This window comes from Hemitrygon akajei, chromosome 3 (assembly GCF_048418815.1).
Source record: "Hemitrygon akajei chromosome 3, sHemAka1.3, whole genome shotgun sequence".
Taxonomy (NCBI): domain Eukaryota; kingdom Metazoa; phylum Chordata; class Chondrichthyes; order Myliobatiformes; family Dasyatidae; genus Hemitrygon; species Hemitrygon akajei.
Window position 1 is genome coordinate 206,526,342 of NC_133126.1, and position 253,172 is coordinate 206,779,513.

General features: G+C 44.5%; 2 protein-coding genes across 10 annotated transcripts; both read left to right on the top strand.

Annotated features, from left to right (window-relative positions):
- The first annotated feature begins 8,258 nt into the window (after positions 1–8,258).
- lrrc34 (leucine rich repeat containing 34) lies at positions 8,259–90,523 on the top strand. Of its 8 annotated transcripts, none has more exons than XM_073041750.1 (11): positions 8,259–8,531; positions 9,093–9,211; positions 13,891–14,015; positions 18,319–18,383; positions 33,401–33,484; positions 38,704–38,832; positions 42,665–42,760; positions 56,880–57,034; positions 65,597–65,752; positions 72,671–72,797; positions 89,777–90,523. In XM_073041750.1, the coding sequence occupies exons 1-11, from the start codon at positions 8,505–8,507 to the stop codon at positions 90,068–90,070; spliced, it is 1,377 nt and encodes a 458-aa protein (XP_072897851.1). In that variant the 5' UTR covers positions 8,259–8,504; the 3' UTR covers positions 90,071–90,523. The 8 variants fall into 8 exon arrangements, with proteins under 8 accessions (XP_072897851.1, XP_072897854.1, XP_072897856.1 ...); XM_073041751.1 differs by having other exon boundaries at positions 8,525–8,572; XM_073041753.1 differs by lacking the exon at positions 9,093–9,211 and having other exon boundaries at positions 8,259–8,572.
- A 10,433-nt stretch (positions 90,524–100,956) lies between these two features.
- LOC140725806 (uncharacterized) lies at positions 100,957–221,591 on the top strand. 2 transcript variants are annotated; one of them, XM_073041767.1, is made up of 6 exons: positions 100,957–101,007; positions 106,935–107,990; positions 113,940–114,113; positions 145,221–145,359; positions 187,872–188,068; positions 220,815–221,591. In XM_073041767.1, exons 2-6 carry the CDS (start codon positions 106,935–106,937, stop codon positions 220,941–220,943), a joined length of 1,695 nt encoding a protein of 564 aa, XP_072897868.1. In that variant the 5' UTR covers positions 100,957–101,007; the 3' UTR covers positions 220,944–221,591. The 2 variants fall into 2 exon arrangements, with proteins under 2 accessions (XP_072897868.1, XP_072897869.1); XM_073041768.1 differs by lacking the exon at positions 187,872–188,068.
- The last annotated feature ends 31,581 nt before the right edge of the window (positions 221,592–253,172 follow it).

A 253,172-nucleotide genomic window follows, 5' to 3' on the forward strand; every position in this document is an offset into this window, starting at 1 on the left:
CTCAGGAGCTGAGGCAGCATCCATGGAAGTGAATTGATAGTCGACATTTTAGACTGAGACTCTTCATCAGAACTGGAAAGGAAGGAGGCTGGAGTTAGTGCAGAGAGAGTGGAGGGCATTGCGTGATGGTGAGGTTAGGATTAGTAGGCGTTCAGCAGGCTGAAGACCCATCCGCCTCTGACTCTAACCCTGACTGGAACCACGACCTCCCGGACATGGGCATCAGCTCCCGGGGGGCCATGGACTCACTCGCTTCTGACTCGGACCTCAGTTCTGGCGCCCTGCAGACCACAGGCTCTGACAGCCCCAGCTCTAGATCCAGCTTGGACTGAGATCCTGACCGTCTCCAGACCAGGAACATTATTACTGCCGCCGGGTCCTACTGCTCGTCTTATTCTGCTACTACCCCCTATCCTCCCCGCGACTCCCAACTTTCCCTCCACCCCTCATCTCCCCTCCATTCCTCTGATCCCTCATTCTCCCCTCAGCCCGCTCACCCTGAACATCCCAACCCCCCTCTCCCTCCTGAGACCTCCCACTCTTTACCCTCCTCTGACCCCAGCCCCAACCCTTACCACATCTTCCTCATCCCTTCTGACCTTCCCCTCTCTGAGGCAGAATGTTCTGTGCTCAGCAAGGGCCTCACTTTTGTCCCCCTCCGTTCACACCTCAGTGAGTTCCGTGCCCAGCATGACGCTGAACTCTTCTTCTGTCGCCTATGTCTCCGAGCCTACTACTTTAGCAAGGATTCTCCTCCCCCTGTGATGACCCCTTCTCCTGTCTTCAACTCTCCTCCTCCTCCTGGACACCCCCACAGGCCTTCTACCTGCACTCGATCTTTTCATCTCCAACTGTCACTGAGTCATCAACCGTCTCAACTTCACCACTCCTCTCTCCTGTTCCAACCTCACTCACTCTGAATGCACTGTTCTCCACTCTCTCCGCACTAATCCTAACCTCACCATCAAACCCGCAGACAAAGGTGGTGCCGTAGTAGTCTGGCAGACAGACCACTACCTCACTGAGGGCAAACGGCAGCTCTCTGACACCTCCTTTTACTTACCCCTGCAACAGGACCGCACCAAAAAACATCAAATCATTGTCTCCCATACCATCACTGTCCTTACCAGCTCTGGAGACCTTCCATTCTCAGCCAAAATACTCATAATTCCCACATCCCTCACTGCTCGGTTTTACCTCCTCCCCAAGATCCACAAGCCTGACTGTCCTGGTAGACACATTTGTCCTTCCTTAACCCTGGAGACCAAAACTGTACACAATACTCCAGGTGTGGTCTCACCAGGGCCCTGTACAAATGCAAAAGGATTTCCTTGCTCTTGTACTCAGTTCCCTTTGTAATAAAGGCCAACATTCCATTAGCCTTCTTCACTGCCTGCTGCACTTGCTCATTCACCTTTAGTGACTGATGAACAAGTACTCCTAGATCTCTTTGTATTTCTCCCTTACCTAACTCTACACCATTCAGATAATAATCTGCCTTCCTGTTCTTACTCCCAAAGTGGATAACCTCACACTTATTCACATTAAACGTCATCTGCCAAGTATCTGCCCACTCACCCAGCCTATCCAAGTCACCCTGAATTCTCCTAACATCCTCATCACATGTCACACTGCCACCCAGCCTAGTATCATCAGCAAACTTGCTGATGTTATTCTCAATGCCTTCATCAAAATCGTTTATGTAAATCGTAAACAGCTGTGGTCCCAATACCGAGCCCTGTGGCACCCCACTAGTCACCACCTGCCATTCTGAGAAACACCCATTCACTGTTACCCTTTGCTTTCTATCTGCCAACCAGTTTTCTATCCATGTCAATATCTTCCCCCCAATGCCATGAGCTCTGATTTTACCCACCAATCTCTTATGTGGGACCTTATCAAATGCCTTCTGAAAGTCGAGGTACACTACATCCACTGGATCTCCCTTGTCTAACTTCCTGGTTACATCCTCGAAAAACTCCAATAGATTAGTCAAGCATGATTTGCCCTTGGTAAATCCATGCTGGCTCGGCCCAATTCTATCACTGCTATCTAGATATGCCACTATTTCGTCTTTAATAATGGACTCTAGCATCTTCCCCACTACTGATGTTAGGCTGACAGGACGATAGTTCTCTGTTTTCTCCCTCCCTCCTTTCTTAAAAAGTGGGATAAAATTAGCCATTCTCCAATCCTCAGGAACTGATCCTGAATCTAAGGAACATTGGAAAATGATTACCAATGCATCCGCAATTTCCAGGGCCACCTCCTTTAGTACCCTAGGATGCAGACCATCTGGACCTGGGGATTTGTCAGCCTTCAGTCCCATCAGTCTACTCATCACCATTTCCTTCCTAATGTCAATCTGTTTCATTTCCTCTGTTACCCTATGTCCTTGGCCCATCCATACATCTGGGAGATTGCTTGTGTCTTCCCTAGTGAAGACAGATCTAAAGTACTTATTAAACTCTTCTGCCATTTCTCTGTTTCCCATAACAATTTCACCCAATTCATTATTCAAGGGCCCAACATTGTTCTTAACTATCTTCTTTCTCTTCACATACCTAAAAAAGCTTTTGCTATCCTCCTTTATATTCCTGGCTAGCTTGCGTTCGTACCTCATTTTTTCTCCCCATATTCCCTTTTTAGTTAAGTTCTGTTGTTCCTTAAAAATTTCCCAATCATCTGTCCTCCCACTCACCTTAGCTCTGTCATATTTCCTTTTTTTTTAATGCTATGCAATCTCTGACTTCCTTTGTCAACCACTGTGGCCCCTTTCCCCCCTTTGAATCCTTCCTTCTCCGGGGGATGAACTGATTTTGTACCTTGTGCATTATTCCCAAGAATGCCTGCCATTGCTGTTCCACTGTCTTTTCTGCTAGGATATCCATCCATTTAACTTTGGCCAGCTCCTCCCTCATGGCTCCATAGTTTTCTCTGTTCAACTGCAACACTGACACCTCTGATCTGCCATTATCCTTCTCAAATTGCAGATAAAAACTTATCATATTATGGTCACTACCTCCTAATGGCTCCTTTACTTCAAGATTGCTTATAAATCCTATTCATTACAAAAGGCTAAATCCAAAATAGCCTTGTCCCTGGTCTGCTCTCGTACAAGCTGTTCCAAGAATGCATCCCGTAGGCACTCTACAAACTCCCTATCCTGGGGTCCAGCACCAACCTGATTCTCCCAGTTCACCTGCATGTTGAAATCCCCCATAACTACTGCGACATTACCTTTGCCACATGCCAATGTTAACTCCCTATTCAACTTGCACGCAATATCCATGCTACTGTTTGGTGGCCTGTAGACAACACCCATTAGGGTCTTTTTGCCCTTACTGTTCCTCAGTTCTATCCACACAGACTCTACTTCTCCTGATCCTATGTCCCCCCTTGCAAAGGACTGAATCTCATTCCTCACCAACAGGGCCACCCCACCCCCTCTGCCCACATTTCTGTCCCTACGATAGCACGTATACCCTTGTACATTCATTTCCCAGGTCTGATCTCCCTGCAGCCATGTCTCCGTTATCCCAACAACATCATAGTTACCCATTCGCACCTGAGCATCAAGCTCATCCGCCTTATTTCTGACACTTCGTGCATTCAGATATAGAATTTTTAGCCCATTTCTCCTCTCTCTGTTTAAATCACTGCCTATTGTGCTTAACCCAGCTCCCCAAACTCCCATCGGGCTATACGTCCCTTGAATTTTGTTGTCCTTCCTAAATTTACTTATTCTTTCTGCACATTTAACTCCATGTTCCGTCAGACCATCCCTCTGTACATGTGTCCTCCTTATCACTTGTTCCGCCTCACCTTTCTCTACTACACACTTAATATTCCAGAACCGTGTAGTCCCCACCTGTCCTTTATTCTTCATCTCGCTATCCTCTCTCGCATTCTGGATCCCTGCCCCGTGTAAATTTAGTTTAAACCCCCCCGAGAAGCACTAGCAAACTTCCCTGCAAGAATGTTAGTACCGCTCCAGTTCAGGTGTAAACCGTCCCTTCGGAACAGATCCCACCTTCCCTGGAACAAAGCCCAATTATCTACAAACCTGAAGCCCTCCCTCCTGCACCATCCTCTCAGCCACGTATTAATCTTTATAATCTTTCTGTTCCTTGTCTCACTCGCACGTGGCACAGGTAGCAATCCTGAGATTGTTACCCTGGAGGTCCTGCTCTTCAGCTTCTCACCTAACTCCCTGAACTCCCTACGCAGGACCCCCTCACTCATCCTACCCACGTCATTGGTCCCTACATGGACCACAACATCTGGATTCTTGCCCTCCCTCTCGAGAATAACCTGCACCCGATCTGAGATGTCCCGGACCCCGGCACCAGGGAGGCAACATACCATCTGAGACTCCCGATCTTCCCCACAAAATCTCCTATCCGCCCCCCCCGACTATAGAATCCCTTATCACTACCGCTCTCTTCTCTTCCCTCCTCCCCTTCCTAGTCGAGGGTCCAACCTCAGTGCCAGAGACAGGACCACTGCAACTTGTTCTTGGTAGGTCATCCACACCAACAGTATCCAAAACTGTATACTTATTGTTGATGGGAACAGCCACAGGGGTGCTCTGCTCTCTCTGTCTGCTCCCCCTGCCTCTCTTGACTGTCACCCATTTGTCTACCTCCTGTCTTTTCGGTGTGACTACCTCCCGATAACTTATCTATCTCTGTCTCTGCCTCCTGACACCTCCTGGCAGCTCTCTGACACCTCCTCTTACTTACCCCTGGAACAGGACCCCACCAAAAAACATCAAACCATTGTCTCCCGTACCATCACTGCCCTTAGCAACTCCGGAGACCTTCCATCCTCAGCCAAAAAACTCATAATTCCCACACCCCGCACTGCTCGGTTTTACCTCCTCCACAAGCCTGACTGTCCTGGTAGGCCTATAGTTTCGGCCTGCTCCTGCCCCACCGAACTTGTATCTGCCTACCTGGACTCCATTTTGTCACCCGTAGTTCAGTCCCTCCCCACCTGCATCCGGGATACATTCCATGCCCTCCACCTCTTCAATACCTTCCAGTTCCCCAGTCCTGACCGCTTTATTTTCACCATGGATGTCCAATCCTTATACACTTCAATTCCCCATCAAGAAGGCCTCAAAGCCCTCCGCGACTTTCTTGACAATAGACCTCACCAGTTCCCCAACACCACCACACTCCTCTGGTTGGCCGAACTGGTACTCACACTTAATAACTTCTCTTTCAGCTCTTCCCACTTTCTTCAGACCAAGGGTGTAGCTATGGGCACTTGCATGGGCCCCAGCATTGCCTGCCTCTTCGTGGGTCTCTTGGTCTCCATCTCTGGAGACAGACTGTCCACTGACATCTTCTATAAACCCACTGACTCCCATAACTACTTTGATTATACCTCTTTCCACCCTGCCAAATGTAAAAATGATATTTCCTATTCCCAGTTCCTCCATCTCCGCCGCATCTGCTCCCAGGATGAGGCTTTCCATTCCAGGACATCTCAAATGTCCTCTTTCTTTAAGAATCGTGGTTTCCCTTCTGCCGTCATCAATGATGCCTTCACTCACATCTCCTCCATTTCCCGCACTTTGGCCCTTACCCCATCCTCCCGTCACCACAACAGGGACCGTGTTCCCCTTGTCCTCACCTATCACCCCACCAGCCTCCAGATCAAGCATATTATCCTCCGCAACTCCTGCCACCTTCAACAGGACCCCACCACTAAGCACATCTTTCCCTCTCTACCCATCTCCCTATCTCTGCTTTTCGCAGGGATCGTTCCCTCCGCAACTGCCTGGTCCACACGTCCCTCCCCACAGACCTCCCACCTGGTACTTATCCCTGCAAGCGTAAGTGCTACACCTGTCCCTACACATCCTCTCTTACCACCATTCAGGGCCCCAAACAGTCCTTCCAGGTGAGGCAACACTTCACTTGTGAGTCTGTTGGGGTAATCTTTTGCATCCGGTGCTCCTGTGTGACCTCCTCTACATCGGCGAGACATGACGCAGATTGGGGGACTGCTTCGTCAAGCACCTCCGCTCCGTCCGCCATAACAGACAGGATCTCCCAGTTGCCACCCACTTCAACTCTCCTTCACATTCCCATTCGGATATGTCCATACATGGCCTCTTCTAATGCCATGATGCGGCAAAACTCAGGTTGGAGGAGCAACATCTCATATACCGTTTGGGTAGTCTCCAGCCCCTTGGTATGAACATTGAATTCTCCAACTTCTGGTAATTCCCTCCCTCTCCCTATCACACTTTCACTCTGCCTCCTCTTCTAGCTGCCTATCACCTCTCTCAAGATTCTGCCTTCTTCTACTACCCATCGTGCTTTCCCCTTACATTCCTTCTTCACCTCTCCTGCCTATCCCCTCCCTGCTTCTCCTCCCCCACCCCTTGATCTTTCCTCTGATTGGTTTTTCACCCCACCTTCTTTATAGGGCCCCTGCCCCCTCCTTCTTCAGTCCTGATGAAGGGTCTCAGCCCGAAACGTTGACTGCTCCTTTCAACGGATGCTGCCCAACCTGCTGAGTTCATCCAGCTTGTTTGTACGTGTTGATCTGACCACAGCATCTGCAGTGTACTTTGTGTTTACTATAGACCTGTTAGCCTGACATCAGTGGTTGGGAAGTTGTTGGAATCAATTGTTCAAGATGAAATTACAGTGTAGCTGGAGGCACATGACAAGATAGGCCAAAGCCAGCATGGTTTCCTGAAAGGAAAATCCTACCTGACTAACCTACTGCAATTCTTTGAGGCAATTACAAGCAGGGAAGAACAGAGATGCGGAGAAATTACTTCAGTCAGAGGGTGGTAAATCTATGGAAATTGTTTCCACGAGGAGCTGTGGAGGCCAAGTCACTGGGTGTACTTAAGGCAGTGATAGATAGGTTCTGATTCGCCAGGGTATCAAAGGGTTTGGGCAGAAGGCAGGGGAATGGGAATCACTGGAAGAATTGGATCACCCACGATTTAATATCGGTGCAGACTTGTTAAGCCAAATGGCCTACTTCTGCTCCTATATCTTATGGTCTTACTCGTGAACTGTTTGTCCCATTCCCATCAGGGAGGAGGCTATGTAGCATCTACATCAGGGCCACCAGACTCAAAAACAGATACTTTCCACAAGCAGTATGGCTGATCAACTCCTCCACCCACAAGTCCACCCTTCCACACCTCCAAATACCATCAATTTATCATTTCCTGGCAGTCACCTTATGTACAGACATTCCTGTGCCTAGCATCACTTTATGGACATACAATCAATATGTATATATAAGCTATCTCATGTATTTGTATTTATTGCATCAGAATCAGGTTTATTATCACCAGCATTCTGACCTGAAATTTGTTAACTTAGCAGCAGCTAATTCAATGCAATACATAATATAGAAAAAATAATGAAAATAAATAAGTAAATCTATTACAGTGTATGTACCTTGAATAGATTTAAAACGTGCAAAAAACAAATACTGTGTATTTTTTTTAAAAAGTGAGGTAGTGTCCAAGGGTTCAATGTCCATTTAGGAATCACAGAGGGGAAGAAGCTGTTCCCGAATTGCTGACGGTGTGCCTTCAGGCTTCTGTACCTCTTACCTGATGAAAACAATGAGAAAAGGGAATGCCCTGGGTGCTGGAGGTCCTTAATAATGGACACTGCCTTTCTGAGACTCCGCTCCCTGAAGTTGTCCTGGGTACTTCGTAGGCTAGTACCCAAGATGGAGATGACCATATTCACAACCCTCTGCAGCTTCTTTTAGACCTGTGCAGTACACCCCACCCCCATACCAGACAGTGACGCAGCCTGTCAGAATACTCTCCACGGTACATCTATAGAAGTTTGTGAGTGTATTTGTTGGCATGCCAAATCTCTTCAAACTCTTCACTCCACAAGCGGAATCTCCCAGTTCATTCCGATATGACAATCCATGATGGCCTCCTCCACTGTCGTGATAAGGCCACACTTACATTGGAGGAACAACCCCTTATACAGTATTCCGTTTGGGTAGCCTCCAACCTGATGGCATGAACATCGATTTCTCAAACTTCCAGTAACGCCCCCACCCCTTCTCCATTTCCCAGCCACTTTTCCTTCTCTCAGTTTATTTTCTTGTCTGCCCATCGCCTCTCTCTTGTGCTCCCCCGTCCCCTTTACCTTTCTTCCACGGTCTTCTGACTCTTTCACCAACCAACCCTCCCCCTCCAGGTTTCACCTATCACCTGGTGGTTCTTTCTCTCCTCCCCCTACCTTTTCAATCTACTCCTCAGCCTTTTTTTCTCCAGACCTGCCGAAGAGTCTCGGCCCGAAACGTCGACTGGCGTACTGAGTTCGTCCAGCATCTTGCGTGAGTTGCTCGGATTTCGAGAATCTGCAAACTTTCTCTTGTCAACTTTCTCAGTTGTCAGTGACCCACATCCGGAACCTGTTATCCGTACTATCACCCACACGGGGGCGCGCTGCCCCGCTCCGCGCTCTGGTCGACATGGAAACGGATTAAACATGGAGCGGGACTCGGGTCTAAAGGAGGTGCGCAGAGGGAAGGAGAGAGTGTGTAAAGCGGGGAGAAGGTGACGGAGGGAAGGTGTGGGGAGGGAGAGGGGAAGGGTGGAGAGGGAAGGGAAAAAGGGAGGGGAAGGAGGAGGGGAGGGGCGAAGAGGGGAGGGACAGGGGAAGGGAAGAGAAGGGAAGGGAAGGGGGGGAGGGACCGGGGAAGGGGAAGGTGAGGGAGGGAAGGGGGAGGGGGAAGGTGAGGGAGGGAAGGGGCGAAGAGGGGAGGGACAGGGGAAGGGGAAGGTGAGGGAGGGAAGGGGGAGGGGGAAGGTGAGGGAGGGAAGGGGGAAGGAGGGGGGAGGGGGAAGGCTGGGGAGGGAGGAAGAGGGGAGGGGAGGGGGAGGGAGGGAGGAAGAGGGGAGAGGGAGGGAGAGGGAAGCAGGTGTGGGAAGAAGGGAGGGGAGGAGAGAGAGAGTGATGTGAGATAGAAGTGGGGGTTAGGTGAATGGTGGGCTTACTTTGGAGCTAAAGGTATTAGAGGAAATTATTTGGGTCCTTGGCCACTCAGGCAGGTGACTGTCCTTTACGGTGTTTCAGTCGAGGATGAATAGTTCTGGTGAACTAAAAGCTTGTTACCTGGATATCTGTGCAGAGATGAAACAGGATGTCAACCCATACATCTTGAATGTGTTACAGCATGTAGACCACTCTGAAGTGTAAGTATGCCCAATAGTTGGGCTTGTAAAGCAAGGTCCCTCTATACTCAACTCACCCTAGGGCTGTCCCATTCTTTGTATAAACTACTCTTCATTGGCTTCATAGTACTTGACAGGATTAAATTCCATCTGCCTTTGTTCTGCACAAACTAACATCTCATCAATGTTGTCCTGCAGTTTGAGCATCCTCCTCTCTAGCAACAACACCACTTTTCATGCAAGTTTGACACTTACAGCTCATCCCTCTTATAGTCATATCCGTCAATAACAACAGTAATGGTCCATCAATGAGCATGGGCTTCCAATTACAAAACATCCTTCATTACCAAGCCTATTTTGGATCTCATGTGGGGGCTGGTGACCAATACTGCAGGAAGTGTTACTCACTCAATGATCTGCGATATGAGGTTCAAAAACTGCAAAGTTTCAGGGAGGGGCATATTTGAGTCAGAGTTTTATCATCTACCAAGACACTGTTTCAGGAGGCAGTCACATCCATTCGATAAAATAATTCAAATTAGGTCTGTGGGACAGGACGGTGTGACTGCGAGTGAGGCAAGTGGGGGGCATCCAAGTGATAGTGCTGAAGGGGTCTCAGTCCTAATGTTGCCTGACTGGTCTAAGGTTCTTGCTCCCTGTGTGTATGACAGTAATGGCTGTAAGAAGGTGAGCAACTAAGCTGTGGCCCCGTGGTTCAGGGAAGGGAAATGAAGAGAAATGTAGGTGGAATTGGGGATAGTATTACAGCAAATGACATTTAAGGAGGCTATCACATGTTTCTTCAGATACAAAAAGTGTAAAAGAAAGGCAAGATTAGATATTGGACTGCTGGAAAATGAAGCTGGAGAGCTAGTAAACTGGGACAAGGAAATATTCCAAATTAGGCCTCACCAATGTCTCATACAACTTCAATGTAACAACCCATCGCTTATACCCAATACTGTTATTTGTGAGGCCAATGTGCCAAATTCTTTATGATCCTACCTAACTGTGCCACCACTTTCAATGAATTATCAATCTCTATTCCCAGATGCCTTTGTTATACCACACTCCTCAGTGCCCTAACATTCACTGTGTAAGACTTACTCTGGTTGGTCCTATAGAAGTACAACACCTTGCACTCGTCTGCTTTAAATTCCAGCTGCCATTTCTCAGCTCATTTTTCTAGCTGGTCCAGATCCTGCTGCACTACAGGATCCTTCCTCGCTGTCACTACACACCCAATCTTGAAGTCATCTGCAGATTTGCTGATCCAGTTAGCCACATCATCATCCAGATCTTTGATATAGATGACAAACTACAACCGACACACCACTGATCCCTGTGATACCCCACTAGTCACAAATCCCAGTTGGGAAGGGAAACATTTACTACTACACACTCGCTTCTCCCACAAATCCAATCTCTCATCCAATTTATGACCTCAACTTGATGTTGAATGACCAATCTCCCATGCAGGATCATGTCAAATGCTTTGCTAAAGTCCATATAGACAACATCGACTACTTTGCCTCAATAAACTTTCCTGATAACATCCTCTAAAGAATCTATAAGATTGGTTAGACAACTCTGGCAATGGTAATTTTTCTTTAAGACCATAAGACATAGGAGCAGAATTAGGCCATTTAGCCCATCGAGTCTGCTTCGCAATTCAATCATGGCTGATCTTTTATTTTTCTCTCCTCAGCCCCATTCCCCGGCCTTCTCCCCATAACCTTTGATGCTGTGTCCAATCAAGAATCTATCAAGCTTTGCCTTAAATACACCCAACGCCTTGGCCTCCAAAGCTGCTTGTTTTAAATGGATGTTCCTCTATCCTGAGGCTGTGCCCTCATATCCTAGACTCCTCCACCATGGGAAACATCCTTTTCACATCTACTCTTTCTAGGCCTTTCAATATTTGATAGGTTTCAATGAGATCCCCATTCTTCCTTCTAAATTCCAATGAATACAGACCCAGAGCTATCAAACGTTCCTCATATGATAAACTGTTCATTCCAGGAATCCTCCTTGTGAACCTTCTTTGAACTCTCTCCAATCCCAGCACATCTTTTCTTAAATGAGGAGCCCAAAACTGTTCACAATACTCAAGGTGAGTCTTCACCAGTGCCTTATAAAGTCTCAGCATCACATCCCTGCTCTTGTATTCTAGACCTCTGGAAATGTATGCTAACACTGCATTTGCCTTCCTCATCACTGACTCCACCAACAAGTTAACCTTTAGATTATTCTGCACAAGGACTCCCAAGTGCCTTTGCAGCTCAGATTTTCAGATTTTCTCCCCATTTAGAAAATAGCTTACACATTTCTTCTTCCAAAGTTCATGACCTGCATTTTCCAACAATGTATTTCATTTGCCACTTTCTTGCCCTTCTTTTAACCTGTCAAAGTCCTTCTGCAGCCTACCTGTTTCCTCAACACTACCTGCCCCTCCACCAATCTTCTTATCATCTGTGAATTTGGCAACAAATCCATTTATTCCATCATCTAAATCATTGACATACAGCATAAAAAGAAGCTGTCCCAACACAGACCCCTATGGAACACCACTAGTCGTTGGCTGCCAACCAGCATAAGATCCTTTTATTCCCACTCGCTGTCTCCAGCCAATCAGCCAATGCTCTAATCGTGTCACTAATTTTCCTGTAATACCACAGGCTCTTAACTTGGTAAGCAGCACGAGGCTGCTTGTGGCAAGCACGTGGCACCTTGTCAAAAAACTTATGAAAGTCCAAATGTACAATATCCAATGCATCCCTTTTATCTATCCTATGTGTAATCTTCTCAAAGAATTCCAACAGGTTCATCAGGCAAGATTTTCTCTTAAAGAAACCATGCTGACTTTGTCCTATCTCGTCCTGTGTCACCAAGTACTCGTTATCTTGTTAAGCAGCCTCAGGTGTGGCACCTTATCAAATGCCTTCTGAAAATCCAAGTAAATGACATCAACTGCCTATTCATTGTACACCCTGCTTGTTACTTCCTCAAGGAACAGATTTGTCAGGCAAGATTTCCCTTCACAGAAGCTATGCTGACATTGATTTATTTTATCATTAGTCTCCAAGTGCCCCGAAACCTCATCCTTAATAATAGACTCCAACACTTTCCCAACCACTGAGGTTAGGCTAACTAGCCGATAATTTCCTCCCTTCTTAAGGAGTGGAGTGACATTTGCAATTTTCCAGTCCATCAGAACCATGCCAGAATCAAGTTATTCTTGAAAGTTCATGACCAATGCATTCGTTATCTCTTCAGCAACCTCTCTCAGGACTCTAGGATGTAGTCCATCTGGTCTAGGTGACTTATCCACCTTAAGACCTTTGAGATTACCTAGCACTTTTTCCTTTGTAATTGCAATGGCACTCACTCTGCTCCCTGACACTCACAGACCTCTGGCAGACACCTTGTGTCTTCCACATTGAAGACTGAGGCAAAGTATTTATTAAGTTCATCTGCCATTTCTTTGTCCCTCATTTCTACCTCACCAGCATCATTTTCTAGTGGTCCAATATCAACTCTCACCTCCCTTTTACTCTTTATATAAGAGCCATGAGGTAATGTTAAAGCTATATAATACCTTAGTTAGACCACACTTGGAGTACTGTGTTCATTCTGGTCACCTCACTACAGGAAGAATGTGGATACCGTAGAGAGAATGCAGAGGAGATTTACAATGCTGTTGCTTGAATTGAACAGCATACCTTATGAGATTAGGTTGATTGAACTTGGCCTTTTCTTCTTGTAGTGACAAAGGATGAGAGGTGACCTGATAGAGGTGTATAAGATGATGAGAGTCATTGAATGTGTGGATAGCCTCTGGCTTCCCAGGACTGAAATGGCTAACACGAGGGGGCATAGTTTTAAGGTGCTTGAAGTTGGTACCAGAGGTCAGAGATAAGTGTTTTTTACATAGAGAGTGGTGGGTGTGTGGAATGCATTGCTAGCAATGTGGTAGAGATGGATACAATAGGATCTTTTAAGAGACTCTCAGATTGGTACATGGAGCATAGAAAAATAGAGGACTATGTGGTAGGGAAATTCTAGGCATTTCCAGAGTAAGGTTACATGGGTGGCACAACATTATGGGCTGAAGGGCCTGTAATGTGCTGTAGACTTCTAAGTTTCTATGTTATTGTGCTGTAGATTTCTATGATTCTATGAATAAAACTTCCAGTATCCTGCTTTATATTATCAGCTAGTTTGCCCTTATATTTCATATTTTCCCTTATAGCTTTTTTAGTTGCCTTTTGTTGGATTTTAAAAGCTTCCCAAACATCCAACTTCCCATTCACTTTGCTACATTACATGATTGGGCCAGTGAATGAGTGGAGCTTTGAGGCTTTGAGTCGAGAGATTCTGGCACTTTTGGCAGTTGGACTGTGCAATCAAGTCAATCAAGATTTGAATAGCTCAGCAGAAAGCAGCTGATTGGGCAATTGAGGTCAAGTGACCAAGCAGTTTGAAAAGCTCAAACAAATACATAGAGAGGTAGCTCAAGCAGAGCGGCCAGTGAGTGGGCCAGTGAAGGAGCAGAGCTTTGAGGCTTTGATTTCCCTTGGGATCAATAAAGTATGTCTGTCTGTCAGTACAAAGAATCAATCCAACCAAGCATACTTCTTATAACCACAAGCTAATCATTGGTTGAGATAGCTCAATTATTTATCCACCTCTCTCTGTAGGGTCCTTTATGATGGATTCACATTGATGCTCAGTGGAAATTCACTGCGGTTCCCAGTACAGAGACTGACAGACAGTGATGCTGCAGTTCTGGTTTGTCTCCTTCATCGAAACTCCTTTATCACAGGTATTAAACACTGATGCAGAACATTGAACAGTACAAGAACAGGCCCTTTGGCCTAGCATAAAAACACAAAATGCTGGCAGAACTCAGCAGGCCAGACAGCATCTATGGGAGGAGGTAGTGACGACGTTTCAGGCCGAAATGTCGTCACTACCTTGTCCCATAGATGCTGTCTGGCCTGCTGAGTTCTGCCAGCATTTTGTGTTTTTATTTATTTCCAGCATTTGCAGATTCACTTGTGTTGCTTTTGTCAGGAACGGGGGCAGGATTGGACCCAAAGGCAGGATGCAGACACTGAAATACTAGGGGTAGGACAGGATGGGGATGCCATGGCATGTAAGGGATAAGGCAGGTGGGGCTGGATCCCGGAGCTCAGGCGAGGCAGGAGGATCCCAGAGCTCAGGCGAGGCAGGAGGATCCCAGAGCTCAGGCGAGGCAGGAGGATCCCAGAGCTCAGGCGAGGCAGGAGGATCCCAGAGCTCAGGCGAGGCAGGAGGATCCCAGAGCTCAGGCGAGGCAGGAGGATCCCAGAGCTCAGGCGAGGCAGGAGGATCCCAGAGCTCAGGCGAGGCAGGAGGATCCCAGAGCTCAGGCGAGGCAGGAGGATCCCAGAGCTCAGGCGAGGCAGGAGGATCCCAGAGCTCAGGCGAGGCAGGAGGATCCCAGAGCTCAGGCGAGGCAGGAGGATCCCAGAGCTCAGGCGAGGCAGGAGGATCCCAGAGCTCAGGCGAGGCAGGAGGATCCCAGAGCTCAGGCGAGGCAGGAGGATCCCAGAGCTCAGGCGAGGCAGGAGGATCCCAGAGCTCAGGCGAGGCAGGAGGATCCCAGAGCTCAGGCGAGGCAGGAGGATCCCAGAGCTCAGGCGAGGCAGGAGGATCCCAGAGCTCAGGCGAGGCAGGAGGATCCCAGAGCTCAGGCGAGGCAGGAGGATCCCAGAGCTCAGGCGAGGCAGGAGGATCCCAGAGCTCAGGCGAGGCAGGAGGATCCCAGAGCTCAGGCGAGGCAGGAGGATCCCAGAGCTCAGGCGAGGCAGGAGGATCCCAGAGCTCAGGCGAGGCAGGAGGATCCCAGAGCTCAGGCGAGGCAGGAGGATCCCAGAGCTCAGGCGAGGCAGGAGGATCCCAGAGCTCAGGCGAGGCAGGAGGATCCCAGAGCTCAGGCGAGGCAGGAGGATCCCAGAGCTCAGGCGAGGCAGGAGGATCCCAGAGCTCAGGCGAGGCAGGAGGATCCCAGAGCTCAGGCGAGGCAGGAGGATCCCAGAGCTCAGGCGAGGCAGGAGGATCCCAGAGCTCAGGCGAGGCAGGAGGATCCCAGAGCTCAGGCGAGGCAGGAGGATCCCAGAGCTCAGGCGAGGCAGGAGGATCCCAGAGCTCAGGCGAGGCAGGAGGATCCCAGAGCTCAGGCGAGGCAGGAGGATCCCAGAGCTCAGGCGAGGCAGGAGGATCCCAGAGCTCAGGCGAGGCAGGAGGATCCCAGAGCTCAGGCGAGGCAGGAGGATCCCAGAGCTCAGGCGAGGCAGGAGGATCCCAGAGCTCAGGCGAGGCAGGAGGATCCCAGAGCTCAGGCGAGGCAGGAGGATCCCAGAGCTCAGGCGAGGCAGGAGGATCCCAGAGCTCAGGCGAGGCAGGAGGATCCCAGAGCTCAGGCGAGGCAGGAGGATCCCAGAGCTCAGGCGAGGCAGGAGGATCCCAGAGCTCAGGCGAGGCAGGAGGATCCCAGAGCTCAGGCGAGGCAGGAGGATCCCAGAGCTCAGGCGAGGCAGGAGGATCCCAGAGCTCAGGCGAGGCAGGAGGATCCCAGAGCTCAGGCGAGGCAGGAGGATCCCAGAGCTCAGGCGAGGCAGGAGGATCCCAGAGCTCAGGCGAGGCAGGAGGATCCCAGAGCTCAGGCGAGGCAGGAGGATCCCAGAGCTCAGGCGAGGCAGGAGGATCCCAGAGCTCAGGCGAGGCAGGAGGATCCCAGAGCTCAGGCGAGGCAGGAGGATCCCAGAGCTCAGGCGAGGCAGGAGGATCCCAGAGCTCAGGCGAGGCAGGAGGATCCCAGAGCTCAGGCGAGGCAGGAGGATCCCAGAGCTCAGGCGAGGCAGGAGGATCCCAGAGCTCAGGCGAGGCAGGAGGATCCCAGAGCTCAGGCGAGGCAGGAGGATTCCTCATGGCGGGCCACATGGATCCCGGGCAGGGCAGCCTCCCAGGCGGAAACACAGAGGCCTGGGCCAGTCGCGGACACCTGGGCAGGTGCGGGGCACAATCCATGGGAAATGAGGGGAGGAAAGGGTAGGAGTCCTTAGGGCGGGCCACATGGATCCCAGGCAGGGCTGCCTCCCAGGCGGAAAACACGGAGGCCTGGGCCAGTCGCAGACACCTGGGCAGGTGCAGGGCACAACCCTTAGGGAGCAATAGGTGGAAAAGGCAGAAACCCCCGCCGGGCAGCGGCAGTCCGGCCGGACCTGCCCGACGGAGGCAACGGGTAGGAAGGGGTAGAATCCCCATCAGGCAGCGGCAGTCCAGCCGGACCTGCCCGACGGAGGCAAGGGATCAGAAGGAAACTGGGTCCAGGGTGAGCAGCAGGACTACCGTGATACACCGGTAAATTGGGAAAGGTAACCGACAGCATGGCAGCACGAGCAAGGACAATAAGGCAAAACAGCAGGACCAGCGCACAGGAGAGAAGCAGGGGAACAAGACCAACCGGATAGAGCATATACAGAACAGGCCAGCGAGCAGGGCGGCAACCAGGGCAGAACAGGATACAGACAGGATTCAGAGCCGGTGGTCCAGGTACAGAGCAGGTTAAACCAGCTTCAGAGCAAGACAACCCCACAACTAGGCTCACTCCCCGAGCCCCTTATAAACACCTGCCCCCTAATAGGCAACAGGTGTACCTCATAAAGCCAAGATGATCCAATGGCTCCGTGTGACAGGAGGGCTGGCTGCAAGGCCCAGAGTCTGGAGTCCGTGGACCGGAGCAAGACTCGGACGGCGGGCTCCGGACCAGACCCCAACAGCCTTTGGTCTAGCATGTCTGTTCCTAACTAATTCAATTGGTAATTAATTGTGTTTGACTGCACACTGCTGCAACATTCATGGATTCAGGGCATTGGACTATATATTTTGCGTGTGACTATTTTACTGATATCTTACATGTGCTTTATGTGTTTTGTGCTGTGCATGACTGTGTTTTGAACCCTGGCTATGGAGTAATGTTAGTTTGTTTGGCTGTATTCATGGGTATTCGTGTATGGTTGAATGACAATTCAACTTGAAATTCAAATGCATAACTGAGTATTTGCCTACACAATATATTCCTACATTTCCCTTCTGCCTACACAATATTGATATTCCTCCATTCTCAGCACATTTGCGTGCCTATCAAGAGCTTCTTAAACACCTCTATTGTATCTGCCTCTACCACCTCCCATGGCAGCGCATTCCAGGCACCCATCAATCTGTATAAAAAGAACTTGCCCTGCATAAACCCTTTGAGCTTACTCCCTGTCATCTCAAATGCATGACTTCTCATTTTAAATATTTTCACTGAGGAGAAATGACATATGCTGTCTACCCATGCCTCTCAAAATCTTATAAACCTCTATTGGGTCTCCCTTCAGCGTCTGCCACTCCAAAGAAAACAACCTAAATTTATACAGCCTCTCCATATACCACATGCCCTTTAATTCAGGCAGCATCCTCTCCAAACCCCCACATACTTCCTATAAAGATCAGAAGCTACTGCAAATCTGAAATAAAAACAGAAAAAAATGAGCTGAATCATTCAGCAATGTAGCATCTATGGAAGGAGAAGCTGAATGAATGTTTCAGGGCAGAACTGGAAATGTTAAAATGGTTGAATTTGATGTTGAGCCAAAGATTTGCCACCCTCTGGATATAACATTTTCCTTGTTTCAGCCCTGAATGGTCAGTCCCTTATTTTGAGTTTGTGTCCAGAGGTCAGTCCAGCATCCCCACATCTCTTCCCTCAATCCCTGTGAGGATTATCTAACCTTTCATTCCTCAAAACCCAAGGTTGTAGAGGTTTAATCTGCTTAACTTCTCCTCTTACAATATAGTATCTCCTGCAAGGTTCATACTTATCCTTAACCTGAAGTCCAATTTGTTTCTGCATTCTGACATTGAATAAAATGCTTTTCAGCTAAAAAGTACTTTCAGTCAATGATTGGAAATGGGCAGAGGGATTGGACTGGAATTAATTTATTTGCATTATTTACTATGTTCATGGGTGAGGTATGGGATTCTGATTTTGCAAGAATAAGAGGAAGGTTTTACAATATTGACTTTGGATTCTTCAGGTCTTGATTTAAGATTCAACCATTTATCGAACTGTGGAGCGGAATCAATTGCAAAATTGCTTCTGGTAAGCAAATAAAAACATAGAATCATAGAGATGTAGAAAATCCACAGCACAATACGGACCCTTCGGCTCACAATGCTGTGCCAAACATGTATGTACTTTAGAAATTACCTCAGGTTACCCATAGCCCTCTATTTTTCTAAGCTCCATGTACCTTTCCAGGAGTTTCTTAAAAGACCCTATTGTATCTGCCTCCACCACTGTCACTGGCAGCCCATTCCATACACTCACCACTCTCTGTGTTTTTTTAAAAAAAACAACTTACCCCTTCTCTAACTTCCGTTAATGCCCCTCCTCCCCTTCTTAACCCATCCCCGATATATTTAGCTTTTATCCCCCCCTCCTTTTTTCCCTCTCTTTCTGCCCATCACTCTGCCTGTTCTCCATCCCCCTCTGGTGCTCCCCTCCCCCTTTCTTTCTCCCTAGGCCTCCCGTCGCATGATCCTTTCCCTTCTCTAGCTCTGTATCCCTTTTGCCAATCGCCTTTCCGGCTCTCAGTTCCACCCCACCCCCTCCGGTCTTCTCCTATCATTTCCCATTTTCCCCTTCCCCTCCTACTTTCAAATCTCTTACTACCTTTCCTTTCAGTTAGTCCTGACGAAGGGTCTCGGCCCGAAATGTCGACAGTGCTTCTCCCTATAGATGCTGCCTGACCTGCTGCGTTCCACCAGTATTTTGTGTGTGTTGCAACAACTTACCCCTGACATCTCCTCTGAACCTACTTCGAAGCACCTTAAAACTGTGCCCTCTTGTGTTAGCCATTTCAACCCTGGGAAAAAGCCTCTGACTATCCATACGATCAATGCCTCTCATCATCTTATACACCTCTATAAGGTCACCTCTCATCCTCTGTCGCTTCAAGGAGAAAAGGCCAAGTTCACTCAACCTATTCTCATTAGGCATGTTCCCCAATCCAGGCAACAACCTTGTAGATCTCCTCTGCATTTTTTCTATAGTTTCCACATTCTTCCTGTATTATGGAATGTTAGCTAAGGAATTAGTTGTGTTTTGATGCAGAGTTTAGGGAACTTGTGAAACTGTCCGGTTAGATTTTATTACTGTGGTAACAACTCAGCATCAAGACAGTTGAATAGCTGTGAAAGAAAAGCAAAGGTGTACTAATGCAAGAAGTCTGAAGTAAAATTAGTAACACTCAGAAGATCAGGAAGCAACTATAGAAAGAGAAACAGTTAATGTTTGAGTTCTGAGTACTGAGCAAGAGAGAACAAGTTAGTTTCAGAAGGTGGAGGAGCCTCCCTTTGAACGTACTGCATATGTGAAGATGTCTGTAAGGAGATAACTCTCCCCTGGATTCAAGAATCAAGATTACTTAAAGTCATTTCCAGTGCACACTCCTGCCAAAGGCTATTGGCGTGAAACGTTGACATTACTTTTTTCTATAGATGCTGCCTGGCCCGCTGAGTTCCTCCAGCATTTGTGTGTGTTGTCCAGTACACAAGTGCAAGAGAGAACAAAATAATTACACAATAAGATTATTAATTATAATAATAATTACAATTATTATAAAAACACAATGACTATAAATGCATGAAGTACCTTATATACATAGATTAATTATATGTCTATAGAGCGATGCCAGGCATGGGAGTTTCTGTACAGAAGATGACTTTGACAGGAAATAATAAAGTAGTTGTGGTGAGAGGTGTTGATCAGCTTTACTGCTAGGTAAAAGTAACTGTTTTTGATTGGGATGGTCCTGAGCAAGATGGCAATAGTGAACAACGGCGACATTTTGCGAGCTACATACAATAATCTTTTGCACTAATATACCTCTTTTGAATTACTTTCACTGTAACGTGCAATATGTAATTTCCCCTTAAGCAATACACTTTTAAGTTGACTTAATGTACTACAGATTTTTGTATGATCTTCAGAAGTACTCAGCAGACTTAATTCTCAAGCAAGCAGGTATAGCACCTTTAAAGGGATGAAGGTTCATTGCCATGGCCAGAAGCGAGGCTGGAGGGTCGGACTCAAGGCAGGCTGAAGTGCAGGGGGATGAGACCACCTCAGCCAAAATCTTGTTTGCAAATGAGCAGCCACTGGAGAACAAAGGGCAAGAGGGCAAGATTACTGTATCAGATGGAAATGAGAGATTGTTATGTTCCATATGTAATTGAGACATGACTTGCTCAAAGAACCCTAACCCTAAACCTAATTGTCAACTATTTTGGGCCCCATATCTCAGGAAGGATGTGTTGTCATTGGAGAGAATCCAGAAGAGGTTCACTAGAATGATTCTGGGAGTGAAGGAGTTAACATATGAGGAGTGTTTGGCATTTTTGGGCCTGTACTCACTGGAATTTAGAAGAATGCGGGGGATCTCATTGAAATCTACCAAATGTCGAAAGGACTAGATAGTGTGGATGTGGAGAGGATGTGTTGTAAAAAAAATACTGTATTTACTGTATCTAACAAGTATATGAATTCATACACTAAATACCTTGTGTGCACACAGCTAAATATACCTGACTTTCCTGAATAGTCAAAGAATAGCAAAGGTATTACCTGGACAAAGGAGTTTACGCTGGCCAGACGTTCCTAATTGTCCTGATTCACTCGCCACGTGTTTCACACAGGGTTTCTCACGCTTGTATCTACAATGGTTATTCTTTGAAGTTACTACTGCCAGCACACAAAGCATCCACTTTTATATCCATTCCTTATCAATTCAAATATTGCATTCCAGTGTCATTAGCCACAGGTCATGTGTCTGTCCTTTAGCACCTTGTTATTGGCTCTTCTCCAAGCTAGCATCAATTTATTGCCATCTTCCCATCAATGACAGTTGATAATTTATGGCTGTTTGTTTTCAATCAGCAATGAGCTAGAATCTCTTCAGGCAGGCATCAACCCCACATTCACAAACCTGCATGTTATAGCCCGCCCAGTGACTTATCCAACTTTATGCTTTCCAAAAGCTCCAGCACATTCTCTTTCTTCATATCTACATGCTTAAGCTTTTCAGTCCACTGCAAGTCATCCCTACAATCGCCAAGTTCCTTTTCCGTTGTGAATACTGAAGCAAAGTATTCATTAAGTACCTCCGGTTCCATACACGCTTTTCCACTGTCACACTTGATTGGTCCTGTTCTCTCACGTCTCATCCTCTTGCTCTTCACGTACTTGTAGAATGCCTTGGGGTTTTCTTTAATCCTGTCCGCCAAGGCCTTCTTATGGCCCCTTCTGGCTCTCCTAATTTCATTCTCAAGCTCCTTCCTGCTAGCCTTATAATCTTCTAGATTCATATCATTACCTAGTTTTTTGAACCTTTCGTAAGCTTTTCTTTCCTCCTTGACTAGATTTATACCAGCCTCTGTGCACCACGGATCTTGTACCCTACCACCCTTTCCATGTCTCATTGGAACATACCTACTCAGAACCCCACACAAATATCCCTTGAACATTTGCCACATTTCTTACGTATGTTTCCCTGAGAACATCTGTTCCCAATTTATGCTTCCAAGTTCCTGCCTAATAGCCTCATAGTTCCCCTTACTCCCATTAAACACTTCTCTATCTTGTCTGTTCCTATCCCTTTCCAATGCTATGGTAAAGGAGATAGAATTGTGATCACTATCTCCAAAATGCTCTGCCACTGAGAGACCTGACACCTGACCAGGTTCATTTCCCAATACCAGGGGTTAACATATGAGAAGCATTTGGCAGCTTTGGACCTGTACTCACTGGAATTTAGAAGAATGTGGGGGGATCTCATTGAAACTTGCCAAGTGCATAGCTAGGGTGGATGTGCAGAGGATGTTGCCTCTAGTGGGAGTTTCCAGAACAAGAGGGCACAGTCTCAAAATTGAGGAGCAACCTTTTAGCAGCAGACCAATTGACTTGCAGAGAGAGAGCTTTGCACAGGTCAGGGAGAAGTGTTTTTTTTTTTAAAAAAAGGAGTGTTTTGCGGGGCTCAGCGTATTAGTGGCAGACCAATCGATTCGCAGTTCATAAACAGGAGCAACTAAAAGTAAAGCAGAGTGGCCATTGTGTGAGTGGACCAGTATAGGAGTGGGAACTTGAGGCTTTGGTGAGGAGGCACAGGTAAGTAGCAGGATAAGCATTTTGTAGTGGTTGAATAAAAAGTCACAAAATTATAGCTAATTAAATAAAGTAGGGATGATGCAGGATCAGGTGATGTGCTGTAGCTGCATGATGTGGGAGCTGGTGGACCCCATTGTGGTTCCTGGTGACCACATCTGCAGCAAGTGTTGGGTGCTTGAGGAACTCAAGCTCAAAGTTGATGATCTGAAATCTGAGCTTCAAACACTGCGGCACATCAGGGAGTTACCTGGATTCTCTGGAGTTACCGGGAGGTAGTCACACCCATTAGATTAGCTGCCTCAAATTCGGTCTCTGGTCAGGGACAAGAGGGTGTAACTGTGAGTGAGGCAGGTAGTGGGACCCAAGGGACAATGCTGGAGGAGCCTCAGCCCTTGAGCTTGTCCAACAGGACTGAGATTCTTGCTCCCTGTGTGGATGAGAGTGGGGGCTGTAGGAAGGATAAGCAACCTAACTGTGGCTCTATAGTTCAGAGAGCCATTCGGCAGGGGAGGGGGGAGAGAAAGAAGAGAAATGTAGTGGTAATTGGGGATAGTACAGACAGAATTCTCTGTCGCAAGGACAGAGCGTCCCAAAGGTTGTGTGCCTCCCTGGTGCCCAGGTTCAGGACATCTTGTCTGACCTGCAGACTAATTTGCAGTGGGAGGGGAAAGATCCAGTTGTCGTGGTCCATGTGGGTACCAACAACATAGGTAGAATGAGTAAAGAGGTTCTGCTGAGGGTATTTGAACGGCTAAGGACTAAGTTAAAAAGCAGAACCAAAAAGGTGGTAATGTCTGGATTACTACCTGAGCCACATGCAAATCAGTATAGGGTGAAGAAGATTAGAGAATTAGATGCATGGCTCAAAGAGTGGTGTGGGAGAAGTGGGTTTGAACTCAAGGGAAAATGACACCAGTATTGGGGAAGCAGACAGCTGTACTAATGATATGGGCTCCACCTGAATCATGATGGGACCTGGAGCCTAGTGAATTGCATAACTAGGGCTTTAAGCTAAATAGTGGGGGGGGGGGTGATGGGTCAACAAATTAGACAAGTATGGATAAAATAAAAAAGAAAAATGTGGATAAAGATAAAGAAAAAGCAAAAGATAAAAAAGATAAAAGTAAGAGTGGAGTGAAGAAACGTCAAGTGCAAAAGAGTAAAAGATTACAAGATTTTAAAAGCACAATGAGTGTAAGGGCACTTTATTTGAACGCCCATAGTATTTGAAAAAAGGTCAGTGAATTTGTGGCTCAAACCAGCACAAAAGGGTATGATTTAGTGCCATTACAGAGTTGTGGTTGCAGGGTGGAGAAGATTGGGAATTAAATATCCAAGGAAGATAAGGTTGGTGGGGTAGTGCTGTTAATTAAAGATGAGATCAGGGCGATAGTGAGAGATGATATCAGATCTAAAGAGCAGAATGTTGAATTCATTTGTATAGAGATTAGTAATAGTAAAGGGAAAAAAATCACAGGTGGGAATTGTCTATCAGGCATCGAATAATAACATTACAGTGGCACGGGCAATTAACTGTGGTTAAGAAGATGTATGGTGTATTGGCCTTCATCAATCATGGAACTGAGTTTAAGAGCCGAGAGGTAATGTTGCAGTTATATAGGATCCTGGTCGGAATCCACTTGGAGTACTGTGCTCAGTTCTGGTTACCTCACTACAGGAAGGATGTGGAAATCATAGAAAGGGTGCAGAAGAGATTTACAAGGATGTTGCCTGGATTGGGGAGCATGCCTTATGAAGACAGGTTGAGTGAACTTGGCCTTTTCTCCTTGGAGCAACAGAGGATGAGAGGTGATCTGATAGAGGTGTATAAGATGATGAGAGGTATTGATCGTGTGGATAGTCAGAGGCTTTTTCCCAGTGCTGAAATGGTTACCACAGGAGGACACAGGTTTAAGGTGCTGGGGAGTAGGTACAGAGGAATTTAATTGAATTGAATTTCAGTTTATTGTCATTTAGAAACCACACATGCAATGCAGTTAAAAAATGAGACAATGTTCCTCCAGAGTGATATCACAAAAGCACATGACAAAACAGACTACATCAGAAAATCCACATAACATTTGGCAATCCCCAATCCAGAGTCTGGAGAGGCTGCTGCGTATTAATATCGCACTACCATCTTATCACGTTCTCCGGAAAGGAACTCCAAACCCACCAGACAGAACAAGATTACCCAGACACACCAAGTCAAGAGACCACCTCTACCACCCAACAAACCAAAAACTAAAGCTACAAGACCTACACAAAACCATATAGTTATAGTTAACATATAGTTACAACAGTGCAGACAATACCATAATTGATTAAAAAAAACAGACCATAGGCACAGTAAAAAATAGTCCAAAGATGTTAAAAGACTAAGTTCAAAAGAAATCACCACACAGTTTCCACAAGTTCTCAGGGTCCCGATAGACTCATCATCCCACGCCGGCGGCAGAAGGGAATACCCCCGCTATGGACTTCCAAGACACCGCCGGACTCAGCGTCGCAGACACAGCACACAGTGAAAGCACCCCGACCGCAGCGGACTCCCGAGTCCGTCGAACCTCCGAGCCTCCGACCATTCCCTCCGGCACAGCCTCTCTGAGCACCGTCCTCTGCCGAGCGTATTAAGACTCCCCCACCAACGGCCACCAGTAATGCAACCCCAAGGACTGGGGGCCTGTTTCATCTCAGCAGAGACCCAGACCTCACAGCAGCAGCAACAATGGAGAAGGCCTTCCTGGAGATTTCCAGATGTTCCTCCGTGCTCCCACGTCCGTTTTTCATCAGATTAGGATTGTGCACAGCACCCTGCTTAACAAGTAATAGACATCAGCTCCAGAGTGGCCGCTGCAAGCTGCGTCGCACCGCCATCTTGGATTCAACAAGGACATCAAGGAGATGGCAGGGGTAAATTTTTTCACTCAGAGAATGGTGAGTGCATGGAATGGGCTGCCGGCAACGGTGGTGGAGGCAGATACAATAGGGTCTTTTAAGAGACTTTTGGATAGGTACATGGAGTTTAGTAAAATAGAGGGCTATAGGTAAGCCTAGTAATTTCTAAGGTAGGGACATGTTCGGCACAACTTTGTGGGCCGAAGGGCCTGTATTGCGCTGTAGGTTTTCTATGTTTCTAAATAGAAAACTATCCGAGGCATGTAAGAATGGAACAGCAGTTATCATAGGGGACTTTAACTTACATATAGATTGGGTGAATCATGTTGGTCGAGGCAGTCTTGAGGAGGACTTCATGGAATGTGTCCGTGATGGTTTTCTTGAACAGCATGTTACTGAACCTACAAGGGAACATGCTGTCTTAGATCTGGTCCTGTGCAATAGGACACCAGGATTAATGATCTTGTAGCTAGTGATGCTCTTGGAAACAGTGATCACAGTATGACTGAATTTCTGATACAATGGAGGGTGTAATAGTTCGATCTAAAACCAGTGTATTATGCCTAAACAATGGCGACTACAATGAGATGAGGGAGAATTTGGCTAGTATAGACTGGGAACACAGGCTGTATTGTGGGACAGTTGAGGAACAGTGGAAGGCTTTCAATGAGATTTTTCACGATGCTCAACAAAAGTATATTCCAGTTAAAAGCAAGGACAGTAGGGGGGGGGGGGAGATCCAGCCTCGGATAACTAAGGAAATAAAAGAAGGCATCAAACTTACAGCTCATGTGTACAAAGTCGCCAAGAGTAGTGGGAAACTGGATGATTGGGAAAACTTTAAAAAGCAGCAAAGTACCACTAAGCTAGCAATGAAGAATGGGAAGCTAGATTATGAAAATAAACTAGCGCAATATATAAAAATAGATAGTAACAGCTTTTATAATTACATAAAGCAGAAAAGGGTGGCTAAAGTGAACGTGGGTCCCTTGGTGGACAAGAAGGGGAAATTGATATTGGGTAATTAGGAAATGGCCGAGGCTTTGAATGACTATTTTGTGTCAGTCTTCACATTGGAGGAAACATCTAACATGTTAAGGAAGATGTTATGGATGTGATGGGAGGTGAGGAATTCGATACAATAGCTATCACTAAAGAGGTAGTGCTGAGCAAGCTTGTGGGCCTGAAGATAGACAAGTCCGCTGGTCCTGGTGAATCCCAGTGTACTGAAAGAAATGGCAGAAGTAATTAGTAGAGGCTTTGGTGATAATCTTCTAAAGACTCTGCACTCTGGGCAGGTCCCAGTGGATTAGAAGAGGGTGAATGTCACTCCACTGTTCAAATAAAGATGTAGGCAAAAGGCAGGCAACTATAGGCCAGTAGTTGGGAAAATGCTTGAAGCTATCATCAGAAAGAAATAGACCCATCAGGTAGACACAGCATGGATTCCGCAAAGGCAGGTCTTGTTTGATAAACTTAATGTAGTTTTTTGAGGATATAACGAGTGCAGTGGATAGAGGGTGGCATCCATTTTGGAAAAATGAAAGAGCAGATTATTATTTAAATGGTAAAAAACTACAGCATGTTCATGTGCAGAGGGACTTGGGAGTGCTTGTGCATGGCAGTTTGTACCTGCAGTAGGCTGTCAAGAGGGCAAATGGGATGTTGGTCTTCATTGCTAGAGGGATTGAATTTAAGAGCAGGGTGGTTATGCTGCTACTGTACAGTGTACTGGTGGGGCCGCGCCTGGAATACCACGTGCATTTCTGGTCTCCTTACTTGAGGAAGGATATACTGGCTTCAGCTGCAGCGCAGAGGAGGTTCACCAGGTTGATTCCAAAAATGAGGGGGTTAGACTACGAGGAGAGATTGAGTCACCTGTGACTGTATTTGCTGGAATTCAGGAGAATGAGAAGAGATCTTATAGAAGCATATAAAATTATGAAAGGAATAGATAAGATAGAGGCAGGAAAGTTGTTTCCGCTGGTAGGTGAGACTAGAACTAGGTGACACTGCCTCAAGATTCGGGGAAGTAGATTTTGGACGGAGATGAGGAGGAACTGCTTTTCCTAGGGAGTTGTGAATCTGTGGAATTCTCTCTTCATTGTTCATTTCACGTACTCACCACACTCTGTGTGAAAAATTTGCCCTTGACATCCACTCTGTACCTACTTCTAAGCACCTTAAAACTATGCCCTCTTGTGTTGGCCATTCCATCCCTGGGAAAAAGCTTCAGGCTATCCGCATGATCAAAGCCTCTCATCATCTTATAAACCTCTATCATATCATCTCTCCTCCTTTATCGCTGCAAGGAGAAAAAGCCAAGTACGTTCAACCTATTCTCATAAGGCACGCACTCCATTCCAGGCAACACCTTGTACTGGAGAAGCAAACTCGATGGGCCAAGTGGCCTTGTTCTGCTCCTATATCTTGTAGTCTAAAATACAGCCCAATAACTATCAGTATTTAACCTGTAGTTCTAGAAATTCCAGACCATTGTTGTAGTAAGTTGAGGAATGCCTACCATTCCATGCCCAGACTGCATTTCAGTAAATCTAATCACTTAGCTGTCTTTCTACTGCATACAGACAGAGGCTAAAGAACAAACCTCCTGATATTAGGACAACAAAGAGGTGGTTATGGGATTCATTGAGTTGGTGGTCTGGGTCATGTTCAAAGACTCATGTATGGATCTGAATGAATACACCGCGGTTGTCTGAGACTTTATGAAGCAGTTATAGAAGACACTGTCTCCACAAATTCATTCAGTGTCTTCCCCAACCAGAAACCCTGGATGAAACACAAGATCCGCAATCTGCTGAGGGCCAGATCAGAGGCACTCAAGTTCAGTGACCGGGATTGTCACAAGAGGTCCATATACAATCTCTGGAGAACCATCTCACCCGCAAATTCTGGACTAAACATGAATCGACGAAGGATGGTCGATAGTTGCGGCAGGGCTTGAATGGTATCACCTCTTATAAATGTAAATCAAGTGACCTTGCACCTGATGACCCTGTGATCTCCGTCTCAGAGGCTGATGTTAGACTGTCTTTAAAGAGAGTGAACCCTCGCAAGGCAGAAGGTCCCGATGGAGTACCTGGTATGGCTCTGAAAACCTGTGCCAACCAACTAGCAGGAGTATTCAAGGACATTTTCAACCTCTCACTGCTATGGGCAGAAGTTCCCACTTGTTTCAAAAAGGCAACAGTTATACCAGTGCCAAAGAAGAATAATGTGGGCTGCCCTAACAACTATCGCCTGGTAGCACTCACATCGACAGTGATGAAATGCTTTGAGAGGTTGGTTATGACTAGACTGAACTCCTGCCTCAGCAAGGACCTGGACCCATTGCAATTTGCCTATTGTCACAATAGGTCAACGGCAGACGCAATCTCCATGGCTCTTCACATGGCTTTAGACCACTTAGACAATACAAACACCTAAGCCAGGATGCTGTTTACCGACTATAGCTCAACATTTAATACCATCATTCCCACAATCCTGATTGAGAAGTTGCAGAACCTGGGCCTCTGTACCTCCCTCTGTAATTGGATCCTTGATTTCCCAACCGGAAGACCACAGTCTGTGCAGATTGGTGATAACATACCCTCTTCGCTGACAATCAACACTAGCGCACCTCAGGGGTGTGTGCTTAGCCCACTGCTCTACTGTCTGTATACATATGACTGTGTGGCTAGGCATAGCTCTAACAGCATCTATAAATTTGCTGATGATACAACCATTGTCAATAGAATCTCAGGTGGTGACGAGAGGACGTACAGGAGTGAGATATGCCAACTAGTGGAAAGGTGCCGCAGCAACAACCTGCACTCAACGTCAGTAAGATGAAAAACCAGATTGTGGACTTCAGGAAGGGTAAGATGAAGGAATACATACCAATCCTCATAGAGGGATCAGAAGTGGAGAGAGTGAGCGGTTTCAAGTTCCTGGGTGTCAAGATGTGAGGATCTAACCTGGTCCCAACACATTGATGTAGTCATAAAGAAAGCAAGACAGCGGCTATACTTTATTAGGAGTTTGAAGCGATTTGGCATATCAAGAAATACACTCAAAAACTTCCATAGTTGTACCATGGAGAGCATTCTGACAGGCTGCATCACTGTCTGGTATGGAGGGGCTACTGTACAGAACCGAAAGAAGCTGCAGAAGGTTGTAAATCTAGTCAGCTCCATTTTGGGCACTAGCCTACAAAGTACCCAGGACATCTTCAGGGAGCGGTGTCTCAGAAAGGCAGTGTCCATTATTAAGGACCTCCAGCACCCAGGGCATTCCCTTTTCTCATTGTTACCATCAAGAAGGAGGTACAGAAGCCTGAACGCACACACTCAGCGATTCTTCCCCTCTGCCATCCAATTCCTGAATGGACTTTGAAGCTTTGGACACTACCTCACTTTTTCAATATACAGTATTTCTGTCTTTGCACATTTTTTAATCATCTATTCAATGTATGTAATTGATTTACTTGTTTATTATTAGGTTTCATTTTATTCATTATTTTTTTCTCTCTCCCCCTGCTGGATTATGTATTGCATTGAACTGCTGCTGCTAAGTTAACAAATTTCACGTCAGCACACACAAAATGCTGGTGGAACACAGCAGGCCAGGCAGCATCTATAGGGAGAAGCGCTGTCGACATTTCGGGCTGAGACACTTCGTCAGGACTAACTGAAAGGAAAGGTAGTAAGAGATTTGAAATTAGGAGGGGGAGGGGAAAATGTGAAATGATAGGAGAAGACCGGAGGGGGTGGGGTGAAGCTGAGAGCCAGAAAGGTGATTGGCAAAAGGGATACAGAGCTAGAGAAGGGAAAGGATCATGGGACAGGAGGCCGAGGGAGAAAGAAAGGGGGGAGCACCAGAGGGAGATGGAGAACAGGCAGAGTGATGGGCAGAGAGAAAAAGAAAAAAAAAGGGAGGGAAAAAAAACTAAATATATCAGGGATGGGGTAAGAAAGGGAGGAGGGGCATTAACGGAAGTTAGAGAAGTTGACTTCTCTAAAAGCATCCAGCCCAGCTGGGTTACCTGGCCAAGTACTGAAGACCTCTTTTGATCAACTAACTGGAGTGTTCACTGAGATCTTTATCCTCTCGCTTTGGCAGTCTGAAGTACCCACCTGCTTCAAGCAGACTTCAGTTATACTTGTGCCTAAGAAGAAAGTGATAATCTGCCTCAATGACTATTGTAGAGTAGCATTTATATTCACTGTGATGAAATGTTTTGAGATGTTGGTGATTTAAAAAAAAATCAACTCCTGCCTAAGAAGCTGCTTGGATGCTCTCCAATTTGCCTACTGGTACAACAGTAAATCCCATTTCATTGGTTCTTCCCTCAACTCTAGAACATCAGAAGGCAAAGAGTGGTTGTAGACGGGTCATATTCTGCATGGAGGTTGGTCATCAGTGGTATGCCTCAGGGATCTGTTCTGGGACCCCCTAGTCTTTGTCATTTTTATAAATGACCTGGATGAAGAAGTGGAGGGATGGGTTAGTAAATTTGCTGATGACACAAAGGTTGGAGATGTGGATAGTGTGGAGGGCTGTCAGAGGTTACAGCGGGACATTGATAGGATGCAAAACTGGGCTGAGAAGTGGCAGATAGAGTTCAACCCAGATAAGTGTGAGGTGGTTCATTTTGGTAGGTAAAATATGATGGCAGAATATAGTATTAATGGTAAGACTCTTGGCAGTGTGGAGGATCAGAGGGATTTTGGGGTCCGAGTCCATAGGATACTCAAAGCTGCTGCACAGGTTGACTCTGTGGTTAAGAAAGCAAACGGTGCATTGGCCTTCATCAATCATGGGATTGAGTTTAGGAGCCGAGAGGTAATGTTACAGCTATATAGGACCCTGGTCAGACCCCACTTGGAGTACTGTGCTCAGTTCTGGTTGCCTCACTACAGGAAGGATGTAGAAACCATAGAAAGGGTGCAGAGGAGATTTACAAGGTTGTTGCCTGGATTAGGAAGCATGCTCAATGAGAATAGGTTGAGTGAACTCAGCCTTTCTTCCTTGGAGCGACGGAGGATGAGAGGTAACCTGATAGAGGTGTATTAGATGATGATGTATCAATCGTGTGGATAATCAGAGGCTTTTTCCCAGGGCTGAAATGGCTAGCACGAGAGAGCACAGTTTTAAGGTGCTTGGAAGAAGGTACACAGGAGATGTCAGGGGTAAGTTTTTTATGCAGAGAGTGGTGAGTGCGTGGAATGGGCTGCCGGCAACAGTGGTGGAGACAGATACAACAGGGTCTTTTAAGAGACTCCTGGAGAGGTACATGGAGCTCAGAAAATTAGAGGGCTGTGTGTAACCATAGGTAATTTCTAAGGTAAGGACATTTTCGGCACAGCTTTATGGGCTGGAGGGCCTATATTGTACTGTAGGTTTTCTACGTTTCTTTCTGGGCAGCAAAGGTGCATTAATCAGGAAGCTCTTTATTGACTACCGCGTGGCATTCATCCCTCAAAATTAATCAATAAGCTTCAAGATCTTGGCCATAATACCTCCTTGAGCAATTGGATCCTCGATTTCCTCACTTGCAGACCCCAGCCATTTCGGATTGGCATTGTCTCCTGCACAATCACCATCAGCACAGGTGCACCACAGGGATGTGTGCTTAGCCCCCTACTGTACTCACTTTTCACTTACGACTGCGTAGCTAACCACAGCTCCAATGTCATATTCAAGTTTGCTGATGACAGCGCTTTCTTAGGCCGAATCAAATATGGTGACAAATCAGCATATAGGTAGGAGATTAAACATCTGGCTGAGTGGTGAGAACAATCTTTTATTCAATGTCGGCAAGACCAAGAAGCTAATTATTTATTTCAGGAGAAGGAAACCAGAGGTCTTTGAGCCTGTCCTCATCAGAGGATCAGAGGTAGAGAGGGTTAGCAACTTTAAATTCCAAGGTATTATCATTTTGGTGGACTTTTCCTGGGCCCAGCACATAAGTGCAATTACGAAGAAAGCACAGCAGTGCCTCTACTTCCTTAGGTGTTTGCAAAGATTTGGCATGAAATCTAAAACTTTAACAAACTTCTATAGATGTGTAGTGGAGAGTATATAGATTGGCTGCATCACAGCCTGGTATGGAAACAACAATGCCCTTGAACAGAAAATCCTACAAAATTATTCCAATCCATCATGGGTAAAGCTCTCCCCACCATTGAGCACATTTACATGGAATGTTGCCACAGAAAGCAGTATCCAGTATCAGAGGCACCCACTACCCAGGTGATGCTTTCTTCTCACTACTGCCATCACAAAGAATATACAGGGTCCACACCTCAGGTTCAGGAACAGTTATTAGCCCTCAATCATCAGGCTCTTGAACCAAAGGGGATAAGTTCACTCAACTTCACTAGTCCTATGACTGAAAAGTCCCCACAACCTATAGATTTACTTTCAAGGTCTCTGCATCTCATATTCTCAATATTTATTGCTGATTTATTATTATTATTTCTTCTTTGCACAATTTGTTGCCTTTTGCATACGGGCTAAATACCCAGGTTGGTGCAGTCGTGCGTTGACTCTATTATGGTTATTATTTAATTGTGGATTTATTGAATATGCCCACAAGAAAATGAGTTGGGTGACATATATGTACTTTGATAATAATTTTAGTTTGTGCTTTGAACTTCCACGCTTTGGCATGGATGCTATGTAGCCTCCTCCCTGATGGGAGTGACACAAAAAGTTTATGAACAGGGTGAGTGGGAACCTTCATGATGTTACTGGCCCCGTTCCACACCTTTCTGAACTTATATAGTTGATGGCGGGTAGGCTCTTGCTGGTGATGTCCAGTGAATGCAGCTTCTTAGGATACTCTCTACTGCGCATTTGTGCAAGGACGTGAGTATGGATATGGTAGCTACTATGGAGAACAAAACAGTTAATGTTTCAAGTCTGAGAACTGAGAAAGAGAGAAAACAAGTTAGTTTTCGGAAGGTGGAGGAGTCTTCCTTTGAATATACTGTATATGTGGAGATGGCTCTGTCCTGAATATTGGTAACACTCAGATCTTCACCCATCAGAAAACCAACATGCTCAGTGACCTCAACCTAATGTGCAACGACATTGGCAGCAATGGAGCAGAATGGATTGCTAAAGCCTTGCAGGTAAATTGCCAAATCTCTCTCTTGGTGATGCAGAACGGATTGCTAAAGCCTTGCAGATAAATTGCCAAATCTCTTTCTTTCAATTTGGAAACACTCCCATCTAGGCATATGGTTAAATTTGAATAAAGGTACTATGTAACCCCCTGGCTAGCCTCAGGCTCGCTCAGCTCGCTTCCGTCTAGGGGGAGCAGCCTTCGGCCCCGCCAAACTGGATCATCAGCTTGTGTGGATGCTGTGTGATGTCCCCAACCCTGCCAATTAACAGTCAGTACACCATATGCGATTAAATGATTACACTTTATAGAGATTACTAAAACTAAGTGATTAATACCGATACAGTATATATGAAGGTAAAGAAAAGGCGCCAAACTTATCAAAGTCCAAACCACTTCGTGCACAACCATTGGAGCTCAATTAACGAAGCCTTCTGGCCACCATTCGATCCCCTCAGACCTCCTCGACTTATAGCTCAGGACCACCCGCAGTGATCAACCAAGCATCCCCAGTTCGTCTGTCTTCGTCTTCTCTCCTCATCGAATCTCCTGGCCTAGGACTCCCGCTCGGGTCGCCCAGCTTACAGCATCACATCCTCTCTCTCTCAACCCCTCGAGCCGACTGCCCAAAAGCCCACCAACACTAGTTTACAGACCCAGAAGAGAGAATAACATTAATCCCAATTGTTTAACAAATGAATACAATCCCGTTATCAGTAAATTTTAACCCAAACAAGCTTCCAGCACTCTCTCATAACAAAGAAGCATTCCTACTTTTAACAAAACAAAGAAGCCATTTTGATTAACAAACGCAGTAACAAAAAAAACCCTTACAACTACAAAACCAGAAGGAGTGTGTAGCCTATTATAGGTTAGGAAACTATATTAACAAATATGGCATTAAAATAGTTACTGTTAAAGAATTGATCATAAGGATGTGATTTCTCCGGGAAGGTAACAGAGGAATGGCATGAAATCCCTGGACCTGTTCACCTGCATCCTAAGGTTTAGAAGGAAGTGGCTATGGATATCGAGCAACACACAAAACACTGGAGGAATTCAGCAGGTAAGGTAGTATCTATGGAAGGGAATAAACAGTTGATGTTTTGGGCCATCACCCTTCATTGGGAGTCTCAACCCAAAACGTTGACTGTTTACTCATTTGCATAGATGCTGCTTGTCCTGCTGAGTTCCTTAATAACACTCTATTCCTGTCCTGATGAAGGGTCTTGATCACCAGATCTGAAATATCTGGCAGTTATGTGCCATCCTTTTACCCACAGAGCCACACCACCACATGCCTTCCTGCCTGTCTTTTTGATACAAGTTATATCCTTTGGTGTTCAGCTCCCACTATGACCTTCTTTCAGCCACGACTCAGTGATCCTACAATATCATCCAGACCAATCTAATTGTGCCACAAATTTATCCACCTTATTCTGTATGCTACGCGCAATAAACAAAAGCCCCTGCAGTCCTGCATTCTTCACCCTTTTGAATTTTGTCTCTGTGGTACAATTTAACTCTTTGCTCTGCCTGCATTTGTACCCAATCATTGGCTTGTCCTTCCTTACATTCATTTTACATCCATTATCTACTTGTAAACCTGGTGGCCCATCCTCATACTGATTTCCATCCCCCTGCCATATTAGCTTAAACCACTCTCAGCAGCTCTAATAAATCTGCCTGCAAGAGTATTAGTCTTCCTTGGATTCAAGTGCAACCCATCCCTTTTGTTTAGGTCCCACATGCCCCAGAAGACATCCCAATTATCCAGAAATCTGAATCCCTGCCCCTTGCTCCAATTCTTAAGCCACATATTTATCTTCCACCTCACTCTATTTCTATCTTCACTGTCACATGGCACAGGCAGCAATCCTGTGACTGCTGCCCTTGAGGTCCTGCTCCTCAGCTTCCATCCTAACTACCTGTATTATTTTTTCAGGACCTCCTTCCTTTATCTACCTTTGTTGTTGGTATCAATATGTACCACAACTTCTAGCTGCTCACCCTTCCTTTTCAGGATATTGTGGACATTCAGAAACATCACGGACCCTGGCACCTGGGAGGATACTACTACCTGTGTTTCCTTTTCGCAACTATAGAATTGCCTGTCTATTACTGTCCCCTATTACTGCTGCCATTTTCTTCAGTTTCCTGCCCTTCTGAGCCACAGGGCCAGGTCGGTACCAGGGGTACAGCTGCTGTTGCTTCCCCTAGGTAGGACCCCCTCCCCAACAGTACTCAAAATGGAGTACTTGTTGTTGATGGCCACACAGGTGCTCTCCAATATCTGATGCTCTCACTTAACTTTCCTGACAGTCTCCCATTTATCTTTCTTCTGTCCTTTGTGGTGAGTACCTATCACCATTTCACTTCCCCTAACAAGTCCAAGGTCATTGAGCTGCAGCTTCAGTTCCCTAACAATGTCTCTAGGGAGCTACATCTCAGAATCAGAATCAGGTTTATTATCACCAGCATGTGTCATGAAATTTGTTAAGAGCAGCAGAAGTTCAATGCAATACATAATATAGAAGTAATAATAAAAATAACTAAGTAAATTAATTACATATATTGAATAGATTTTAAATCATGCAAATAACATAAATAATATATATTTAAAAAGTGAGGTAGTGTCCAAGGGTTCAATGTCCATTTAGGAATCAGACGGCAGAGGGGAAGAAGCTGTTCATGAATCGCTGAATGTGTACCTCCTACCACCTGATGGTAACAGAGAGAAAAGGGCATGCTCTGGGTGTTGGGGCTCCTTACTAATGGACGCTGCCTTTCTGAGACACTGCTCCTTGAAGACGTCTTGGGTACTTTGCAGGCTAGAACCCAAGATGGGGCTGACTAAATTTACAGCCCTCTGCAGTTTCTTTCAGTCCTGTGCTGTAGACCCACCCCCCCCCCCAACATCCCAGGCAGTGATGCAGCCTGTCAGAATGCTTTCCATGGTACATCTATAGAAGTTTTTGAGTGTATTTGTTGACATACCAAATCACTTCAAACTCCTAATGAAGTATAGTCGCTGTCTTGCCTTCTTCATAACTGCATCAATATGGTGGGACCAGGTTAGGTCCTCAGAGACCTTGACACCCAGGAACATGAAACTGTTCACTCTCTCTCCACTTCTGATCCCTCTACGAGGATTGCTACGTGTTCCTTCATCTTACCCTTCCTGAAGTCCACAATATTGATGCAGCTGGTGCAGATGTGGCCATCAGGGAGACTGGTTGTCTCCCAGAAATCCCATATCTGAGACCCAGAAAAGAACACTGGTTCTGCAGACATACCTCCTATACTCTCAAGAGTTAAGTAAGAAAAAAAGATAGATAGATAGATAGATAGATAGATAGATACTTTATTCATCCCCATGGGGAAATTCAACTTTTTTCCAATGTCCCATACACTTGTTGTAGCAAAACTAATTACATACAATACTTAACTCAGTAAAAAATATGATATGCATCTAAATCACTATCTCAAAAAGCATTAATAATAGCTTTTAAAAAGTTCTTAAGTCCTGGCAGTAGAATTGTAAAGCCTAATGGCATTGGGGAGTATTGACCTCTTCATCCTGTCTGAGGAGCATTATAAGGAATGAAGTTACCTATTTACCTGTTCTCACCAAAGTCTTGTTGAACCAAAGTCTTCCAACTCCGACCGCTCCCCTGATATCTGCTTCACTAGGTGGTACCTTTCCTTTATGGAAACTGGGTTTTTTAAAACTCTTCACTGTACCTGCACATGAACACTTCCGTTGCATCTGTGCAGTACTCCAATGAACCTCAATTGACCTCAGTGCTACTTTCCACAATTCTAAATTCCATGATATTGCAAAAATCTATCAATCTTTGTCACAAGTCTATTCAGTGACTGAGCCTTATGAGTAGAAAATTCCATAACCGCATTACCCTTAGAAATTGTGACTCCTGGTTCTGTATAGTCAGAACAGGAAAAACATCATTCTATCTGTTTTGTCAAGCACAGAATGATTCAGTGACACAGGATTCTGCAGATGCTGGAAATCCAGAGTAAAGGAACTCAGCAGATCAGGCAGCATCTATGGAAATTGATGGAGTGAATGCAGATGTCCAGAAAATGGAGGAGATGCAGGTGACTGCAAGGAAACCCCGTCCTTTGAAGAAGGAGGACATCTCTAATGTTCTGGAAAGGAAAGGCTCATTCTGGGAACAGATGCAGTGGAGATGAAGGAACTGAGAAAAGGGAATAGCATTTTTACTGGAGGGGATGGGAAGTAATCAAGATAGCCGTGGGAATTGGTAGGTTTATAAAAAGAGTTCAGTAGACAGTTTGTCCCCAGAAATGGAGGCAGAGACATCGAGAAAGGGGAGAGAGGTGTCAGAAATGGACCAAGTGCATATAAGGGCAGGGTGGAAGTTGGAGGGAAAGTTGATGAAATTAACGAGCTCGGCGTAGGTGCATGAAGTGGCCATTTCACTTTTTATCAAGGAAGTATAGACGCAGTCTGTTTAATCTCGCTTCATACAATCAACTCAAAGTCCCAGAAATCAATCTGATAAATCTGTTTATGTTCCCTTAATAACAAAATCATCCTTCTTCAGGTAGAGACATCTGTTTGGTCTTAACCAGGGTTTTATATGCCTAGGGAAAATCCTCTTGATATAAATGTGATATAATATATGTACAATATATAGACCATGAAGATAGGATTAGTTTCTTTTGGGATCATGTTCAGCACAGCAGGGCTTGTTCCAAATTCTAAAGTTTTACCTTTCTAATTGCATGCTCTGCCTGCGTGTTACCTTTTGTGCTTTGCATACAAAGACACTCAGGTACATGAATGTAGACCAAACTCTCTCAACCTGTCTATACCTATTAATCCTTTAATTCCCTTAACCTACATTGTGAAAGTTCCCTGTACTATCTGCAAAGCAATGATATACAGGCAGGTGTGATTCTCACTTGCTTGCCTTTATGCCTTGATTGTTATCTGTAGGGGTTTGGGGGTACATTCTGACTAAAGCAGAAAGTGCAATACATGAATCATGGTTAAATGTACAGTGAAAGGAGGCTTTTTTGTAAGAGGAAAGTTGTTGGTAGAGACATGTATTGTCTGCCTGTGCGATGCTGTAGGTACAAAGGCTGCAGGGTAAATCAAAGATTAAATGCTAATCTGCCACATGTCTGTAAAAGAGTGAACGGACCATGAACTCATTGTGAGAACATATGTTTACACAGGTGAACCAGTCACTGAAGCATCTAAGGATTAATGGGAATAAACTTGGCAATAAGGGTGGAATGCACTTTGCCACAATGCTGCAGCTCAACAAAACACTGGAGTCTGTGGACCTCGGCGACTGTGATTTGGTGAGTGGACCAGGAAAATTCAGCACATTCCCTTATGAAGCAGGAGGAGACTATCTGGGTCCATCAAGGTTTTCAGCTCACAGTCCCCAGAAATTCTATGTCTACCTGGTCCACATAATTCTAGATCTCATCACGTTCAACATGGAACATAGAACATAAAACAGGAACACACCCTATAGCCCATTAAGAGGGTACTGACATAATGCCACTCTAAATTAAATACACACAAAATGATGGCAGGGAACAGCCAGACTATATCTATCTCTATAATTACTATTGGCAAGGAATGAACATTCGCTATTTATATAATTTCTATGGGTGGGGATTAAACAGTATCTCTATGACTTCTATGGGCAGGCAAACAGGCAGGGAACAGACAGACTCTATCTCTATGATTTCCATGGGCAGGGAACAGACGCTGTCTATCTCTGATTTCTGTGGGCAGGGAACAGACAGACTCTATCTGTCTCTGATCTTTTAGGCCCCTTAGAAAGGATGTGCTGTAACTGGAGAGGGTTCAGAGTAGGCTTAAAAAAATTAATTCAGTATTGAATGGCTTGACATATGAAGAGCATTTAATGGCTCTGGGCCTGTATTCACTAGAATTCAGAAGAATGAGGGGTGACCTCACTGAAACCTTTTAAATGGTGAAAGGCCTTGATAGAGTGCATGTGGAGAAGATTATTCCTGTGATGAAACAGTCTAAGACCAGAATACTCAGCCTTAGAAGAGAGGGGCATTCTTTTAGAATGGAGATGAGGAGGAATTTCTTTAGCCACCAGAGTGGTGAATTTGTGGAATTCTTTGCCACAAACAGCTGTAGAGGCCAAGTCTTTATGTATATTTTTAAGGCAGAGGTTGATAAATTCTTGATTGACAAGGGCATGAAGGGAAACGGAGAAGAAGGTAGGAGATTGGGGCTAAGACAAAGAATGGATCAACTATAATGGAATGACGGAGCAGACTCAATGGGCCAAATGGTCTAATTCTGCTCCCATATCTTATGGTTGATGATTTCTATGGGAAGGAAATAGACAGACAGGGAACAGACATGCTCTTTCTCTCTATATATAATTTCTATGGGCAGGGAATAGACAGTATCTATATGCATTCTTTAACTCTAATAATTGCATATTTTTCTATTTGGCCTCACGTCAGCATTCTTCAATCGAAGCAATATCCCAATGATTCTCTTCTGTACTCTCACCATTACCTCCACATCCTGATAGTGTATCATCAAAATACACCATCTTAAATTTGTCTGTATTAAGCTAGATTTGCCATTCTCTGCCCTCATTTCCAACTCATCTATATCTGACTGTGTCTTTTGACAGTCTTCTTCACAATCCATAACTCTACCAGTTTTTGTGGCATTTGCAAACATATTAATCATCCCACCAGATTTTTGTATAAATTATTAATATAGAAACATAGAAAACTACAGCACAATACAGGCCCTTCAGCCCACAAAGTTGTGCTGAATATGTCCCTACCTGAAATCCATATACAGGTAGTCCCCGAGTTATGAACGTCCGACTTACGGACAACTCGTACTTACGAACCGAGGAAGGAGAAGGCTGTCCACCATTTTAAGTCAGAACGCGATGCCGTCCGCCATTTTAAGTTGTTGGCGTTGACACTGTGTTGAGTGTTTAACTTTGTATTTGGCTTAAATTTTCTTAGTAAGATTCACCCTGACCTCACCCCCCCCCCCCCCCCCCCGCCGTTCTGGTCAGCTGGTGGTGCAGTGAGATCAGCGCCGGGCTCGAGTTCGATCCAGTGATGGATCGCTCCCGTGCCAGGTTGATGTCGATCCAGTGACTCCTGTACCATCCGTGCCAGGTTGATATCGAGCTCGAAACTCGACCTCGTAAGAAAAAAAACACTGCCACCTCCAGTTTAAATTCCCACGCGGAATATTGTGGAGGATCAAATACCCAAACCCAGCACAGCCCCCACTTGTCCCATTTAGCCTGTCTCAGTCCAGTGGTCCTTAGGACCCAGCAGACCTCGGGAGCCGGCACAGCTCAGGACCCACTGCCCATAGTGTTTCTGTTCCATTGATGGGAAGCGGTCGCGATTGAAAATAAAGTGGAAGTAAAGCATTTGGAAAGAGGTGAAATGCCATCAGCCATTGGAAAATTCTTAGGCTACAGTCGGTCAACAATCGGAACAATTTTAAAGGATAAAGAATAAAGTGAGAATAAGGGAGCATGTGAAAGGCCTGCCCCGATGAAAGCTACAATTATTACTAAGCAACACAGTGGTTTAATTATTGGAATACATATGCTTCTTAAGTGTTTTATATGCATAGAAAGGTAAAATATATACTATACACTAAGACAAACGTTTGACTAACTGATGCTAAATAATACCGGATGTACTTGTTCCGACATGCGTACAAATCCGACTTAAAGATGGACTCAGGAACGGAACTTGTACGTAACCTGGGGACTGCCTGTACACTACATCTACTGCTCTTCCTTCATCAATGTGTTTAGTCACATCCTCAAAAAATTCAGTCAGGCTCGTGAGGCATGACCTGCCCTTGACAAAGCCATGCTGATTATTCCTAATCATATTATACCTCTCCAAATGTTCATAAATCCTGCCTCTCAGGATCTTCTCCATCAACTTACCAACCACTGAAGTAAGACTCACTGGTCTATAATTTCCTGGGCTATCTCTACTCCCTTTCTTGAATAAATGAACAACATCCGCAACCCTCCAATCCTCCGGAACCTCTCCCATCACCATTGATGATGCAAAGGTCATCGCCAGAGGCTCAGCAATCTCCTCCCTTGCCTCCCACAGTAGCCAGTGACTTATCCAACTTGATGCTTTCCAAAAGCTCCAGCTCATCCTCTTTCTTAATATCTACATTCTCAAGCTTTTCAGTCTGCTGCAAGTCTGCACTACAATCACCAAAATCCTTTTCCATAGTGAATACTGAAGTAAAGTATTCATTAAGTACCCCTGCTATTTCCTCCGGTTCCATACACACTGTCCCCACTGTGTCACACTTGATAGGTCCTATTCTTTCACGTCTTATCCTCCTGCTCTTCACATACTTGTAGAATGCCTTGGGGTTTTCCTTAATCCTGCCCGCCAAGGCCTTTTCATGGCCCCTTCTAGCTGTCCTAATTTCCTTTTTAAGCTCCTTCCAGTTAGCCTTATAATCTTCTAAATCTCTAACATTACCTAACTCTCTGAACCTATTGTAAGCTTTTCTTCGTGACCAGATTTATTACAGCCTTTGTACACCATGGTTCCTGTACCCTATCATAACTTCCCTATCTCATTGGAACGTACCTGTGCAGAACTCCACATAAATATCCCCTGAATATTTGCCACATTTCTTTCGTACCTTTCCCTGAGAACATCTGTTTCCAAATTAAGCTTCCAATTTCCTGCCTGATAGCCTCATAATTCCCCTTACTCCAACTAAATGCTTTTCTAACTTGTTTGTTCCTATCTCTCTCCAATGCTATTCTAAAGGAGATAGAATTATGATCACTACATCCAAAATGCTCTCCCACTGTGAGATCTGACACCTGACCAGGTTCATTTCCCAATACCAAATCAAGTACAGCCTCTCCTCTTGTAGGCTTATCTACATATTGCGTCAAGAAACCTTATTGTTCAAAATTGTCATGTATCACAAACATTGATCCCTGTGGGTGAACACCACTAGTCCCAGACCTCCAAAGAAACACTCCTCCACCAACAAGCCCTCAACCTGGTGTATGGCCTTTGTATTGATTTACATTTATCAAGAATAATGTCCTTTTAGTGCTGAAAAACTGAAAATCTCTGCTTTCTGACTTTTCAGGGAATTCAAAGTCTGATTGGATTAGCAACTGTACTAAACCATAATAAATCTCTCAAAGCCATCAATGTTGGACGACCTTTGGTTTACACCCTACAGGTATGATGTAGGATCATTCAGTGGAGCTGTAAATTAAAACTTAACTATCCTGCCAAAGGGTTTGGGCCCAAAATATCTACTGGCCTTTTTTCCATAGATGCTGCCTGGCCTGCTGAGTTCCTCCAGCATTTTGTGTGTGTTGCTCGGATTTCCAGAATCTGCAGATGTTCTCGTTTGTGACTTGAATATCTGAACTTCCTTTCTGAAAGTAATGAAATGAAACCAGGAATGAAAGGGTTATCATACAAGTAAATTTTGATGGCTCTGGGTCTGTACTCACTGGAATTTAGAAAGATAAGAGGGGATCATATTGAAACCTTTCGAATGTTGAAAGGCCTTGATGTGGAAAGGTTGTTTCCCATGGTGGGGAAGTCTAGGACAAGAGAGCACAGCCTCAGGATAGAGGGACGTCCATTTAAAACAGAGATGCAGAGAAATTTCTTTAGTCAGGGGTGGTGAGATTACCACAGGCAGCTGTGGAGGCCAGAGCATTGGGTGTATTTAAGGCAGAGCTTGATAGGTTCTTGATTGTACATGGCATCAAAGGTTATGGGGAGAAGGAGGAGGAATGGAGTTGAGGAGGAGGAAAGAAAAGGATCAGCCAGGATCGAATGGGAAGCAGAATGGTTAAAGAGAGATATCTGGCCTATTTGTTCTACCATTATCACATTGTTTATTCACTAGTGGTGGTGTTCTCACCCCAGCAGGAGATTCTGTGGGTAAGAACTAGATTTCCAGATGGTATTTGCCTTTCAGGAGCCAGGGTCCGGGACATCTCTGAGCGAGCCCTCAGTATTCTTAAGTGGGAGTGTGAACTGCCAGAAGTTGTAGCTCATGTAGGTACCAATGACATGGGAAGGACAAATAATGAGCTTAAAAGGTAGGACTTCCAGGGGTGTGATTTCACGAGTGCTACCCTTGCCACATATGAATGAGGCCAGAAATAAGAAGATTATACAGCTTAATACATGGCTCAGGAGATGGTGTAGGAGGGAGGGCATAAGATTATTGGATCACTGGGCACCCTTCCTGTGAAGAAGGGACCTGTACAAAAAGGACAGTTTGCATCTGAATTGGAGGGTAACTAGTATCATAGCCGGAAGGTTTGTTAATGCTGCATGGTGGTGTTTAAGCTAGAGTTGCAGGGGGATGGGACCCAGTGTGCCAGAACAGTTAATGGAGAAGTTGTAGAGGCAAATGTTGGTAAGACCTCAGACAATGTTAAGAATCAAAAAATTTGAGCATGGTGCGACTAATGTCCTGAGCTGTATATATTTCAATGTAAAAAGTATTACAGGAAGGACAGATGATGGTGCTAAAGATGAGGTAGTTGGTTTACAAACAGAGGCAATGTGTAGTGAGGAGAGACTGTTGATAGGGTAATATTGCAGTCAACAGGATGAGTTACAACATAAAAGGTGGACAAAATCGAAAAGGGTGAATACAGAACTGAAGGTGTAATATTTAAATGTACGCTGTATACAAAAAAAGGTAGATGAACGTGTAGTACAGTGCAGATTAGCATGTATGATGTTGTAGGCATCACAGAATCATGGCTGAAAGAAGATTAGAGCTGGAAGCTTAATGTCCAGGGATATACATTGTATCAAAAGGACAGGCAGGAAGGCAGAAGGGGCAGCATTACTCTGTTGGTAAAAAAAAAAATGAAATCAAATTATTAGAAAGAGGTGACATAGGGTTGGAAGGCATTGCACTATTGTGTTTCAAGCTAAAGAACTGCAAAGGTAAAAAGACCCTGATAGGAGTTGTATGCAGACCCCCAAGCAGTAGTAAGGATGTGGTCTATAAATTATAACAGGAGATAGAAAATGCATATCAAAAGGGCAATTTTACAATAGTCATGGGGGATTTCAAGATGCAGAGAAAATCAAGTTGGTGCTAGATTCCTGGAGAGGGAAATTTCCAGAGTACCTATGAGATGGCTTTTCTGAGCAGCTCATAGTTGAGCTGACCAAGGGATCAGCCATTCTGGATTGGGTGATGATGGATCTGGATGATGGGGTGGTAAATTGGATTAGTAAGTATGCAGATGATACTAAGGTAGGTGGCGTTGTGGATAATGAAGTAGGTTTTCAAAGCTTGCAGAGAGATTTAGGCCAGTTAGAAGAGTGGGCTGAAAGATGGCAGATGGAGTTTAATGCTGATAAGTGTGAGGTGCTACATTTTGGTAAGAATAATCCAAATAGGACTTACATGGTAAATGGTAGGGCATTGAAGAATGCAATAGAACAGAGTGATCTAGGAATAATGGTGCATAGTTCCCTGAAGGTGGAATCTCATGTGGATAGGGTGGTGAAGAAAGCTTTTGGTATGCTGGCCTTTATAAATCAGAGCATTGAGTATAGGAGTTGGGATGCAATGTTAACATTGTACAAGGCATTGGTAAGGCCAAATTTGGAGTATTGTGTACAGTTCTGGTCACCGAATTATGGGAAAGATATCAACAAAATAGAGAGAGTACAGAGAAGATTTACTAGAATGTTACCTGGGTTTCAGCACCTAAGTTACAGAGAAAGGTTGAACAAGTTAGGTCTTTATTCTTTGGAGCGTAGAAGGTTGAGGGGGGACTTAATAGAGGTATTTAAAATAATGAGGGGGATAGATCGAGTTGACGTGGATAGGCTTTTTCCATTGAGTGTAAGGGGAGATTCAAACAAGAGGACATGATTTGAGAGTTAGGGGGCAAAAGTTTAAGGGTAACACGAGGGGGAATTTCTTTACTCAGAGAGTGGTAGCTGTGTGGAATGAGCTTCCAGTAGAAGTGGTAGAGGCAGGTTCGGTATTGTCATTTAAAGTAAAATTGGATAGGTATATGGACAGGAAAGGAATGGAGGGTTATGGGCTGAGTGCGGGGGTCAGTGGGACTAGGTGAGTGTAAGCGTCGGCACGGACTAGAAGGGCCGAGATGGCCTGTTTCCGTGCTGTAATTTGTGTGTGTGTGTGTGTGTGTGTGTGTGTGTGTGTGTGTGTGTGTGTGTGTGTGTGTGTGTGTGTGTGTGTGTGTGTGTGTGTGTGTGTGTGTGTGTGTGTGTGTGTGTGTGTTGTGCAATGATCTGGAATTGATTAGAGAGCTTAAGGTAAAAGTACCCACAGGGGAAGTGATCCTAGTATGATCAAATTCACCCTGAAATTTAAGAAGGAGATGTGGTGGCATAATGGAAGTTACAGAGGCACGAGAGGGAGTTGGGCAGAACTGATTGAAAAAGAATACTGGCAGGGATGACAGCAGAGCAGCAATGGCTAGAATTTCTGGAAACAATTCAAAGCAACAGGATATATACATCCCAAAGAGGAAGAAGTATTCTAAAGACTAGATGACACAACTGTGGCTAAAAAGAGAAGTCAAAACCACATTAAAACCAGAGAAGGCATGTAATAGAGGAAAAAGTAGTGGAAAGTTTGAGGATTGGGAAGCTTTCAAAAACCAAGAGAATGCAATTCAAAAAGTCATTAAGAAGGTAAAGATGAATACAAAAGTAAGCTTGCCTGCAATATTAAAGAGAATACCGAAAGTTTCTCAGATACATTAAGTATAAAAGAGAGGTGAGAAAGGATATCAGAGTACAAGAAAACAATACTGTAGAGGTAGTAGTGGGGACAAGGAAATGGTGGATGAACTAAACAAGTGTTTTGTATTAGACTACACTGTGGAAGACATTGGTAGTATGGTGGAAGTTCCAAGTGACATGAAGTGTGTGAAGTTACATTACTAGAGAGAAAGTTCTTGGGCAACTGAAAGGTCTGTAGGTCGATAAGTCACCTACCAGATGGTATATACCCCAGGGTGGCAGAAGAGATTGTGAAGGCATGAGTAATGATCTTTCAAGAATCACTAGATCCTGAAATGGTTCTGAAAGACTATAAAATTGCAAATGTCCACTCTTCAAGAAAGGAGAGAGGCAGAAGAAAGGAGAGGCAGAAGAAAGGGAGAAGTTAAAACTAATATGGCAAGGGGATGGGAACTGGTATGATTGAGCTGAGGATGAGCCAGGAAGTTTACAAGTCGATGATCACTCTGGATCATTCAGGAGAATGAGAAGTTTATAGATAGTAGCTACAGGGAGGCAGTTATGCCAAAGGACCAGCACACAGGTAATTGGGTTACCATCAGGCGAGGGAAGGAAAAAGGGCAGGCAGAGCAGGGCTCCCCTGTGGCCATACCCCTCAACAACAAGTATACCGATTTGGATACTGTTGTGGGGGTTGACTTACCTGGGATAAGTTGTGGAAGCTGGATCTCTGGAACTGAGTCTGGTTCTGCAGTGCAGAAGGGAGGAGAGAAGAGGAGAGCTGTAGTGATAAGAAACTTGATAGAGGTACAGACAGGAGGTTCTGTGGTCGTGACAGACTCCCAGATGGTTTGTTGCCTCCCAGGTGCCAGGGTCAGGGATGTCTCTGATCGCGTGCACAGCATTCTGAAATGGTGGGGGGGTGGTGAGCAGCCAGATGTCATGGTACACATCAGTACCAATGACGTAGGAAGAAAGAGTGAGAAGGTCCTGAAGAGTAAGTATAGAGAGCTTGGTAAGGAAGTCAAAAAGCAGGACCTCGAGGGTGGTAATCTCAGGATTGCTACCTGTGCCATGTACCAGTGAGGGTAAGAATAGGATGCTCTGGAGGATGAACATGTGGCTGAGGAACTGGTGTACGGGGCAGGGTTTTAGATTTCAGGATCATTGGGTCCTCTTCTGGCACAGGTGGGACCTGTACAAGAGAGACAGGTTACAACTGAACTACAGGGGGACCAATATCCTTGCAGGGAGGTTTTTTAGTGCTATTGGGGGGGGGGGGGTGTTTAAACTAGATTTGCAGGGGGATGGGAACCACAGTGACAGAGTAGATAGTGGAGTGGGGGTGAAAATAAATGATGTTAAAGTTTCATGCAAAGTCACAAATAGAAGGGTTGTGTGTGGTGGTAATAATCTTCTGAGGTGTGTCTATTTCAATGCAAGGAGTATTGTGGGGATGGCTAATGATCTGAGGGCATGGATTGACACATGGAATTATGACATTAGAGCCATTAGTGAAACTTGGCTATGGGAGGGGCAGGACTGGCAGCTTAATGTTCCAGGGTTCCGATGTTTCAGACGTGATAGAGGCAGAGGAATGAAGGGTGGGGGGGGGGGGGCGGAGGCATTGCTAGTCAGGGAAAATGTTACAGCACTGCTTAGGCAAGACAGATTAGAGGGCTTGTCTACTGAGGCCATATGGATGGAGCTGAGAAGCAGGAAAGGTATGACCACATTAATGAGGTTGTATTATAGACCACCCAATAGTCAGCGAGAACTGGAGGAGCAAATCTGCAGAGAGATAGCAGACAACTGCAGGAAACATAAAGTTGTGATAGTAGGGGATTTTAATTTTCCACATATTGATTGGAACTCCCATACTGTTAAAGGTCTAGACGGGTTACAGTTTGTAAAATATGTTCGGGAAAGTTTTCTAAATCAATATATAGAGGTACCGACTAGAGAGGATGCAATATTAGATCTTCTATTAGGAAACGAGTTAGGACAGGTGACGGAAGTGTGTGTAGGGGAACACTTTGGTTCCAGTGATCATAACACCATTAGTTTCAAATAGATCATGGATAAAGGTAGATCTGGTCCTTGGGTTGAGGTACTAAACTGGAGAAAGGCCAAATTTGAAGAAATGAGAAAGGAACTAAAAAGCGTGGATTAGGACAGGTTGTTCTCTGGCAAGGATGTCATTGGTAAGTGGGAGGCCTTCAAAGGAGAAATTTTGAGAGTACAGAGTAGTATGTTCCTGTCATGATTATAGGCAAAGTGAATAAGAATAAGGAACCTTGGTTCTTTAGGGATATTGAAAATCTGATAAAGAAGAAGAGAGAAATGTATGACATGTATAGGAAACAGGGAGAAAATAAGTCAATTGAGGAGTATCAAAAGTGCAAAAAAAATTAAGAAAGAAATAAGGAGGGCTAAAAGAAGACATGAGGTAGCTTTGGCAGTCAAAATGAAGGATAATCCAAAGAGCTACAGGTATATTAAGAGCAAAAGGATAGTAAGAGATAAAATTGGTCCTCTTGAAGATCAGAGTGGTCGGCTATGTATGGAACCAAAAGAAATGGGGGAGATCTTAAAATGGTTTTTTGCATCTGTATTTACTAAGGAAACTGGCATGGAGTCAATAGAAATAAGGCAAACAAGTAGTGAGGTCATGGAACCTATACAGATTGAAGAGGAGGAGGTGCTTGAAACCTTGAGGCAAATCAGAGTAGATAAATCCCCAGGGCTTGACAGGGTATTCCCTCGGACCTTGAAGGAGACTAGTCTTGAAATTGCAGGGGCCCTGGCAAATATATTTAAAATGTCAGTATCTACGGGTGAGCTGCCGGATTGGAGGATAGCTCATGTTGTTCCATTGTTTAAAAAAGGCTCAAAAAGTAATCTGGGAAATTATAGGCCAGTACATTTGACATCAGTAGTAGGTAAATTATTGGAAGGAGTACTAAGAGATAGGATCTCCAAGTATTTGGATGGATAGGGACTTGTTAAGGAGAGTCAACACAGCTTTGTGTGTGGTAGGTCATGTTTAACAAATCTATTAGAGTTTTTCAAGGAGGTTACCAGGAAAGTGGATAAAGGGAAGGCAGTAGATGTTGTCTACATGGACTTCAGTAAGGCCTTTGACAAGGTCCTGCATGGGAGGTTAGTTTGGAAGATTCAGTCGCTAGGTATACATGGTGAGGTAGTAAATTGGATTAGACATTGGCTCAATGAGAGAAGTCAGAGAGTGGTAGTGGAGGATTGCTTCTCTGAGTGGAGGCCTGTGACTAGTGGTGTGCCACAGGGATCAGTGCTGGGTCCATTGTTATTTGTCATCTATATCAATGATCTGGATGATAATGTGGTAAATTGGATCAACAAATTTGCTGATGATACAAAGATTGGAGGTGTAGTGGACAGTGAGGAAGGTTTTCAAAGCTTGTAGAGGGATCTGGACCAGCTGGAAAAATGGGCTGAAAAATGGCAGATGGAGTTTAATACAAACAAGTGTGAGGTATTGCACTTTGGAAGGACAAACCCAGGTAGAACATACAAGGTAAATGGTAGGACACTGAGGAGTGCAGTAGAACAGAGGGATCTAGGAATACAGATACAAAATTCCCTAAAAGTGGTGTCATAGGTAGATAGGGTAGTAAAGAGAGCTTTTAGTACATTGGCCTTTATAAATCAAAGTATTGAGTATAAGAGTTGGAATGTTATGATGAGGTTGTATAAGATATCGGTGAGGCCAAATTTGGAATATTGTGTACAGTTTTGGGCACCAAATTACAGGAAGGATATTAATAAGGTTGAGAGAGTTCAGAGAAGGTTTACAAGGATGTTGCCGGGATTTAAGAAACTGAGTTACAGAGAAAGGTTGAATAGGTTAGGACTTTATTCCCTGGAATGTAGAAGAATGAGGGGAGACTTGATAGAGGTATATAAAATTGTGATGGGTATAGATAGAGTGAATGCAAGCGGGCTTTTTCCATTGAGGCTAGGGGAAAAAAAACCCCAGAGGACATGGTTTAAGGGTGAAGGGGGAAAAGTTTAAAGGGAACATTGGAGGGAGGCTTCTTCACAGTTCAGAGTGGTGGGAGTGTGGAATGAGCTGCCAGATGAAGTTGTAAATGCAGGCTCACTTTAACATTTAAGAAAAACTTGGACAGGTACATGGATGGAGGGATATGGGCCAGTTGCAGGTCAGTGGGACTAGGCAGAAAAATGGTTCAGCACAGCCAAGAAGGGCCAAAAGGCCTGTTTCTGTGCTGTAATGTTCTATGGTTCTATGATGGATGGAAGGAAGGACAAGCCAATGATTGTGTACAAATTATTATTTAAATGGTAAAACTTGCAGCATGCTGCTGTGCAGAGGAACTTGCCGAGTGCTTATGCATGAATCACAAAAGGTTGGTTTGCAGGTGCAGCAGGCTACCAAGAAAGCAAATGGGATGTTGGCCTTCATTGCTAGAGGGATGGAATTTAAGAGCAGGGAGGTTATGCTGCAAATGTACAGGGTACTGGTGAGGCCACACTTGGAGTACAGCGTGCAGTTCTGCTCTCCTTACTTGAAGAAGGATATACTGGTTTTAGAGGTGGTGCAGAGGAGGTTCACCAGATTGATTCCAGAGATGAGGGGGTTAGACTACGAGGCGAGATTGAATCGGCTGGGACTGTACCTGCTGGAATTCAGAAGAATGAAAGGAGATCTTATAGAAACATATAAAATTATGAAAGGGATAGATAAGATAGAAACATAGAAAAACTACAGCACAGTACAGGCCCTTCAGCCCACAATGCTGTGCCGAACATGCCAAACAAGATAGAGGCAGGAAAGTTGTTTCCATTGGTAGGCGAGACTAGAACTAGGGGACACACCCTCAAGATTTGGAGGAGTAGATTTAGGATGGAAATGAGGAGGAACTGCTTTTCCCAGAGGGTGATGAATCTGTGGAATTCTCTGTCCAATGAAGCAGTGCAGGCTACCACAGTAGATATATTTAAAACAAGTTTGAATATACTTTTGCATTGTAGGGGAGTTGAAGGTTATGGGGAACAGGCAGGTAGGTGGAGATGAGTACATGGCCAGATCAGTCATGATCTTATTGAATGGCAGAGCAGGCTCAACGGGCCAGATGGCCTCCTCCTGCTCCTGTTTCTAAGTTCTTAAAGAAAGAGCAAACAGTTAAATTGTACCACAGAGGCAAAATTCAAAAGGATAAATAATGCAGGACTGAAGGTGCACTTGAAATAAGGTGGACAAACTCATGGTGCAGTTAGAGATTGATCAGTGTAGCATTGTGGGCATCACTGAGTAGTGGCTGAAAGAAGGCCATGGTTAGGAGCTTAACATCGAAGGATATACTTTTTATCAAAAGGACAGGTGGAAAGGCATAGACATTGGTGTGGTTCTGTTGGTCAGAGATGGAATTACATCTCTAGACAGAACGATATTGGCATGGATGGAGAATGGCTGACAAGAGGCAGAAAGTGGGAATAAAGGGAGCCTTTTCTGGTTGGCTATATAGGACCCTGGTCAGACCCCACTTGGTGTACTGTGCTCAGTTCTGGTCGCCTCACTACATGAAGGATGTGGAAGCCATAGAAAGGGTGCAGAGGAGATTTACAAGGATGGTGCCTGGATTGGGGAGCATACCTTATGGAAACAGGTTGTGTGAACTCGGCCTTTTCTCCTTGGAGCGACAGATAGGTGGTGACCTGATAGAGGTGTATAAGATGATGAGAGGTATTGATTGTGTAGATAGTCAGAGGCTTTTTCCCAGGGCTGAAATGGTTGCGACAAGAGGACACAGGTGCTGGTCAGGTACAGAGGAGACGTCAGGGGTAAGTTTTTTTTAACTCAGAGTGGTGAGTGTGTGGAATGGGCTGCTGGCAATGGTGGTGGAGGCGGATACAATAGGGTCTTTTAAGAGACTTTTGGATAGGTATATGGAACTTAGAAAAATAGTGGGCTATGGGGAAGTCTAGTAATTCCATGATTAATGAAGGCCAATATGCCGTATGCCTTCTTAACCACAGTGTCAACCTGCACAGCAGCTTTGAGTGTCCTGTGGACACGGACCCCTAGATCCCTCTGATCCTCCACACTGCCAAGAGTCTTACCATTAATATTATATTCTGCCATCATATTTGACCTACCAAAATGAACCACCTCACACTTATCTGGGATGAACTCCAACTGCCACTTCTGAGCCCAATTTAACCTGACATCCATCCACACTTTCCACAACACCTCCAATCTTTGTGTCATCAGCAAATTTAGTATCCCATCCCTCCACTTCCTCACCCAGGTCATTCATAAAAATAACAAAGAGAAGGGCTCTCAGAACAGATCCTTGAGGCACACCACTGGTCATCGACCTCCATGCAGAATATAACTGTCTACAACCACTTTTTGCCTTCTGTGGGCATGCCAATTCTGGATCCACAAAGCAAGGCCCTCTTGCATCCCATGTCTCCTTACTTTCTCAATAAGCCTTGCATCGGGTTCCCTATCAAATACATTGCTGAAATCCATATACTCTACATCTACTGCTCTACCTTCACCAACATGTTTAGTCATATGATCAAAAAATGCAATCAGGCTGGTAAGGCACGACCTGCCTTTGACAAAGCCATGCTGACTAAACCTAATCAAAGGAATAGGTTTTGGTCACCTATCTGCAGGAAAGGTCTAAGCAAGGTTGAAGGAGTGCAGAGAAGGATGTTGGTGGGTCTGGAGGATCTGAGTTGTAAGGAAAGATTGAATAGGTTGGACTGTATTCTTTGGAATGTCAAAAGATTGAGAGGAGATTTGATGGAGGTATACACAATTATGAGAGGTATAGATAGGGTAAATGGAAGCGGGCTTTTTACACTGAGGTTGTGTGGGACTACAACCAGAGGTCATAGCTTAAGGGTGAAAGGTGAAAAGTTTAAGAGGAACATGAGGGGAAATGTCTTCACTCAGAGGGTTGTGAGAGAGTGGCAACACAAGTGGTGCATGTGAGTTCAATTTCAATTTTTAAGAGAAGTTTGGATAGTACATGAATAGCAGGGATATGGAGGGCTATGGTCCTGGTGTAGGTAGATGGGAGTAGGCAGTTTAAATGGTTTGGGCATGGACTATAAGGCTGAAAGGACCTGTTTTTGTACTACTCTATGACTCTATCAGAATCCAACAGGCCAAACCTATCCATGCTGACCAAGACGTTTACATGATCTGCTCCCATTTGCCAGTATTTGGCTTATACTCCTATCCATGCTACCAATCCAAATGCCTTTTAAACACTTTAATTGTAAGTTGTGGTACTCAAAATTCCTCACAGTGCTTCAGGTGTAGTTCTAGAAAGCAAGCAAGAGTAATCTGGTTCCATTAGCAGGTGCAGGAATATGTGTCAAGAAGTGTAAAGGAAGCTTGACCCAAAAACAGAGCAGCAGAGACAATTCAATGGTGAACGATAACTTTAAAAATGCACTGCAAAATAACAAGCCATAAGAGGCCACAAAACCAGAGATAATAGATACTAAATACAGCAGGTAACAAACTTACTTAAGGCTAGGAGCAATTGGTTGAGACTGGCTGGTTTGACGAGTGAACAAGGACTGTGAATAAGAACTGGGGTTAAACAGGCTGCAGGTGATGTCTGGAATGAGTGGCAGTGAATCCTGTTAGCTGGGTGGAGACTGGGAGGTGCTTGCCGGTGCAGGCTTGACATGAGAGGGTAATAACTTTTCTCTATAGTGTATTACAGATTTCTTAACAATCAGTGAGGCAGGTACATATGTAGACACCTAGAAGTAAAGTTAAATAGGAATAGGAGCAGACATTTCAATTCTTCAAGCCTGCTGTTATGCAAAATAATGATGAGTGATCATTCAAGTTCAGAACCCAGTTCCATATCCCTTGATCTGATTTTTAAAAATATTTGACTCCTTGAACTTACTTAATAACTTGGCTTCAAATACGTTGGGTGGTAGAGCACTCCACAAGTTCAACATTCTCTGTGACCCCTGATCCTGGCCATTCTTTCTTCACCTAATCTGTCCAGTCATTTCAGAGGTTTAGAGTTTTCTGAGATCTCCTCTCATGTTTTTAAACTGTCATGAATACTGTATGTCTAATTCACCCAGTTGCCATGCTTGATGTCCAACACCACAAGGTTCAAGAACAGTTAATAAGAACTCAGCAGGTCGGGCAGCATCCGTGGAAACGAGCAGTCAACATTTTGGGCTGAGACCCTTCATCAGGACTGAAGAAGGAGGGGGCAGGGGCCCTATAAAGAAGGTGGGGGGAGGGTGGGAAGGAGAAGGCTGGTGGGTGCCAGGTGAAAAACCTATCAGAGGAAAGATCAAGGGGTGGGGGAGGGTAATAGGCGGGAAAGGTGAAGAAGGAATGTAAGGGGAAAGCACTATGGGTAGTAGAAGAAGGCAGAATCATGAGAAAGGTGATAGGCAGCTGGAAGAGGAGGCAGAGTGAAAGTGGGATGGGGGAAGGGAGACGGAGGGAATTACCGGAAGTTGAAGAATTCAATGTTCATACCAAGGGGCTGGAGACTACCCAGATGGTATATGAGGTTTTGCTCCTCCAACCTGAGTTTGGCCTCATCATGGCAGTAGAGGAGGCCATGTATGGACATATCCGAATGGGAATGTGAAGCAGAGTTGAAGTGGGTGGCAACCGGGAGATCCTGTCTGTTATGGCGAACAGAGCGGAGGGGCTCGACGAATCAGTCCTCCAATCTGCGTCGGGTCTCGCCAATGTAGAGGAGGCCGCACCGGGAGCACCGGAAAGGGGTCATTCACCATTTAGGGCCCCAAACAGTCATTCCAGATGAAGCAACACTTCACTTGTGAGTCTGTTGGGGTCATCTATTCCATCCGGTGCTCCCGGTGTGGCCTCCTCTACATCGGCGAGACCCGACGCAGATTGGGGGACCGCTTCGTCAAGCCCCTCCGCTCTGTCTGCCATAACAGACAGGATCTCCCGGTTGCCACTCACTTCAATTCTGCTTCACATTCCCATTTGGATGTGTCCATACATGGCCTCTTCTACTGCCATGATGAGGCCAAACTCAGGTTGGAGGAGCAACACCTCATATACCGTCTGGGTAGTCTCTGTCTGGGTTGGTATGAACATCAAATTCTCCAACTTCCGGTAATTCCCTCCCTCTCCCTACCCCCATCCCACTTTCACTCTGCCTCCACTTCCTGCTGCCTATCACCTCTCTCATGATTCTGCCTTCTTCTACTACCCATAGTGCTTTCCCCTTACATTCCCTCTTCACCTTTCCTGCCTATCCCCTCCCTGCTTCCCCTTGATCTTTCCTCTGATTGGTTTTTCCCCTGGCACCCACCAGCCTTCTCTTTTGCACCCTCCCTCCCTACCTTTTTTATAGGGCCCCTTCCCCCTCCTTCAGTCCTGACGAAGGGTCTCAGTCCGAAACGTTGACTGCTCGTTTCCACGGATGCTGCCCTACCTGCTGAGTTCCTCCAGCATGTTGTACGTGTTGATTTGGCCACAGCATCTGCAGTGTACTTTGTGTTTTCAAGAACGGTTACTTCTCTTCAACCATTCAGTTCTTGAAAAACCAAGCACAACAATCCTAATCACACCTCAGTATAGCAATGCTAGGACCACTTTGCACTACAATGGACGTGTATTTTATACTAATTGTGTTCTTTATTCTGGAATTTTGAATAATTTAGCTTTAATTTATGCTTATCTTGTGATTGTTATGTATCTGATATGTCCCTGTGATGCTGCTGCAACTAAGTTTTTCATTGTACCTGTGCATACATGTACTTGTGCAATGAAAAAAATGATTTTGACCATTAATGTTTGTGAATCTTTGCTCAAATATATTAATGAACAGAAGAAATTGTAGCCCAAACTGATCATCTGGTGGAGAGGGTCCAGAGGAGGTTCATGAGAATGATTCCAGCAAGGAATGGGTTGATGTATAAGGAGCTTTTTGATATCTCTGAGCCTGTACTCACTGTAGTTTAGAAGAAAGGGGGTGCGGGAATCTCTCTGGAATATTGAAAGGCCCAAAGGGAGTGGATTTTGAGAGGACGCCTCCTATCGTGGAAGAGTCTAGGATCAAATAGCATTGCCTCTGAATAGAGGGATATCCACTTAGAACAGAGATGAGTAGGAATTTCTTTAGCCAGAAGGTAGTGAATCTGTGGAATTCATTGCCACAAACCGTGTATTGGAGGCCAAGTCATTAGGTGTATTTACACCTTGGGTTGTTAGGTTCTTGATTAGTCAGGGTGTCAAAGGTAATGCAGAGAAGGCAGGAGAATGTGGTTGAAAGGAATAATAAATCAGCCATGATGGAATGGTGAAGCAGACTCACTGGGTGTAATGACCTAATTCTGCTCTTATGTCATATGGTCTTATTTATGCAATGAAAATTTTGATTCTGCTGATTAATGTTAGTGAATTTTTGACCAGATATATTAATGTACAGAAGAATTCTTTGTTAAAGTTGTACTGTATTTTCTGCTTTTCACTTTATCAGCTTCATTCACTGGTCCAGAGTATCATTATTGTAAGTTTACACTGTCATATTGCTTGCCTTTAGGAAGAAATGACTGTGCATATGGCTAACATGCTTCAAGTTAACCAATCGCTACAGGAGCTGCACTTAGCAAAAATGGGAATAAAAGACTTTGGTGTTCAGCAACTTTGTGAACAACTAGTTAAAAACAAGACTCTCCGCTTTCTCGATCTCCGCTGGTAACATACTGTTACATTTTCTGTCCAGAATAGGCATGATGGGCCAAATGGTTGTTTCTTTTCCCATGTGCATCTGTAATTCTGTATTGTGTGATGGTGACAGAGAAATGAAGAACTGCTCCTCCATTTAATAGCTATAAAAATCTCAGTCTATGTATTAGAGAAAAGATTAACATCAGTGATGGCTTCACCAACAAGAATTAAAAGAACAATAAATGCTGCATACACTTTACCTCTTCCCACATACATTGTCTAATCTGCTGAATATTTCCTGATTATTTTAGATAGAATCATAGAACACTTCACAGAAACAGGCCTTTCAGCCCATTTGGTCCATGCCAAACTGTTATTCAGCATTTGTATTTTTTGAGTTTTTCTGCTCACTTCCTTTTAACTTGTTGCCTGATATATTATCAGAAGCTTTAAATTTCAAACAGAGTTGCAGATCAAACATCTATGCAACACAATGAACATCGCCCAGGTAACCACCTACCTACAATACTGATAGAACATAGAATAGTACAGCACAGTACAGGCCCTTCGGCTCACAATGTTGTGCCGACCCTTAAACACTGCCTCCCATATATCCCCCCACCTTAAATTCCTCCATATACCTGTCTAGTAGTCTCTTAAATTTCACTAGTGTATCTGCCTCCACCACTAACTCAGGCAGTGCATTCCACGCACCAACCACTCTCTGAGTAAAAAACCTTCCTCTAATATCCCCCTTGAACTTTCCTCCCCTTATCTTAAAGCCATGTCCTCTTGTATTGAACAGTGGTGCCCTGGGGAAGTGGCGCTGGCTGTCCACTCTGTCTATTCCTCTTAATATCTTGTATACCTCAATTATGTCTCCTCTCATCCTCCTCCTCTCCAAAGAGTAAAGCCCTAGCTCCCTTAATCTTTGATCATAATGCATACTCTCACAGTATAGAGTCACACAGTATTGAAACATCACCCACCACATGGACACAGACTAGTGGGCATCCGTCTTTATTAATTTTGTCTTCCAAAACTTGACCCATGAACTTCAATGTTTCCGGTGCTCTCTGGACACTTCTTAAATGGGCATCAGAAAAAACAGAACGCTGGGCAAACTCAGAGGGTCGATCGGCATCTGTAGAGGCCAAAGGCACAAGTCAATGTTTTGGATCAGGACCCTGCATCATGTGTCTTGATGCAGGGTCTCAAGTGGAACAAGTGATTTATGCCAGTTTCCCTCTTCTTTGCAGATTGACCCACTGAGTTCTTCCAGCATCCTGTTTTTTTTGTTTTGGATTCCAGCATTTGCAGTCTCTCTCTTCATACTTAAACTCTGTCAGCGAATCCCTCAGGCAGTGCTTGGAGGACCTGATGGAAACCCATGTGTTAATGGTGTATGCCCTAGTCTCATTAAAAGATATGCAAAACAGTACATCACAGGAACTGGCCCTGCCAACAATGTTGTGCAGAACTAATTAAAGTCATAATTGAAGGCGTAATTAACCTATCCCTTTTGCCTACGTGTTCATAACCTTCCATTCTCTACATATTCATCTGCCAATCAAGACCCTCTTAAATGCATCTAGCATACTTGTTTCCACTGCCTCCTAGCAGTGTAGTTCAGGTACCCACCACTCTGTGTTAAAAGCAGTCTTGCTGCAAACATCATATAGAGTCGTAGACCTCTCAGGGCTCTTTGAAATCTCTCTTCTCTTACCTTGTATCTGTGCCTTTGAGTTTTGGATTTCCTAGCCCTGGGGAAGTAACTATAACTGTCTAATTATAAACTTCTATGAGATGAACTCTCATTCTCTTACACTCCAAGGAATAAAGATCCAGCATGGCCAATTACTCCCTATAATTCAGACCCTCTAGACCAGGCAACATCCTTATAGATCTCTTCTGCCCCCTTTCCAGTTTGACAATGTCTTTTCTATAACAGGGCAACCAAAACTGTACACAGTGTTGTCTCATTAACAATTTGTATAAGTGCAGCATAATGCCCCTACTTCTAATTTCAGTGCCCTGATAGATGAAGGCTAGCATGCTAAACACTTCCTTCACTAGCCTATTCACAAAAGCAGCCACTTTTAATGAACTCTTCACTTTCACTCTCGGCTCCATATGTTCCACATATCCTATCCTCGTTTGAATGTCCAAAAAGCATGACCTCATACTGATCAAAGTTGAAATCCATTTGCCATTCCTCAGCCCATGTCCCTCACTAATCAAGATTACTTGGTAATTCATTGGTCCCGGAGGACAGGTAGATTGCAAATGTCACACCACTCTTTAAAAAGGGAGGAAGACAAAAGAAAGGACATTATGGGTCAGTTAGACTAACAATACTTAGGAAAATGTTGGAGTCTATTGTTAAGGATGAGGTTTCAAGGTACTTGGAGATTAATGATAAAATAAGTCAAAGTCAGCATTGTTTCTGTGAAGGGAAATCTTGCCTAATAAATCTGTTAGAGTTCTTCAAGGAAGTAAGAAGGATGGTGGGAAAAGGAGAGGCAGTGGTTGTCATTTACTTGGATTTTCAGAAGGCATTTGATAAGGTACCACACATGAGGCTGCTTAACAGGATAAATTCCTGTGGTGTTACAGAAAAGATACTGACATGGTTAGTGGAATGGCTGACAGACAGCAGGCAGTGACTGGGAATTAAAGGGGCTTTTTCTGGTTGACTGTGGTGATTAGGGATGTTCCTCAGGGATCAGAATTTGTCAATGATTTAGATAATGTAATTGAGAGCTTTGTGGCAAAGTTTGCGGATGTTAACAAGATAGGTGGAGGGGTCGGTAGTGCTGAGGAAGCAACGTGATTGCAGCAGGACGTAGGCATATTGGAAGAATGGGCAAAAAAAGTGGCAAGTGGAATACAGTGTCAGGAAATGTATGATAATGCATTTTGATAAAAGGAACAATAGTGCAATCTTATTTAAATGGGGAGAAGGTTCCAACATCAGAGGTGCAGTGGGACTTAGGAGTCCTCGTGTAAGACTCCCAGAAGGTTAATTTATAAGTTGAGTCTGCGGTAAAGAAGGCAAATGTAATGTTGGCATTTATTTCAAGGGAGATAGAATAAAAAGCAAGGAGATAATGCTGAACCTGTATAAGGCACTAGTCTGGCCACATTTAGAGGATTGTCAACACTTTTGGACCCCATATTTCAGAAAGGAGGTGTTGTCATTGGAGAGAGTCCACGGGAGGTTCACAAGGATTATTCTGGGAATGAAGGGATTAACATATGAGGAGCATTTGGCAGCTTTGGGCCTGTACTCACTGGAATTTAGAAGAATGCATGGGGATCTCCTTGAAACCTACCGAATGCTGAAAGAACTAGATAAGGCGGATGTGAAGAGGATGTTTCCTATGGTGGGGGTATCCAGAACTAGAGGGTATAATCTCAAAGTTGAGGGGAGATCTTAAGAACAGTGGTAAGGAGGAATTTTTTTAGCTAGAGAAGAGTAAATATGTGGAATTTTCTGGCACAGACTGCAGTGGAGGCCAAGCCCGTGCATATATATAAGGCAGAAGTTAATCGGTTCCTGATTGGGCAGGACATCAAAGGATATGGTGAGAAGGCAGGTGCATGGGGTCGAGTGGGATCCAGGATCAGCCATGATGGAATGGCGGAGTAGACTCGATGGGCTGAATGGCCTATTATGCTCCTATGTCTTCTGGACTTATGGTCTTATAGTCTTTAATGGATAAGTCTCTATTAGTTTTGCAAAATGTGATGTTGCAAGATTATGTTATTCCTACTTGCAAAATTGCTGAACGTCTGCTAGGTTAGTTGGGGATCAACAGTGGACAGGAATCTTGAGCTCTTGCCAGAGATGTTTGATTGGGTCAGGACTTGGACTGGGTCACTCAAGGCCATCAGTTTTCTTCATTTGAAGCCATTCCATAGTTGCTCTGGCAGTTTGCTTTGGGTCATTGTCCTGTTGAAAGACAACGTTCCTTACCAGTTTAAGATTTCTGGCAGAGGCTAGCAGGTTTTATCCAGGATCTCTCTGCATTTAGTAGTATTCATCTTCCCATCAACCCTGACCAGATTTCCAGTACCTGCTGCTGAAAAGCATCCTCAGAGCATAACGTTACCTCCATCATTCTTTACATTAGGAATGGTGTTACCTGTCTGATGCCCAGTATTAGATTAGCATCAAATGTACTGTTTAGGTTTGAGGACAAGAAGTTCCATTTTAGTCTCATCTGATCACAAGACCTTCTTCTACATCTTTTTAATATCTTTTAAGTGGCACTTTGCAAAGTCTTTACGGGCAAGGATATGCTTCTTTTTTTTTTGCCAGGGCTTCTTTCATAAGACCATAAGACGTAGGAGCAGAATTAGGCCATCTGGCCCATCGAGTCTGCTCCGCCATTCAATCGTGGCTGATCCTTTTTTTTTCTCTTCCCCAGTCCCAGTTCCCGGCCTTTGATGCCATGTCCAATCAAGAACCTATCAATCTCTGCCTTAAATACACCCAACGACCTGGCTTCCACAGCTGCATTTGGCCACAAATTACACAAATTCACCATCCTTTGACTAAAGAAATTTCTCCACATCTGTGCTTTGAAGGTATGCTCCTCTATCCTGACACTGTGGCCTCTTGTCCTAGACTTTCTCACCATAGGAAACATCCTTTCCACATCTACTCTGTTTAGGCAAAAGGTTTCAATGAGATCCCCCCCCCCTCCCCAACCATCCTTCTGAATTCCAGTGAGTACAGATCCAGAGCCATCAAATGTTCCTCTTATCTTAACTGTTTCATTCTTGGAATCATCCTTGTGAACCTCCTCTGAACCCTCTCCAATGCCAGCACATCTTTTCATAGATGAGGAGCCCAAAACTGTTCACAGTACTCAAGGTGAGGCCTCCCCAGTGCCATATAAAACCTCAGCATCACATCCTTGCTCTTGTGTCCTAGACCTCTTGAAATGAATGCTAACATAGCATTTGCCTTCCTCACCTCTGACTCCACCTGCAAGTTAACCTTCTGGATGTTCTGCATAAGGACTCCCAAGTGCCTCTGCATCTCAGATTCCTGGATTTTCTCCCCGTTTCAAAAACAGTCTGCACATTTATTTCAACTACCAAAGTGCATGACCGTGCATTTTTCAACATTGTATTTCATTTGCCACTTTCTTGCCCGTTCTTCTAATCTGTCTAAGTCCCTCTGCATCCAACCTGTTTCCTCAACACTATTTGCCCCTCCACCAATTTTCGTATCATCTGCAAACTTGGCAACAAAGCCATCTATTCCATCATCTAAATCATTCGTATACAGCATAAAAAGAAGTCCCAACACTGACCCCTGCGGAACACCGCTAGTCACTGGCAGCCAATTAGAAAAGGATCCTTTTATCCCCACTCGCAGTCTCCTACCAATCAGCTAACTTTCCCGTAATACCATGAGCTCTTAACTTGGAAGCAATTTCATGTGTGGCACCTTGTCAAAGGCCTTTTTAAAAGTCCAAATATACAACATCCACTGCATCCCCATTATCTATCCTACTTGTAATCTCCTCAAAGAATTCCAACAGGTTCAATAGGCAGGATTTTCCCTGAAGAAAACCATGCTAACTTTGTACTATCTTGTCCTGTGTCACCAAGTAGTCCGTCACCTCATCCTTAACATCTTCCCAACCACTGAGGTCAGGCTAACTGGTTTATAATTTCCTGTCTGCTGCTTTCCTCCTTTCTTAAAGAGTGGAGTAACATTTTCAATCTTCCAGTTCTCTGGCACCATGCCAGACTCCAATGATTTTTGAAAGATCTTTTCTAATGCCACCACAATCTCTAACGCTACTGTTTCAGAACCCTAGGGTGCAGTTCATCTGGTAACAGATGAACTTCTCTCTTGTAACAGTAACTGCACCCACTTCTCTTCTTTCATACACTACAACATAAGGCATACTCCTTGTGTCTTCCACAGTGAAGACTAATGCAAAATACTCATTTAGTTCATCAGCCGTCTCCTTGTTCCATGTTTTTATTTCTCCTGCCTCATTTTCTAGCAGTCCTATATCCACTCTCATTTCTCTTTTATTTTTAACATACTTGAAAAAACCTTTACTATCCACTTTGATATTATTTGCTAGCTTGCATTCATATTTCATCTTTTCCCTTCTAATGATTTTTTTAGTTGATCTCTAGGTTTTAAAAAACTTACCAATCTTTTATCTTCCTACTAGTTTTTGCTTTGTTATTAACCCTTTCTTTTTCTTTTACGATAGCTTTGACTTCCCTTGTCAGCCACGGTTGTACTATTTTACCATTTGAGTATTTCTTCATTTTGGAATACACATGTCCTGCACCTTCCTCATTTTTCCCAGAAACGCATGCCATTGCTGCTCTGCTGACATCCCTGGCAGCAGCTCTTTCCAATTTACTTTGGCCAACTCCTCTCTCATACATCTGTAATTTCCCTTACTCCACTGAAATACTGCTACATCAGACTGTACTCTCTCCCTGTCAAATTTCAAGTTGAACGCAATCATATTGTAAACACTGTTTCCTAAGGGTTGTTTTACCTTAAGCACCCTAATCGTCTGGTTCATGACGTAACACCCAGTCAGTATAGCTGATCCCCTAGTAGGCTCAATGACAAACTGCTCTAAAAAGCTATCTGTTGGGCATTCAACAAACTCACTCTCCCATTCAGCTTCCAACTACAACCATCCTTCAGCCACGATACAGTGATGGCCACAACATCATACCTGGCAATCTAATTTTGCAATAAGAAATTCCCGACAATCTTCCTTGCTACTCTTCTATAAATAACCCAAGACCTTAGAGACAATGGAGCCATGAACTTCATCTCCAGTTGCAGCCACTGAGTTCTTCCGCTCATCAGAGTGTCTTCTGCTGTCACAGTTCCATTCTTCTTCAGTAACTAGGTTTAGAGGGGCAACCTGACTGAGGCAGTGTGGCTGTAATTTCATATTTCCAGTTTTTCACGATAGACTGCTCTGTGCTCCAAGATACATTCAGTGCCTTTGAGATGGTCTTCTACCTTCCCCAGATTTGTGTTTTTCCATTATCATTTCCCTGTCTTGCCTTGAATGATTTTTTTGTCTTCATTTTGGTTTGGTCTGTTGAAAATCTACTATATTGTTGAACCTTACAGAGAGAGGGGTATTTATTCTTATGAATTCATTGATCCTCCAATTTTCTACATCAACAAATTTGGTGGATTGGTAAGCTGATACGTATATTGCACCTAAGGAAAGTTAGCATAGTACCGTAGATTCCGGACTACAGAGCGCACCTGATTAAAGGCCGCTGGCTCTAATTTTAGAAATAAAATCAATTTTTTACTTGTACAGGCCGCACCGGATTTTAGGCCGCACCGGATTTTCGGCCGCACCGGATTTTCGGCCGCAGGTGTCCCACGTTGTAATATGAGATATTTACACAGAAAGATATTACACGTGAGGATTTTTTAACTTTTAATTAAATCCATATGGTAACATAAACAAACACATATTGCAAATGCTTTTTTTCGAACCGTGCCTGTAACGCGGCTACTTTTAAATATACGTTGCGTATACTTCTTTACTGAACAACATTCCAATATCTCCTAACGACTGGTAAAAAATATATATACTGCAGCCTACCAGGAAAAGTTATTGATCGCCTTTAACTTAAAAGCAGCGTTTTCGCTCCGCCGCTCCCCCCCGCCGTCCCGTTTATCGCAAACCGGTATCCCACAAGACGCGGCGAAACCGGGTGTGACGTCATAGCATCCCGCGATGTAGTACAGAAAACAAATATAGTTAAAACAGTTCTAACTTTAACTAACAAATGAATTACTAAGCGAAAATATTATAAACTAAATAACTGCCATAAAGGCAGCACAATGCTTTTCTTCGAGTGTTTTCCATGTTGATGAGGATGAGTACAAATGACTGATTTACAATAATTTAATTGTGAAAGTGCGCTTGATTTATCGTACAATTTCATTGGACCTCTGTGAACTACTCATCAATTTTATTGGTCTACTGTTACGAGGCAAAATGTTTTTGGCGGCATGAAAAAAAATAATGCATTAGCCGCTCCGTATTAAAGGCCGCAGAGTTCAAAGCTGTTCAAAATGTGGGAAAAAAGTAGCGGCTTAAAATCCGGAATCTACGGTAATTACAAAGGGATGAATACTTTTGCAGCCTCACAATATAGGTTTTTAATTTTAAGTAAATTGTTGACTTTGTTTTGGAATTTTTCTTTTGGTTTGACATACTGCACAAAGTATTGTAGGTTGACTCAAAACAATCCCATTTCAGTATATTTTAAATTTAGAAACAGTAAAGACAGTAAAAATGTAAAATTAATTGTGGGGGCTGAATACTTTTTCAAGGCACTGTTATTGACACCTATACCTGGCTGGAAGCCCAAGATCATTGTAACCTGTTTCACTGTCATCAAGACCCCTAGTTTAGTATCATCAGCAGACTTGCTAATTGTGCCATATACATTCGTTATCAGAAAATACAGAATTGTATCATTCTCATTACTTAGAATATTTAAAACACTCACTGCTATTTTTGATGTACATAATCATTTAATTTGTTGCAGTAATCAGATCTCCTGTGATGGAGCCAGGTTTTTGGCTGAGCTACTGAGACAGAACACTCCGCTAAAGATCCTGGATTTGGCAGCGAATCGAATTGGTGATGATGGACTGGTTTACATTAGTGAGGCCCTTCGTTACCTGAATGACCAACTCATAGCGTGAGTTTGTCAGCCCTTTGTATGATATAGCAAAAATCCAACACCATTAATGAGTAAATCCAAGAACATTCTATCCAGCTTTATTTTCCAGTGGTCCAATATCAACTCTCATGTCCCTTTTATTCTTTACATAACTGAAAAAAAAATTGGTATCCTGCATTATATTATTGTCTAGTTTACCCTCATATTTCACCTTTTCCCTTATAGCTTTTTAGTTGTCTTTTGCAAAGAAAGATGCAAAGAACAATACAGCACAATACAGGCCATTTGGCCCACAATGTTGTGCCGACCCTTAAACCCTGCCCCCCATTCCACGCACCAACCACTCTCTGAGTAAAAAACCTTCCTCTAATATCCCCCTTGAACTTCCCTCCCCTTACCTTAAAGCCATGTCCTCTTGTACTGAGCAGTGGTGCCCTGGGGAAGAGGTGCTGGCTGTCCACTCTATTTATTCCTCTTAATATCTTGTATACCTCTATCATGTCTCCTCTCATCCTCCTTCTCTCCAGAAAGTAAAACCCTAGCTCCCTTAATCTCTGATCATAATGCATACTCTCAAAACCAGGCAGCATCCTGGTAAATCTCCTTTGTACCCTTTCCAATGCTTCCACATCCTTCCTATAGTGAGGCGACCAGAACTGGACACAGTACTCCAAGTGTGGCCTAACCAGAGTTTTATAGAGCTGCATCATTACCCCGCGACTCTAAAACTCTATCCCTCGACTTATGAAAGTTAACACCCCATAAGCTTTCATAACTACCCTATCTACCTGTGAGGCAACTTTCAGGGATCTGTGGACATGTACCCCCAGATCCCTCTGCTCCTCCACTCTCCCAAGTATCCTGCCATTTACTTTGTATTCTGCCTTGGAGTTTGTCCTTCCAAAGTGTACCACCTCACACTTCTCTGGGTTGAACTCCATCTGCCACTTCTCAGCCCACTTCTACATCCTGTCAATGTCTCTCTGCAATCTTCAACAATCCTCTACACTATCCACAACACCACCAACCTTTGTGTTGTCTGCAAACTTGCCAACCCACCTTTCTATCCCCACATCCAGGTCGTTAATAAAAATCACAAAAAGTAGAGGTCCCAGAACCGATCCTTGTGGGAGACCACTAGTCACAACCCTCCAATCCGAATGTACTCCCTCCACCACAACCCTCTGCTTTCTGCAGGCAAGCCAATTCTGAATCCACATGGCCAAACCTCCCTGGATCCCATGCCTTCTGACTTTCTGAATAAGCCTACCGTGTGGTACCTTGTCAAATACCTTACGAAAATCCATGTAGATAACATCCACTGCACTACCCTCATCTATATGCCTGGTCAACTCCTCAAAGAACTCTATCAGGCTTCTTAGACACGCTCTGCCCTTCACAAAGCTATACTGACTGTCCCTGATTAGACCATGCTTCTCTAGCTTCTCCACCTCACTTGTCACCCATGGTTCCTTCACCCTACCATTCTTTATCTTCCATATCAGGACAAATTTATTCCTAACGTCCTGCAAGAGATCCCTAAATATTGACCACATGGCCATAGTACATTTCCCTGCAAAAACATCATCCCAATTCACACCAGCAAGTTCTAGCCTTTTAGCCTCATAATTTGCCCTTCCTCAATTAAAAATTTTCCTGTCCTCTCTGATTCTATCCTTTTCCACGATAATGTTAAAGGCCAAGGAGCGGTAATCACTGTCCCCGAGATGCTCACCCACTGAGAGATCTGTGACCTGACCCAGTTCGTTACCTAATACTAGATCCAGTATGGCATTCCCCCTGGTCGGCCTGGACGCAGTTGACAAACTCTGCCCCATCTAAATAATTGGAACTAATCAGGTGCCAATCAATATTAGGGTAGTTTAAGTCACCCATGATAACAATACTGTTATTTTTACACATTTTCCAAAATCTGCCTCCCAATCTGCTCCTCGGTATCTCTGCTGCTACCAGGGGGCCTTTAGAATACTCCCAATAGAGTAACTGCTCCCTTCCTGTTCCTGACTTCTACCCATACTGATTCAAAAGAGGGTCCTGCTACATTACCCACCCTGTCTGCAGCTGTAATAGTATCTCTGACCAGTAATGCCACCCCTCCTCCCCTTTTCCCCCCTCTCTATCCCATTTAAAGCACTGAAATCCAGGAATATTGAGAATTAATTCCTGCCCTGGTGCCAGCCAAGTCTCTGTAATGGCCAATACATCATAATTCCATGTATGTATCCAAGTTCTTAGTTCATCACCTTTGTTCCTGATGCTTCTTGCATTGAAGTACACGCACTTTAGCCCCTCTACCATACTACCTTTACACCCTTTATTCTGTTTCTCTTTCCTGAAAGCCTCTTTATATGCTAGATCTGGCTTTACTCCATGCACTATACTTGCAGTTCTTGCATGACCTTTATCCTCCTCCACCTCACTATCTGCAAATCTAGTTTAAACCCTCCGGAGCAGCACTAGCGAACCTTCCCGCAAGGATGTTAGTTCCCCTCCAGTTCGGGTGCAACCCGTCCCATTGGAACAGGTCCCACCTTCCCTGGAACAAGGCCCAATTGTCCAGAAACATGAACCCTCCTTCCTGCACCAACTCCTTAGCCACGTACTTAGCTGCATTATCTTCCTTCTTCTAGCCTCACTACCACGTGGCACGGGTAGCAATCCTGAGATTGCAACCCTGAAGGTCTTGTCCTTCAACTTTGCACCTAGCTCCCTAAATTCTCTTTGCAGTATTTCCTCCTATATGTCCACGTCATTGGTCCCTACATGGACCACGACATCCAGCCGTTCACCCTCCCTCTTGAGAATACTGAGAACTCGATCCAAGATATCATGGACCCTGGCACCAGGGAGGCAACAGACCATCCAGGATTCTTGATCTCTTCCACAGAACCTCCAATCTATCCCCCTAACTATCGAATCCCCTATCACTACTGCTCTCCTCTTTTCCCTCCTTCCCTTCTGAGCTGAGGGTCCAGTCTCAGTGCCAGAGACGCAACCACTGCAATTTGTCCCTGGTAGGTCATCCCCACCAACAGTATCCAAAACAGTATACTTATTATTGATGGGAACGGCCACGGGTGCTCTGCTCAGTCTGTCTATTACCCTTCCCTCTCCTGACAGTCACCCAGCTACCTGTCTCATTACTTTTAGGGGTGACTATCTCCCTGTAACTCCTGTTTATTCCTGCCTCTGCCTCCCGAATGATCCGATGCTCCTCCAGCTGCAACTGGATGCACCTTTTGCATGTGTAGTCATCAAGGACAATTGTGCTCACCCTAACTTCCCACATACTGCAAACGGAGCACTCGACTGCCCTAACTGCTGCCTCCATTACCTACTCCTAAGCTAATTAGATTAATTAAAGGAGCTTACCCAGCCTTACCTGACTGGGAGCAAGCTCGTCCTCAGCCTCTGCTCACCGAAGCCTCTCGAGCCAAAGCCTTCCTACTCTGTCTCCCTCTACTCCATCGCCCACTCCGTTAATCTGTTCACTTTTTAAACTCTCCCGCTGATCTCAGAGGCCGACCTTCATGCGCCTGTGCAGTCGTACACCGTTCAAACTGCCGAAGAAAATAATGGAATTTTTGTTGGATTTTAAAAGCTTCCCAATCATCCAACTTCCCACTCACTTTTGCTACCCAATTGGCCCTTTCCTTGGCTTTTATGCAGTCCTTAATTTCCCTTGTCAACCACAGTTGCCTAGCCCTGCCATTTGAGAACAACTTCTTCTGTGGGACATATCTATCCTGTGTCTTGTGAACTATCCCAGAAACTTCAGCCATCTCTGTTCTGCCGTCATCCTCCTCCAATCCACCTGGGCAAACTCTTCTCTTGTGCCTCTGTAATTCCCTTTATTCCATTACGATACTGATGCATGTGCCTTATGCTTCTCCCCCTCAAATTCCAGTATGAATTCATTCATATGAGCACTGCCTCCTTAAGGTTTCCTTTACGTTAAGCTCATAATAAGATCTGGGTTATTACATAACACCCAGTCTAAGATAGCCTTTGTCCGAGTAGGCTGAGAGACAAGCTGCTCTAAAAAGCTATCTTGTAGGCATTCAACTTATTCCCTCTCTTGCAATTCAACGCCAACCTGATTTTCCCTATCCCCTTGCATATTGAAGACCCCATTACAATTGTGACATTACCCTAATTACATGCCTTTTCTAGCTCCCTTTGCAATCTCAAGTCCACATCTTGGCTACCATTTGGAGGCCTATATCTGATTCCCATAAAGGTTTTTTCATCTCTGCAGTTACTTAACTCCACCCACAAAGTTTCAATATTTTCTGTGTCACCTCTTTCTAACGGTGTAATTCCATCTCTTACCAACAGAGCCACACCTCTGCCTATGCCTTCCTGCCTGTCCTTTTGATACAAATGAAATTCTTTGATATTAAGCTCCCAACTATAATCTTCTTTCAGCCACGACTCAGTGCTGCCCACAACATCATACCGATCAATCTCTAATGCTGCCACAAGATCGTCCACCTTATTCCAAATGCTATGCACATTTAAATACAGCACCTTCCATCCTGCATACTTCACCCTTTTGAATTTTGCCTCTTTTGAATTGTGGTACAATTTAATTCTTTGCTCTGTCTGCATTTATACCCAACCTTTGCCTTATCCTTCCTTACATTCATGTTACATCCTTCATCTAATTGGAAACCTGCTGGCTCATCCTCAGTTTTATCCTCCTGGTTCCCAGCCCCCTGCCATATTAGTTTAAACCACTCCTAACAGCTCTAATAAACCTACCCACAAGAATTTTGATCCCTCTCGGATTCAAGTGCAACCCATCCTTTTTGTACAGGTCCCACCTGCCCCAGAACAAGTGCCAATTATCTAGAAATTTTAAACCCTGCCCCCTGCTCCTATTCTTCAGCCACATATTCATCTGTCACCTCATTCTATTACTATCTTCACTGTCACCTGTACAGGCAGCAATCCTGAGATTACAACTGTTAAGGTCCTGCTTCTCAGTTTCGTTCCTAACCCCCTGTATTCTTTTTTCAGAACCTCCTCCCTTTTGTACCTATGTGGTACCAATATGTACCACAACTTCTATCTGCTCAAACTCCCTTTTCAGGATATTATGGATGCATTCAGAAACATTGTGGATCCTGGAACCCGGGAGGCAAGCTACCATCTGTGTTTCCTTTTCGCGTCCACAGGATTGCCTATCTGTCCCCCTGACTCTAGAGTCTCCTATTACTGCTGCCATTCTCTTCAGTTCCCTACCCTTCTGAGCTTCAGGGCTAGACTCAGTACGAGAGGTATGATCGCTGTTGCTTGCGCCATACAGGCCTTCCCCCGCAACAGTACTCAAAATTGATACTTCTTGTTGAGAGAGATGGGTGCTCTCCATTATCTGACATTCTCCATTCCCTCTCATGACAGTCACCCATTTATCTGTCTCCTGTAACCTTGGGTGACTACCTCCCTGTAGCTTCTGACTATCACTGCTTCATTTTCCCTAACAAGCTAAACATTTCCTATCACTAACATACTGAGTCTCCTATCACTATTGCTCTGCCTGACTTTACTCTTACCTGCTGAGTCTCAGAGGTGTCTACTGTGCTACTAGCTTGGCTGTTGCTTCTGTACCCTAATAAGTTACACAAAGTACTCTGCAGATGCTGTGGTCAAATCAACACGTACAAACAAGCTGGAGGAACTCAGCAGGTCAGGCAGCATCCATGGAAATGAACAGTCAGTGTTTCAGGCCGAGGCCCTTCATCAGGACTGAAGACGGAGGGGGCAGGGGCCCTATAAAGAAGGTGGGGGGAGGGTGGGAAGGAGAAGGCCGGTAGGTGCCAGGTGAAAAACCTGTAAGGGGAAAGATCAAGGGGTGGGGGAGGGGATAAGCAGGAAAGGTGAAGAAGGAATGTAAGGGGAAAGCACTATGGGTAGTAGAAGAAGGCAGAATCATGAGAGAGGTGATAGGCAGCTGGAAGAGGAGGCAGAGTGAAAGTGGGATGGGGGAAGGGAGACAGAGGGAATTACCGGAAGTTGGAGAATTTGATGTTCATACCAAGGGGCTGGAGACTACTCAGACGGTATATGAGGTGTTGCTCCTCCAACCTGAGTTTGGCCTCATCATGGCAGTAGAGGAAGCCATGTATGGACATATCCGAATGGGAATGTGAAGCAGAGTTGAAGTGGGTGGCAATCGGGAGATCCTGTCTGTTATGGCAGACAGAGTGGAGGTGCTCAATGAAGCAGTCCCCCAATCTGCATCGGGTCTCGCCGATGTAGAGGAGGCCACACCGGATGCAATAGATTACCCCAACAGACTCACAAGTGAAGTGTTGCCTCACCTGGAAGGACTGTTTGGGGCCCTGAATGGTGGTAAGAGAGGAGGTGTAGGGACAGGTGTAGCACTTAATAATAATAGCACCTAAGAAGTTACCTGCTTACAGGAAAGATATCAATAAGCTTGAAAAGCTGCAGAGAAAATTTACAAGGATTTTGCTAGGACTTGAGGACCTGAGTTATAAGAAAATGTTAAATTGAATTTTATTCACTGGAGCAGAGGAGAATGAGAGGAAATCTTGTGGAGGTATGTAAAATTGAGGGGTATAAATAGGGTAAATACATGTAGGCTTTTTATAATCACGTTGGATGAGACCAGATGAAAGGTCATAGGTTCACACTCTGAGGTGAAGTATTTAAAGAGAACTCAGAGGATGGTGAGACTGTGGAATGAGCTGCAAATGGAAATGGTGGATATGGGTTCATTGTAACTTTTAAGAGAAGCTTGGATTGGTGCGTGAGTGAGAGAGGTATGGAGAGCTGCAGTATAGTCTGTGTTAGGCAGAAGATCAGATTGGATGGACTACATAGGCTGAATGGCTTATTTCTTTGCTATAGTGCTTTATAATCAAGGTAATTTTGTTTTCATTCCAGATTGTCTGTGACCAGTAATAGTATCACTGGAATTGGTTTGGTGACTTTCGCAAATGTCTTGAAGTCCAACACTACTCTGAAGAATATCTACATCTGGGGCAATGACTTGGATGAATCAGCCTGCTCTGTAAGACAAATATATCATCTCCTCCTTGAGCAAGTTCAAGTAAAAGTTTATTGTCATACAAACATAGAGAACCTACAACACAATACAGGCCCTTCTGCCCACAATACTGTGCCGAACATGTACTTACTTTAGAAATTACCTAGGGTTACCCACAGCCCTCTATTTTTCTGAGCTCCATGTACCTATCCAGGAGTCTCTTAAAAGACCCTATCGTATCTGCCTCCACCACCGTTGCCGGCAGCCCGTTCCACACACTCACCACTCTCTGCATAAAAAAACTTACCCCTGACATCTCCTCTGTACCTACTTCCAAGCACCTTAAACCATGCCCTCTCATGTTAGCCATTTCAGCCCTGGGAAAAAGTCTGTGACTATCCACACAATCAATGCCTCTCATCATCTTATACAACTGTATCAGGTCACCTCTCATCCTCTGTCGCTCCAAAGAGAAAAGGCCAAGTTCACTCAAACTATTCTCATAAGGCATATTCTTCAATCCAGGTAAAATCCTTGTAAATCTCCTCTGCACCCTTTCTATAGTTTCCACATCCTTCCTGTAGTGAGGTGACCAGAAATGAGCACAGTACTCCAAGTGAGGTCTGACCAGGGTCCTATATAAGCTGTAACATTACCTCCTGGCTCTTAAATTCAATCCCATGGTTGATGAAGGCCAATGCACCGTATGCCTTCTTAACCACAGAGTCAACCTGCACAGCAGTTTTGAGTGTCCTATGGACTTGAACCCCAAGATAACCACATAACCCTAATTACAGCACGGAAACAGGCCATTTCAACCCTTCTAGTCCGTGCCAAACGCTTGCTCTCACTGAGGCTACATCCACACTACGCCAGATAAATCCGTAACCGAAGCTTATTCTCTTCATTTTTACCCTCCATCCACACTAAAACAGTGTTTGCGTCCCCCGAAACCAGAGCTTTTCAGAAACGCTTTCCAGGGTGGGTATTTTTGAAAACGCTGCTCGGGCAGATCAGTGTGGACGGAGTAACCGGAGACTTTTGACAACGCTGTCAGATGGCAGCGCACTATTTCATTGTTTTCTTGAATGCAACTTAACAATTTCAGAACAGATAGCAACGAGACTGAATCCAGAAGAGTTAGAAATGTACTCACCAAATACTTTGACCTATCTCACTGAATAAATAAGTATACTGTACTCACTTTGCCATTTTCTGTCCTTGCTCATATGAAGGTGGTTTACCTATTTATGCAAGTACTTCTCTGACAATAGATGTGTAACAGCCTAATGTAACATTGTATGGAAATACAAGATAACACTGATGCAGACATGTTTTATACATTTAACAAGGTGCTTTATTAATGCAACGGAGTTAGTCAGTTTTTCAATGTTCATCGTCAGCTGGGTCATACAGTCCGTGAATTCCCTGTCGGTTACCTCTGTACGCTCCAGTATTTGTTTTTTTTTTACTTTTAAGTTTTCCTGCACGAGAGCGAACAGCTGTCCATCACTTTAAGTTTTTCTAGTTTGTAACTATACAAGCGTGCACTTTTATGGCGAGATTCGACACCAAACATGTCACTTGTTTTCGGTAGATGTGTCCTGCACATGCGCAACAGGAGGAGATTCGCTGAAATCTCTATTTCAATGTGGATAGAGATATTTTCAAAAACGCATAGTGTAGACGCCTATTGTTTTTACGCAAAACCGGCGTTTTCAAAATTATCCGGTCCAGTTTGGATGTAGCCTTAGTCCCATCGACCTGCACTCAGCCCATAACCCTCCATTCCTTTCCTGTCCATATACCTATCCAATTTTTTTTTTTAATGACAAAATCAAACCTGCCTCTACCACTTCTACTGGAAGCTCGTTCCACACAGCTACTGCTCTCTGAGTAAAGAAATTCCCCTCATGTTACCCTTAAACTTTTGCCCCCTAACTCTCAACTCATGTCCTCTTGTTTGAATCTCCCCTACTCTCAATGGAAAAAGCCTAATCACGTCAACTCTATCTATTCCCCCTCATAATTTTAAATACCTCTATCAAGTCCCCCCTCAACCTTCTACACTCCAAAGAATAAAGATCTAACTTGTTCAACCTTCCTCTGTAACTTAGGTGCTGAAACCCAAGTAACATTCTGGTAAATCTCCTCTGTACTCTCTCTATTTTGTTGACATCTTTCCTATGATTCGGTGACCAGAACTGTACACCATAACTGTGGAAGGTCCCTCTGATCCTCCACACTGCCAAGAATCTTACCATTAATACGGTATTCTGCCATTATATTTGACCTACCAAAATGAACCACCTTACACTTATCTGGGTTGAACTCAATCTGCCACTTCTCAGCCCAGTTTTGCATCCTATCGATGTCCCACTATAACCTCTGACAGCCCTCCACACTATCCACACTAACCTTTGTGTAATCGCAAATTTACTAACCCATCTCTCCACTTCCTCATCCACGTCATTTATAAAAATCAAGAGAAGAGGTCCCAGAACAGATCCCTGAGAAACACCACTTGTCACTAACCTCCATACAGAATATGACCCATCTACAACAACTCTTTACCTTCTGTGGACAAATCAATTCTGGTTCCTCAAAGCAGTGTCCTGTTGGATCCCATGCCTGCTTACTTTCTCAATAAGCCTTGCTGAAATCCATATACACTGCTCTTCCTTCATCAATGTGTTTCGTCACATCCTCAAAAAATTCACTCGGGCTCGTAAGGCACGACCTGCCTTTGACAAAGCCATGCTGACAATCCCTAATCAGAATTGTGCCTCTCCAAATGTTCATAATTCCTGCCGCTCAGGATCTTCTCCATTAATTTACCAACTACTGAAGTAAGACACTGGTCTATGGTTTCAGGGATGTAGATGCTAAGGAACTTAAAATTGTTTTCCCTCTCAACCCCAGATCCATTGATCTGGATGATAATGTTGTTAACTGGTCAGGGAAAGTGAGGAGGTGATGGAGAGGAGCTAAGGGTAAGTAGGCACACTGAGGCCTCGGGAGACAGATAAGTGGGAGTCAGATACTAAAGAATACCCCTATGGCTGTCCCCCTTAACAATAAGTACTCCTGACTGAGTACTGGTGGGGGGACGGCGCAACTGGGGGAAGCAACAGTGACTGTGCCTCTGGCACAAAGTCTGGCCCCGTGGCTCAGAAGGGTAGGGAAAGGAAGAAGGCAGCACTAATAAGGGACTCAATAGTTGGGGGTCAGACAAGTGATTTTGTGGACGCAGGAAAGAAAGGCACATGGTAGTTTGCCTCCCAGGTGCCAGGGTCCAGGAAGTTTCTGGTCACGTCCATGATATCCTGAAGTGGGAAGGTAAACAGCCAGAGGTCGTGGTACATATTGGTACTAACGACATAGGTAGGAAAAGGAGGAGGTCCTGAAAACAGACTACAAGGAGTTAGAAAGGAAGTTGAGAAGCAGGACCTCAGAGGTAGTAATCTTGGGATTACTGCCTGTGCAACGCGACAGTGAGTATAGGAATAGAGTGAGGTGGAGGATAATTGTGTGGCTGAGGGATTGGAGCAGGGGGTAAGGATTCAGATTTCTGGATCATTGGGACCTCTTTTGGGGCAGGCGTGACCTGTATAAAAAGGATGGGTTGCACATGAATCCAAGGGCGACTAATATCCTGGCAGGGAGGTTTGCTAAGGCTATTAGGGATGGTTTAAACTAGAAGTACTGGGGGGTGGGAACCAAACTGAGGCAGGGGTGGTTGGCTCACATATAGTGAAAGCTTGGAGACAGTGTGAGAGGGAGTATAGGCAGGTGATAGAGAAGGGACGCACTCAGACTGATGGTTTGAGATGTGTCTATTTTAATTCAAGGAGTATTATTAACAAAGCGGATGAGCTTAGAGCGTGGAACAGGACTTGGAGCTATGATGTTGTGGCCATTACAGAGACTTGGATGGCTCAGGGGCAGGAATGGCTACTTTGAGTGCCAAGCTATAGATGTTTCAGAAAGGACAGGGAGGGAGGCAAATGAGATGGGTACGTGGCACTGCTGATCAGAGATAGTGTCATGGCTGCAGGAAAAGAGGAAATCATGGAGGGATTGTTTACTGAGTCTCTGGGTGGAAGTTAGAAACAGGAAGGGGTCAATAACTCTACTGGGTGTTTTTTATAGACCACCCAATAGTAACAGGGACATCGAGGAGCAGATAGGGAGACAGATTCTAGAAAGGTGTAATAATAAGACCATAAGATATAGGTGCAGAAGTAGGCCATTCAGCCCATCGAGTCTGCTCCGCCATTCAATCATGGGCTGATCTGATTCTTTCAGTCATCCCCACTTCCCTGCCTTCACTCCATACCCTTTGATGCCATGGCTAATCAAGAACCTATTCATTCTGCATTAAATACACCCAATGACTTGACCTCCATAGCTGCTCATGGCAACAAATTCCACAGATTTACCACCCTTTGACTAAAGTAATTTCTCCGCATCTCTGTTCTAGATGGACGTCCTTCGATCCTAAAGTCATGCCCTCTTGTCCTAGAATCCCCTGCCATGGGAAATAACTTTGCCATATCTAATCTGTTGAGGCCTCTTAACATTTGGAATGTTTCTATGAGATCCCCCCTCATTCTCCTGAACTCAAGGGAATACAACCCAAGAGCTGCCAGACGTTCCTCATACAATAACCCTTTCATTCCTGGAAACATTCTCTGAACTCTCTCCAATGTCAGTGCTGTATACCCTTTTTAAAATAAGGAGCCCAAAACTCACACAATACTCCAAATGTGGTCTCATGAGTCCCTTATAGAGCATCAACATCAAATCCCTGCTCTTATATTCTATACCTCTAAAAATGAATGCCAATGTTGCATTCGCCTTCTTCACCACCGACTCAACCTGAAGGTTAATTTTTAGGGTATCCTGCACAAGGACTCCCAAGTCCCTTTGCATCTCTGTGTTTTGAATTCTCTCCCCATCTAAATAATAGTCTGCCCATTTATTTCTTCTACCAAAATGCATGACCATACACTTTTCAACATTGTATTTTATTTGCCACTTGTTTGCCCATTCCCCTAAACTATCTAAGTCTCTCTGCAGGCTCTCTGTTTCCTGAACATTACCCGCTCCTCCACCTATCTTTGTATCATCGGCAAATTTAGCCACAAATTCATCAGTAACATAGCCCAAATCATTGACATACATTGTAAAAAGCTGTGGTCCCAACACCGAACCCTGTGTAACTACACTGGTAACCGGCAGCCAGCCAGAATAGGATCGCTTTATTCCCACTCTGTTTTCTGCCTATCAGCCAATGCCCCACCCATGCTAGTAACTTCCCTGTATTTCCATGGGCTCTTATCTTGCTAAGCAGCCTAATGTGCGGCACCTTGTCAAAGGCCTTCTGAATTTGTGAAAAATGGCAGTGTGCATGGACGCAGCAGCCCCTCGGGGAGCGATAAGTGTATCTAGTGTTTGTTCTGTTTGTCCTAGACGCATAACATACAGTCGGAATATGCTCGTTAACATCAGGGCATACTGTGTAGGAAAAACTGACGAGTTCTGGTGTGATATGGACAGTTTACGCCGCTACGGACTACTATCCGCTACCAAGCCGGCTGCTTCCCGAGGGAGGAGGAAGTGAAAGCGCTGTGAGAGAAGGCAGAGGAAGGGTAAGAGGGCCGGCATCCCTGGTAGGCTAAAAGCTAACCCCACCAGGCCAGCGGTACTGTCCCTCCTGCTCTCAAATGTCCACTCCATTGACAACAAGCTGGATGAGTTGCGTCTGCTGAGAGAAACATGCAAGGAGTTTAAAGACTGCTGTGTGTATGTTTTCACGGAATCCTGGCTCCATGACAACATGCCGGACGTGGCGATACAGCTAGAGGGAATGACATCGTTTCGTGCGGACAGAGAGTCAGCTAGCTCCGGTAAGAGCTGAGGAGAAGGTCTGTGTATTTACATCAACAAAGACTGGTGTGCGAACGCTACAGTAGCTGCTAAACACTGCTCACCGCTGGCTGAATTTCTCATTGTGAAGTGCCGGCCGTTCTATCTGCCGAGGGAATTCACCATCATGCTTGTACCAGCTGTTTACGTAGCTCCCAGTGCTAATGCTAAGTAAGGCTAATGTTAACGAAGCACTGGGAGGCCTACATGAAGCCATCAGTGAGCTACTGACTACACATCCTGACAGCTTTGTGGTGATTGCTGGGGACTTTAACCACACCATCTTAAAGACTGTGTTCCCCAAATTCCTGCAATATGTGGATTTCAAAACCAGGGGAGACAACACATTGGACTTGGTTTATACCAACACCCCACAGGCATACAAAGCGCCCCCATCTTGGCCACTCTGACCACATATCTGTCATGTTAACACCAGCATATAAACCACTGCTTAAACGTGTGAGAGCAGAGAAAAGACAGATAAGGGTCTGGCCAAAAGGAGCAGCCTCAGCACTACAAGACTGTTTTTTTGCACACAGACTGGGTGGGACATATTCAAGACAGCAGCCTCCTATGATGACCATACAGGCATTGAGGAGTATGCGGAGGCAGTAATCAGCTACATAGCCAAATGCACAGAGGATGTCACTGTGATGAAAACCTTTACCGCACGTGGTTATCAAAAGCCATGGATGACAACAGAGGTGCGTTCGCTACTGAAGGCCCGTGACACAGCCTACAGATCGAGGGTCAGGAGTGCACTTCGCTCAGCCAGGACTGCGCTTTCACTAGGGATCAGGAGAGTGAAAAGGGCCTACGCAGGCAAAATACATGGACACTTCTGTGACACAGGTGACACCAGACGGATGTGGCAGGGAACTCAAGCTCTGACAGACTACAAGATCAGGCAAAAAACTGATGACAGCAACGCCTCTCTTCCAGACAGGCTCAGCAATCTCTTTGCATGCTTTGAAGCATCAAACACTACAGCAAGGGGGAGAGCCAGTCCCTTCTTACCATCTAACCAGCCGGCTCCAATCATTGATTCAGAGCACACACAGAGGACCCTTGCCAGGGTCAACCCACGAAAAGCAGGAGGTCCCGACAACATCCCTAGACATCCAACATCCCAGCTCAAGGAATGTGCTGATGTATTAGCAGATGTCCTGACAGACATTTTCAACATCTCCCTTAGTCAAGCCATTGTCCCCAGATGCTTCAAAATGTCCACAATCATCACTGTAGCAAAGAAATCAGTTGTAGCCTGTCTGAATGATTACTGTCCCCTTGCCCTGACCCCCATAGTGATGAAATGTTTTGAACGGCTTATCAAGCCTCATATCACAGCCAGCCTCCCCTCATCGCTGGATCCTCTACAGTTTGCTTATCGTCCCAACTGCTCTACAGAGGACGCAATATCCACCACACTGCACACAGTTCTCTCTCACTTGGACAATAAAGACACTTATGCCAGACTCCTGTACATTGATTTCAGTTCAGCGTTCAATACCATCATCCCACAGAGACTAGTGGAGAAACTGTCGCTGCTTGGCCTTAACTCTGCCATGTGTCGCTGGATTCTGGATTTCTTGACAGAGAGACCACAGTCAGTCCATGTTGGCAGGAACATCTCTGACTCCATCACACTGAGCACTGGATCCCCACAAGGCTGTGTGCTCAGCCCACTGTTGTTTACACTGCTAACACATGACTGTGCAGCCAGATTCAAGGGGAACCTGATCATTAAATTTGCTGATGATACCACAGTGGTGGGGCTCATCAGCAAAAAATGATGAAACAATGTACAGGGAGGAGGTCAAACACCTAGAGAGCTGGTGCAGTGACAACAACTTGATGTTTAATGTCACCAAAACCAAGGAGATGATCGTCGATTTCAGATGGTCTCAACCTAAGCACACACCCCTCAGCATCAGCGGCTCCACAGTGGAGAGAGTAGAAAACATCAAGTTTATTGGGGTGCAGATCTCGGACAATCTCACCTAACCCAGGGTTGATGAAGGGTTTCGGCCCAAAACATCGTCACTACCTCCTCCCATAGATGCTGTCTGGCCTGCTGAATTCTGCCAGCATTATGTGTTTTTATTTATTTCCAGCATCTGCAGATTCACTCGTGTTGCCTCTCCATAAATTGTTTGTTCTTCTGCCATCAGGCAAACGTTACAGGAGCATCAAAACAAAAACCACAAGGTTACTAAACAGCTTCCTCCCACAGACAGTCAGACTACTAAATAGCTGCTCTACATGACTCTGCTTTGGACACTTTTAACTTGCACTGGACACTTATAACTTGATTTTAACTAATGTTGCTGTTGTGTTTTACTATTTATTGTTGTGTTTATTATTTAGTGTTGTGTTTGTTATGTTATGATTGCACTTGCCCCTGGGAAACGCTGTCTCATTCTGCCCTGCAGAGCTGATGTATGGTTGGAATGACAATAAAGTTTTTGAATCTTAAAAAAAAAATCCAAGTACACCACGTCGACTGCATCTCCTTTGTCCGCCCTGCTTGTATTTTCCTCAAAGAATTGCAACAGGTTTGTCAGGCAGAATTTTTCTTTCAGGAAACCGTGATGGGTTTGGCCTGTCTTGTCATGTGCCTCCAGGTATCTGTAATCTCATTCCTAACAATCGGTTCCAACAACTTCCCAACCACTGATGTCAGGCAAACAGGTCTATAGTTTCTTTTCTAAGCTTTGTACTCTCAAAATTCAGTTTTTTGAAGGCCTCACACTGGTCAGAAAACAGTCTGTCCCAGTCCACACTTGCCAGATCACTTCTAATGAACCTGATTGAATTCTTTGAGGATGTTACAAAACACGTTGATGAAGATAGAGCAGTGGATGTAGTGTATATGGATTTCAGTAAGGCATTTGATAAGGTTCCCCATACAAGGCTCATTCAGAAAGTAAAGAGGCATTGGATCCAAGGAGACCTTGCTTTGTGGATCCAGAATTGGCTTGACCACAGAAAGCAAATGATGATTGTGGATGGCTCATATTCTGCAGGGAGGACAGTGACTAGTGGTGTTCTGGAGTTTAGTTTCAATATAATTATGGAGAAGGATAGGACTGGACCCAGGGTTGAGATTTTTGATTGGAGAAAGGCTAACTTTGAGGAGATGCGAAAGGATTTAGAAGGAGTGGATTGGGACAATTTGTTATATGGGAAGGATGTAATAGAGAAATGGCGGTCATTTAAAGGTGAAATTTTGAGGGTACAGAATCTTTATGCTCCTGTTAGGTTGAAAGGAAAGGTTAAAAGTTTGAGAAAGCTATGTTTTTCAAAGGATATTAGAAACTTGGTTAGGAAAAAGAGAGATATCTACAATACATATAGGCAGCATGGAGTAAATGAGGTGCTCAAGGAATATAAAGTATGTAAGAAGAATCTTAAGAAAGAAATTAGAAAAGCTAAAAGAAGATACAAGGTTGCTTTGGCAAGTAAGGTGAAAATAAATCCAAAGGGTTTCTACAGTTATATTAATAGCAAAAGGATAGTGAGGGATAAAATTGGTCCCTTAGAGAATCAGAGTGGACAGCTATGTGTGGAGCCGAAAGAGATGGGTGAGATTTTGAACAATTTCTTTTCTTTGGTATTCACTAAGGAGAAGGATATTGAATTGTGTAAGGTAAGGGAAACAAGTAGGAAAGTTATGGAAACTATGATGATTAAAGAGGAGGAAGTACTGGAGCTTTTAAGGAATATAAAAGTGGATAAATCTCCGGATCCTGACAGGATATTCCCTAGGACCTTGAGGGAAGTTAATGTAGAAATAGCAAGGGCTCTGACAGAAATATTTCAAATGTCATTAGAAACGGGGATGGTGCCGGAGGATTGGTGTATTGCTCATATGGTTCCATTGTTTAGAAAGGGTTCTAAGAGTAAACCTAGCAATTATAGGCCTGTCAGTTTGACGTCAGAGGTGGGTAAATTAATGGAAAGTATTCTTAGAGATGGTATATATAATTACCTGGATAGACGGGTCTGATTAGGAACAGTCAACATAAATTTGTGTGTGGAAGGTCATGTTTGACAAATCTTATTGAATTTTTTGAAGAGGTTACAAGGAAAGTTGACGAGGGTAAAGCAGTGGATGTTGTCTATATGGACTTCAGTAAGGCCTTTGACAAGGTTCCTCACGGAAGGTTAGTTAGGAAGGTTCAATTGTTAGGTATTAATATTGAAGTAATAAAATGGATTCAACAGTGGCTGGATGGGAGATGCCAGAGAGTAGTGGTGGATAACTGTTTGTCAGGTTGGAGGCTGGTGACTAGTGGTGTGCCTCAGGGATCTGTACTGGGTTCAATGTTGTTTGTCATATACGTTAATGATCTGGATGATGGGGTGGTAAATTGGATTACTAAGTATGCAGATAATACTAAGATAGGTGGTGTTGTGGATAATGAAGTAGGTTTTCAAAGCTTGCAGAGAGATTTAGACAAGGTAGAAGAGTGGGCTGAACGATGGCAGATGAAGTTTAATGCTGATAAGTGTGAGGTGCTACATTTTGGTAGGAATAATCCAAATAGGACATACATGGTAAATGGTAGGGCATTGAAGAATGCAGTAGAACAGAGTGATCTAGAAATAATGGTGCATAGTTCCCTGAAGGTGGAATCTCATGTGGATAGGGTGGTGAAGAAAGCTTTTGGTATGTTGGCCTTTATAAATCAGAGCATTGAGTATAAGAGTTGGGATGTAATGTTAAAATTGTAGAAAGCTTTGGTAAGGCCGAATTTGGAGTATTGTGTACAGTTCTGGTCACCAAATTATAAGAAAGATGTCAACAAAATAGAGTACAGAGAAGATGTACCAGAATGTTACCTGGGTTTCAGCACCTAAGTTACAGGGAAAGGTTGAACAAGTTAGGTCTTTAGTCTTTGGAGCATAGAAGGTTGAGGGGGGACTTGATAGAGGTATTTAAAATTATGAGGGGGATAGATAGAGTTGACGTGGATAGGCTTTTTCCATTGAGAGTAGGGGAGATTCAAACAAGAGGACATGAATTGAGAATTAGGGGGCAAAAGTTTAAGGGTAACACGAGGGGGAATTTCTTTACTCAGAGAGTGGTAGCTGTGTGGAAGGAGCTTCCAGTAGAAGTGGTAGAGGCAGGTTCGGTATTGTCATTTAAAGTAAAATTGGATAGGTATATGGACAGGAAAGGAATGGAGGGTTATGGGCTGAGTGCAGGTTGGTGGGACTAGGTGAGAGTAAGCGTTCAGCACGGACTAGAAGGGCCGAGATGGCCTGTTTCTGTGCTGTAATTGTTATATGGTTATATGTTCTGTTCTGGGACCCCCTCCTCTTTGTGATTGTTATAAGTGACCTGGATGAGGAAGTAGAGTGATGGTTAGTAAATTTGCTGATATTGGAGGTGCTGTGGATAGTTGGAGGTGCTGTGGATAGCGTGCAGGCTTGTCAGAAGTTACAGCAGGACATCGATAGGATGCAGATTTTGGCGAGCAGGATTAAGGAAAACTCCAAGGCATTTTACAAGTATGTGAAGATCAAGAGGATAAGGTCTGAGAGAATATGGCCAATCAAATGCGACAATGGAAAAGTATATACGGAATCGGAGGAGGTAGCGGAGGTACTTAATTAATACTTTGCTTCAGTATTCACTACGGAAAAGGATCTTGCCAATTGTAGGGATGACTTGCAGCAGACGGTAAAGCTTGAGCATATAGACATTACGAAAGATGATGCACTGGAGCTTTTGGAAAGCGTCAAGTTGGATTGGTCACCCGGACCAAATGAGTTATACGCCAGTCTTCTGTGAGAAGCAAGGGAGGAGATTGCTGAGCCTCTAGCAATGATCAGTGGGGATGGGAGAGGTTCTGGAGATTGGAGGGGTGCAGATGTTGATCCCTTTTTCAAGTAAGGGAGTAGAGATAGCCCAGGTGACGACCTACCAGGGACAAGTTTTGTGGTCACGTCTCTGGCACTGAGACTGGACCCTCAGCTCAGAAGGGAAGGAGGGAAAAGAGGAGAGTAATAGTGATAGGGGATTCGATAGTTAGAGAGACAGATAAGAGGTTCTGTGGGAGAGATCGAGAATCCCAGATTGTCTGTTGCTTCCCTGGTGCCAGGGTCCGCAATATCTCGGATCGAGTTCTCGGTATTCTCAGGAGGGAGGGTGAGCAGCAAGATGTCATGGTCCATGTAGGTACCAATGACATTGATGCGAAGAAGGAGGAGGTCCTGCGAAGAGAGTTTAGGGAGTTTGGTACAAAGTTGAAGGACGGGACCTCCAGGGTTGCAATCTCAGGATTACTACCTGTGCCAGGTGCTAGTGAGGCTAGAAGAAGGAAGATAATGCAGCTAAGTACGTGGCTAAGGAGTTGGTGCAGGAAGGAGGGTTCATGTTTCTGGACAATTGGGCCTTGTTCAGGGAAGGTAGGACCTGTTCCGACGGGTCGGGTTGCACCTGAACTGGAGGGGGGCTAACATCCTTAAGGGAAGGTTTGCTAGTGTGGGTCCGAGGGTTTAAACTAGATTTGCAGGGGGAAGGGAACCAGAGTGTTACAGCAGATAGTGAGGTGGAGGAGGATAAAGGTCATGCGAGAACTGCAAGTACAGTGCATGAAGTAAAGCCAGATCTAACATATAGAGAGGCTTTGAGGAAAGAGAAGCAGAATAAAGGGTGTAAAGGTAGTAAGGTAGAAGGGCTAAAGTGTGTGTACTTCAATGCAAGAAGCATCAGGAACAAAGGTGATGATCTGAGAGCTTGGATACATATATGGAATGATGATGTTGTGGCCATTACAGAGACTTGGCTGGCACCAGGGCAGGAATGAATTCTCAATATTCCTGGATTTCAGTGCTTTAAAAGGGATAGAGAGGGGGAAAAGGGGGAGGAGGGGTGGCATTACTGGTCAGGGATACTATTACAGCTACAGAAAGGGTGGGTAATGTAACAAGATCCTCTTTTGAGTCAGTATGGGTGGAAGTCAGGAACAGGAAGGAAGCAGTTAACTCTATTGGGAGTATTTTATAGGCCCCCTGGTAGCAGCAGAGATACCGAGGAGCAGATTGGGAATCAGATTATGGAAAATGTGCAAAAATAACAGTGTTATTACCATGGGTGACTTTAACTTCCCTAATATTGATTGGCACCTGATTAGTTCCAATGGTTTAGATGGGGCAGAGTTTGTTAAGTGTGTTCAGGATGGATCCCTGTCACAGTATGTTGACAGGCTGATGAGGAGGAATGCAATACTAGATCTAGTATTAGGTAACGAACTGGTTCAGGTCACAGATCTCTCAGTGGGTGAGCATCTGGGGGACAGTGACCACCGCTCCCTGGCCTTTAACATTATCATGGAAAAGGATAAAGTCAGAGAGGACAGGATAGTTTTTAATTGGGGAAGGGCAAATTATGAGGCTATAAGGCTAGAACTTGTGGGTGTGAATTGGGATGATGTTTTTCAAGGAAATGTACGATGGACAGGTCATCGATGTTTAGGGATCTCTTGCAGGATGTTAGGGATAAATTTGTCCCGGTGAGGAAGATAAAGAATGGTAGGATGAAGGAACCATGGGTGACAAGTGAAGTGGAAAATCTAGTCAGGTGGAAGAAGGCAGCGTTCTTGAGGTTTAGGAAGCAAGGATCAGATGGGTCTATTAAGGAATATAAGGTAGCAAGAAAGGAGCTTAAGAAGGGGCTGAGGAGAGCAAGAAGGGAACATGAGAAGGCCTTGGCGCGTAGGGTAAAGAAAACCCCAAGGTATCCTTCAATTATTTGAAGAACAAAAAGATGACAGAAGTGAAGTTAGGCTCGATTAGAGATAAAAGGTGGGAAGATGTGCCTGGAAGCTGTGGAAGTGAGCAAGGTCCTCAATGAATACTTCTCATCAGTACACACCAATGAGAGGGAACTTGATGACGATGAGGACAATATGAGTGAGGTTGATGTTCTGGAGCATGTTGATATTAAGGGAGAGGAGATGTTGGAGTTGTTAAAATACATTACGACGGATAAGTCCCCTGGGGCCTGATGGAACATTCCTCAGGCTGCTCCACAAAGATGTTGTCCCCTTGTTCAAAAAAGGTAGTAGGGATAGTCCGGGTAATTATAGACAGTGAGCCTTACATCTGTGGTGGGAAAGCTGTTGGAAAAGATTCTTAGAGATAGGATCTATGGGCATTTAGAGAATCATGGTCTGATCAGGGACAGTCAGCATGGCTTTGTGAAGGGAAGATCATGCCTAACAAGCCTGATAGAGTTCTTTGAGGAGGTGACCAGACATATAGATGAGGGTAGTGCAGTGGATGTGATCTACATGGATTTTAGTAAGGCATTTGACAAGGTTCCACACGGTAGGCTTATTCAGAAAGTCAGAAGGCATGGGATCCAGGGAAGTTTGGCCAGGTGGATTCAGAATTGGCTTGCCTGCAGAAGGCAGAGTGTTGTGGTGGAGGGAGTACATTTAGATTGGAGGGTTGTGACTAGTGGTGTCCCACAAGGATCAGTTCTGGGACCTCTACTTTTTGTGATTTTTATTAACGACTTGGATGTGGGGGTAGATGGGTGGGTTGGCAAATTTGCAGACGACACAAAGGTTGGTGGTGTTATAGATAGTGTAGAGGATTGTCGAAGATTGCAGAGAGACATTGATAGGATGCAGAAGTGGGCTGAGAAGTGGCAGATGGAGTTCAACCCAGAGAAGTGTGAGGTGGTACACTTTGGAAGGACAAACTCCAAGGCAGAATACAAAGTAAATGGCAGGATACTTGGTAGTGTGGAGGAGCAGAGGGATCTGGGGGTACATGTCCACAGTTCCCTGAAAGTTGCCTCACAGGTAGATAGGGTAGTTAAGAAAGCTTATGGGGTGTAGCTTTCATAAGTCGAGGGATAGAGTTTAAGAGTCGCGATGTAATGATGCAGCTGTATAAAACTCTAGTTAGGCCACACTTGGAGTACTGTGTCCAGTTCTGGTCACCTCACTGGTGGAAGCATTGGAAAGGGTGCAGAGGAGATTTACCAGGATGCTGCCTGGTTTAGAGAGTATGGATTATGATCAGAGATTAAGGGAGCTAGGGCTTTACTCTTTGGAGAGAAGAAGGATGAGAGGAGATATGATAGGGGTATACAAGATATTAAGAGGAATAGACAGAGTGGACAGCCAGCGCCTCTTTCCCAGGGCACCACTGTTCAGTACAAGAGGACATGGCTTTAAGGTAAGGGGAGTGAAGTTCAAGGGGGATATTAGAGGAAGGTTTTTCACTCAGAGAGTGGTTGGTGTGTGGAATGCACTGCCTGAGTCAGTGGTGGAGGCAGATACACTAGTGAAGTTTAAGAGACTACTAGACAGGTACATGGAGGAATTTAAGGTGGGGTGTTATATGGGAGGCAGGGTTTGAGGTCAGTACAACATTGTGGGCCGAAGGGCCTGTAATGTGCTGTACTATTCTATGTTCTTAAGACTGGGGTTGTCGTAAACAGCAAGGAAAACTATCATGGTTTGCAGAGGGATCTGTATTAGCTGGAAAAATGGGCTGAAAAATAGCAAATGGATTTTAATGCAGCCAATGCATTAGTCCGTCTGCTCCAGGTGACTTATCCACCTCACGACCTTTGCGTTTGCTTAGCACTTTTTCCCTTTGTAATAACTCCTGCTATCTGACTCTCATGGACTTCTGGCACAGTGCTAGTGTCTTCCACAGTGAAGACAGGTGCAAAGTACCCAATATGTTCATCTGCCATTTCTTTGTCCTCCATTACTACCTCACCAGCGTATTTTCCAGTCATCCAGTATCAACCCTCACCTCCTCTTTACTCTTTAAATAACTGAAAAACTTTTGGTATCCTGCTTTATATTATTTGGCTAGTTTGCCCTCATATATCATCTTTTCAATTCTTAAAGCTTTTTTAGTTGCCTTTTGTAGGATTTTAAAAGCTTCCCAATCATCCAACTTCCCACAAAATTTTTCTACCCAATATGTCCTTTCCTTGGCTTCTAGGCAGTCCTTCATTTCCCTTGTCAACCACAGTTGCTTAGCCATGCCATTTGAGAACAACTACTTCTGTGAGACATACCTATCCCACATCTTGTGAACTATTCCCAGAAACCTCAGTATCTCTGTTCTGCCGTCATCCTCACCGATATCCTCCTTCAATCTACCTGGGCAAACTTTTCTCTCATGCCTCTGTAATTCCCTTTATTCCATTGCAATACTGATGCATGTGACTTGTACTTCTCCCTCTCAAATTGCAGAATGAATTCAATCATATTATGGTCACTGCCTCCTAAGGATCCCTTTACGATAAGCTTCCTAAAACCCAACACCCAATCTAAGATGGCCTTTCCCCGAGTAGGCTCAAGCACAAGCAGCTCTAAAAATCCGTCTTGTGAGCATTCAACAAATCTCCTCTCTTGCGATTCGACACTAACCTGATTTTTCCAGTCCCCTTGTCTCATGAAATTCCCCATTACAATTGAGATATTACCCTTTTTCCAGCTCTCTTTGCAATCTCAACCCCACATCTTGGCTACTCTTTGGAGGCTTTATATATGATTCCCATAATGTTTTTTTCACCCTTGCAGTTTACTTAACTCCACCCACAAAAATACAACATTCTCTGACCCTATGTCACTTCTTTTTAAAGATATAATTCCACTTTTTACCAACAGAGGCACCCCACCACCTATACCTTCCTGCCTGTCCTTTCGATACAAAATATATTCTTTGATATTAAGCTCTGAAATATGGCCTTCTTTCAGCCACAACTCAGTGATGCCCACAATATCTAATTGCACCACGAGTTTGTCCACCTTATTCCAAATGTTACACACATTTAAATACAGCACCTTCGGATCTGCATTCTTCACCCCTTTGAATTTTGCCTCTGTAGTACAATTTAACTCTTTGCTCTGTCTGCATTTGTACTCAATCATTGGCTTGTCAGGTGAGCAGGGAGCAGATTTCATAAATAATGAATTTTCACAAGTCGAGAGGAAATGGGCAAGAAATTCTGAGAAAAAAATACTTCAGAAGCTAAATGGATTTCACAGCCTCTATTCTTTAACACTTCTCATTTATTATTTCAGGAGTTTGCAAATCTTTTAAAAGTTGGACGTCTGAAGCCAAGGCAGACAGATGTTAGTCCATATTGGATTGATGGGCAGGTCTACCTCGCAGAAGTGTCTCATGGACTCCAGATGTTCTATTACTGGGTACCTCAGTATGGGGAACGGGATGAAGCAGCCTGTCATGCCTGTAAAGTTCTCCTGATGGAGCCAGAATCTTCCATAAGCCAGATCGACATTGAAACTTCCAGTACAGAAAGGGGCCAATCATCTGTTAGTGTCTCAGCTGGTTCATTGCATCTGCTGACAAATTGAGCTCTCTACTTTTTTGCCCCCATTATATTGCAAATACTTGTATTTCAAATATTTATCCAGTGCCCTGTTGGTTCCTATTGAATTGTCTTCCACTAATCTTTCTGCACTCCCAGATACCCACACTGTCAGAATTCCATTTTTAATGATTATCCTAAATCAGGACCTCTGCCAATGAAAACTGTTTTGCACCATTTATCCCTATTTGGACACTGGTGATCATGAACACCTCTGAAAACAACCCCAGCCTTTTCACTTTCTTCGTAAAGCTGGTTTCACATCTGTGTCTTTATTTACAAAGGATGCCTGTTTAAACTTGTCTCCATACCTTCAATGATTTGTGCACAATCACCATGAGATTTTTAATCTCCATCCCACAATTTTTTAACAGTTTACTTTTTAAAGATATGGAATTGCTGGTTGCTTGAAGGAATAAACTGGAGTGGAACAGATTAATACTGCATAAATATCCTGTTTCTGTTAATTATATAAATTAATAGTTCGATTAATTCACACACATTATACAGTGGTGCTTGTACAGTACTCTTATTTGTTAACATGGAGTGGAGAACAAGTTTGTAAGTCTGGCAGGAGCAAAGGATGATGGGAATGGCAAGGATGGAGTGCCATGGGAAGGGTGTGGGACAGCAGGCACAGATGGAGTGCTGGGATGGGGGGGATAGGGTCATGTATGCAGATACACCCAGCCCTAAGACACTAGGCAAGGACATTTGATTCCAAACAATTGGTTTATTGATCATTACAGAATGTCTCTTTGGTGCTTCTCACTCCTTCCCTGCTCCTGTTTCCTTTTGCCAACCAAGGTTCCCCTTTCCACTCTCAGTTCACAATTGAGACTCATATCAGAATCAGGTTTTTTATGACTCGCATACGTCACGATATTTGTTTTTTTTGCAGCAGCAGGACAGGGCAATACATAAAATTACCACAGTACTGTGCAAAAGTCTTAGGCACCTTAGCTATATATACACCTAAGTCTTTTGCACAGTACTTCATTAGCACAGATGGTTTAGCTTTTGAATTACAAAATACTGAATAAATAGGAAATGACCCTCTCTAATATCACTGTGCACTGTGCTGCATAGAATTTTGTGGCGCTCCATCAGAGATACTGGCTTTATCAAATGAAACTGGCCCCATTTCTCTGCAGCTCAGAAAGTGAAATTTCTAATGCTGGAATCACCTCAAAATCTTTACCATCCTCACTCCTCTGCCTCTGTAAATTTCCACCCAAAACAGAGCTCAGTCATATCAATAGTCCTGATAAAGGGTCTTGCCCTGAAACATCAACTGTTTATTCACTTCTATAGATGCTGCCTGATCTGCTGAGTTCCTCCAGCATTTTGTGTGCGTGTTGCTCTAGATTTCCAGCATCTGCAGAATCTCTTGTGTTTATTTCAGCAAGCCAAGATTTTGTTCAGGTTTTATTTAACTTCTTTAGATTTCAGTACATTATATAAATTGCTAAGGATAAGAGGATGGAACCAGAGACTCAGCCCATCTTGTCCAAGTTCGCTAAACAATACGACCAAACAAATCTATTCAGCTCTCACTCCTTAACCCTGCAGATAGTGACACATCAAGGACTTCTCCAGGTATTTTTTTTCCAATATAGTGACTGTTTCTGCCTCCCACCCCTTCAGGTGAGGAGGTCCCAATCTCCATGATTCTTTGAGAGAAAAAAAATCTCCCTGCATCATCTTTCTAATCCTTCAGCCAAACACATTCAATCCACGCTCCACAGTGCACACAAAATGCTGGAGGAACTCAGCAGGCCAGGCAGCATCTATGGAACAGAGTAAACAGTCGACGATTCAGGATGAGACTCTTCATCAGGACCCACTCTATAGCTATTGAGCTCTCTACTAAATATTCTGGTCAAGATGGTGCCTGCATGCAATGCTCCCTTGGGCAACGTCTTCCAGATAGTTCACAGAAAAGTCTTTTTCACCATATATGTGTTTCTGGGACTGTTCGAGCCTGTGATTTACAATTTGGAGATTGATTGAGTGATCCAGCGCTTTGCTGACTCTGAGAAGATTCCGGGAAGTGAGTACATACTCAGACAACCGCAATGCAAAGTAACTTCGAGACTAGACGCAAGCAGGTATTTGATTCCATTTCACTGGTTAAAGCATACATTAATCACAAGCATCAAGGAAGATTGAGATATTGAAGCTAATGCATATAACCATATAACAATTACAGCACGGAAACAGGCCATCTCAGCCCTTCTAGTCCATGCTGAACGCTTACTGTCACCTAGTCCCACCGACCTGCACTCAGCCCATAACCCTCCATTCCTTTCCTGTCCATATACCTATCCAATTTTACTTTAAATGACAGACAGACAGACATACTTTATTGTGTTACATACCCCGTAACTGGGTTAACAGTCCAGCAGAAATGGAATGATATGTTGGAGTCTGGTGGTACTGTAACTAAAGGTGTTTATTAGTAAACTAAGCAATACAGTATCAAAAATGCAAATATACATATAAAACAGGTTAGCAATAATAAAAACAGAAGTGTAGGAATAAGAATCAACAGTAAAAAAAAAAGCTCTATCAAAGTCTAGGGGTAAATGTATTGTCATAGAAGAATATAAAGTTCAGTTCAGTTCGTGTTGAGGTAGTTGTTGTGTTGCAATGTTGGAGAGAGAGAGAGAGCGAGCAAGAGATGAACAGCTACAGCGGGCAAACCTTCCATCATCTTCTTGTTCTGTTGTACCATTGGGATCACCGGTTATGACCCTTCCGTTCCAGGCTAGACCGTTCTTCAGTGATGGACTCGTCACCCAGGCAAGGGCGGACACACACACAAGTCCCCACCGGTCTGCCTTCATCCGCTGTGCTCCGGACCGATCCTCCAGGCCCCCACCTTCCTGTGGGTGCACAACACTCTTTCAGTGTCCACTGGTGTGTCTGAGGGTGTCTCCCCAGACCCGTCTTTAATCCCCACTGACGGGGTATCAGCTATCCATCAACTCTATGTCCATCAATCTGGCCACTCCCTGCTGTCTCCTCAGGAATGTTAACAAGCAAAGAAGAGTCCTTGTAGCAAAAGGTAAATTATCAGTGAAGAAGCCATAATACATAAATCATCCGTCTCCCTCTCTCTTATCTGTAGCAGATGTCTCTACCTCTGTTCTTCATCTCTCTCTCATTAGCAGCACAAACAGTGTCCAAAAGTCAGACTCATTCTCCCGACATTTTAAAATGGTTGTTCACAGAAAATATGAACCCTAGGGGTACATAACAATCGATCCCCAGCAAAATTGGGTTTCGTTACAGCCGTGCCAACCAAGAATAGTGTAGAAATATAGCAATATAAAACCATAAAACACTCCGAGGGAGGAGTTGTAAAGTTTGTTGGCCACAGGCAGGAATGACTTCCTATGACGCTCAGTGTTACATCTCGGTGGAATGAGTCTCTGGCTGAATGTACTCCTGTGCCTAACCAGTACATTATGGAGTGGATGGAAGTCATTGTCCAAGATGGCATGCAACTTGGACAGCATCCTCTTTTCAGACACCACCGTCAGAGAGTCCAGTTCCACACCCACAACTTCACTGGCCTTACAAATGAGTTTGTTGATTCTGTTGGTGTCTGCTACCCTCAGCCTGCTGCCCCAGCACACAACAGCAAACATGATAGTACTGGCCACCACAGCCTTGTAGAACATCCTCAGCATCGTCCGGCAGATGTTAAAGGACCTCAGTCTCCTCAGGAAATAGAGACGGCACTGACCCTTCTTGTAGACAGCCTCAGTGTTCTTTGACCAGTCCAGTTTATTGTCAATTCACATCCCCAGGTATTTGTAATCCTTCACCATGTCCACACTGACCCCTTGGATGGAAACAGGGGTCACCAGTGCCTTAGCCCTCCTCAGGTCCACCACCAGCTCCTTAATCTTTTTCACATTAAGCAGCAGATAATTCTGCTCGCACCATGTGACAAAGTTTCCCACTATAGCCCTGTACTCAGCCTCATCTCCCTTGCTGATGCATCCAACTATGGCAGAGTCATCAGAAAACTTCTGAAGATGGCAAGACTCTGTGCAGTAGTTGACATCCGAGGTGTAGATGGTGAAGAGAAAGGGAAACAGGACAATCCCTGTGGAGCCCCATTGCTGCTGACCACTCTGTCTAACACACAGTGTTGCAAGCCCACGTACTGTGGTCTGCCAGTCAGGTAATCAATAATCCATGACACCAGGGAAGCATCCACCTGCATCACTGTCAGCTTCTCACCCAGTAGAGCAGAGCGGATGGTGTTGAACGCACTGGAAAAATCAAAAAATATTACCCTCACAGTGCTCGCCAGCTTATCCAGGTGGGCGTAGACACGGTTCAGCAGGTAGACGATGGCATTCTCAACTCCTAGTCAGGGCTGATAGGCGAACTGGAGGGGGTCTAAGTGTGGCCTAACCATAGGCCGGAGCTGCTCTAGAACAAGTCTCTCCAGGGTCTTCATGATGTGGGACAATAGCGAACCTGCCTCTACCACTTCTACTGGAAGCTCATTCCACACAGCTACCACTCTCTGAGTAAAGAAATTCCCCCTCGTGTTACCCTTAAACTTTTGTCCCCTAACTCTCAACTCATGTCCTCTTGTTTGAATCTCCCCTACTCTCAATGGAAAAAGCCTATCAATGTCAACTCTATCTATCCCCCTCATAATTTTAAATACCTCTATCAAGTCCCCCCTCAACCTTCTACGCTCCAAAGAATAAAGACCTAACTTGTTCAACCTTTCTCTGTAACTTATGTGCTGAAACCCAGGTAACATTCTAGTAAATCTTCTCTGTACTCTCTCTATTTTGTTGACATCTTTCCTCTTATTCGGTGACCAGAACTGTACACAATACTCCAAATTTGGCCTTACCAATGCCTTGTGCAATTTTAACATTACATCCCAACTCCTAAACTCAATGCTCTAATTTATAAAGGCCAGCATACCAAAAGCTTTCTTCACCACCCCATCCACATGAGATTCCACCTTCAGAGAACTATGCACCATTATTCCTAGATCACTCTGTTCTACTGCATTCTTCAATGCTCTATCATTTACCATGTATGTCCTATTTTGATTATTCCTCCCAAAATGTAGCACCTCACACATCAGCATTAAACTCCATCTGCCATCTTTCAGCCCACTCTTCCAACTGGCCTAAATCTCTCTGCAAGCTTTGAAAATCTACTTCATTATCCACAACGCCACCTATCTTAGTATCATCTGCATACTTACTAATCCAATTTAACACCCCATCATCCAGATCATTAATGTATATGACAAACAACATTGGACCCAGTACAGATCCCTGAGGCACAGCACTAGTCACTGGCCTCTAACCTGACAAACAGTTATCCACCACTACTCTCTGGCATCTCCCATCCAGCCACTGTTGAATCCATTTTATTACTTCAATATTAACACCTAAAGATTGAACCTTCCTAACTAACCTTCCGTGAGGAACTTTGTCAAAGGTGAAGGTGAATGAAAGTTCAGCACCATCTGCCTTCCTTTTGATTGCTGCTGGAAATGAATCTGTGAGCAGCTTATCACTGTGTGGCTTGCTGTGAAGGCAGGTAGGCCTCTCTGCCTCGTGTGGTGTCTCTCACTTTTGTGAATGTCAGTGATATCGGAGGATGGCATCGTGGTTCTGCATAAAATTGGATAGTTATATGGACAGGAAAGGAATAGAATGGAAGCTGAGTGCAGGTCGGTGGGACTAGGTGAGTGTAAGTGTTTGACACAAACTAGAACGGCTGAGATGGCCTGTTTCCACGCTGTAATTGTTATATGGTTAATGGATTGGACTGTGGAATTTTTCAGACTTATGGTTTTCATATATTTTTTAAAAATCACATGTTGCTTTTCCATTTTGTTGTAGGAGGGGAGGTTGTTCAGGGGTTGATGTTCTTGAGTGTTAGGTTTTTTGTGTGGGGAGGGAGTTTTGGGGTTGGTGATCGGTATGCCATTCTTTCTTGTGTGGGTTTGATGTTTCTCTCTGAACAACTCTCGTGTTCTTTCTTTGATTAGTGGCTATCTGGAGAAGATGTATTTCAGAGCTGTATATGGATACATTACTTGATAATAAATAAAGCTTTGAAATTAATTCCTTCTTGTTCATGCTATGTAGTCCTTTCATAGGTTCTGATGCGGGGGGGTACTTGATAGAGGTATTTAAAATTATGAGGGGGTTAGATAGAGTTGACGTGGATAAGCTTTTTCCATTGAGAGTAGGGGAGATTTAAACAAGAGGACACGAGTTGAGAGTTACGAGGCAAAAGTTTAAGGGTAATACGAGAAGGAACTTCTTTACTCAGAGAGTGGTAGCTGTGTGGAACGAGCTTCCAGTAGAAGTGGTAGAGGCAGGTTCGGTATTGTCATTTAAAGTAAAATTGGATAGGTATATGGACAGGAAAGGAATGGAGGGTTATGGGCTGATTGCGGGCCAGTGGGACTAGGTGAGAGTAAGCATTTGGCATGGACTAGAAAGGCCGAGATGGCCTGTTTCTGTGCTGTAATTGTTATATGGTTATATGTTCCCCAATCCAGGCAACATCCTTGTAAATCTCCTCTGCACCCTTTCTATGGTTTCCACATCCTTCCTGTAGTGAGGCAACCAAAACTGAGCACAGTACTCCAAGTGGGATCTGACCAGGGTCCTATATAGCTGCAACATTACCTCTCAGCTCCTAAATTGAATTCAATGATTGATGAAGGCCAATACAGCGTATTCCTTCTTAACCAGAGTCAATCTGTGCAGCTGCTTTGAGCGTCCTATGGACTCGGACCCCAAGACCCCTCTGATCCTCCACACTGCCAAGAGTCTTACCATTAATACTATATTCTGCCATTATATTTCACCTACCAAAATGAACCACTTCACACTTATCTGGGTTGAACTCCATCTGCCACTTCTCAGCCCAGTTTTGCATCCTATCAATGTCCCACTGTAACCTCTGACAGTCCTTCACACTATCCACAACACCTCCAACCTTTATGTCATCAGCAAACTTACTAACCCATCCCTCCATTTCCTCATCCAGGTCATTTATAAAAATCATGAAGAGTCCCAGAATAGATCCTGAGGCACACCAACTGGTCATCTACTACCTGTAAACCTGCTGGCTCAACCTCAGCTTTAACATACTGGTTCCAACCCCCCAGCCACATTAGCTTAAACCATTCCTGACAGCTCTAGTAGATTTGCCCGCAAGAATATTTGTCCTCAGATTCAGAGCTGCTCATCCCTCTTGTACAGGTCCCACCTGCCCCAGAAGACATCCCAATTATCCAGAAATCTGAATCCCTGCACCCCCCTCCGATTCTTCAGCCACACGTTTATCTGCTACCTCATTCTACTTCTATCCTCATGGTCGCATGGCACAGGCAGCAATCCCGAGATTACATTCTGTTTCTCAGCTTCCTTCCTAACTCCCTGTATTCTTTTTCAGGACCTCCTTTTTTCTTCCTATGCCATTGGTATTGATCTGTACTATGACTTCTGGCTACTCCACCCCAACCCTCTTCAGAATATTATGGACACGTCCAGAAACATCTCAGACCTTGGCACTGGGAGGCAAGCTACCAGTTGTGTTTCCTTTTCACATCCATGGAATCGCTTATCTATCCCGACTATAGATATCACAACTACAGATTCGGCAGCACAGCAAATATGGCAACTGCGCTCATAATTATTATTTCATTGTGATAGTATTTTACTCTATTCTTTCCATCATAGTGCTTGTCGAGACTTGAACCTAGCGCAGCAATGTTTTACTGCCTGCTTGTATTTGGTCTTGCCTGAGAAATTGGACTGTCGAGTCAACTGGCGTTATTTGTTTTATATTTAGTTATTCCTTTCAGCTGCAGTGTAGGCTTCGTTTTTCCAATTTGAGAGATTTAATTAATGGCTCTGTTTGGCCTTGTGTTTGTTATGTTCTTTTCCCTCTAACCCTGTTTGCATTAAAGTCTGTGAAATATCCATCTGCTTCAGTGTCTCTCACTCTGCACTTGGGCCATATCCAAACCTGATGACAATAGAGTACCCTGTCATTGCTACTGTCTTCAGTTCCTTACCCTTCTGAGCCACAGGACCAGACTCAAGTGCCAGTGGCATGGCTGCTGTTGCTTCCCCCAGATAGGTCCCTTCCGGTAGGTCTCCCCCTCCTAAACAATACTCAAAATGGAGTATTTATTGTTGGGGGGCGCGGCCACAGAGGTGCTCTCCACTATCTGACGTCGCCTGACAGTCACCCATATATCTGTCTCCTGTAGCCTTGGAGTGACTACCTCCCTGTAACTACTGTCTATCACCTCCTCACTTTCCCTAACAAGCCAAAGGTCATCAGGCTGCAGCTCCAGTTCCCAAACACTGTCCCAAAGGAGCTGCAGCTCCAGTTCCCAAACACTGTCCCAAAGAAGCTGCATCCTGATGCACCTGGAGGAGGTGTGGCCATCGAGAAGGCTAGGAGTCTCTAGGAAATTCCGCATCTGACACCCAGAGCAGAACATTGGTTCTGTAGACATGCCCCTTATTCTCTCTGGAGTTAAATAAGGAATGAACTTATCTAGCCTTGTTGGGCCAAAACCTTACTACTCTGACTCAAGGCAACTCTGCTCCCATGATTACCACTCCACTGGGTGATACCTCTTTTTTATAGAGACTAGGTTTTTTAAAGCTTTGTTGGAGCTGTGTGGGAAGCCTCCTGTTGTCTCTGTGCAGTGCTCCAATCTGAGTTTTTCAAGGAGGTGACAACTTTTATTTATTTATTGAGATATAGTGTGGAATAGGCCCTTTCAACCCTTTGAGCTACGCCACCCAGCAAACCCCCAATTTAATCTTAGTCTAATCATGGGGCAATTTAGAATGACCAATTAACCTACCAGTGGGTCCATCTTTGGACCTTGGGAGGAAACTGAAGCAACAGGAGGAAACACACGGTTACGGGGAGAAAATACAAACTCTTTACAGGCAGCACAGGAATTGAACCCGGATTACATGTTCTGTAAAGTATATTACTGTGCTGCCCCTGTTTATGGTCTTAAACAGCAGAACAATACTGGCTCTCCTCCAGTCTTCTGGTACTTTTCCTGTCACTAACGATAATTTAAATTGCTAAGACACCGGCAATTTCTGAACGTCTCCAATAGCGTCCAAGGGAACACCTTGTCGAGCTCTGGGATTTGTGCACCCTGATTTGCCTCAGAACAGCGAACGCCTCCTCCTCGGTAACCTGTACAGGGTCCATGAAGTTGATTCCGCTTTGCCTCACTTCTATAGACGCTGCGTCCATCTCCTGAGTAAATACAGATGCAAAAAAATAATTTCAGATCTCCCTCATCTTTTTTGACTCCACACATGGATTACCATTCTGATCTTCCAGAAGACCAATTTTGTTCCTTACAATCTTTTTGCTCTTAACTTATCTGTAGAATCGTTTGGGATTATCCTTCACCTTGTCTGCTAAGGCCTCCTGAATTCTTTAAGTGTTCTCTTGCATTTCTTATTCTCCAGAAGCATCTAATTTGTATCCACCTCCCTATACCAGCTATGCATCTTTTTTTTCTCTTAACCAGGGCCTCAATATCTTTGAGACCCAATGTTCCCTACATTTATTATCTTTACCTTTTATTCTGACAGGCATATACAGGCTTTGTACTCTAAAAAATTCACTTTTGAAGGCCTCCCAAACACGAAGTACACCTTTTCCAGAAGACAGCCTATCCCAATCCGTACTTGCCAGATCATTTCTGATACCATCAAAATTGGCCTTTCTCCAATTTGGAATCTCAACCTATGGGACCAGATCTATCTTTATACATATTTACTTTGAAACTAATGGCATTGTGATCACTACAAAAGCATAATTATAAAGGTAGAGCAGATGATGTAGTGTTTTTTTTTTGGACTTTGACGAGGTTCCTCACATGGTAGGCTCATTCAGAATGTTAGGAGTCATGGGATCCAGGGAAACATGGCAGTGTATGTGGATTCATAGAAACACTGAAAACCTACAACACAATATGGGCCCATCGGTCCACAAAGCCATGCTGAACATGTCCTTACCTGAGAAATTACCTAGGGTTACCCATAGCCCTCTATTTTTCTAAGCTCCATGTACCTATCCAAAAGTCTCTTAAAAGACCCTATTGTATCCGCCTCCACCACCGTTGCTGGCAGCCCATTCTACGCACTCACCACTCTCTGCGTTAAAAACTTACCCCTGACATCTCTGCACTTACTCCCCAGCAGCTTAAACCTGTGTCCTCTTGTGGGAACCATTTCAGCCCTGGGAAAAAGCCTCTGACTATCCACATGATTGATCCCTCTCAACATCTCATACACTTCTATCAGGTCACCTCTCATCCATCGTCGCTCCAAGAAAGCAAGATTCGGAGTAACACACACAAATTGAAAGAAGAACTCAGCAGGCCAGGCAGCATCTATGGAAAAGACTTTTCCGGCCGAAACCCTTCATCGAGGCATGGCCTGCGGAGTTCCTCCAGCATTTCGTGTAGCTTGGATTTCCAGCACATTCAGATTTTCTCTTGTTTGTAGGAATTCGGAATTGGCTTGCCTGCAACGGTAGAGGGTGGTTGTAGATAGAGCGTATTCTGCCTGGAAGTAGGTGTTCCACAACGACCCATGAGTTTTATAAATGAATTAAATGAGGAAATAAAAAGGTATATTGGTTAGTTTGCCCAGACACCAAGGTAGGAGTTGTGGATAGTGTGGCAAGTCGCACCTGCATGGTTAGCCGCGCGCCGGCCCCGCCCTCTGTGACGTCAGCGGGTAGTCTCTGGACGGAAGCGGTGGTTCCGTCCGGTTCCATGGAAACCGCTGTCGGCGTCTCACCGGAAGTAACCTCCTGCGAAGGGGCGAGTGAGGAGGAGGAGAAACAGGAGTACGAGGAGGGTAGGGGGAGAGGGAGGGGGAAGGATGGTGGAGGGAGGGGCTGGGGGACGGGTTGCACTTGAACCGCAAGGGGGCCAATATCCTGGCGGGGAGGTTTGCTAAGGAGAGTTTAAACTAGAATTGTTGGGGGGTGGGAACCGAACTGAATAGACTGGGAAGAAGAGGTTGGCTCACAAATAGAGAAAGCTTGTAGACAGTGCGAGAGGGAGGATAGGCAGGTGATAGAGAAGGGACGCGATAACGCAAGGCAATACGGGGAGAAAAGATGAGGTACGAAGGTAAGCTAGTCAAGAATATAAAGGAGGATAGTAAAAGCTTCTTTAGATATGTGAAGAGGAAAAAAAATAGTTAAGACCAAAGTTGGGCCCTTGAAGGCAGAAACGGGCAAATTTATTATGGGGAACAAGGAAATGGCAGACGAGTTGAACAGGTACCTTGGATCTGTCTTCCCTAGGGAAGACACAGACAATCTCCCAAAGTAAGTGGCTAGAGGACCTAGGGTAACAGAGGAACTGAAGGAAATTCATATTAGGCAGAAAATGGTGTTGGGTAGACTGATGGAACTGAAGGCTGATAAATCCCCAGGGCCTGATGGTCTGCATTCCAGGGTACTTGAGGAAATGGCTCTAGAAATCGTACATGCATCGGTAATCATTTTCCAATGTTCTATAGATTCAGGGTAAGTTCCTGAGAATTGGAGGATAGCTAATGTTATCCCACTTTTTAAGAAAAGAGGGAGAGAGAAAACAGGGAATTATAGACCAGTTAGCCTGACATCAGTGGTGGGGAAGATGCTGGAGTCAATTATAAAAGATGAAATAGTGGCACTTTTGGATAGCCGTAACAGCATCAGTCTGAGTCAGCATGGATTTACGAAAGGGAAATCATGCTTGACTAATCTTCTGGAATTTTTTGAGGATATAACTATGAAAATGGACAAGGGAGAGCCAGTGGATGTAGTGTACCTGGACTTGCAGAAAGCCTTTTATAAGGTCCCACATAGGAGATTAGTGGGCAAAATTAGAGCACATGGTATTGGGGGTAGGGTACTAACATGGATAGAAAATTGGTTGGCAGACAGGAAACAAAGAGTAGGGATTAATGGGTCCTTTTCAGAATGGCAGGCAGTGACTAGTGGGGTACTGCAAGGCTCAGTGCTGGGACCGTAGCTATTTACAATATACATTAATGATTTGGATGAAGGGATTAAAAGTAACATTAGCAAATTTGCAGATGACACAAAGCTGGGTGCCATCAGCAAATTTACCAACCCATCCCTCCACTTCTTCATCCAGGTCATTTATAAAAATCATGAAGAGTAGGGGTAGTAGTGTGAAATATGAGGAGGATGTTAGGAGAATGCAGGGTGACTTGGACAAGGTTGGGTGAGTGGGCAGATACATAGCAGATGCAGTTTAATGTGGATAAATGTGAGGTTATCCACTTTGGTGGCAAGAACTGGAAGGCAGATTACTATCTGAATGGTGTCAAGTTTGGAAAAGGGGAAGTACAACTAGGTGTCCTTGTTCAAAGGTCACTGAAAGTAAGCATGCAGGTACAGCAGGCAGTGAAGAAAGCTAATGGCATGTTGGCCTTCATAACAAGGAGAGTTGAGTATAGGAGCAAAGAGGTCCTTCTGCAGTTGTACAGGGCCCTGGTGAGACCACACCTGGAGTATTGTGTTCAGTTTTGGTCTCCAAATTTGAGGAAGGACATTCTTGCTATTGAGTGAGTGCAGCATAGGTTCACGAGGTTGATTCCCGGGATGGCGGGACTGTCATATGTTGAAAGATTGGAGCGACTGGGCTTGTATACACTGGAATTTAGAAGAATGAGAGGGGATCTGATTGAAACATATAAGATTATTAAGGGATTGGGCATGCTAGAGGCAGGAAACATGTTCCCGATGGTGGGGGAGTCCAGAACCAGAGGCCACAGTTTAAGAATAAGGGGTAGATCATTTAGAACGGAGTTGAGTAAAAACTTTTTCACCCAGAGAGTTGTGGATCTATGGAATGCTCTGCCTCAGAAGGCAGTGGAGGCCAATTCTCTGGATGCTTTCAAGAAAAAGTTAGATAGAGCTCTTAAAGATAGCGGATAGGGATTTGGGGAGAAGGCAGGAACGGGGTACTGATTGTGGATGATCAGCCATGATCACATAGAATGGCGGTGCTGGCTCAAAGGGCTGAATGGCCTACTCCTGCACCTATTGTCTATTGTCAAGGAGTGTTGTGAACAAAGCGGATGAGCTTAGAGCGTGGATCAGTACTTGGAGATATAATGTGGTGGCCAGTACAGAGACTTGGATGGCTCAGGGACAGGAATGGTTACTTCAAGTCCCAGGTTTTAGATGTTTCAGAAAGGACAGGGAGGGAGGCTAAAGAGGCAGGGGCGTGGCACTGTTGATCAGAGATAGTATCACGGCTGCGAAAATGGTAGACACCATGGAGGGATGGTCTATGGAGTCTCTGTGGTTGAGGTTAGGAACAGGAAGGAGTCAATAACTTTACTGAGTGTTTTTTATAGGCCGCCCAGTAGTAACTGGGATATCGAGGAGCAGATAGGGAAACAGATCCTGAAAAGGTGTAATGATAACAGAGTTGTTGTGATGGGAGATTTTAATTTCCTAAATATCGATTGGCATCTCCCTAGAGCAAGGAGTTTAGATGGGGTGGAGTTTGTTAGGTGTGTTCAGGACAGTTTCTTGACACAATATGTAGATAAGCCTACAAGAGGAGAGGCTGTACTTGATTTGGTATTGGGAAATGAACCTGGTCAGGTGTCAGATCTCTCAGTGGGAGAGCATTTTGGAGATAGTATTGGAGAGAGATAGGAACAGACAAGTTAGAAAAGCATTTAATTGGAGTAAGGGGATTTATGAGGCTATCAGGCAGGAAATTGGAAGCTTAAATTGGGAACAGATGTTCTCAGGGAAAAGTATGGAAGAAATGTGGCAAATGTTCGGGGATATTTGTGTGGAGTTCTGCATAGGTACATTCCAATGAGACAGGGAAGTTATGGTAGGGTACCGGAACCGTGATGTACAAAGGCTATAATAAATCTAGTCAAGCAGAAAAGAAAAGATTACAAAAGGTTCAGTGAGCTAGGTAATGTTAGAGATCTAGAAGATTATAATATTAATAGGAAGGAGCTTAAGAAGGAAATTAGGAGAGCCAGAAGGGGCCATGAGAAGGCCTTGGTGGGCAGAATTAAGGAAAACCCCAAGGTATTCTACATGTATGTGAAGAGTAAGAGGATAAGACGTGAAAGAATAGGACCTATCAAGTGTGACAGTGGGAAAGTGTGTATTGAACCGGAGTAAATAGCAGAGGTATTTAATGAATACTTTATTTTAGTATTCACTATGGAAAAGGATCTTGGTGATTGTAGTTATGTCTTGCAGCAGACTGAAAATCTTGAGCATGTAGATATTAGGAAAGAGGATGTGCTGGAGCTTTTGGAAAGCATCAGGTTGGATAAGTCACTGGGACCGGATAGATGTACCCCAGGCTACTGTGGGAGGCGAGGGAGGAGATTGCTGAGCCTCTGGCAATGATCTTTGAATCATCAGTGGTGACAGGAGAGGTTCCAGAGGATTGGAGGGTTGCGGATGTTGTTCCTTTATTCAAGAAAGGGAGTAGAGATAGCCCAGGAAATTGTAGACCAGTGAGTCCTACCTCAGTAGTTGGTAAGTTGATGGAGAAGATCCTGAGAGGCAGGATTTATGAACATTTGCAGAGGTATAATATGATTAGGAATAATCAGCATGGCTTTGTCAAGGGCAAGTCATGCCTTACGAGCCTGACTGAATTTTTTGAGGATGTGACTAAACACATTAATGAAGGAAGAGCAGTAGATGTAGTGTATATGGATTTCGGCAAGGCATTTGATAAGGTACCCCATGCAAGGCTTATTGAGAAAGTAAGGAAGCATGGGATCCAAGGGGACATTGCTTTGTGGATCCAGAACTGGCTTGCCCACAGAAGGCAAAGAGTGTTTGTAGACGGGTCATATTCTGCATGGAGGTTGGTCACCAGTGTAGTGTACCTCGGGTCTGTTCTGGGACCCTTACTCTTCATGATTTTTATAAATGGCCTGGATGATGAAGTGGAGGGATGGGTTAGTAAGTTTGCTGATGACACAAAGTTTGGAGGTGTTGTGGATGGTGTGGAGGGCTGTCAGAGTTTACAGAGGGACATTGATAGGATGCAAAACTGGGCTGAGAAGTGGCAGATAGTGCTCAACTCAGATAAGTGTGAAGTGTTTCATTTTGGTAGGTCAACTATGATGGCAGAATATAGTATTAATGGTAAGACTCTTGGCAGTGTGGAGGATCAGAGGGATCTTGGGGTCCGAGCCCATAAGATGCTCCAAGCAGCTGCACAGGATGACTGTGTGGTTAAGCAGGTGTACGGTGTATTGGCCTTCATCAATCGTGGAATTGAATTTAGGAGCTGAGAGGTAATGTTGCAGCTATATAGGACCCTGGTCAGACTCCACTTGGAGTACTGTGCTCAGTTCTGGTCGCCTCACTGCAGGATGGATGTGGAAGCCATAGAAAGGGTGTAGAGGAGATTGTTTAACAAAGATGTTGCCGGGATTGGGGAGCATGTCTTATGAGAATAGGTTGAGTGAACTCAGCCTTTTCTCCTTGGAGCGCGAAGCGCAGAATCAAATATCGCTGTGATGATTGTACGCTCTAGTATTAATTGTTTGGTGACAATAAAAGTAAAGGATGAGAGGTACTGGAAATCCAAGCAACACAAAATGCTGGAGGAACTCAGCAGGCTACGCCCCGATGAAGGATTTCGGCTTCATCTTTTCCATAGATGTTGCCTGGCCTGCTGAGTTCCTCCTTCAATTTGTGTCTGTAGCTCCGAATCTTGCTTCCTTGGAGCGACGGTGGATGAGAGGTGACCTGATAGAGGTGTATGAAATGTTGAGAGGGATCAATCATGTGCATAGTCAGAGGCTTTTTTTCCCAGGGCTGAAATGGTTCCCACAAGAGGACACAGGTTTAAGCTGCTGGGTAGTAGGTACAGAGGAGATGTCAGGGGTAAGTTTTTTACTCAGAGAGTGGTGAGTGCGTGGAATTGGCTGCCGGCAATGGTGGTGGTGACGGATAAAATAGGGTCTTTTCAGAGACTTTTGGATAGGTACATGGAGCTTACTATAGGTAAGCCTAGTAATTTCTAAAGTAGGGACATGTTTGGCACAACTTTGTGGGCCGAAGAGCCTGTATTGCGCTGTAAGTTTTCTATGTTTCTAAATAGTGGGTGGGGGTTGACAGGTAGGGGGTGTGACTGGGTGAGGGGGTGGGCAGTAGTGAGGGCTAGTTGTGGTATGGACAGAGGCAGAATAGGGCAAATACAGTCCCACATGGGAGGTTGTTTGAGAAGGTTCAGTTGCTCTGCATTCAGAATGAGGTGGTAAATTGGAATAAACATTGAATTTGTAGGAGAAGCCAGAAAGTTGGTGTAGATCTTTGCCTCTCTCACTGGAGGTCTGTGACTAGTGGTTTGCTGCAGGGATCAGTGCTGGTTCTGTTGTTGCTTGTCATCTGTATCAATGATGTCGATGATGATCTGGTTAACTGGATCAGCTTATTTGCGGATGTCACCAAGACTGGGGGAGTAGTTGCCAGTGAGGAAGATAATGGCTTGCAGCAAGGTCTGGGTCAGCTGGAAAAATGGGAGTAGGCAGTTTAAATGGCTTGGCACGGACTTGATGAACGAAAGTGCCTATTTCTGTGCTGTACTTTTCTATAACCCTATGAATCTATGATGATGAACGTGGAATGGTGAAGGATGAGGTGGTCTAGGGTGGGGAGGGAATTTGGAAGTGCAATGATGGAAGTGTGGAATGGCGGGCTAGTATTCCTGTTCCTGGCTAGACTCATATGACTTCTGTTTCCAGATGTTGACTGTTGGACGGTGCAGAAGGCAGGCAGATATCAATTCTCAGGCAGTTGCATGTCTGTTGGGTACAGCCGAAACCAGCCCAGATGTTGTGCAGCTGCTGAGGGGCCACATATTGTTTCAGGACCTGGGAAACACAGGGCTACATTTTATTCCACCTGCGGTCCTGCGTCTCCAGTACTTGGAGGAGCTACACCTGGAGGGGAATCAGATTGAGGAGATCCCAGCAGAGATTGGTTCACTACGAAGACTCAGGGTTTTGTACCTGAACAACAACAGCTTGAGCAGGATCTGTGATCAGCTTGTGGAGTGCCAGAACCTCCAGAGTTTGGATCTGAGTAACAATCCACTGGATTGTGGTATTCCCACACAGATACTATGCCATCTCCAGGCATTGCAGGAACTACGCTTGTCCAATCTGAATCTAGTGCAGCTTCCAGTCCAGATCTGTAAGAAACTGCATCACCTCCAGTTGCTGGGATTATCAGGGAACAGTCTGACAACCTTACCCTGGGAGATCAGGAACCTGACCCAACTGCAACAACTTCACTTGAAGAGCAACAAGTTGCATGGTTTGCCGCCAGGATTTTGCCAACTGCTAAAGCTGGAAGTTTTGAATTTGAGACAGAATTTATTGAATTGTCTTCCTGATGATATTGGTTCTCTGAAAAACTTAAAGCATTTATACTTGAGCCACAACAAGCTCACAACCATGCCGGAATCCCTTGTCAAATGTCTGAGTATGTGTGTATTAGATATTAGTGGAAATAGACTACATGCCAACGTCAAAGCATTGCCAGCCAGTCTGACTGAATTAGCTGTCTCTGATAATCAGCTCCACATATTTCCAACAGCTATCTGCAATTTGGCTGACTCCTTACAGCTCCTCTATTTGAAAAACATACAGTTAAAGAAATTAAGCTATTGTTTCTCCAATTTGACAGAAATTCGCTTCTTGGATCTCAGTCAAAATCTGCTTAGGTACTTCCCAAAGCAAATATGTGACCTGTCTCATTTGGAAATGCTCTCGCTGGATGACAATAAATTAAAAGAGGTACCAATCTTTATATCTGAGTATTCAAAACAGAGAAAGGTGAAATCAGGGAGGGGAATTGGCACCTTAGATATGAAACACAGGATGATTGAAATAGAGCACCAGGAAGAATGGAGGAACATGATGCCAAAGTCAATGTAAGAGTTCAAAAGAATTGAAGAAATAGAAGCAGTTGTCAGTATTTGGCTCCTTGTGCCTGGCCTGTTATTCAATAAAACATGGCTGATCTTTTAACCTTTCCTGATTGAACACATATCCCTTGACTATAATCAGTAACTGAGCCTCCATAACCTCTTCAGTAGACAATTCCCAATATTTTCTCCCTTCTGAAATTGGGAAATTTCTCCTCATTTCTACACCTGAATGACCAATTCATAACTTTGAAACTGGGACTCCTGGTTCTAGATACCCTGTTCACAAGAAGTGCCAGCACTTCATTCTGTCCTGTTTTGATCAGTAAGAATTTTATACATTTTAATTAGATCACCTCTGACTGTGAGGGGATAGAGTAGATTTTCCCTTTGTGGGTAACTAAAACAAGAGGCTATATGTGCAAGTAGAACGTACGTTGTACAGTGTAGATCATATTGTGCCAAACTAATTAAATGATTGCCACATCATTGTTACTGTACTTTCTGCTCTCACTTCTAAAGGACCTGACATTACTGTATACTTCTCCACTTACACTCGGCCTTCCAAAGTGCAACCGCTCACACAAACGCAGATTAAACTCTACTTGCTATTTGTCTGACTGTATCTGTAACTGATCCATATCCCATGCATCTTAAGTTAATAAGACATGGCCTGCCCCACAAAAAATCTATGTTGACTATCCCTAATAAACCCATGCTTTTCCAATGAGAATAGATACTATTGCAAAAAATCCTGTCCAATAGTTCTCCTACCCCTGCCTTATAGTTTCCTGGATTAACCCTATTGGCACCTTAAACAAAAGAATAACACTGGCCACTCTCCATTCCTCTGGAATCTCACCTGTGGGTAGAAAGGATGCAAATATCTTTGTCAAGGTCTCTTACCTCTCTCAATAACCTAGGATAGGTTTGCATTAGACCATGGGAAGTTACAGTATCCACCTTACTGTCTCTCAATAGATCCAATACCACCAGCTATTTAATTCCAATGTGCCCTAAATTATTTGCAAACCCTCACACTGATTTCACTGTCCTCTGTGCCATTCTTGGTGAATGCTAATGAAAATTCCAGTGCCATTCTGTAAGGAGTCTGTACATCCTTCCCATAGAATGTGTGAGTGCTTTGGTTTCATCTTGTAGGCCAAAGATGTACTGGGTAGTTTAACTGGTTGTTATAAATTGTCCCATAATTAAGTTAGAGTTAAATCCACGTAGTGGTGTAGCTGGGGCACAATGGCTTGAAGGGCCCACTTCGCACTTTATCACTAAACAAACAAATAAATACAATATTAATTTAGTTCCTTGCCCACATCCTCTTGCTCCAAATATAAATTTTCTCCATTATCTTGGTAGTACTATGTTCTCCCTATTTACAGTGCCTATAAAAATTATTTATCCCTCTTGAAAATTTTCATGTTTTGTTGTTTTACAACATTGAATCACAGTGGATTTAACTTGGCTTGTTTTTTGACACTGGTCAGCATAAAAAGAATTTTTCGTGCCAAAGTGAAAACAGATCTCTACAAGATTATCTAAATTCATTACAAATGTAAAACAGAAAATAATTGATTGCATAAGTATTCACTCCCTTCAAGTCAGTATTTAGTAGATGCACCTTTGGCAGCAATTACAGCCTTGACTCTGTGTAGATAGAGCTCTATCAGCTTTGCACATCTGGACACTGCAATTTTCCCCATTCTTTTTTACAAAACTGCTCAAGCTCTGAAAGATTGTATGGGGATTGTGAGTGAACAGCTGTTTTCAAGTCCAGCCACAAATTTTCAATTGCATTGAGGTCTGAGCTCTGTCTGAGTAGCTTTGGCTTTATGCTTGGGGTTATTGTGTTGTTGGAAAACAAATCTTCTCCCAAGTCACAGTTCTCTTGTAGACTGCATCAGGTTTTCCTCCAGGATTTCCCTGTATTTTGCAGCATTCATTTTGCCCTCTGTATTCACAAGCCTTCCAGGGCTTGCAGCCACAGCTATGCTTCACAGTAGGGATGATGTGCGGTATTTGGCTTACAACAAACATTGTGTTTAGTCTAATGGTCAAAAAGCTCAATTTTGGTTTCATCAGACCATAGAACATTCTTCCAGCGGACTTCAGAGACTCCCACATGTCTTCTGGCAAACTCTAGCCAAGATTTAATGTGAGTCTTTTTCAACAGTGGCTTTCTCTTTACTACTCTCTCATAAAGCTGTGACTGGTGAAGCACCCGGACAACAGTTGTATACGCAGTCGCTCCCATCTCAATCACTGAAGCTTGTTACTCCTTCAGAGTTGTCATAGGTGCCTTGATGGGCTCCCTCACTAGTCCCCTTAGTCCATAAGACATAGGAGCAGAATTAGACCATTCAGCCCATCAAGTCTGCTCCGCCATTCCATCATGGCTGATCCCAAATCCCACTCAACCCCATAGAAACATAGAAAATAGGTGCAGGAGTAGGCCATTCAGCCCTTCGAGCCTGCACTGCCATTCAGTATGATCATGGCTGATCATCCAACTCAAAACCCTGTACCTGCTTTCTCTCCATACCCCCTGATCCCTTTAGCCACAAGGGCCATATCTAACTTCCTCTTAAATATAGCCAATGAACCAGCCTCAACTGTTTCCTGTGGCAGAGAATTCCACAGATTCACCAATCTCTGTGTGAAGAAGTTTTTCCTCATCTCGGTCCGTAAACCTGCCTTCTTACAATATCCTTTTATGCCTGGCCAATCAGGAAACTATCAATTTCCACTTTAAATATACTCATAGACTTGACCTCCACTGCAGTCTGTAGCAGAGCATTCCACAGATTCGCTACTTTCCAGCTAAAATAATTCCTCCTTACCTCTGTTCTAAGCAGTCGCCCCTCAATTTTGAGGTTGTGCCTTCTAGTTCAGGATATCCCCACCATAGGAAACATCCTCTCCACATACACCTGATCCAGTCCTTTCAACATTCGGTGGGTTTCAATAAGATCCCCCCCCCCCCACATTCTTTTAAATTCAGTGAATACAGGTTCAAAGCGGCCAAACGCTCCTTATACGTTAACCCGTTCTTTCCCAGAATCATCCTTGTGAACCTCCTCTGGATTCTCTCCAATGACAACACATTCTCTCTGCGAGAAATATGAGGCCCTAAACTGTTGACAATACTCCCAAGTACAGCCTGACTAGTGTCTTTTATATATATACATATACATATTCAGGATTATCTCCTTGCTTTTATATTCTATTCCCCTTGAAATAAATGTCAACATTGCATCTGCCGCCTTTACCCACAGATTCAACCTTCTTGGAGTCTCACACGATGGCTCACAAGTCGCTCGCCACTTCTGATGTTTGAACCTTCTCCCCATTTAGATAACAGTCTGCACTATTGTTCCTTTTACCAAAATGTATTATCATACATTTCCAACACTGTATTTCATCTGCCAATTTTTTGCCCATTCTTCCAATTTGTCTCAGTCTTGATGCAATCACCTTGCTTCCTCAGCACTACCTACCCCTCCACCTATCTTCATATCATCCTCAAACTTTGCCACAAAGCCACAATTGATATTGCATTATCTAAATCACTGACAATGTGAAAAGCAGCAGTCCCAATATTGACCCCTGAGGAACATCATTAGTCACCAGCAGCCAACCAGAAAAGTCCCCCTTTATTCCCACTCACTGCCTCCTGCCTGTCAGTCATTTCATCCATGCCAGTATCTTTCCTAATGCTGTAGGATTTTATAGACAATAGGTGCAGGAGTAGGCCATTCGGCCCTTCAAGCCAGCACCACTATTCAATGTGATCATGGCTGATCATCCACAATCAGTACCCCATTCCTGCCTTCTCCCCATATCCCTTGACTCCACTATCTTTAAGAGCTCTATCTAACTCTTTCTTGAAAGCATCTAGAGAATTTACCTCCACTGCCTTCGGAGGCAGAGCATTCCATAGATTTTATCTTAGTAAGCAGTATCAAATATCTTCTGCAAATCCAGGTAAATGACATCCTCAGCCTCTCTTTTGTCCAACCTACTTGTTAAGTCCTTGAAAACTCTTAACAGATTTGTCTGGCAAGATTTCCCTTTACAGAAACCATGCTGACTTGACTCATTTTATCATTAGTCTCCAAGTATCCTCAAACCTCATCCCTCATGCCTCAAGTGCAGCACCTATCACCCTTCTTCCATGGTCACTCAGTTTTTGACAATGGCCTGCTTTTGTCAGATTTACAGTTGTACTTAACTATACTCTGAGGGATATTCAGTGACTTTGAAATCTTCTTGTATCCATCTCCTGACTTGTGCTTTTCAATAAACTTTTCATGGAGTTGCTTGAAGTGTTCTTTTGTCTTTGCAGTGTATTTTTTTGCCAGTAAGCTGACTCACCAGCAGTTGGACCTCCAGATACAGTTGTATTTTTACTACAATCATTTGAAACACCTGGACTACACACAGTGATCTTCATTTTACTAATTATATGACTTCTAAATCCAATTATCTGCACCAGTGATGATTTGATGTGTCATATTAATGGGGGCAAATACATTATGCAATCAATTATTTTGTGTATTATATTTGTAATTAGATCACCTTGTAGACAGAAAACAATCTTTTTCTGTTGATCAGTGTCAAAAATGCCAAATTAAATCCATTTATTCATTGTTGTAAAACAATAAAACATGATTTTTTTGATTTTTAATATATGTATGGATAAATGCCTCGAGATTTTCCTTAATCCTCCTCACCAAGGAATTTAAATACCCCTTATGTGCCTTCTGATTCTCTGTTTTGGTTTTTTCTTGCTTTGTTTATATTCCTTAAGGATCCTGTCTAATTTAAGTGTTGCAGTAATACTGCACGAACAGGACCTTTGGCCAACAACATCAATTTAAACTAGTCCTATTTGTGTTTGGTCCATATTTCCTCTAAATCTTTTCTATCCATGTACTGTCCAGGTGTCTTTTAAATGTTGCTATTGTACCTGCCTCAGTGAGGTACAACAGGGCAATTCACTCCACATATGTATCACCCTTTTAAATTTTTTTTTCCTTTCACCCTAAACCTATACCCTCTAGTTTTCAATTCCCTATCTATGATTTTGTACACCTCTGTAAGATCACCCTTCAGTCTCTAGTGCTCCAACGAGTAAAAAGCCTGAAGACACACACTGATTGGTTAGGAACAGCTTCTTCCAGTCTGCCATTAGATTTCAGAATGGTCCATGAATGCTATCTTTTCCACTATTTAGTTACTTTGGTAATTTATACATTTTCTGTCTTTGCACTGTCCTCTTGCCATAAACAATAAATTTCATGTCTGCATCAGTGATGATCATTTTGATTCTGAAGCCCCAGCCTGTCCATTCTCTCCCTGGCTTATCAAATGTTGAAAGGCCTAGATAGAGTGAATGTGGAGTGTATGTTTCCTTTCATGGGTGAGTTGAAGTCCAGAGGGCACAGCCTCAGAATAAAGGAAGATCCCTTTAGAACAGAGATGAGGAGGAATTTCTTTAGCCAGAGAATAGTGAGTCTGTGGAGGCTAAGACACTGGGTATATTTAAAGCGGATTTTGATTAGTCAGAGCATCAAATATCATGGGGCAAAGATAGGAAGATGGAGCTGAGAGGGATAATAAATCAGCCATGATGGAATGACAGAGCAGGTTTGATGGGCCGAATAGCCTAATTCTGTTCCTATATCTTACAGTTATGGTAAGTCTTTTCGTTGAATCTAGGCACATTCTCATTGTGATACAAGCAATCTTTTTACTCCTCAATGTTCTCAAGAAGGCAAATAAAACCTTATGTCATTTGTAGGTGGCTGCCGAAATAAAGAACTTAACTAAGCTGAAGATTCTTGGTCTGACTGGAAACAGGTTCCGGACTTTTCCACAGGAGATCTGCTTCATTGATTCTCTGGAGAAATTGTACTTGGGACAAGATCATGGGATGAAATTAATCCATGTACCTGAGGAGATCACCCACCTTGTGGTAAGAAGCTAAAGACTGTTGAGGTGTCTTCTCACTAAGGTCTAGCTGGATCTGTAATGGGTAGATGGCTTTGCAGAACCATTCTCAGAAATGGTTGTAAATCACTCAGTTACTATCTGAGGCCCAAGGTTCCTCTAGGAAATGCTGGAACTTTAGAAAACTTATCAAACATAAAGTTTAGGGTGGAGCCCAATATTTTGTTATTTGATGGGAAAGAGCTTGTTGGTCAGTAAAAAAAATGTGACAAATTAAAATTATTATGAACTTCCAAGCTGAACACTGATCAGTGTATTGGGCCACTGTAACACACTTACTCACTTAAGCACATGACCCCTACTAGGGCATAGGCTGCTGACAGCTGATCACTGGAGTCCTCTATCCTGGGCCACCTTTCAGGATGTTCCCATGTGTATCCCATCTTCAAAGGTCTTTCCTTTCTCAGAAATAAGGTCTTCGAAGCTTCTGTTGGTGCTTCTGTAGCTCTGGGCTTTTACAGGATGGGATTGCTAGTTCCAGGCCCAAACTACCTCCTTTCACATACGTTCTTGGGACTGTCCATAATAAGTAGTGGGTTACAAATGTTTGAGATAATTCTATGCCCAGTTATTCAGTGTATCCACAGGTAAAATTGATGGACTGTTGGGCAATAATAGAATCTGACAGAATGTAGATCAGGCTCTAATGTGAATGAAGCACAGGATGAGTAGTATTCTTCACAACTAAGAATAGACATAGTCCATTTTGGTATCTATTATATCTAATTATTATGATATATATCATCGTTAATGTAATAGACAGAAATCTACTGCCGGCCATTATATTTGGAGATATTGAAGTCCATAATTTTGATCAACAGCCAAATATAAAAGAAAAAATAATTGATTGCATAAGTAGTCACCCCTCTTTAATGACACATCAAATCATCACTGGTGCAGCCAATTAGTTTTAGTAGTAACATAAGGGTTAGGGTTAGTAAAATGGAGATCTGTTTGTCGAGACCTGTATGCAGTCAAGGTGTTTCAACTGATTGTAGTAAAAATACTGATTGTAGTCAAAAACTGAGTGACCGTTCAAGAAGGGGACCGGGGGGAGGGGGGCAGAGGGCTACCGACAGACCTATGACAACTCTAGAGGAGTTACAAGCTTCAGTAACTGAGATGAGAGAGACTGAGCATACAGCAACTGTTGTCCCTGTGCTTTAACAGTCACAGCATTATGGGAGAGTGACAAAGAGAAAGCCACTGAAGAAAAAAAACACACACACATGAAACCTCAGTTAGAGATTGCTAGAAGGTATGTGGAAGACTCTGAAGTCAGCTGGAAGAAGGTTCTATGGTCTGATGAAACCAAAATTGGCCATCAGACTAAATGCTATATTTTGCATAAGCCAAACACCTCACATCATCAAAAACACACCATCTCTATTAGACATAAGACATAGGCCATTAAGCCTATTGAGTCTGCTCTGCCATTCCTACATGGCTGCTCCTGGATTCGACTCTACCCCATACACCTGCCTTCTCTCTGTATCTTTTGATGCCTTGACTGATCGGGAAATGATCAACTTCTGCTTTAGGTATACCCACGGTCTTGACCTCCACTGCAGTCTGTGGCAGAGCCTTCCTCAGATTCACCACGCTTTGGCTAAAAAAGTTCCTCCTTACTTCTGTTCTAAAAGGTGGCCCCTCAATTTTGAGGCTTGTCCCTTGAGTTCTGGATACTTCCACCATAGGAAACATCCTCTCCATATCCTCCTTATATAGTCCTTTCAACATTCAGTAGGTTTCAATGAGATCCCCACACATTCTTCTAAACTCTGGCGAGTACAGGCACAAGGCTGCCAAACTCTCCTCATACCTTAACACCTTCATTCCCAGAATAATCCTCGTGAACCTCCTCTGGACTCTTTCCAATGACAACACATCCTTTCTGAGATATGTGGCCCTAAACTGTTGACAGTACTCAAAGTATAGCCTGACGAGTGCCTTATAAAGGCTTAGCAGTGTCTCCTTGCTTTTATATTCTATTCCCCTTGAAATAAATGCCAACATGGCTTCGGCCCTCTCTTCCCCCCCATTCCTGATGAAGGGTCTCGGCCCGAAACATTGGCTACTCTTTTCTCACGGATGCTGCCTGACCTGCTGAGTTCTTCCAGCGTCATGTACGTATTCTAACATTGCATTTGCCTTCTTTACCACAGACTCAACCTGTGAATTAACCTTCTGGGAGTCTTACAGAATCAGGTTTATTATCACCAGCATTTGACGTGAAATTTGTTAACTTAGCAGCAGCAGTTCAATACAATACATTATACAGAGGATAAAAAACATAAAAATAACAATAAATACACAAGTAAATCAATTACAGTATATGTATATTGAATAGATTAAAAAAACATGCAAAGAATAGAAATACTCTACATTTAAAAAAAAGTGAGATGGTGTCCAAGGATTCAATGTCTGTTTTGGAATTGGATGGCAGAGGGAAGAAGCTGTTCCTGAATCTCTGAGTGTGTTCCTTCAAGCTTCTGTACCTCCTACCTGATGGTAACAGTGAGAAAAGGGCATGCCTTGGTTGTAGGATGACCTTAATAATGGATGCTGCCTTTCTGAGACACTGCTTCCTGAAGATGTCCTGGGTATTTTGTAGGCTAGAGCCCAAGATGGTGCTGACTAGATTTACAACCCACTGCAGCTTCTTTCAGTCCTGTGCAGTAGCCCTCCCCCCCCCCCCCCATACCAGACAGTGATACAGCCTGTCAGAATGCTGTCGATGGTACAACTATATAAGTTTTTGAGTGTATTTGTTGACATGCCAAATCTCTTCAAACTCCAAATGACATATAGCCACTGTCTTGCCTTCTTTGTAACTACATCGATATGTTGGAACTGGGGTTAGATGCTCAGAGCTCTTGACACCCAGGAACTTGAATTTGCTAACTCTCTCCAATTTTGATCTATCTCTGGGGATTGCTATGTGTTCCTTTGTCTTACCCTTCTTGGACTCCTCAATCCGCTCTTTCGTCCTACTGATGTTGAGTGCCAGGTTGTTGCTGCGGCACCACTCACTAGTTGGCATATCTCACTCCTGTATGCCCTCTTGTCACCACCTGAGATTCTACCAACAGTGGTTGTTTGTCAGCAAATATATAGATGGTATTTGACTATGCCTAGCCACACAATCATGTGTATGTAGAGAGTAGAGCTGTGGGCTAAGCACACACCTCTGAGGAGCGCCAGTGTTGATTGTCAGCGAGGAGGAGATGTTATCACCAATCCACATAGATTGTGGTCTTCTGGTTACAAAATCGAGGATCCAATTGCAAAGCGAGGTACAGAGGCCCAGATTCTGTAAATTCTCAATCAGGATTGTGGGAACGATAGTATTAAATGCTGAGCTATAGTCGATGAACGGCATCCTGACATAGGTGTTTGCATTGCGCCGGAGAGCCACTGAGATTGCATCTACTGTTGACCTATTATGGCGATAGAGAAACTTTAATGGGTTCAGGTCCTTGCTGAGGCAAGAGTTCAATCTAGTCATGACCAACCTCTCAAAGCGTTTCATCACTGTCAATGGGAATGCTACCAGGCAATTGTCATTAAGGCAGCCCATGTTATTCTTCACAAGGTCTCCAAAGACACTCTGCAGCTCTGATGTTTGAATTTCCCCACCATTTAGATAGTAGTCTGCACTATTGCTCCTTTTACAAAACTGCATTATCATATATTTCTCACTGTATTCCATTTACAAGACCATAAGATATAGGAGCAGAAGTAGGCCATTTGGCCCATCAAGTCTGCTCCACCATTCAATCGTGGGCTGATCCAATTCTTCCAGTCATCCCCATTCCCCTGCTATCTCCCCATACCCTTTGACGCCCTGGTTAATCAAGAGCCTATCCCTCTCTGCCTTAAATACACCCAATGATTTCGCCTCCATAGCCTCTCATAGCAACAGATTCCATAGATTTATACCCTCTGTTTATAGTAATTTCTCCACATCTGTTCTAAATGGATGTCCTTCAATCCTGAAGTCGTGCCCTCTTTCTGAATCCACCTGGCCAAACTTCCCCAGATCCCATGCCTTTTGACTTTCTGAATAAGCCTAACATGTGGAACCTTGTCAAATGCCTTACTAAAATCCATGTAGACCACATCCACTGCACTACCCTCATCGATATGCCTGCTCACCTCCTCAAAGAACTCCATCAGGCTTGTTATACACAATCTGCTCTTCACAAAGCCATGCTGACTGTCCCTGATCAGACCATGATTCTCTAAATGCCCATAATTCCTATCTCTAAGAATTTTTTCCAACAGCTTTCCCACCACTGACACAAGGCTACTGGTCTATAATTACCTGGACTATCCCTATTACCCTTATTGAACAAGGGTCAACATTTACCTCCCTCCAATCTTCCAGTACCATTCCTGTGGACGAGGATATAAAGATCCTAGCCAGAGGCTCAGCAATCTCTTCCCTTGCCTTGTGGAGCAGCCTGGGGAATATTCCATCAGGCCCCGGGGACTTATCCATCCTAATGTATTTTAACAACTCCAACACCTCCTCTCCCTTAATATCAACATGCTCCAGAACATCAACCTCACTCATATTGCCCTCACTGTCATCAAGTGCCCTCTCATTGGTGAATACCGAAGAGAAGTATTCATTGAGGACCTCGCTCACTTCCACAGCCTCTAGGCACATCTACCCACCTTTATCTCTAAGCAGTCCTACCTTCACTCCTGTCATCCTTTTGTTCTTCACATATTTGAAGAATGCCTTGGCGTTTTCCTTTACCCTACTCGCCAAGGCCTTCTCATGCCCCCTTCTTGCTCTTCTCAGCCCCTTCTTAAGCTCCTTTCTTGCTACCCTATATTCCTCAATAGACCCATCTGATCCTTGCTTCCTAAACCTCATGTATGCTGCCTTTTTCCACCTGACTAGCTTCTCCACCTCACTTGTCACCCATGGTTCCTTCACCCTACCATTCTTTATCTTTCTCACCAGGACAAATTTATCCCTAACATCCTGCAAGAGATCCCTAAACATTGACCACATGTCCATAGTACATTTCCCTGCAAAAATACCATCCCAATTCACACCTGCAAGTTCTAGCCTTATAGCCTCATAATTTGCCCTTCCCCAATTAAAAATTTTCCTGTCCTCTGATTCTATCCTTTTCCATGATAATGCTAAAGGCCAGAGAGCAGTGGTCACTGTCCCCCAGATGCTCACCCACTGAGAGATCTGTGACCTGACCCGGTTCGTTACCTAATACTAGATCTAGTATGGCATGCGAACCCCCAGTATGTCTACATGGTCTTACCTGATGGGCGGGAGGACACGGTCTCCGTCCGCAACCTGGCACCCGCAGGAGCAGCAGACCACTACCCCGAACATTCCACGGTAACTATGAACCCTGTACCCGAGGTGACACCGCGCACACCAAGCCCTACACAGACTCCTCACGACACTCCTATACCGGGCGCCTCGCACACGCATGAGGGATCACTGACGCCTAGTGGGCTGACACCTCCAGTCAGGCCGGAACCAGCACAACCACCGTCTCCGGTGCAGTCACCACCGGCACCTGTGCAATCACAGCCAGTGCTACGTAGATCGCAGCGACAGATTCGACCACCTGATAGACTTAACCGGTAAATATACTTGTAAGAATCTTCGCCCCATGGGGACTCTCTTTTAAAACAAAGGGGGGGTGAATGTGGTGAACTACATATACCTGTCTGGACATGCCCCCCCGTTAACTGCTCCTGTGGCTCCTCCCACGGACCCCGGTATAAAGGCGATTGGAGACTGAGCCCCAGCCTCAGTCTCCAGGATGTAGTGTGGTGGTCGATTGCTGCTTGTTCTTTCTTCCAGCCAATAAAAGCCTATATCTCGTCTCACATCTCCGAGAGTTATTGATGGTGCATCACTGGACTGGGGAGCATGCTTTATGAAAACAGTTTGAGTGAACTCAGCCTTTTCTCCTTGGAGTGGTGGAGGATGAGAGGTGACCTGATCGAGTTGTACAAGATGATGAGAGGTATTGATCGTGTGGATAGTCAGAGGCTTTTTCCCGGAGTTGAAATCGTTGTCACAAGAGGACACAGGTTTAAGGTGCTGGGGAGTAGGTACAGAGGAGATGTTCTTTACACAGAGAGTGGTGAGTGCATGGAATGGGCGTGGAATGCCGGCAACTGTGGTGGAGGCGGATACGATAGGGTCTTTTAAGAGACTTTTGGATAGGTATAAGGAGCTTAGAAAAATAGAGGGCTATTGGTAAGGCTAGTAATTTCTAGGGTAGGGACACATTCAGCACAACTTTGTGGGCGGAAGGGCATGTACTGTGCTGTAGGTTTTTTTTTCTATGTTTTCTAAAATAAGGAGCACAACACTGCTCACAATATTCCCAAGTGTGGTCTCACAAGTGCCTTATAGAGCTTCGACATCATATCCCTGCTCTTATATTCTATACCTCTAGAAATGAATGCCAACATTTCATTCTCTTTCTTCACCACGGACTCAGTCTGGAGGTTAACCTTTAGGGTATCCTGCACAAGGACTCCCAAGTCCCTTTGCATCTCTGCATTTTGAATTCTCTCCCCATATAAATAGTTTTCCGATTTATTTCTTTCACCAAAGTGCATGACCATACACTTTCCAACATTGTATTTCATTTGCCACTTATTTATCCATTCCCCTAAACTATCTAAGTCTCTCTGCAGGCTCTCTGTTTCCTCAACACTACCCACTCCTCCACCTAACTTTGTATCATCGGCAAATTAAGCCAGATATCCATTAAACCCATAGTCCACATCATACATCGTAAAAAGCAGTGGTCCCAGCACCAACCCCTGTGGAACTCCACTGGTACCCAGCAAGCAGCCAGAATAGAATCCCTTTATTCCCACTCTCTGTTTTCTGCCGATCAGCCAATGCTCCACCCATGCTAGTAACTTTCCTGTAATTCCATGGGCTCCAAGTGCACCAAATCCACTGCATCTCCTTTGTTTGCCCTACTGTAATTTCCTCAAAAAGTTGCAGTAGGTTAGTCAGGCAGGATTTTCCTTGCAGGAAACAATGCTGGCTTTGGACTATATTGTTATGCGCCTCCAGGTACTCCATAATCTCATCCCTAACAATCGATTCCAACAACTTCCCAACTACTGATGTCAGGCTAACAGCTCTATAGTTTCCTTTCTGCTGCCTCCCACCCTTCTTAAATAGTGAAGTAACATTTGCAATTTTCCAGAAATCTAATACAATGCCAGAATCTATCGATTCTTGAAAGATCATTGTTAATGCCTCCACAATCTCTCCAGATGCATCCTTTAGAACCTGAGGGTGCATTCCATCAGGTCCAGGAGATTTACTCATCCTCAGACCATTAAGTTTCCTGAGCACCTTCTCAGTCATAATTTTCACTGCATGTATTTCACTTCCTTGACACTCTTGAATGACTAGTATATTGCAGATGGTTTTCACTGTGAAGACTGATGCAAAATACGCATTCAGTTCCTCTGCCATCTCTGCGACTCTCATTACAATATCTACAGTGTCATTTTCTATTTGTCTTATATCTACCCTCATCTCTCTTTTACCCTTTTTATACTTAAAAAAGATTTTAGTATCTTTTTTGATATTAGTTGCCAGCTTCCTTTTAGAATTCATCTTTTCCTTCCTAATGACCTTCTTACTTCCCTTTTTGCAAGTTTTTAAAAGCTTCCCAATCTTCTACCTTCACACCAGCTTTGGCTTCAGCTTCCTTGTGTGCCCTCTCTTTTACCAGCTCTGACTTCACTTGTCAGCCACGGTAATGTCCTTCTTCCATTTGAAAATTTCTTCTTATTTGGAATATATCTGTCTTGCATTTCCCTCATTTCTCACAGGAACTCCAGCCATTGATGGTCTGCTGTTCTTCCTGCTAGTGTCCCTTTCCAGTCAACTTTAGCCAGTTCCCCTCTTATGCCATTGTAATTTCCTTTACTGTGGCCTACTTCGGTTGAGGTCGACCATGGGTACTGCGCCTCTGGTAGTCACTGGGAGTGGCTTCTCCAGGGCACAAGCCAAGGCAGGGTTGATATGGAGATCCATCTGTTGCCCATGCAGTGGGACCCCCCCTCTCCATGCTGATGATAGGTCCAAAGGAACAACGAAAGTCGATACAGTTTGGTGCCAGCAGCATCGCAGGAGTTGCCGTGCCAGTGCTGGGTACAGCAGTCAGCCACCTTCAGGACTCCGACTCCGGATTTTTCCTTGGGATTTACTCCCAAAGCCTTTCCCGTGAGCGGGTATAGCCATAAGGCAACGGAGGTTTAAAATTGGAGTTTTCCCTCTCCTAGATGAGCTACCATCCATGGTTAACGAGCCCCATCTGCCCGGAGCAACTGGTTTTAAGGCGCCATTGGCCCACCTTTGCCCCTTCTCCTGTCAGTGAGAACATCTCCACTGGGCATAAGAATTATGCCACACGTGAAGGCCAGGAGTTGGACTTGGTTATCTGAGGCTGTTTGAGACGCACGCTATGAAGAGCATTTGTTTTGTAGTGGGAGCTCATCCCCACTACCACCCTCGGCTATGACTATCCTTTCCTTTATTCCAGTGAAATACCGACACATTGGAATTTAGTTTCTCCTTCTCAAATTTCAAAGTGAACTCAATCACATTGTGATCATTGTACCTAAGTGTTCCTTAACTTTATGCCCTCTTATCACCTCCGGATCATTGCCCAACCCCCAGTCCAGCACAGCCAATCCCCTACTGGGCTCAGCAACAAGCTATTCTAAAAAGCCATTCCTTAGACATTCTACAAATTCTCTCTCTTGAGGTCCAGTACTGGCCTGCTTTTCCCAATTCACTTTTATGTTAAAATCCTCAATGATGATCATAACATTGCCCTTAATATCTCCTGCTGTAATTAGTAATCCACATCCCGACTGCTATTTGGAGGCCGGTATACAATTGCCAATAGGGTCCTTTTACCTTTGCCATTTCTTAACTCAACCCATAGAGTCTCTACACCTTCCTATCATATGTCATCCCTTTCTAGTGATTTCATATTATTTCTTATACACAGGGCACACTACCCCCTCTCCCTTATAACCTTTCTGATACACCATATATCCTTGGATGTTCGGCTCCCAGTGGCAGCCATCCTTTAGCCAAGTTTCAGAGATGGCTACAACGTCATACTTGCCAATTTGTAGTTGAATTTCAAGATGGTCCATTTTATTTCTTATGCTGTGTGCATTCAAATACAACACTTTCAGTCCAGTTTTTATTGCTTTCTGTTTTAACTGCACCACGCCTCTATTGCCCTGTAAAACATCCCACCAGCTGTGATTATGCCTCATCTCCTGCCTGTCCTTTCTATCATCTCTGTTGCACACTATCTTAGATTTATTTCTGTTTTCTCCTTTCTCAGCCCTATCTGTTTCCCATCCCCCTACCAAATTAGTTTAAACCCTCCCTAACAGTTCTATTAAACCTGCCTGCAAGGATATTGGACCACTTTGGGTTCAGGTGTAAACTGTCCTTTTTGTACAGGTCATATCTCCCCCAGAAGAGGCCCCAATGATCCAGGAATCTGAAGCCCTGCCCCTTACGCCAGTCTCTTAGCCGTGCATTAATATGCCTGATCATGCTATTCTTGCACTCGTTAGCACATGACACAGGCAGCAATCCTGAGATTACTACCCTGGAGGTCCTGCCACTCTTTTGCCCATTCTTCCAATTTGTCTGTCCTGCTGCAATCACATTGCTCCCTCATCACTACCTAACCCTCCATGTATCTTTGTATCATCACCAAACTTGGCCACAAAGCCATCAATTTCTTTAGGCTTTTGAGAAGGTCCCACACAAGAGATTAGTGTGCAAACTTAAAGCACACGGTATTGGGGGTATGGTATTGATGTGGATAGAGAATTGGTTGGCAGACAGGAAGCAAAGAGTGGGAGTAAATGGGACCTTTTCAGAATGGCAGGCAGTGACTAGTGGGGTACCGCAAGGCTCAGTGCTGGGACCCCAGTTGTTTACAATATATATTAATGATTTAGACGAGGGAATTAAATGCAGCATCTCCAAGTTTGCGGATGACACGAAGCTGAGTGGCTGTGTTAGCTGTGAAGAGGATGCTAAGAGGATGCAGGGTGACTTGGATAGGTTAGGTGAGTGGGCAAATTCATGGCAGATGCAATTTAATGTGGATAAATGTGAGGTTATCCACTTTGGTTGCAAGAACAGGAAAACAGATTATTATCTGAACAGTGGCCGATTAGGAAAAGGGGAGGTGCAACGAGACCTGGGTGTCATTGTACACCAGTCATTGAAGGTGGGCATGCAGGTACAGCAGGCAGTGAAAAAGGCAAATGGTATGTTGGCATTCATAGCAAAAGGATTTGAGTACAGGAGCAGGGAGGTTCTACTGCAGTTGTACAAGGCCTTGGTGAGACCGCACCTAGAGTATTGTGTGCAGTTTTGGTCCCTTAATCTGAGGAAAGACATTCTTGCCATAGAGGGAGTACAAAGAAGGTTCACCAGATTGATTCCTGGGATGGCAGGGCTTTCATATGAAGAAAGACTGGATCGACTAGGCTTATACTCACTGGAATTTAGAAGATTGAGGGGGGATCTTATTGAAACGTATAAAATTCTAAAGGGATTGGACAGGCTAGATGCAGGAAGATTGTTTCCAATGTTGGGGAAGTCCAGAACGAGGGGTCACAGTTTAAGGATAAAGGGGAAGCCTTTTAGGACCGAGATGAGGAAAAACTTCTTCACCCAGAGAGTGGTGAATCTGTGGAATTCTCTGCCACAGGAAACAGTTGAAGCCGGTTCATTGGCTATATTTAAGAGGAAGTTAGATATGGCCTTTGTGGCTAAAGGGATCAGGGGGTATGGAGAGAAAGCAGGTACAGGGTTCTGAGTTGGATGATCAGCCATGATCATACTGAATGGCAGTGCAGGCTTGAAGGGCCAAATGGCCTACTCCTGCACCTATTTTCTATGGTTCTATGTTTATCTAAATCATTGACAAACAATGTGAAAAGTAGCAGTCCCAATACTGACCCCTAAGGTGCACCTCTTGTCACTGGCAGCCACCAGAATAGCCCCTTTTATTCCCACATGGTGCTTCCTACCTGTCAGCTATTGCTCTATCAATACTAGTATCTTTCCCAATGCCATGGGATTTTATCTTGTTAAGCAGCCTCATGTGTTATCAAATGCACCTTATCAAAAGCCTTCTGAAAATCCAAGTGAATGAAATCCACTGCCTCTCCTTTGTCCACCCTGCTTGTTACTTGTCTGAAGAACTCTAACAGATTTGTCAGGCAAGATTTCCCTTTACAGAAACTGTTTTATCATTAGTCTCTAAGTACCCCAAAACATCGTACTTAATAATAGACTTCCAATGTTTCCCAGTCACTGAGGTTAGGCTAACTGGTCTGTAATTTCCTTTATTTTGCCTTTCTCCCTTCTTAAAGAATGGAGTGACACTTGCAATTTTCCAGTCCTGTGGAACCATGCCAACATCAAGTGATTCTTGAAAGGTCATGCCAATACATCTACTATCTCTTCAGCAACCTCTCTCAGGACTCTGGGATGTAGTCTATCTGGTCCAGGTGACTTATCCACCTTAAGACCTTTGAGTTTGCCCAGCATTTTTTCCTTTGTAATAGCAATGGCGCTCACTCCTACTGCTGACACACAAGAACTTCTGGCACATTGCTCATGTCTCCCACCATGAAAGCAGATGCAAAGTACGCATTAAATTCATCTGCTATTTCATTTTCCAGTGGTCCAATATCAACTTTCACCTCCATTTTACTCGTTATATAACTGAAAAAACCTTTGGTATTTTGCTTTATGTTATTGGCTAGCTTGCCCTCATATTTCATCTTTTCCCTAATTTTTCATAATTTTTCTTTTCCCTACCATGAAGCATGGTGATGGCTGCATTATGCTGTGGGGATGCTTCACTGCAGCGGGCCCTGGAAAGCTTGTCAAGGTAGAGGGTAAAATGAATGCAACAAAATATAGAGAAAACCTGATGCAGTCTGCAAGAGAACTATGACTTGGGAGACGATTTGTTTTCTAGCAAGACAATGACCCAAAGCATGAAGCCGAAGCTGCACAGGATTGGCTTGGAAACAACAAAGTTAATGTCCTGGAGTGGCCAAGTCAGAGTATAGACCTCAATCCAATTGAGAGTTTGTGAATGGATTTGAAAAGGTCTGTTCATTCACTAGCCCCATGCAATCTGACAGAGCTTCAGCAATTTTGTAAAGAAGAATCGGGAAAAATTGTAGTGTCCAGATGTACAAAGCCAATAGAGACCTATACACACAGTCTTAAGGCTGTAATTGAAGCCGAAGGTGCATCTACTAAATTCTCACTTAGAAACATAGAAAACCTACAGTGCAATACAATCCCTTCGGCCCACAAAGTTATGCCAAACATGTTCCTACCTTAGAAATCACTAGGCTTAACTATAACCATATAACAATTACAGCACGGAAACAGGCCATCTCGACCCTTCTAGTCCATGCCGAACGCTTACTCTCACCTAGTCCCACCGACCTGCACTCAGCCCATAACCCTCCATTCCTTTCCTGTCCATATACCTATCCAATTTTACTTTGTGACAATATCGACCCTGCCTCTACCACATCTACTGGAAGCTCATTCCATACAGCTACCACTCTCTGAGTAAAGAAATTCCCCCTTCGTGTTACCCCTAAACTTTTGCCCCCAACTCTCAACTCATGTCCTCTTGTTTGAATCTCCCTTACTCTCAATGGAAAAAGCCTATCCATGTCAATTCTATCTATCCCCCTCATAATTTTAAATACCTCTATCAAGTCCCCCCTCAACCTTCTACGCTCCAAAGAATAAAGACCTAACTTGCTCAACCTTTCTCTGTAACTTACGTGCTGAAACCCAGGTAGCATTCTAGTAAATCTTCTCTGTACTCTTTCTAATTTGTTGACATCTTTCCTATAATTCGGTGACCAGAATTGTACACAATACTCCAAATTTGGCCTTACCAATGCCTTGTACAATTTTAACATTATATCCCAGCTCCTATACTCAATGCTCTGATTTATAAAGGCCAGCATGCCAAAAGCTTGCTTCACCACCCTATCCACATGAGATTCCACCTTCAGGGAATTATGCACCATTATTCCTAGACCCTCTGTTCTACTGCATTCCTCAATGCATAAAGGCACGGACTAGAAGGGTCGAGATGGCCTGTTTCTGTGCTGTAATTGTTATATGGTTATAGTTAAGCCTCGTGATTTCTAAGGTAGGAACATGTTTGGCATAACTTTGTGGGCCGAAGGGCCTGTATTGCACTGTAGGTTTTCTATGTTTCTAAGTGAGTATTTAGTAGATGCACCTTCGGCTTCAATTACATCCTTAAGACTGTGTGTATAGGTCTCTATTGGCTTTGTACATCTGGACACTACAATTTTTCCACTTCCATTTACCATGTATGTCCTGTTTGGATTATTCCTACCAAAATGTAGCACCTCACACTTATCAGCATTAAACTCCATCTGCCATCTTTCAGCCCACTCTTCTAATTGGCCTAAATCTCTCTGCAAGCTTTGAAAACCTACTTCATTATCCATAACGCCACCTACCTTAGTATCATTTGCATACTTACTAATCCAATTTACCACCCCATCATCCAGATCATTAATGTATATGACAAACAACATTGGACCCAGTACAGATCCCTGAGGCACACCACTAGTCACTGGCCTCCAACCTGACAAACAGTTATCAACCACTACTCTCTGGCATCTTCCATCCAGCCACTGTTGAATCCATTTTATTACTTCAATATTAATACCTAAAGATTGAACCTTCCTAACTAACCTTCCATGCGGAACCTTGTCAAAGGCCTTACTGAAGTCCATGTAGACAACATCCACTGCTTTACCCTCGTCAACTTCCCTAGTAACCTCTTCAAAAAATTCAATAAGATTTGTCAAACATGATCTTCCTCGCACAAATCCAAGTTAACTGTTCCTAATCAGACCCTGTCTATCCAGATAATTATATATACCATCTCTAAGAATACTTTCCATTAATTTACCCACCACTGATGTCAAACTTACAAGCCTAGGTTTACTCCTAGAACCCTTTTTAAACAATGGAACAACATGAGCAATACATCAATCCTCCGGCACCATCGATGTCCTGCTGTAACCTCTGACAGCCCTCCACACTATCCACAAAATCCAAAATATTTGTGTCATCAGCAAATTTACTAACCCATCCCTCCACTTCTTCATCCAGGTCATTTATAAAATTCACAAAGAGAAGGGGTCCCAGAACAGATAGATCCCTGAGATACACCACTGGTCACTGACCTCCATGCAGAATATGACCTGTCTACAACCATTCTTTGCCTTCTGTGGGCAATCCAATTCTGGATCCACAAAGCACGGTCCCTTTGGATCCCATGCCTCCTTGCTTTCTCAAAAGCCTTGTATGGGGTACCTTATCAAATACCTTGCTAAATCCATATACACTCCACCTAGAGCTCTACCTTCATCAATGTGTTTAGTCACATCCTCAAAAATTTCAATCATGCTCTTAAAGCACGACCTGCCTTTGACAAAACCATACTGACTATTCGTAATCATATTATACCTCTCCAAATGTTCATGAAAAGGTGCTTAATAAGCTGAAAGACCTAAAATTACATAAGTCACCCAGACCAGATGAACTGCACCCTAGGGTTCTAAAAGAGGTAGTGGTAGAGATTGTGCGGGGTTAAGTAATGATCTTTCAAAAATCATTGGACTCAATGCAGCTGCGCAGGTTGACTCTGTGGTTAAGAAGGCATATGGTGTATTGGCCTTCATCAATTGTGGAATTGAATTTAGGAGCCAAGAGGTAAAGTTGCAGCTATATAGGACCATGGTCAAACCTCATTTGGAGTACTGTGCTCAGTTCTGGTCGCCTCACTACAGGAAGGATGTGGAAGCCACAGAAAGGGTGCAGAGGAGATTTACAAGGATCTTGCCTGGATTGGAGAGCATGCCTTATGAGAATAGGTTGAGTGAACTCGGCCTTTTCTCTTTGGAGCGACGGAGGATGTGAGGTGACCTGATAGAGGTGTACAAGATGATGAGAGGCATTGATCTTGTGGATAGTCAGAGGCTTTTTCCCAGGGCTGAAATGGTTGCCACAAGCCGACACAGGTTTAAGGTGCTGGGGAGCACGTACAGAGGAGATGTCAGGAGTATTCAGAGAGTAAACACGAGGAAATCTGCAGATACTGGAAATTCAAACAACACACACAAAATGCTGGTGGAACACAGCAGACCAGGCAGCATCTATAAGGAGAAGCACTGTTGACATTTCGGGCCTAGACCCTTCGTCAGGACTAACTGAAAGGAAAGATACTAAGAGATTTGAAAGTAGTGGGGGGAGGGGGAAATGCGAAATGATAGGAGAAGACCGGAGGGGGTGGGATGAAGCTAAGAGCTGGAAAGGTGATAGGCGAAAGTGATACAGAACTGGAGAAGGGAAAGGATCATGGGACAGGAAGCCTCGGGAGAAAGAAAGGGGGAGGGTGGTGAGTGCGTGCAATGGGCTGCCGGGAATGTTGGTGGAGGCGGATACAATTGGGTCTTTTAAGAGGCTTTTGGATAGGTACATGGAGCTTAGTAAAATTGAGGGCTATAGGTAAGCCTAGTAATTTCTGAGGTGGGGACATGTTCAGCACAACTTTGTGGGCTGAAAGGCCTGTATTATGCTGTAGGGTTTCTAGGTTTCTACTGGCATGGTGCCAGAGGACTGGAAAATTGCAAATGTCACTCCACTCTTTAAGTAAGGAGGGAGGTAGCAGAAAGGAGATTATAGACAAGTCTGCCTGACCTCCGTGGTTGGGAAGATGTTGGAGTCAACTGTTAAGGATGATGTTATGGAGTACTTGGGCAAGAAAGGACAAAGTCAGCATGGTTTCCTTAAGGGAAAATCTTGCCTGATGAACTTGTTGGAATTCTTTGAGGAGATTACATGTTGGATGGATAAAGGGGATGTAGTGGATGTTCAAACATGAGGAAATCTGCAGATGCTGGAAATTCAAACAACACACACAAAATGCTGGTGGGAACACAGCAGGCCAGGCAGCATCTATAGGAAGAAGAACTGTCAACGTTTCGGGCCGAGACCCTTCGTCAGGACTAACTGAAAGGAGAGATACTAAGAGATTTGAAAGTAGTGGGGGGAAGGGGAAATGCGAAATGATAGGAGAAGACCGGAGGGGGTGGGATGAAGCTAAGAGCTGGAAAGGTGATAGGCGAAAGTGATACAGAGCTGGAGAAGGGAAAGGATCATGGGACGGGAGGCCTCGTGAGAAAGAAAGGGGGAAGGGGGAGCACCAGAGGGAGATGGAGAACAAGCAGGGTGATGGGCAGAGAGAGAGAAAAAAAACCAAACAACTAAATATGTCAGGGATGGGGTAAGAACAGGATGAGGGGCATTAACGGAAGTTAGAGAAGTCAATGTGCATGCCATCAAGTTGGAGGCTACCCAGCCGGTATATAAGGTGTTGTTCCTCCAACCTGAGTGTGGATTCATCTTGACAGTAGAGGAGGCCATGGATAGACATATCAGAATGGGAATAGGACGTGGAATTAAAATGTGTGACCACTGGGAGATCCTGCTTTCTCTGGCGGACCGAGCGTAGGTGTTCAGCGAAACGGTCTCCCAGTCTGCGTCGGGTCTCATCAATATATAAAAGGCCACACCAGGAGCACCGGACACAGTATACCACACCAGCCGACTCACAGGTGAAGTGTCGCCTCACCTGGAAGTTCTGTCTGGGGCCCTGAATGGTGGTGAGGGAGGAAGTGTAAGGGCAGGTGTAGCACTTGTTCTGCTTACAAGGATAAGTGCCAGGAGGGAGATCGGTGGAAAGGGATGGGGGGGACGAGTGGACAAGGGAGTGGTGTAGGGAGCGATTCCTGTGGAAAGCAGAAGGGGGGGGGAGGGAAAGATGTGCTTGGTAGTGGGATCCATTTGGAGGTGGCAGAAGTTATGGAGAATTATATGTTGGACCTGGAGGCTGGTGGGGTGGTAAGTGAGGACAAGGGGAACCCTATCCCGAGTTGGGTGGCGGGCGGATGGGGTGAGGGCAGATGTGTGGGAAATGGGAGAGATGCGTTTGAGAGCAGAGTTGATGGTGGAAGAAGGGAAGCCCCTTTGTTTAAAAAAGGAAGACATCTCCTTCATCCTGTAATGAAAAACCTCACCCTGAGAGCAGATGCGGCGGAGATGGAGGAATTGTGAGAAGGGGATAGCATTTTTGCAAGAGACAGGGTGGGAAGAGGAATAGTCCTGGTACCTGTGAGAGTCTGTAGGCTTATAGTAGATATCAGTAGATAAGCCGACTCCAGAGATTGAGACAGAAAGATCAAGAAAGGGGAGGGAGGTGTCAGAAATGGACCAGGTAAAATTTGAGGGCAGGGTGAAAGTTGAGGCAAAGTTAATGAAGTCAACGAGCTCAGCACGCATACAGGAGGCAGCGCCAATGCAGTCGTCAATGTAGCGAAGGAAAAGAGGGGGACGGATACCCGTATAGACTTGGAACATGGACTGTTCCACAAAGCCAACAAAAAGGCAGGCATAACTGGGACCCATGCGGGTGCCCACGGCTACACCCTTGGTTTGGAAGAAGTGGGAGGAGCCAAAGGAGAAATTATTGAGAGTAAGAACTAATTCCACTAGACGGAGGAGAGTGGTGGTAGAGGGGAATTGGTTAGGTCTGGAATCCAAAAAGAAGCGAAGAGCTTCGAGACCGTCCGGGTGGGGGATGGAGGTATATAGGGACCGGACGTCCATGGTGAAAATAAGGCGGTGGGGGCCAGGGAACTTAAAATCATTGAAAAAATTCAAAGCGTGAGAAGTGTCACGAACATAGGTGGGAAGAGATTGAACAAGGGGGAATAAGACAGTGTCAAGATATGCAGAAATGAGTTCAGTGGGGCAGGAGCAAGCTGAGACAATAGGTCTACCTGGACAGGCAGGTTTGTGGATCTTGGGTAGGAGGTAGAAACGGCAAGTGTGGGGTGTGGGAACTGAGGTTGGTGGCAGTAGATGGGAGATGTAGTGGATGTTGTATATTTGGATTTTGGAAAGGCCTTTGACAGGGTGTAACACATGAGGCTGCTTACCAAGTTAAGAGTCCATGGTAGTACAGTAAAGTTACTGGTATGGTTAGAGCATTAGCTGATTGGTAGGAGACAATGAGTGGGAATAAAAGGATCCTTGTCTGGTTGGCTGGCTGTGACTAGTGGTGTTGTGCAAGGGTCGGTGTTCGGACCGCTTCTTCTTATGATGCATATCAATGATTCAGATGATGGAATAGTTGGCTTTGTTGTCAATTTGCAGATGATATGAAGATTGGTGGAGAGGTAGGTAGTGTTGAGAAAACATGTAGGCTGCAGAAGGACTAAGACAGATTAGGCAAGAAAGTGGCAAATGAAATACAGTGTTGGAAAATGCATGGCTCTCCACTTTGGTGGCAGAAATAGATGTGCAGACTATTTTCTAATTTGGGAGAAAATCAAAAAATCTGAGATCAAATGGACTTGGGAGACCTTGTGCAGAACAACCTAAATGTTAACTTGCAGGTTGAGTCAGTGGTGAGGAAAGCAAATGTAATGTTAGCATTCATTTAAAGAGGTCTAGAATACAAGAGTAAGGATGTGATGTTGAGCCTTTAAAAGACACTGATGAGGCCTCATCTTGAGTAGTGTGAGCAGTTTTGGGCTCCGCATCTCAAAAAAGGTGTGCTGGCATTGGAGAGAGTTCAGAGGAGATTCATAAGGATGATTCTGGGAAAGAAAGGTTATCATGCGAGGAACATTTGATGGCTCTGTGTATGTACTCACTGGAATTTAAAAGGATGAGGAGGGAACCTCATTAAAACCTTTCTAATGTTAAAAGCCCAAGACAGAGTAGATGTAGAAAAGATGTTTCCCATGGTGGGATAGTCTAGGACAAGAAGCCACAGCCTCAGGATAGAAGGCATCCATTTAAAACAGAGTTGCAGAGAAATTTCTTTATCCAGGGGGTAATGAATTTTGTGGAATTTGTTACCACAGGCAGTTATGAAGGCCAGGTCATTGGATATATTTAAGGCACAGCTTGATAGGTTCTTGATTGGACATGGCATCAAAGGTTATGGGGAGAAGGCTGGAGAGTGGGGCTGAGGAGTGTAAAAAAGGATCAGCCATGATTGAATGGCAGAATAGATTCGATGGGCCAAATAACCTAATTCTGCTCCTCTTATCTTATGGTCTTATATTTAAAGCAAAAATTGATACTGTAGTTTCCTAATTGGTCAGGGCATCAAAAGATATGGCGAGAAGGCAGTTTTATGGAGTTGAGTGAGATCTGGGAACAGCTATGATGAATGGCTGAATGGCCTAATTTTGCAAGGATGAGAACATTGGCTGGAATTTCTGGGTGGACATTTGAAAAGCACTGGATAGATAAATCCCAGAGATGAAATAGTATTCTAAAGGGAAGGTGAGGCAACCGTGGCTTTCAAGGAAAGCCAAAGACAGCATAAAAGGAGTCATAAAAAAGTGCAAAGTTCAGTGGGAAGTTAGAGGATAGGGAAGCTTTTAAAAATCACCAGAGGGCATCTAGAAAAACTATAAGGAGAGAAAAGATGAAATATGAAGGGAAGCTAGCCAAAAATATCAGAAGATACCAGAACGTTTTTTCAGATATATAAACTGAAAAAGAGAGAAGAGAATGGATATCAGACTGCTGGAAAATGATGCTGGAGAGGTAGTAATGGGGGGGGGGGGGGGACAAAGAAATAGAGGATGAACTTAAGTATTTTACATCATCTTTACTATGGAAGACATTAGCAGTATGTCAGAACTAGTAATACTCAGAATGTTATGGTCTGGTCCGGAGCCCGCATTCCGGGTCTCAATCCGATCCATGTACTCCAGACTCCGGGTCTTATAGCTGTCCCTCCTTTTGCCCTTGAGCCCAATTAGTCACATCTGTGGATCATCGTGGCTTGTTGGGGCTCAAGGAGGCGCACCTGATACCCATCAGCTGGTGGCGTATATAGGGGGCTCTGGGACTGAGTTGGAGGGTTGTCCTGTTTTTGCCCTGTATGTGCTGATCCTGTCTGGTTCGCCTTGTTTGTGCTGTTCGCCTTCCTATCCTGGTTGTCCTGCTTATCCTGTTCCTCTGGTTGCCCTGGCTTGGAGTTCCCCTCGTTAAAGATGAGTTCTTTGAGTAAGTCTGGTAGTTGCCCTGGACCAAGTTCCCTTCTTATCCCTGCCTCCATCGGGCAAGCCTGGCTGGACTGCTGTTGCCCGGTGGGGGACTCTGCCCCTTTCCATCCCTTGCTGCTGACAGGTTCTACCCTGCAACCTACCCAGGTGCCCTGTGACCTGCTCAGGCCCCTGTGTTCCTGCCTGGGAGGTCTGGGCCCTGCCTAGGAGTTATGTGGCTGCCCAGAGGTCTCTGCCCTTACCTATCTCTCATTGTTGACAGGTTGCGCCCTGCTACCTACCCAGGTGTCCTGAGACCTGTCCAGGCCCCCGTGTTCCTGCCTGGGAGGTTCAGGCCCTGCCCAGGAGTTATGAGGCCCGCCCAGTGAACTCCAAGATCCTGCCTTGCCGGAACTCCAAGATCCTGCCTTGCCCGAACTCCGGGATCTTCCTTGCCTGCCTGAACTCTAAGACTCTCTCAGAACCCCAGCATCACCTTGAATGTCATGTCCCTCACGCACACCACAGTCTCCATGTTTTGTCTCTCATTTAGTTGTTCCCGTTCTGCCCCTAGTACTTCAGTGCCTGCGTCCTATGCTTGGGTCCAGCCTCCTGTCCCCTTATGACACACAAGTGATTGTAGTTGCTATGGCTTGGGAAGTGCGAAGGAGAAAGTGCTTGGAAAACTAATATCTGAGGGTAGATGAATCACCTGGTCCAGATGGACCATACCCCAGGATTCTGAAAGAGGTAGCTGAAGAGATTGTGATGGCATTTGTAATGATCTTTCAAGAATCACTAGGTTCTGGAATGGTTCCAGGGAAATGAAAAATTGCAAATGCTACTCCACTTTTGAAGAAGAAAGGGACGAGGAAGAAAGGAAATTATACACCAATTAATGTGACTTAAGTGGTTGGGAAGATGTTGGAGTTCATTATTAAGGATTAGGTTTTGGAGTACTCAGATGCACATGAAGAAATAGGCCAAAGTCAGTATGGTTTCCTTAAGAGGAAATCTTGCTTGACAAATCTGTTGGAATTCTTTGAGGAAATAACAAGCAGGGTAAATAAAGGAGACTCAATGGATGTTGGTTACTTGGATTTGACAAGGTGCCACACGTGAGTCTGCTTAACAAGACAGGAGCCCTTGGTATTACAGAAAATATATTGGCATGTATAGAACATTGCAGAGGGATTTGGACCAGCTGAAAAAATGGCTGAAAAATGGCAGATGGAGTTTAATGCAGACAAGTAGGACTAATCAAAATAGGACATACATGGTAAATGATAGGGCATTGAGGAATGCAGTAGAACAGAGTAATCTAGGAATAATGGTGCATAATTCCCTGAAGGTGGAATCTCATGTGGATAGGGTGGTGAAGAAAGCTTTTGGCATGCTGGCCTTTATAAATCAGAGCATTGAGTATAGGAGCTGGGATATATTGTTAAAATTGTATGGCATTGGTGAGGCCAGATTTGGAGTATTGTGTACAGTTCTGGTCACCGAATTATAGGAAAGATGTCAACAAAATAGAGAGAGTACAGAGGAGATTTACTAGAATGTTACCTGGGTTTCAGCACCTAAGTTACAGAGAAAGGTTGAACAAGTTAGGTCTTCATTCTTTGGAGCGTAGGAGGCTGAGGGGGGGGGGGGGACTTGATAGAGGTATTTAAAAATTATGAGGGGGATAGATAGAGTTGACGTGGATAGGCTTTTTCCATTGAGAGTAGGAGAGATTCAAACAAGAGGGCATGAGTTAAGAGTTAGGGGGCAAAAGTTTAGGGGTAACACAAGGGGGAACTTCCTTACTCAGAGAGTGGTAGCTGTGTGGAACGAACTTCCAGTAGAAGTGGTAGAGGCAGGTTTGATTTTGTCATTTAAAAAAAAATTGGATAGATATATGGACAGGAAAGGAATGGAGGGCTATGAGCTGAGTGCAGGTCGATGGGACTAGGTGAGAGTAAACATTCGGCACGGACTAGAAGGACCGAGATGGCCGGTTTCCGTGCTGTAATTGTTATATGATTATATAAGTGTAAGGTATTGCACTTTGGAAGGACAAGCCAAGGTAGAACACATAAGGTAAATGGTAGGACCCTGAGGAGTGCAGTAGAACAGAGGGATCGGGGAATAATTCCCTAAAAGTAGCGTCACAGGTAGATAGGGTCATAAAGAGAACTTTTGGCACATTGACCTTTATAAATCAAAGTACTGAGTACAAGAGTTGGAATGTTATGGTGAGGTTGCAGCGATGTGCTACACACAGCGCTGAAATAACGACACGCAGTCGGTAAGTCGTTTCGAGACTAGTTTATTCAAACTTCACAGCGCTGGCATTTAAATCCCTAGCACCTGCCCTCTCCGGGCAGAAATGACGTCAGAGGTGCATTACCAAAGTCTCCCCCCGCGCGCTGGCTATTTGTGAGCCGGTTCGCCTGAGCAGAAAGTGGGTCGCCACATAACCCCCCCCCCCCAGAACCGGCGATACACCCCCCAATGTCGACAGTCTGGATCAGCCTCTGTTTGGGAGGTCTGCCTCTGCGCCGCGGTGCCTGAACCTCGACTGGCTGCGCCAAGTCCACATGGGCTGGTTTGAGTCGGTCCACCATGAAAACCTCCTCTCTCCCCCCCAACGTCCAGAACGTACGTGGACCTGTTGTTGTTGATCACCTTGAATGGCCCCTCGTACGGCCGCTGTAGCGGTGCCCGATGTCCGTCCCTTCATACAAACACAAAGTTACAGTTCTGCAGGTCTTTGGGTACATGGGTCGGGGTCCGTCCGTGCTGTGAAGTTGGTACGGGGGCCAGGTTGCCGAGCCTTTCGTGTAGCCTGTCCAGGACTGCTGCGGGTTCTTCCTCTTGCCCCCTTGGGGCTGGTATGAACTCTCCCGGGACGGCCAGGGGCGCGCCATACACCAACTCAGCTGACAAGGCGTGCAGATCCTCTTTGGGAGCTGTACGAATTCCAAGCAGGACCCAGGGAAGCTCGTCCACCCAGTTAGGTCCTCTCAGGCGGGCCATGAGAGCCGACTTCAAGTGACGGTGGAAGCGTTCCACCAGTCCGTTCGACTGTGGGTGGTAGGCAGTTGTGTGGTGCAGCTGCGTTCCCAACAGGCTGGAGGTGAACTGGGCGCCTCTGTCGGAGGTAATGTGGGCCGGTACCCCGAAGCGTGCTACCCAGGTTGCAATCAGTGCTCGGGTGCAGGAATCGGCAGATGTGTCGGTGAGCGGGACCGCCTCTGGCCACCTCGTGAACCGGTCTACCATCGTTAGGAGGTACTGCACTCCTCGGGACACTGGTAGGGGGCCCACAATATCCACATGAATGTGGTCGAACCTCCGCTGGGTGGGTTCGAACTGCTGCGGCGGGGCTTTAGTGTGCCGCTGCACCTTGGCTGTTTGGCACTGTGCGCACGTTCTGGCCCATTAACTGACCTGCTTGCGAAGTCCGTGCCACGCGAACTTGCTGGAGACCAGCCGGACAGTTGTCCTGATAGATGGGTGTGCCAAACCGTGTATGGAGTCGAAAACTCGCCGCCTCCAGGCTGCCGGGACGATGGGGTGAGGTTGGCCAGTAGCCACGTCGCACAGGAGGGTCCTATCACCTGGGCCTACGAGAAAGTCCTGCAGCTGCAAACCCGAGACTGCGGTCCTGTAGCTGGGCATCTCATCGTCTGCCTGCTGCGCCTCCGCCAGTGCTGCATAGTCCACCCCCAGGGACAGGGCCTGGACAGCTGGTCTGGAGAGTGCGTCCGCCACGACGTTGTCCTTTCCTGAGACATGCTGGATGTCCGTCGTGTACTCGGAGATGTAGGACAGATGTCGCTGCTGGCGAGCCGACCAGGGATCGGACACCTTCGTGAATGTGAAGATCAACGGTTTGTGGTCTGTGAACGCGGTGAACGGCCTGCCTTCTAAGAAGCACCTGAAATGTCAGATGGCCAGATACAGTGCCAACAGCTCCCGGTCGAAAGCACTGTACTTGAGTTCGGGTGGTTGTAGGTGCTTGCTGAAGAACGCCGGGGTTGCCAGCGCCCCTCGATGAGCTGCTCCTGCACCCCACCGACTGCTGTGTCAGATGCGTCCACCATGAAGGCGGTCAGAACGTCCGTTCTGGGGTGCACCAGCATCGCAGCATCTGCCAAGGCTTCCTTGGCTTTAATGAAAGCGGCTGCGGCTTCCTCGACCCAAGTAATGTCCTTGCCTTTACCCGACATCAGGGTGTACTGTTATGCCGTTGGCCCCCTCCATTGTGAAAATCGCAAGAACTCTAGTTAAGGGGGGTCAACTGACCCAAGAGAGAGAGACGTGCGGAAGACCACGTTCTCCCAAGAAGCAGAATAAAAGTGACTTTGACTATTGTCTCATGGAGACCACGTGAAAGGCCCTCGGGCAGGGTGGGCTGGTTGAGAGAGAGATCGCAATACCTGCAACTTGATTGACACCTGCGATCCCGTGAAGAAGTATAAAGGAGTGTCTGAGGGGAGGACCCTCAGACGCACCCAGATGCACCAAGGAAACACACGAAGGAGAAACGCTAGAAATCCTGCGACAGCGTTTTAATAGCTACAGCCGGTGGTGGGGTTCGTGTGCGTCCTTCCCTTGCCTGGGATTGGCGACTTCACCACAGAAGACGGCCTAGCTACAGGGGAAGCCACAGATGAGAGTCCATTCCCCCAACGAGACTTCCGACTACCTCCTACAGGTTGGAAAACCTGTCGGGTAAATGCTTCATGTTCTCTGTCTTTCTAACAAAAGTGCACCAACGCGACACTTCCGCCGGCAACTAAGTGAAACTGCCGTGATCTAAAAGACTTTTAGATATCCAGCGAACGATATAAAATCTACATTACCCCTAGACGACGATCGAGCTTGTGTTTTGAATGATTATTATTACACCGGTGTTTTAGATTGAGTTTTGACGATCTGAATGTTTTGTATTAACCATACGTTTGTGCCCTTGTTGAATAAAACGTTTGAAAATAGTAGCATCCGACTCAGCTGATCCATCTATCTTTGCTGGTAAGTTACCTGGTTACGGGGTTTTCGTAACAGTACAAAGGGCGCATGATACGGGCTGCTGAGGGGAGGAAATGGTGGTAGAAGTTCACCATACCAACAAACTCCTGCAGGCCTTTGACCGTGTTGGGCCAGGCAAAGTGGCGGATCGCGTCTACCTTGGCGGGCAGAGGTGTTGCCCCATCTTTGGTAATCCTGTGGCCCAGGAAGTCGATGGTATCAAGACCGAACTGGCATTTGGTCGGGTTGATCGTGAGGCCGAAATCACTCAGGCGGGATTAGAGCTGGCGGAGGTGGGACAGATGCTCCTGATGACAACTGCTGGCGATAAGGATGTCGTCCAAATAGATGAACGCAAAGTCCAGGTCACGTCCCACTGAGTCCATTAGCCGCTGGAACGTCTGTGCAGCATTCGGAGGAACTCGAACAGGCCGAACGGGGTGATGAGTGCTGTTTTGGGGATTGTCTTCAGGGTGCACCGGGATTTGATGATATCCCCGGACGAGGTCTACTTTGGAAAAGATTCTTGCCCCGTGCAGGTTTGCTACAAAGTCCTGTATGTGCGGCACGGAGTAGCAGTCTGGAGTGGTAGCCTCGTTCAGTCTGCAGTAGTCACCGCATGGTCTCCAACCCCCAGCTGCTTTGGGCACCAAGTGCAGGAGGGAGGCCCATGGGCTGTCGGACCTCCGTACGATCCCCAATTCCTCCATCCTCTTGAACTCCTCTTTCACCAGGTGGAGCTTTTCCGGGGGGAGCCTTCGTGCGCGGGCATGGAAGGGTGGTTCCTGGGTCGGAATGTGGTGCTGTACCCCGTGTCTGGGCATGGCTGCCGTGAACTACGGTGCCAGAATCGATGGAAAGTCTGCCAGGATTCTGGTGAATTTGTTCTCCGACGGCGTGATGGAGTCCAGGTGTGGGGCCGGCAACTTGGCTTCACCCAGGGAGAACGTCTGGAAAATCTCGGCATGTACCAGTCTTTTCCCTTGCAAGTCGACCAGCAGGCTGTGAGCTCGTAAGAAGTCCGCCCCCAGGAGTGGTTGGGTCACAGCGGCCAGTGTGAAGTCCCACGTGAACCGGCTGGCGCCGAACTGCAGCTGCACTGTGAGGGTGCCGTAGGTCCGTATCGTGCTGCCGTTTGCGGCCCTCAGGGTGGATCCTGGTTTCCTGTTGTGGGTGTCGTACCCCGTCGGGGGCAAGACGCTGATCTCCGCTCTGGTGTCGACCAAGAAGCGGCATCCCGACTGTTTGTCCCAGACGTACAAGAGGCTGTCCTGGTGGCCAGCCACCATAGTCATTAGCGGCAGCTGGCTCTGGCCCTGGCCCTTGCAGGGTGGACGACAACGGCGGGCTTTTTGCCCCACCGCTGGTAGTAGAAACACCACTGTTCACTGGCCTCCTCACTCCTGCCTCTGTGTTGTGTGCGCCCCCCTGCCGGGCCTGGTCTGGTCTGCTGTTGGGCGTGTGGCCTGGTAATCTGACCGACAGACGCCACGCTCTCCCTCTTGGCTTTCCACAACACGTCTGCCCGGGCCGCCACCTTCCGGGGGTCGCTGAAATCTGCGTCGGCCAGCAGCAGATGTATGTCCTGGGGCAGTCGCTCTGGGAACGCTTGCTCAAACATGAGGCAGGGCTTGTGTCCGTCAGCCAGGGACAGCATCTCGTTCATCAATGCTGACGGCAGTCTGTCTCCCAAACCGTCCAGGTGAAGCAGGCGGGCACCTCGCTCACGCCGTGAGAGGCCGAAGGTCCCAATGAGCAGCGCTTTGAATGCTTCATATTTGCCTTCTTCCGGGGGCGACTGTATGAAATCCGCAACCTGGGCAGCCATCTCCTGGTCAAGGGCGCTCACCACGTGGTAGTAACGCGTGGAATCAGAGGATATCTGCCGAATCTGGAACTGGGCTTCTGCTTGACTAAACCACACACGTGGTCGCAGCATCCAGAAAGTCGGCAGTTTTAGTGAAACTGCGTGAACAGGTGAAGAGTCGGTCATCTTTGGTCCAAATCCCGTTTGGACCGTTGGGGTCACCAATGTAGCGATGTGCTACACACACCGCTGAAATAACAACACGTAGTTGCTAAGTCATTTCGAGACTAGTTTATTCAAACCGCAGCGCTGGCATTTAAATCCCTAGCACCCGCCCTCTCCGGGCAGAAATGACGTCAGAGGTGCATTACCAAAGTCTCCACCCGCGCACTGGCTATTTGTGAGCCGGTTCGCCTGTGCAGAAAGTGGGTCGCCACAAGGTTGTATAAGACATTGGTAAGGCCAAATTTGGAGTATTGTGAACAGTTTTGGTCACCTAATTACAGGAAGGATATTAATAATGTTGAAAGAATGCAGAGAAGGTTTACAAGGATGTTGCCAGGACTTGAGAAACTGAGTTACAGAGAAAGGTTGAATAGGTTAGGACTTTATTCCCTGTAACGTAGAAGAATGAGGGGAGATTTGATAGAGGTATATAACATTATGATGGGTATAGATAGAGTGAATGCAAGCAGGCTTTTTCCACTGAGGCTAGGGGAGAAAAAAACCAGAGTACATGGGTTAAGAGTGCAGGGGGAAATGTTTAAAGGGAACATTGGGGGGGGGGGGCTTCTTCACACAGAGTGGTGGGAGTGTGGAATGAGCTGCCAGATGAAATGGTGAATGCGGGCTCACTTTTGACATTTAAGAAAAACTTGGACAGGTATATGGATGAGAGGGGTTTGGAGGATATGGACCAGGTGCAGGTCAGTGGGACTAGGCAGAAAAATAGTTCAGCGCAGCCAAGAAGGGCCAAAGGGCCTGTTTCTGTGCTGTAATGTTCTATGGTTCTATTGGCTGGTTAGAAGGAGGCAAATCAGCCATTTCTCTGTCCATACTAATAAAGGAATTAAGGGAGACTTTTCAGGTTGGTTGCTGGTGTCTAGTGGTGTTCCACAAAGGTTATTGTTGCTACCAATTCTTTTTAGATATATGTCCGTGATTTGGATGAAGGAATTGATGGTTTTGCGGCCAAGTTGTAGACGATACGTAGATAGTTGGAGGGGCAAGTAATGTTGAGAAAGCAGGGAGTCTGCAGAATGAGGTAGACAGATCAGGAGAATGGTCAAGGAAGTGGCAGATGAAATATGGTCAGCACTTTGGTAGAAGGAATAAAGACAAACTATTTTCTAAATGTGAAGAAAATTCAAAGATCAGAAGTGTGAAGGGACGAGATTCCTTGTGCAGAATTCTCTAAACGTTAACTTACAGGTTGAAACAGTGCTAAGGAAGTTATGATATTAGCATTCATTTTGAGAGGACTGGAATATAACAGCAAGGATATAATTCTGGGGCTGTATAAGGGCATTGGTCAGATTGCTCCTGGAGTATTGTGAGCAGTTTTGGGTTCCTTAGCTAAGAAAAGATGTGCTGGCATTGGAGCAGGTCCAGACAATATTCATGAGAATTCCTAGAATGATTGGATTAACCACTGTACCATTGAGAGCATACTCACCAACTGCATCTCAGTGTGGTATGGCAATTGTCCCGTATCGGACAGCAAAGCACTCCAGCGTGTGGTGAAAACTGAACAGCGGATTATCGGCACCCAATTGCCCACCATTGAGAACATCTATCATAAACGCTGCCTGGGCAGGGCGAAAAGCATTATCAAGGATGCATCTCACCCTAACCATGGACTTTTTACTCTCCTCCCATCCGGTAGGCGGTACAGGAACCTCCGCTCCCACACCAGCAGGCACAGGAAGAGCTTCTTCCCTGAGGCTGTGACCCTGCTGAACCTCACATCACAGCGCTAAGCAGTATTGTACTCATATTGTACTGTCTCAGTACTTTTATATTTGTGTGCTGTAGCACTTACTTTTTATTCGCAGTTATTTTGTAAATAACACTATTCTTTGCATTTCTGGTTAGATGCTAACTGCATTTTATTTGGCTTTGTATCTGTGCTCAGCACAATGACAATAAAGTTGAATCAAATCTAATCTAATTTTAATGTATTAGGAGCGTTTGATAGCTTTGGGTCTGTACTTGCTGAAGTTTAGAAGAATGAGGAGGGACCTCATTGAAACCTATCGAATATTGAAAGGCCTAGATAGAGTGGATGTGGGGAGGATGTTTCCTATAGTGGGGGCGTTATGACTAGAGAGCACAGCCATAGATTATAAGGACATCCCTTTAGAACAGAGGATGAAAAGGAATTTCTTTAGCCTGACGGTAATGAATCTGTGGAATTCATGGCCACAAACTGTGGCTTGGAGGCCAAGTAATTGAGTATATTTAAAAGGGAGGCGGATAGGTTCTTCATTACTCAGGGTGTCAAAGTTTACGAGGGGGAAGGCAGGAGAATGGGTTTGAGAGGGGTAATACATCAGCCATGATTGAATGGCGGAGCAAACCTGATGGGTTGAATAGCCTAATTCTTCTCCTATGGAAGGACTATTTGAGGTCCTGAATGGAATGAGGGAAGAGGTGCAGTGGCAGGTACAGCATGTGTCCTGTTTACTGATAGGATTCCCTTGGAAATGGCAAAAGTTATGAAGAATGATATAATTAATACGGAGGCTTGTGGATTGGTAGGTAAGGATAAGGGCAATCCTATTCCTGTAAAGAGAGTAGGAGGGTAAGGGTAGCTGTGTGGGAAATGGAGGAAATGTGGGTGAAGGCAGTATCAATGGTGGTGGAAGGGAAACCCTCAATGTTGAAAAAAGAGAATGTTCTTGAATGGAAAGCCTCATCCTGAGAACAAGTGTGGCAGAGATGGAGGAACTAAGAGAAGAGATAGCACTTTTACATGTGACAGGGTGGGAAGAAGTATAAAACATAGAACATAGAAATATACAGCACATTACAGGCCCTTCAGCCCAAAATGTTGTGCCAACCATGTAATCTACTCTAAAGCCTAGAACTAGTATAGTCAAGATAACTGTGAGAGTCAGTAGATTTGTAAATGACATCAATGGATAGCTGTTTCCAGAGATCGAGAAAGTGGTAAGAAGTAGAAGAGAAGCCTACAAACATGCCCACAACTACCATTGGTTGAGGGAGGACTCAAATGGGCTTCAGTGCATTTTGTAGCACATGTTTAGCACAGCATAGGGAGGCGAAGGACAAAAATGAAACAGAAAGCATGTACACCAGGCTCAAGGACAGCTTCTACCGCACTGATGAAAGACTATTGAATGCTTCCCTGGTAGAATAAGATGGACAATCTCATGATCTACCTCATTGTGACTTTTCTCCTTCTGTTTATCTGCAAGGCACTTCATCTGTTACTAGCTCCTTGATTGTGGCCTGCAACCATCAGGTTCCTGGACTGGCTGCAATGTTGAACTAATTCTATGGCTATGGAATCATGTTTGAGGACTCCTAAGTTCATGTTCTCTGTGTTATTTGTTAACTTTTATTTATTCTTTGCATGATTTGTTTTTTATAATCTTGTTGGGTGTTTGACAGTCTTTGTTGTATGGGTTTTTTAATGGGCTCTGTTGTATTTCTTTGCTTTGTGTCTACTTGCAAGAAGATAAATTCCAAGGTAGTATATGATATATACACTTTGATAATAAATGTTCTTTGAACAACTTTGTAACACTTTATTCTGTATTCTGTTCTTGTCTTACCTTGTATTGCCACAATGTAATATAGTAATGAATTAATCTGTATGGATAATATGCAAGTCGTTTTTAGCTGTACCTCAGTGGATATCACAATAAAGCTTCCCTAAGTTTTCCATGTTAGAAAAGAGAAGAAAGCATAGCAATGCTTCTTATTGCAGAAGCCACAGTCAATCAAACTACATCCTAAACTCATTCTTTCTGTTTGCAGAAACTGAAGGAATTGTATCTTGAGAACAATGAAATTGAGTTTTTGCCATCAACGATTGGGCTACTCCAGAACCTGACTGTACTTGACTGTCATGAAAACCGTCTGTTGGAGATTCCTGACTCAATATCAGATATTCAAGGTACACAGCTCTATCTGCCTCTCAGCTCGGTGTCCGATTCCAGCCCTGGCTGAGGATACCTCAGGAAGTGGAATAATTTACTCAAGGATAAAGAGGGGAACATTTGTTTGGATGCAAAGGATGTGGGTGAGGTCCATAGTGAGTACTTTAAATCAGTGTTTGCCAAGAAGAAGAATGTGGAGGATAGCGAGATCAGTCCCAAGAGTATTAATATGTTAGGACATTTTGAGGTAAGGGAGGAGGATTGGGCCTCTTGAAGAATGTTAAGGTGTATAAGCCCCCAGACCTGATGGGATATAACCCAGATTATTGAGAGAGGCAAGAAAAAAGATTTGTGGGGTATTTTCCAATAACTTTGTGTTCTGTAGCCAGAGGTGAGGTCTCGGAGGACTGATTGGTGAGTAATTAATATTGTTCCATTATTCAAGAAGAGAATAAGGGATAATCCTGGAAACTATAGACCAGTGAGTTTCATGTCAGTAGTAGAGATGTTACTGCAGAGAATTCTTAGAGATAGGATTTATGAGCAAGACCTAATTAGGGAGAGCCAGCATAACTTTGTACAGGGCAAGTCATGTCTTTCTAACTGGATCAAGATTTTTGACTAGGTGATGAGGGTGACTGAAGGAAATAGAGTGGTGGATGTTGTCTACATGGAGTTTAGTAGGGCATTTGACAAGGTCCCTGATGGGAGACTCAACCAGAAGATTAATTACTGTCTTGTTTTTATCTACCGCTTTACTTAATTGCCTGAGAGGAAGCTAAACAGAGTGTCATTTTACCTATGTATTGTTACGTTCCCAGTAACCGGGTGACTTACCAGCAAAGATAGAGAGGTCCGCTGAAGTCTGATGGTACTATTTTCAAACGTTTTTATTTATAAAGGGGCACAAACGTATGGTTAATACAAAACATTCAGATCATATACATCGTCAAAACTCAATCTAAAGCACAGGTATAGTAATAATCAATCAGAAATAAGCTCTATCGTTGTCTAGGGGAATACTGAGTCCAATGGAATATAAAAGTCACTCATAAATCTGCAGGCTTTTCCGTTTTGGAAACCGCTGGCATTTCACGTGTTGGAGAGAGAGAGTGGTGAGAAAGAAGGAACACTTGCCCGTCGCCTTTACGAAGAAAATCCCGGTTGTTAGTTAAAACGGTTTTCCTTTGGTTTCAGACCAAAGACTCCCGATCCGGAATCTAACGCACGTGGCTTCCTTCAAAATGGCTTCCCGCTCCGACGGGAAGCGCTATCGTGTCTTCTTCGTGTGTCTCCTTGGTGCGTCTGAGGCCCCGCCTCGGCAGCCCACCTTTTATCTGGACTGGCAGGGTTGTAGATGTCAATCAGGGTGGGGGTGAGGCAATCTTTCCCCCATCACCCAGTCCACGTTGCCCTGAGGGTTTGCACGTAGTCCAGTCCCTTATTCCACAAAGGTGTCTCCCAAGACAATGGCCATGTCCTTGGCTTTTGTCTGGCTGAGAGGCCAGACCACATTCCAAACCGTAAGGCTGCTCTCTCTCTCTTGCGATTCTCACAAAGGAGGGGGCTGGGGTCATAACACCTCCCCTCTTAAAAGTTTTTTACCAGCGGTTAAAAACAAGTTGGTACAGAGTCTTATAGGATTTTTGAATCTAACACAATACACAAGCTTTTCGTTTTAACTACAGAGCCATACATTTTACATTTAATTCAGCACCTAGATAAACAATCCGCTAGCACATTATCACTCCCCTTAATGTGCTGTATCTTAATATCGAATTCCTGCAGCATCAGACTCCAGCTTAATAACCTCCTGTTTTTATTTTTCATATTGTCCAAGAATACCAGCGGGTTGTGATTGGTATAGACCACTAGGGGTCTTTGCGCCGGACAAATGTACACTTCGAAATGTTGTATCGCCAAAACAAGCGCTAACAATTCCTTTTCCACGGTAGAGTAATTCCTCTGGTGTCTATTGAACTTCCGAGAGAAATATGCTACCGTGTGCTCCACTCCATCCCCTGCTTGCTGCAAAAGGACTGCTCCTGCAGCCTCATCGCTGGCGTCCGTGGCCAAGGAGAAGGGGGTTAACAGATCGGGCGCTTTTAACACAGGGTCATGGCACAATATGGCTTTTAACTTTTCAAAGGCATTCTGACAAGAATGACCCCACTCAAATTTTTCCTCCTTCCGCAGTAGTTTTGTAAGGGGGAGCGCAATGTCCGCGAAATTTTTACAGAATTTCCGATAGTATCCCACCATGCCCAGAAACCTCCTCAGGGCCCTTTTATTGTAGGGTACAGGGACCTCGGAAATAGCCCGGACCTTCGCCTGTACAGGTGCCAACTGCCCGTCTCCCACCACATACCCCAGATAGGTGATTGTGGCATGACCAAACTCACTCTTGGCGAGGTTTACTGTAAGGTGGGCTGCCGACATTCGGGTAAACAAGCTTTCTACAGCCTCCAGGTGCTCCTCCCAGGTGTCATTCCAAACTACCACATCATCAAGATAAGCCTTGGTGTGGGTTAACCCCTTTATCACAGCGTCTATCATCCGCTGAAATGTCCCTGGGGCATTTTTCATCCCAAACGGCATAACGTTGTACTCGTACAACCCGGATGGGGTGACAAAGGCTGAAATCTCTCGAGCCCTGTCCGTTAAAGGAACGCACCAGTACCCCTTTAACAAATCAATTTTTGTGATGTACCTTGCCTTCCCCTTCCGGGGGCAACGCTGCATATGCCCGCTGTGCTTTCCCTCGTAACACACTTTGTAACAACGCCACCCACTGCTCTCTGGGCCACTTCTGATTCACTGCCACCTTTTCAAAAAGCAAGAAATAACTATCGACATCCGTCTCCTCGAACGGGGGGACCAACCTCAACGCCCGACTAACATCAAACCCCTCCTCTCTCTCTACCCCTTGAGCTCTTCGCTCTTGCCTTCGCCTGTCCAGCTCCAATTCATGGCTCCTTTGTTTCTCTTTCTCTTCTGCTTTCAGCTGCTTTAGCTGGAGCTCATGACCCCGTTTCACCTCTAATTCCTTTAGTTTGAATGCCTGCTCCCTTTCCTTTTCCTTTTCTTTCTCAGCCCGTTCCTTTTCCTTCTCGGCTGCTTCTAGCTGCTTTACTTTAAATTCATGTTCCAACCTTACTTTCTCCAACTCTAACTGATTTGTCCCACTCGCTAATCTCTTTTTGGGGATATTTTCCAAATCCTCAGCTGCAAACACCTTCTTCCCAATGTAATACTGATTTATGACCCTTCGCACCTCCTGCTTTTTCATTGATGACCTCACCTCTGTGAGGTCTAACTCCTTTGCCAGATTTACCAAGTCTAATTTGGTAGCCGCCCCTAGCGCCTCTACAGTCGGGTTTCTCATAAATTCATCCACATCCATCTTTGCTGGTTTCCTGTCTGGCTACCTGCGTAACCAGATTTAAGTTTGGACTTACAGCCCGATTCACTGACCCTCCCCTTTGGTTTCAAATCCCGGGACGAGGCCCCACTTGTTACGTTCCCAGTAACCGGGTGACTTACCAGCAAAGATAGAGAGGTCCGCTGAAGTCTGATGGTACTATTTTCAAACGTTTTTATTTATAAAGGGGCACAAACGTATGGTTAATACAAAACATTCAGATCATATACATCATCAAAACTCAATCTAAAGCACAGGTATAGTAATAATCAATCAGAAATAAGCTCTATCGTTGTCTAGGGGAATACTGAGTCCAATGGAATATAAAAGTCACTCATAAATCTGCAGGCTTTTCCGTTTTGGAAACCGCTGGCATTTCACGTGTTGGAGAGAGAGAGTGGTGAGAAAGAAGGAACACTTGCCCGTCGCCTTTACGAAGAAAATCCCGGTTGTTAGTTAAAACGGTTTTCCTTTGGTTTCAGCCACAGACTCCCGATCCGGAATCTAACGCACGTGACTTCCTTCAAAATGGCTTCCCGCTCCGACGGGAAGCGCTATCGTGTCTTCTTCGTGTGTCTCCTTGGTGCGTCTGAGGCCCCGCCTCGGCAGCCCACCTTTTATCTGGACTGGCAGGGTTGTAGATGTCAATCAGGGTGGGGGTGAGGCAATCTTTCCCCCATCACCCAGCCCACGTTGCCCTGAGGGTTTGCATGTAGTCCAGTCCCTTATTCCACAAAGGTGTCTCCCAAGACAATGGCCATGTCCTTGGCTTTTGTCTGGCTGAGAGGCCAGACCCCATTCCAAACCGTAAGGCTGCTCTCTCTCTCTTGCGATTCACACAAAGGAGGGGGCTGGGGTCATAACAGTATAATGACAATAAAGATCATTCAATTCAATTCATTCAATTCTATTCAATTAAGATGCATGAGATCAATGAAGAATTGGATTCAGAACTAGCTTGCCCATCGAGAGTGGTGGTCAAAGGGAAAATCTTTGACCAGATCTAGTGAAGAGCTGTCATTAGTGGTGTTCTGCAGAGATCTGTACTGGGACCTCTGTATACACATGACCTGAATGAAATTGTAGAATGGTGGGTGAGTAAATTTGCAGATGATCCGAAGATTGGTGGTGTTGTGGATAGTGTATAAGACTGGCAAAGAATATGATGGGATACAGATCAGTTGCAGATATTCCCAGTTTCCCATGCTAAGTCATAGTTTCAAGCTCTCACCTAAATACTCAAAAGTATTGTGAGCACCTCTACGTCCACTGTCTGCCCGATCCCTGCCTGTCAAAATTAGATACAGTATATCAGGCTCTCCACTCAGCCTTGTTTGATCCAAGAAAAAATATCAAATACAACCTTCAATTGGCTTGCCAGAAGACTGAGGGGAATGGTTATTGGGGCTTATAGACCTAGCTGAAAATATGGGTTGTTGAGTTAGTAAGTACATATAAAGATTGGTGGCATTGTTGTTAATGTAGTATAAATGTTATTACTGTCAGTGTAACAACTGGAAGCTAAGTGTAACTGTAACTCAGAGTCAAAGCACAGAAACTGGTCATTTGGCCCATCTATTCCATGCAGAACCAGTTAAACTGCCTATTCCCATCAACCTGCACCCAGACCATAGCCCTCCATGCCTCCCGCCATCCATGTACCTATCTAAACTTCTCACAAACATTGAAATTGAGCTTGCATGCACTACTTGTGGTGGCAGCTCATTCCACACTCTCACAACCATCTGAGTGAGGAAGTTTTCCCTCATGTTCCCCTTCAACTTTTCACCTTTCACCCTTAACCCAAGACTTCTAGTTGTAGTCTCAACTTCAGTGGAAAAGGCCTGCTTGCATTTACCCTCTCTATTCCCCTCATAATTTTGCATAATTTCTATCAGATGTCTCCTCATTCATCTTAAGTTCCAAGGAAAAAGTAGTAACTTATACAATTTTTCCTTATAACTCAGGTCCTCCAGCCCTGACAACATCCTTGTAAATTCTCTCTGTATTCTTTCAAACTTCTTTACATTTTTACTGTGGGTAGATGACCAAAGCTGCACACAATCCAACTTAGGCCTCTTATACAACTTCAACAAAACATCCTATCTCCTGTACTCAATACTTTGATTTAAGAAGGCCAATATGCCAAAAGTTTTCTTTACAATCCCACCTACTTTTGTTGCCATGTCAGATGAGTCATGGACCTGTATTCCTAGATCCCTTTGTTCTACTGCAGTCCTCAGTGCCTTACCATTCACAGTATAAAATCTACCCTGGTTGATTCTACTGAAGTGCAGCACTTCGCATTAAATTCCATCTGTCATTTTTCAGCCCATTTTTCCAGCTGGTCAAGATTCCGCTCCAAGCTCTGATAGTCTTCCCTGATGTCCATTATACACCCAAAATTGGTGTAATCTGCAAATTAATCACATTATTATCCAGATCATTGATAGAGATGACAGACAGCAATGGACCCAACACTGATCCTTGCAGCACATCTCTAGTTGCAGGCCTCCACTCGGAGAAGCAACCATCTACTTCCAATCACTGGTTTCTCCCACAAAGCTAATGCCTAATCCAATTTAAAAACTCATTTTGAATGCCAAGCGATTGAACCTTCTTGACCAACCTCCCATACAGGACCTTGTGAAATGCCTTGTTAACGTCCATGTAGGTAACATCCACTGCCTTACCTTCATCAACTTTCCTAGTAACTTCCTTGACATACTCTATGAGATTGCTTAGATACAACCTACCATGCACAAAGCCATGCTAACAATGCCTGAGCGGTCCCTGTCTATCCAAATACTCATATATCTGGTCCCTTAGAATACTTTCCAATAACCTTCCCACTACTGGTGTTAGGCTCCTGATTTATTTTTAGAGAATTTCTAAAACAGTGAAACAACATTAGCTATCCTCCAATCCTCTAGTACCTTCCCTGTCGCAAAGGATGAGTTAAACATCTCTGCTAGGGCTCCTGCAATTTCTGTACTTGCTTCCCACAGGGTCCGAGGGACGACCTTTTCAGAGCCTGGGGAAATTATCGACCCTAATTGGCCTCGAGATTCCAAAATCTCCTGTTCTATAATATGTATAGGGTAATGAATTCACTGCTGCTTTGTCTCACTTCTATAGACTCTATGTCCGTCTCCTGAGTAATTACAGATGCAAAAAATCTATTTAAGATTTCCCCATCTCTTTTGGCTCCATGTATAGATTACCATTCATATCTTCAAGAGGACCAATTTTGTCCTTTGCAATCCTTTTGCTCTTAACAAATCTGTAGAGTCCCTTAAGACTGTCCTTCATCTGTTATACTTTATTCTGCATTTCTATTGTTTTATCTTGTTCTGCCTCACTACTATGTAAAAGATCTGATCTGTATGAACAAAATACAAGACAAGCTTTTCACTGCATCTCAGTACATGTGACAATGATAAACTAGCTAATACCAGAGGAATGCCAAGGATATAATGGCATATAGATCATTTGCAGATATGGGCAGAGAAATGGCAAATGGAGTATATGATGGAGTTCTATGTTTTCTAAAATGGAGGGTTATGGGCTGTATAGGAGATTGATCACAGAATAGGTTTAGAAAGGTGAGCAGAACACCTGGATTGAAGAACCAGCATCATGCTGAACTGTTCTGTGTTATAATCTGGCCAAATGTGAGGTATTGCACTTTGGAAGATCACACATAAAGTACAGCACACTATTAGTAGCTGGATCGCTAACAGTGCTGATGCAGAATGGGATATTGGGTTATTGGAGTCCAAGCTCTCTGGAAAAATTGTCTAGTGAGGCATCGTAGGTGAAACTGAGTTATACGAAAGGTATGACCATGTTAATGGTGCTAAATTATAGACCACCTAACAGTCCATAAGATTTACAGTAACAGGGATGACAGCAGAGCAGCAATGGCTTAAGTTTCTGGGAAAAGTGAGGAAGAAGTAGGATATATTCCAAAAATGAAGAAGCGCTCAAATGGTAATTGTGGCTGACGAGGGACGTCAATGCTAATATAAAAAGAGAGAGCAGAATCAGAATCAGGTTTATTATCACCAACAAGTTTTGTGAAATTTTGTGAACTTAGCAGCAACAGTTCAATTCAATACATAATAATGTTAGAATACATAATAATAAATAATCAAATTAATTAATTTCAGTATACATATATTGAATAGATTAAAAATTGTTCAAAAACAGAAATAATATATATTTAAAAAGTGAAGTAGTGTTCACGGGTTCAATGTCCATTTAGAAATCGGATGGCAGAGGGTAAGAAGCTGTTCCTGAATTGCTGAGTGTGTGCCTTCAGGCTTCTGTACCTCCTGCCTGTTGGTAACAATGATCAAAGGGCATGCCCTGGATGCTGGTGGTCCTTAATAATAGACGCTGCCTTTCATTCCACCCCTAGCAGTGAGAGGTTGAAAATGTTCTTGAAGATGTCCTAGGTACTTTATAGCCTAGTACCTAAAATGGAGCTGACTAAAGATGGTGCTGTACTTTGCGTGATCTTCCAAAGTGCAATACCTCACATTTGGCCAGATTATAACATAGAACAGTTCAGCACAATGCTGCTCCTTCAACCCAGGTGTTCTGCTCACCTTTCTAAACCTATTCTGTGATCAATCTCCCCTGCAGCTTCTTTCAAACCTGTGCAGTAGCCCCCTCCCTCTCTCCATACCAGACAGTGATGCAGCCTGCCAGAATGCTCGCCATGGTACATCTATATAAGTTTTTGAGTGTTTTTGTTGACATACCAAATCTCTTCAAACTCCAAATGAATATAGTTGCTGTCTTGCCTTCTTTATAGCTGCATCGATATGTTGGGACCAGGTTAGGTCCTCAGAGATCTTGAGACTCAGGAATTTGAAGCTGCTCACTCTCTCCACTTCTGACCCCTCTATGAGGATTGATATGTATTCCTTTGTCTTACCCTTCCTGAAGTCCACAATCAGCTCTTTTGTCTTACCGACATTGATTGCCAGGTTGTTGCTGTGGCATCACTCCGCTAGTTGGTATATCTCGCTCCTGTACGCCCTCTCGTCTCCATCTGAGATTCTACCAAGAATGGTTGTATCATCAGCAAATTTATAGTTGGTATTTGAGCTATTCCTAGCCACAGAGTCATGGGTATAGAGAGAGTAGAGCAGTGGGCTAAACACACACCCCTGAGGTGCACCAGTGTTGATCATCAGCGAGGAGGATATGTTAGGAAGTTGAGGATCCAATTGCAAGGGAAGTAGAGAGGCCCAAGTTCTGTAACTTATCAATCAAGATTGTGGGTATGATGGTGTTAAATGCTGAACTATAGTAAATGAGCAACATCCTGACATAGGTGTTTGTGTTGTCCAGGTGATCTAAGCCCGTGTGAAGAGCCGTTGAGATTACATCTGTCATTGACATATTGTGGTGATAGGCAAATAGCAATTGGTTCAGGTCCTTGTTGAGGCAGGAGTTCAGTCTAGTCATGACCAACCTCTCAAAGCATTTCATCACTGTTGATGTGAGTGCTACCGGGCGATCGTCATTAAGGCAGCTCACATTATTCTTCTTAGGCACTGGTATAATTGTTGCCTTTATGAAACAAGTGGAAACTTACACCCATAGCAGTGAGAAGTTGAAAATGTCCTTGAATACTCCCGCCAGTTGGTTAGCACAAGTTTTCAGAACCTTACCAGGTACTCTGTCGGGACCTTCTGCCTTGTGAGGGTTCACCCTCTTTAAAGACAGCCTAACATCGGCTTCTGAGACAGAGATCATAGGGTGCAGCAGGGATCTTCACAGCTGTAGTTATATTCTCTCTTTCAAAATGGGCATAGAAGGCACTGAGTTCATCTGGTAGTGAAACATTACCGCCATTCATACTAATGGGTTTCGCTTCATAGGAAGTAATGTCTTGCAAACCCTGCCAGAGTTGTCATACATCCAATGTTGACTCCAACCTCATTCAAAATAATCTCTTTACCCTAGAAATAGCCCTACGCAAGTCAAACCTGGTTTTCTGGTACAGACCTGTGTCGCCAGCCTTGAATGCCACAGATCTAGTCTTCAGCAGACGACGTACCTCCTTGCTCATCCACAGCATACACCAAAGCAAAAATTAGTGGGAAAATAGAGGATTGGGAAGCTTTTAAAACCTACAGAGCAACTAAAATAATCATTAAAAGGGAAAAGATTAAATATGAAAGCAAGCTAGCAAACAATATCAAAGTTGATAGTAAAAGTTTTTTCAAGTATATATAAAATAAGAAAGAGATAAGAGTGGATATAGGCCTGCTAAAAAATGAGGCCAGAGAAATATTAATGGAGAACAAGGATATGAAAGATAAACTAAATGAGTATTTTGCATCAGTCTTCACTGTGGAAGACACTAGCAGTATGCCAGATAGAAACATAGAAAATCTACAGCACAATACAGGCCCTTCCAAGTATAGACTTGGAACATGGACTGTTCCACAAAGCCAACAAAAAGGCAGGCATAACTGGGGCCCATACAGGTGCCCATGGCTACACCCTTGGTTTGGAAGAAGTGGGAGGAGCCAAAGGAGAAATTATTGAGAGTAAGAACTAATTCCGCTAGATGGAGGAGAGTGGTGGTAGAGGGGAATTGGTTAGGTCTGGAATCCAAAAAGAAGCGAAGAGCTTCGAGACCACCCGTACGGGTCCCAGTTATGCCTGCCTTTTTGTTGGCTTTGTGGAACAGTCCATGTTCCAAGTCTATACGGGTATTCATCCCCCTCTTTTCCTTCACTACATCGACGACTGCATTGGCGCTGCCTCCTGTATGCGTGCTGAGCTCGTTGACTTCATTAACTTTGCCTCAACTTTCACCCTGCCCTCAAATTTACTTGGTCCATTTCCAACACCTCCCTCCCCTTTCTTGATCTTTCTGTCTCCATCTCTGGAGACGGCTTATCTACTGATATCTACTATAAGCCTACAGACTCTCACAGCTACCTGGACTATTCCTCTTCCCACCCTGTCTTTTGCAAAAATGCTATCCCCTTCTCACAATTCCTCCATCTCCGCAGCATCTGCTGTCAGGATGAGGCTTTTCATTCCAGGATGAAGGAGATGTCTTCCTTTTTTAAACAAAGGGGCTTTCCTTCTTCCACCATCAACTCTGCTCTCAAACGCATCTCTCCCATTTTCCGCACATCTGCCCTCACCCCATCCGCCCGCCACCCCACTTGGGATAGGGTTCCCCTTGTCCTCACTTACCACCCCACCAGCCTCCAGGTCCAACGTATAATTCTCCATAACTTCTGCCACCTCCAACGGGATCCCACTACCAAGCACATCTTTCCCTCCCCCCCCTTTCTGCTTTCCGCAGGGATCGCTCCCTACGCGACTTCCTTGTCCACTCGTCCCCCCCATCCCTTCCCACCGATCTCCCTCCTGGCACATATCCTTGTAAGTGGAACAAGTGCTACACCTGCCCTTACACTTCCTCCCTCACCACCATTCAGGGCCCCAGATAGTCCTTCCAGGTGAGGCGACACTTCACCTGTGAGTCGGCTGGTGTGGTATACTGCGTCCGGTGCTCCTGGTGTGGCCTTTTATATATTGGTGAGACCCGACGCAGACTGGGAGACCATTTTGCTGAACACCTACACTCAGTTCGCCAGAGAAAGCAGGATCTCCCAGTGGCCACACATTTTAATTCCACGTCCCATTCCCATTCTGATATGTCTATCCATGGCCTCCTCTACTGTCAAAATGAATCCTAACTCAGGTTGGAGGAACAACACCTTATATACCGGCTGGGTAGCCTCCAACCTGATGGCATGAACATTGACTTCTCTAACTTCTGTTAATGCCCCTCCTCCCCTTCTTACCCCATCCCTGACATATTTAGTTGTTTGCCTGTTCTCCATCTCCCTCTGGTGCTCCCCCCCCCCCTCCTTTCTTTCTCCTGAGGCCTCCCGTCCCATGATCCTTTCCCTTCTCCAGCTCTGTATCACTTTCACCAATCGCCTTTCCAGCTCTTAGCTTCATCCCACCCCCTCCGGTCTTCTTCTATCATTTTGCATTTCCCCCTCCCCCCACTACTTTCAAATCTCTTACTATCTTTCCTTTCAGTTAGTCCTGACGAAGGGTCTCGACCCGAAACGTCGACAGTGCTTCTCCTTATAGATGCTGCCTGGCCTGCTGTGTTCCACCAGCATTTTGTATGTGTTTGTAAGAAAAGATGTGCTGGATTTGGAAAGGAGCTTCACAAGGATGATTCCAGGATAACACTTTCATACGAAAGGGTTATCATACGAGGAACACTTGATAGCTCTGGGTCTGTATTTGCTGAAATTTAGAAGGATGAGGGGAATGTCATTGAAACCTTCTGAACGTTGAAAGGCCTAGACAGAGTAGATGTGGAAAGGATGTTTCCCATGATGGGGGAGTCTAGGACAAGAGGACGCAGACTCAGGATACAGGGGTGACCATTTAAAAGAGATGTGGAGAAACTTCTTTAGCCAGAGGATGGTGAATTTTTGGAATTTGTTGCCATGGGCAGTTGTGGAGGCCAGGTTGTTAGGTGTATTTAAGGCAGAAATTCTTCATTGGATATGGCATCAAATGTTATGGGGAGAAGGCTGGGGAGTGGGGCTGAGGAGGAGAAAAAAGAATCAGTCATGATTGAATGGTGGAGCAGACTTGATGGATCAATTCTGCTCCTTTGCCTTATGGTCTTATGATACTTGATCTATTATTAGGGAATAAGACAGGGCAGGTGGTAGAAGTTTACTTTGCATCTAGTGATCGTAATGCCATTGCTTTCAAATAAGAATGGGAAAAGATTGGTCTGGTCCACAGGTTGAGATACTAAATTGGAGAAAGACCAGTTTTGATGATAACAGAAAGGATCTGGCAAGTGTGGATTGGGACAGGTTCTTTACTGGCAAAGCTGTACTTGATAAGTGGGAGGCCTTCAAAAGTAAGATTTTGAGAGTGCAAATTTTCTGTGCCTGTCAGAATAAAGGTAAGAATAACAGTTTTTGGGAACCTTAGTTTTCAAGAGATATTGAAGCTTTGGTTATGAAAAAAGGAGGTGCATAGTAGGTATAGGCACGTAGGAACAAATGAGGTACTTATGGAATATAAGAGATGCAAGAGAACACTTAAGAAAGAAATCAGAAGGGCTAAAAGAAGGCTTGAGGTTGCCCTAGCAGACAAATGATGGAGAATTCTCAGCGATACTACAGATGTGAGAACATCAAAAGGATTGCAAGGGACAAAACTGGACCTCTGGGAGATCAGAATGGTAATCTATGCGTAGAGCCGAAAGAGGTGGCAGAGATCTTAAAGGGATTTTTTGCCTCTGTATTTGCCCAGGAGAGGGACACAGTGTGCATTGAAGTGAAGCAAAGCAGCAAGAAGGTCATGGAACCTGTACAGCTTAGAGGAGGAGGTAGTGTGGAAAATTAGAGTGGATAAAACCAATAGGGGCTGACAAGGTGCTTCCTCAGACCCTGAGAGAGGCAATGCAGAAATTGCAGGAGCACTAGCAGAGATATATAAATCATCCTGAGCAATTGGAGGTTAGCCAATGTTGTTCTGCTGTTTAAGAAAGGTTCTAAATATAAACCAGGAAACTCTAAGCTGGTGAGCCTGACGCCACTAGTGGGAAAATTATTGGAATGTACTCTAAGGAACTGGATATGAGTATTTGGATAGATTAGGGATAGTTTGCATGGCTTTGTATGTTTTAGGTCATGTCTAACCAATCTTATAGAATTTTTTGAGGAAGTTACCAGGACAGTTGATGAAGGCAAGGTGGTGGATGTTGTCTACATGGACTTAGCAAGGCGTTTGCCGAAGTCCTCCATGGAAGGTTGGTCAAGAGGGGTCATTCACTCAGAATTCAAGATGACGTAGTAATTTGGATTAGACATTCGCTTTATGAGAGAAGCCAGAGTGGTGGAAGATGGTTGACTCTCTGACTGGAGGATGTGACTAGAGTTGTGCAGCAGGAACTGGTGCTGGGTCCTTCGTCATCTATATCAATTAACTCGATGATAATGTGTTTAAGTGGATCAGCAAATTTATGGATGACACCAATATTGGGGGGTGTAGTGGACAGCAAGGAGGACTATCAGAACTTGCAGCTGGATCTGGACCAGCTGGAAAAGTGGTCTGAAAAATGGCAGATGGAATTTAATGCAGAGAAGTGTGAGGTGTTGCACTTCGGCAGGACCAACCAGGGTAGGTCTTACGCAGTGAATAGTAGGGCACTGAGGAGTGCGGTAGAACAAAGGCACCTGGTAATACAGATCCATAATTCATTGAAAGTGGTGGCACTGAAAGTCGTAAAGAAAGGTTAAGGCACATTGGCTTTCATAAACCAATGTATTGAGTACAAGAGATAGGATGTTATGTTGACGTTGTATAAGCTGTTGGTGAGGTCTAATGTTGCTGGGTCAGGAGGGCCTGAGTTTTATTGAAAGATTGAGTACATTAGGACTTTATATTCCCTGGAGCACAGAAGATTGAGAGGAGATTTGATAGTGGCATACAAAATAATGTGGGGTATAGATAGGGTAAATGCAAACAGGCTTTTTCCACTGAGGTTAGTGGGACTACCACTAGAGGTCATGGGTTAAAGGTAAAAGGCGAAAAGTTGAAGGGGAACATGAGGGGATACTTCTTCACTCAGAGCATTGTTAGAGTGTGGAATGCATTGCCATTGCAAGTGGTGCATGTGAGCTCAGTTTTGGCGTTTGAAATGATAGGCTGTGGTCCATGTACAGGTCAATAGCAGTAGGCAGTTCAAATGGTTCAGCATAGACTACAAACGTAGATGGGCCAAAGCTCCTGTTTCTGTGCTGTATTTTTCTATGATTCTATGTAGATGCATAGTTTGTTAGGATGGCATGCTTGCCTTTATTAGTTGAGGCATTGAGTTCAAGAGTTGGGAAAGAACAGTATGTGGCAACTTTGTAAACCTCTTGCATTCAATTCTGGTTGCCTCATTTTAAAAAAACATAGAGAAGTTTTGGAAATATGTAGAGGTTCAGAAGAGGTTTATCAGGATGCTATCTGGGTTAGATGCCTATAAAGAGATTTTGTTGCCCATTAACTGGATTTTGTCAACTTGTGCTCCTTCCTCTATCACACTTTATTTACGTCAAGTCAAGTCAAGTCACTTTTTATTGTCATTTCGACCATAACTGTTGGTACAGTACACAGTAAAAATGAGACAACGTTTTTCAGGACCATGGTGTTACATGAAACAGAACAAAAACTACACTGAACTACGTAAAAAAACAACACAGAAAAAAACTACACTAGACTATAGACCTACCCAGGACTGCATAAAGTGCACAAAACAGTGCAGGTATTACAATAAATAATAAACAAGACAATAGGGCAGTAAGTTGGTGTTAGTCCAGGCTCTGGGTATTGAGGAGTCTGATAGCTTGGGGGAAGAAACTGTTACATAGTCTGGTTGTAAGAGCCCATATGCTACGGTGCCTTTTCCCATACGGCAGGAGGGAGAAGAGTTTGTATGAGGGGTGCGTGGTGTCCCTCATAATGCTGTTTGCGGATGCAGCGTGTAGTGTAAATGTCCGTAATGGCAGGAAGAGAGACCCTGATGATCTTCTCAGCTGACCTCACTATCCGCAGCAGGGTCTTGCGATCCGAGATGGTGCAATTTCCGAACCAGGCAGTGATGCAGCTGCTCAGGATGCTCTCAATACAACCCCTGTAGAATGTGATGAGGATGGGGGGTGGGACTTATCTCAGACTTCACAGAAAGTAGAGACGCTGCTGGGCTTTCTTTGCTATGGAGCTGGTGTTGAGGGACCAGGTGAGATTCTCTGCCAGATGAGCACCAAGAAATTTGGTGCTCTTAACGATCTCTGCCAAGGAGCCGTCGATGTTCAGCGGGGAGTGGTCGCTCCGTGCCCTCCTGAAGTCAACAACCATCTCTTTTGTTCACATTCAGAGACATGTTGTTGGCTCTGCACCAGTCCGTTAGTCACTGCACCCCCTCTCTGTAAGCTGACTCGCTGTTCTTGCTGATGAGACCCACCACGGTCATTGTCATCGGCGAACTTGATGATGTGGTTCGAGCTGTGTGTTGCAGCTCAGTCATGGGTCAGCAGAGTCAACAACAGTGGACTGAGCACACAGCCCTGAGGGGCCCCTGTGCTTAATGTGATGATGTTGGAGATGCTGCCTCCAATCCGGACTGACTGAGGTCTCCCAGTCAGGAAGTCTAGGATCCAGTTGCAGAGGGAGATGTTCAGGCCAATAGGATCAGCTTTCCAATTGGTTTCTGAGGGATGATTGTGTTGAATGCTGAACTGAAGTCTATGAACAGCATTCGAATGTACGTGTCTTTTTTGTCCAGGTGGGTTAGGGCCAGGTGGAGGGTGATGGCAGTGGCGTCATCTGTTGAGTGGTTGGAACGATACACAAACTGCACGGGGTCCAGTGAGGGGGGTAGCAGGGCCTTGATGTGCCTCACGATGAGCCTCGCGAAAGACTTCATGATGATGGATGTGAGTGCAACGGGACGGTAGTCATTTAGGCAGGACACTGAAGACTTCTTCGGCACGGGGATGATGGTGGCGGCCTTGAAGCATGTTGGAACGGTGGCACAGCTCAGGGAGATGTTGAAGATGTCAATGAGAACATCTGCTAGCTGGTCTGCACATCCTCTGAGCACTCTACCAGAAATGTTGTCTGGTCCAGCAGCCTTCCGTGGGTTGACCCTGCACAGGTTTCTTCTCACATCGGCCACGGTGAGACTCAGCACCAGGTCATTTGTAGGAGGGGTGGATTTCCTTGCCGCCACGTCATTTTCTGCCTTAAAATGAGCACAGAAGTTATTCAGCGCATCTGGGAGGGAGGCATCACCCACACAGTCAGGTGATGTTGTCCTTTAATTGGTGATGTCCTGAATGCCCTTCCACATGCGCCGCGCGTCACCGCTGTCCTGGAACCAATAAAAGAAAATGGCGGCGCGATGGCAGCGCATGCGGCCACTCCAGGAATGAATATCTGTTATCTGTAAGTAGGGGCCGTGTACAATCCTGATTTGATGGGGACGAACGTGAGAAGCACAGAGGAACATCTGGTGAAACTTCTGACATGCCTGTTTCACTGCCGCTGCTACTGTGCGATCGAGAAATCTCCGGAGAGGAAGGCCCCAAATCCTTGGCTTTGCCTGTTGCTTGCTGGCCGGGGCCGAGGTCAAAGCGCTCGGCAGAGATGGTGCTCGGTGTCGGAGGGCTGGTCAGAGGCTCGAAGTTTTTCAGACGGACCCAGAGTTGGCTGTGGTCGGATGCTTCCAGAGGCTGCATCAGGAAGCTTTGCGGCGCTGGAGGTTCATGGTAGGAAGAGTTTTTCTTCCTTCTACCATCTAAGTGAGATGATGGGTACTTTGAGACTTTCTTTTACCATGTCCATGGTCTGCCCTTATCAAATTACGGCATTGCTTTGCACTGTTGTAACTATATAATTATGTGGTTTTTGTAAGTTAGTCTTGGTCTGTCTTATGTTTTTGTGATACCATATTGGAGGAACATTGTATCATTTCTTAATATATGCATTACTAAATGACAATAAACGAGGACTGAGTGTCCTCACAATCTAAATCTAAAGTGGCTGTGGATTCGCTGGGCGTGTGCACGCTTTGCCTCTCTGATGACCCGGGACAGTTTGGACCTTGCTTTTGTTAGGGCTGCCTTGTCGCCTGCTCTGAAGGTGGAGTCACGAGTTCACAAGGAGAACAGTCTGGCTTCTGTCTCCATACTTACCTGATGTTTGATCAGAGAAATGCCATTTTGATATGGAAATTGACTAGTTGGATACAAATATTGATCCAGAAACTGAATTAGATTTATTATCACCAGCACATGACGTGAAATTTGTTAACTTAGCAGCAGCAGTTCAATGCAATACATAATCTAGCAGAGAGAAAAAAATAAACAAGTAAATCAATTACATATACTGTATTGAATAGATTTAAAAACACATGCAAAAACAGAAATACTATATATTAAAAAAAAGTGAGGTAGTGACCAAAGACTCAAAGTCCATTTAGGAATCGGATGGCAGAGGAAAAGAAGCTATTCCTGAATCGCTGAGTGTGTGCCTTCAGGCTTCTGTACCGCCTACCTGATGGTAACAGTGAGAAAAGGGCATGCCCTGGGTGCTGGAGGTCCTTAATAATGGACGCTACCTTTCTGAGACACTGCTCCCTAAAGGTGTCCTAGGTACCTTGTACGCTAGTACCCAAGATGGAGCTGACTAGATTTACAACCTTCTGTAGCTTCTTTTGGTCCTGTGCAGTGGCCCCTCCATACCAGACAGTGATGCAGCCTGTCAGAATGCTCTCCATGGTACAATAGAGCATAGAACATAGGACAGTACAGCACATTACAGGCCCTTAGGCCCACAATGTTGTGCCAACCCTCAAACCCTGCTTCCCATATAACCCCCCACCTTAAATTCCTCCATATACCTGTCTAGTAGTCTCTTAAACTTCACTAGTGTATCTGCCTCCATCACTGACTCAGGCAGTGCATTTCACGCACCAATCACTCTCTGAGTAAAAAACCTTCCTCTAATATCCCCCTTGAACTTCCCTCCCCTTACCTTAGAGCCATGTCCTCTTGTACTGAGCAGTGGTGCCCTGGGGAAGAGGCGCTGGCTATCCACTCTATCTATTCCTCTTAATATCCTGTACTCCTCTATCATGTCTTCACTCACCCTCCTTCTCTCCAAAGAGTAAAGCCCTAGCTCCCTTACTCTCTGATTATAATCCATACTCTAAACCAGGCAGCATCCTGGTAAATCTCCTCTGTACCCTTTCCAATGCTTCCACATCCATCCTATACTGAGGCGACCAGAACTGGACACAGTACTCCAAGTGTGGCCTAACCAGAGTTTACAGAGCTGCATTATTACATCGCAACTCTTAAACTCTATCCCTCGACTTATGAAAGCTAACACCCCATAAGCTTTCTTAACTACCCTATCTACCTGTGAGGCAACTTTCAGGGATCTGTGGACATGCACCCCCAGATCCCTCTGCTCCTCCACACTACCAAGTATCCTGCCATTTACTTTGTACTCTGCCTTGGAGTTTGTCCTTCCAAAGTGTACCACCTCACACTTCGCCAGGTTGAACTCCATCTGCCACTTCTCAGCCCACTTCTGCATCCTATCAATGTCTCTCTGCAATCTTCAACAATCCTCTACACTATCTACAACACCACCAACCTTTGTGTCATCTGCAAACTTGCCAACCCACCCTTCTACCCCCATATCTAGGTCATTAATAAAAATCACAAAAAGTAGAGGTCCCAGAACAGATCCTTGTGGTACACCACTAGTCACAACCCTCCAATATGAATGTACTCCATCCACCATGACCCTCTGCCTTCTGCAGGCAAGCCAATTCTGAATCCACCTGGCCAAACTTCCCTGGATCACATGCCTTCTGACTTTCTGAATAAGCCTACCGCGTGGAAACTTGTCAAATGCCTTACTAAAATCCATGTAGATCACATCCTCTGCACTACCCTCATCTATATGCCTGGTCGCCTCCTCAAAGAACTCTATCAGGCTTGTTAGACACGATCTGCCCTTCACAAAGCCATGCTGACTGTCCCTGATTAGACCATGATTCTCTAAATGCCCATAGATCCTGTCTCTAAGAATCTTTTCCAACAGCTTTCCCACCACAGACGTAAGGCTCACTGGTGTATAATTACCCGGACTATCCCTACTACCTTTTTTGAACAAGGGGACAATATTCGCCTCCCTCCAGTCCTCCAGTACCATTCCTGTGGACAACAAGGACACAAAGATCCTAGCCAGAGGCTCAGCAACCTCTTCCCTTGCCTCGTGGAGCAGCCTGGGGAATATTCCATCAGGTCCTGGGGACTTATCCATCCTAATGTATTTTAACAATTCCAACACCTCCTCTCCCTTAATATCAACATGCTCCAGAACATCAACCTCACTCATATTGTCCTCACTGTCATCAAGTTCCCTCTCATTGGTGAATACTGAAGAGAAGTATTCATTGAGGACTTCGCTCACTTCCACAGCCTCCAGGCACATCTTCCCACTTTTATCTCTAATCGGTCCTACCTTCACTCCTGTCATCCTTTTGTTCTTCACATAATTGAAGAATGCCTTGGGGTTTTCCCTTACCCTACTTGCCAAGGCCATCTCATGCCCCCTTCTTGCTCTTCTCAGCCCCTTCTTAAGCTCCTTTCTTGCTACCCTATATTCCTCAATAGACCCATCTGATCCTTGCTTCCTAAACCTCATGTATGCTGCCTTCTTCCACCTGACAAGATTTTCCACTTCACTTGTCACCCATGGTTCCTTCACCCAACCATTCTTTATCTTCTCCACCGGGACAAATTTATCCCTAACATCCTGCAAGAGACTCTTAAACATTGACCACATGTTCATAGTACATTTCCCTGCAAAAACATCATCTCAATTCACACCCACAGGTTCTAGCCTTATAGCCCCATAATTTGCCCTTCCCAATTAAAATTTTTCCTGTCCTCTCTGATTCTATCCTTGTCCATGATAATGCTAAAGGCCAGGGAGTGGTGATCACTGTCCCCCAGATGCTCACCCACTGAGAGATCTGTGACCTGACCCGGTTTGTTACCTAATACTATAGAAGTTTTTGAGTGTATTTTTTGACATGGCAAATCTCCTCAAACTCCTAATGAAGTATAGTCATTGTCTTGCCTTTTTTTATAACTGCGTGGATATGTTGGGATCAGGTTAGATCCTCAGAGATCTTGAAACCCAGGAACTTGAAGCTGCTCACTCTCTCCACTTCTGATCCCTCTATGAAGATTGGTATGTATTCCTTTGTCTTACCCTTCCTGAAGCTCTTTCGTCTTACTGATGTTGAGCACCAGGTTGTTGATGTGGCACCACTCCACTAGTTGACATATCTCACTCCTGTACGCCCTCTCGTCACCACCTGAGATTCTGCGAACAATGGTTGTATTGTCAACAAATTTATAGATGGTATTTGAGCTATGCCTAGTCACACAGTCATGTGTAAATAGAGGGAAAGGCAGTGGGCTAAGCACACAGTCCTGAGATGCACCAGTGTTGATTGTCAGTGAGGAGGAGATGTTATCACCAATCCACACAGATTGTGGTCTTCCGGTTAGGAAGTCAAGGATCCAATTGAAGAAGGAGGTACAGAGGACCAGGTTCTGCAACTTCTTAATCAGGATTATGGGAATGATGCTATTAAATGCCGAGCTATAGTCGATGAATGTAGGTGCCTGTGTTGTCCAGGTGGTCTAAAGCCATGGGAAAAGCGATGGAGATTGCATCTGCTGTTGACCTATTGTGGCAATAGGCAAATTGCAAAGGGTCCAGGTCCCTGCTGAGGCAGGAGTTCAGACTAGTCATGACCAACCTCTCAAAGCATTTCACCACTGTAGATGTGAGTGCTACTGGGTGATAGTGTTGCACACTTGGACACAAAAGGGACTTCCAGGCGTGCAGAAGTTTAAAATAACATCTTTATTTACCTTTCTGGAAATACCGGAACACAAGCGCATCAGCTTACCATACATGCTGCGGGGCCGTTCTCAAATACTCTATCACATGCGCACTGCCATCCCCCAAGACCCCTCAGCTGCCCCCAAGTGCCTGTATAAGCTTTGCTCCTCATGACCATCAATTAACCTACTAAAATATTACCATTGCTAGTGCAACTGAACATTAATCAAATTGTAATAAACAAAATAACAAACCAAAGCAATAAAAATACTATGACCATCATATAAGAAGATTAGGGGGGTATCCAGTGTCTATTAATATGCTCCACATTACTATAGGTCCCGCACTCTCCCCTTCAATATGAATGTCGTCCCGACATGATAGATTTCCCAGGGTACTCATGTCTTCAACTGGTGAGTTATAGTGGTAAGTTACAAAGGAGTCAGTCTTTCAAGATACTCTCTGTACAGCAACAGTCTTTGACATGACATGCATCTTCCTCTTTATGTCATGTATCAGCAACCGGCCTCACTGGCCAGATAATATCTCAAGTGCTGCTGTGCTACTTGTGCGGGCTGTGTATCTCAGACTGAAGGTTTTAACCCTATGTCTACCCCATAACCCATTACACAGACCCACACATGTCACACCTGTTCCAGTGTCCTATATATCAGTGGTCTGTGTTCGACTGATAGTTGGCCTAATGTGTTATATGTAAGTATCTTGGGTGGGTTTCTTTGTCGGAAAGGATACTTTCTTATGGAAGTTGACCGCTGCTCAAAATCCATCTCGTCTGCTTCATCAAATAATGCCTCTCGCTCAGCCCCTGCAGTTTCTCCACTCTCCATCTCTGGTTCCATCCTACCTTCCTCTGGACACTCATCTTCCTCGCCACCTTGCTCCAGTTCCCTGTCAGCTGCTTGTGGTTGGAACTCCTCAGTTTCCACTCTCAGCTGGCTTCTGAACGGGTCGAATGATTCTGCTGGTCGTGTGGTGATGAACCTCCAATTACTCTCGTCCTCTGAACTACTGTCCAGGTCTCTGTCCTTCTGTTTTTCCTGCCTTTCACTCTTCTTATCTGTGTTTGGCTTTTTCTTTCGCATTTTCTTTTTCCCCTGCTCATCTTCTTCCACAGGCAGAAAGTCACAGGGCAGTAGCAGGTTCCTGTGTAGGACTCTAGTCTTTCCTGGGCCTCTCTCAGGTCGTACGATGTAGACTGGACTGTCCTTGTGCTTCCTCTCGGTTACAATGTGGACTTGCTCCTCCCAATAAGACCTGAGCTTCCCGGGTCCTCCTCTGTCCCTGAAGTTCTGCACTAATACTCTACACCCTGGCTGTAGTTCCACTCCATAAGTCTTTCGGTCATACTGCTTCTTTGCTCTATTTTGCTTCCTCTGAGCTGTCTGAGATGCCACCCTATATGCCTCTTGCATCCGCCTTCTCCACTTACTGGCATATTCGCTGTGAGAAGTGCTCTGGTCACTTGGTGTCAGGCCAAACATAATGTCCACAGGTAGTCGTGGGCTTCTACCATAGAGGAAGTAGTATGGGGCATATCCCGTTGCTTCACTGGGTGTACAGTTATATGCATGTAAGACCTTGGCTAAGGAGCTCTTCCAATCTGACTTGGCTTCCTCTGTCAAATTTCTCAGCATGGAAAGGAGTGTTCGATTAAATCTCTCAACCTGACCATTTCCAGCTGGGTGGTAAGGCATTGTGCGTGAGCCTTGGATGCCACAGTATTCTTCCAGCTTGGAAAACAGCTTATTCTCAAACTCCTTGCCCTGATCATGATGCAACTTGGCCAGAAATCCAAACTTGAGCGCAAAGTCTCCAAAGATCTTTTCAGTGGCAGTTTTTGCTGACTTGTTGGTACACGTGTATGCCTGGGCAAAGTGCGTAAAGTGATCAATGACAACCAGGATATACTCATAACCTCCTTTACAGCTTTCCAGATGCAGGTAATCTATTGAAACCACCTCAAAAGGATATGTGGTTACTACATTAACCAGTGGTGCTCTAGTTGGCTTGTTCGGATGCTTCCACTTCAGGCAGCTACACACCTTGGTCACATAATGGTCCACATCTCTTTGCATATGAGGCTAATAGAATTGATCTCATATCAGGCTGAGTGTCCGCTCCACTCCGAGGTGTCCCATCTCCTCATGCAGCTCCTTGTATATCAGCTGATGGAATGTTTTAGGTAACACTAGTTGATCTTGAGCCGCTAACTTTTTGTACAGCATGCCGTCTTTATTGAGATACAACTTGTTTCTGTCCCTTACTAGAACAGAGGTGTCATCACACCAGTCTCTTCCCCTTTGATGAGGCCACTGTCCTGTCATGACACCTTGACAATGACTGGATCACCCTTTTGTGCTTTCTTTAGGTTCTCGGTGGAGATTTTTGCCACTGTGGAAGTTAGTCTTTCATGCTCTACATCAGTACATACTGCAGTGATAGTGGCTGGACACAACCAGGGCTCAGGTCCATGTGATTTGAGTTGGAGTGCCTGTGTGACAGTTGTTATTGTCTCTGGCTCCATTTCCTGTGAGCATGTGCGGATGTACTGCTCCATATCAAGTGGCATCTGTGACAAGACATCCGCGTCTCCATTAACTTTCCCAGGCCGATACTTGATTGAGAAATTAAAGTCAGCTAACTCCGCAATCCACCGGTGTGTTGTGGCGTTCAGCTTTGCGGTGGTCAACACATAGGTTAAGGAATTATTATCGGTGTAGACAGTGAATGAGGGTGCATAATATAGAAACTCACGAAATCTTTCACAAATGGCCCACTTCATTGCTAAAAACTCTAACTTTCCAGAATGGAGGTGGTAATTCTTTTCTGGTGCAGTTAGTGTTCTCAACCCATAACCTATGACGACCAGTTTGCCTTGTTGTCTCTGGTACAGTACTGCACCCAGCCCCTCCTGAGAGGCATCACAATGCAACACAAACGGCTTCTCAAAGTCGGGATAGCCTAGGAGTGGTGGACGCAGCAAGTACTGTAACAGCTGGCAGAGCACTTCCTGGTGTTTTTCAGTCCAGGTGATCGGTTGGCTTGAGGATAGCTGGTCTGACTCCTTACATTTCCCCCTACTCCTACTTACACTTGATCCTTGGACCTTACTTCCTGGGGTCTTCTCGGTGGATAACAGACTGTACAGCGGCTTGGCAATGCGTGAAAAGTTTGGGACATATGGGCGGTAGTACGATAGGAACCCCAGCATTTTCCTCAGGTCTCCCACAGTCTCAGGTTTGCGGTCTTTGAGTGCTTGTACTGGTGCTATCTCAGCAGGATCCATGCAATAGCCACCTTTGGATACAATCCTTCCCAGGAATTTCACTTTGTCTTTAAGTACTTCACACTTTTTAGCTGTCAGTTTTACCCCATGTGCTTGATAGCGACGTAACACCTCTCTCATATCCCGCAGATGGTCTCCAAAAGACTGGCTGTGGACAAGATTGTCATCCAAATACAGCTGACATGTTCCATCCCTCAAACCCATGAGGTACTCCTCCATATTGTGCTGGAACTCTGCAGGGGCTGAGGACAGGCTGAAGGGGATCCTTACCCACTCATATAAGCCCCAAGGTGTTATAAAGGCTGTAAGTGGTCTGCTACTGTCCTCAAGGAAACCCTGATGGTACGCCTTGCCCTGATCCAGTACCGAGAACCATACACTCCCACTCAGGCTGTTCAACATATCTTGCACTCGAGGGATGGGGTGACGGTCAGGGATGGATTTTCGGTTCAGATCACGGTAATCCACGCATAGACGTAAACTCCCATCCTTCTTATGAACACAGACTATTGGTGATGAGTATGGGGACCGGGATTTTTGAATCCATCCTCTATTCAGTAGGTCCTCCACATACTCCTTCACCTCCTTGTGGAGTGGTTTGGGTACAGAAGTGTAAGTGCGCCTTACAGGAATTGTGTCGCTCAGTCTGATTTTTAACTGCAGAGATGGAATGCATCCCAATCACTCTCATCTTTTGAAAACTCAGCACACTCTTCTCGCAGCATCTGGCTCAACTTTCCTGCTGGTCTGGAGTCAGGTGATCAACAGACACTGGAGGGTCCCATGTCTCATGGTTGCAAGTGTCCAGCTGTCTGTGTTTCTCTTTGGGATTCTCAGGAGCGCTGGCTGTGCTGGCAGTGTTTTCACTAGTGCTGGCTGTTTTTGCTGTGTTTACACTGGCATTGATTGGCCTTGCATCCACTGGGTAAATACCTTTAATTTGTTGTAGCTGTCCCAGCACTGTGCGAGGGGTGAGAGTAATGTCATGGTTGCTGTTGTTAGTAACGGGAATAACCACCCTAGACCAATTTCCCTTCTGCAGACAGATGACGGTGTCAGTAATATTCAACCCCTCTGGCCACTTTGGGATCTCATCTGGTTCAAAAAGAACTTCCTGTTTTGCAGAAAGGGGCCCTGTCCTCACACTACACTTAACCTCCCTGGTCTGGCCTGCAGGAATCACTATATTTAGTTTTCCAACTCTCATCACGCCCTCCTTGTCATCCTGGTCACTGCTCTACACTATGTGGATCAACTCATTTGCCTTTTTGCAGTCAATGGAAAAAGCGTCTCTTACCGCAGCAGGTGTAACTTCTGGATGCTGCTCCATTCCATTCATCACTAGCCGCTCAATTACATTATAGCCGATGATCGGTGGCTCTGCTACTCCTGGCTGATTAGAGACAAGCACCGGCACAAGCAGCTCTGGCGTTGGGCCCCTATTTGATCCCAACTTGAACTTCAGCTCAACCTATCCTGCAAAGGGTATGGGTGTCTGGTTTGCTGCTTTGCCCACAAGTTTCTCGTTCTCACCCGTGTTCCATACCCCGACATGTGGAAAACAGGACTCTCTCCGCTTTTCATTAATAATAGTGACCTGTGAGCCGGTATCCCATAGTGCTTGTGTTGCTACTCCCTCAAAGAAACAATCCACCATGCACTTCTTCCCGATGAGAGCTGTCAGCTTGGCTTAGTGACATAAAGAAAGATGACTGGCATAGGTAGCACCCACCATCTGTTGTTCAGCCTTCCCAATTTTCTCTAACTCCACCTCCAGCTGCCTGATTCTCTCGCAAAGAAGCTCATGCACCTTGTCATCTGGTCCAGCTGGGCTTGGAGCTGATGATTCTGGGATTGTGACAGGCCGGATTGTCACATTGCTGTCAGATTTCCCTGCCAGCCTTCTTTGTCCTCTACAGCCTCTTGAAAGGTGCCTTGGCTGTCCACACTTGAAACAGTGTTCACACTGGTCACTTGTTCCCTGCTCCTGACATGCTTTACATCCTCTCCTAACACTGATTGTTACTTGGCTGGTGGGTCCTTGAGAGTTAGTTATGCTTTTCCTTATTTCAGCCATTTCTTCTTTCAGCAGCCTGACTATTTCATAAAGCTCTATGTCTCTTGAACTAGCTACAACAGATGCTTTACGGCTTCCAGGCTTCACAACTTCATCTGACTGCTCTAGAACCCCCACTCTGGCTTTGGCTACACCCTGACTCTACTGACTGCTCTGCATTTCTGTCTGTAATTCATTTACTTTTGGGACTCTGCTGCTTGTGTTCTTTCTTTTCTTGGACTGTCTTTCTGATTCAACACTGGCTGCTTCATTCATCCTGTCGATGAGTATTTCATCTGTCATTCTCTGATCGTCGAGATAAGGCTTAAGCTGAAACTTGATATGGTCATTTGACAGCCCAGTACTAACTGACCTCAAGACTCTCTTCTGGATGAGCTCGGGACTGTACTGCTCGTCTGACTCTACTTCTTTTGAAGCAAGTAACAGCGTCTCTTTTAACTCATTTGCTCTAAAGAGGAAATTTTGGGGAGACTCACGACTGTCTTGTGTTATGTTTACCAGTCTGTGATATAAATCTATAAAGCTGTCCTTGTTGAAATGTCCCTTTAATATTGTCTTCAGTCAAGGAAGGGCCAGTTCACTTTTTATCTCGAGCATATCACGAATACTCAAACCTGGACTGATTGACTTGATCACCGCTTCCATGACCTCCACCTCACTGTATCCCCTACTCAGGCCTCTGTCAATCTGATGCATCAGGTTTGTGTATGAGAGTTTGTCCTTCTGTCCCTTTTCCCCGATCTGACCCCAGATCTTGAATTCTCTCCTTATTGTCACTTCCGGGAGCCGGTTTGCAGCTGTAGGCAACACATTTTGTGGAGCTGAAGCTTGACTTGAAGATGCACTGTTCACTCTTTCATTCAGCCTCCAAACTTCATCCTGCAGAGCTTGACTGTTTAGCTGAAGCTGTAAGTATTTTTCTGCCAAGCTCATTTCTTCAGCTGTTCTCTGGCTGGTTTGTGCTGTGTTGTCTACTTTTTTTCCATTACCAGTGTTTCCGGTATTTCCTCTTATTTGCTCAACTGATTCCATCATTGTCCTTAGATAGTACTTCATAACCTCCTCCCCTTCATCCTTTATTACATTGTCCATAGATTCAGTAATTCGTCTAATTAACATTTGCCTTGTGGTAACATTTTCATATGGGATCTTAGCTTCCACACACAACTCTTTGAGCTGATCCAGTTGCAAAAGCCATAGTCTCTGAGACAAGGCCTCTGCCAACTCCTCCGAATCCATTATGTGTGGTATAGCCACGCCCTGAAGCTGCGCACTCCCGCTATCAATCAACGGCGATCCATGTCCTCGTTGCCACACAGCGCGACGTTAATAATCTCAGCGGTGCCTCCAATATTTGTTGCACACTTGGACACAAAAGGGACTTCCAGGCGTGCAGAAGTTTAAAATAACGTCTTTATTTACCTTTCTGGAAATACCGGAACACAAACGCATCAGCTTACCAAGCATGCTGCGGGGCCGTTCTCGTTAATTCCTGGGATGTCAGGACTGTCTTACACAGAGAGGTTAGTGTTACGTACCCCGTCACTGGGTGTCTTACCAGCAAAGATAGAAGTATCCATTGGAGTCTGGTACTATTTTCAAAACAGTGTTCATTAGTAAAATATACAAATCAATATCACCAATGCAAATATACAGATAATAGAAGTTAGCAATACTAAACCTAAAAGTGTGGGTATAATAATAATCAATAATAAACAAGCTCTATCGTTGTCCAGGGGATAATGAATTGTCATAGGAAAGTATAAAGTTCAGTTCAGTTCATGTAGGCTGAGGTAGTTGTTGATTCTTTTGTTGTAACCATTGGAGGGAGGGAGGGAGGGAGAGAGAGAGAGAGAGAGAAAGAGGGCGAGCAAACAGTGACAGCTACAGTCATTCAAACCTTCCTTTACTTTCTTGATCCGTCGATGTGTTGTTGTGGCCATTCAGGTATGACCCCTCTGTCCTTTAGCTAGACCATTCCGTGGTGGACTCGTCACCCAGGCAAGGGTGGACACACACACAAGCCCCCACCGGCCTCGCTATAAACACTGTGAGTTAAAATTGACCAATCCTTTGTTCGGTCTCCGATGCCCCCACACTTTCTCGTGGGTTCCAACACTTAAGCAGTGCTCACTAGTGTGTGTCTTGGTGCGTCTCCTGGTGTGTCTGAGGGGTGTCTCCCCAGACCTCACTTTTATCCCTACTCATGGGGTCTCAGGTGTCAATCAGTTTTGAATGGCTTAACCCATCAAACCAGCCCACTCTGGCTGTCCACTGAGGAATTTTAATGAGCAGGATGGTACCACGTAAACAGCCCTCTCCGCAGCCATAAGTCTTTCGGGAGTCATAACATGGTGGATAAACATAACTCTCTCTCAGGCTGTTATCAGTAACAGATGTCCTGGCATGTTTTCTTTTGTCTCTCTTACTCTCTCGTTAGCAGCATCGAAATAGTAACAGTTTGCAATTCTCCAAAGGGGGGGCATGGGCAACTCTGCACCCTTCTGCCCATCAGAGTTGTTCATCCTTTGTAACATTAGAGAGACTGGGCTTGTACATGCTGGAATTAAGGAGATTGAGAGGGGATCTGATTGCAACATATAAGATTATCAAGGGATTGGACAAGATAGAGGCAGGAAATATGTTCCAGGTGCTAGGAGAGTCCAGTACCAGAGGGCATGGTTTGAGAATAAGGGGTAGGTCATTTAGGACAGAGTTAAAGAAAAACTTCTTCTCCCAGAGAGTTGTGGGGGTCTGGAATGCACTGCCTCGGAAGGCAGTGGAGGCCAATTCTCTGGATGCTTTCAAGAAGGAGCTAGATGGGTATCTTATGGATAGGGGAATCAAGGGATATGGGGACAAGGCAGGAACCGGGTATTGATAGTAGATGATCAGCCATGATCTCAAAATGGCGGTGCAGGCTCGAAGGGCCGTATGGTCTACTTCTGCACCTATTGTCTATTGTCTATTGAATACTCTATCACATGCGCACTGCCGTCCCCCAAGACCCCTCAGCTGCCCCCAAATGCCTGTATAAGCTTTGCTCCTTGTGACCATCAATTAACCTACTAAAATATTACCATTGCTAGTGCAACTGAACATTAATCAAATTGTAATAAACAAAATAACAAACCAAAGCAATAAAAATACTATGACCATCATATAAGAAGATTAGGGGGGTATCCAGTGTCCATTAATATGCTCCACATTACTATAGGTCCCACAATAGTCTTTAAGGCAGCTCACATTATTCTTCTGGTATAATTGTTGCCTTTTTGAAACAAGTGGGAACTTCCGCCCATAGCAGTGAGAGGTTGAAAATGTCCTTGAATACTTCTGCTAGTTGGTTAGCATAGGTTTTTAGAGCCTTATCAGGTACTCCATTGGGACCTTCTACCTTGCAAGGGTTCACTCTCTTTAAAGACAGCCTAAGATCAGCCTCTGAGATGGAGATCACAGGGTCATCAGATGCATCAAGGATCTTCACAGCTGTAGTTGTGTTCTCCCTTTCAATGCGTGTATAGAAGGTATTGATGACTTCATCTGGCAGTGAAGCATCACTGCCATTCATGCTATTGGGTTTCTCTTTGTAGGAAGTAATGTCTTGCAGACCCTGCCAGAGTTGTCATGCATCCGATGTCGCCTCCAACCTCGTTCTAAATTGTCTCTTCACCCTTAAAATAGCCCTCCATAAATCACACCTGGTTTTTTGGTACAGGCCTGGGTTGCCAGACTTGAATGCCACAGATCTAGCCTTAAGCAGATTACGTACCCCCTGGTTCATCCACAGCTTTCGATTTGGGAATGTACAGTAGGTCTTTGTGGGCACACACGTATCCACACAGGTTTTAATGAAGTTGGTAACAACTGCAACATACTCATCCATGTTTGAAGATGAATCCCTGAATACAGTCCAGTCCACCAATTCAAAACAGTCCTGTAGATGGTCCTGTGCTTCCCTTGTCCAATGGAAACTTTGCACGCTTCTGAATCCCATCATTTTCGTATTTAAGTGCTAATCACAATACATATTTCAGGTGTTAATAATCAATTAAATCCTTGTGTTGAAGGCCAATAATATTTGAAAGCTAGTAAAATAACTATCCAATAGTAAATGCTACCCTAGAACCCTTTACTTGCATCTTTATCTTGTCGTGGTCTGCTCGGTGACCTTGGTTTCCAGACTTGAATAGAAAGGCTGTATAAGAGCTGGGCTTTCAAAGGTCATGTTTAGCCTGGGTGATTGCACTATGTCTGCACACAGTGTCTGACAGCTTATCGTCTTGACTGCTGTCTTAGTGAGCTTTAATACAGAGAAAGGCTGTACAAGAGTTAGTTGTTCAGCCTGGGTGATTGCACTATACCTACACACCGTCGCTGACAGCTTATCATCTTGACTTGTACTTTTTCCTCCCTCCTCCACTTTCTTAATATAATTTCTCTTCTTTCTTTCCAGTCCTGATGAAAGGTCTCAGCCCGAAACATAAACTGTTTATTCTTTTCCAAATATGCTGCCTGCCCTACTGAGTTCCTCCAGCATTTTGTGTATGTTGCTATGGATTTCCAGCATCTGCAGATTTTCTCATGTTTATTAACTTGACTATTGTCTGAGTGAGGTTTAACACAGAGAAAAGCTGGACAAAATCTCTGCACACTGTTCTGTTCAAAGGTTCATTTATTATCAAAGTATACAACTCTAACATTCTTCTTCTCCCAATAGCCACAAAACCAAGAAAGAAAAGAATGACAGCATGATCATCAATTCCCAAATCTCCCCTCCCCACACAAAAGCATGAACAAAAACAGATCAGGCACATCAACCTGCCTAAATCTCCCTCCCTGATGCCAAAAATGAGAAAGATTGGGCAAAAAGTACAGAATATAAAAAATTATAAGACTGAAATAGTCCACGGTCCAAGTCCATATCCAAAGTGTAGAAAACCTGGGTAATATTCTCCAGGCACAACAACTGCCTGTTCTGTCTCCGGCAGCAGACTGATCAAAAGACAGTCTCTCCTCTCTGGCAGCAGAGTGATCCCACTGATGATCAAAAGGCAGTCTCCCCTCTCCATAGCAGAGTGATCCTACCAATGATCAAAAGGGCAGGCAGCCCAGCACTCATCTTCCACATTAGCCTGAATATTTCAGTCTCCCTTATCATTTTAATTGGTGAACAATGGAAGCTTTAATCAGTGAAATGAAGTCGAACATTGGCTCGCACCCATCCTGCAGTCCTCTCGCCAGGAGGATCACATTCTCTGCCTCTGCCTCTGCCTCCCAGAATCCTGCAGAAGACTGCAGAGTGCTGGAATACCCAAATAATTTCTATGCTGCAAATCACAGGTGCCAACAGTTCCAGAATCACATTCAACATGAAAAACAAACATAAAAGACATTTAAAAAAATGAAATAATCCTTTCGTGGTCATTCCACAAGATGTCGACCATGGGAGCAATTGCCATCTTGACAGATTAGCACAAATTTTAACCCTGCAATTTTGACAGAGAGGTTGGGCAAGCTAGAGTTCTTTTCTGTGGAATGACAGAAACTGAGCGGAGACCTGATAGAAAAACGTGAGGGAATTGGAGTAACCAATATTGAAGCTATCCAGATGGAATAGGAGGTGTTGCTTCTCCAACCTGAGTTTGGCCTCATCATTGGCAGAAGAGGAGGTCATGGACAGAATTATCAGCTTGGGAATGGGAACTTGAATTGAAATGGGTGACTGTTTCCAGGCCAGTGGGACTAGGTGAGTGTAAGCATTGGCACAGACTAGAAGGGCCGAGATGGCCTGTTTCTGTGCTGTAATTGTTATATATGGTTATATATATGGTTATAAATTTGAGAGTGCCTTGGTTTTCAAGGGATATTTGAAACTTGGTTCGGAAGAAAAGGGAGATCTACAATAAATATAGGCAGCATGGAGTAAATGAGGTGCTCAAGAAATATAAAGAATGTAAAAGAATCTTAAGAAAGAAATTAGAAGAGTTAAAAGAAGATATGAGGTTTCTTTGGCAAGTAAGGTGAAAATAAATCCAAAGGGTTTCTACAGTTATATTAATAGCAAAAGGATAGTGAGGGATAAAATTGGTCCCTTAGAGAATCAGAGTGAACAGCTATGTGTGGAGCCAAAAGAGATGGGGGAAGTTTTGAACAATTTCTTTTCTTTGGTATTCACTAAGGAGAAGGATATTGAATTGTGTAAGGTAAGGGAAACAAGTAGGGTAGTTATGGATACTATGATGATTAAAGAAGAGGAAGTACTAGCGCTTTTGAAGAATGAAAAGTGGATAAGTCTCCAGGTCCTGACAGGATATTCTCTAGGACATAGAGGGAAGTTAGTGTAGAAATAGCAGGGGCTCTGACAGAAATATTTCAAATGTCATTAGAGACCGGGTTGGTGCTGGAGGATTGGCGTATTGGCGTAAAGGGTTCTAAGAGTTAACCTAGCAATTATCAGCCTGTAAGTTTGACGTCAGTGGTGGGTAAATTAATGGAAAGTATTCTTAGAGATGGTATATATAATTATCTCGATAGACAGGGTCTGATTAGGAACAGTCAACATGGATTTGTGGGTGGAAGGTCATGTTTGACAAATCTTATTGAATTTTTTGAAGAGGTTCCTAGAAAAATTGATGAGGGTAAAGCAGTGGATGTTGTCTATATGGATTTCAGTAAGGCCTTTGACAAGGTTCCACATGGAAGGTTAGTTAAGAAGGTTCAATCGTTAGGTATTAATATTGAAGTAGTAAAATGGATTCAACAGTGGCTGGATGGGAGATGCCAGAGAGTAGTGGTGGATAACTGTTTGTCAAGTTGGAGGCCGGTGACTAGTGGTGTGCCTCAGGGATCTGCACTGGGTCCAATGTTGTTTGTCATATACATTAATGATCTGGGTGATGGGGTGGTAAATTGAATTAGTAAGTATGCAGATGATACTAAGATAGGTGGCGTTGTGGATAATGAAGTAGATTTTCAAAGCTTGCAGAGAGATTTAGACCAGTTAGAAGAGTGGGCTGAAAGATGGCAGATGGAGTTTAATGCTGATAAGTGTGAGGTGCTACATTTTGGTAGGAATAATCCAAACAGGACATACATGGTAAATGGTAGGGCATTGAGGAATGCAGTAGAACAGAGTGATCTAGGAATAATGGTGTATAGTTCCCTGAAGGTGGAATCTCATGTGGATAGGGTGGTGAAGAAAGCTTTTGGTATGCTGGCCTTTATAAATCAGAGTATTGAGTATAGGAGTTGGGATGTAATGTTAAAATTGTACAAGGCATTGGTGAGGCCAAATTTGGAGTATTGTGAAATGTTCTGGTCACCGAGTTATAGGAAAGATGTCAACAAATTAGAGAGAGTACAGAGGAGATTTACTAGAATGTTACCTGGGTTTCAGCACCTAAGTTACAGAGAAAGGTTGAACAAGTTAGGTCTTTATTCTTTGGAGTGTGGAAGGTTGAGGGGGACTTGATATAGGTATTTAAAATTATGAAGTGGATAGATAGAGTTGACATGGATAGGCTTTTTCCATTAAGAGTAGGGGAGATTCACATGAGAGGACATAAGTTGAGAGTTAGGGGGCAAAAATTTAGGGGTAATGTGATGGGGAACTTCTTTACTCAGAGAGTGGTAGATGTGTGGAACGAGCTTCCAGTAGAAGTGGTAGAGGCAGGTTCGATTTTATCATTAAAAAAAAAATTGCACAGGAAAGGAATGGAGGATTATGGGCTGAGTGCAGGTCAGTGGGACTAGGTGAGAGTATGCGTTCGGCATGGACTAGAAGGGCTGAGATGGCCTGTTTCCGTGCTGTAATTGTTATATGGTTAAATCGTAGCCAGTGTAATTTGTCCACATTACATGATGTCTGTAATCATTAATTGTTATAAACACAATTATTTCCTGATTTATATTCTGTTCTGAAGTATTAATACTGTTCTATATAACTTCAACATAACTGCCTCTGGTAACTTCCAATTTCTTAACCTGACCCCAACCCTTTCCAGCTGAGTTACTATGTTCAATTTAATACATAACATAAAATCAGAATCAGGTTTAATATCACTGGCATATGTTGTGAAATTTGTTGTCTTGTAGCAGCAGTACAATGCAATACATAACAATAGAAAAAAACATGAATTACAGTGAGTCTGTATTAAATAGTCAAATAAGTAGTGCATAAAATAGAAATAAAAAGTAGTGAGGTAGTGTTCATAAGTTCAATGTCCATTCTGAAAACAGGTGTTAGAGGGGAAGAAGCTGTTCCTGAATTGTTATGTGTGTGCCGTCAGGCTACTCTACCCCCTACCCAATGGTAGCAATGAGAAGAGGGCATGACCTGGGTGATGGTGGTCCTTAATGATGAATGCCACATTCTTGAAGTATCACTCCTCTGACCATAAGACATAAAAGCAAAATTAAGCCATTCAGCCCATCCAGTCTTCTCCACCATTCCATCATAAATGATCCCAGATCCCACTCAACCCCATACACATGCCTTCTTGCCATAACCTTTGATGCCTCGACAAATCAGGAATCTGTCAATTTTCACTTTAATTTCATACCTGTGGCATTGGCTTCCACAGCAGTCTGTTACGGAGCATTCTACAGATTCACTACTCTCTGGTTGAAAAAATTCCTATTGAACTCTATTCTGAAGAGTTGCCCCTCAATTTTGAGGCTGTGCTCTCTAGTTTGGGACACCCCCAACACAGGAAACTTCCTCTCCACATCCACACTATCTTGTCCTTTCATCATTCAGTGGGTTTAAATGAGATCCCCCTCCCACCGCATTCTTCTAATCTCCAGTGAGTACAGGCTCAAAGCTGCCAAATGTTCCTCATATGTTAACCCCATCATTCCCAGAATCATCCTTGTGAACCTCCTCCGAACTCTCACAACACATCAACAATGACAACACATCCTTTCTGCGATATGGGGCCTAAAACTATTGATAATACTCCAAGTGTGGCCTGACTCATGTCTTATAAAGCCTCAGCTTTATCTCCTTGCTTTTATATTCTCTTCCCCTTGAAGTAAATTCATTCATATGTTTTGGTTTTGCCCTAAAATTGAGAAGTTTTGGCGGGAAGTATTCCATACCTTCTAACAACTTTTTAGGGTCCAATTTGACCCAAATTCTCTTACTGCCTTGTTTGGTATTATTGCAAATGAAGATATAACTTTAAATACTCCTAACCTACAGGTTTGAGTTTTTACCTCTCTTTTAGCAAGGAGAGCAATCTTGCTTAAATGGAAGGAGTCTACCCCTCCTACACATCTTCAATGGCTACGTGATATCATGTCTTATTTAAATTTAGAAAAGATCCGCTGCTCAGTCTAAATTCGAAACAATCATTTTATGATACCTGGGGACCTCTCCTAAATTACTTTTCCAATTTATAAAGTTTAACAGTGCACAGATTTTTATGTATATTTTTATCTTCTCTTAAGCGAATATGTTTTTTTCTGATTATCCATTATCATCCATCAGCTTTTTTCTTTGGTAGTTGGTAGGGGTTGACTTTTTTATATATATAAAAAATTTATTTTATGATGTATGACCTATCTTAAAATTTTTTATTACAGTGTGGCATACCTTTATGTGTTATGCTATAACATTTTGATCAATTTTTATCACAATATATGAATGTACACAAGTTATATTGAGATGTGTTGCACTCTGTAAATCTTGTTTTTTCTTCTGAATAAAAATATTGTAAAAAGAAAGAAGTAAATGCCAAACATCTTTACCACAGACTCAACCTAGGAATTAACCTTCTGGGATTCTTGCATGAGGACTCCTAAGTCCCTTTGCATGTTTAATGTTTGAATTTTCTCTCCATTTAGATAATAGTCCGCACTATCGTTCCCTTTACTAAAATGTATTATCATGCATTCTCAACACTGTGCTCCATCTGTCACTTTTTTGTCCATTCTTCCAATTTGTCTAAGTCCTGCTGCAATTGCATTGCTTCCTCAGCATTACCTACCCCTCCACCTATCTTCATATCATCCACAAACTTTGCCACAAAATCATCAATTCCATTGTCCAAGTCGTTGACAAACAATGTGGAAAAATAGCGGTCCCAATACTGACCCCTGAGGATCACCACTAGTCACTGGCAGTCAACCAGAAAATGCCCCCTTAATCCCTCTCAGTGCTCCTACCTGTCAGCCATTCCTCTATCCATGCCAGTACCTTTTCTGTAAATCCATAGGATTTTATCTTGTGAAGCAGCCTCATGTGTGGCACCAACGCATATGCCTTCCTGCCAGTCCTTTCGATGAAATGTACATCCTTCGATGTTCTTTCAGTACATTGCAATAACTATAAATTACAATTTACGGGGTGGCGTATTGGTTAGCACAATACTTTACGGTACCAGTGACCCAGGTTCAATTCCTGCCGCTGCCTGTAACGAGTTTGTACATTCTCCCACCAATTTCTACTGGGTGCTCTGCTTTCCTCCCATAATCCAAAGATGAACTGGTTGGTAGGTGAATTGGTCATTGTATATTGTCCTATGATTAGGCTAAAGTTAAATCGGTGAGTTCGAAGCATACAAAACCTACAGCACAATGCAGGCCCTTCAGCCCACAATGCTGTGTCGAACATGTACTTACTTTAGAAATTACCTAGGGTTACACATAGCCCTCTATTTTTCTAAGCTCCATGTACCTATCCAGGAGTCTCTTAAAAGACCCTATCATATCCGCCTCCACCACCGTTGTCGGCAGCCCATTCCACACACTCACCACCCTCTGTGTAAAAAACTTACCATTGACATCTCCTCTGTACCTACTTCCAAAGCACCTTAAAACTGCGCCTTCTTGCGCTAGCCATTTCAGCCCTGGGAAAAGGCCTCTGACTATCCACATGATCAATGCCTCTCATCATCTTATATACCTCTATCAGGTCACCTCTCATCCTCTGTCGCTCCAAGGAGAAAAGACCAAGTTTCACTCAACCTGTTCTCATAAAGCATGTTTCCCAATCCAGGCAACATCCTTGTAAATCTCCTCGGCACCTTTTCTATAGTTTCCACATCCTTCCTGTACTGAGGTGACCAGAACTGAGCACAGTACTCCAAGTGGGGTCTGACTAGGATCCTATATAGCTGTAACATTACCTCCTGGGTCTTAAACTCAATCCCATGGTTGATGAAGGCCAATACACCATAAGCCTTCTTCTGCACACAAGTCAACCTCCGCAGCAGCTTTGAGAGTCCTATGGACTCGGACTCCAAGATCCCTCTGATCCTTCGCATTGCCAAGAGTCTTACCATTAATACTATATTCTGCCATCATATTCGACCTACTATTTGAACTCCATCTGCCACTTCTCAGCCCAGTTTTGCATCCTATCAATGTCCTGCTGTAACCTCTAACAGCCCTCCACACTATTCACAACACCTCCAACCTTTGTGTCATCAGCAAACTTACTAACCCATCCCTCCACTTCCTCATCCAGGTCATTTATAAAAATCACAAAGAGAAAAGGTCCCAGAACAGATCCCTGAGGCACACCACTGTTTTCCGACTCCATGCAGAATATGACCCATCTGCAACCACTCTTTGCATTCTGTGGGCAAGCCAATCCTGGCTCCACAAAGCAAGGTCCCCATGGATCCCATGCCTCCTTACTTTCTCAATAAGCCTTGCATGGGGTACTTTATCAAATGCCTTGCTGAAATCTATATACACTACATCTACTGTTCTACCTTCATCAATGTGTTTAGTAACATCCTCAAAAAATTCAATTATGCTCATAAGGCATGACCTGCCTTTGACAAAGCCATTGCTGACTATTCCTAATCATATTCTGCCTCTCCAAATGTTCATAAATCCTGCTTCTCAGGATCTTCTCCAACTTACCAACCACTGATTTAAGACTCACCGGTCAACAATTTCCTGGGCTATCTCTACTCCCTTTCTTGAATAAGGGAACAACATCTGCAACCCTCTAATACTCCGGAACCTCTCCCATCCCCATTGATGATGCAAAGATCATTGCCAGATGGTCAACAACCTCCTCCCTTGCCTCCCACAGCAGCCTGGGGTACATCCCGTCCTGTCAAATAAGGTGGATGAACTTGTGGCACAATTAGAGATTGGTCACTATAATGTTGTGGGCATCACTGAGTCTTGACTCAAAACAAGGTCATAGTTGGGAGCTTAATATCAAAGGATATACTTTGTATCAAGAGGGCAGGCAGGGAGGCATAGGCGATGGTGTGTCTCTGTTGGTAAGAGATGGAATTACACCTTTAGAAAGAGGTGACATTGGGTCAGGGAATGTTGAATCTTTGTGGGTGGAGTTCAGAAACTGCAAAGATAAAATTATGGGAATCGTATATAGGCCTCCAAATAGTATCCAAGATGTGAGACTGAGATTGCAGGAAGAGCTGGAAAGGGCATATAATGAGGGCAATGTCACAATTGTAGTGGAGGACTTCGATATGCAAGGGGGTTGAGAAAATCAGTTTGGTGTCAGATCACAAAAGAGGGAACTTGTTGAATGCCTACGAGATTTTTTTAGAGCAGCTTGTGCTTGAGCTTATCTTAGATCGAGTGTTGTGTAATAATCCAGATTTTATTAGGGAGCTTAATGTAAAAGAACCCTTAAGAGGCAGTGATCATAATATGATTGAATTCATTCTGCAATTTGAGAGGGAGAAACATAAGTCAGATATATTAGTAGCACAATGGACTTACAGAGGCATGAGATAGGATCTTGCCCAGGTGGATTGGAGGAGGATACTGGCAGAGATGACGACAGAACAGAGGTGGCTGAAAATTCTGGGTATAGTTCACAAGGCTTAGGATAGATATATTCCCCAGCAGAAGTTGTTTTCAAATGGAAGGGGTAGGCACCTGTGGCTGACAAGGGAAGTTAAGGACTGCATAAAAGCCAAAGAAAGGGCAAATGAGGTAGCAAAAGTGTAGGAATTTGAATGATTGGGAAGTTTTTAAAATCCAACAAAAGGCAACTAACAAAGCCATAAGAAAAGTTAAAATATGAGGACAATCTTGCCAATAATATAAAGCAAGATACTAAAAGTTTTTTTCAGTTATAACAAGAGTAAAAGAGAGATGAGAGTTGATATTAGACCACTGGAAAATGATGCTGGTGAACTTAACAAGTACTTTGCATCAGACTTCACTGTGAAAGACACTAGTAGTGTGCCAGAGGGCAAGAGTGTCAGGGAGCAGGAGTGAGTGCCATTGCTATTGTAAAGGAAAAAGGTCTTAAGGTGGATAAGTCACCTGGACCAGATGGACTACATACCAGAGACCTGAGAGAAGTTGCTGAAGAGATAACAGATGCATTGATTATGATCTTTCAAGAATGACTTGATTCTGGCATGGTCCTGGAAGCAGGAAGGCAAAAGAAAGGAAATTATAGGCCAATTAGCCTAACCTAAGTGGTTGGGAAAATGTCGGAGTCCATTATTAAGGATGAGGTTTCAAGGTACTTGGAGACAAATGATAAAGTAAGTCAAGGTCAGCATGGTTTCTCTAAAGGGAAATCTTGCCTGACAAATCTGTTAAGAGTTCTTCAAGGGAGTAACAAGCCGGGTGGACAAAGGAGAGGCTGTAGATGTCATTTACTTGGATTTTTAGAAGGCCTGAACAGATTAGATATGGCAAAGTTATTTCCCATGGTAGGGGATTCTGGTACAAGAGGGCATGACTTCAGGATTGAAGGACGTCCATTTAGAACTGAGATGCAGAGCAATTACTTTAGTCAGAGGCTGGTAAATCTGTGAAATTTGTTGCCACGTGTGGCTGTGAAGGCCAGGTCATTAGGTGTACTTAAGGCAGAGATAGATAGGTTCTTGATTAGCCAGGGCATCAAAGAGTATGGGGTGAAGGCAGCGGAGTGGGGATGACTAGAAGAATTGGATCAGCCCATGACTGAATCGTAGAGCAGACTCAATGGGCCAAATTGTCTACATCTGCTCCTATATCTTATTGTCTTAATGTTGTTACGAACCCTGTAACTGGGTATCTTACCAGCAAAGATAGGAGTATCCGTTGGAGTTTGGTGATACTATTTTTAACAGTATTTATTAGTAAAAATACACAAAAATAATATCAATGCAAATATACAGATAATATACATCATCAATACTAAACCTAAAAGTGCGGATATAATAATAATCAATAAGAAATAAGCTCTATCATTGTCTAGAGGATAATGAATTGTCCGATGGAAATATAAAGTTCAGTTCAGTTCAGTTCATGCAGGCTGCTGTAGTTGTTGGTTGCTGTGTTGCAATTGTTGGAGAGAGAGAGAGAGTAACAGCTATTGACTTGCCGACTTTCCTTTTACGATCTTGATCCGTCGATGCGTTGTTGTTGTGGCCATTCATGTATGACCCCTCCATCCTTTAGCTAGACCATTCCGTGGTGGACTCATCACCCAGGCAAGGGTGGACACACACACAAGCCCCCACCAGTCTCGTAGCGTCTCTCCTGGTGCGTCTGAGGGGTGTTCCCCCAGACCCTACTTTTATCCCCACTCATGGGGTCTCAAGTGTCAATCAGGTTGGGATGATGCAACCCATCAACCAGACCACTCTGGTTGCCCCCTGAGGGGTATCAATGAATAGAACAGTACTCAATACACAATTCCTTCTCCAAGAGACAATAGCAGTAATCAGTGGTTCCGTTCCACTTTTGTTAGGAGGAGACATTCCACTTTTGTGTATCTCTGCGTTGTCTCTCTCTCATTAACTGACATGAGCTGTTTATCTCTCTCATTTCCTTGGTATCAGACCCGAAATAATAGCGATTTTGCGATTCTCAAAAAGGGGGGGGGGGCGACTTTGCACCCTTCTGCCCATCAGAGTTGCTCCTCATTCGTAACAATGTCTAATGCCTTTGATAAGATGCCACACGAGGCTGCGTAACAAGATAAAATCCTATGGTGTTACAGGAAAGATACTGGCATGGATAGAGGAATAGCTGACAGGCAAAATTTGATGAGTGGGAATAAAAGGGGCCTTTTCTGGTGCTGTTCCTAAGGGGTCAGTATTGGGACCGCTACCTTTCACATTGTTTGTCAGTGATTTAGATAATGGAATTGATGGCTTTGTGACAAAGTTTGCTGATGATATGAAGATAGGTGGAGAGGTAGGTAGTGCTGAGGAAACAATGAAATCACAGCAGGACAATTGGGAGAATGGGCAAAAAAGTGGCAGATAAAATACAGTGTTGGAAAATGTATGATAATGCATTTTGGTAAAAGGAACAATAGTACAGACTATTATCTAAAAGGGGAGAAAATTCAAACATCAGAGGTGAAGAGGGTGAAGAGGGACATCATGCAAGACTCCGAAGGTTAATTTATAGGTTGAGTCTATGGTAAAGAAGGCAGTGCAATGTTGGCATTTCTTTCAAGGGGGATAAAATATAAAAGCTAGGAGATAATACTGAGGCTTTATAAGACATGAGTCAGGCTGCACTTGGAGTATTGTCAATAGTTTTGAACCCCATATCTCAGAAAGGATGTGTTGTCATTGGAGAGAATTCAGAGGAGGTTCACGAGGATGATTCTGGGAATGAAGTGGTTAACATAGAGGACTGTTAGGCAGCTTTGTGACTGTACTCATTGGAATTTAGAAAAATGTGGGGCAATCTCATTGAAAGCTATCAAATGTTGAAAGGACTAGATCAGGTGGATGTGGAGAAGATGGTGGGGGGTATCCAGAACTAGAGGGCACAGCCTCAGAATTGAGGGGTGACCTTTTAGAGTAGAGGTAAGAAGGAATTTTTGTAGCCAATGTGTAATTAATCTGTGGAATGCTTCCACAGACTACAGTGGGGGCCATGTCTATGGGTATATTTAAAGCGGAAGCTGATAATTTCCGATTGGTCAGGGCATTAATGGATATGGTGAGAAGGCAGGTGTATGGGGTTGATTGGGATCCAGGATCAATCACCCATGATAGAATGGCAGAACAGACTCGATGGGCTGAATGGCCTACTTCTGCTCCTGTGTCTTATGATCTGCTGCTGGTGCAAAACAACAAATTTCATGCCATACATCCATAATATTAAACCTATTTCTGAGTCACAGTAGAGAGAGTGGAACAGCTTAACAAATGATAGGACCCAATAGAGAGTAATGGAGACCTTGAAAATTCGGTGCAGCTAACATGAATGTTTTATAGTGCTTAAACTTGTTGTGTTCCCACAGGATTACAGAAGCTTCTACTGAACTGTAATCGCATATCTCATCTCCCAGCAAACTTAGATCATTTGCAAAATCTGGAAATTCTATACCTGGAGAGAAACCCATTGGAGAAGCCTTTGGATGAAATTTGCCTGCATGGAGTTTCTGCCATATTCCAGTACCTACAGACGAAGAGGATCCAAAAGATCAGTGCAACCAAGGTGCTGGGAATTATATTGTGATGGTTTAAAAGTAGAGGACTTAGGATTCAAAGGAAGAGCAATCACTCTGAGTTCCTTTATTTGAGTCTATATCTAGCCTAGAGATCGAGCATGGGCCCAGGGCCAATCCCTCACACAATGATATACTGCCAAGTCCTATAGGGATATGGAGTAAAGGAAACTTGCTGATCAGAATTTCAGTGAGTGGGTGTGGTGAAATGAACTGTGTGGAAGTGGGAAAATGGAAAGTGGAACAGTTGGTCCAGGAGTCGGGAAGTCATTGACCAACTGTTATATGTAACCCAGGACATGCCCTCTTCTCATTTCTACACACAGGGAGGAAGTACACTTCAAAGTTCAAAGTAAATTCATTATCAACATATATGTAACCCTCAGGTTCAGCTGGCAGCGTTAGTCCAGGGAAGACAGTCTGTGGCCCTGCCAAACGTGTGAAATCTGAGGTGCAAAACCTCTTGTTTGTGTGGATGCTGTGTGATTTGTTCCCCTGTTACTAATCAGTACCACGAAATAACAGCCACAATATTAATATGCAATTAAACAATTTAGCTTTATAATGCTTAATTTGACTAAGGGGTTAGTAAAGAAAAACAAAAAGGAAAGGGCCCATTTTAATGAAACAGTCTAATGTGTTCAAGTTGGAGCTCACAGGTTCCCTTCCATTGACCCTCCATCAATGTCCCCAGGCATCATTGGCTTCCAGACCCACTCCAAGTCCACTCTGTCCTGTTGTCTACAGCCTCTCCTTTCTGGTGTCTCTTCATCTCTTGCTGAACAAAAGACCCAGATTACCTTGTTCTCAGGCACACAACAAGAAATAACACTCCCTTCATTGGATGGTGCACATTCCAAAGCCCCCGTTATCTCTAGCCATAACCCAAACGCTGCTGCTATGGAAAAAACATTACATTAGCAGTGAAACTTTTCCTGGTGTTACATATATGTCACCATATACAACTTTGGCATTTATTTTATTCTGGGTATACACAGTAAGTCCAAGAAACACATAGAATGTGCAATAAGACAGGTAGAATTAGTGATCTTGTAGTTAGAGATCCTCTTGGAAAGAGTGATCACAGTATGATTGAATTTCTCATACATATGGAGGGTGCAATAATTTGATCTAAAACCAGTGTATTATGCCTCAACAATGGAGACTACAATGGGATGAGGAAGGGTTTGCCTAGCGTAGACTGGGAATGCAGACGATATGGTGGAACAGTGGAAGATTTTTAATGAGATTTTTCACATGCTCAACAAAAGTATATTCCAGTTAAAAGCAAGGACAGTAAGAGTGGGGAGAGCCAGTCTTGGACTAAGGAAATAAAAGAAGGCATCAAACTAAAAGCTTGTGCATACAAAGTCGCCAAGAATAGTGGGAAACTGGAAGATTGGGAAAACTTTAAAAAGCAAAAAAGAACCACTAAGCAAGCAATAAAGAAAGGGAACCTAGATTATGAAAATAAACTAGCACAAAATATAAAAACTGATAGTAAAAGTTGTTATAATTCTATAAAGTGGAAACGGGTGGCTTAAGTGAATGTAGGTCCCTTGGAGAACAAGAAGGGGGAATTGATATTGGATAATGAGGAAATGGCTGAGGCTTTGAATAACTACTTTGTGGTGGTCTTCATGGTGATGGATGCATCAAACATGCCAAAGAGAGATGTTACGATTCTGAATTAATGAAAGACAAACCTAAAAGGAGAGACAAACAACCAGTGTGCTAAAGACAACAAGCTGCCAATACAAAACAATAATAAGACTCACTTGGAATACTGTGTCAGTTCTGGTTACCCCATTACAATTAACATGGAGGCTTGGAGAAGGTGTCAAAAAGGTTCACTGGGTTGCTGCCTGGATGAGAGAGCCATAAGGAAAAACTTAAGATTGTTTTCTTTGGAATGCCAGAAGTTACGGGACAGTTTGACAGAAGTTTATAAAATTATGAGAGGCACAGTCTTTTTCCCAGAGTAGAAATGTCAAATATTTTATAGTGAGGGTGAGAGATAGGAGATTCTGTGGCTGCAGAGAGATGCCAGAATAGTGCATTGCCTCCTGGTGCCAAGGTCAAGAATGTCTCTGAGCGGCTATAGAAAATTCTCGAGGTAAAAAGCCAGAGGTCATTGTACACACTGTTACAAATGACATGGGTAGAACAAGGGATGAAGATCTGCAGGATGACTATGGACAGTTAAGTAAGAAATTAAAATGCAGGAACTCAAGTGTAGTGATCTTGCATTACAGCCTGTCACACCTCGCTATCAAGTGTGCCCGACGAGGGTCACCAGTTGGAAAAAAAAACAGATGGTAATCTGCAGCAGCACATAAGAGCAAGATATTTTATTAAGTGCTGGGGGGAAAAAGAGCAAAAGCTGTCCAAAAGATGTGAAGAAAAAGTATTTACATAAAAAGTATTTTCTGTGGCTCAGAGGGCAGGGAAAGGAAGAAGGCAGCAGTAATAGGGGACTCTAGAGCTAAGGGATCAGGGAGCCAATTCTGTGGATGCATGAAAGAAACATTGATAGTAGTTTGCCTCCCAGGTGCAGAGTCTGGGATGTTTCTGATCACATCCACGATATCCTGAAGTGGGAAGGTGAACAGCCAGAGGTTGTGGTACATATTGATACCAATGACGTAGGTAGAAGGGAGCTGGTTCCTGAAAACAGACTACAGGGAGTTAGGAAGGAAGTTGAGAAGCAGGCCCTCAAAGGTAGCAATCTCAGGATTACTGCCTGTGCCACACAATAGTGAATACAGGAATAGAATGAGGTGGAGGATAAGTGTGTGGCTGAGGGCAGGATTCAGATTTCTGGATCACTGGGACCTATTTTGGGACAGGCGTGACCTGTACAAAAAGTATGGGTTGCGCTTAAATCTGAGGGGGTCCAATATCCTGGCGGGGAGGTTTGCTATGGCTATTGGGGAGAGGTTAAACTAGAATTGCTGGGGGGTGAGAACCGAACTGAAGAGACGGAGGAAGGGGCGGTTGGCTCACAAATACAACATAGTACATAGAATAGTACAGCACATTACAGGCCCTTCGGCCCACAATGTTGTGCTGACCCTCAAACCCTGCTTCCCATATAACCCCCACCTTAAATTCCTCCATATACCTGTCTAGTAGTCTCTTAAACTTCACTAGTGTATCTGCCTACACCACTGACTCAGGCAGTGCATTCCACACACCAACCACTCTCTGAGTGAAAACCTTCCTCTAGTAGGGACAGAAATGTGGACAGAGGAGGTGGGGTGGCCCTGTTGCTGAGGAATGAGATTCAGTCCTTTGCAAGGGGGGACATAGGATCAGGAGAAGTAGAGTCTGTGTGGATAGAACTGAGGAACAGTAGGGGCAAAAAGACCCTAATGGGTGTTGCCTGCAGGCCACCAAACAGTGGCATGGATATTGGGTGCAAGTTGAATAGGGAGTTAACATTGGCATGTGGCAAAGGTAATGTCGCAGTAGTTATGGGGGATTTCAACATGCAGGTGAACTGGGAGAATCAGGTTGGTGCTGGACCCCAGGATAGGGATTTTGTAGAGTACCTGCGGGATGCATTCTTGGAACAGCTTGTACGAGAGCCGACCAGGGACAAGGCTATTCTGGATTTAGTGTTGTGTAATGAACAGGATTTGATAAGCGATCTTGAAGTAAAGGAGCCATTAGGAGGTAGTGACCATAATATGATAAGTTTTTATCTGCAATTTGAGAAGGATAAGGGCAGATCGGAGGTGTCAGTGTTGCAGTTGAACAAAGGAGACTATGGAGCCATGAGGGAGGAGCTGGCCAAAGTTAACTGGACGGATATCCTAGCAGAAAAGACAGTGGAACAGCAATGGCAGGTATTCTTGGGAATAATGCACAAGGTGCAAAACCAATTCATCCCTCAGAGAAGGAAGGATTCAAAGGGGGGAAAGGGGCCACAGTGGTTGACAAAGGAAGTCAGAGATTGCATAGCATTAAAAAAAGGGAAGTATGACAGAGCTAAGGTGAGTGGGAGGACAGATGATTGGGAAATTTTTAAGGAACAACAGAACTTAACTAAAAAGGCAATACAGGGAGAAAAAATGAGGTACGAACGCAAGCTAGCCAGGAATATAAAGGAGGATAGCAAAAGCTTTTTTAGGTATGTGAAGAGAAAGAAGATAGTTAAGAACAATGTTGGGCCCTTGAAGAATGAATTGGGTGAAATTGTTATGGGAAACAGAGAAATGGCAGAAGACCTTAATAAGTACTTTAGATCTGTCTTCACTAGGGAAGACACAAACAATCTCCCAGATGTATGGATGGGCCAAGGACATAGGATAACAGAGGAAATGAAACAGATTGACATTAGGAAGGAAACGGTGATGAGTAGACTGATGGGACTGAAGGCTGACAAATCCCCAGGTCCAGATGGTCTGCATCCTAGGGTACTAAAGGAGGTGGCCCTGGGAATTGCGGATGCATTGGTAATCATTTTCCATTGTTCCTTAGATTTAGGATCAGTTCCTGAGGATTGGAGAATGGCTAATGTTATCCCACTGAACTATCATCCTGTCAGCCTAACATCAGTAGTGGGGAAGATGCTAGAGTCCATTATTAAAGATGAAATAGTGGCATATCTAGATAGCAGTGATAGGATTGGGCCGAGCCAGCATGGATTTACCAAGGGTAAATCATGCTTGACTAATCTATTGGAGTTTTTCGAGGATGTAACCAGGAAGTTAGACAAGGGAGATCCAGTGGATGTAGTATACCTCGATTTTCAGAAGGCATTTGATAAGGTCCCACATAGCAGATTGGTGGGTAAAATCAGAGCTCATGGCATTGGGGAGAAGATATTGACATGGATAGAAAACTGGTTGGCAGATAGAAAGCAAAGGGTAACAGTGAATGGGTGTTTCTCGGAATGGCAGGTGGTGACTAGTGGGGTGCCACAGGGCTCGGTATTGGGACCACAGCTGTTTACGATTTAGATGAAGGCATTGAGAATAACATCAGCAAGTTTGCTGATGATACTAAGCTGGGTGGCAATGTGACATGTGATGAGGATGTTAGGAGAATTCAGGATGACTTGGATAGGCTGAGTGAGTGGGCAAATGACGTTTAATGTGAATAAGTGTGAGGTTATCCACTTTGGGAGTAAGAACAGGAAGGCAGATTATTATCTGAACGGTGTAGAGTTAGGTAAGGGAGAAATACAAAGAGATCTAGGAGTCCTTGTTCATCAGTCACTGAAGGTGAATGAGCAAGTGCAGCAGGCAGTGAAGAAGGCTAATGGAATGTTGGCCTTTATTACAAAGGGAATTGAGTACAAGAGCAAGGAAATCCTTTTGCATTTGTACAGGGCCCTGGTGAAACCACACCTGGAGTATTGTGTACAGTTTTGGTCTCCAGGGTTAAGGAAGGATATCCTGGCTGTAGAGGAAGTGCAGCGTAGATTCACAAGGTTAATTCCTGGGATGTCCGGACTGTCTTACGCAGAGAGGTTAGAGAGACTGGGCTTGTACACGCTGGAATTAAGGAGATTGAGAGGGGATCTGATTGCAACATTTAAGATTATTAAGGAATTGGACAAGATAGAGGCAGGAAATATGTTCCAGATACTGGGAGAGTCCAGTACCAGAGGGCATAGTTTGAGAATAAGGGGTAGGTCATTTAGGATGGAGTTAAAGAAAAACTTCTTCTCCCAGAGAGTTGTGGGGGTCTGGAATGCACTGCCTCAGAAGACAGTGGCGGCCAATTCTCTGGATGCTTTCAAGAAGGAGCTAGATAGGTATCTTATGGATAGGGGAATCAAGGGATATGGGGACAAGGCAGGAACCGGGTATTGATAGTAGATGATCAGCCATGATCTCAGAATGGCGGTGCAGGCTCGAAGGGCCGAATGGTCTACTTCTGCACCTATTGTCTATTGTCTAATATCCCCCTTGAACTTCCCTCACCTTACCTTAAAGCAATGTCCTCTTATAATGAGCAGTGGTACCCTGGGGAAGAGGCGCTGGCTGTCCACTCTGTCTATTCCTCTTAATATCGTGTACACCTCTATCATGTCTCCTCTCATCCTCCTTCTCTCCAAAGAGTAAAGCCCTAGCTCCCTTAATCTCTGATCATAATCCATACTCTCTAAACCAGGCAACATCCTGGTAAATCTCCTCTGTACCCTTTCCAATGCTTCCACATCCTTCCTATACTGAGGTGACCAGAACTGGACACAGTACTCCAAGTGTGGCCTAACTAGAGTTTTATAGAGCTGCATCATTACATCGCATCTCTTATACTCTATCCCCTCGACTTGTGAAAGCTAACACCCCATAAGCTTTCTTAACTACCCTATCTACCTGTGAGGCAACTTTCAGGGATCTGTGGACATGTACCCCCAGATCCCTCTGCTCCTCCACACTACCAAGTATCCTGCCGTTTACTTTGTACTCTGCCTTGGAGTTTGTCCTTCCAAAGTGTACCACCTCACACTTCTCTGGGTTGAACTCCATCTGCCACTTCTCAGCCCACTTCTGCATCCTATCAATGTCTCTCTGCAATCTTTGACAATCCTCTACACTATCTACAACACCATCAACCTTTATGTCATCTGCAAACTTGCCAACCCACCCTTCTATCCCCACATCCAGGTCGTTAATAAAAATCACAAAAAGTAGAGGTCCCAGAACAGATCCTTGTGGGACACCACTAGTCACAACCCTCCAATCTGAAAGTACTCCCTCCACCATGACCCTCTGCCTTCTGCAGGCAAGCCAGTTCTGAATCCACCTGGCCAAACTTCCCTGGATCCCATGCCTTCTGACTTTCTGAATAAGCCTACCGTGTGGAACCTTGTCAAATCCATGTAGATCACTTCCACTGCACTACCTTCATCTATATGCCTGGTCACCTCCTCAAAGAACTCTATCAGGCTTGTTAGGCATGATCTGCCCTTCACAAAGCCATGCTGACTATCCCTGATCAGACCATGATTCTATAAATGCCCATAGATCCTACCTCTAAGAATCTTTTCCAACACCACAGACGTAAGGCTCACTGGTCTATAATTACCTGGACTATCCCTACTACTTTTTTTGAACAAGAGGTCAAAATTCACCTCCCTCCAATCCTCCATTCCCATTCCCATGGACAACGAGGACATAAAGATCCTAGCCAGAGGCTCAGCAATTTCTTTCCTTGCCTCATGGAGCAGCTTAGGGAATATTCCATCAGGCCCCAGGGACTTATCTGTTCTAATGTATTTTAACAATTCCAACACCTCCTCTCCCTTAATATCAACATGCTCCAGAACATCAACCTCACTCATATTGTCCTCACCATCATTAAGTGCCCTCTCAGTGGTGAATACCGAAGAGGAGTATTCTTTGAGGACCTTGCTCACTTCCACAGCCTCCAGGCACATCTTCCCACATATATCTCTAATCGGTCCTACCTTCACTCCTGTCATCCTTTTGTTCTTCACATAATTGAAGAATGCCTTGGGGTTTTCCTTTACCCTACTCGCCAAGGCCTTCTCATGCCCCCTTCTTGCTCTTCTCAGCCCCTTCTTAAGCTTCTTTTTTGCTACCCTATCTTCCTCAATAGACCCATCTGATCCTTGCTTCCTAAACAATAGACAATAGACTAGGGCCCCAGGGGATATGGAGTTGGGGCGGGGGTCCTAGGGATATAGACAGTAAGTGCAGGAGTAGGCCATTCGGCCCTTCTAGCCAGCACCGCCATTCACTGTGATCATGGCTGATCATACACAATCAGTACCCCATTCCTGCCCTCTCCCCATATCCCTTGACCCCGCTATCTATAAGAGCTCTATCTAACTCTCTCTTGAATGCATCCAGAGACTTGGCCTCCACATATCCACCACTCTCTGGGTGAAAAAGTTTTTCTGCATCTCTGTTCTAAATGGCCTACCCCTTATTCTTAAACTGGGGCCTCTAGTTCTGGACTCACCCATCAGTGGGAACATGCTTCCTGCCTCCAGTGTGTCCAATCCCTTAATAATCTTATATGTTTCAATCAGATCCCCTCTCATCCTTCTAAATTCCAGTGTATACAAGCCCAGTCACTCCAATCTTTCAACATATGACAGTCCCGCCATTCCAGGAATTAACCTTGTGAACCTACGCTGCACTCCCTCAATAGCAAGAATGTCCTTCCTCAAATTTGGAGACCAAAACTGTACACAATACTCCAGGTGGGGTCTCACCAGGGCCCTGTACAGCTGCAGAAGGACCTCTTTACTCCTATACTCAATTCCTCTTGTTATAAAAGCCAGCATGCCATTAGCTTTCTTCACTGCCTGCTGTACCTGCATGCTTGCTTTCATTGACTGAAGTACAAGAACACCTAGATCTTGTTGTACTTCCCCTTTTCCTAACTTGACTCCATTTAGATAGTAATCTGCCTTCCTGTTCTTGCCACCAAAGTGGATAACCTCACATTTATCCACATTAAACTGCATCTGCTATACATTTGCCCACTTACCCAACCTGTCCAAGTCACCCTGCATTCTCATAACATCCTCTTGAAATTTCACACTGCCACCCAGCTTTGTGTCATCAGCAAATTTGCTAATGTTACTTTTAATCCCTTCATCTAAATCATTAATGTATATTGTAAACAGCTGCGGTCCCAGCACCGAACCTTGCGGTACCCCACTGGTCACAGCCTACCGTTCCGAAAAGGACCCGTTAATCACTACTCTTTGTTTCCTGTCAGCCAGCCGATTTTCAATCTATGTCAGTACTCTGCCCCCAATACCATGTGCCCTAATTTTGCCCACTAATCTCCTATGTGGGACTTTATCAAAAGCTTTCTGGAAGTCCAGGTACACTACATCCACTGGCTGTCCCTTGTCCATTTTCATAGTTATATCCTCAAAAAACTCCAGAAGATTAGTCAAGCATAATTTTCCCACTCTGTGATAAATGCAAGAGGGACGTGGCCTCTCTCATCCACATGTACTGGTTCTGTCCTAGTTTGGAGAAATTCTGGAAAGATGTCTTCACTACATTATCGGGTATTCTGAATCAGCACCTAGAACCTAACCCCTTAATTGCTCTGTTCGGTTTTTGGGGTGAGACAGATTTATGTCTGGGTCCGACCAAATGCCGAATACTATCCTTTGCCTCTCTCCTGGCGAGACGCTTGATCCTCCTTAGATGGAGAGATGTTGCCCTGCCCACCCATGCGCAATGGCTTAACGACATTATGGCCTGCTTGGACCTCGAAAAAATTCATTATTCAGTTCTTAATTCGGATCTAAAGTTCCATAAGGTCTGGGGACCTTTTATCGAGTACTTTCATAACCTTCCTCTTGACTAGGGTTTTTTCTTTTCTTTTTTTTTCTTCTTTTTGGTCCCTTGCTTTCAGCTCCCTTTTTTTTCTGGTAGCAGGCAGTATTATTCTCTGTTGCTAAGTGTATTCACAGTCTGGGAGTTTGACTGTCCGGACTTATACTCTTTATACTGTGTGGTGGTTGGTCTGGAGTTGTTGTTGTTTTTTTCTTGTGTGGTGGGGCTTGGGGAGGACACTAAGCTCACTTGTCTTTAATTTAGGTGCTTTTTTGTTAAATTCTCTTCCTTTGTAGCATATTGTTATTGTATGCTTAATCTTGCACTGTATTAATGCTCCCCATTGGGATTTGGGGTTTTTAATTTTGTAAAATGTTTTGAAAAACTAATAAAAAATTTTTTTAAAAAAAGCATAATTTTCCCTTCATAAATCCATGCTGACTCGGACTGATCCTTCTACTGCTATCCAAATGTGTCGTAATTTCCTCTTTTATAATTGACTCCAGCATCTTTCCCACCACTGACGTCAGGCTAACCGGTGTATAATTCCCTGTTTTCTCTCTCCCTCCTTTCTTGAAAAGTGGGACAACATTAGCCACCCTCCAGTCAGCAGGAACTGTTCCTGAATCTATAGAACATTGGAAAATGATTACCAATGCGTCCACGATTTCTAGAGCCACCGCTTTTAAGTACCCTGGGATGCAGATCATCAGCCTTCAGACTCAACAGTCTATCCAACACCGTTTCTTGCCTAATATAAATTTCCTTCAGTTCATCCTTTACCCTAGTTCCTTTGGCCACTATTACATCTGGGAGATTGTTTGTGTCTTCCCTAGTGAAGACAGATCCAAAGTACCTGTTCAACTCGTCTGCCATTTCCTTGTTCCCCATAATAAATTCACCCGTTTCTGTCTTCAATGGCCCAATTTTGGTCTTAACTATTTTTTTGCTATTCACATACCTAAAGAAGCTTTTACTATCCTCCTTTATATTCTTGGCTAGTTTACCTTCGTACCTCATTTTTTCTTGGCGTATTGCCTTTTTTGTTATCTTCTGTTGCTCTTTAAAAGCTTCCCAGTCCTCCGGTTTCCCGCTCATCTTTGCTATGTTATACTTCTCTTTTATTTTTATACTGTCCTTTACTTCCCTCGTCAGCCATGGCTGCCCCTTACTCCCCTTAGGATCTTTCTTCCTCTTTGGAATGAACCGATCCTGCACCTTCTGCATTATTCCCGGAAATACCTGCCATTTTTGTTCCACTGCCTTCCCTGCTAGGGTATTGTTCCATTGAACTTTGGCCAGCTCCTCCCTCATAGCTCCATAGTTCCCTTTGTTCAACTGTAATACTGACACATCCGATTTTCCCTTCTCCTTCTCAAATTGTAGGTTAAAACATATCATATTATGGTCACTACCTCCTAATGGTTCCTTTACCTTGAGGTCCCTGATCAAATACGGTTCATTGCAGAACACTAAATCTAGAATTGCCTTCTCCCTGGTAGGCTCCAGTACAAGCTGTTCTAAGAATCCATCTCGGAGGCACCCCACAAACTCCCTTTCTTGGGGTCCAGTACCATTCTAATTCTCCCAGTCTACCTGCATGTTGAAATCCCCCATGACAACTGTATCATTACCTTTGCGACATGCCAATTTTAACTCTTCATTCAACTTACACCCTACATCCAGACTGCTGTTTGGGGGCCTGTAGATAACTCCCATTAGGGTCTTTCTACCCTTAGAATTTCTCAGTTCTATCCATACTGACTCTACATCCCCAGATTCTATGTCCCCCCTCGCAAGGGACTGAATATCATTCCTCACCAACAGAGCCACTCCACCCCCTCTGCCAGTCAGTCTGTCCTTTTGATAAGATGTATATCCTTGAATATTCATTTCCCAGGCCCTGTCCGCTTGAAGCCATGTCTCAGTTATTCCCACAACATCGTACTTGCCAATTTCCAACTGAGCCTCAAGCTCATCTACTTTATTCCTTATACTTCATGCATTCATATATAATACTTTTAATTCGTTACTCCCCTCTCCTTTCATATCAATTCCTATTTCACTTGGCCACACTGTATGATCTCTTCTTGAGCTTTCTACTCCATTGATTCTGTTGTCCTTTTTAACTTTTCTTATTTTCACTTTCCTTTTAACTCAATCCTTATATTTCCAGTTCATCCCCTCCCCCCCCCCCCCCCCCCATTACTTAGTTTAAACACATCTGTGTTGCAGTGGCAAACCTGTCTGCCAGAATGCTGGTCCCCCACCTATTAAGGTGCAACCCATCCCTTTTGTACAATTCATCCCTACCCCAAAACAGATCCCAGTGATCCAAGAATGTAAATCCTTGCTTCCTGTACCAGTTCCTCAGCCACACATTCAGATCCATTATCTCCCTGTTCCTGCCCTCTCCAGCACGAGGAACTGGAAGCAAACCAGAGATAACTACCCTGGAAGTCCTGCTTTTCAGCCTTCTTCCGAGTTCTCTGAATGCTGCCTTCTTCCACCGGACTAGATTTTCCACCTCATTTGCCACCCATGGTTCCTTCACCCTACCATTCTTTATCTTCCTCACCAGGACAAATTTATCCCTAACATCCTGCAAGAGATTCTTAAACATTGACCACATGTCCATAGTACATTTCCCTGCAAAAACATCATCCCAATTCACACCCGCAAGTTCTAGCCTTATAGCCTCATAATTTGCCCTTCCCCAATTAAAAATTAAAATTAAAATAAAGGAAGCTTGGAGACGGTGCAAGAGGGAAGAGAGGCAGGTGCTAGAGAAGGGATACAGTCAGACCAATGATTTGAGATGTTACTATTTTAACGCAAGAAGCATCAAGAACAAAGTAGATAAGCTTAGAGTATGGATGAGTATTTGGAGCTATAATGTTATGGCCATTACACAGACTTGGATGGCTCAGGGTCAGGAATGGTTACTTAGAGTGACAGGGTTTAGATGTTTCAGAAAGGATAGGGAGGGAAGCAAAAGAGGTGGGGGCGTGGCACTGCTGATCAGAGATAGTGTCATGACTGCAGAAAAGGAGGAAGTCATGGAAAGATTGTCTACTGAGTCTCTGTGGGTGGAAGTTAGAAACAGGAAGGGGTCAATAACTCTACTGGGTGTTTTTTATAGACCACCCAATAGTAACAGGGACATCGAGGAGCAGATAGGGAGACAGATTCTGGAAAGGTGTAATAATAACAGGGTTGTTGTGTTGGGAGATTTTAATTTCCCAAATATTGATTGGCATCTCCCTAAAGCCAGGGGTTTAGATGGGGTGGAGTTTGTTAGGTATGTCCAGGAAGGTTTCCTGAGACAATATGTAGATAAGCCTGCAAGAGGAGAGGCTATACTTGATCTGGTATTGGGAAATGAACCTGGTCAGGTGTCAGGTCGCTCAGTGGGACAGCATTTTGGAGATACTGATCATAATTTTATCTCCTTTACCATAGCATTGGAGAGGGATAGGAACAGATAGGTTAGGAAAGTGCTTAATTGGAGTAAGGGGAAATCTGAAGCTCTCAGGCAGGAATTTAGAAGCATAAATTGGGAACAGATGTTCTCTGGGATATGTACAGCACAAATGTGGCAAATGTTCAGGGTATATTTGCGTGGCATTCTGTATAGGTACATTCCAATGAGACAGGAAAAGGATGATAGGGTACAGGAACTGTGGTGTACAAAGGCTGTTGAAAATCTAGTCAAGAAGAAAAAGTTTTCAAAAGGTTCAAAAAACTAGGGAATGATAGAGATCTAGAAGATTATAAGGCTAGCAGGCAGGAGCTTATAAATGAAATTAGGAGAGCAAGAAGTGGCCATGAGAAGACCTTGGCAAACAGGATTAAAGAAAACCCCAAGGCATTCTACAAGTATGTGTAGAGCACGAGGATAAGATGTGAGAGAACAGGACCAACTAAGTTTAACAGTGGAAAAGTGTGTATGGAACCATAAGATATAGGAGCAGAAGTAGTCCATTCGGCCCATTGAGTCTGCTCCGCCATTCAATCATGGGCTGAGCCAATTCTTTCAGTCATCCCCATTCTGCTGCTTTCACCCCATACCCTTTGATGCCCTGGCTAATCAAGAACCAATCTATCTCTGCCTTAAATACGCCCAATAACTTGGCCTCCTTTCCGCTCGTGGTGACTAATTCCACAGATTTACCACGCTCTGAGTAAAGTAATTTCTCTGCATCTCAGTTCTAAAAGGATGTCCTTCAATCCTGAATTTGTGCCCTCTTGTCCTAGAATCCCCTACCATGGGAAATAACTTTGCCATATCTAATCTGTTCAGGCCTTTTAACATTTGGAATGTTTCTATGAGATCCCCCTCATTAGAACCATAGAACATTACAGCACAGAAACAGGCCTTTTGGCCCTTCTTGGCTGTGCCGAACCATTTTTCTGCCTAATCCCACTGTCCTGCACCTGGACCATATCCCTCCAAATCCCTCTTATCCATGTACCTGTCCAAGTTTTTCTTAAATGTCAGAAGCAAGCCCGCATTCACCACTTCATCTGGCAGCTCATTCCACTCTCCCACCACTCTCTGTGTGAAGAAGCCCCCCTAATGTTCCCTTTAAACTTTTCCCCCTTCACCCTTAACCCATGACTTCTGTTTTTTACCTCCCCTGGCCTCAGTGGAAAAAGCCTGCTTGCATTCACTCTATCTATATCCATCATAATTTTATTACACCTCTATCAAATCACCCCTCATTCTCCTATGCTCTAGGGAATAAAGTCCTAACCTATTCAACCTTTCTCTGTAACTCAGTTTCTCAAGTCCCGGCGACATCCTTGTAAACCTTCTCTGCACTCTTTCAACCGTATTAATATCCTTCCTGTAATTAGGTGACCAAAACTGCATACAATACTCCAAATTCAGTCTCACCAATGTCTTATACAACCTCACCATTACATTCCAACTCTTATACTCAATACCTTGATTCTCCTGAACTCCAGGGAATACAGCCCAAGAGTTGCCAGATGTTCCTCATATGGTAACCCTTTCATTCCTGGAATCATTCTTGTGAATTTTCTCTCAACCCTCTCCAATGCCAATATATCCCTTCTAAAATAAGGAGCCCAAAACTGCACACAATGCCTTATAGAGCCTCAACATCACATCCCTACTATATCTGTAGAAATGACTGCCAACATTACATTCGCCTTCTTCACAACCAACTCAACCTGGAGGTTAACCTTTAGGGTATCTTGCACAAGGATTCCCAGGTCCTTTTGCATCTCTGCATTTTGAATTCCCTCCCCATATAAATAATAGTCTGCCCATTTATTTCTTCCACCAAATTGCATGACCATACGCTTTCCAACATTGTATTTCAATTGCCACTTTGCCCATTCCCCTAAACTATCTAAGTCTCTCTGCAGGCTCTCTGTTTCCTCAACACTACCTGCTACTCTACCTATCTTTGTATCATCAGCAAATTTAGCCACAAATCCATGATTACCATACTCCAAATCATTGATGCACATTGTAAAAAGCAGCAGTCCCAACACTGACATCTGTGGAACTCCACTGGTAACCCGTAGCCAGCCAGAATAGGATCCTTTTATTTCCACTCTCTGTTTTCTGCCGACCAGCGAATGCTCCACCCATGCTAGTAACTTCCCTGTGATTCCATGGGCTCTTATCTTGCTAAGCAGCCTCTTGTGCAGCACTTTGTCAAAGGCCTTTTGAAAATCCAAGTACGTACACCACGTCTACTGCATCTCCTTTGTCCACCCTGCTTGTAATTACCTCAAAGAATTTCAGTGGGTTTGTCAGGCAGGATTTTCCTTTCAGGAAACCACGCTGGCTTTGGCCTATCTTATCATGTGCCTCCAGATACTCTGTAATCTCATCCTTAACAATCAATTCCAACAACTTCCCGGAGGAGATAGCAGAGGTAATTAATGAATACTTTGCTTCAGTATTCACTACGGAAAAGGATCTTGGCAATTGTAAGGATGCTTTACAGTGGATTGATAAGCTTGAGCATTAAGAAAGACATTAAGAAAGAAGATGTGCTGGAGCTTTTGGAAGGCATCAAGTTGGATAAGTCTCTGGGTCTGGACGAGATGTACCCCAGGCTACTGTGGGAGTTGAGGGAAGTGATTGCATCGTCAATGGGGACGGGAGAGTTTCTAGAGGATTGGAAGTTTGCAGATGCTGTTCCCTTATTCAAGAAAGGGAGTAGAGATAGCCCGATTGAATATTTTGAGGATGTGACTGCACACGTTAATGAAGATAGAGCAGTAGATGGAGTGTATATTGATTTCAGCAAGGCATTTGATAAGGTACCCCATGAAAGGCTTGTTCAGAAAGTAAGGAGGCAAGGGATCCCAGGGGACCTTGCCTTGTGAATCAAGAATTGGCTTGCCCACAGAAGGCAGAGAGTCGTTGTAGATGGGTCTGCATGGAGGTCGGTGACCAGTGAATCTGTTCTGGGACCCCTTCTCTTTGTGATTTTTATAGATGATCTGGATGAGGAAGTGGAGGGATGGGTCAGTAAATTTGCTGATGACACAAAGGTTGGGGGTGTTGTGGATAGTGTGGAGGGCTATCAGAGGTTACAGTGGGACATCGATAGGATGCAAAAGTGGGCTGAGAATTGGCAGATGGAGTTCAATCCAGATAAGTGTGAGGTGTTTCATTTTGGTAGGTCAAATATAATGGCAGAATATATTATTAATGGTAAGACTCTTGGCAGTATGGAGGATCAGAGGGATCTTGGGGTCCAAGTCCATAGGACACTCTAAGCTGCTGCACATGTTGACTCTGTGGTTAAGAAGGCATATAGTGCATTGGCCTTCATCAACCATGAGATTGAGTTTAAGAGCCGAGAGGTAATGTAGGACCCTGGTCAGACCCCTCTAGGAGTACTGTGCTCAGTTCTGGTCACCTCAGTACAGGAAGGATGTGGTGCAGAAGACATTTACAAGGATGTTGCCTGGAATGGCGAGCATGCCTTACCTGAATAGGTTGAATCAACTTGGCCTTTTCTCCTTGGATGGAGGATGAGAGGTGACCTGATAGAGGTGTATAAGATGCTGAGAGGCATTGATTGTGTGGATAGTCAGAGGCTTTTTCCAGGGCTGAAATGGCTAATACGAGAGGGCACAGTTTTAAGTTGTTTGGAATTAGGTAAAGAGGAGATGTCGGGGTAAGTTTTTTTACACAGAGAGTGGTGAGTGTGTGGAATGGGCTGCCTGCGACAGTGGTGGAGGCTGATACGATAGGGTCTTTTAAGAGATTCCTGGTAAGGTACATGGAGCTTAAAAAAATAAAGGGCTATGGGTAACCCTAGGTAATTTCTAAAGTAATTACATGTTCGGCAAGCATTGTGGGCTGAAGAGCCTGTATTGTGCTGTAGGTTTTCTGTGTTCTATGTTCTAAATAGGCAAATGAAAATAAACGTACAAAAATCTACAAGTATACACGGCTTTCTCCATGACGCACTTTCTTATGTAACTTTTCACCAACCATCAAATCCAACCTCCACACCTCTCAGCAAAGCCAAACTAAGGGTTTAAATGTTCTTGCATAGGGTGTAGTGCACCTGCTGCTACTAACCCAGCCATTATTTTAGGGTACCCCAAGTTGTCCCTCATGTCTTTTGGGGCCATTCTGCTGTCTACAAACCAATGTAATGGTTTGAGCGAAAATAAATCAAACTGTTTGAAATGGCTGTGCCTAGAGTATTAATTTTTATGAGCTATAAACCAGTAGAGTATATTAACCAAAGGGATTGTTTTGATGAGTTTAACTAGTGATTGTTTTACTGTTGGAGTGTGTAAATGGTGAACTCCCAAGAAATGCAGAACAGGAGGGCAAGTGTGTGAACTATTGGGGAAACTAGACCAAGGAGAAAATGAGGAGGAGTGACTAACTGGTTTAGCAGAATTACATCGCCAACCCTTTCTGTCACACTGCCAATGTCACTTGCTGATGTGTTAAGTCAGTCAGACTTACAGCTCAAAAACAGGCCCTTCGTTCCATTTAGTCCATCCTGAGCTATTAATCTGCCTCATCCCATCGATCTGCACCCAGACCAGAGCCCTTCATTACCCTTCCATCCATGTACCTTTCCAAATTTCTCTTAAATGTTCAAATCGAACCTCCATCCACCACTTACACTGGCATCTCGTTCCACTCTGTCACTATGAGTGAAGAAATTCCCCTTCATGTTCCCTTAAACATTTCATGTTTCACCCTTAACCCATGTAGTCTCAGTGGAAAAAGCCTGCTTGCATACACTCCTCATAATTTTGTATACCTCTATCAAAACTCCCCTCATTTTCCTATGCTTTCAGGAATAAAGTACTAATTTTTTCTACCTTTCCTTATAATTCAGGCCCTTAAGTTCCAGCAACATCCCAGCAAATTTTCTCTCTACTCTTTCAAACTTATTAATATCTTTTATGTATGTAGGTGACCAGAACTCCGTTTGATACTCAAATAGGCCTCACCAACAACTTCAACATAACATCCCAACTCCTGTACTCAATATTTAAGTCCAGGAAGAGAGATAAAGACCAGATGACTGCATGGCCGATCAGCAGGTATAGCAGGCATGGACTCAGGTTCTCAAATTATTTGGCTTTTTTCTGGGGTAGAGGTGATCTGTACAAGAAGGAGACCAATACCCTTGTAGGGAAAATTGTTTTGCCACTAGGGAGGGTTTAAAACTAGATAGGCAGGGGGTTGGGACTTGAGAGTGCAAAACCACTGAGAAAACTGGAGTACAAGCCCAGCAATCAGGATAACCGTGTTCACAGTGAAAGGGCGGATGGGACCACTGCTTTAGATTGCATGTACTGTAGCTTAAAAGGTAAAGTAGATGAACTGAGGGCATAAATTTCCTCTAGGAATAGAATATTGCTGCTATACCAAACATGGCTGAGAGAAGGGCAGGACTGGTAGCTCCTTGTTCTGTGATACCAGTTTAAGATGATACTGCTGAGGGTGAGCAACAACTTACCAGCGGTTAACAAAACAAGAAATAAAAACATAGAAAACCTACAGCACAATACAGGCCCTTCGGCCCACAAATTTGTGCCGAACATGTCCCTACCTTAGAAATTACAAGGCTTACACATAGCCCTCTATTTTTCTGAGCTCCATGTACCTATCCTATTAAAAGACCCTATTGTATCCACCTCCACCACCGTTGCCGGCAGCCCATTCCATGCACTCACCACTCTCTGCGTAAAAAACTTACCCCTGACATCTCCTCTGTACATACTCCCCAACATCTTAAACCTGTGTCCTCTTGTGGCAACTATTTTAGCCCTGGGAAAAAGCCTCTGACTACCCACAAAGATCAATACAACTATTTTACTAATAATAATTTTTCTGTAAAAAACATTGTGGTAAACAATCACTGTAAACAATGAAGAGATTAGCAAAGGCAAAGCTGAGTTGAGAGTCAAAGTATGCGGGTGCGAAGGTCGAGGCATGTTCGAGACAAAGTCAAGGCGGAGGCAGATTCGGGACCCGTTCACCTGGACTGAGAACAAGGTTTGATCGATCTAAGTACCAGGCTGATTTGGAAAGGCTGGGTATGGGCCGAAATGTGGTGACGGAGTCTAGGCCCAGAGTGTATTGATATGACAGGGCTCAGGCCTTAGTGCAAGGAATGAACTGATATTTGGACGATTTAAGTGCCAGGCCAGATGGATTGAAAAGGCAGGGTGCTGGGACCAGAGGCGTGGGGAAGACTGTTCTGCTCATTGCACTGTGATGTTTACTCCATTCTTCGCTACACTGAGGCTGAAACTATGGGCCTGCTGCAGGCTTCGTGTCTGAGGACTCACTTTTGTTCTAACTGCTATTTGCTTACTTTTATTGTTTGCACAATTTTTTTTGTTCACTCTGCATATTGAGTGTTAGTTTTTTATGGGATCTTTTGGGTTTCTTGTTTTGTGGCTTCCTGTGAGGAGATGAACCTCAAGGTTGAATAATACATACATACTTTGAACTTTGAACTTTATGTGGGACAGAGGAACAAGAAGAGCGAAGGGTTTTTTTTGATAGAGGAGGTCATAACCATAAGACCTATGAGCAGAATTAGACCATTTGGCCCATTGAGTGCTTTGTCATTCCATCACAGCAGCAGTGCTTAGAGAGGACATTCTTGGGGGATCACCTAATGAGTCCATTTGGGTAGAACTTAGAAATAAGGAGGGGAGCTTCACCTTGCTGGGTTATATTACCATTTTATGTTCTATTATAACTCCCTTCCCAACCTAGTAGTCAGCAGGAATGAGCAGATGTGTCAAAAAATTGTACTTAAGTCATGTACCCCGTAACTGGGTTTACAGACCAGCAGAAATAGAAGTATCCGTTGGAGTCTGGTGGTACCAAAAACTAAAGGTGTTTATTAGTAAACTAAGCAATACAATATCAAAAATGCAAATATACATATAAAACAGGTTAGCAATAATAAACATAGAAGTGTAGGAATAATAAACAATAATAATAAACAAGCTCTATCAATGTCTAGGGGTAAATAAATTGTCATAAGAGAATATAGAGTTCAGTTCAGTTCATGTGTGCTGAGGTAGTTGCGGTTGTATTGTAATTCGTTGGAGAGAGAGAGAGAGAGAGAGAGAGAGAGCGAGCGAGAGATTGAGCAGCTGCAACCAGCAAACCTTCTGTTGTATTCTGATTCCATCGTACAGTTGTGGTCATTCGGTTATGACCCCTCCATCCTCGGCTAGACCGTTCTTCTGTGGTGGACTCGTCACTCTGGCATGGGTGGACACACACACACAAGTCCCCACCAGCCCTGCCATCACACTGTGAGCTTTATTGACCGATCTCCTGATTCGGTCTCCGAAGCCCCCACCTTTCTGTGGGTGCACAACACTCGGTCAGTGTCCACTGGTGTGTCTGAGGGGTGTCTCACCAGACCTGTCTTTTATCCCCACTGACGGGGTATCAGCCATCCATCAACTCAAAATGACCATGTCCATCAAATCAGGCCACTCCTGCTGTCTCCTTAGGAATGTTAACGAGCAAAGTAACGTCCTTGTAGCGAAAGGTAAACAATCCAGGAAGAAGCCATAATACATAAATCAACTGTGTGTGTCTCTCTCTCTTATCTGTAGCAGATATTCCTGCCTCTGTGCTTCATCTCTCTCTCTCATTAGCAGCATAGCAATAGCAATAGTTCATAGTTCTCAAAAGGGGGGGGGGAATGGTTAATTCTGCACCCCATTTCCATCAGGTCTGTTCAGCACTCTTAACACCCCCATCCATCAAGAAATTTTCACCAGGGTGAAAATTAACTAGTAAAGCACACTACAGAGTCTCGTATAATACAGAAGTGGTCATTGACTACAAGAGTAATACAGATATACTTTCAAATTAACACCTGGATAAACAATCAGCAATTACATTGTCACTCCCCTTTACATGTTGTATTTTAATATCAAATTCTTGTAACAACAGACTCCAACTTAATAACCGTCTATTTTTATTCTTCATGTTAGCCAAAAATACCAAGGGGTTGTGATCAGTATAAACAATTAATGGTCTCTGTGCTGAACAAATGTAGACCTCAAAATGCTGTATCGCCAGGATAAGTGCCAGCAATTCTTTCTCCACAGTGGAGTAATTTCTCTGGTGCACATTGAACTTTCGAGAGAAATACACCACGGGTGTTCAATTTCATCCCCAGCTTTCTGTAGCAGGACTGCCCCTGCAGCCTCATCACTTGCATCGGTTGCCAGGGAGAAAGGTTTCGAAAAGTCAGGTGCTTTTAACACAGGGTGGTAGCACAGTATGGTTTTCAACTTTTCAAAGGCTTCCTGGCAAGGATTGCTCCACACAAACTTTTCATCCTTCTGCAGGAGCTTTGTAAGCGGGAGGGCAATATCCGCAAAGTTCTTACAAAATTTCCGATAGTACCCCACCATTCCCAAAAACCTTCTCAGTGCCCTCTTATCTGTTGGGACAGGAACCTCAGAAATAGCTTGTACTTTAGCCTGCACAGGAGCCAACTGCCCCTGTCCTACCACATACCCCAAGTACGTGATCGTAGCGTGGCTGAATTCACTCTTTGCAAAGTTCACTGTGAGATTGGCTGCAGACATTTGTTTAAACAGTCTTTCCACAGCCTCAATGTGCTCGTCCCATGTATCACTCCAAGCCACTACATCGTCAATGTAAGCCTTTGCATTTGTTAACCCTTTAATCACTGAGTCAATCATTCTCTGAAATATCCCTGGAGTGTTTTTCATTCCAAAAGGCAAAACATTGTATTCATAGCACCCTGATGGTGTGACAAATGCTGAAATTTCTCGAGCCCTGTCAGTCAAAGGAACACACCAATATCCCTTTAGCAAGTCAATCTTGGTGATGTATCTAGCCTTACCCACTTTATCAATACAATCATCCACCCTGGGGATAGGGTAAGCATCTGTTTGTGTGATGGCATTCACTTTTCTGTAATCTGTACAGAATCTTATACTACCGTCCGGCTTCGGTACAACCACGCATGGAGATGCCCATGCTGAGGAAGATTCTCGAATAATACCAGCAGCTAACATATGCTCAATTTCTTTTTCTACTAGCTTGCTCTTTTCCAAATTCATCCGATAAGGGGATTGCTTAATAGGCTGGGACGAGGTAACAATAACATCATGCACTGTGCCTTTGCACCTCCTTGGAACATCTGGGCATAAATCTGCATGTCGGTTAATTAACTTTGTCAGCTGCTCCCTTTGTCCAGGCTCCAAATGAATGACTTTATCAGCAAAGTTGGCCAAAATAACAGAGTTTTCTAGTCTGGTGGGCACTATGTTTATCTCTTCAAAATGTTCAGGCTCCTCCTTATCAATCCCTACTACTTCATTTGTTTTCGTGACAGCACCAATTGGAGCGGGGTCCGCATCATGATAACCCTTCAGCATGTTAACGTGAGCCAACTGGCTCGGCTTTCGTCTATCAGGAGTTTCGATCACATAATTCAGAGAGTCTATTTTCTTGATCACTTTGTACGGCCCTTGAAATCTCACCTGTAGGGGGTTGGTAACTACAGGAAACAGGACCGAAACCTTATCGCCCACTTGAAATTCTTGTTCTCGGGCTCGTTTATCATACCGTTGTTTCATTTTAGTCTGGGAGTCTTTAAGATTTTTCTTTGCAAGATTGCAAACCTTGTGGAGCCTTTCACAGAATTTCAAAATATAGTCAATCAATTGACTTGCACATTCGGACTAGACCATTTCTCTTTGAGTAAGGTTAGAGGTCCTCTGGGCCTATGACCAAAAACGAGCTCGAATGGACTGAACCCCAGAGATCCCTGAACCGTATCCCTCACTGCAAATAACAAAAGTGGTAAGGCATCATCCCAGTCTCGAGTATTTTCCTGGCAATATGTTTTAATCATGGTCTTTAAAGTAGCGTGGAATCTTTCCAATGCTCCTTGAGATTCTGGGTGGTATGCAGAGGCTAAAATTTGTTTAACTCCCATCTGAGTCAACATTTGCTGAAATGCATGGGACGTGAAGGTACTCCCTTGATCTGACTGTATCTCTCTAGGTAACCCTACTGTGGTGAAGAATTTAATGAGTGCCTTTACCACCGCAGGAGTCCTAATGTTCCCCAGGGGCACAGCCTCCGGGAATCTGGTAGCAGCACACATCATGGTCATGACGTACTGCTGCCCACTCGCAGTTTTAGGCAAAGGACCCACAAAATCCATGATGATTCGGGAAAAAGGCTCCTCAAAGGTGGGTATCGGTCTGAGGGGTGCCTTTTGGATAACCTGATTTGGCTTTCCTACCACCTGACAGGTGTGACACCTTTTACAATAGTCGATAATATCCTTCCTCATATTTGGCCAGTAAAAATCTTTCATAACTCTATCTACTGTCTTCCTCACTCCTAAGTGTCCACCTAGGGGTATCTTATGGGCCAGGTTCAAAATTTCGTCCCGATAAACCTTCGGAACCACCACCTGATGTACCACCGCCCAGTCCTCATCTACTGGCACCGTGGTCGGCCTCCACTTCCTCATTAACACTCCCTCCTTCAGGTAGTAGCCCCCGGTTCCTTATCAATTTCTGCTTCGGATAGAGCTGTTTCTTTCAATGGCACAAGCTCCTCACCACATCTCTGCTCCTTTATAAATTCCCTCCTTGCTAGAGGTAAATCCGCCTCCTCTCCTTTACTCTCCTTAACCCCACTATGCTGTTTGTCCTCATCCGGTAACCCTCTTTGATACAAGGTTGGTAAAAACGTCTCTGCTAAATCAACACTGGGCTCATTTAAACCGGTTCCTGTCTCAGCCACCTTTCTAGACATGCTGCGAGTTATTGTGCATGCAGGATAAATCTTGGAATCTATGGGCGGGTTCTCAGCACTTACAGGCTTGCTTGTCAGCTTCACTGCTGAATACACATCACCACCTGCAAGATCATTACCAAGTAGGACGTCCACACCATCCATCGGTAATTCAGACTGTACTGCTATCTCAACTGGTCCAGATACCAGGTCACATTTCAGAAATATTCTGTGCAAAGGTACAGCCTCAGTTCCTTTTCCAATACCTTTTAACACATTTACCTCCCCAGTCTCGGTCTCAGCACCGAAGTCTAACACCTTCCTTTGAATCAATGACTGACCAGCCCCAGTATCTCTCCAGATCCGCACTGGAACTGGGGTTTCTCCTTCCTTCACAGATATGATCCCCTCCGAAATAAACCTCTCACTCCCCTCTTGGGCTCTATCTAACCTTGCCTTCCTCATTGATCTGTTGACTGGCTCAATGCAACCAGTCAGAGTTGTCGTCTTTCCCTTTCCTGTCTCCTTCTTTGGAGCAAAGCACTTTGATGCTATGTGGCCAGCTTTCCCACAATTATAACATGTAAAGCTGGGAACCTTTTTGCCAGCCTGCTTTTCCTCCTCCTTGCCTTTTCCGCTAGTTCCCAGCTTATTCTCTGCCTTAGCCGGTGGTCTTTCTATACCGCCCCTACTGCTCCTCTGGTAGCTCTTATTTGGGGGAAACTTTGTCTTGTGGGTTAAGGCATACTCGTCTGCTAACTTGGCAGTCGCAGACAGAGTCTCTGTCTCCTTCTCATCCAAGAACGTCTTCATACCTTCAGGGAAGCAACTTCTAAATTGCTCAATGAGATCAGCTGTTGCAGCCTATCAAAATTTCCATTGACCCCTTTTGAGGCGCACCACCGATCCCAATACATTTGCATCTCACGGGCAAACTCTAAATACGTGCGGTCCCACAGCCTACTCAAATTCCAGAACTTCTGCCGGTATGCCTCTGGAACCAATTTATAACTCCTTACTATAGCCATTTTCACTTCATCATAATCTTTAGACTCATCCATAGACAATGCCAAATACGCTTGCTGAGCCTTCCCCCTAAGTACACTCTGTAACAGAACAGCCCATTTCTCCTTAGGCCAGTTCTGATTCAAAGCAACTTTCTCAAAATGGAGGAAGTACCTATCGACATCCATCTCCTCAAATGGGGGTACCAACTTAATCTCCTGACCAATCCTGAACCCCTTGTTTGGGTCTACTGCCTGGCCTCCTCCCTGCAATGCCTTTAACTTCTCCATTTCCAGCTCAAATTGCCTCTCTTCCCGTTCCTTCTCGGCCTCCAGCTCCAGCTTCCTTACTCGAAGCTCATGCTCCCTCTTCTCCCTCTTTTCCTCCTCCCTTTCCTCTCTCTCTGCCTCCAGCTGCCTTATCCGGAGTTCATGCTCCCTCTTCTTTTCCTCCTCAGCCAACCTTAATTTTTCCATCTGTAACTGAAGCTCACTCTCGGTTGGTTTCCTCTCAGGGAACAGTTCCAATGCCCCCGACGGGAACACACCTTGGGATACATAATACGCAACTATCGCCCTCTGTATCTCCAACTTTCTCATCGCCGTTTCACCGTCGAGAGATTCAATTGTCTCGCAATACTCAACAATTTCACCTTTCTGGCATCCTCTAATGCCCCAGTAGTTGGTTCTTTTAAAAATTTGTTAATCTCCATCTCTGCTGGTTTCCCATCTGGTTATCCACACAACCAGATCAGATAAGGGACTTTGATCCCGATTCACCGGCCCCCCAAATTTGGTGAACAAATCTTGGACGAGCCCCCAATTTGTTACGTACCCCTTAACTGGGTTTACAGACCAGCAGAAATAGAAGAATCCGTTGGAGTCTGGTGGTACCGAAAACTAAAGGTGATTATTAGTAAACTAAGCAATACAATATCAAAAATGCCAATATACATATAAAACAGGTTAGCAATAATAAACATAGAAGTGTAGGAATAATAATCAATAATAATAAACAAGCTCTATCAATGTCTAGGGGTAAATGAATTGTCATAAGAGAATATAGAGTTCAGTTCAGTTCATGTGTGGGGAGGGAGGGAGAGAGAGAGAGAGAGAGAGAGAGAGAGAGAGAGAGAGAGAGAGAGAGAGAGAGAGAGAGAGAGAGAGAGAGAGAGAGAGAGAGAGAGAGAGAGAGAGAGAGAGAGAGAGAGAGGAGGAGAGAGAGAGAGAGAGAGAGAGAGAGAGAGAGAGAGAGAGAGAGAGAGAGAGAGAAGAGAGAAAATGCAGCCAGCAAACCTTCTGTTGTATTCTGATTCCGTCGTACAGTTGTGGTCATTCGGTTATGACCCCTCCATCCTCGGCTAGACCGTTCTTCTGTGGTGGACTCGTCACTCTGGCATGAGTGGACACACACACAAGTCCCCACCAGCCCTGCCGTCACACTGTGAGCTTTATTGACCGACCTCCTGATTCGGTCCTCGAAGCCCCCACCTTCCTGTGGGTGCACAACACTCGGTCAGTGTCCACTGGTGTGTCTGAGGGGTGTCTCACCAGACCTGTCTTTTATCCCCACTGACGGGGTATCAGCCATCCATCAACTCAAAATGACCATGTCCATCAAATCAGGCCACTCCTGCTGTCTCCTTAGGAATGTTAACGAGCAAAGTAACGTCCTTGTAGCGAAAGGTAAACAATCCAGGAAGAAGCCATAATACATAAATCAACTGTGTGTGTCTCTCTCTCTTATCTGTAGCAGATGTTCCTGCCTCTGTGCTTCATCTCTCTCTCTCATTAGCAGCATAGCAATAGCAATAGTTCATAGTTCTGAAAGGGGGGTGGAATGGTTAACTCTGCACCCTATTTCCATCAGGTCTGTTCAGCATTCATAACACTTAGTTGTGAGAATAGTGGGGTAGTACAAGTACATTTCAATTTCCATGGTTTCAGCTGGACCACCCAGAGTTCAAAGGGCCTGGATGGGGCATAATTTGGGAAGTAGATCAAGGACAGTTCTGTGATGCAGTATATAGAGGAAGGAGCAATACTCTGAATGAAGAGGAGCCAAGTAACTGAAATGGCAGTTGGACAGCACTTTGGGTCCAGTGGCCACAATTCTAATAGTTTTGAAATAGTTATGGAAAAAGAGAGAACAGGTCCCATAGTAGAGCAGGCCAAACTTTGAGGGCATTAGGCAGGATCAGCTGGAGTTGATTGGATGACTCTAAAGGCAAAGGGGCAGCTGGCATTGGGAGATTTTTAAAAGGGTTCAGGGCAGCATGTTCCTTTTAGGTTGAAGGGTAGATATACCAAATTTAGGGAACTCTAGCTGCCAAGAGATATTTAGGAAGTAGAATTAATTTTTAGGCAGCTGATTATGAATGAATGAACCACTCAATGAATATAAAAATGTTAAGTGCAGGCTTAAGAAGGAAATGTGGAGAGCAAAAAGAAGGCATGAGATGGATTTGGCAGAAAGGGTTAAAGATAATCACAAGAGATTTTTCAGTTATATTAACGGTAAAAGGGTAACTAGGGGAGAGACTGAGTCCTCTTAAAGACCATCAGTTCTGCCTGTGTGTGGAGATGCAAGAGATGGCTGTGGTTTTTAATGACTATTTCTCCTCGATGTTTACGAAGGAAGATATGGTTGTGAAAGAAATGAGGGTAATAAGTAGGCAAAAGACGGGCAACTATAGGCCAGTTAGCTTAACATCTGTAGTCTGGAAAATGCTTGAAGCTGTCACTAAGGCAGAACTAGCAAAACATTTAGAAAGGAGTGGTTCCATTAGACAGACACAGCATGGTTTCAGAAAGGGCAGATCGTGTTTGATGAACTTACTGGAGTTCTTTGAGAACATAATGAGAGCAGTGGATAGAGGGGAACAGGTGGATGTCGTATACTTGGTTTTCCAGAAGGCATTCGATAAGGTGCCGCACAAGAGACTCATAAATAAGATAAGGATATATGGAGTCGGAGGAAGTGTATTGGTATGGATAGTGGATTGGTTAATGAATAGAAGGCAGAGAGTTGGTATAAATGGGCGATTCTCCGGTTGGCAGTCAGTGGTGAGTGGGGTGCCACAAGGATCAGTGCTGGTACTTTGATGATTTGGAAGAGGGGACTGAGTGTAGCGTAGCAAAATTTGCTGATAACACTGAACTGAGTGGAAAAGCAAATTGTACAGAGGATGTGGAGAGTCTGCAGAGGGATATAGATAGGTTAAGTGAGTGGGCCAAGGTCTGGCAGATGGAATGCAACGTTGGTCAATGCAAGATCATCCACTTTGGAAGAGATATTAGAAGCAGGGCTGGATTAAGCTAGTGCATGGCCATGTGCATGTAGCATATGTTATACAGGCGCCCTAAATTTAAAAAAAACATAAACATAAATTATTTACTTGCATAAAGTAATTCAATTTTTTTTCATTTGCTATACAGCCAGATAATACGACAAATGTCTGACACTTCAGTAATAGTATTACTTACATGTAGATATCAATTTCAAATGTCAAAAGTAACAAAACTACAATTTAAAAGTTATATTTTCTAGATTTAGCATGAGCAAATTTGTTGATGATACTGGAAATGTCTATTTCATGCAGAAGTTCATGTTCTTCTGAATGCGGTGGACTCTGAACATCTGATCCCTGAAGTATTTTACCCAGTAGAAGCAGAAGAAATTTGATAATTGTGCTTTGTTTGAATTTATTTACCCTTACCGTCATTTATGAAAAGTAGCACATTAGAAAATTGAGAGCAGACTTCTAAATTTTAACAGCCCGGGATTAACAATGGTACAAGCACAGATTATTTGTTACACAGTAATTGGATTTATCAGTGTCCCGGGTAAGTACTTCTCGGTTATTTGTATGGAGGCCGCGACATCTCTTCGCTCTCAGCAATTGCTGATGCAATTTTAGTCCGTGTTAATGAAAATGCGTTCACACTACAGTTTCCTATACGAGATGATGTTCCTGTTCCAATTTACATTTAGAATCGTTGTGTACATGGGCCTCTTTCAAACAGGGTTGTTCGCAAATCATCTGATGCCTTGAAACAATTAGCGGAACCAGAGGTGTTTACTGATAACCTGATCTATCGGTTCCTGACAGTCCCTAGAATGCCATCTCGTTCCTCTCAGTCTCATGTCGTGTATGAATACCAGATGTAATAGTGGCCAAAGGAACTAGAGTAAAGGATGAACTGAAGGAAATTTATATTAGGCAAGAAACGGTGTTGGATAGACTGTTGAGTCTGAAGGCTGATAAGTCCCCGGGACCTGATGATCTGCATCCCAGGGTACTTAAAGAGGTGGCTCTAGAAATCGTGGATGCATTGGTAATCATTTTCCAATGTTCTATAGATTCAGGAACAGTTCCTGCTGACTGGAGGGTGGCTAATGTTGTCCCACTTTTCAAGAAAGGAGGGAAGAGAGAAAACAGGGAATTATAGGCCGGTTAGCCTGACGTCAGTGGTGGGAAAGATGCTGGAGTCAATTATAAAAGAGGAAATTACGACACATTTGGATAGCAGTAGAAGGATCAGTCCGAGTCAGCATGGATTTATGAAGGGAAAATCATGCTTGATTAATCTTCTGGAGTTTTTTGAGGATGTAACTATGAAAATGGATAAGGGACAGCCAGTGGATGTAGTGTACCTGGACTTCCAGAAAGCTTTTGATAAAGTCCCACATAGGAGATTAGTGGGCAAAATTAGGGCACATGGTATTGGGGGCAGAGTACTGACATGGATTGAAAATTGGCTGGCTGACAGGAAACAAAGAGTAGTGATTAACGGGTCCTTTTCGGAACGGTAGGCTGTGATCAGTGGGGTACCGCAAGGTTCGGTGCTGGGACCGCAGCTGTTTACAATATACATTAATGATTTAGATGAAGGGATTAAAAGTAACATTAGCAAATTTGCTGATGACACAAAGCTGGGTGGCAGTGTGAAATGTCAGGAAGATGTTATGAGAATGCAGGGTGATTGGACAGGTTGGGTAAGTGGGCAAATGTATGGCAGATGCAGTTTAATGTGGATAAATGTGAGGTTATCCACTTTGGTGGCAAGAACAGGAAGGCAGATTACTACCTAAATGGAGTCAAGTTAGGAAAAGGGGAAGTACAACGAGATCTAGGTGTTCTTGTACATCAGTCAATGAAAGCAAGCATGCAGGTACAGCAGGCAGTGAAGAAAGCTAATGGCATGCTGGCTTTTATAACAAGAGGAATTGAGTATAGGAGTAAAGAGGTCCTTCTGCAGCTGTACAGGGCCCTGGTGAGACCACACCTGGAGTATTGTGTACAGTTTTGGTCTCCAAATTTGAGGAAGGACATTCTTGCTATTGAGGGAGTGCAGCGTAGGTTCACAAGGTTAATTCCCGGAATGGCGGGACTGTCATATGTTGAAAGATTGGAGCGACTGGGCTTGTATACACTGGAATTTAGAAGGATGAGAGGGGATCTGATTGAAACATATAAGATTATTAAGGGATTGGACACACTGGAGGCAGGAAGCATGTTCCCGCTGATGGGTGAGTCCAGAACTAGAGGCCACAGTTTAAGAATAAGGGGTAGGCCATTTAGAACAGAGATGCAGAAAAACTTTTTCACCCAGAGAGTGGTGGATATGTGGAATGCTCTGCCCCAGAAGGCAGTGGAGGCCAAGTCTCTGGATGCATTCAAGAGAGAGTTAGATAGAGCTCTTATAGATAGCGGGGTCAAGGGATATGGGGAGAGGGCAGGAACGGGGTACTGATTGTGTATGATCAGCCATGATCACAGTGAATGGTGGTGCTGGCTAGAAGGGCCGAATGGCCTACTCCTGCACCTATTGTCTATTGTCTATTGTCAATTGACAATTTAACCTGGGTCATGCAGACTTGTTACTGGAACTTTTTGTAGTTTTTACATTTGTGACATGAGACATCGAACTGCACAGAAACAACACACACAATCCATGTCTATCAAAATGTCCTGTCATTAGCAGATCTCATTCATTCGAACTTTTTTTTCACATGAGTAATCGATTAAGATATTCTATCTCAGGGCAAATAACTTTGATTTCAATTTGTGAAAATGCTTTCCGCTTTCTTCTCTGGGTTCACGGGATGTGAGCATCGGTGGCAATTTGGATATTATTATCTCCCTCCAACTCCCGCGATTACAGGAATAAGGTTGCAATTCACAAGATCCTTGGATATACACCATGTAAAATCCAGCAAGGCTGATTATTCTCCTTCCCGGAAGGTCATTGATGAAATAACTGAGGCTTTGCAGTTAAAATCCATAATACATTATTTGGTATGTTACATACTAACATAGAGAACAATTCCTATTCAAAAAGCATAGATATTGTGTCTTCGTGACTACCTGTAAATTTAGCATTCTTGTCTCAGAGGCGCCAGAGATGCCAGAGATTCATACTGGGTTCACAGCTTTCAGGAAATGCATTGTTATGAACTCAATCCACAGTTCAAAGAACAGAAGACTGATGGCTGAAGTCATTTATTTAAGTGTAAATGAATCGTCTACCCAAAACTCACTCTAACAGTCATGAGAAAACGGTGAGAATGCCGATTTCACCAGACTGCAGCTTGCAAGCATTTAGTGTGGGCGGGGCCCTCGAAGATGAGGGGCCCATAGAATATGCTACTTTTGCTACTAGGTTAATCCAGCCCTGAATAGAAGAGCAGATTATTATTTAAATAGTGAAAGATTGCAGCATGCTGTTGTGCAGAGGGATTTGGGAGTGCTTGTTCATGAATCACAAAAGGTTGCCTTGCAGGTACAACAGGTTATTAAGAAGGCAAACAGAATGTTGGCCTTCATTGCTAAAGGGATTGAATTCAAGAGCAGGGAGGTCATGCTGCAACTATACAGGGTACTGGTGAGGCCGCACCTGGAGTACTGTGTGCAGTTCTGGTCTTCATACTTGAGGAAGGATATATTGGCTTTGGAGGCAGTGCAGAGGAGGTTCACCAGGTTGATTCCAGGGACTTGAGTCCCTGGGACTATACTCTCTGGAGTTCAGAAGAATGAGAGGGGATCGTATAGAAACATACAAATTTTTTAAAAGGGATAGATAAGATAGAAGTAGGAAAGATGTTTCCATTGGTAGGTGAGACTACTACTAGAGGACATTGCCTCAAGATTCAGGGGAGAAGATTTAGGATGGAGATGAGGAGAAACTGTTTTTCCCAGAGAGTGGTGAATCTGTGGAATTCTCTGCCCAGGGAAGCAGTTGAGGCTTCCTCACTAAATATATTTAAGAAACAGTTAGATAGGTTTTTACATAGTAAGGGAATTAAGGGTTATGGGGAAAAGGCGGGTAGATGGAGCTGAGTTTACAGACAGATCAGTCATGATCTTATTGAATAGCAGGGCAGGCTCAATAGGCCAGATGGCCTACTCCTGCTCCTATTTCTTATGTTCTTAAGTACCGGGTAGTGAGATCTTGGATTACAGTATATATATCTTTTAAGGATGGAGATATTTGCATACCTTGAAGTGCATGTATTGGATTTGGTATTGGTTCATAATTGTCACCTGTATTTAGATCAGTGAAAATTTTTTCCTACATACACTTCATACATATCAAATCATTATCAAATCATTATCATTAGGGTTAGATCAAATCAAATCATTGAACTAAAATAAGATAATGCAGAATAATTTGTAAAAGCTAACTAAAAGTGGTGCAGGTAAATAATAATGTGGAATATCAGAAGGAGGTAGATTATGAGGTCAAGAGTCCATCTTATCATACAAGAGGTCTGTTCAAGGGTCAAGAGTCACCACAGGAGTTGTCCTTGAACCTGGTGGTATGTCTTTTCAGTCTGGTGGTATGTATCTTCTGCCTGATGACTCATACTTGTGTAACTTTGTATCAGGCCTCTTTGGTTCTTAAGGTTTCTGATAGAGCCAATGACCTGAAGCATTAACTTTTTATTTCCATGGACCCTTCCTGGTCCAGTGATTGCTTCCTGTGTATTCTAGTTTGTTATAGCTATGTCTGGCAAAGTTACAAGTCTGTACCAAGGATATGACACTGTCCTGAATAAGCACCATCCATTATAAGCTCAGAATTCATGCCTAACAAGAGACTCATCATTAATTCCATTTTCATTCCCTTCTTCCAACAGATCCAGGCCTGGTGGCGTGGCTTAATGGTGCGGAAGGAACTGGGTCCTTTTCAGAATTTGTTTCCAAAGAAAAACAAAAAAGGGAAAAAGAACAAGAAAAATGATATAAAGAAAGGAAAGAAAAAGTGAAATAAATACTGGAAACAGAGTAAATAATTTAAAATAGTAGAGCTTTTGATATCAGTTCTCTGATTTATGGACTTGGGGCAAGAAACGACCATTGAGGCTCAAGCCTGTAGCTGCTGGGTTTTACCTCATTACCTTACCTTCATCTTTCTAACTTGTACCAATTCTGACAATGCAAGTTGTTAACAACAGAGAAAACATAGAAACGTAGAAAACCTGCAGCACAATACAGGCCCTTCAGCCCACAAAGTTGTGGCAAACATGGCCCTACCTTAGAAATTACTAGGGCTACATCCACACTGGACCGGATAATTTTGAAAACACCGGTTTCACGTAAAAACAATAGGTGTCCACACTATGCGTTTTTGAAAATATCTCTATCCACATTGAAACAGAGATTTCGGCGAATCTCCTCCTGTTGCGCATGCGCAGGACATATCTACCAAAAACAAGCAACATGTTTGGTGTCGAATCTCACCGTAAAAGTGCACGCTTGTGTAGTTACAGACTAGAAAAACTTAAAACGATGGACAGCTGTTGGCTCTCGCACAGGAGAACTTAAAAGTAAAAAAAAAACAAATACTGGAGCGTACGGAGGTAACCGACGGAATTCACGGACTGTATGACCCAGCTGACAACGAACATTGAAAAACTGACTAACTCTGTTGCATTAATAAAGCACCTTGTTAAATGTATAAAACATGTCTGCATCAGGGTTACCTTGTATTTCCATACAATGTTACATTAGGCTGTTACACATCTATTGTCAGAGAAGTACTTGCATAAATAGGTAAACCACCTTCATACGAGCAAGGACAGAAATTGGCAAACTGAGTACAGTATACTTATTTATTCAGTAAGTTATGGGTAAAGTATTTGGTGAGTACATTTCTAACTCTTCTGGCTTTAGTCTTGTTGCCGTCTGTTCTGAAATTGTTAGGTTGCGTTCAAGAAAACAATGAAATAGCGTGCTGCCGTCTGACAGCGTTTTCAAAAGACTCTGGTTACTATGTCCACACTGATCTGCCCGAGCAGCGTTTTCAAACATACCCACCCTGCAAAGCGTTTCTGAAAAGCTCTGGTTTCGGGGGACGAAAACGCTATTTTAGTGTGGACGGAGGGTAAAAACGAAGAGAAAAAGTTTCGGTTACAGATTTATCCGGCGTAGTGTGAATGTAGCCTAGGCTTACGCATAGCCCTCTATTTTTATAAGCTCCATGTACCTATCCTATTAAAAGACCCTATTGTATCTGCCTCCACCACCATTGCCGGCAGCCCATTCCACACACTCACCACTCTCTGAGTAAAAACTTACCCCTGACATCTCCTCTGTACCTACTCCACAGCACCTTAAACCTGTGTCCTCTTGTGGCAACCATTTCAGCTCTGGGAAAAAGACTCTGACTATCCACATGATCAATTTCCTCTCATCATCTTATACACCTCTATCAGGTCATCTCTCATCCTCCGTCACTCCAAGGAGAAAAGGCTGAGTTCGCTCAATCTATTCTCATAAGGCATGCTCTCCAATCCAGGCAAAATCCTTGTAAATCTCCTCTGCACCCCTTCTATGGCTTCCACATCCTTCTTGTAGTGAAGCGACCAGAACTGAGCACAGTACTCCAAGTACAGACTCCTGTAACCCCACTATTTAAAAAAGGGAGAGAAAAACCGGGGAATTATAGACCGGTTAGTCTGACATTGGTGGTGGGGAAAATGCTAGAGTCGGTTATCAAAGATGTGATAACAGCACATTTGGAAAGCGGTGAAATCATCGGACAAAGTCAGCATGGATTTGTGAAAGGAAAATCATGTCTGACGAATCTTATAGAATTTTTTGAAGATGTAACTAGTAGAGTGGATAGGGGAGAGCCAGTGGATGGGGTATATTTAGATTTTCGAAAGGCTTTTGACAAGGTCCCACTCAGGAGATTAGTGTGCAAACTTAAAGCACACGGTATTGGGGGTATGGTATTGATGTGGATAGAGAATTGGTTGGCAGACAGGAAGCAAAGAGTGGGAGTAAACGGGCCCTTTTCAGAATGGCAGGCAGTGACTAGTGGAGTACCGCAAGGCTCAGTGCTGGGACCCCAGTTGTTTACAATATATATTGATGATTTAGACAAGGGAATTAAATGCAGCATCTCCAAGTTTGCGGATGACACGAAGCTGGGCGGCGGTGTTAGCTGTGAGGAGGATGCCAAGAGGATGCAGGGTGACTTGGATAGGTTAGGTGAGTGGGTAAATTCATGGCAGATGCAATTTAATATGGATAAATGTGAGGTTATCCACTTTGGTTGCAAGAACAGGAAAACAGATTATTATCTGAATGGTGGCCGATTAGGAAAAGGAGAGGTGCACCGAGACCTGGGTGTCATTGTACACCAGTCATTGAAGGTGGGTATGCAGGTACAGCAGGCAGTGAAAAACGCAAATGGTATGTTGGCATTCATAGCAAAAGGATTTGAGTACAGGAGCAGGGAGGTTCTACTGCAGTTGTACAAGGCCTTGGTGAGACCACACCTAGAGTATTGTGTGCAGTTTTGGTCCCCTAATCTGAGGAAAGACATTCTTGCCATAGAGGGAGTACAAAGAAGGTTCACCAGATTGATTCCTGGGATGGCAGGACTTTCATATGAAGAAAGACTGGATCGACTAGGTTTATACTCACTGGAATTTAGAAGATTGAGGGGGAATCTTATTGAAACGTATAAAATTCTAAAGGGATTGGACAGGGTAGATGCAGGAAGTTTGTTTCTGATGTTGGGGAAGTCCAGAATGAGGGGTCACAGTTTAAGGATAAAGGGGAAGCCCTTTTATGACCGAGATGAGGAAAAACTTCTTCACACAGAGAGTGGTGAATCTGTGGAATTCTCTGCCACAGGAAACAGTTGAGGCCAGTTCATTGGCTATATTTAAGAGGAAGTTAGATACGGCCCTTGTGGCTAAAGGGATCGGGGGTATGGAGAGAAAGCAGGTACAGGGTTCTGAATGGATGATCAGCCATGATCATACTGAATGGCGGTGCAGGCTCGAAGGGCCGAATGTCCTACTCCTGCACCTATTTTCTATTGATAGATAGATAGATAGATACTTTATTCATCCCCATGGGGAAATTCCAACTTTTTTCCAATGTCCCATACACTTGTTGTAGCAAAACTAATTACATACAATACTTAACTCAGTAAAAAAAAATATGATATGCATCTAAATCACTATCTCAAAAGCATTAATAATAGCTTTTAAAAAGTTCTTAAGTCCTGGCGGTAGAATTGTAAACATATTGTTCTATGTTTCTATATAGCTGCAACATTACCTCTCGGCTCCTAAATTCAATTCCATGAATGATGAAGGCCAATACACCATACGCCTTCTTAACCACAGAGTCAACCTGCACAGCTACTTTGAGTGTCCTATGGACTCGGACCCCAAGATCCCTCTGATCCTCCACAATGCCAAGAGTCTTACCATTAATACTATATTCTGCCATCATATTTGACCTACCAAAATGAACCACCACACCTATCTGGGTTCAACGCCATCTGCCACTTCTCAGCTCAGTTTTGCATCCTATCAATGTCCCGCTCCACACTATCCATAACATCTCCAACATTTGTGTCATCAGCAAAACTTACTAACCCATCCCTCCACTTCCTCATCCAGATCATTTATAAAAATAACGAAGAGTAAGGGTCCCAGAACAGATACCTGAAGCACACCACTGGTCACCAACCTCCATGCAGAATATGACCGGTCTACAACCACTCTCTGACTTTTGTGGGCAAGCTAGTTCTGAATCCACAAAGCAAGTCAAGTCAACTGAATTGAATTGAATGATCTTTATTGTCATTATACATAGATACAATGAAACTCTGTTTGGCTTCCTCTCAGGTAATCAAACAAAGCAGTAAATAAAAACAAGATATTAATAGAAAAACAGTATTAAATAGATAAGTAGCAGAAAATAAGTTGCAGCAGCATCAAAATATCACAGTAATGCACAAAGTGCCGTTAGTGCAAGTATTTGAGTCCTCGTGTGTGCATGTGTGTGCTCACAGTTTCAGTCATTGTTCTGTGGGAGTGGTGTGACGGAGGCCACAGCTCTTGGGTAGAAGCTGTTGCTCAGTCTATTTGTTCTGGCAAGTCACTTTTTATTGTCATTTCGACCATAACTGCTGGTTCAGTACACAGTAAAAACGAGACATTTCTCAGGACCATGCTGCTACATGAAACAGTACAAAAACTACACTAAACTACGTTAAAACAACACAGACAAAAAAAAACTCTGAACTACAGACTTACCCAGGACTGCATAAAGTGCACAAAACAGTGCAGGCATTACAATAAATAATAAACAAGACGATAGGCACAGTAGAGGGCAGTAAGTTGGTGTCAGTCCAGACTCTGGGTATAGAGCAGTCTGATGGCTTGGGGGAAGAAACTGTTACATAGTCTGGTCGTGAGAGCCCGAATGCTTCGGTGCCTTTTCCCAGATGGCAGGAGGGAGAAAAGTTTGTATGGGGTCCTTCATAAAGCTGTTTGTTTTGCAGATGCAGCGTGTAGTGTAAATGTCTGTAATGATGGAAAGAGAAACCCCGATGATCTTCTCAGCTGATCTCACTATCTGCTGCAGGGTCTTGCGATCCAAGATGGTGCAATTTCCAAACCAGGCAGTGATGCAGCTGTTCAGGATGCTCTCGATACAACCTCTGTAGAATGTGATGAGGATGGGGGGGGTGTGGGAGATGGACTTTCGGCAGCCTTCGCAGAAAGTAGAGATGCTGCTGGGCTTTCTTTGCTATGGAGCTGGTGTTGAGGGACCAGGTGAACACCAAGAAATATGGTACTCTTAACAATCTCTACTGAGGAGCCATTGATGTTCAGCAGGGAGTGGTCACTCCATGCTCTCCTGAAGTCAACAACCATCTTTTTTGTTTTGTTCACATTCAGAGACAGGTTGTTGGCTCTGCACCAGTCCGTTAGCCACTGCACCTCCGATGCTGACTCATCGTTCTTGCTGATGAGACCCACCACGGTCATGTCATCAACAAACTTTATGATGTGGTTCGTGCTGTGTGTTGCAGCACAGTCGTGGGTCAGCAGAGTGAACAGCAGTGGACTGAACACACAGCCCTGGGAGGCCCCCGTGCTCGGTGTGATGGTGTTGGAGATGCTGCCTCCAATCTGGACTTACTGAGGTCTCCCAATCAGGAAGTCTAGTATGCAGTTGCAGAAAGAGAGGTATTTAGGCCCAGTAGGCTCAACTTTCCAATCAGTTTCTGAGGGATGATTGTGTTGAATGCTGAACTGAAGTCTATGAACAGCATTCGAACATAGGTGTCTTTTTTGTCCAGGTGGGTTAGGGCCAGGTGGAGGGTGATAGCCATGGCATCGTCTGGTGAGTGGTTGGGACGGTACACGAACTGCAGGGGGTCCAGTGAGGGGGGGCAGCAGGATCTTGATGTGCCTCATGACGAGCCTCTCGAAACACTCATGATGATGGATGTGAGTGCAACGGGACGGTAGTCACTGAGGCAGGACACTGAAGACTTCTTTGGCACAGGGACGACAGTGGCGGCCTAGAAGCACATTGCAACGATGGCACTGCACAGGGAGATGTTGTAGCAATGTCCCCTTGGATCCCATGCCTCCTTACTTTCTCAATAAACCTTGCATGGGGTACCTTATCAAATGCCTTTCTGAAATCCATATATATATATCTACTGCTCTTCCTTCATCAATGTGTTCAGTCCCATCCTCAAAAAATTCAATCAGGCTCATAAGGCACAACCTGCCTTTGGCAAAGCCATGCTGTCATGTACACACAACTCTGTAAAAGTATCAGCAGCAAAAGAACACACCTGGAGTCTGGTTTTGCTGTTAACAAAACACTACTTTATTAGTAACTATGTCATATAGTAACTTAGACCAGGTAAATCCAAGGGTTAACAGTGTTATGCATATATAGGTGTAAATCCATAAATCCTCAAACTTCTTCAAGCTTAGGTGGTAAGTGATATATTCTCACGATGATGTGTAAGAAAAGTTCAGTTCAAATGCACAGGTTAATTAATGCAAGATGTTTGTAATCCAAAGGTGAATGTTGTGAGATGGCAGTTATGTCAATATTCCACAGATTCCACGACAGCAATACAAAATAACAATAGCAGTAGGTTTTATCTCCAAAGTTGTTCCATTCCACACACGAAATATCACCGACAATGTCAGAAACGAGCCACGCTCCCGAATAATGGCTTCAAGACAAATTCAAGGAAACAAAGTTTATTAACAGTTCTGCAGAGCTGGGCCCCTTCAGAGAAGGGAACCCTGAACCTTACAGGGCAGCAGGTTTTATCCTTCTTCCTTACCACCCTTCCTCCCTGACTCGGGAGGTACACATTGTTTTCCCATTCCATATTTGGAGTTGTTTTTTTACACGTTTCTGTAAAACAATAGTCCATATCTCAGGACTTCAATGATTCCACAAACAGTTAATTTTGTCAAGGCTTCTGCATTCATAATTAGATCACACTTGTTTACAGACTTTAACCCAGACATAATTAAATCACAGTTGTCCCTAGACATAATTAAATCACATTTGTCCTTTGACTTTAACCCGGACCTGTCAGAAACGCACATCTTAATTTTGAATCTTACAATAAATACCACCCTTTTTCTTTTTAAGATGTGCGTTTCAGCTAGCATTTCTCTCACTCCCAGGGGGCCCACTTTCTTCTTTAATAGCATAAGTTTTAGCTCGTTTGTCCCATGATGGGGTACGCTACTGCCTGGAGCTGGAATATACTGCGCCTGATCAGTGTTCGTATACAAGGAATCAAACACGGCAAAAGTAAGAGAATCATTAGACTCCCGCCTGCTACTAGGAGAGCGGTGCGCCACCAACTTCCCAGTAGCCCGTCTAGCCAACTCATGTTCCCCAGGGATCTCCAGGTTTGTACTGGCACGTGGGCCAGTTTCCGAATTTTGTCAGATATTTTTAACACGGCCCTTCCACTGTCGTCTATCTTAAGGCAACAGTTTGTAAGATTGAACTTCCCACATACCCCGCCTTCAGAGGCCAAAAGGTAATCCACAGCCAGCCTGTTCTGGTATATTGCTGTTCGCATCTGACTCTGCTATTTTGCCAACAGCTCCAATGCCAGTGCCGTATGATTGGTTATCACTTCCACCACCGCCTGCAGTCTAATAATTCGGTTTAACATGTAGACAGGAGTGCGATACCCCCACGACCCATCCTGGGCCCAGGTCGCTGGCCCATAGTATTCAATGATGCGAGCCGGTGGCCACTCATCACCCCACTCGCCCACCTTTATCTCCCGTGTTTCTCTCCTTAATGAATCAAACAGCTTAATTCCCAGCTTCCGGTCACCCTCCTGATGCAGGAGGAAGAACTCCGGTCTTTCCTGGGACAGCTGAGACTTCTCATGGTCCCCCCCTGTCCCATGTATCCTTTATTTTAGACTTGGTAATAAGGTTTACTATTCTCCCAACATGTTTCTCTCTTGCTTAGATCATAGCATCGATCATTCACATGCGAGTGGGACACAAATGATCCTGGGAACACCCTCTGCCCCACTCGTACCACGGTTCTGCACTTGTCACATTTCCCTTCAATTTCCCCGACATACAGAATCAAATATATTACAGTCAATAATGTTACAGTCCACATAGAGTTCATTTTTGCTGCCTTTTTAGCCTCACCACCAACGGTTCTTCACCGGGAACACAGGTCCACTCAGTGTGGCTTTCGGGCTTCACTGGTCCTTTTACCCTGGATACGTGTGTCCACCCTTTTTCTTTTGTCCGTACAGCCGCCTCTGTTGTTAGCAGGACCTGGAAAGGGCCTTCCCACTGTGGCTGTAACTTCTCCGGCTTCCAGGTCCTTACCAGAACCCAATCTCCAGGCACGATCTGATGTAAAGCAAAATCGAGCAGCGGAGTCTGGGCCAAGAGACCCTTTTTCCGCAGTTCTGCAAAGGAACGGGACAGTGCCAGTAAATAGTCCCTTACAAAGATATCACCCCCTTGTAGCGTGGGGTACCCTTCCACCTTATTCCAATACGGGAGTCCGAACAACATCTCATATGGGGATATTCCTATGTCCTTGCGGGGCGCTGTTCGTATTCTTAAAAGGGCAATAGGGAGACACTTAGTCCATGGTAGTTTGGTTTCTAACATCAACTTGGTCAGTTGTGCCTTTAGGGTGCTGTTCATTCGTTCTACTCTTCCCGAACTCTGGGGATGCCATGGGGTATGGTACTTCCATTCGATATCAAGTGCATCGCAAATTAACTGGTGCGTATCTCCTTCTTGGTACGTGGTAGTGACATTCCCGTTATTCCAGCTATCCTTTCTGGGGTAATGCATCGCTGTCCTTTACTGACCCGGTGTCCCAGGTACCTTACTTCCTTTTCTACAAATTGTAACTTTTTCTTTGAGACCCGTAGCCCCTGCTTCCCCAGGAAGTTCAGTAGTCTGATGGTGTCTTCCTGCACCCCTTCCTGTGTTGGCCCGGATAGTAATAGATCGTCCACATATTGTAGCAGTTGGCTCTCTGGAGCACATTGGAATTCTGCTAGTACTTGCTCCAAGACCTGCCCAAATAGGTTAGGTGGTTAGGTGATTCGGTGAACCCCTGTGGCAGGACTGTCCACCGGAGTTGTCTTTTCCGCCCCGTCGTAGGATTTTCCCATTCGAACGCAAACATGTCACGACTGCTCTCTTCTAGCGGGCAACTCCAGAAGGCGTCTTTTAGATCTATTACACTGAACCATTCATGGTCAGGGGAGATCTTACTCATCAGTGTGTAAGGGTTGGGCACTACCGGGTATCGGGTTTGGACTACTGCATTTAGGCCCCGCAGGTCTTGTACCATCAGATAAGTCCCATCTGGCTTTCGCACCGGGAGTACTGGGGTATTATACGGTGACATACATTCCTCCAGTAGTCCGTCAGCGATCAGTCCTTCAATCACCGGCTGCAGCCCTTTTCTTCCTTCCATTGAAATAGGGTACTGTTTTCTCCGTACTGGCGAACTGTTAGGTAATAGTGAGATTTGCAAGGGGGGACGTTCAAACCCCCCCCCCCCCCCCCGGTTCCCTTCCTGGTACCATACCTCCGGGCTTATTTTCCCATCGTCTTCTTCCCTGAGGGCAAACAGCTGTACCATTATCTTCCCGTTCCTGGGCACAGTCCCGATGCCTAGCCTGACTTGCAGATCCCGCCCGAGCAGGTTGAATCTCGCAGAGGGTAACAAAAGTAGGTCCTGTCCCGTTACCCTATCCTCATGTTCAATTTTCACATTTTCTATAACAGATACTTGTATTATTTTGCCTCCAATACCGGATACTCCCATTACCTTTGTTCCGGTTCGGGCGCCGGGAGGTATCTGGATTACGCTAGATCTTTCGGCACCCGAATCTACCATAAAGGTTGTATCTGACCCTTGGGGACCTACTTTTAAATTTACCAGGGGTTCCTGCCGATAATTCATCCCCAAGGGGTGGAACCCCCGACCTCCCTAGTCTTCATCTTCCATCATAGCGTACGAGCGCACTTCCCGTCGGTATCTGGGGCACTCGCGCCTGAAGTGTCCCTCTTCGTTGCAGTGAAAACATCTTAAAGCCTTCCTTAGCCCTCCTCCTTGCTCCTGGCTACTACCTCGATCCAACCATGGTCCCTGTCTCTCTCTCTACTATCTGCGGTTACTTGTCGCACTGTCTGGACCATTATCCTTGCCGTCTTCTTTTGTTTCTCTTCATCCCTTCTTACAAACACTTTCTGTGCCTCCCTAAGTAGTTCACTTAAGGGTTTAGTATTCCAATCTTCTAGTTTTTCCAGTTTTTTCTTATATCTGGCCATGCTTTCGATACAAATTCAACACGAATCAGCTGTTGGCCAACCTCCGTCTCAGGGTCTTCGATTTGCGGAGCGGTAGGGGGCACATATGGGGCGGCAGGTGGTCGAGCACCTCCCATGTATTCTTTTTCTGTCCCCCTTCATTTATCGTTTTCAATTTATAACTATTTGTCGTTGGTAACCAGCATAGGGCATAATCACTTTCTTCGGGTTTAACGTTAGGTTTTGAATTCACGTACAGATTAAGGGCTTGTTGTACCCAATCCTCGCTAGACCCGAACTTAGGCCATCACACAGCCGACCCTTGGATCGGCTGGCGGGACCAGAATTCACAGTACTGTATCATTTTTTCTTTGACTTCCCTTTTCGCCTCCCGTAATCCCAATTTTCTAACATCCGTCCCAACGGACTATCAGGGGGTACCCCGGGGTATTTTTCATCATTGGCGCCTGGATTTCCTTTACCCTTTTCTCTCTTAGATCCCTTATTCCCCATCTCGAGGACTTGCTCGGTTCCAATCCACCCGCAGGCACCCCGTAATTCCACAATTCTCGTGCACTACGTCTCTGCAGGAATTTAATTTGAATGTGACCCACCTAGCTCGGTCACTCCTGTCCAATTCCGGAACCTGTATTCCCGCGATCGCCCAGGAATTCACCTGCAGGCACCCCACAGTTCCACAATTCTCGTGTACTACGTCTCTACAGGAAGAATCACCTGCAGGCACCCCGCAGTTCCACAATTCTCGTGTACTACGTCTCTACAGGAGAAATCACCTGCAGGAACCCCGCAGTTCCACAATTCTCGTGTACTACGTCTCTACAGGAGAAATCACCTGCAGGAACCCCGCAGTTCCACGATTCTTGTGTACTACGTCTCTACAGGAATTCAATTTCTTACCTGGGTCCTGTGCACAGAAATTACTCGATCGCTCACTGTCTCAACTGCCTCGACAACCCCTCTTTGTTTCCTTGAGTCTGCCGGATATCACTCGCTCAAGCCGCGCGGGGCGACGAGCAAGGAATCAGGGACTGCCGAACTCGGCAGGGTGCACCTTCTCCGATGTCCTTCCTTGCCCCCCTCACGGCTGGAGTGTGGATCCCGGACGAGCGCCCCAAGTTGTCAGAAACGAGCCACGCTCCCGAATAATGGCTTCAAGACAAATTCAAGGAAACAAAGTTTATTAACAGTTCTGCAGAGCTGGGCCCCTTCAGAGAAGGGAACCCTGAACCTTACAGGGCAGCAGGTTTTATCCTTCTTCCTTACCACCCTTCCTCCCTGACTCGGGAGGTACACATTGTTTTCCCATTCCATATTTGGAGTTGTTTTTTTACACGTTTCTGTAAAACAATATAGTCCATATCTCAGGACTTCAATGATTCCACAAACAGTTAATTTTGTCAAGGCTTCTGCATTCATAATTAGATCACACTTGTTTACAGACTTTAACCCAGACATAATTAAATCACAGTTGTCCCTAGACATAATTAAATCACATTTGTCCTTTGACTTTAACCCGGACCTGTCAGAAACGCACATCTTAATTTTGAATCTTACAGACAGTGACCTTTAACGAATATCCTTTCAGCACAAATGGTACCACACCCGAATTCAGCTGCGGGTTATCTCAAAGTGGTGGCCACACGATACTCAAACGGAATCCACGTATGGATTATCACCAACAGTAGCTTATCACAAAAGGACCATCTTCAAGGGAACCACCACCCAGGCAAGGGTCGACACACCGGTAGATTCAACAAGGCTACCCCAAGCACACAACATGATAGCCACTTATGCAGCTCCATGACATATGAAATAACTCCGACAGTGATTTGCCACAGACGTGCCTTTCTTCAGTGAAATACCACACCCCGAAAAAGGGTAAACACACATGTGGTATTCACAAAGGTATTCACACCTACTCCTGTGGATTAACTAAGTGACAATCACACTTTCATATTCGAATGAAAACAAACTCACCCTCATGGGCTACTTAGAGACAATTACTTATCAATACTCAGGATCGATCTTAACTCACCCCTTTTGGGCTACTGAAAGTTTAAACCAGCGACTGACTAACTGGTGTCTTCCATTGACCAAATCCATCTTGACTCTGAGCTGTGTGTGTCTGTGTGTCCTTGTATATTCAAAACAAGCTGCAGAGAAACCATAACATCGATTGTCCATCAAATAACTCCACTTCTCTCTCTCTCTCTCTCTCTCTCTCTCTGGAGCAGCTCAAACAGTGTCCAAAAGTCAGTCTCATTCTCCCACTATTTTAAAGTGACATTCCACAGAAAAAATTCTGTGGGTACATAACAATGCTGACTACTCCTAATCATATTATACCTCTCCAAATGTACATAAATCCTGCTTCTCAGGATCTTCTCCATCAACTTATCAACCACTGAGGTAAGACACACTGTCTATAATTTCCTGGGCTATCTCTACTCCCTTTCTTGAATAAAGGAACAACATTCACAATCCTCAAATCCTCCGAAACCTCTCCCGTCCCCATTGATGATGGAAAGATCATTGCCAGAGGCTCAGCAATTTCCTCCCTCACCTCCCACAGTAGCCTGGGGTACATCTCATCCAGGCCCAGCAACTTATCCAACTTGATGCTTTCCAAAAGCTCCAGCAGATCCTTTCTTAATATCTACATTCTCAAGCTTTTCAGTCTGCTGCAAGTCATCACTACGATCACTAAGATCCTTTTCCATAGTAAATACTGAAGTATTCATTAAGTACCTCTGCTATTTCCTCTGGTTCCATACACACTTTCCTACTGTCACACTCGATAGGTCCTATTCTTTCATGTCTTATCCTCTTGCTCTTCACATACTTGTAGAATGCCTTGGTGTTTTCCTTAATCCTACCCGCCAAGGCCTTCTCATGCCCCCTTCTGGCTCTCCTAATTTCCTTCTTAAGCTCCTTCCTAGTAGACTTATAATCTTCTAGATCTTTAACATTACCTAGCTCTCTGAACCTTTTCTTTTCTTCTTGACTAGATTTATTACAGCCTTTGTACATCACGGTTCCGGTACCCTACCATAACTTCCCTGTCTAATTGGAATGTACCTATGCAGAATTCCACACAAATATCCCATGAACATTTGCCACATTTCTTCCGTACTTTTCCCTGAGAACATGTGTTTCCAATTTAGGCCTTCAATTTCCTGCCTGATAGCCCCTTACTCCAATTAAACACTTTTCTAATTTGTCTGTTCCAAATCTCTGTCCTATGCTATTGTAAAGGGGATAGAATTATGATCACTATCTCCAAAATGCTCTCCCACTGAGAGATCTGACACCTGACACCTGACCAGGATCATTTCCCAATACCAAATCAAGTACAGCCTCTCCTCTTGTAGGCTTATCTACAGACTGTGTCAAGAAACCTTCCTGAATACAACTAAAAAACTCCACCCTATCTAAACCACTTAGTCTAGGGAGATGCCAATTGATATTTGGGAAATTAAAATGTCCCATCATGACAACTCTGTTATTATTACACCTTTCCAGGATCTGTTTCCCTATCTGCTCCGCAATATCCCTGTTCCTATTGGGTTGCCTATAAAAAAACCCTAACCCCTTCCTGTTCCTAATCTCCACCCACATAGACTCCGTAGACAATCCCTCCTTGAGGTCCACCTTATTTGCAGCCGTGACACTATCTCTGATCAACAGTGCCACGCCCCCACCTCTTTTACCTCCCTCCCTGTCCTTTCTGAAACATCTTAAACCCAGCACTTCAAGTAACCATTCCTGTCCCTGAGCCATCCAATTTTCTGTAATGGCCATCACATCATATCTCCAAGTACTGATCACGCTGTAAGCACATGCGCCTTGTTCACAACACTCCTTGCATTAAAATAGACACATCTCAAGCCTTCAGTCTGAGCGTGTCCTTTATCACTTGCCTATCCTCCTTCTCGCACTGTATACAAGCTTTCTCTATTTGTGAGCCAACCTTCTCTTCACGGTACCCACTATTGGAGTATAAAAGTTGCATTCTTTGCTGTGTAACCAAAACTATGTAGTCAGCTTTGAGCTTGCTATTTGCTATGCATGTATCCAATTTATAGACAATAGACAATAGGTACAGAAGTAGACCATTCGGCCCTTCGAGCCTGCACCGCCATTTTGAGATCATGGCTGATCAACTACTATCAATACCCGGTTCCTGCCTTGTCCCCATATCCCTTGATTCCCCTATCCATAAGATACCTATCTAGCTCCTTCTTGAAAGCATCCAGAGAATTGGCCTCCACTGCCTTCCGAGGCAGTGCATTCCAGACCCCCACAACTCTCTGGGAGAAGAAGTTTTTCCTTAACTCTGTCCTAAATGACCTACCCCTTATTCTCAAACCATGCCCTCTGGTACTGCACTCTCCCAGCATCTGGAACATATTTCCTGCCTCTATCTTGTCCACTCCCTTAATAATCTTAAATGTTTCAATCAGATCCCCTCTCAATCTCCTTAATTCCAGCGTGTACAAGCCCAGTCTTTCTAACCTCTCTGCGTAAGACAGTCCAGACATCCCAGGAATTAACCTCGTGAATCTACGCTGCACTTCCTCTACAGCCAGGATGTCCTTCCTTAACCCTGGAGACCAAAACTGTACACAATACTCCAGGTGTGGTCTCACCAGGGCTCTGTACAAATGCAAGAGGATTTCCTTGCTCTTGTACTCAATTCCCTTTGTAATAAAGGCCAACATTCCATTAGCCTTCTTCACTGCCTGCTGCACTTGCTCATTCACCTTCAGTGACTGATGAACAAGGACTCCTAGATCTCTTTGTATTTCTCCCTTACCTAACTCTACACTGTTCAGATAATAATCTGCCTTCCTGTTCTTACGCCCAAAGTGGATAACCTCACACTTAATCACATTAAACATCATCTGCCAAGTATCTGCCCATATTGATAGGAATTGATCAGCCATGATCTCAAAATGGTGGTGCAGGCTCGAAGGGCCGAATGGTCTACTTCTGCACCTATTGTCTATTGTCACCCAGCCTATCCAAGTCACCCTGAATTCTCCTAACATCCTCATCACATGTCACACTGCCACCCAGCTCAGTATCATCAGCAAATTTGCTGATGTTATTTTCAATGCCTTCATCCAAATCGTTGATGTAAATCATAAACAGCTGTGGCCCCAATACCGAGCCCTGTGGCACCCCACTAGTCACCACCTGCCATTCCGAGAAACACCCATTCACTGTTACCCTTTGCTTTCTATCTGCCAACCAGTTTTCTATCCATGTCAATATCTTCTCCCCAATGCCATGAGCTCTGATTTTACCCACAAATCTGCTATGTGGGACCTTATCAAATGCCTTCTGAAAATCGAGGTACACTACATCCACTGGATCTCCCCCGTCTAACTTCCTAGTTACATCCTCGAAAAACTCCAACAGATTAGTCAAGCATGATTTACCCTTGGTAAATCTATGCTGGCTCGGCCCGATCCTATCACTGCTATCTAGATATGCCACTATTTCATCCTTAATAATGGACTCTAGCATCTTCCCCACCACCGATGTCAGGCTGACAGGTCGATAGTTCTCTGTTTTCTCCCTCCCTCCTTTCTTAAAAAGTGGGATAACATTAGCCATTCTCCAATCCTCAGGAACTGATCCTGAATCTAAGGAACATTGGAAAATGATTACCAATGCATCCACAATTTCCAGGGCCACCTCCTTTAGTACCCTAGGGTGCAGACCATCTGGACCTGGGGATTTGTCAGCCTTCAGTCCCATCAGTCTTCTCATCACCGTTTCCTTCCGAATGTCAATCTGTTTCATTTCCTCTGTTACCCTATGTCCTTGGCCCATCCATACATCTGGGAGATTGCTTGTGTCTTCCTCAGTGAAAACAGATCTAAAGTACTCATTAAATTCTTCTGCCATTTCTCTGTTTCCCATAACAATTTCACCCAATTCATTCTACAAGGGCCCAACATTGTTCTTAACTATCTTCTTTCTCTTCACATACCTAAAAAAGCTTTTGCTATCTTCCTTTATATTCCTGGCTAGCTTGCGTTCGCACCTCATTTTTTCTCCCTGTATTGTCTTTTTAGTTAAGTTCTGTTGTTCCTTAAAAACTTCCCAATCATCTGTCCTCCCACTCACCTTAGCTCTGTCATACTTCCTTTTTTTTAATGCTATGCTATCTCTGACTTCCTTTGTCAACCACTGTGGCCCCTTTCCTCCCTTTGAATCCTTCCTTCTCTGGGGGATGAACTGATTTTGCACCTTGTGCATTATTCCCAAGAATACCTGCCATTGCTGTTCCACTGTCTTTTCTGCAAGGCTATCCTTCCAGTCAACTTTGGCCAGCTCCTCCCTCATGGCTCCATAGTTTCCCCTGTTTAACTGCAACACTGACACCTCCGAGTTGCCCTTATCCTTCTGAAATTGCAGATAAAAACTTATCATATTATGATCACTACCTCCTAATGGCTCCTTTACTGCAAGATCGCTTATCAAATCCTGTTCATTACATATGACTAAATCCAGAATAGTCTTGTCCCTGGTCAGTTCTCATACAAGCTGTTCCAAGAATGCATCCCGTAGGCACTCTACAAACTCCCTATCCTGTGGTCCAGCACCAACCTGATTCTCCCAGTTCACCTGCATGTTGAAATCCCCCATAACTACTGCGACATTACCTTTGCCACATGCCAATGTTAACTCCCTATTCAACTTGCACCCAATATCCATGCTACTGTTTGGTGGCCTGTAGACAACACCCATTTGGGTCCTTTTGCCCTTACTGTTCCTCAGTTCTATCCACACAGACTCTACTTCTCCTGACCCTATGTCCCCCCTTGCAAAGGACTGAATCTCATTCCTCACCAACAGGGCCACCCCACCCCATCTGCCCACATTTCTGTCCCTACGATAGCACGTATACCCTTGTACATTCATTTCCCAGGTCTGATCTCCCTGCAGCCATGTCTCCGTTATCCCAACAACATCATAGTTACCCATTCGCACCTGGGCTTCAAGCTCATCCGCCTTATTTCTGACACTTTGTGCATTCAGATATAGAATTTTTAGCCCATTTCTCCTCTCTCTGTTTGAATCGCTGCCTATTGTGCTTAACCCAGCTCCCTGAATTCCCATCGGGCTATACGCCCCTAGAATTTTGTTGTCCTTCCTAAATTTACTTATTCTTTCAACACATTTAACTCCATGTTCCGTCAGACCATCCCTCTGTACATGTGTCCTCCTTATCACTTGTTCCGCCTCACCTTTCTCTACTACACACTTAATATTCCGGAACCGTGTAGTCCCCACCTGTCCTTTATTCTTCCTCTCGCTATCCTCTCTCACATTCTGGATCCCCGCCCCCTGCAAATTTAGTTTAAACCCCCCCCCCCCCCCCCAAGAAGCACTAGCAAACTTCCCTGCAAGAATATTAGTACCGCTCCAGTTCAGGTGTAAACCGTCCCTTCGGAACAGATCCCACCTTCCCTGGAACAAAGCCCAATTATCTACAAACCTGAAGCCCTCCCTCCTGCACCATCCTCTCAGCCAAGTATTAATCTTTATAATCTTTCTGTTCCTTGCCTCACTCGCACGTGGCACAGGTAGCAATCCTGAGATTGTTACCCTGGAGGTCCTGCTCTTCAGCTTCGCACCTAACTCCCTGAACTCCCTACGCAGGACCCCCTCACTCATCCTACCCACGTCATTGGTCCCTACATGGACCACAACATCTGGATTCTTGCCCCCCCTCTCGAGAATAACCTGCACCCGATCTGAGATGTCTCAGACCCCGGCACCAGGGAAGCAACGTACCATCCGAGACTCCCGATCTTCCCCACAAAATCTCCTATCCGCCCCCCTGACTATAGAATCCCCTATCAATACTGCTCTCTTCTCTTCCCTCCTCCCCTTCCTAGTCGAGGGTCCAACCTCAGTGCCAGAGACAGGACCACTGCAGCTTGTTCCTGGTAGGTCATCCCCACCAACAGTATCCAAAACGGTATACTTATTTTTGATGGGAACGGCTACAGGGGTGCTCTTCTCTCTCTGTCTGCTCCCCCTGCCTCTCTTGATTGTCACCCATTTGCCTACCTCCTGTCTTTTCGGTGTGACTACCTCCCGATAACTCTTATCTATCTCTGCCTCTGCCTCCCGAATGATCCGTAGTTCATTCAGCTCCTGCTCCAATTCCCTAACTCGGTCTGATAGGAGCTGCAGCTGGATGCACCTACTGCAGGTGTGGTCATCAGGGACACCTGTGTTGACCCTGACCTCCCACATACTGCAGCGGAGCACACCACTGCTCTAACTGTCTCCCCCATTACCTCATCCCAGATTAGTCAGAATAAATGAAAAGCAGGCTTCTTGTCGAAGTCCTCTTGCGCCGAAGCCCGCTGAGCCAAAGCCCAGCACTCCGCTGCCCGCTCCTGAAAGTGGGCCGCTTTTTAAAGCCCGCTCTCGCCGCTGACGTCACCCGCGCTTGCGCAGCTTTACCTTCCTCCTCAGGTACTGTCCAGGGAGGTCCGAGTAGGAGAATGAAATCTTAAGAATGTAGAAGATAATAGGGTGTTAATGAGAGGCTAGCTAAGAGATGTAGATTATAATGGTGTGTTAATGAGAGGTAGCTAAGAGATAGATAGATAGATAGATAGATACTTTATTCATCCCCATGGGGAAATTCAACTTTTTTTTCCAATGTCCCATACACTTGTTGTAGCAAAACTACTTACATACAATACTTAACTCAGTAAAAAAAATATGATATGCATCTAAATCACTATCTCAAAAAGCATTAATAATAGCTTTTAAAAAGTTCTTAAGTCCTGGCGGTAGAATTGTAAAGCCTAATGGCATTGGGGAGTATTGACCTCTTCATCCTGTCTGAGGAGCATTGCATCGATAGTAACCTGTCACTGAAACTGCTTCTCTGTCTCTGGATGGTGCTATGTAGAGGATGTTCAGAGTTATCCATAATTGACCGTAGCCTACTCAGCGCCCTTCGCTCAGCTACCGATGTTAAACTCTCCAGTACTTTGCCCACGACAGAGCCCGCCTTCCTTACCAGCTTATTAAGACGTGAGGCGTCTCTCTTCTTAATGCTTCCTCCCCAACACGCCACCACAAAGAAGAGGGCGCTCTCCACAACTGACCTATAGAACATCTTCAGCATCTCACTACAGACATTGAATGACGCCAACCTTCTTAGGAAGTACAGTAGACTCTGTGCCTTCCTGCACAAGGCATCTGTGTTGGCAGTCCAGTCTAGCTTCTCGTCTTAACTGTACTCCCAGATACTTGTAGGTCTTAACCTGCTCCACACATTCTCCATTAATGATCACTGGCTCCATATGAGACCTAGATCTCCTAAAGTCCACCACCATCTCCTTGGTCTTGGTGATATTGAGACGCAGGTAGTTTGAGTTGCACCATCTCACAAAGTCCTGTATCAGTTTCCTATACTCCTCCTCCTGTCCATTCCTGACACACCCCACTATGGCCGTGTCATCAGCGAACTTCTGCACATGGCAGGACTCCGAGTTATATTGGAAGTCTGATGTGTACAGGGTGAACAGGACCGGAGAGAGTACGGTTCCCTGCGATGTAGATTAGAGACGCTTCCCAGTCCTCTAGGGACCCCCACAAGGCTAACAGAATTAAGGGTGCACCCAAACAAAAGGTAAGCGCTTTTTGCGACAATTTGGACTAAGAATTCTGTTGGTTTTGGGGAGGTCCTGGAGTCTCAGAAGTGTGGAACCACTGCCAAAGGGTCTCTCCGGTCCAAAGAATCTGGCAGAATTGGGAGTTAACAGGAGGCTCAGAGGATTGATCAAGAACACTGCAGTGAGGGTAAGTACAAATAAGCTAATAAGAAGTTAAGTGAAGAAAAATTCCACGTGGTGTTGGTAAGTCCCTGTGGATACCGCTTCGTATGAAACGAAGGTCTGAACGGGCAGGGAAAGGGAAAATAGAGAAAATCCTGGTGGATACCGCCTTAAGAGATAAGGGTCTGAATAGACGAGGTGCAAAGAGAAAGTTCTGTGGATACCGCTCTGAGTAGAGGTCTGTACGGGCAGAACAGAATAGGAAACAAGGACAGTCCAATATATAGTTTAAAGCGCTGGTAGATAGACAATAGGCATAGAATTAGAGTAAATAATATTATCCAGTAAACGAACTGTGAATCTCTGAAATACCTTAATAAGAGAGAACAACATGACAGGTAAAGGAACGGCAGTAGAGATTCTGAGCAAAAAAATCCCGGTAAATAAATATGAGATCACAAAAACTTCAGAAAAATGGGGAAAAAAGAACCAAAAACCTGGTCACAAAATGGCCAAGAGGAGGAACGTTTGATGTAAGCTTGTGCGAAGAAATGGAGGCACTAATTAAAAATTACAAACCAAAAGATAAATCTAAGAAAAGAGGGCAAAAAAGAGAACGAGAAATGGAAGTGCTAAAACTCTTCAGAACGGAGGGAGAAAGGCTGAGGAGGACAGGTAGAATATTGATTACAAGCGAGGAAGACACTAAGGTGCTGGAGAAACAGCCTGTTAGAGAGAGAGGAAGGTACAGTGAGAAGCTGGCTTCAGCTCCGTACCTGGATGCGAAAGAAACAGAAAAGCCCCCTCCCTATAATGAGGAAGGAACCCCTAAGCAGTGCCCCCTGCTGACAGGAACAGTAAACATGCAGGGAGAAGTACAAGTTTGGGATAATGAGGAAAAAAGACAATACGAGAAGGAAAAAGTGGCGATATGGAAGGAGATACAGGCAGAAAGGATAAAGGTGGAACAGGCAAAGAGAGAAATGAAAGAAGAGATTGAATGGATGAAATACTTGAGAGAGGAAAAGGAGTATGAGGAGTATCGGTTATACCATAGAAATAAACAGACTAGAAAAGAAAGTGGCTCATCAGGGCAGGAAGAGATGAGGCATTCAAGAGGAAGTGGAAAAAGATAGGAGATGAGAGTCTTGGAGAAACACAAGAGAGAAGGGAATCAAGCACGAGCAAGGATCATGAGGAGTCCCTGCCACAGGTGTACAGGCACGGACAGGAAGAAAGAGAAGGTGACTCATTGGAGGAGCAAGAGTTAAGTGGAGAGAGAGAGTATGCGAGAATTTGTGGGGAAGAGGTAGGAGGCAGAAGCCTAGAAGAGCAGAAGGAGGCAGTAGGGAAGCGACTTGCGGAAGTAGAGAGAGAGCTAGATAAGTTACTGAGAGGGGATTGCCAGAGGAGATGTGAAAAATACTCCAGGGGCCAACCAAGTATTGTATCAAGACAGAAAGGAAGGACTCAACAGGGAGACTGAGGGAAGAAGAGGACCCCGGAGAAATTTGTGTGGGAGGCAGTAAAGACATACCCTGAGACAGATGGGGAGTCAGGCGAGGAGGAGAGCCAGGGCAGGTAGGAAGAAGGAAGAATGATGCCGTTGTTAGTTAAAGGATCAGGACAAGTGCAGTACATCCCTTGGGGATCCCAGGACCTAGGAGGGCTGAAAAACACTCTGCCCAATCTACATGAAGGAGCAGGAAAATGGATTAGAGCCTTTGAAGAAGAAACGGCGGAACGATTATTGGCTATGGGAGATTTGAAGGCACTATTGATAAGGTTGATGGGAACCTCCAAATTTAACGAACTAATGGAAATGGCTGGCATAGTAAACTCAAACAACCAGAGAACTGATGGAGACGGGTTTGACAGAGTGAGGCAGAGGGTATGGCAGGCCCTCAGGAAGCTTTATCCACCCAAAGTGGACCCCAAAGCCTTAAAGGGGGATCCACTGGGAGACACTGAAAACCCAGCAGCCTACGTAGAAAACCAGTTGAAAAGGTGGAGACTGGAGACTGAGCAAGAGGTGGAGAATAGCTTATTTATCACCACACTGTTCCGACATAGCATTTTGGATGCAATGCCTCCGCAAGTAAAATCCAAACTGGAGGAAGTGGTTGGGCTGACGTCAATGACCCCACAAGAATTTAGAGACCACGTAGTCCATGCGGTTGAGAAATACCGGAAAGACAAACAAAGGTTGGCTGAGCAGCAGGAAGAGGTGAAAAGAAAGTTAGTACAAATGCAGCTCGAAGAACTCAAAAAGAAGGAAAAAGAGAAAAGCAAAAAGATGCTGCCAGCAACCACCGGTCCGAGTACAGCCATCGAACTGGATGAAGCACCACTATATGGAGGAACCGATCATACTGTAAGACAAGGGCCGGAAAACCCCATGCCAATATTCAACGTCTTTGGAGGAGCATTCCCACAAATGCCCTGTCAGGAACAGACTAAATTCAAACAGCCCAGACAGGACTGGAAGTCCCAAGGAGGGGGACGGAGGAGCTATGGGCAGAGGGGACCAGTGAGGAAACAGGGGGAAAGAGAGGTAGAGAGATTGTGCTGGGGATGTAATCAGCCAGGTCACATGAGAAGAGATTGTCCGTTTACACCATGGCCTGTCACATACCAGCAAGAACTGATAAGAAGGGAACTAAAGTTTAGCCAAGGACCAGCCCCCACAGGCCCAAGCGGACCTGTGAACCCCTATGCGAGGTATTAGGGGTGCCCCGAGAACTCGAGTGGGAAGGGACATTACCCAATGATAACAAGGGAGGCAGACGAGGAACCCATTGTTCAGGTTATGTTAGAAGGGCAACTGACACCAATGATGATAGATACTGGAGCCACGTACACTTGTGTACAGCCACAGTATGCCCTTTCCATGTCAGGAAAGTTTATTAAGACGATAGGGTTCTCGGGGAAAACACAGTTGACACAGTGCACGGCTCCAGTGCAGTTGAGAATGGGAAATAAAGGAATTGTTTTGCCGGTGCTAGTATCTAAAGGAACTCTGATTAATTTGTTAGGCAGAGATGCCTTATTGAAACTGGAATTAAAATTAGAATGCACCAGAAATGGGCTGAGTGTGGAAAGAGCAGGGGCTCAATTGATAGTGCGAGAAGACAAGAAGGCTAATGTCTTTTGGATAGGAGACATCACAGATCAGATTCAGGAAACCTGGGAAAAATGGAAAAAGGGCGTGCAGGCTATATTACCCAGGGCTGTAATGCCCAAATCTGAGCTACATTGTACAGTGATTTTTGACGAGACTCAGAACAGGGAGTTAGAGGAGAGATGGCACCTGGAGGCATGTACCCAACAGCACCTGGAAGGGGAGGCTGTGATAATTGGAAAGCAAGGGGCAGCTTTACAAGTTAAGTGGAACATCTTTTTAGAAAAATGGTACAGGATACCGGAGGCTGCGCCCCATGTAACGTTGTTGGTAAACAAGGGATATCAGTCTAAAGACTTAGGACCCTTAGTTAAGTGTGCTGAAACCGTAACAGTGTGGAGGAAAATCACGCCAGAGGTGTGGATATCAGAAGACAACAATTGCATTAAAATAATGGTAAGTGTAGATATGGTAGGGACAGTGAGAGAGGTCGAAATAACTCCCCAACCACACATGCCATTGCTGGGAAAGGAAAGAGGCCAGCAGAAAGATAGAAGGTTAGATGAGTTGCCATCTATTCTGTGGTCACAGCATGACATGGACGTAGGGAAAATAAAAACAGCTAATCCGGTGGAAATAAGGCTGAAAAGGGGAGCAATTCCACCCAGGAGACCACAATACCCTCTAAGACCAGAAGCAGAAGAGGGAATAGCATTGACAGTGCAGGGGTTGCTTGAAATAGGAGTGCTTAAAAGAACAAACAGTCCATGCAATACCCCGTTGCTGCCGGTCTTAAAAGCAGATAAATCTAAGTAGAGATTGGTGCATGATTTGCCAGCGGTAAATGATGTGGTAGAGGACAGGCCAGCGGTAGTCCCCAACCCACACACGCTTTTGACTAATGTTCCACCAGAAGCAAGTTACTTTTCAGTGATTGATTTGTGTTCGGCTTTCTTCAGCATTCCTCTAGCCGACCAGTGTCAGTATCTGTTTGCATTTACTTACAGAGGTGCTCAGTATACCTATACCAGAATGCCGCAAGGGTTTAAACATTCACCACATGTTTTCAATCAGGTGTTGAAGGCAGACCTAGAGGGCATACCATTGGAAAGTACATTGTTACAGTATGTGGATGACCTGTTGATTTGCTCCCACAGTAAGGAACAGTGTGAGCAGGACACTATAACTCTGTTAGAGAAGCTGGCGCACGGAGGACATAAAGTATCCAAAAAGAAACTGCAATTTTGCACGCAGCAAGTGGAATACTTAGGCAGGGTAATATCCAAGGGAGTGAAGGTGATAGCACCAGATCAGATTGAGGCAATAACTAAGGCCCCAAAACCCCAGACTGTAGGGCAGATGATGACGTTTTTGGGAATGGCAGGGTACAGCTCAGATTGGATAGGAGAATATGCTGAGATTGTGGCACCTTTGAGAAAGATAATGAAAGAAGCAGGACATACAAATTTGAAGAATCGCTTACAGTGGAATGAAGAGGCGGAGATAGCTTTTAATACTATTAAGCAGGAATTGAAGTCAGCACCAGCATTAGCTTTGCCTGACTATGAGAAGGTTTTTCATTTGTATGTATCCAACCGACAGGAGGGTTATGTCACAGCGGTTCTAACACAAGAGACAGGCACAGGAAAAGCAAAGCAGCCGATAGCATACTACAGTACAAGACTAGATGAGGTGGCTCAGGGGTATCCACCGTTATCAGGGATTGGCGGCGCTGTACTATGCATATGAAAAGGCATCATCTGTAACCCTGGGCTATCCTGTGACTCTGTACACACACCACAAAGTAACAGAATTGCTGGGAAGAGGGAAATTTGTGCTGACGCCAGCCAGGATAGCAGCGTATCAGATGCTATTGACATTTCCAGACATAACTATACAGAGATGCACTACCAGTAATATAGCTGGTCCCTTTGGGCTATGAGGGAGAACCCCATGATTGTGTAGGGAAGACGATGGCATTTGCCAAATTGAGAGCAGATTTACGGTCAGAACCACTAGAGGATGCAGATAAAAAGGTTCTGTTTGTAGATAGCTCTTGTTATAGGGACTATGATGGAAATCATGCAGGGTTCTCAGTAGCGCAGCAGAACCCGTCGAGCTATAAGATTATTAGGATGGAGTCCTGTCCCCAACCGTGTTCCACCCAACTAGCGGAAATCAAAGCCCTGACAGCTGCATGTGAAATGATGGAAGGTGAGAAAGTAGACATCTATACTGATTCAGCATATACTCATGGAGTATGCCATTTGTTCGGGGCAGTGTGGAAACAGGTTTTTAAAAAAGCAGTGGAAATCCCATACAACATTGTCAGCAAATTCTAGACTTAATAAAAGCCATAATGAAACCTAAAGCATTGGCTATAGTAAAATGCCAGGCACATAAAAAGGGAAATGATGTAATAACAAAGGGAAATCAAGCTGCGGACGAGGCAGCCAGAAAAGCGTCTGGATGTACATCAGCTGTCATTGCCCCCCAGATAAGCCTAGCTCCAGAACCTGTTAGAGGACCTAATTGAAATACAAGGTAAGGCAACTTTGGCAGAACAGACAATGTGGAGATGAAGGGGGGGGGGGCAAGCAGAGCCCGGAAGGCTTGTGGAGCACGGAAGACGGTTTGTTGGTAGCGCCCACCCCTCTACTGACGATTCCGATTTCAGAAGCGCATGGGATTAACCATTGTGCAAGGGGGGAAGTGATAAAGAAAATAAAGAAGGATGGGGAGCATGGCTGACTAAAATGGCAATAACTGTCAGTATTGTATTGTTGAGCTGTGCGCTTGTGCTGTGCTGTTTTCTTCCTTGCCTCAAGTCTCTTGTAGTGCGTGCTGCAACCAAACAATTTCCGATGCTGGTGGCAATTTCTGAAGCAAGCTTAGTGGAGAAAGAAACACCGAAAACGTATTGTTACAGCCTACAACACCTGCAGGATGAACAAGAGCAAAACCACAGTGTGGGAGTAGATTGTAAGGGCTTCTGAGTTTTTTTCCCTGTCTCAGGTACAAAGGGACAGGTTTTTGGCTCAGTGGCCCAGGGTAACAGGGAGAGAATACTTTGCGGTCTTGGCGCAGAAAATTATAGCTTAACCCGAGATTTGGGAATAAGTGCTTGAGTTTATTGGGGCTTTTGTGCGCGGACTCAGTCTTCTTTCTCTGTGTGAGACCTCAAAGGGGGGATATATTGGAGTATAAAAGTTGCATTGTTTGCTTTGTAACCAAAACTATGTGGTCAGCTTTGAGCTTGCTATTTGCTATGCATGTATCCAATTTAGTAGGAGAATGAAATCTTAAGAATGTAGAAGATAATGGGGTGTTAATGAGAGGCTAGCTAAGAGATGTAGATTAGAACATGATTAAGTCAATGGGTAGAAAAAATAGTAGCGGATGTACTGGTGATACGCAACTGTAGACCGATTGGATATGCTAATGCAACTAAACCAGGAGATTGCTATAAAAAATGCTATGTACAAGGATCGGTGGGCAATCGGCGACTAGCTCAATGACTGTCTCAGCTTTGATTTGCAAATTAAAGTTTAATACTTCTTGAAGAATCTTCTGCGTCTCCTGGTCATTTGTGGGGCACAAGAAACCACGACACCACCTCCCAACAATTCTAGTTTAAACTCTCCCCAATGGCCTTTGCAAACCTTCTTGCCGGGTTATCGGTCCCCTCGGATTCAAGTGTAACCCATCCTTTTTGTACAGGTCACACCTGCTCCAAAAGAGGTCCCAATGATCCAGAAATCTGAATCCCTGCCCCCTGTTCCAATCCCTCAGCCATGCATTTATCCTCCACCTCATTCTATTCCTATACTCACTGTCACATGGCACAGGCAGTAATCCCGAGATTACTACCTTTGCGGTCCTGCTTCTTAACTTCCTTCCTAACTCCCTGTAGTCTGTTTTCAGGACCTCTTCCCTTTTCCTACCTATGTCATTGGTACCAATATGTACCACGATCTCTGGCTGTTCTCCCTCCCACTGGACGTGATCTAAAACATCCCAGACCCTGGCACCTGGGAGGCAAACTACCATCCGAGTGTCTTTCCTGCGTCCGCAGAATTACCTGTCTGACCCCCTGACTATAGAGTCCCCTATCACTACTGCCTTCCTCTTCCCTTCCCTACCCTTCTGAGCCATAGGCTATGTGCCAGAGGCATGGCCACTGCCGCTTCCCCCAGGTAGGTTGTCCCCCCCAACAGTACTCAAACAGGTACAAAAGCTGATGAACTAAGTAGGTCACGCAGCATCCGTTGAAATGAGCAGTCAACGGATGCTGCCCAACCTGCTGAGTTCATCCAGCTTTTGTACGTGTTGATTTGACCACAGCATCTGCAGTGTACTTTGTGTTTAGTACTCAAACAGGAGTACTTATTGTCAAGGGGTACTCTCTAGTACCTGACTGAAGAACCCTTCCCCCTCCTGACTGTGACCCACTTGTCCGTCTTCTGTGGCCCCGGTGTGACCACATGCCTATAACTCCTTTCTATCACCTCCTCACTCTTCCTGACTAGGCCAAGGTCATCGAGCTGCATCTCCAGTTCCCTAACTCGGTCCCTTAGGAGCTGCAGCTTGACACACTTGGTGCAAATATGGCCGTCTGGGTGGCTGGGAGACTCCAGGACTTCCCACATCTGGCACCGAGCACAGAAAACTGGCCTCACACACATACTACCTCCTTCCGCAATTAACACAGTTAAACCTACCTCGCCTCATCCCATTACTGCCTAAGCCTGTTGAGCCAAAGCCCTCTCACTCTGCTGCCCGCTGAATTTGGCGGTCTTTTTAAAACTTTCGCGCTCTACTGGCTGATGTCACGCACCTGCGCAGTCTCACCTCTCTTTAACCCGAGAAAAAACTCACTTCGCTCTGAAAAATCAGCCCTTAACTCGCAGCCTTCTTGCTCCGAATTAAAAAACTTGGCATTGGAGGTTCCCTTCCCCCTTCCATGGTCCACTGTCCATTCCCATTAGATCCCTTCTTCGGCCCTTTACTCTTCCATGTATCGCCTCCACTGTTCCTTCTAAGCTGTATGTGTGCATGACTACGCAATAACTGAAATGCTCCCATGCATGTAGCCTTTGTTGCAGCACAGATGGAATTTTTTTTTAGCACAATGCTTTATTAAAGAGCCATGTAGTTTTCAGGCCATGTAAAAAAAATTAGAGGGAATGCTGATCTCCTCCTGACTGCTTACTTCATCCCTCTTCCCACCCTGCTTCCCTTTCAGCTGGTCTCACCTATCAGCTGCCAGCTGGTGCTCTTTCCCCTCACTCTACCTTCCTATTCTGGCTTCTGCCCCCTTTGTTTCCAGAGTCTTGCCCAAAAATGTCGACTGTTTATTCCCTTCCATAGCTGCGGAGTTTCTCCATCATTTTGTATGTGTTGCTTAAGACTTGGAATATTTGTCCAAGTGACCAAGTTTACATAAGAGACTTTTCAGTTATATAAAGATTAAAAGGAATATGAGAGTTCATATTAGACCACTGGAAAATGATGCTGGTGAGTTAGTAATGGGGGGGACAAAGAAATGGCAGTTCAACTTAATGCATACTTTGCATTTGTCTTCAGTGGAAGACACTAGCAGTGTGCTAGAGGTCTGTGAGTGTCAGGGAGCAGGAGTGAGTGCCATTGCTATTACAAAGGAAAAAGTGCTAGGCAAACTGAAAGGTCTTAAGGTGGACAAGTCACCTGGACCAGATGGACTACATCCTAGGGTCCTGAGAGAGGTTGCTGAAGAGATGATAAATGCATTGGTCATGATCTTTCAAGAATGATTTGATTCTGGCATGGTCCTGGAGCACTGGAAGAGTGCAGATTTCTCTCCACTCTTTAAGAAGGAAGAAAGGCAAAAGAGAGAAAATTACAGGCCACTTACCTCACCTCAGTGGCTGGGGAAGTGTAGTCTATTATTAAGGATGAGGTTTCGAGGTACTTGGAGACTAATAAAATAAATCAAAGTCAACATGGTTTCTGTAAATGGAAATCTTGCCTGACAAATCAGATAAGAGTCCTTTGAGGAAGTAATAAGCAGGGCGAACAAAGAACAGGCAATGGATGTCATTTTAAAAATGCAAACACGAGAAAATCTGCAGATGCTGGAAATTCAAGCAACACACACAAAACACTGGTGGAACGCAGCAGGCCAGGCAGCATCTATAGGAAGAAGTACAGTCTACGTTTTGGGCTCAGACACTTCGTCAGGACTAACTGAAAGAAGAGATAGTAAGAGATTTGAAAGTGGGTGGGGGGGGGGGGGGGGGAGATCCGAAATGATAGGAGAGGACAGGAGGGGGTGGGTGAAGCTAATAGCTGGAAAGTTGATTGGCAAAAGGGATACAGAGCTGGAGAAGGGAAAGGATCATGGGACAGGAGGCCTAGGGAGAAAGAAAGGGGGAGGGGAGCACCAGAGGAAGATGGAGAGCAGGCAAGGAGAGGGACAGAGAGAAAAAAGGGGGGAGATAAATAGATAGATAGATAAATAAGGGATGGGGTAAGAAGGGGAGGAGGGGCATTAACAGAAGTTAGAGAAATCAATGTTCATGCCATCAGGTTGGAGGCTACCCAGACGGAATATAAGATGTTGATCCTCCAACCTGAGTGTGGATTCATCTTGACAGTAGAGGAGGCCACGGATTGACATATCAGAATGGGAATGGGACGTGGAATTGAAATGTGTGGCCACTGGGAGATCCTGTTTTCTCTGGTGGACAGAGCGTAGGTGTTCACTGAAACGGTCTCCCGGTCTGCGTCAGGTCTCATTTACTTGGATTTTCACAAGGTATTTAATAAGGTGCCACACATGAGGCTGCTTAACAAGATAAAATCCCATGGTGTTTCGGGAAAGATATTGGCATGGATAGAGGAATGGTTGACAGGCAGGAGGTGAGTGGGAATAAAAGTGGCAGATTGAATACAGTGGAAATATAAGATAATGCATTTTGGTAAAAGGAACAATAGACAGACAGACAGACATACTTTATTGATCCCAAGGGAAATTGGGTTTTGTTACAGCTGCACCAACCAAGAATAGTGAAGAAATATAGCAATATAAAACCATAAATAATTAAATAATAATAAGTTAATCATGCTAAGTGGAAATAAGTCCAGGACCAGCCTATTGGCTCAGGGTGTCTGACACTCCGAGGGAGGAATTGTAAAGTTTGATGGCCACAGGTAGAAATGATTTCCTATGACGCTCAGTGTTACATTTCAGTGGAATGAGTCTCTGGCTGAATGTACTCCTGTGCTTAACCAGTACATTATGGAGTGGATGGGAGTCATTGTCCAGGATGGCATGCAACTTGGACAGCATCCTCTTTTCAGACACCACCGTCAGAGAGTCCAGTTCCACCCCCACAACATCACTGGCCTTACGAATGAGTTTGTTGATTCTGTTGGTGTCTGCTACCCTCAGCCTACTGCCCCAGCACACAACAGCAAACATGATAGCACTGGCCACCATAGCCTTGTAGAACATCCTCAGCATCGTCTGGCAGACGTTAAAGGACCTCAGTCTCCTCAGGAAATAGAGATGGCTCTGACCCTTCTTGTAGACAGCCTCAGTGTTCTTTGACCAGTCCAGTTTATTGTCAATTCGTATCCCCAGGTATTTGTAATCCTCCACTATGTCCACACTGACCCCTTGGATGGAAACAAGGGTCACCGGTGCCTTAGCCCTCCTCAGGTCCACCACCAGCTCCTTATCTTTTTCACATTAAGTTGCAGATGATTCTGCTCGCACCATGTGACAAAGTTTCCCACCGTAGCCCTGTACTCAGCCTCATTTCCCTTGCTGATGCATCCAACTATGGCAGAGTCATCAGAAAACTTCTGAAGATGGCAAGACTCTGTGTTGTAGTTGAAGTCCGAGGTGTAGATGGTGAAGAGAAAGGGAGACAGGACAGTCCCCTGTGGAGCCCCAGTGCTGCTGACCACTCTGTCTGACACACAGTGTTGCAAGCGCACATACTGTGGTCTGCCAGTCAGGTAATCAATAATCCATGACACCAGGGAAGCATTCACCTGCATCACTGTCAGCTTCTCACCCAGCACAGCAGGGTGTTGAACACACTGGAGAAGTCAAAAAACATGACCCTCACAGTGCTCGCCGGCTTGTCCAGGTGGGCTCAGACACAGTTCAGCAGGTAGACGATGGCATTCTCAACTCCTAGTCGAGGCTCATAGGCGAACTGGAGGGGGTCTAAGTGTGGCCTAACCGTAGGCCGGAGCTGCTCTAGAACAAGTCTCTCCACGGTCTTCATGATGTGGGAGGTCAATGCCACCGGTCTGTAGTCATTGGAGCCACTGGGGCGCGGCGTCTTCAGTACAGGAAATAGGCAGGACGTCTTCCACATCACAGGAACCCTCTGGAGACTCAGGCTCAGGTTGAAGACATGGTGAAGTACTCCACATAGCTGGGGGGCACAGGCTTTGAGCACCCTGGGGCTGACACCATCCGGGCCTGCAGCCTTGCTTGGATGAAGACGTTTCAGCTGTCTTCACTCCATTTGGATAATAGTGTGGACTATTATCCAAATGGGGAGAAAGTTCAAACATCAGAGGTGCAAAGGGACTTAGGATCTTCATGCAAGACTCCCAGAAGGTGAATTTACAGGTTGAGTCTGTGGTAAAGAAGGCATTTATTTCAAGAGAAATAGAATATAAAAGCAAGGAGATAATGTTGAGGCTTTACAAGACACTAATCAGGCTGCACTTAGAGAATTGTCAACAGTTTTGGGCTCCCTGTCTCAGAAAGAATGTGTTATTATTGGAGAGAGTCCGGAGGTCACTTTGTGACAGAGTCACTGGAATTTACAAGAATGTGGGGGACAGGGGGGATCTCATTGAAACCTACCAAATTTTGAAAGGATTATATAGGGTGGATGCGTGGAGAGGATGTTTCCTCTGGTGGGGATATCCAGAACTAGAGGGCACAGCCTTTAATTGAACGGTGACCTTCTAGAACAAGAGGTGAGGAGGAATTTCTTTTAGCCACAGAGGAGTGAATCTGTGGAATGCTCTGTCACAGACTGTGGTGGAGGCCAAGTCCGTGAGTGTATTTAAGGCAGAGTTGATTGTTTCCTGATCAGTGAGGGCACCAAAGGATATGGCAGGAAGGCAGGTGTATGGGGTTGAGTGGGATCCAGGAGCAGTCAGGATGGAATGGTGGAGCAGACTTGATGGGCTGATTGACTCAATTCTGCTCCTATGTCTTATAAGGTCCCTCCCCCACATACATACAAAAATGATTAATATATGAATACACTCAAGGAGTTGATGGACTCAGATGTAATGTTTAGATGGATACACTGTAAATGCCACTTGCTAACACCAGTCCTCTTCCTTGCTGATTTGTTTTGATGGCCTAAAACATTGGCACAGACCTGCTGG

Bases quoted from the DNA above. Each gene is read 5' to 3' on its own strand.
- LOC140725806 (XM_073041767.1), top strand. From the start codon at position 106,935: ATGTTGACTGTTGGACGGTGCAGAAGGCAGGCAGATATCAATTCTCAG. The intron at 114,114-145,220 runs GTAAGAAGCTAA...TTCTGTTTGCAG, and splicing joins AGGAGATCACCCACCTTGTG to AAACTGAAGGAATTGTATCT. The intron at 188,069-220,814 runs GTGCTGGGAATT...TTCTTCCAACAG, and splicing joins AAAAGATCAGTGCAACCAAG to ATCCAGGCCTGGTGGCGTGG.
- lrrc34 (XM_073041750.1), top strand. From the start codon at position 8,505: ATGGAGCGGGACTCGGGTCTAAAGGAG. The intron at 14,016-18,318 runs GTATTAAACACT...TGGATTCTTCAG, and splicing joins TCGAAACTCCTTTATCACAG to GTCTTGATTTAAGATTCAAC. The intron at 65,753-72,670 runs GTGAGTTTGTCA...TTTTCATTCCAG, and splicing joins CTGAATGACCAACTCATAGC to ATTGTCTGTGACCAGTAATA.